General features: G+C 41.1%; 12 protein-coding genes and 1 long non-coding RNA gene across 22 annotated transcripts; 7 read left to right on the top strand and 6 right to left on the bottom strand.

Annotated features, from left to right (window-relative positions):
- The first annotated feature begins 567 nt into the window (after positions 1-567).
- LOC133975510 (metal transporter CNNM4) lies at positions 568-25,214 on the top strand. 2 transcript variants are annotated; one of them, XM_062413477.1, is made up of 8 exons: positions 568-2,333; positions 7,520-7,663; positions 8,554-8,688; positions 8,926-9,095; positions 13,274-13,370; positions 16,747-16,836; positions 19,507-19,682; positions 19,966-25,214. In XM_062413477.1, the coding sequence occupies exons 1-8, from the start codon at positions 800-802 to the stop codon at positions 20,512-20,514; spliced, it is 2,895 nt and encodes a 964-aa protein (XP_062269461.1). In that variant the 5' UTR covers positions 568-799; the 3' UTR covers positions 20,515-25,214. The 2 variants fall into 2 exon arrangements, with proteins under 2 accessions (XP_062269461.1, XP_062269462.1); XM_062413478.1 differs by lacking the exon at positions 16,747-16,836.
- Positions 25,215-27,290: 2,076 nt separating this feature from the next.
- Positions 27,291-46,083, top strand: LOC133975511 (metal transporter CNNM3-like). The gene is given in 12 exon segments (XM_062413479.1): positions 27,291-27,357; positions 27,360-28,132; positions 28,225-28,559; positions 30,001-30,177; positions 31,169-31,326; positions 36,542-36,685; positions 36,775-36,933; positions 37,862-38,031; positions 39,381-39,477; positions 39,685-39,815; positions 40,620-40,746; positions 42,397-46,083. Coding segments are annotated over 12 exon segments (2,373 nt in total). The 5' UTR covers positions 27,291-27,305; the 3' UTR covers positions 42,447-46,083.
- Positions 46,084-51,124: 5,041 nt separating this feature from the next.
- il1b (interleukin 1, beta) lies at positions 51,125-56,218 on the top strand. Its single transcript, XM_062412978.1, has 6 exons — positions 51,125-51,278; positions 52,453-52,504; positions 53,520-53,703; positions 54,120-54,296; positions 54,876-55,000; positions 55,576-56,218. The coding sequence occupies exons 1-6, from the start codon at positions 51,247-51,249 to the stop codon at positions 55,804-55,806; spliced, it is 801 nt and encodes a 266-aa protein (XP_062268962.1). The 5' UTR covers positions 51,125-51,246; the 3' UTR covers positions 55,807-56,218.
- A 12,877-nt stretch (positions 56,219-69,095) lies between these two features.
- Positions 69,096-71,586, bottom strand: purbb (purine-rich element binding protein Bb). Its single transcript, XM_062412906.1, has one exon. The coding sequence runs from the start codon at positions 71,500-71,502 to the stop codon at positions 70,573-70,575; it is 930 nt and encodes a 309-aa protein (XP_062268890.1). The 5' UTR covers positions 71,503-71,586; the 3' UTR covers positions 69,096-70,572.
- A 3,427-nt stretch (positions 71,587-75,013) lies between these two features.
- Positions 75,014-76,780, bottom strand: ved (ventrally expressed dharma/bozozok antagonist). Its single transcript, XM_062412244.1, has 3 exons — positions 76,546-76,780; positions 75,787-76,046; positions 75,014-75,495 (listed from the first exon to the last, which is right to left on the bottom strand). Exons 1-3 carry the CDS (start codon positions 76,778-76,780, stop codon positions 75,148-75,150), a joined length of 843 nt encoding a protein of 280 aa, XP_062268228.1. The 3' UTR covers positions 75,014-75,147.
- A 4,457-nt stretch (positions 76,781-81,237) lies between these two features.
- On the bottom strand, positions 81,238-95,689 carry polm (polymerase (DNA directed), mu). 4 transcript variants are annotated; one of them, XR_009924747.1, is made up of 13 exons: positions 95,207-95,687; positions 93,806-93,983; positions 92,800-92,898; positions 92,539-92,709; positions 92,383-92,454; positions 91,410-91,530; positions 91,195-91,327; positions 88,521-88,623; positions 88,021-88,434; positions 87,857-87,940; positions 87,593-87,718; positions 85,513-85,591; positions 81,238-82,742 (listed from the first exon to the last, which is right to left on the bottom strand). XR_009924747.1 is itself a non-coding variant. In XM_062413155.1 (12 exons), exons 1-11 carry the CDS (start codon positions 95,389-95,391, stop codon positions 87,632-87,634), a joined length of 1,644 nt encoding a protein of 547 aa, XP_062269139.1. In that variant the 5' UTR covers positions 95,392-95,689; the 3' UTR covers positions 82,885-85,591; positions 87,593-87,631. The 4 variants fall into 4 exon arrangements, 3 of the variants coding, with proteins under 3 accessions (XP_062269139.1, XP_062269137.1, XP_062269138.1); XM_062413155.1 differs by lacking the exon at positions 81,238-82,742 and having other exon boundaries at positions 82,885-85,591; positions 92,800-92,895; positions 95,207-95,689; XM_062413153.1 differs by lacking the exon at positions 81,238-82,742 and having other exon boundaries at positions 82,887-85,591.
- A 1,678-nt stretch (positions 95,690-97,367) lies between these two features.
- Positions 97,368-111,702, top strand: gnsb (glucosamine (N-acetyl)-6-sulfatase (Sanfilippo disease IIID), b). Its single transcript, XM_062413354.1, has 13 exons — positions 97,368-97,725; positions 98,633-98,692; positions 99,811-100,014; positions 100,248-100,313; positions 100,399-100,497; positions 107,840-108,007; positions 108,102-108,184; positions 108,442-108,560; positions 108,645-108,748; positions 108,840-108,941; positions 109,027-109,137; positions 109,237-109,347; positions 109,437-111,702. The coding sequence occupies exons 1-13, from the start codon at positions 97,489-97,491 to the stop codon at positions 109,584-109,586; spliced, it is 1,614 nt and encodes a 537-aa protein (XP_062269338.1). The 5' UTR covers positions 97,368-97,488; the 3' UTR covers positions 109,587-111,702.
- A 257-nt stretch (positions 111,703-111,959) lies between these two features.
- Positions 111,960-117,604, bottom strand: mrps24 (mitochondrial ribosomal protein S24). Its single transcript, XM_062413356.1, has 4 exons — positions 117,397-117,604; positions 116,676-116,753; positions 113,861-113,972; positions 111,960-113,026 (listed from the first exon to the last, which is right to left on the bottom strand). Exons 1-4 carry the CDS (start codon positions 117,436-117,438, stop codon positions 112,743-112,745), a joined length of 516 nt encoding a protein of 171 aa, XP_062269340.1. The 5' UTR covers positions 117,439-117,604; the 3' UTR covers positions 111,960-112,742.
- A 270-nt stretch (positions 117,605-117,874) lies between these two features.
- nudcd3 (NudC domain containing 3) lies at positions 117,875-124,808 on the top strand. Its single transcript, XM_062413355.1, has 6 exons — positions 117,875-118,237; positions 118,877-119,163; positions 120,072-120,204; positions 120,295-120,438; positions 120,546-120,734; positions 121,787-124,808. The coding sequence occupies exons 1-6, from the start codon at positions 118,040-118,042 to the stop codon at positions 121,895-121,897; spliced, it is 1,062 nt and encodes a 353-aa protein (XP_062269339.1). The 5' UTR covers positions 117,875-118,039; the 3' UTR covers positions 121,898-124,808.
- A 2,728-nt stretch (positions 124,809-127,536) lies between these two features.
- On the top strand, positions 127,537-169,854 carry LOC133975222 (calcium/calmodulin-dependent protein kinase type II subunit beta). Of its 6 annotated transcripts, none has more exons than XM_062413125.1 (21): positions 127,537-127,719; positions 134,073-134,167; positions 136,048-136,107; positions 136,806-136,860; positions 137,548-137,613; positions 142,191-142,263; positions 147,005-147,107; positions 148,804-148,887; positions 148,983-149,077; positions 149,176-149,298; positions 150,566-150,649; positions 151,284-151,326; positions 152,320-152,391; positions 153,595-153,629; positions 158,679-158,747; positions 161,653-161,697; positions 162,357-162,405; positions 164,735-164,810; positions 165,602-165,696; positions 165,781-166,017; positions 166,673-169,854. In XM_062413125.1, exons 1-20 carry the CDS (start codon positions 127,658-127,660, stop codon positions 166,014-166,016), a joined length of 1,620 nt encoding a protein of 539 aa, XP_062269109.1. In that variant the 5' UTR covers positions 127,537-127,657; the 3' UTR covers position 166,017; positions 166,673-169,854. The 6 variants fall into 6 exon arrangements, with proteins under 6 accessions (XP_062269109.1, XP_062269108.1, XP_062269113.1 ...); XM_062413124.1 differs by lacking the exon at positions 142,191-142,263 and adding an exon at positions 142,932-143,004 and having other exon boundaries at positions 127,538-127,719; XM_062413129.1 differs by lacking the exon at positions 158,679-158,747 and having other exon boundaries at positions 127,538-127,719.
- On the bottom strand, positions 149,856-152,407 carry LOC133975224 (uncharacterized). The gene is made up of 3 exons (XR_009924743.1): positions 152,290-152,407; positions 151,258-151,337; positions 149,856-149,916 (listed from the first exon to the last, which is right to left on the bottom strand). It is a non-coding gene; the product is annotated as an uncharacterized LOC133975224 (long non-coding RNA).
- Positions 169,855-174,569: 4,715 nt separating the features above from the next.
- Positions 174,570-199,282, top strand: ogdhb (oxoglutarate dehydrogenase b). Its single transcript, XM_062412626.1, has 23 exons — positions 174,570-174,716; positions 178,436-178,851; positions 180,385-180,573; positions 181,549-181,642; positions 188,468-188,583; positions 188,815-188,969; positions 189,136-189,282; positions 189,369-189,459; positions 190,226-190,405; positions 190,487-190,615; positions 191,195-191,374; positions 191,772-191,924; positions 192,947-193,049; positions 193,313-193,441; positions 193,530-193,680; positions 193,779-193,906; positions 195,328-195,506; positions 195,639-195,710; positions 196,222-196,347; positions 196,448-196,520; positions 196,627-196,790; positions 198,332-198,486; positions 198,681-199,282. The coding sequence occupies exons 2-23, from the start codon at positions 178,618-178,620 to the stop codon at positions 198,799-198,801; spliced, it is 3,069 nt and encodes a 1,022-aa protein (XP_062268610.1). The 5' UTR covers positions 174,570-174,716; positions 178,436-178,617; the 3' UTR covers positions 198,802-199,282.
- A 1,841-nt stretch (positions 199,283-201,123) lies between these two features.
- On the bottom strand, positions 201,124-216,009 carry pargl (poly (ADP-ribose) glycohydrolase, like). The gene is made up of 16 exons (XM_062412627.1): positions 215,892-216,009; positions 209,582-209,884; positions 207,000-207,125; positions 206,545-206,634; positions 205,649-205,720; positions 205,472-205,558; positions 205,232-205,392; positions 205,047-205,126; positions 204,892-204,964; positions 204,178-204,253; positions 203,942-204,089; positions 203,362-203,440; positions 203,172-203,280; positions 202,955-203,051; positions 202,725-202,853; positions 201,124-202,639 (listed from the first exon to the last, which is right to left on the bottom strand). Exons 2-16 carry the CDS (start codon positions 209,840-209,842, stop codon positions 202,521-202,523), a joined length of 1,707 nt encoding a protein of 568 aa, XP_062268611.1. The 5' UTR covers positions 209,843-209,884; positions 215,892-216,009; the 3' UTR covers positions 201,124-202,520.
- Between the last annotated feature and the right edge of the window lie 3,951 nt (positions 216,010-219,960).

Raw genomic sequence — 219,960 nt, forward strand, 5'->3', positions numbered from 1 at the left:
AATAGCGTTTAAAAGGAAGTGTAATGATGGTCAAACAGTAGTGACTTGGCTCTGATTATTATAATCATTATAATTATAATTATTATTATTATTATTATTATTATTATCATTACAATTTTATAGAGGGACCACGTCCTGCAGGCAGGGAGTCTGTGTCTGGACAAAACACTGAGTGTGTCTCCACCCATCATCCCCAGCGCGGGCTGAGGGCCAGAAGGATGTGGGGATGGTGCAGGAGGATGAGGATGGGGCGGATGAGGACGGGGAGGAGGAAGATGAGGATCATGAGAATCGGGAGGAGGATGAAGAGGAGGATGGGGAGATGGCATCGGGGGTTGGCTGGTACACAGATGCCATGTGGCTTTACATAACAGCTGACTCAGGATGCAATTGGATGAGAAAGTGCTGTGCTCAGCAGTAGCAGCAGCACAGCAGCAGCAGCAGCATCACCACCCCACCGCTGTGTGCAAGCTGCCGCATTGCCCAGAGCCTGTCAGGGAGAATAACGAGGCCGTGGAGGGGGAGGGAGGCGGGGGTGAGTGGAGTGTGACTCGGGGTAATTGCACGTGCAGGTGTGGACGCGGCTCCGCACTGCATCACCAAGAGCAACAGGTCAAAACCAACGGCTTGTGAGCTGCATGTCTGAGGGAGAGACGTGGAGGGAGAGAGGGGGTGTGTTTGTTTATTAGCTCTACCTGTCCCTGCCCGGTAGGCGGTGATAACGCGCGCGTGTCCCTGTGTGTTTCGGTGTGTGCGTACGTGCGTGTGATGGGGGGCGGAGCCGCTCGGACATGAGTAAATGACGTCAGCTCCCAGGTCGCCGAGCAGTGAAACAAACATGGCGACAGAATGGAGCGGGCAGCAAGGTTATGTTCTCACTGTCATCATCTGCCTGTGGAGCGCGGTCGGCGGGAGGACGGAGACGGCGGTCGGGGCGGCGGCGGCAGTAGCGGGGTCCGGCAGCAGGGGCAGCGGCCGCGGCGGGAGCCAGGTGCTCGGCATGCGGCTGGAGAGGAGCGACAAGCCCGCCAGCACCAATGACGACGGTGTCATCCAGGTGACGGAGGAGAGCTCCATGCAGCTCCGGTTTTACGGGGTGCAGCTCCACTCGGACGCCTGGAAGCAGGTCCGCTTCACGGAGATCCCGGACGGAGGCGGCGGCGGTGTGGACGAAGAGGAGGATGGGGAGGGGGCGGTCGCGGCGGCGGCGAGGAGCGGCAGCGGCATGATGGACGCTCCGGACAGGACTTGTGCTGACTTCACGAAGGACATCAGCATCGGGACCTACATGAACGTCAGCAGTCAGGGCACGTCGGGGCTGATCTCCTTCCAGATCAAGCCGCTCCGCAAGAGCGAGCCGAAGAAGGAGTACGCGCTGTGCACGAGGATGAGCGAGGTTGGGAGCAGCTGGCTGCTGATGGGGGACAGTGACGGCAGGTTGCTGGTGGTGGAGGAGAAGAAGTCCCTGCTGCCCATGTGGCTGCAGTGCATCCTCATCTCCTGCCTGCTGATGCTCTCGGGCATGTTCAGCGGCTTGAACCTTGGGCTGATGGCGCTTGACCCCATGGAGCTGCGCATCGTCCAGAGCTGCGGCACCGAAAAGGAGAAGAATGACGCACGGAAAATCGAGCCCATCCGCCGCAAAGGGAACTATCTTCTGTGCTCTCTGCTGCTGGGGAACGTCCTGGTCAACACCACCCTAACCATCCTGCTTGACGGCCTGATCGGATCAGGTCTGGGCGCGGTGGTCGCGTCCACCGTTGGGATCGTCATCTTCGGGGAGATCGTTCCCCAGGCGCTGTGCTCCCGCCACGGACTGGCCGTGGGCGCCAACACCATCCTGCTGACCAAGTTCTTCATGCTCCTCACCTTCCCGGTGTCCTTCCCCGTCAGCAAGCTGCTGGACGTGCTGCTGGGCCAGGAGATCGGCACCGTGTACAACCGGGAGAAGCTGGTGGAAATGCTGAAAGTGACGGAGCCCTACAACGACCTGGTCAAAGAGGAGATGAACATGATCCAGGGCGCTCTGGAGCTCCGGAACAAAACCGTGGAGGACGTGATGACGCCGATAGGGAACTGCTATATGATCCAGGCGGACGCGGTGCTGGATTTCAACACCATGTCGGAGATCATGGAGAGCGGATACACCCGTATACCCGTGTACGATGACGAGAGGTCCAACATCGTGGACATCCTGTACGTGAAGGACCTGGCGTTTGTGGACCCGGACGACTGCACCACCCTGAAGACCATCACCAAGTTCTACAACCACCCCGTGCACTTTGTGTTCCATGACACCAGGCTGGACGCCATGCTGGAAGAGTTCAAGAAAGGTGCGTCAATCTACACGTGTGTGAGTGTGTGTGTGTGTGTGTGTAACTTTCATCATCATGGCTCTTCTGTCTCTAAGGAACAGAAGAGCTCACCTGCACTGAAATCAGCTGTCCCGTTCTCTTAGAAAACGCTGCAGTCACCACTGCATCCAGACACAAACACACACTCCCCACCTTCAGGCTGTGTCTGTGTCGATCAGCACTATCGATGAGTGGAACATCCCACCCCACATTAAGGCACTCGCCACAGCCTGCAGCCGAGCAAATGTGATGCACAGTGCAGCTGATAAACAGATAGTCTGTTAAAATCACATTTTACTTGTGCTCATCATTTGTCTCTCAGGAGTTGGTTTCAACCTCCACACAACTGATCTGAGACATGCAGAGCCAGCCTTGAATGATATCAAGGCATGTGTTTTTCTTTCTCCGGTCTCTTAAAGGGCTGATGAGTTAATGCAATACGCTGCACACTTTTCTTGGTAATTTTGATAGGTCTGAAAAATATTTGAATGAATTGTTACTCAGCCCTGTTCGATGTGGTGCTTTCAGTCAGCAGTGGATTTGAAGAAGATGACAAACAAGACACTTACTGTACGAAACGCTCCAAAACTCTGCTGGCAAGTTAAGATCCACAGAACCAGTCGTTATGATCAAACGCGTGATACGATGAGGAATACTTTTATGATCGATATAAGCTTTACGTTCTCTCTCTATTATTTTCAGGGGTATCTTGGAAAATGTGTTTCGGACCCTACTTGTGTTGACCTTGACCTTTGACCTTTGAATGATCAGCTCCAAAAATCATCTGGAAATGCCCTCCTTTGTAAAATCCCTCCTTCCATATGCTGTGGAGTTATTTGGTTCTCACTTTCTCTCTCTCTCTCTCTCTCTCTCTCTCTCTCTCTCTCTCTCTCTCTCTCTCTCTCTCTCTCTCTCTCTCGCTCTCTCTCTCTCTCTCACACACACTACCCAGCTTCCATCTGTTTGCAGGCATGCTGGGTAACTGTCAAATGTGAGAGCGACGACCAGGCTCATTTTTATTGATCAGTCACATCAGTGTCTTATATAATCAGGCTTTTATTCCATTTCACCACTCTGCAGTGTATTTGATCAACTGATGATCAACTTCTGTCAGGAACTAATCGGTGAAATCAGCTGCTGTCATCATGTCTGATGTGATGAAGATCTGCACGTTCAGGCGCACAGGATTAGTGCAGGAGATCTCAGCACTGATATCCAAACCTCGAAAAGAAAGCGTGTATCGTAACAACGTTGCACCTCCCGAGGCTTATTCAGATGATAGTCAGAGACCTGGTCAAGTTTCATTTTCAGAGTGCATCCTGCTTGCAGGGAGTCAGTAAAAAGAGACAGTATATTGTAGAAATGTTTTAAGGGGCATCGCTTAAGGAATTTTTCTGAAGGAGCTCCAGAGCATTAACACAGGACAAGCAAGCAGGCAAGTTTCGAACAGGCACTGCAATAGTTCATAACATCTCAGACATTTTTGGGAAAAATGAAGCTTCTGTACCCCGAGTTGACAGCTTGTTTTGTCATCAGCCTCACATTTCAGAAACTGGAAAAGTGAATGTTTGACACTTCTGCTTGAAAAATGATCACAACAGCTGGTGGTAAACTTTATGTTGGTCAGCTCAAGTGGGTGTTGGTCACTAAGTGGGGAAAAGGAGAAGTCTCCCTCAAATGGAAGTTTCATTCTTATGAAACGCCCTTGAAAAAGCCACTGAATTGAAGCTGCTGCGAGTGGGCGCTGATCTCGGACCCTCCCGCGGAGCCTAGGCAGCAGGGACAGGACCGCTCTGTGTGTGCTGTCTCATGAGTCATCCTCCTGGCTAACATCAGCGTATGAACTAGCACTGTCACAAGCCAACACAGAACCAGGCCTGTTGGCTCTGTCATGTCCAGCCACAGCTCAGTGTGGAAGCCAATGGCTACTTACACGCTGAGTCATGTCTTAGACAGCATCATCATCATCGTCATCATTCAAAAGTAGGACGCACATTCAAACACACAAATAACAGACCACAAAAGCACCTTGCTGCTGTAATGATCATGTTAATCGTATCACTCCTGTTTTTCTTTTGCCTTGTATTTATCTAAATCCCCCCCCCCCCCCTTAAAACTATGCAGAATGATTAGTTCCTGCTATAGCAGCTACCATTACATCACCTTGTTACTGAAGAAAACTTTAACATCGGATCTTTCTCAGGGAAATTCTGCAGCCATTTAGAACCTCTTTAATCTTTATGATTTCTTGACTGATTCATACTGCAGAGTATAAACATTTAGGCAAATAGTGTGAAAACCTGTGGTGCATAGTGGTGTCAGTGATTCTTGCAACGGTTCTGAACAAAAGCATCCGAGTTGATCATTCATCGCCTCGCTTCAGCTCAAGTCATTTTTGTTTTGTTCACAGTTTGTTCCGAAATAGCTTTTACAGCGGATGTTTACATTTACAAATTGTACTGGACAAGAGGAATCTCAAGATAAAAATAAATTTCGAAAGTTGGAAAAAACGATTCATCCTCAGTAAGAACCCTTTCCCATGTTTGCGAGATTTTATTTGAAAGCAGTGAAATTGCTCTAGAGGTTAATAAATAGTCTTAAATGTAATGAATAGAAGTCTGGTATATTTGGTTGTTAGTCATCACTTGTCTGGATGTGACTGCAGCTCTGAGGAGACTCTTCAGTCCTTTTTTGTGAAGTTTGACAAAGATTTAAAGCAAGGGTTGGTAATACTGGAAAACCTAGCAAGATCAGACTACGGTTTGCAAACGGTACATCGCGCCCCCTCCCATTGTCCCTCTCATCAAAGCTTCACCCCCAAAACACATGAAGGTGCACTGACTGACACGACTCGCTCGCTAACTTCTGGCTATCGTCTCTGCTTCAGCGTGGTCTGAAGACCCAGCTCATGTGCAGGGTGCCTGTAGCCAAGCAGGTCGGTTAGTGACGGACAGGAACACCAGCCACCAATTAATTGTTGAATGAAATGATTGTTCGTGTTATTGCAGTCCTGTAAGGGCCATAGACACCAGCTGTTTATCTTTACTAAATATTCAATCCAAACTGGTATTAAATTGCATTCAGTGTGGTATTAGAGTGATATGGACTTGGTGAACTGGCAAAAATCCTGGTTACTTTGACTTAATGCTGACATTTTTTTAATGTAAACTCTGATAAGTTACCTTTTGAAATGATTCATCTGCAGCACATTTGAATTTGTGTGTGTGTGTGTGTGTGTGTGTGTGTGTGTGTGTGTGTGTGTGTGTGTGTGTGTGTGTGTGTGTGTGTGTGTGTGTGTGTGTGTGTGTGTGTGTGTGTGTGTGTGTGTGTGTGTGTGTGTGTGTGTGTGTGTGTGTGTGTGTGTGTGTGTGTGTGTGTGTGATCAAGATCAAAAAATATATATAGAAAGTGTTATATAAAGACCTTTTATCATTATTCCACAATCATCTTTCATTCTTGTCTGTATCTCCAGGACCATTCATCTTATCGACTTCACACTTGCATGTATTGAATATGTCTTCTTCTACATCCTCACATAATCTACAGCAGTGGTTGGCAGCTGGCCAAAGTTGCCCCGTCAGTATCAATATCTGAGCCACCTGATCATTTTGATGATCTGATTATTTGTATATCGAACCAACACAGACATTCACATAGTCACAGGTGCTGCTCTTAGAATAACTTCCTCTTTAGCAAATGTTCTTCAAAGTGAAGCACAACGTGTTTTGTTCATGTAATGCTTTATATCAAGCTGAATTGCAAGCTTTTGTTTTGAAGAGTTGTGGACTTGGGTCTTATTATTGTGTTGATTGCTCAACAGACCTGATATAACTGCAGTTTGGTCAGTCATTCAAACTTGTACATGAACCAGACATGTGAACAGTAAAAGAGTAAATTCATTTTCAATTTATGAAAAACATTGACTTTAAAATCTTCACTGCAGATTAACCAGGTAGGATGAACAGAATGTTTTCTATCTTCACTCTGCAACATTGAGTGTTTATAATAAGCTCTGCAGACTAGTTTAAATACAATTTAAAAAAAACATCGATGGATCGTTGTGATTGTTTTTAATTTGAGGTAAAATAAGATAAATACAGATTCAGTGCAGCCTTATTAATGTAAAACAATATATATTGAGTCCTTTCACTTTGAAACCTTGCCAATTCAGAAAAAGCATTGAAATGAATTGTCATTTAAGGAAATATAATAATAACAAAATGTATTATTTTATTAAGTCTGGAGTCAGTTCATGAATTTTGTTTATACTTTGTTTCACTTTTGTAGACAGACCAGATCAAGTTAAATTTAAACCATCTCTGATGTTGTCTTTCTGACTCAAGTCTGACTGATGCATGCGTTTGCTCAGATCAGCCTGAAGAGGATGGTTTGTCTGGTGACCTTGGTGACACACACACGACACATGGCACATACATGTAGACACGTCGCAGCATCACTGAGCATCATGAGGACGGACGCTGCTGCCGTGTGAAGCTCAGTCACAGTGACAGGTTTTTGTCCTGGCAGCTCCGCTCTTGATGACCTGTGGATAACGTATCTGTCCTTGGCTCTGGTTGGCAGCCATCAGCGTACATGACGTGTCAGCCCAAATGCAGCTATAAACAAGTCAACAGTTTTTGTTTAATGGGGGGGAGAGCAGAAGCAGGGGTGGATTAATCTGTTTCTCTCTTTTCCCCTGCCACAGCCCTCTTCTCTCTCAGCCCCCCTCCCATTGCTGCCTCTCCCTCCGGTCTCTCCTCTTTATCTGGTCTTGGCAGTTCGTCCAAGGCTCTTAGTCCAGTCTGGGCTATATTAAGGCATCAGTCTGTCCTCCCAGCAGTCAGGATAAATCCTCTGACTGATCGAATAGTGCCGCAACTGACAATACGCTGCCTCCAAAATAGAAAAAAAAACAACAAGAAAGGACGTTTTCATGTAGCAGGGGGCTGAGTGTGTTCGAAGAGCAGCTGCTGCAGGGAAATTCACAAACTTCCCGCCCTCCCTCCTGTTTGATGCTGCCCTACTTTCCAGGCAGTTGATTTATTTTTAAGAGCCTGGAATGTCAGAGCTTGGAAAACTGTCAGGCACCACAAATGTTTTCCACCACTTGTCGTAACCTTTAGATGACTTCTCTCTCTATCTCTCTCCCTCTCTCTCGTCCGCAGGTAAATCCCACTTGGCCATCGTCCAGAAAGTGAACAACGAGGGGGAGGGAGATCCCTTCTACGAGGTGCTGGGATTGGTCACCTTGGAGGACGTCATCGAGGAGATCATCAAGTCAGAGATCCTGGATGAATCTGACCTGTACAGTGAGTCAGCGCTCGCTGGTTGACGGCCATTACGCAAATGCAAAAGTCTCAACACATAAACACTCGTGGAAGATTTCCAATTTGTACAATTCGGGCCTCAACCCAACTGTATTTTTTTGTCAAATATGCGGAATTAGGTGTTAGCAGTTCCTGTTTGAAAAGCACCAGTGCATGTACAGACCCACTCACCGATATTGCCACAAACATAAAAATGACATAATTATTCTCAGTCAAGCTGTGTCTTGTATTATATGATATTTGATAAGGATATCCTTGGAAAATGTAAGTCTCTTTCCACTCTACTATAGGTTTGGGCCTTATGTAAACAAACCTCTGGTTCCCCTTGACTACTTAGAAAACTAGGGGTTACAACACACTTGATTGTCAGTAAGATGATTGATCGGACTGATGGATGATTGGAAATCATTTCATTTTCTGGCATTTCAGAAGTTTTGCCCCTGACTTAAACTGCAGTTTGAGCTGTTTTATGCTCTGATTTCAAATTACAATTTAACTTATCGAGCATAACAAGGTGTGGCATCTTATTTCCTTAACCCTCAACAAGAGTGATAAAGTACCTTAGAACCTTAGGAGAAAAAACCTCTAGAATATGCTGAAGGAGTCACATGTGAGGGATCCCTGTGAAGGACGCACAGAAGTGTAACAGATGCTGCATGTAGCAGAGCACTTCAACAAAATAACAATGGTTACAACATTTATGAAAAAAGACAGTGTCTAACATAAATTAAGAGGTGAATCATTGTTTTGCTTTGGGTTTAGACAAGTTGTGGTTTTAGAGGAGATGATGTGCCAGATGGCACAGTTGGTGGGATGCAGGTGTTTCCTGAAGACAAACCTCTTTATCTTTCTTTCTTTCTTTCTTTCTGTAGCTGATAACAGAAACAAGAAAAGGGTGGATCCCAACAAATGCAAACGCGACTTTTCCGCTTTCAAGCACGATGCAGACAGTAAGGTGAAGATCTCTCCCCAGCTCATGTTGGCAGCTCATCGTTTCCTGGCCACAGGTGAGCTCTGAGGAGGCAGCGGCTTATGTCACTGTGAAAAAGGATCTCAGTTCGTGTTTGAAATCTATTGTCGTCCCAAGTCTAGATTCAGTTAATTTGTTTAAGTAAAGTTCAGAGTTAAACTCTAGATACCATACTTTTGAATTAGTTGTTTATTCTGGTTCAGTATTTCTTTTCAATTCTAACTCAAATTTAAATACCAAACTGATATATTGATGTCTGTGTCCCTACCTCAAGAGGTGAGCCTGTTCAGCCCGTTCCTGATCACAGAAAAAGTCTTACTGAGGATCCTCAGACACCCGGACGTCATCCAGGAACTCAAGTTCAACGAAAATGACAAACGCTCGCCGCAGCACTTCCTGTACCAGAGGGGTAAACCTGTCGACTACTTCACACTCATTCTGCAGGTAAACGCACTCATACATAAACAGACACAAACTGAGGAAGCGTCAAAACCATGCGCTTAGAAAAGTGAACGTGGATGACTCCTTGAAGCTGGTTTGGTTAAAACTCTTAAAGATTTCTCTAACCTCCAGCTTTATGCAAATCAACACTTCACATGACCTGAAGTATGCTGTGATGTCTCTCTGTGATCAGAAAGCAGCTCCAACCCACAGCTCCAGTCTGCTCATGTTAATGTTGTTAGTCGAGAGGTTCACAGTTTTTTCCAGCCTTCACTGGGAATGTTTAATGATGAATTATTATCGAAAACAATTGGACTATGGTTTGAAATAGATTGTGTTTGTTCATTACCATAACTTAAGCCGTTTTCAGACTTGAAGTCTGGAGGATGTCAGCAGTATTGGTTAATTTGGATAATTTCAGTGCTTGTCTGAAAGCAGCTTAAGACAAACATCTGATCACATTAAACATCTGATTACATTAAAGACAAATAAATTGAGAACCTTCCAAAGAGTTTATTTACTTTGTCTTGCCACATTGTGGATTTACACATGCAGTTCTGTGCTTTGGCAGAGCAGTGTTAGTCCTGTCTTAGAGCTGGCTGTTGAAGGGTCATAATGAAGTCAGATTGGATAACACAGGTTGACCTCTTTAAACTAGTAACAGGTTTATCCCAGGTCAGCGGCTGTGTCAGTCTGGAGGGGGTATTAGTGCTGATGCTAGCACTAAACACTTCGACCTTTTAAGACACGCCCGACTTAAGGAAATTAAGAGTTTGTTTGAAAAAAAAGAAAACTCTGTGGTGCGTTTATTCTTTTCTTTGGTGAAAGAGAATTCAGTGAATTGATCGAAATGATGACAGACATCCGGAGCATTGACTGTCAAACCCTGACACTAACCTTCTGAGAGAAGTTGATATTTAAACAATGCAGAAAAGGTGCGGACCAGTTCAACAAAGCAAATCATTTTTTTTAAGTTACTGCTCATTAGTTTGTGGATTGTCAGGAATACTGACTTTAGAAAATGGCAACAATTGATTCATTTGATTACTGATTAATCTATACAAAAATAAATTAGTTCCCCAGTGTCCAAGGTAATGTCTTAAAGTCTCCTCCATTTTATTATTTGCCAACAACCAAAAGATTAATTTTATTATTATAATCTTATTCAGAGCAGAAGCGTTATATAAAATGATCTAATGATAAAATGTTATTTAATCATTTGAAAATGTGTTACAAACACATTTTCTTTATATTTCAAAACATTATACTTTAACACATTAATAGTAAATAACTGTAGATTTAGCCTCTTAATGTGTATTGATATAAAACTGACAGAGGCTGTTCATGAGAGAAGCGTACTCATGCTGGACACTGCTCAGTTACGGTTCATTTTGCTGATGTTGTTTTTATTAGTATTCAGCAAAGTAATCGAAAAATCTGCAAAGTAATATGTCCTTGGGAATATGTATGGCTCAGTGTAGCTGTTAATAAACAGACATTATGCTGTAAAATGACTGATCCAGGCGAATAAGTAGTTCTCGTTGTCTCAGTCTAGCTGTAATGATCGTGAGGGGCTCCTCGCCCTGCATGACCTTCACTAATAGATCCTCTTACATAAGAGAGAGTCAAACCGAGGGGGGAGAGAGGGATTGAAGGGTTAAGGAGGATGAAAAAGTAGAAAAGCAGATGAGACAAGACGTTGAGCACTGACTATTGGCCCCACACAGTCGAGCATATGGAGCATATGAAGTGGGAAATAAAGAGTAGAGTGATGGTGTAGGACGAGTGTAGAGATGGAGGGAAGAAAGGAAGGGGATAGGGCGTCAGGGCTGTAAATCCCTCCTCTGCACCAGGAAGGGTGGAACAGAACAAAGAGGCTAGGGAGGGAAGATGTGAAAGAAAGAGCTGTTCAACACCACAAACATAAGTATCTCAGTTGTGCTTTTAAACTGATCAACCAGGTACAAGGCAAGATAGCTTTATTTATATGGCACATATGCAATTAAAGTACTGTACAAAGACAAAGACAAGCATTAGAAAAATAAATAGACAATAACGTTGATAAGCCTTAGGACTCTTAAGGACTTCTGTTAGTTTACCAGCGGAAATTAAGAATGAAGAAGTTGAAGCACAAAAAATGTACAAAAAATATCCTCAAATCAAATTGTGGCCGTTACAAAAATGTAGAAAATAGATATACAAACACAATTAATTAAGTAATTACATAATAAAATATGAATATAAGCTAAATAAGTATAAAATACAGTTCTTTTATAATATGTAATTAATAATACACTGAGGGTAACGAGAGTGCATGCATCAAAGTGACCAATAAAGATAAATATGGTCAATAATAAATTACATGACTATTGCATTTATTATTAAGTGGAATAATAGATATGATTGTTATTGCAGGTGACATAAAGAATAAGATGAGGTTGTGGTTCACAAGTGTTTTTTCTATTAATTATGTGTGTTTTGGGGCGTAAAATGCAGTAAACCAATCAGAGTGTCATCTTCCATTCCTTTAAAAACCTGGTGAGCTTTCTCCTCGGTGGATTGCTGTATCAATGTGTATTCACCAGTGAATAAGAGAGAACAACTCTCTTCAGAGGAAACCGTCTCAGCTCATGCAGGAGCAGATCATCTGTGTGTGTGTGAACCTAACAGAGTGAACGCATGATGTGCACCAGCCTCTGTATGTGCATATTACAGGATCGATGATGTACCTTTTAAAAGAAAGATTGAAATACTGAGCTACAGATCAGGCTTTGTTGGTCAATCACTTTCAGCTGCTTCAAGATAGCAAGTCAACAATTGACCTTACCACACGTCACCCTAGCATGCCTATGGGTTGAAACTAGTGAACTCTCTTTTATATAACTTGACAGTGCTTTGTACCTAAAGAGCCCCTTAAGCCTGAAACATGCTTCTGCGACTGCGTCTGCGTCTTTTCACGCCGCTGTGGCGCAAGACTCGTTTTCATTCATGCTTCCCCAACCGTTGCGCGTCTTACAAAGCAATTCCGCGCCAGAACACTAGGCGGAGTATGCTTTTTGTCGAGACGACCTTAGAGACGCCTTCTTTCTTCTTCGTCGATTTTTTATTTACATAGCCACTGCGGCTCCTCGTAGCCTTTTTCTGGCGGACAAATCCGCCAGTCAGTGACAGGTTATACAAGTGATCATACTATCGGATATCTTCTGCCAAGTGCTCTTCTATTTGGTCCATATTCGTTCTTCTAAATCTTCCGTGATTTCTGCCGGTATTATGGGGCATGAAACCGGAAATGCAGCTCCAGAAGGGATGTAGAGCAGACCAATCACAGCCTTGCGGGCTGAGTGAGCTTGCGGAGCTTTGCCGTAAATTTTAGAAAAGGGGGTTGACACCCGTCAGCACGTAAGGATGGATACATAAGCACGTAAGGGACCCGGAAGGGCTCTTGCGCTTATGGGCCCGTGAAAACGCAGAAGCATGTTTCAGGCTTTAGACTTGATCACATTTATTTTCATCCCATGTGTTGTTTTATTAGATGTCTTTCTTGTTTTTGACACTTCATGTGGTACCTGATGGTGAAAGACGGCTAATATAAGTCCTGCACTAGGTCTGTGCAGAGGTGTGAATTACACCGGAAATCTGTGCTGTTGTTGTGTTGCACAGGGAGGTGTTGCTGTTATTCAGTCGACACGATAGAAACATCCGGTATTAAATATTGTCTCTCAAATAACACAATATGGTCACAAAGAGATTTCAAAGGGCAGATAGTAACTACATTGCATCCTGCTCGCTGGTCATGGCTCATCAGTCACAGACAATGACACTGGTTAATTTGAACTGTGTTAGTATATGGAGGCTCTGTTGTTGTTGACACCTGAGGTGTGGATAAAGTGACTGCAGACACTCAGCAGGCAACTTGAGCACAGCTGCTCGTGTGTGTGTGTGTGTTTGTGTGTGTGCGTTTGCGTGTGCATGTTTGAGGTAAAGAGACACTGGACCCTGCCTGTGGGCAGAATGTAATATTTATGGGATGTCAAAGTGCCATAGGAGATGACTCATGGATTTTGCACAGCGGAGCTTCAGAGCTTGTTGACCGACACACACTAGCACAGTTTAGACTGTCAGATAATAATAGACCTTTTAAATAGAAATGTCCTGTGTTTGTGTTACTGTGTTTGTTTCAGGGGCGGGTCGAGGTGGAAGCTGGAACCGAAAACATGAAGTTTGAAACTGGGCCGTTCTCCTATTATGGAGTCATGGCTCTAAGTACACCAACATTGGGTAAGACAGTACATGCTTACGCACGCACGCACACACACACACACACACAAAATTTAAGAAAAAAGGTTCTTACCTTGTAGAATCATTTTTCTACCAAGTTAGCAGACAAGGCTCTGGCAGTATTCTATTTTGAAAGGGTGACTTACAGTGTGATTAGAATAGGAACCGCTAGTAATGTTGGCAGCCACGGTTACGTGGAGTTCTGCTGCATGGTGGGAAAACAAAGCTGTGTTGGTTGTCTCTTTTCTTTCTTGATTATTCTTCATTATTCTTCATTGGGATACATTTTGCCATAAATAACACAACTGTACCTCAATTATATGGCCAAAAAACAAAAGGACATTTATTACAATGAAAACATTCCTTCATTGCAAGATCTCCTTACTGCATATTTTGATTAATTATTATCGTTAAGATGAAGCATCAGATGTGGGGTAATCTGCCGATGAAAAAGTCCCTAACAAATGCACCATTTCCTACCTTAACAGCATCTGGCCCAAATATGATCCATCCATGCTTTATTCATAATCATGTATCCTGTGCAGGGACAAGCTTATCACACAGATTCCCAGATATGGAGTATTGGCATTTTTATGTTGATGTTCTTGTTCTTGTAAAAATAAGTAAAAAACAATAGGCAACAATATATGAAAATCTGAATATAAAAATCATATTCAAATTCTATAATCTGTAGCTTTAAATCACAGCCTCCTGACGTTCTTTCACAAAGTGCTCTGTCACTTAGTGAGCTGCAAATACAGTCAGGAGAGGAAGAGGGGAAAAGTCAATAGGCTTAGTCCAAATAGGGAAACACTTACACTGAAGACTGAGTTACAATGAAGTTTCTCTTCTCTCCTCCAAGCCGACAGGTGACGCCTGAGAAATTGACAGGAGAATAAATAGATATTGACTTGTTGCAGCAATTTCAAAGAGATATTTTCAATCCTTCGATTTTAATTTGTAAGAGCTTGTAATGGAGCTTTTAATGGATTCAGATCCTGTTGTTATGAAGGTATTAGGAGAGAGGAACATTTCCAGTAATCAGCATTAAAATGCACAACTCAAGTGGTTTATAAGCATCCAGCCAGAGGAAATGAGCAGGGAGAACATTTCCTGAAAATGTCCATTTTACTAAAAAGTGCTTCATATGAAAGTAAATTTATTGATGGAACATCACTTACAACCATTTAAATGAATGATTGTACTGGTTTTCTCTGGGACAAATTAGACTTACAATTGCTGAACATTTGCTTTAAGACTTCTATTCTATTCAGGACGTTCTTATGTTTTTCTGTACTTGTTTTGTCATAACAGAATAATTATGTATTTTTCACTCAAGCACATAGCATGGGTTGCCAGATATAGTCCAAGACCACAGCTTTTGGTTTAGGTTCCTCTGCCAGCACAAAGGTACCAAACTTGGGAACCTCACTACATGACATTTTATTTAGAGCCTGGCAGCACGTGGGTGATATTGGACGATTTATTACACAAGGTGATGTTATTGTCATTTGTGCTGCTCCAAAATATCCTGTAAATAACAATTTAATGAAGAATAGAAGCACACATGTGGGATAGTTATAGTCTCTTCCAAAGAGGTGATGTTTCCTCTGGGTTTATGTGTTTGTTAGTTTGCAGGGTTACTCAAAATCTACTCCAGGATCCAGGATCTTTATCATATTAAGGTTTATAGGTGGGATTAGTGGGCAAATTTAGAGTCTCCGCCCAGTGTCACATTAAATGTTTAATTTAATAATTTCTTTCGTTTATTAAAGGGAACATTTTAAATATCTATCTTTTTATTTATGGATATATAAATACCTCTGCCATCAATTTATTAAATACATATTTCTTTTTTGGTTGAGGGGAGAAGGTCCTGCTGTGGCAGCATCATGTTGTCTGGTCCATGGTGAACTTACCCTGACTTGCTGCAGAAATTCTAACCGTCATGACACCTGGTGGTTCTGCATCGCAACTGCAGATCAAACGTCAATCTTCAATGCTACAACTGCTACTTCTTCCTGTTCTTCCTCTTCTTCTTCTACTGTGACTGTTATGTTTCCTCCTTCACCTCACTGTTGTTGACCTTTTTTTGCTCTCTGTGCTGTTAAACTGCTGTCTGTACTTCATGTGCACATAATGCAGCTCAGTGTTTGCGCTTGTGCTGAGTCATGTAAGTGCAGCGTCAAATGTATATGTCAAACACATTTATCATCCAAAATTCCCATCGGTAACGTGCCACTGTCAAGGATGGTGCCTGTGGGTGTTTATCCTCTTTCTTTTTTTCTTGCTAGAAGATCGTTTACAGTTGGATTAAATGCTGTTTGTTTTTACTTTTGCCTGTGATCTGACCAATATCGGCCTTGTTGAGCCAGGAGGAGAATTTCTGATTTCTGGGCGGACGTTGGCTGCACAAGCAGGAGAGCTGCCAGTTCTTTTGCCAGGACCAGCTCCCCTGCCTGTTTATCATCCTCGTCCCACTGTGGAAAAAACACTGATATTGTGAAAGTTGACTCTTCAGAGGGATTTTATAGGAAGAAACGCTTTTAGTCATCAAGTCATCAACCTGGTGTCTGGTGATCATTCTCGGTGATGCCACCTTAAATAGTTAGAATGTCGCTGCCGTTTGCCCGATCGCTCCTCTACCACTGTCACACACCCCTCCTCTGTGGTGTAGGGCGGGTCTTTACTTACAGATGTCACCGCTGTGTGCCTCATGAAATCGATTGTCACTGTCGGACAAATACCACTGACCAGCTCCTAAGCTAAAGCCATGTGGGAGAATACATTTTGAGAGATGGATGAAAAGAAGGTAGCAAATATTTTAGCCCTGGCTCCACTGGTAGGTTGTTTCCAGGGGTAGGCACCCTGACAGTTTACATCCCATTACCCTCGGTCCTCAGCTTTATCAGAGGATGTCAGGCTGTACAGTAATGTTTTGAAACTCAGCTGAGTAGCTTGGTGCCATTGGGGGCCTTAAAGGTAGATGGTAAAATTTAAGAATCTTAACTTTAAACACACAGGCAGTGTTCATTTAGACAATAGCAGCATATCAAACAAAACAACAAGGGTGACGCACAGATTCAACAAGGCACCATAGACCATTCAGCCCCTTTTCTATTCTGGCATGGCTCCTTTTCTTGTTTGTTATTTAACTTGCAGGTGTTGTAGAATAAACTACGTAATTGTTTTTTGAAAGGAACTAAAACCTCCAGACTGATTTTTATTTTTCAATAAAAAAGATCCCCTGAAGAGAAATAGTAATGATAAACTCAGCGGTCTATGTGATTTACTCTATACTTGAAAAACCCTCAAACAAATAAAGCAGCTCATATATGTTTCTTTGCCCCCTACCTCCCCCACCTCTCTCTCTTAGCTGTCACCCCTCCTCTCTCCCCATCAGTGGCGTCTCCCCCTCCACGACGCCTATCACTTAAGAGGTTTTCTCTGTTCTCTCGTTTCCCAGGTAAAAACTTGCATGGGTTTCCACTTTTATTACGATCTCACCATTTCCTTTTTTCCCCATTATCTCCAGAGCCCTGATCCAGCAAGCCCAGGCTCGTATTGAACACAGAAGTATCGCAAAAAGCTTCCTTCAAAATGTATTTGTTGTTCATGGCCCATTTTAAGTTGCCTTTAACCCCAGTCAGTGTGAAAGTCAAACTAGTAAATGTAAAATCAAACTAGTAGGATGGAGGCCAGGTGGACCGGCTTGCAGGCGGCTGGACACAGTCTTCTGCCGACAGCTGCTATTATCATAGATGTCATAAGCGAGAGACAAACCCCCTAAACGATCCTGATGGGAAAACTTCCTGATCTCTAATATGGCATGGAAACCTGCACGTACAAAAAATGAATTTTAAACCTTATTTTGTGGCCAAGTCGTAAATGTTTGAAGCGTTTATTAACCGGTGACCGTTGTAAGTGCAGCTGTAGATCTCCGCCGATTCATAGGCAGGATCTTGGTCTTGCTTACCTGATATAATTGCTCAGGCTTTGCTTAGTTGGCAGGCGGATGGTGAGACTTGCCATCTAAAGGACGTATTAGCTCTAAGTCTCACATCATTACACCATTAAGACAGTTGGACAACCTGGCTGGACGGGGCTCTCGATCTGCCGCCCTAATGATCTCTAACCCTGCCCCCACCACCTTCCCTTTAACCACTAATCTAAGGTCAGATATTTGTCATGACTCCTGAGACATTGTATCATGAAGAGGACAAGGATAATCTGACTGTGGACCATTTGGTAGAAGGAATAGTCCTTTTGAGAAATCTGCTTATTTTCCTTCTTTGTTTCACAGTTACAACAACAAAACCTCTTTAATGCCTGTATGATCTGAAGATGAGCTCTGAAAGTAACATAATCCACCTTCCAGCGCCTCCATGGCTCATTAATAAACATAGGTTAGCTCGTTTTGTTTTTTTCATTAAAATTGCTAAATATAAAGAGTTAATTAGGGAAGTTTTTTAGGTGCTATTAAATTTATACTATTTTTTGTTTCACCTTATTTTCTGTCTTCATGCTAAACTAACTAGCCGCTGGCTGTAGCTCCAAATTCACCTCACAGACAGAATGAGAGCAACAATCTTTTATTATCTAGCTCTAACCACGAAAGGAAAAAAGCACAATTCCCAAAATGTTGAACTATTTCTTTAAGCACTAACATTCCCATGTGTGTGACACTAAACTGAGGTTCTCTGATTATCACTGGCGTCTCCCTCCTTTAACACAACCCTCTGAGCCACATTACAGGGATGTCTTTCCTGCCCCTACGTCACCCTCCATGACATCACTAAAACCAGCCAATGAGAATGGCACCTCCTCTGAGTTTAGACAGTCCTGTTATAGGCATGAAATGCTCAAACGATGCACTGTGCCTCGTCGCATGGCATGTTTGCCGCATTCTTTCCATAACACCCATCAATGGTATTAACATGTTTTATGTCTGTGTGTGTGTTCATTGTGTGTATTGCTCTCACTGCCGACCATTCTACGAGCCAACATCAGCTGCTTCCACTGTTCCCTGTTTACTGACAGTCATCTTGTTTTCATATTGTTTTTCCTCAGTTGTCTCATGTTGTGGTTCCTGCCCTTTTCATGTTTAAGTGGATGTGGATGTGTTTGTGTGTGTGCATGCAACTTAAGAAAACGCAAATAGACATAACACAAGCAAATTCAGGAAACTTCATCAATTTAACAACACATGTGCTTAACATACTCACAACACAACCAAACACAGAAACACACTGCAAATATTAACACAACCACACACAGAAACACACTTCAAATACTAATAACACCAAACACACAAACACACTGCAAATATTAACACAACCAAACACAGAAACGCACTACAAATACTAACAATACAACCAACACAGAAACACACTGCGAATACTAACAACACAACCAAACACAGAAACACACGGCAAATACTAATAACACAACCAAACACACAAACACACTGCAAATTTAACACAACCAAACACAGAAACACACTAAAAATACTAACAATACAACCAACACAGAAACACACTGCGAATACTAACAACAAAACCAAACACAGAAACACACTGCAAATACTAATAACACAACCAAACACAGAAACGCACTGCAAATATTAACACAACCAAACACAGAAACACACTACAAATACTAACAACTCAACCAACACAGAAACACACTGCAAATACTAACAACACAACCAAATACAGAAACGTGCTCAGATGACCAAAGTGTTTCCAGGGGACATATAATTGTGATGAACCTCACTGGGACAATGTCAACAAGGTCAACTTTAAATATTAATACTTTGGTGCGATATTATTCATATTCTATATTCATAGAAAAGCTCTGTCTTTGTTCAATTTGTGAATTTATCTATTCACTAAAATATTTTGTGTGTCTCTTGGAAACACCTCGGTTGTTGTCTGTGCTTTTTGTTGCCTGTCTGCAAACGGTTGTGTTTTATTTTCAGTAAGTGTTTTCAATTTGATGAAGTTTTCAGAATTTGTTGTTTTCCTTAAGTTGCTTTGTGCTGAGCTAGCAGGGCCACCGTACCAATTCCTTTTTTTTTTTTTTTATATATTTTAATCTTCACTTTCGTGCTCACTCCCTTCTCTGTCAACCCCAGAGTTTCGATCTCCATCGCACGGGGGCAACCTCAACCGCTCGGCGTCACTGAGCTGCACTGAGCGCGCTCCAGAAAGTGGCTCCATCGGTGGGAGCAACACCCAGATCCCAGGCACCCCCTTCCAGTACATCCCGGACTTCTGCGTGCGTGCTCTCACTGACCTGCAGTTCGTCAAGGTAAGTCCCTTTTGGACTGATGCCAGCTCAGTCTCATTAAGTATCAGTCAGAGGAATTAATTAACAAATTATTATTCTGTCATCATTATGAATATGTAAGTAAAATGTATGAAACATACCCTCAGTTGTTGGATTAGAAGGACTTATACGAATGCAGTCTAGACATTCTAGTGTTTACATTTTTTTAGAGAGGACAATTCTGCCCATTCTTTATATGCAGGTCACAGACTTTCTGTCTTCAGCATTGCTGCATGTCTGACTGCTTTTGTATTTTTATCTGCAGATCACTCGTGCTCACTACCAGAATGGTCTCCTGGCATCCAGGCTGGACAGCACGCCGCAGTCTCCAGAGCGCAGTCACACTCGTCTGGACACGTCCATCTCTTTGCTCCCCATCACACCACCGGGGACACGCACACCACTGCCACTGGCCACACCTCCTGTAAAGCGGCCATCCACAACCAAGCAGCCGACACCACCGGGCAGCCGCACCGGTCTGCCTCAGACCACCACGTCCTCCTCTTCTAGCCGCAGGCCAAGCCAGGCTCTGCCCCAAGCCTCTCCCCCTCAGATCAACCACACCTCCCTCTCCCAAACCCACCTGTCCTCCGTTGGTACGGCACCGTTTACCCTCAACCCCCACCCTAATCTGCCCTCCAAGCCCCAGCAGTCGCCGCCCTCTGCTGGATCAGAGAACAGGCCGGGAGAGACCACCACTCTGCTCAGCGAGCAGCAGAACTGTGTGGGCCCCCGTAGGCCAAGCCATACCCAGGCACACCCCCACCCACACGTTCACACCATCAGTCACGCACAGACTGAAAGCACCATCTAACTGAGCTCCCCTCGGGGAAACCAAACTACCTGTGCACTCACATGACACACATTGGCACTACTACTTGTTCCTGTTTGCTTGTTGTTGCCTGAACTTTTCTGTAGACGTCAGAGGGAAGCTGAGGATCATCATGTGTATTTTGTAAACAGAGATCTTCCTTTATCCCCTCTTGCATGCCGACCCATCCCAATACTGAAAAACACCAAGAACAGAGAACAAAGAGGGTAGAGGAACAGGGAACGCTAGTGAGTTAGAAATGTGCAAGCTGCGTGTGCGTTGAAAGCAGCACAAACCATTTCCATTGTGCTATATTGTAGTTTGAGTTGATTTCTCAAACCCTGAGCTCACAAAACTGGAGCTGCAGTGATTAATCAATTGTTTTAATCACTGCAATCTTCAATTTTGAGAATCTGAAGTTGTGCGTCTTTTCTCCTTGCAACAGAGGAAGCTAAATATTTACATGAAGGCCATTTCTAGATATTGTTCACATTATGCTAAACATTTTTAATTTCCAGTTTAGATCAGTGTTACTCAATGATCTTCACTTTATGTTATATGTAATAAGTCCAGCTCATTTCTTCCTCTATGTTTAAAAAATAACCAAACAAATATTTTATAATTCCATTTATTTAAATTCCATTTCTGCTCACAGAGAAGTTTAATGCACTCTGTGTATTCCAGCTGAATCAGTTGCAGGGCAGAAAAACATTTATTTGGCTTCATTATTTATGCTCATTTTGTTTTCTGGTGAGTTATCCACCAGTGCACCAGGGGGGGCTGCTCCCTCTAGCTTACGTCAACACAAAATTGCAAATATTTGCGGTTTCCAGCCTCTCAAAAGGATTTTAATATCTTTGCGTTGTGAGCTCTGGGGAAATTATAAAAGGTAAAACACATAATTGATGATCCTTGTTTGCAGCCCCACAGTTTGTAGATCTCAAAGTGTTTTTCTGTAATTGGTGTGAAGAGACCCTTTGAGTCATCACCAGTAAGACACTAAGAGAAAACATACATTTCCACATGGTATGTCAAGATCAAGGCTGATACCTCAACCTTGCTATATAATTTACTGTTCAGAGATGTTTGTCTCTAAATTTCTTCTAATTTTTCCAAAGAGTGAAACTTCCACAAAGCTGTGATGTTGACAGTGAAGGTTTTTTTTTTGTCAGTACGGTGGATTTTTTTATAGATCGCCTGTTTGACTGAGAATGTTCTGTGGAGTTGAGCCTGCGTTTGCTAGGCAGAGCCGTTACAACCTGGTGAAAGACTAGTGCTGTGAAGGTGGGTGCGTTTCTGGCACACCTCCCAACAATGGCAATATGTTTTTAAATTGTTTTATTTAAGATATTTATTTTTGCTGAATATTTATTTATATGTATTTGACATTCAATTTGTTATTTCATATTACAGTTTATATTTGATTTATTTAATTGCCTTTTCTGGTTCATGGAAACACTTCAGACTAAACAACAAACATAGTGCACACAGAATATGACAATAACTGCACAGACTTTTCAGTATGATCGTTATCCACTAAACATCTCCGCTAAATATTCCTCACTGTGAATAGAGCCTGGTCCGACAGCAACTCCTGCTCAGAGCTTCAAAGGTCACCATGTGAACGACTCAACAAACTGGACGTCTGCTGCGTTACTGTGCATTTCGTGTGTGTCACAACTTTTGGCTGTATATATGATGGATTTCTGAGCACCCAGATTGGGTTGAAGAAAAGGGGACACGTGACTTGAAGACCAAATAACCCGTTAGTTTAATGCCCACAGTTGTGAGTGGAAAGTATGTTCACAGCACAGTTGGATGGCTTCTCAGTTCAATGCCATCGGTCATGCAAGTTTAATGAGGACATCTCTACATTCTCTCTCCACAAGACTTCTTTATTGTGATGTCAGATAACAAACTGTAACCAAGACCCCACATCACTCATGTTCTCAGTTTCTCTGGACTGTTTGAATCCTAAGGAAGGCTGTAGCTGTGAGTCAAACATTTTGTTTACTAGTTTTTGGTCTGTTCAGTTTTATTTTCTAATGGATTTTCAATTATCGATAAATAGCTTTTTCAAGAATAATAATTTTTAAAAAACTGTTTTTTGCTTTCTTTGTTGAGAGCTGGATGAGAAAATGTGTGTTACTCACACATCTGTATGATGTTCCATGAGCTTGGCATAGAGACTAGAAACAGTAGGAAATGGCCTGTTTCCATCACAAAGGTCAGGATAATTCATACAGCACATCGTAGGCTCACTATTCCACATGTTGTAACGGTGCTTGATGTTTATGCTGTTGCTACATAGATGTTAACATTAACAGATGTTACAGCCTTATTTAGCAGAAACTGTGATTTAAGCATCAAATTTCCTTATTTCACTTGCCCAGAGCAGCCTACTTCTAACAAATATTAGCTTTTACTAAAGTTAGCATGTTAACCAGCATCAGAGAAGACTAACAAATAGCACAATTTATTGTTTAAAAAATCCCAATGTTTTGGTTTTATGGACAGTTATGGGGAATGGTGTGATGGAACTATTTCTTCTTCCAAAAAGATAACCTTTTGATACTTTACAAGGTAAAATAGTGGACATGTCCTGGCTCTAACTTCATATGTACTGAAACCCTGAGAGCCAAGAAAGCAAAGTAAACAGGTCTCATAATGTGTAAGCAAGCATTCAAATTTTCTTTGAGAAAGTTAGAAACGCGTATAGTCACCATAACCACCGATTTCCTTTTCTGAACTCACTGAATGCTAGTGGATACAATGGGTGTAAAATAGTTGCTAATGTTTGAAACTTTCCAGACAAAGTCAAATCGGAGATGTCGAGAATAATACATATAGCAGGATAAATGGCTTGTTGTCAGAGGGTTCAATCCCCTATAAAACGAATATCTAAAGCTCATTCATAAGAAAACGTAATCTTTATAACTTGTGAACAAAACGACATGTTGTCCACTGGTGGTTATGGGCCACTGCCCTTTGGCGTAACTGATTTTGTGAAAAAAACATACACAACTTGTTGTTTTTACCCGACAAATTAAACACAAAGATATAAAGTGAGTGAGCTTTTGAAAAGCCATGTGGCCCATGGACAGATATGAGAGTGGCATCGATCATCTCACCTAACTCTCAACAAGAAAGCAGGGAAGCACATGTGTTTATTCACCTTGAGCAGAGTCCAAGGTTAAGGGTTGAGTCTTGAGAACACTCACAGCACAAGAACAGCAAACATTCCACAGCGTGTCTGATTCACACCAGTGATGTTAACCATGTCTCTACTGGGGAACAGGTTTAGTCTGCAAACCCACTGTGTTGACAGCATTTTTCACAATTTCCACAATGTGTCTGTGTGTGTTTGCATCATTACATTCCAAACAAGGGATTATTTAACATACATGGGACATAACACATTGTGAATACTTTTTAATTTGTGTGTAAATGATATTGCACCTATTCAACCTGTGTTTGGTTGTGTTCCGGTGGACTGATGGTGCCGACATGAAGAGATTAACGCGAGGACGTCTGAAGCCGCTCGCTCGTCACTCTCTTGTACGGGTGAAGGGCTGAGCTGAGATGTTTAAGCTGCGAGCATGTAATCTACCTATATTTTTCCTATGAATGCAGTGACACTGAAACAACTATTTAAGCGACTGTAAAGAAACTATTTTGTTGATGATATAGTGGGGGATATTTGAAAAGATGCAAATGGACAAACCTGATGTATAAGCTAGCACTGATTTGAAACACTTTAAACCTGTTGGTTATGTAGTATAAGTCTGAAAAAAAAAGAAGACTAAATTCCAAAGCATTTCTTTTTTTTCGTTCTGCGGGATGGTTTGTGGAGTGAGGTGGTCAAGGCCGGATTACCAACTGGGTAAAATCAGGCTGTTATATTTCTAATTATATATTAGAGTACAGATTGTGTATATGTACCATTGAACCCCCATATAACAAAGGGCACAAAGGTTATTTTGTTAGTGTAAGATTTTATCTCAAAAAGGATCTCACTGTGCCGACGTTACATATTGTTAAACTGATTAGAGCTTTATGGAGCAAACCTGGAACTAGGCTGTGTCCCAGCATACCACAGAATTCCACATACAGTACATAGGAATGGGGGGAAATGATGGAGGCCCAGCAGCTCATTTTTACCACTGGGGCCCCCCCTCCCCAGGTAAATCCGGCCATGGAGAAGATTGTGTACACCATAGATCTTATTGCAAATACACAGTCGAAATAGCCTTACCGTGTATTTCTGGAAAATATAGACCTGCCTGCTGGTTCATATAGGTCATGTGTAGCAATTGGTACTGTGTTGGTTTCCAGTGAAGCCACTGGTTGGCTGTGGGAAATGTGAAATCAGTTGTTAGTAATTTATTGTTAGCGTTTTATTTATTCTTTTTTTTTCTTTTTTGTTAGAGATGCACACCGGAGGGTGTGGATCTGTGAAACGGGCTTCCAGCTGTTCCTCACAGCTTTTATTGGGTCACTTTACCCTGAAACACTGTGTTAAGTTCTCTGAATGCTCTTTGTGTTATATTTCTGTAAATACTCTGTACATGGGCATTTGTATGATGCTGAGAGAGATGTTGAAAATAGCTCTATTTATAATAAGAGGTGATGTTATTTTAAGTTTTATTCCTGTTGTTTTACTAGGAAGGCATTACATAGCAATAAACGTTGCACAGAGTTGACCTCAAATAATTTACTCCTCAATCTATCTTCTGTAGCTTGCTTCCATTTTACTTTTCATTAGACACGACAACCAAAGCTTCTCTTGTAGCCAAAATCCCTGCTCCTCTCCTCCCCCCTTTCCTGTCATCCATTGCTATCCTTTATCGCCCTCTTTTTTTCTTCTCTCCTCCCATTAATCCTTTTATCACAAGTCACTCCTTTACTTCGTCTACTTTTCACCCTGCACTGCTCTTGACTTCATTCCCGCTGTTCAGAAGTATTGAAATTCCTCCAGGTTGGACTACGGGTCCAATCTGCTAAGCTGTTTTCATTGTAGTGGGGGCTGGAGCCGGGGGCAGGACTTATCAGCAGCTTCCGTAGTGTTGTTTTTAAGTCCTGCAGCAGTGTGATGATTAGACCTGCATGAAGGTTAAACATTTTCTGGCGCAGTTTCTCAGGCCAGTGACTTTTTTCCACGCTGTGTATCATTCACAAGGGAACCTCTTGAGGTTTTAAGCAGGTGGAGCGATGCAGAAACAAGGGGAAGAAGAGTGAACCAAAACATGTTCTTTCATCTAATCTCATCCATTTCATATATATTTAGGTTGGATTCCTTTGCACACAAAGATATTGAAGCAGAATTTCTCCAGATTTGAATTGCAGTGCGGATAAATAATCATTGGTAACCATGACATTATAATGGTTACAATAGTTAAAATAAAGGCTGTTGACTTGGATTCATAAAATCTCCATGCTAAAGTGAAATATAATTTCCTTTTTTTTTTTATTTCTCCAGGGTATATACAGTAGATGATAATCGGATACGCCTGCAACATGTTTGACTTCAATTGCTGTGATTTGTTTTGTCTTTTATTGTAATGGTGTAATGCAGGGCGGGAGGAGCCCTTCCAAACACGGACTGTGTAACTTAAAGCAATGTGTACAAACTATTTTATAACTACTGTAAGGCATTTGAAGAAATCTATGGGGATAATAAACCTGAGATATATTTCTCTACAGAAAATCTGTCTCCTTGATTGATATGCAAAGTTTTCTGTGGATTATCTCGGCTGGATTGGTTTTCAGCTGTGTGTGCTTTCGGTTCCAGGGAAGCCAGCACGCTTGTTTTACTTTTAACTGACGTGAGAGATGTTTACATGGCATGAGGGTGGATCCTGTGATCGAAGGAAGCTGGACTGCAGAGATGAAAATACAGATTATACACATTATTATTGTTATTAATAAGAACATGCATTAGGGAATGCACACCAGATCGATTTCATGACCTCAGACCACTTCAGGCTGCATTGTGTTTAGGTGCAGCTTGTGTTATGGGATTCCTAAATGATGTGTCCAAATGCACATTGACAGTTCATCTCTGTTATCTCATAAAATGATGTATCTGTGAGGGGACAAAATACACGTCCACGTTCTGTGTATAAGTACGATCAGCTTCAGCCGAGGGTAACACCACCTGTGGCAGCAGTGTGATTTGAACCCAGGGGCAACATTTGAAATGAAGATAAACATTGCAATAACAAAGGATATGTGGAAGTATGTTCTATCAAGTTGGAGCTTCGAGTTCCCCCCTACGCATATTTTCCACTTCTCACACAAGTGAACTTTGCGGAACACCTCCTGGTGCGGCTGGGCCTTCAGCGCGATGGAGTGGGAGTGGGCACCCTCCTGCTGCTTTGTGTAACAAGTGCCCTCTTTGTGTTCTCAGGGTCATTCATTGCTCAGCTGCTGTAACATTAACTCAAAATGTAGCTTTTCCAAAGACAAGCTGTGGTTGACCTTTGGAATTAGGTAATAGATAATGCCCCTGCCACTGTGGAGGAACCATCCCAACAAGTGAACACAGAGCCACATGTTGGAAGCAGGCTGTTTCAGGTCTGGGACAGAGAGGACCAGGTTGATGAATGACTTGTTGTGAAGAGACACAACAGAGATGCTCGTGCTTTAACGTCGTTTATTGGCCGTGAACAAACACGGGCTCTGATTCGCTGCCTCTGAGAAGGGGCGGTGTGGTTAAACAAAAGAAAACATTCAGAATCCAGCACCAACATGGACGTCAGGCCCTTTGCAGCGCGTACATTAGTCGAGCCAAGATGGCCGCCCAGCAGCGCAGTTGCAGTCTGTTTGGCCGGCTGTCGCCGCTATCTCCAGATGGGCGGGGCTACTGCAGGGCTCGGAGTCACATGATCCGCGCAGAGCCAGGTTGACCAATTCCAATATGGTGGCCAGCTTGGCAGGTCTACGGTTCCTGTTGATGGTATTGTTGTTCTGCGGGATCGGGTTCGGCGCCTGCAGCCAGGAAGCTCCGCCGGTCCTGGGGCTGCGACTGGAAGACCCGGCGGGTTCGGTGTGCATGAAGGATCGGCTCATCTCTGCGCCAGAAGGAGCCAATTTCACGCTCCGTCTGTTCGGGTCTGATCTGAATGGAAGCTGGCCGTGGTTGGCGTTCGCAGGGGCAGCTGGCGGAGCTGTTGGGGCGGTCGGGGATGCGCTCGACCCGTGCGGGCAGGAGTCCCGACGCCAGCAGTCCGCTTTCCAGGTGAAGGACTTCATCCTGGACGAGGTGTACAGCGGGCTGGTGATGGTGGCGGTGCAGCAGAGTAGCATCTCTACGGGGGCAGCAGGCAGGGAGCAGACGTACCACTACCTCTGCGTGCTGAGGGGAGGGAAGTGGGCTTCCGTGGGCTCGGACAGACTGCGGGTCATCACCAAAGATCTGCCCGTAGACCACATCCCGAAGTGGGGTCTTGCGGTGCTGGTGGTGCTGCTGCTGCTGGTGTGCGGGCTGCTGAGGACAGTGAACCTCAGTCTGCTGTGGCTGGACCCCGTGGAGCTTTATGTCCTCCACAGCTGCGGCTCCGAGGAGGAGAAACGGGCCGCCAAGCGCCTGGAGCCAATCAGGAGGAGGGGGAACTTCCTGGTAAGTTTATGTGAGTGAAAATATGAGGAAGAGGAAGAGGAGGGTACCGTTCTGCTTATTGATGATTTTATCCCATCCCCTCTTATTCCCAGGCGTGTTCCCTGCTTTTCCTGTGCGTACTGGGACACTCGGCACTGGGTGTGCTCCTGTACCGGGCGTTGGGCTCCATCCTCTCCGCAGTCTTCACCAGTGGCTTCCTCGTCTTCTTCCTGGCCGAGCTGGTCCCTCACATCGTGTGCTCCGGTTATGGCTTCCAGCTGGCGCCGGGGCTGACCTGGCTTGCCCAGGTTTGTATGGTGCTCACCTGCCCTCTGTCCTGCCCCCTGGGGCTGATCCTGGACCTGGGGCTGAGGAGGGACATCAGCACCTGTGGTATAAGGGAGAGGGCCTTGGAGATGATTCGCACAAGCACCAATGACCCTTACAGGTAAAACAGGATCACACACTGATTTGTACATGTAGTTTAAAATAGTGAGTATTCTGCCGGTGTAGACCCTATATACACAAATCACAATTTGTCTCACGGTGCTTAAAAAAGGTGACACCCTAGTCTGCTTTTTACCCTCAACAAGAGTTAGTAAAAACTACAAACAAAACCTTATTAACAGGAAATCGACCCTAGAAACCTCAGAGAATCCGATGAGAGGGATCCCTCTCCCAGGACGGACAGAAGTGCAATAGATGCTGCGTGTAACAGAACACATCAACAAAATAACAGTATTTACAACATTGATGAGAAAAAACTTTTGAACATTTATGGAGAGGTGTATCAATGTTTTAATGCAAAAGATAAAAGCCAGACAGAGATGGAGGGAGCAGACAATTGTAATAGATATTACCAATAAGTACTATATATGAGTAGGCACATTATATATCAAACAATCTAGTTCATAATCTAGGATCAGCTGCCACAACGATCCACAGTGTGATCCTGGATCTGCAACGCTAAATCACACAAGCTCCAGGGAAGAAGTCAGTAACATGTATTGATGAGACATTAATGTGAGGAAGAGGACGCAAGGGAAACTCCATGTGCCTTGTGTCCCCCCCGACAATCCAGTCTATAGCAGCGTAACTGAGAGCTGGGATCAGGCAGATCTGAACCAGCTCTAGAGATACATTTACATTTATTCCATTCCATCAGGAAGGTATCTGATCAGTACCACATCTACTCTGCAGCAGGACAGACACACAACCAAAGTATCTACTGTAAAGTGCCTTAAACATCTGCACAGTATCACACAGCTGACTGATGCACAACCTTCACACGTCACAAATATACTGTATAGGTGTTCACATTTACTATTAGTTACTCGTATATCTACCTCATTAATTTATAATCATTATAATTAAACACTTCTCTCCTTCAAGTGCCCCCATGTTTTACACTTCGGTTGTTTTCATTGACAAGAGCATCCACCACAATGATAACCTGTACATTATTTTCCAAATGATATTATTGTCCACATTGTAATGATCAAATACAAATAAAATAGTTTTCTAAACTTTCAGTTATTTTGCACTCATCTAATGTTATCCTTTAGTCTTGGTGATGCAATCTACATTTTCAGGATTCAGAGCAGTTTCCAGATGTACTTTTTTTAACCCTTAAAACAAACATACTGTAAATGTTCCTATATATATATATATATATATATATATATATATATATATATATATATATATATATATATATATATATATATATATACACACTGTGTATATTTATATTGAACCACATTAAAGCTTCTCGACCACAGGATTTCTATTTTCATTTATATTATTGTACTGTACGTAGGTTCATAGCTAACAAAAATGTCAGTTTCCTACCTTTTGACAATTGTCCCGTGCCTGTGTCCCTTGTGCAGTGAGTTTGTGAAGGAGGAGTTTAGCCGCGGGACGCTGCGCATTAAGACGGTGGAGGACATTTTGACTCCTCTGAAGGAATGCTACATGCTGCCCGGCTCGGCCGTCCTGGACTTTTCCACCATGTCTGAGATCATGCAGAGCGGATACACCAGGGTGCCCATCTATGAGGAGGAGAAGTGGGTACAGCAACAACAACGCGTCAAAACCTTCTTGTCCCTAACAACCGAAACCTGTATTTTGTCATTGAAAACAGACGAGAATTGCAGCATTTACCTCTTATCTTTTTTGAATCCATTATACATGGCAGTGTCTCCATTTCCCCTGAAACCAATCAATGAGGAAGTAAGACGATTAATCAATAAATCAAATAGATGAATGATAGAATAGCTACCGGAAACAAGCATTTTTCCGCTACTTAACTTGAACAATTTGAGAAGTGTCATGTACAAAGTCAAGGTCTGAACTATAGAACATAACTCTCCTGTCACAGATAGGGAGATATCAGCATATATATGTAATGTCCAATATACTTTTTTATATGACATAATGCATAGAAATATGCTCAAGGTAATTTATAAATGGTGTCACAGTTTGTAGAGTAGAGCGCACTCGGACTCCACTATTTACGATACTCTCCACAATAAATTATATATAAACACTTGAGTTGTTTTAACCTATATACACATTTGCTAATTTCAACAATATAATACGTTATACGGAAAAAGTCCTTAACTGTGGGAATTTCGTTTTCCAACAGTTTTCTTGCAAATACTCTTTTAACCTACAATACATATGTTTCTAAAGCCATCAATGTTATCTGATATCTAACATTGATCTACATTTAAATGTCCCACCATGACAATAGGCTACAAAGCCTGAAGGACATGCTGCCATTAGACAGAAAAACATGGAGCAGTGTAATGTCTGAACTTCTCATAATGACACGCCACAAATACCGAAGCTGTTATTGTTTGATAAAAACTGTTTTGGGAGGGGGGGGGGGGGGGGCTCATGTTTCTTTTTCCATGGGACCTGTGATATTTTAAAAACAAAGCAAGTACAGCTCCACATTCAGTGAAAACACATGGCATGTAGTTTCATTGGGCCAGTGGACATTTGTGTTGTGTTCTTGCCTTTCCACACATCAGCATGTGTTTGCTCTTCTAGGTCCAACATTGTGGAAATCCTGTATGTGAAAGATCTGGCCCTGGTGGACCCAGACGACTGCACCCCCATGACGACCATCACCAAGTTCTACAATCACCCTCTGCACTTTGTCTTCAATGACACCAAACTGGACGCCATGCTGGAGGAGTTCAAGAAAGGTGTGCTCATGCTCATATCTGCTTTTATAGGAGGAGGGAGGAAGTGCGTTATGAAAAAACACCCGATGCTCAAGCAGAAGCTTCTTCACTGTGTGCTAGGAATATTACTCAGGGGGTTTCTCCAGATGATGAACATCAACAAAAATATTTCACCGTGAATAATGAAGAGACAATCTAAAGCTTATGTTGATAAGAAAATAATTTGCCATCACATGATAGAAATTACGCTGCAAAACCCTTTTGACAACGTCTGCTCTTATCACCAAAAGCTCTCCTGATATCTTTGTCGTTGTTGCATGTTAGAATCATCGTCCTGCTGTGTTGTCATATCCACTCACTCTGACATTCTACTCAGTTTTGACCAGGGTCCGGAGGCTCTCGCTCCGACATTTACAGTTTTTCACAATTGTTAACACACAAAAAGCGAAAATTCAGCATAATTTGCACAACCTTCACTTCATGTACCAATCACTCGACCCAATTTGGCACTACTTCACACTCCCTTATCTGCATTATACTCTGACTTTCATTCTTTACACTCTGATGTCAATTACACATCACCTTGTTGTCAAAACACTACACACAATGTCCAGTTGTTGCACACACTTCTCAAGGAAATCTCAAAGCATCAACCTCCAACACACAAATACTCAAATCTCTAAACATTCAGGTCTGTTGAGCAATTTCACCTCATTTACACAGCCGAACAGGAGACTGAAATTGTAGATATGGTTCGTGAGAACAACTCTATCACACAAATAAAAACTAGGATCATGGCTGACCATTCTACATTTAGAAAACGTCCAGACCGTCAGCCTGTCTACATTGGACCGTATTCTTCATAGGACTGCCATGTGAATGAAACAAGTGTTCAGGGTCCCATTAGAACGTAACACAGGCATGGATTAGATTAGATTCAACTTTATTGTCATTGCACGGTACAAGTACTTATACAACGAAATGCAGTTTAGAGTCTAACCAGAAGTGCAAAAAAAAGGAGTTAAAGTGCAGAGTATTGTGCGTATATGAAATGTAAATAAATAAGATATGTACAGTAGCAAATATATATGGAATAATACAGAATTGACAGATATTGTATGATATAAGAACTATGAGCAGTAATAAAAGAAATAGTACAGTATTAACAGCTTTTGTATGATATAAGAACTATGAGCAGTAAGTAATATATCTGAAGTAGTACAGTATTAACAGGTATTGTATGATATAATAACTTTAAGCAAGATAAATATATGAAAATATATAAAAATATATAGATATGAATATACTATAGGCAGAATAATACAGTAGTAAAAAAAAGTGAGAGTGTAGTGCAAATGTTCAAATGTTCAGTGGTTGGAGGAGGGTGTGGGGCCGGGGGGGCTGCTGCTATCACTGCGGTGCAGAGTTCAGCAGGGTGACAGCTGCAGGGATGAAGCTGTTCCTGCTAGTCCGGGAACGGAGGACCCTGTAGCGCCTCCCAGAAGGGAGGAGGGCAAACAGTCTGTGGCTGGGGTGAGAGCTGTCCTTGACGATGCTGCGCGCTCTCCGCAGACATCTCTTGCCCTGGACAGCTGCAATGGTGGGGACTGAGGAACTGGTCATGCGTTGGGCAGTTTTAACCACCCTCTGCAGTGACTTCCGGTCCGCAACAGAGCAGCTGCCATACCACACTGAGATGCAGTTAGTGAGGATGCTCTCAATGGTGCAGCGGTAGAAATTCACCAGAATCTGAGGAGACAGATGAGTCGTCCTCAGTCTACTCAGGAAGAAGAGACGCTGGTGAGCTTTCTTGACCAGGGTTGAGGTGTTGAGGGTCCAAGAGTGATCCTCAGAGATGCGGACACCCAGGAACTTGAAGCTGGTGACACGCTCGACCTCCGTCCCGTTGATATGGATGGGGGGGTGTGTGCTGCCTTTCTTCCTGAAGTCCACGATGAGCTCTTTGGTGTTGAGAGCCAGGTTGTTGTCGGTGCACCACGCCGCCAGGTGCTGGACCTCTTCTCTGTAGGCCGACTCATCGTTGTTGCTGATGAGGCCAATCACCATAGTATCGTCTGCAAACTTGACAAAAGTATTAGTTACATGTACAGGAATGCAGTCATATGTGAATAGTGAGTAGAGGAGAGGACTTAGCACACAGCCTTGAGGCACGCCGGTGTTCAGGATGAGGGTTGAGGAGGTGTGGTTCTCTAACCTAACAGACTTGGGTCTGTTGGATAGGAAGTCCAGTATCCAGTTGCAGAGGGAAGGGTTGATGCCTAAATCAAGAACAGGATCTGATGTCTAAAAGATCCTGTCGGCTGTAGACAGTATTCACAAGACTGTTCTGAGTGAACAGACATGAAACGAGTAGGCAGATAATAACTATTTTGCTAAATCTGGGGAGACGCTGAGCCTCGCGTTGTGCACGCGCCGCCATCTTGGTCATATATGAAGGAGTTACAGTGAGAGTTTGTGCTTGTAAGTACCAACATTCAGCACTGACACATGCATGTATTGTACCTGTAATCCAATATTGTTCCTTTTCTACAGTGTCTCACTGTAGCCCACTGTGTTGACCTCTCTGTGTCCATACTGTAACTTGCATTCTCATGCTGTCTCTGTCAGCGGATCCAGGAGATAGATAGATAGATAGATAGATAGATTACTTTATTCATCCCCGAAGGGAAATTAAGTCGTCATAGCAGCCGGTACATTTGAATACAATAAAATACAATACAATAGGATAAAATAAAAAATATTGATCTAGAAAGCCTCACACAGCTAATGTGTTGTACCAGTACATCTTTATTGATGAGGTGGGATTCAACCTGGTGAAGAGGAGGCGACGGGGCAGAAACCTCAATGGCCAGCTGGGTATTGTTGAGGTCCCCGGCCAGCGTGTCCCGGGAACATCACACTGTGTACTGCAATGAATCACCATGGGATCTTCATGCCCACCTAGGGGCCTATAATGCTGCCCGTCTCCTCGTCTTCCTGGATGGCCTGCATGACCTGCTGGTAACACCTGGCCAGATAGATGACCCACAGCGGATTGATCACGTTGTCATCGGGGACAATGTGAGCTTCCACCGGGCTGCTCAAATGCGTGAGAGGTTCCAGGACCACCCACATTTTTCCGTTCTATACCTTCCACCTTATTCTCCTTTCCTGAATCCCATTGAGGAATTATTTTCAGCTTGGAGGTGGAAGGAATATGAATGGAACCCACAGGACCGAGTCTCACTGCTCCAGGCCATGGAGGAGGCTTGTGGCGACGTGAGTGTCGAGGCCTGTCTGCATATTTGTGTGCTGTTTTATGTTTGACTTTGAAAAAAGTAGGCCTACACTGAGACATTTTACAAAAGGAAAAATGGCTCATTCTCCAGAGTCACTGTCATTCATATGGTGTGTTCCATTTTGATGATTGTGTTTTCAGTTTTGCACTTCAGTGTGCTGTAAATGCTTGGTAGTGTGCAAGCAAATGCTTAGTTGTGTGTACTCAATGAATGGTATGTGTGTGTCAATTGAAAATATGGCTGTGTGTACCAAATGAAAACACGAGTTCCATTTTGTGAACAGGTAAGAGATTTGATATCAAAGAGTCATCTTGCAAATGGAGTGTCAGGTTTAGCATTTTGTGTGTGAGGTTTTCAGTTTTCTGTGTGCAGTTTTGAGAAAGCCGTTATTGTTTTGAAAAACGTGTGTTAACAATTGTGAAAAACTGTAAGTTCTCAGGCACATCCCCTCTGTAGAATGTCGGGAGACTCTCCAGAGTTCAGTGTATGTCTGAAAGCAGCTTATGAGGCCCGACGCAGTCATGTTGTAACTTTTGCAACCTTTAACATTGATTTACATATAGTTAACAATACCTGAATGTGGCAGCTTTTACATTCATGAAATTCAATACATGGAGTTGGATAGAGCGTGTGTGAATTAGGACTTTTTCCAATGCAGACAGAAACTCAGCAGCAACATCTTTACAGATCATTTTCAGTGTTGTGAACATAACTGCATAATAATATTCACTCTTCTTTAGTCTGGAAACAGCTGGCAGAGAACAAGATGAAGCTGTTTATGTCTTGTCAAAGAGGATTCCTCTGATCAAATCTGTTCAGGATGAGGTCAGCCTATCCAGACCCATTCAGGCCAATCCAGAGTGATTTAAGGCAAATCCAAAGACCGCCTGATCTGAAAAGACCTGCTGAGGATAGGCAGGCAATTTGTATATATTATGTCAACGTGGCACCAAAATATAAACAATTGCGAATTAGCTATTAGATGTTGCTGTTTGCAATGTAGCCATGGATGTACAGACAGCTTTCAATGGAGGAACCTGCTACTGACAAAAAGGTCAAACCTGGTGGTTCTTAGGCAAGTCTAGAAATAAACATGGCACGCTTTCTTATACCTCTGAGCCTGGGACAGCAAGTGGCAGCAGGCATTCTGTGTTTTGGTTATCCATCCCGTTCTTGTGAACACGATATCACAGAAACATGTTGAGGGAATGGCTTCAAAATTGGTACAATTATTCAGTTAGACTCAAGAATGAGCTGCTTAGATTCTTGTAGTTGGAGTTCAAAGGTCAATGTCCTGGCGATCTAATGCTCGGAATTTCTTTACATCTGGCCAAACGTCCACTTGGACTCAATCTGATTTGAATCTGGAGGTCAAAGGTAATTTTGACCTCACAAAACACATTCAGCCTCGAGATACAAATTTTTTAAAGAATGTCTCGAGGTTATTCTTTCAAGATTAACTGACTAGATTTAAGTGGTCTTAGGTCACAGTGACCTCATTTGAGTCTCGAAAAAAATGTATACACTAAAACTGCCCTTGTTGTCGGAGGCAGAAAACCGCAGGGCGGTATTTCTAGTTAATTTCTAGAATGATGCTATCCCCAGGATGGATTTAATCACATTTAAACTCAAATTACATGCAGCATCATGTGTTTCTCCCAGAATTTGTGTATTTTTTTTATGTAAATTGCTTAAATCACATTAAAAAGCCTCACATCACCCTTTCAAAACCTTCTCCTTTACTCTACTTCTATTCCAGAATGACCAGGACTTTCAGTTATAAATTTTTTTAAATAAAGGTCAGACAAGAGGTTAAGTTGTAAATGTTTTTTTATTATTCAGATGAAGCCCTTAATGAGGACTGATCTCTTTGAAATGAAATGTACTACAGGGAAGGTTTCTGTGATTTGACCACTGACCTTTTCACTTCATACCAGGCAACTCTCACATGGCCATCGTCCAGAAAGTGAACAACGAGGGGGAGGGAGATCCTTTCTACGAGGTGCTGGGATTGGTCACGTTGGAGGACGTCATCGAGGAGATCATCAAGTCAGAGATCCTGGATGAATCTGACGGATACTGTAAGTTTACATAGACACAGTTGTTGCTTTAGCATCTGATATTTTTGTTTAGACTTTTAACACCCCCCCCCCCCCCCCCTTCCTTGTAGTGGACAGGAAGGTGAAGCGCCCTCTCCCCCAGCTGGAGATTCCTCTGGAGCCTCGTGTCGCTCATGAGGAGTTTTCTCTTTTCAAGCCTCCCGAGGGAGAACCCAAGATCCGCACCTCGCCGCAGCTGCTGCTGGCTACACACCGCTTCCTGTCTAGAGGTTTGGGATTTTTATCTGTGAACATTTACTTGCATGAAAAGATTGAGTCGTGTAATGCCTGACCATGAACCTCAGTCACAAAGTAACACAGCACATGTAATGATTATGTTTCCGTTATACATTATCAGGGTCTTTTGCTTTAGTTTTTTTCCTCCCTGTTCATAGCCGCTCTTTTCAGTGTCAAATAGTTTAGTTTCATTTTAGTTTAATTCAACTCAATTGGACTTCAACTCATCCTCTGGATTGTGTCATGTCATTATCGGGGTAATTCACCTGAAGGATTCCAACTGTCCCAAAAAATAATTAGGATCTTTTCAAAACACAACTAAAATTCATGAACAAGTGTCAATCCTTTCTCCCAGTTAAGATTAAGATCCATTTATTCATCCCAAACACATGCACAGACATGCAAGGGCACACTCATGCAGGTAGGGAAATTGAATCTCTGCTTTTTACCCATCTGGTGCAGGACACACAGAGCAGTGAGCGACCATGTACGGCGCTCGGGGAGCAGATGTTGGGGGAGTAAGGTGCCTTGCTCAGGGGCACTAGACAGGGTAGGGAGACTCTTGGATTTTTGGACAGATCAATCCAGGTTCGTCTTTTGTTGTCTCTCCGTGGAGTCGAACCAGAGACCTTCTCTGCCCAAAGTCCAAGTTTCTGCCACTAGACCACCGCCTCTCCCTGAGGTTTAGAAACGTATATACCTGCTGCTCTCAAAATAGTCTTTAAACTTTATTAATTGATTCGATATATCTTTTTTGGACCTACCTTTGGCAACATACATACATCAATACTCTACACCTAACTTGAGGACCTGAATTTAAGTGATTTGAGGTCAAGAGAGTGTTTTTCAACCAACCATCACTAGCCAACTGGCAACTTCATTGTAATCATTGTCTCTGACCTTTATCCCCCCCCCTGGCAGAGGTGGAGCACTTCAGCCCTGGACGCATGACTGAGAAGGTCTTGTTCCACCTGCTCCGTCACCCCAGCGTCAACCAGGAAGTGCACTTTGACCCCAGCGACCGGCTGAACCCAAGACATTATCTCTACACCCGCAACCACCCGGTGGACTACTTCATCCTGCTGCTGCAGGTATGAGCGCGTGTGGATTTCTGCCTTTTGCTTTGTGTTAACATGATCAGCTCATGAAGAAGTATTTCTCTTAATTACTTTCTCCCAACTTTCCAAACTATGGCTTTATTCCTGTGCCACATTAGTGAGCACGCAGTTGGACTCTCGAAGGCACATCACTGCTCTGTGAGCTCACAGCATCTCTGCTCTCTTACCATCTCATGTGCGCTCTCAACCCTGCCTGAGCGCTCGCTCGAGTTGGCACAGTGTAATCACAAATTGACACAAATCTAACCAATCAAAGACTGGGAAGAAGCAATTCTGATTGGCTGTTTGACATCCAATCAGGCAGCTTCCACAAGAAGCAAGGGAGGGGATTGGAAAATTACTTATCGAGAAAGAAGGATTCAAAGAACGTGAGAGAAAACGACAACAGAAATATGAATAACCTTTATTGAACATTTAACAGTCTCTACTATTTAGTCTACTGTATTTTAGAGCTGTTGCATTTTGAAGGCCATATCTCCATATTTCACGAACAATTGACTATCATGTAACGATTTTGACTCAGCCCTCTTCAAATAATTAAAAATATGTGCTTGCAAGAGCCCCACTGCGCGGTGAGGAAAGTCCCATTGCGCGCTCACTAATGTGGCACAAAAATAACGCCATACCAAGCAACCTGTGGTGGCCTTTGGGTTTTTGTGTAATGCTGATAACAAACAAACCCACTAACAGGGCCCAAACCATAACCTCTTTGGCAGAGGTAATTAGGATCATGGTAGTTAAAAAATGTGCGTAGTTACACCAATAAAAATGCAGATATATAAGAATTGCCTAACAATCCTAAAACACAGACAGTGGTTTATTAGTCTTCAATTTTTGTCAACCACTGTAATTTCTCCTGTGAAGATGAATTTTATTATTATTATAATACTAACTAACTGTGGTTTACTACATTTTCATCATCTGTTTCTACAGCAGCCTCCCCTCATGAATTATGGGTGCTCATGAATATATTAAAAGCACATAGATCTGCTTACAACTATGTTTACATTCCGCTTACAAATGCTTGGTAAGGAAAAGATCCTTTCAGTTCCTAAACAGTTGAACCTGCCAACATCAAAATCATGTGATCTGGTAAAGTTTTATTTCATATTTTGGATGGCACCATCCTTCCCTACATTAACACGAGTCTCTGTATTTATTTTAATAATAAACCTGCAATAAAACTGACCACACAGGGATAAACTGTGATAATCGCACAGTCACATACATGGGAACCTGCTCACAGTTCTCATTTTCTGTATTTAACATAAAGAGGTGCACTGAAATAATAACATAAAAAAATGACACCATCTCTTTCTCAGGGCCGTGTAGAGGTGGAGATCGGAAAAGAGGGGCTGAAGTTTGAAAACGGGGCGTTTACTTACTACGGAGTTGCTGCTCTGACGCTACCATCTTCAGGTGAGGTCAAGAGTAGCAGGGATTTAGATTTTTAAATCCCAAATATATTTTTTTGCTTTTGATGCAGTCAAGACTTGTAACACATGATAAATTAAAATCACTATTGAGATGCCGTAATGTTTTTAGAAAACAGGTTCTATATAGAAGATCTATACAAAGGTGTGTTGGCAAATATTGTGCTGACTGTGTATTTCTGTGATCTAACAGTGCACCAGTCTCCGGCATCAACCCAGCGTCAATCTCCCAGGGATCCCTTTGAGTCAGCAGACGCCACCAGCCCGTCCAGTTATTGTCCTGACTACACCGTCCGAGCTCTCACTGACCTGCAGCTCATACGGGTGTGTAACAGTGTGTTGGTGTGTTTTTACACTGAAAGTTGACACACTAAAGGCTGATATACAGTACACTGATGTTATTTTTGGTTTGTCTTCATTCGTAAAATTGCGTCATTATTATCAAAATGTTTTGTTTAAGAAGGGGGGGGTGTCACTGTGTTATATCATGTGCAGCTCTGTTAATACTTTTGACTGATTTTAAATCCTAATGTGCAGCTCTGCTTCCACCTGAAGCAGAAAACAAGGATTACCTGATTAAAAGAGGTTGTTGCCCACACCAGCTACAGAAAACGTATTAAAGGGATAGATCACCCAAAAATTGAAATACGCTTATTATCTTCTCACCACCTTGCCGATGGGGAATAGGTGAAGTGTCCATAAAACACTCCTGGAGTATCAGGGGTAAATTCAATTCTATTGAAACAACTGGGGACCAATTCTTTAACATAAAACCACTACAGGCTATAAACACAAAATGCCTCCATACAGCTCCTGTGGTGCCGTCCAAGTGTCCGTAAGCCCCGACATTCAAAAAGGAATCGAAAAAGCGTTATTTACACCATTTTTTTGGCCTAGACGTTCTCTGATATCCTCCTCTGGAATCGCGTTCTTGTGTGCTTCACAGCAGATATTTGGTAAAAAACATGGTGTAAATGTACTCCATTTTAGTCAAATATCTTGAGTTCTCGCTGATGTCGCCACGTGCCCCTTGGGCAAAGCATAGAGGCGAGGGCTTGTGCGGTTTGTGTGCACGAACGTGAACGTGGCTGTGATTTCCCCCAAATTAATTTTGTGAATGTGTTGCAGGTGACGCGTCTCCAGTATTTGAACGCTCTGATGGCGTCTCGCGTCGGCCAGAGTCCAGATCCTCCTGAGATTAAGATCCTGCCCAACAGCCAGACCAAGCTGCTCAACGACAGAAACGCCACACAAGGTAGCTTTGCTGGAAACGTCGTGTGGCCCCCGGGGTCCACCGGCCCAGCAGTTCTCTAAACTAACTGTCACTGCTGATGCTAGAAATCACACTCCTTCACAAACGTCTTTGTAGGATTTCTAGGAATGTACCTTCCTTTTTGCCTTCAGCTGAACTAAAATAATTTTTTCTCTCTCTTTTTTTCCTCCTCCTTGCGTGCCTCCGTGTCTCCTCTGTCCTCTGGCTCGTCCAGAGTTTCCTGTAAACTTTTCATTCTTTGCTACCATTGAGAACTACTGTTAGTAGTTTTTTTGCATGAGGTATGAAATGCAGCCTGTCAGTAGCATAACACATACATACACTTTAAGGACAGACAGACTCACAGACACACACCCTTCTACCTTCTCAAGTTAACAGTCTCAGTGGCTGTTTTTTATTTATTAATGAGAGAAAGTGCTTTACTAGATTCTCAATCAGCAAGTAGATGTGTGTGTGTTTGTGTGTTTGTTTGTGAGGCTCTTTTCTTTCTTCATCCTCTATCGTTCCTCCCCTCTTCTCACCTCGTACCGGTTGGGTTTGTAAACTCAGACAGACGTGGTCTCTCACACTTTCATTAACTGCATGTCCGATTTGTTTCACTTTCCTCCATAAAAATCCCACAGATATTACTAGGACTTGAAGGTGTTTAACATGTCCTCTGGCGTCCATATGGGGATCTGGTCAGACCACTTGCAACCAGTACAAATGTCTTATATGACAGGACTGGTCACATGACCACACGATGAAGCAACAGTCCCTTCAAATTATACCCTTAACTTAACCCTGAAAACGAAACCTCTCTAAGACAACCCCCTCAACGTTTATTTAATAAAAACTAATTGAGTAGAGTTTGAGTTCTGATTAATTTACACAATAAATTAATTTGCTTTGATCATTAATTAGTAAAATATCTTGAACTGCAAATAATTATTTAATTAGGCTTTAAAAACTCAACTATTTACCGTATATTTGGGGGCTAAATTAATTTCATAGTGACAAGATTTTAATCAAACAAACTTTGCATTTGCCAGAGACTATTTTCAGTAGCGGATAAAGTCACAATTAGTGCTCAAGCGAGCGTCTGGTGCAGCAACGTTCAGAGCAGAAATCCAATCCAACACTGGAGCAGACCTCCCATGTGTGTCTCTAAGGACGTCTTACATCACCTCAAGTCACGGCACGCCACAAAACACACTGACAAGACAAGATGGCACAAGAGTGTTCAGAGACAAACCAAGCTCTTGTCAATTAGTTTTTTCATTCTGCAATTACATGTGAATATGTCGAATTATTGAAAACACATTGCCCAACCCTAACACATGTTTGGTTGATTTGGAAATGTATTACATTTTCCTTGATGAGGTCTTGAAGACATTGAGTTTCATTTTAAAAAAAAAGAAGAAGAAAAAAATTATTTTTTTATCTCTTTCTGGTTTGACTCAAGCACTCTATGCAACTTTATCTTTCCTCTAACTCTGGCCCTTCTTCGTCTCTCTTGCGCCACCTTCCACATCTCCAGCAAATGTCACCCTGTCTTTTCCTCCTTTTAAATATCTGCCATCACCACAACATGTGTTTGCAATTCCCCCCTCACTCACCCCAAGCTCTCTTGTCATTGGTCGGCTTCCACAGGTGGGAGCGGAGCCCAAGAAAGCTCCACAGAAGAGGAGGCTCATGGGTAGTGCAGTTCTGTCTGCACGCTGTAAAAAAAAACAACTTTTCTTTGTGTTTTATATATATATTATATATATATCATCTATGGCTGGAACGTAGTTTTTGGACATGACTGGAGTTCGAGTGATTTTATTTTGTCTTTTATGTTGATCCACTGCTCACACTTCCCATCTCTAGCCCATTACATTATAAGTTTTCAATTGCAATCTTATTTTATGTTGTTTTATACAATTACTATTTTACAAACACACACTATTTTATTTTGGCTGTGCCTTGCTTACAAGTTTAGTTTTTCACACTAATCTCTGACTTTCCATTCCTCACCTTTTCCTGTCTGGGTGGCAAAGCTACATGTGTATGTGTATGAATTTCGTGTTTGTGGGTGTGTGCTCAAGCATCCGTCCGATTTGAGACACTTAAAAACACTCAAGCTATTTGAAAGCCGATTTGCACATTAAAGTTGTGCACTGTCAATCATTTAAGCTATTTTATGGTACATGTGTGTTCTATATCCTCTCGTCACAATTCTGTCAGGCAGAGAGTGTGTATATGGCCAAAAAGGTTTGAACCGTGAAACAATGGCGGATGGTTTATACTGTAAGTATTCAAGGTGTAAACCAAACTAGGGAAAAAACAGCCAAAATATGAATCTAAGAGTGGTAATTCATATATTATTGTAATTAGAAGACAAATAAGTTATCAAAAAAATAATTTTCATAATCAATTCATCCACCATTTTAATCATTTTAAGTTAAATGTGCCACTTTCCATGGTTCTAGCTCCTCAGTTTTGAAAATTTAAAGAAGTCACATTGGGCTTTAGGAAACTGTGACAGGCAATTTCTCATTTGCAATGTTCTTGTACAACTGCATTTGTTTAGAAAACATTTAACATTAACTACTTGTAAAATCAAGAGAAATGTTGAAAACATGTTTGTAGGGTTTGAATTGTTTTTTACAATTCTTAAATCCATCCGGTCAGCCTGTTGAGTCCCGTAAGCTCCCACGGTAAAAGATGGCAAAATTATTTATCAAGAAAAAAAAAGATTCCTTGATATTTTTTACAACTGTTACGTACACATATTTGTACTTGTCATATGATATCTGCCAATTTTGGACCAGCGCTGGTGTTGACTCTGAAAAGCCTTCAGAAAAGATACCCAGCCATACCCACTCTAAAATAATTTGGATTGAAAAAATATCATAAGTCTTTTAACTGTATGCACGAAGTATTTACAAATGTACTTCTCCTTTCTTCTAAAATACTCTTTTTACATCCTTCTTATACGTTATGCTGGACCTATGCACATAAAGGTACCGCTATTTCACTTACCCTGAATCTGTGGTCCATTGAGTCATTTAAACCATAGACTGTACGATTTAATCCCAGGAAGTAGTCCGATCTATTTCTTACATATTTGAGTTTGATTCCAATGCCTCCATTCCAATAAATTTTCACAACTGTCTATGTCTGTGAGTCTGTGTGAGTGCCAGTGTCAGCAAGCAAGCATCCAGTTCTGCATTTTAAGCTTTCGTCATCCAAGTCATTGTTGCATGTACACATGTGGACTATGTAAGAATTGGCTTCTCAATAACATTTCCTGTGTTTGTATATTAATGTAATATTATCAGGAGGAACTTAATGAGGCGTTTGGAGCCATTTAAATAAACCAGTTTATTTTATTTAAATGTTTTGGGGTTTTCCAAATGCATTTTAATGAAATACTCACAAGCGATGACTGTTGTGAAAGTTCCGGGTCACTGTAAACATTCACTCCGTTCATACAGGATGAGGAGCGGCTCCTTTGACGGCACTGCATACAAATTTACAAAAATACACCAAAGGTTTAACATGTGGGGTATGTTGGGAAAAAAATACTTGGTCTTGTCCACGCTCAAAGGCAGTAATTAAAAAATGTGAAGAATAAAACGTGCACTTCCAGATAAGGTTTCCTGGAAGGAATTATATGGATTAAATGGCACTAATTAAATGGTCAATTAGTTAATGGTTTAATTTGATCAAGCAAAAATTAGCTGATTCCAGTTTCTCACATGTAAGAATTTGCAGCCTAAAATTATAGTACAGTCCAAAACAAAACAGACATTTGAAAATTATTCAAAAAGTGACACAGATATTTTAGCAAGAATGTAGACTCAGATTATTATGTCATCTCCACTCAAGCTTTATCTGTGTTTTTCCAAAGTTAGCTGACACAGCCTTTGTTGTAGCATTGATGTCTTTAGCCAAAGATATTACGAGGCTTCAACAGTCGTGACTCAGGTAATCCATCCGGTGTTATGATGGAGTGTCTTCTTATAATGAACCAGTGACTTACGTCCCAGGTTCTGCTGAAGCGCTGAGCCACAACTTTATGTAAGCCCCAACCACAGCTGCGCAACACAAAGAAGTATTATGAAGTCATACATTTAGCTCTTTTCTAGACAAAGTGCTTCTAAAGGCCACACAAGCAAGGGAATCAACATGAGGCTAAAGCAGAAATGAAAAAAAAGGACGAATATGTAGTTAAATATTCAAGAGTTCAATATTCGATGATAAATATTTTTATACAATTCTCAAAACGCCTTTCAATGCATAGAAACCAAATACAAATTCATATTTTTTTACATTTGCCATAAATGTTGAGCTGATGCTTAAAAGCTTTTTTACATTAGCTGCCTTATGCAACCTGATTCCTTCTCCGAAGATCACAACCTCTAATAGCATAGTCCCCATCCAAACTGACTTAAAAAGTTCAATTGGTGGCCACAAAATGATCCTTTAGCAACTTGGAGGATGCTGAATTAAATGTTAATATAGAATGTAGGGAAACACACTCCTCCAGCTTACATTGAACAAACTCACACTGTGATATTTTGTAGTGAAGCGCCTATTTGGACGTATCCCTGCTACATGGCTCAGCATGGCGAAACAGGGAGTTTAACACTCAAACCGATTTATTATGGAGCATGAACCATTTAATTTGAAGCCACATTTTCCCCCGGGCTAAATAAAAGTGTATTTTTTGGCCATTAGAGTGCAGTCGTGGCACATTCTCACAGTGAGTGTCGAGTATGACGTGTGAGTATTTGTATTAAAATGACCTTGGGTTGTTTGAGTCGTCTCTGCACCAGCTGTTACATTACCACCTTTTGATTCCATGTGTTACTGATTTTTTTCAGTGTTACCACATTTTGTCACAATTTTATTTGAATGATTCTGAGTAAATATTTGTCAGCTGTTTGCTTATATTGTTTTGTTGTAATAAGCTAATTTGCATGGTATCAAAAGACTGAATGTCGAAGAGATAATCATTACTTTGTGCTTATTATACTTATGCTTATAATATGTTTTTTTGGGGGGGTGGTGATGTGGCGAGCTGTGTGTTAATATACATATATGGCTGCTTGGATAGAATATAATTTGAGGTTATAGTTTATAGGTTAGCAAATCTCACTTTTTCAGGTACAATGATGAGTTATGAGAACTAAACAGTTAAATCGATTGATCTTTATGTTCAGGTCACATTTGTAGAGAAATTTAACTTTGGTTTTGGGAATGTTGCCAGTTTTGGGTGCATTATGACTCCAATGCATTTAATACTTTAACAAGTTTCTTAAGAAATAAAGTCAATCTTGTTCTAAATAAGTCTTGTGTTGTGTTTGTCTTTTTTGTTTCGCATAAACAAGCACACAGATAAAAAGATGGCATTTTTTTATGTATATTTATAAATTGGAACAACGTGATTTGATGAGGTGAAACGCTGTCAAGTGCTTCCAAGTGTACTTCAAGTGTAACTTCACATGCATATCCCATTTTTCCAGGGTGAGGTGCAGCAGCACACTGTGACCATACATAGTGCTGGTCACAGTGTGACACAACCAATCCCCGTTCCCAAGAAGCAGAGGATCACAGGCCTTAATGACTACAGACCAGTCGCCCTGACCTCCGTAGTAATGCAGACCTTTGAGTGCCTCGTGCTGAACCACCTCAAGACCATAACCAACCACCTCCTTGACCCGCTGCAGTTTGCCTACAGAGCCAACAGGTCCTTAGACGACGCAGTCAACATGGGACTCCACTTCATCCTCCAGCACCTCGACTCCCCTGGCACCTACGCCAGGATCCTGTTTGTGGACTTCAGCTCCGCATTCAACACCATCTCCCCAGCTCTTCTCCGGGACAAGCTGACACAGCTGAGCGTGCCTGAGCCCACCTGTAAGTGGATCACTAACTTCCTGACCGACAGGAAGCAGCGCGTGAGGCTGGGGAGGCTTGTCTCTGACACCCGGACCATCAGCACTGGAGCCCCACAGGGTTGTGTGCTCTCTCCTCTCCTCTTCCCCCTCTACACCAACAACTGCACCTCCAGCCATCCCTCTGTCAAACTTCTGAAGTTTGCTGACGACACAACCCTTATTGGATAAAATTTCCAATGGGGACGAGGCCGCCTACAGAGAGGAAGTAAACAGCCTGGCTTCCTGGTGCAGCCAGAACCACCTGGAGCTGAACGCTTTAAAAACTGTAGAGATGGTAGCAGATTTCAGGAGGAGCCCAGCTCAGACCGTTCCTCTCACCATGTGCAACTCCCCAGTTAAAACAGTTGTGTCTTTCAGATTCCTGGGGACGATCATTGCACAGGACCTGAGATGGGCGGAGAACATCACCTCCATCATCAAGAAGGCCCAGCAGAGGATGTTCTGCGGCAACTGAGGAAATTCAGCATGCCGCGGAAAGTGATGGTTGACTTCTACACAGCCATCATTGAGTATATCCTCACCTCATCCATCACCATCTGGTTCGCTGCCTCCACTGCCAAGGACAAGGGCAGACTGCAGCGGATCATCCGGTCAGCTGAGAAGTTTATCGGCTGTGACCTGCCGGCTCTCATAGATCTGTTCCACTCCAGGACCAGTAAGAGAGCAGGCAAGATCATCGCTGATCCTTCCCATCCCGGTCACCACCTGTTCCAGAGACTCACGTCCGGAAAAAGGTTCCGGGCCATCAGGACTAAAACCTTGCGTCACGTGAACAGTTTTTCCCCATGGCAGTGGGGCTCACAAACAAGCCCCCTGCATCACACTGACTCTGCATGTCCTTCCCCTCAGGGAGGAGCTTATGATGTATGAATGTGTTGATTCTCCAGACCTTGGTGCTCATTGTGTAATATCTGTTATCGTGGTTTGCACCTTGAGCCAATCTGAAGATGTAAATTAAACTTCAGAGGGATAATTGTATAACTTTGTCCTTAAAACTTCCACAACACCCCATTCTCTCGGTATTAATCCAGATGTTTCTTCATTTTGATCAACACCTTCAAAGATAAAATCTAAATATGAACATGGCCTTCCTGGCCCTGGGTTTCTTTACAGGCACCATAGTCACTAACACTGTGAGGAGCCTATTCCACTATTCCCTCCTATTTGGAAAGAGAGATGGAGCTATTGACGTTCCCACTGACCAGCCGGATTCAGCAGCTACAGCTAATAGATATAGGAACCTGCCTCACACCTGTGATGGCAATCTGAATACAGTGTGTGTACAGTGGGAGGATGGTCTGGTCCTGGAACTATCTTGCAGTGACTGGCATGAACCCATTTGTCCTTTCAGTGACCTCTACCGCTGTGTGTGTTGTTATCAGGATCTGGTGCGGTCCTGTCCATCGCTATGTCGGCAAATTTTCCGCCTAAGGTCTTTCACTACCACCCAGTTGCCGGGCATGGAGTGGTCTGGTCGCCGGGGTCCAATGCCCTTACTTGCTGTACGTCCGAACAGAATCTTAAATGGGCTGGAGCTGGGGTGGTGGTGGCAGGCAGTGGGGATTCCAAAAAGTCCAGGGATGGTAAGGCCGGAGCAGATGAGTGGAACGTGGAACCCAGTGGAAGGTGCGCAGCTGAAACTGAGGCAAAAAGGGAGCAACGGGTTACAGGTATCATTAACAAGAAAATCGTAGTCGCTGGGAAACAGATATTTTGGCATACACGGTCGCTCATCAGGGCCCACTCACGACCCATCTGTGTTTGTGCAGCCAGTGTATGTGCAGTCACATTTCCTCCAAAGCCACAGCTCTAGCGCTGTGGCTTTTGGTGGAAGTTCCTGTAAGTCAGCCGTGAGCACGGTGGAGTGTGTGTGTGTGGGGGGGGCTCGACCTCAAAAAGGATTTTGGCAGGTAGTAATGCTACATCCGCTCTGGCATTACAACTGGGTCATTATTAGAAGTGTGAGCATACATTTACATACTGCAACTTGTTTGGGGAGGAGGACAGCATCTGAGACACTTCCTGAAGCCCCATCAGATCTAACAAATCATCCGCTCATTTTGGGATGTCTGTCAAACATATTATTCTTGATGACTGATAGTAAGGCTCCTGAAGCTACAAGGGATGTAATCTCTTTCCCCAGCACTGTGAGTGAGTGCGTTGGCTTATGAGCATAAGCATCTGATTGATAGTTAACATATGTTCCTATCAGCAGTTTGTCTTTCTTTTCTAAGAAGGGTTGCGTGCATTCAGCCTCTTGATGTGGGAGGTGCTCCTTACGGTTTTATTCTCTGTTCAAAGCTGCTGGCTCCCCTCTCTCTCCTACCATTATCCAAATCTTTAAGTTACCTTAAGTCTTCAATCAATCTCTAAAAAGCTTTTGTGTGGAACAAATAGGAAACTTAGTTATATAAACATCCTCAAAATAATGTAATATTTAATAATGTTACAATGTAATATTATATAGACAATAGCATGTCCTCTTATATTTACTTGGTCACTAGTAATTTTCTTTTTTGCTTAATACACTTTCAAATATCCTGCCTGACCAACATATATCCTTATACCTTAGAGAAATTGTCTACCTAACAAGCTTTTGGAGTCTTGCCTCACACAATCCAAATAGTATATCATTCCGTGGTTGTTTTCTTAGCAAACTCTAAACTCCTACCTTCGGATTTTTTTTCTAAACCTTGTTTAAAAATGTACGGGGGGTTTCAGTGTTGGAATTTATGTTCAGATGACATAATAATCACCCGGCCAAAAAACGATTGTAGTTTCCATCATAGAATGTGGTTTCAACACTGTTTCCGTTACACCCCCTCTGACTGTCAGAGGTAAATGGTGAACTGACATCTCTCCCTATGAAGCAAGGTCAGTGAATTGTTTTTTTATATAATCTATAGACTATATACTTATAATGTTACATGTGTAACTTAACTTTGGTATTGGTCAAAACTGATAAACTAACTAAAACATCCGTTTGCGGTATTTACAGACAACCTTGGGTTAATGGATTGTATTTCATATACTGGTTCTTTAGTCTTTACAAGCACACAAAGCATTGTCTAATATACAAGTCACATTCATAAAGATTTCCCCATAAATTCTGGGGTGTAGTTTGGGGACAGACCCTGGAACGCTTTTAAAGGTGATCAAACCAAACATATAAGCATACTTATGTAAGATACTCTCTCCCCTCCTGTCAGTGATTGGAAACTTGAGGTGGGGGATTTTTTGTCTTTTGCACCGTAAATGTGGCTTCTCTAGGAACTAGTGGGGATAGTTAAGAGAGCACATTTCACCTGCTTTAGATTCACTACACTGACTTTCAGTAGTAATTTTAAATTCTCCTCCTCACCTACAAGGCCCTTAATAATAAGGCAACATCAGACGATGAGAGCTCATAGCACCATGTCACTACACTAGAGCTCTCCGCTCCCAGAATTCAGGCTTACTTGTCGTCCATAAAGTCTCCAAAAGTATAGTAGGAGCGGAGTCATCAAGCTCCTCTTTCAATGTGAAGGTTTTAAGTGAAAATTTAACTTTTTGCAAATGAACAATTTGAAATTAAAATTATTTTACTGATTGAAAACGTCACCTTTGATGAGTGAAAGCCACCACTGCACTTTAATAAAAATGAAACGCCTCCAGTGTACAAATGCCACCAAATTTGACATGGCCCTTTTTTGGCTCAATATCAATAAACATGCCAATTAAAGTCAATAGGATGAATGAATCTCAATAAATGTGAGCAAGTCAGACAGACAGACAGACAGAAAGAGATTTCTTGAATTATAAGACAGTAGATTCAGACAAAAACATTCCTGCATAAAAAGCAACATGAGAGGCGAGGGTTAGGGTGGATTGTTCAAATTTACCATGAGATAATGCAACACGTTCCACTAAGTCCATTTTGAGTAACAGCTTAATGCATTTTAGAGCTTATCAGCCACCAAACACTGTTATAGTTTGTAATACTCACATACACAGTTTTACTCTGGAAAGTTATCACAGTGGCTCCAATTTCTGGAGCTCTGCAGCCAGCAAATCCCAAATCCCACCTTTCATTCATGTTCTCCTTTTACTCTCTCATTTCTCCTTCTGACACTTCACTCATTGAGGATAAAGTGCGATAACATAGGGAGCCTGTTGTAATAAACAAACATGGAGGATAAGCTACAATCCAAATGCTAAATCGTTATCAATATCTGTATATGTTCTTACAACATTTGTACAGCCACAATGTCCTAATCTGTGAACCAGTGTCAGGTTTTGTGTAATTTTCACAACCTGAATCAATCATGTGTGACTTTTGTGGTTTTACACTTGTATATGTCGAGGTTGCTGATGTCATCCAGAGAAAAAGTTACTCATGTGGTAAGCGAAAGCAACAAGGAAGCTGAAACGCTGCTGTTTAAAGGAGAAGTGTTTAGACTGAGGCGCTCAGTCAACCTGCTGTGCAATCAGCGTCTGGATGCGACAGACAAATCGCTGACAGAGAAAGAATCACAGCACTCACTATCAATCAGCAGCTTACATCAGGACAGTGATGGACTTTGATTTGTCTCAAGCTCTTCCGAGGTAAGTTTGAGAAATTCTACAATCCCTGTTCATATTTTGGGGAAATATCCAGACTGCAGGTAAAAAACTAAGAATGAGGGAATTTAGATCATACTGGATGTGTTAAGGGAGCATACAGTGTACCAATTGTGTTGAAGTGACATATTTTATCGGTGGCGTCTTAGAATTTGAATGCTCAAGTTCCTGCAACATATCATCTTTCAGCATTAAAACCTGAGTTAGTACCTCCAAAAAGGGAACAGCTTCCATCCTGTCATAGGATGTGTTTCACTTCTTATTATAACATCTTGTACCTAAAAACCAGATAACTATAAGAGTTAGAATATGTGGTGGATTAGCCAAAATCAGCTGGAAGTTTGATCAGTGTATATTTCACAGGGCCGTGTTATCTGGTACAAATAGGTCACACACAGTAAAATGTAGGGCATATGTGTACTAACCACTACACAGAGGACGCTAAGTTTGTTCATCTACTAAAGCAAACCAGGTTGTTGAAAATTTCATTTCATGGTTGACCTATTTGTGAACTCTATACTCTGTTCTTGGTCAAATTGAAATTATTATTATTATTATTTGAGCTTGATTAAATATCCTATAGTGACGCATTCTTTAAAATAAAATATACACCAACACACATCATAACAAATGCACACCGCCCAAAGGATTCTGTTTAATCCACTTATCATCCTGCTCTCCAAACAAAATCTTGTTTTTATAACAGTGTATTAAAGTTACCAGTAAATGCACCTTTTACTGGTTACTTTCTACATTTTATGCAGCTCAATGTGTATATTACTATATAACAGTTTATCATGTTTCCAATTAACATACATGAATTCTTGCATTTTTTTTTAAACAAACTAGAATAAAAAAAGAGCCTTAAATAGTCACTTTAAGTTAGTTGACATTTTGTCTGGTTTTCACCACACATGTGTGCTTATTGCGTGAATACATTTATGCTGAATCCTGACTGTTAAAGACAGTAACATTTTCATGGATGGCCACCGGGCCACCGGTGTGGGTAGAGTTTCTCTCGGTCCAGCTGATGGTCAGTCTGACGGTGACAGAGTGTGTTTGTGCAGGAGAGAGAGGGAGAGTGAGGCTGCTGTTTTCTGTGCTATTTGGCCACGACCTTTAAAATAACCTGCAGATCCCATGATTTTGTGCATTTCAGCCCACTTGAATCGGACGTGAGAGAATTTGATTCTGGCTGCTTTGACATGAAGGTAAGTTCCCACTATTTGTGGAGCTGTTATAAAAAAGGGAAGTGCAAAACCAACATGAAACTATGTCCTACTTTGGCAAAGGAGACTACTTTAGTTGTCGCTTAACAAAGTAAGTATTATTAAGCCGTTCTTCCAAAAGGTCTGCTCATCATGAGCATTACTATACTTGTCTAACACAATGAGGTCAAATGAGCAGCACAGTGGAGTTTTTCAGAATATTTACACAGAGGAGGAGATGTATCAGGTTCAGGATATTGTACACAATAAGTATTCTCTTTCCTTTTTTTCGTGGCATCATCAGGTTTTAATAGACTCAGATCAGTAGAAGCACCTGCAGGTGGACATTGTTATGGAAGTTTCCTGTAAAGCTGGTGAAGGAGAACTCAGGCAGCAGCGGATGTCTTATGCATAAGATTTGTATGTAGACTTGATGCCTCAAGGATACCAGAAAGTGGAACAATATACAAACGCTAACAGAGTAACATGAGCAATTGTCACCCCCCCAAGTCTGAAGATGCTTCCCACAACATCCCAGTATATCTTCCTCTTCTTGCATCACCCATTCTAACAGCACATCCATGATTGGCTACAAGTGCTGTCACTCTCTATGTTACATGTAGGTGTTCACATCTTATTGGATAGTTAAGCCTAAAGTATGCATAACTAATTCCCATTGTGTCCTTATGCCTTGCTACTGGTGAAATACACAAAAGAGCTGAAGATGGTGAGAATTGAAATTGGTGCCTCTCTGTCTGGATCATCTGAGTTAGATATGAAAGTCCCTCTAAGTAGACACTGCATTGTACTGTTGGTTTGCCCTTTATCTATAACCTGACCTTGGGTACTGATAAGAGAGAGAAGGGAGAATCTATGGAATTTATACAGGCACTATTCTCCTGTACAGATATGATGTAATATACAATATACATAATATATAGTGGCATAAACAGTACTATGTGAAAATGTTCAAAAACTCCTCAACGGACATGATGTGTGTTTGTTCTCAATTGTACAGGATGTTCAAGGGGAGATCATCACACTTGAAGAGGGACTGTCCCTGAAGATTTCAAAGAAACACCACTCCATGAAGGCTGTAGCTACACTTGTGCTGGCTGCAAACAGGATGGAGAAGTTCCTGTCTCTGAAAGGAAAAAGTGACAGCGAGTGCTGCAGAATGATCATGGACAGTGTGATAGAGAGTGAGTAACATCAGTACACATGTTGATGTCTCACATCATTACATGCCCCCTCAAATGTGTTAAAGTGGATGGAGAGCCATGCATCAGCTTTTAGAATCTGATGGTCACCACCACTAATGTACAGAAACAGCAGTGTTTAAGTATTTAATCTATATATAACAATATCATTTATTTTGTAAACAACTCTCTCGTATATAATTCCCTATAATGTAAAAGTTCTCATTTTGTATTAGCATGGGGAATGTATATTTCAGTAACACCCTTCCTTTTTTATCCAGGACAAAGAGAGTTTCAAAAGCCTATGAAACAGCAGCTGGCCTATTTGCAAAATAATGACTTTCAACTCTCCGTCAGACTTACACTGAGCAACTTCTTTTCATTGAAAGCTGCGTACGTTTCATTCCTCCTCTTCACAGCAACAATTGTCAAGAAGGTTGAGATAAACTCCAGCGGAGAGAGGAGGCTGGTCTTCCAACGTCTCAGGAGTGTGGAGTGCAATCTGACTGACAACGAAAATAAAGATATCGTCTGCACAGCCCACGACTTCAAACTGACGGCCATCACCCTGAATGCAGCAAACTTCAATCACAAAGGTACAAGTAGATAACTGTAGATTTCAAGAGGGAATTTACATTTTTACCACATTTATATAACAGCTACAGTTACTTATCACATTAAGATTTTACATGAATTAAAAGCATACAAGATTATACAATCTAAGATTAAATCAGAGGCCTTAATCCTCCTTGGCTTGTGGCCTCTTAGAGAAAAAGCGTCTTTGTACTCACACTCATTTCTATGTCAGTCATTTTCAGCCCAAAGGGATGACTCTTATCCAGTATTTCACAAAATGTATCATCTCACAACCCCCTCAGATTGATCTGGTGACCCTTTGGAGGGGCCTGACCCTAACGCTAGGTTGGACTTAACTGAATATCTGTAAAGTAGTTGAAGTCATCTCCAACGCAAGCAGCTATCATGATATGATACTGATAATATTTCCTTGTTGTTGGGTTTTTAAATGAACACATTTTATTGCTTTTTTAACCTTTATCAAGGATTTGAATGCTTTTTTTCTTGCAAGTAGGACGAAAGATAATTTAGTCCTTATTAGCAGTTATACAACTGCTATGTCTTTAATCAACATCTCTTTTTTCCTGTTTTTCTATTAGTGACATTTAAAATTGGGACATATGGCTCTCCTGGTGTTGGTCAGACTGTTGTGATGTCAATCATCAATCACAACTTGTACATTTCCTGCACAAAGAACGGTGACAAAGCTGAGCTGAAATTGGAGGTGAGTCACACACACACACACCCTAAGGAAGGAACAAGTTTCCATAACATGGTGATGCAAAGAGATACAGGTCCCCGTAACACATGGGATTTCAAACACACACACACAGGCCATTCTGTTTAAATATGAGAAATTTCACTCAAGATACCATAAGTACATTTGACCAACTTACCAATAGTAAATATTTTGATTGTAGTTCAACATTTATTTCATTTCAATATTTAGGTTTTATTGAATATATTGGGTTTCTTTTTCAAATCCTTGACTTTTGAATCTTACAATTTAGCATTAGTAATGTCATTAGTATAATATCATAAACAAGATTAGATGTCCAAATTTACTATTTTAATTTTAGATCTCATCATTGAATTTCTTCCATTATCAACACTCTAATCTTTATTTTGATTTTGTAAGTTAAGTTAAATTATTTACTCCTTATTTGGATACACCTTTCCAAAATCAAGTCTGTAACTTTCGACTTCTTAATGAAAATCTTTACTTTTAACTTACTATGAGCACTTTTTTATTACATTGCTTTTCATCTTACTCCTTTCTGCTTTTTTTTCTTGTTGCAGAAATGCAGTGCAGAGGATTTAAAAGTCATCTGCAAAGATGGAACCCAGGACCGTTTCCTCTTCTACAGCAGGGAGTCAGAAATAAATGTTAAGACATTTGAGTCTGTTCTGTGCCGCGGCTGGTTCATCAGCACCTCCTATGAGCAGGAGGAGAAGCCTCTGGAGATGTGTAAAGTGGACTCTGCCTGCCGTGTCACCCTGTTCAACCTCACCAGTAGAGACACGTATTGAGTTAGAGCTGTGTGCAGTTTGAATGTAACCGAAATTATGCTTAGGGCCCTTTTTAAACAAACCTTTTCTATCCCTGACCACTAGATGGAGCAATCGCCAGCCTTTTGATTATGTTCTATGAGGCAGAGGTAGCTAATTTAACCAGTATTACCCACAATTATATTTTTGTATCACTGACAAACTACTGTCTAAACGTTTATCTTCTTTTCTGGAGAACGTTGTAATAGGATATTCCTCACAATTATTAATATGCATTATTCTGGTTCTACAATAAATGTGGATTTTAAAGTATTTATTCCACCTTGTGCGTGTATTTAAAAGGATATGATAAAATGTTTATATAATTTATGTTGTTTAGCAAACTAGTAGAGTGCATTCCTCCGCCAAGGCCTAACCGACCCCTTATGAAACTTCATTTCAATTTACTCATTTGTGTCTTCCTTGTGTCTTTGTGTCTTCCTTAAATTGAGCACATTCATAAATATCAGTACCGTAGTTATGTCTTTTTCATCAAGATACATGAATTATCCTCAGAGAAACAATGAAAAAGGCCTTCTTTGTGGGCGTTTGTGGCTGAGTGGTCGTCCTCCAACCTGAAGGTCGGCAGTTCGATCCCCAGTCTGATCCATCTGCATACCGAAGTGTCCTTGGGCAAGATGCTGAACCCCGAATGGCCACCCATAGAATAACTAAGTAATGCGAATAGATGCACTGTATGAATGTGTGTGTGAATGTGTGAATGTAGAACTCTACTGTAAAGTGCTTTGTCATCAAGACTAGAAAAGCGCTATATAAATACAAAAGCCATTTACCATTCTCTCCCAATGTTAAAGAAAGTGACAAAGTTACTGGTTCAACCCCCTGATTGAGATCTATATCAAATTTAAATTGGGTCTTTATTCCTTGAATGATGCCCCAGCCCTGTACAACATTTAATAGAAATCTGTGTAATAATTATAACAAACAAAGCAGCCATCTGGATTCTACTGAGCGCAATTTGAAATTGATGACACTTTTTGGCATCATCAACTAATAAAAACATACAAGGTTTATTTTAAATCAATTAATCAAATTAATCCAAACTTCTAAACCACCTTTTAACCAAACAGAAACCCCAGAGAAAGTCACAAGTGAAGGATCCCTCCCCCAGGGCGGGGTTCTCTACCTTGTGGTGGGATTAAAAGACAGGGTTGAGTCACGATGAGGTTCAAGCAGAATCATTCTCTGAATTATCCTCCATCCCTGGAGAGCTATCAACCATGCTGTCAACTTGGGCTAGGAAGGTGTTAGGGTTACATGTGCAGCACTGTAACATTCATCTCCACTTCAGTTTGTGAAAGATAGAACTAAAACTGCTTTCATCAAAGACCAACTTAAAATCTATAGAAAAATACTTGGATGTGCAGTATGTATACAAGTTCTCCTTTATCCAATAGTTTGGTTTTAACTAGTTATTTGATGAAACAAACGGGTTTAAACATCATGATTGACAGCTTACACTGACTCCTGATTAGCCGAGCACATGTATCGACCGGACCTTGCTACCATTGTGCCATAGTGATCACTGCAGACTGTGGCTTCATATGCAAAGATGACGAAGATCATATCTGGGGTTGTTTAGGTTCAGCTTCATTTTTCGAGAGGAACCGGAAAAGTGTTGTCCATTTTATATGAAGTATTGATAGTTATTTGTTTTTATATCTGCTTATACAGTGGATACAATGTCAGAAAAATCATTATTCCCAGAGTCTCTGAAGAGTTTTCTCAAAAGATTGAGAAACATGGAACATCTGAGAAGCTGGTAGCATTTATCTTTGTTTTTATTGGCTTTTTTGCTTTAAAATATGTAAATGATGAATCGATTATCAAAAAAACAGAGTCCATTTATCTTCCTGTCATTCAACTAATTGATTAGATAATAATCAGTCAATACAGCCCAGGGGCACTGATTTGATCTGCAGCAGTTAGAGCCCACTGCCCACACATTAAAGTCCTAGGGTGGCCCCTCTGTAGGACGAGGGCATCATGGCGAACAGGCCTTGACAAGGCGTGCACAGTCATCTCACTTCCTGAAGCCACTCTTACCGAGACACTGTTGATATATACAGTCCATGCTCTTACGACCGGGACACGGCCAGCGGATGAGTCGTCTTGTGCTCTCAGATGGTTTACTTACTTTATTGGAAACCAGAGGCACCTGCTTTGTATGAGCATCAGGTGATAATGCTTCACACCTGAATGAACGTGATTGGGTGTTTCTAGATACACAGCAACAAATGAGCCAATTGGGTAAATAGGGTTTTGTGAAGGAAAGGAGTTATGGAATATTTATGTAAAACAATCTGAATAATTCTGAAGTTGCTCCAGAGCAATAACACAGGACAAGAGGAGAGCCCACTCTAAAGCAGATTTAGAAAAGCACACTACATCAGTAAATGCAAATGTTCTTACAAATTTCTAGAAAAACTAGCAAATAATCACAATTGAGAAGTCGGAGCAATTCAACATCACTGCATTTGAAGCTATGTTTTATTGTCCGTCTACCAGAGGCACACACAGACATAACAGCCTGTAATCTGAATTTCACCGCACTCTCCAAATTAAATGTCAATCTGTTCTTACCCTTCACAATAGTGGACTTAAAGAAACTCAGCCAATCAGAGCAGTCCAGAGGAAGTCGACTTCCTCTCATTGGTACAGCCTGCGCAGGTTTGCATGGTGACACCTTCGGCTGTTGCCTGACTGACAACACAGCAACGAGAGATGCCGAGCTCTGCTGCGTAGCGCTGCACAATGTTGTGGGTGTGTAAAGCAGATTACTGTGTGATGTGTGTTTACTTTAAAGAGGCAAAACAGCACAAGGGGTCAAGAACTGAAGGCAGGAAATATTTCAAAGCATGTATGAACAGGGGTTTCTCATCTTTTATTCTCATGGCTCCATCCTCTTGCTGCACATACACACACACACACACACACACACACACACACACACACATATCTCTTAGAGGATCCTTTCGTAATTATTCAATAAGGAATTAAATCATTATTTTAGTGTATTTTCTAGTGAAGTGTAGATGTCAATGTCATTTACCAGTTCATCAATGCAGCACAAACGTCTTTGCAAGTGATTGGCTAAGACAAACACAATCACGTGTCAGTAAGTGACAGAAAGGAGATGATTCAGGTTTATGAGTGTGAGTGCATGAATAGAAGCAAATATTATAAACATAACCTCATATCTGAAAATGACACAAGTAAAGTAGATTCTCTGAAATCATGAGAAAAACTTAAATAACATCTTTGGAACAGTCTCATGATTTGCACACACACTCACATGTGTAATGTAGTGAACCATATGTGTGTGGGCATATGATTGAGAGTGTGTGTGTGTGCGTGTCTCCCTCTGTCATGCACAGTCTCAGCACATGGCAACAGAAGCTAAATATAGCCCAGCAGCGCGGCTTCACAGCGGGATCATGCTTCCTCTAACGTCGGATCGCTCCCTGCCGCTGTCCCTCTTTCTCTGCTTCACACAAACACGGGTTCCCCTCGTGCCCCCCTCACCCTTCCTTCCTGATGCTTCTCTTTCTGTTTTACAGCTTCACTTTTACCCGCCATCATTTTCCCCCTCTTCACATGCTCTGTTTCTGTTTTCATGCACCTTTTCTCCTTTGGATTTCAGCTATTTATACAACCTGATGAAAAACTGTGTTATTTAGTCTTAGTAACAAAATATTCTACATATTAAAACATTATTTATTACATGAAATAAGGATTGTGCAACAAGATTTCAAAAAAACAAAAAAGGATTTTACAAAATGGTTATTAAGTTATGGCCAATAATACATTGTGAGGTCACACTGACCTTGACTTTTGACCATTGTCAAACAAATTCTAATGTGTTCATTCTTCAGTCCATCAAAGCTTATTTTGGCATTCAATTACAAGACATGTCCTCAAGGCGTTGCTGACATTTGATGATCATTAGACAAGCTTTGACAACCAAATTTGAATCAGGTCATCCTTCAGTCAAAGTTGAGGTATCTGCCAAATTTGTATAGGAGGTGTTCCTGAGATATAACACTCACACGGCTAAAAATCTGTTGTTAGGTCACAGTGACATTTGACCTTTGGCCAACAAAGCTCATCAGTGGATCCTTTGAAATCCCATTGTTTACGTTGCTTTCGCATTGCAGATGTTTGAGTTTGTTACAGCCCAATACCGTAACAGCTAAACCGAGTCGTAATGGAGAGAGACAGCAAAAGTCTTTCGTAACATTTCAAGAAAATCAGGCTAGTATTGTCGGAAAAAGATGCCGTGGATCAAGCTGGCAGGTCAAGATGCTGCATCGTGATGATAGATCATGATCATGATGGTGGGTCATAGCTTGTGAATTGTCACTGTGATGGTGGATATTGGATTGTGAATGAGGTGGCAGCTGATCATGGAATATGATTACAACTAGATTGCTTAGAAATGTGATGTGCTTCTCATATACTATGATTATTGCCAATACCTCTATCATTATGCTCCCTTCATCTCTGTCAGACCTTATCTTTTGAACTGTCTCTCATCATGAATATTATAAACATTGTTATGTGATAATATGGTCTGTTACAAGCAGCATCTGTTGCACTTCTGTCTGTCCTTGGAGAGGGGTCACTCACTTGTGACTCTCTCTGAGTTTGTTTAAAACTTTTCCCCCCACTTTTAATATAGCATGGGTAAGGCAGAGGAAGTCACACCTTATTGAACCCTTTGAGGAACATTTTTATTTTGGAATATGGGGTATACAAATAGACTTTGATTGATTGATTGAGAATTGTCTCTGTACAATCAGGGCTCTTACAAATAGAAAATAAAGTAGTTAAAATGAACTGCACCTCACACAGTTGCATATGAATACATCAGTAATAGATAATCCAGTAATGTCATCTATATATAGCACTATGGAGTGAGTCATTCTACAGTATTTCGAAGTTTTATACTATAGCAGATAATTTCTAATGCATTTTTTTATTTTTTATTTTTGTATCTTTGTATTATTACTTACTTTGTGGTAAGGATCTCAATACTTACCCTCATTCAAGTCACACGGGTTAAATCAGCATGATCCTAATGTAATAGTAATGGACTACTGGGAGCATGTGGTATAATCCTGGCTTGGTTTGGCATACTGCCTAGTGAGGTATTTCATTGCTCACAGGCTGCATTAGTCCCACTGTTCACATGTGCATGCTTGAACACATTACTGCTGCACTGCCAGGAGGTGAGAGTGGGATGAAAGTAGTGATGGGAGGTCACTGGGGACATGGAGCTTGCCATCCATCCTTTGAACGAGATGAGCACATTCAGTCAAGAAATGGATGGAGACTTTGCAAAGTATAGACTTTCGATTTTAGAGAATTACTGCTGCCTTGAAAAGGGAAAATGTTTATTCTAAGTAGAAAATTCTTTCAGATTTATCAGGGTGTTTTCCAACCACTAATTTCCAACTAAGGCTACCCCCTGAAAGTCCAAATGTACAAATTATCAATCGGTAACCCCTCATTTAAATGAAATTATTTAATCATATATTCATATTCATTTTTTTCTCAGTCAGTGTCCCCAGAAGTAGCTGCAGCAATATTACTCCTCACTTTCATGCTGCTCTATGGTGTGAAATCGTTATTTTACAACAAATCAACACTTCTATCCACAGCGACTTACAATAAGTCGCCTTGGATAAAGTGTCAGCTAAATGAAATGTAATGTAAAATTGTCATATCCACTGACTGCAAATGCCGCGACAGGTACAGAAAACATTCAGCAAATGTGAAAAGAAGGATATCAACAACTCTATCCAACAGGCACCCCTTTCTGCATGTGACAAATGTGGCACATGCATGTCAAGCGGGATATTGATTTTGAATTGGGCCCTATTTACCATGTGGTTGCTGGTTTCTCTATAATAAACAGGAAGGGCCTTTGTGCAAATGTGTGTGCTGTAATACTGCAGTGATTAACTTGTTTTGGCCACTCGGGTGAAGCCAACAAGCTGTAAACTTGACCTTACAAAGATGTTATGGTGAATTTGTGGGTTATCAGTTGCCGAGTTACGCATCAAAAAGATACAAAGCAATATACTTTAATTACTGTTTGTATCCACTTAAAGAATCTAAGTCCAGTGTTCCCTGTGTTTAACCCTGTGTTTGGCCTCCACCTCCTCCTGAGGGGAAACATTGACTCAGCTCTTCAGCTGTGAAATGATCCCCTATGTTCAACAGCTGATCTGCTGAGCAGGTACTGGGACTGTGTTTATCTGAAAACAGATCCCTGCTGTGACTGTAAACCAGGTTGATGCAAGCAGTGACAGTGAAACAAAACAATAAATCTGAAAAACTATGTTGAGAGACAATACAACGTTCTGTAGAGCTTCAAATGTTCACATTATATGTAGTCATTTCACGCATTGTTCACTGTTCACAATTCAGCGGATTACAACATTTAAACAAATTCATCTTCTAGAGACTGTGTGTAACTGTATCAAATTTACTTTCAAACCATCTAATAATTGGCGAGATATTCTGGACACAATATCATGGATAAACATCCTATACTTGTTAGGCTATTTCAGTCTGGACCAAAGCGATGGCCTGAGTGACTGGCAAATATTATTATGTCTAAGATTTGCTGTGCAAATATTTCAGGTATTTGATATAAGAGTAAAATATGTCTATAAACCAAAATGATTTTGGAACTCAGTCCCCTGCAATGTAACATGGATCATATACCAAATCTGATAGTGTTAATCTAGAAGAATCAAGTGATTCCTCATGAAGGAAATAGCAGCATCCAGTGAGAAGGGTTGGTTTTCTTACTCTTGCTGAGGGTTAAGGACAGAGGATGTCACACCCTGTTAAAGCCCTATGAGATGAATTGTAATTTGTGAATATGGGCAATACAAATAAAATTTGATTGATTGATTGATTGATTTAGCTGCAGCAGTGTGCTCTCATTAAGGATTGTGAGGAGTCATCCTCTCACCTCAGTGCAGGAAAAAATCAAGTTGTCTTGTAATGTGTGGCATTACATGCTGCTTAAATATTCGCAGTGGGCCTCATTAATGGAACAGCTGACTGAGTTTCTCCTAGAGAAGGCTTGGCTGAACTGTAATTACCTTTTAAAACAGAACTTCCTAACACCTAACCTGATCATCTTTTTGACAAGCTATATATTTACAGAGAAACATTATAAATGTAGCGATTAATGCCCTATCCCTATTAACCCGTTGGCACTACCCCTTTGTTTTGCATAGCCCTTCAAACACCCCTCAACCATAGTGTATTCAGAAACTCTGTTCATTATTCTGGTATCTGGTCAAGGCAGTTGTGCATGTTTGTGCCGTAAAAACACCCAAAAAAGTGTTGCTTAATTTGTACATGGACATTTTAGTTTGTTCAGTGTTCCATCTGATAAAAGGGAGGACTAAGGGTTTAGGACCAAAATGTTATGCCAACGACCAGGGGGCCAGATGATTTGGCTTCACTTATGTGAGCTGTCATGACATCCGTCTTTAGCCTCGAACAGTAGAACTTACACGTAAAGAAAAAGACAGGAAAGAAAGGACGCTGAGTCATGTTTGTGCCAGAGCAGCTTTTCCAAACAAGCAGGACCAATGCCTGGAAAATGAATGGAAAAGATGGTTAACATTACGGCATGAAAGAAAAGAAAGTCAAGACACATTCTTTAAGTAGGAGACCATGGGAGGCTTGGGACTGTCATAAGTATGCTGACATGTAGGTCAAAGATGTTACGAGTCGTAGAAGAGATAGTCAACAGAGATCACCTTTTATTTTGGAATATATCTGGTTGATTGTCTACTCCATGCCACCAGAAGATGTGCTCACTATGACATGCTTTATGGATTGATGATGCCATCCACCATTACTGTACTTCAGCTTATTATACTGATACATAAATCAAATGCAGCTGTAACCTTGGCAAAATGTTGATATTCCAGTTGATTTCTCTCAATAATGATTAATTAAATTGTGAGGTGTAGGGGGTAGAGCGGGTCGCCCTCTAACCGAAGGTTTGGGGTTTGATGTAATTCATAGATGTATGAATGTGTGTGTGAATGGGTGAATGGAAAAAACCTAAACTGATAAGCGCTTGAGTAGTGATCAAGACTACAAGAGCTCTATATAAACGCAAACCATTTACCATTTCAAAATTGGGTGTTATTACATAGAGCATACATCACATATATTGACCAGGACCGAGACTGATTTGTTCAACGACACTATCGGACGTATCCCAGTAAAACAAAATGCGGGGTCTCATATAAGAGTGGTAAAGTATCTCTCTGTACCATGTTTTTCGCCCTGGAGTTTTGTTTGAATGACAATTATTATCAGCTTTTATTACAAAGAATTGGGCAGTAGTTGTACGGGAAATTTTAAAGAACCTTAGAATCAATCAGTATATAACTTAGGAGCCACTTTGACATCAACAAACGGACAGCTCTCCTCTCACCAGTTCAGTTGCTTCTTTGAACAAGAGCTACATAAAGTACCTGCCTGCACATAGCTGACTGTGTTTCTACAGGACGATCTTGTGTGCGCCACATGTGAGCAGATCTCAGCACAATCAAACTATTGTGCGACTGTTTCCCCAGGCGATGAGGTCCTAATGGCACAGCTGACTCCTGGACTAGGAATGTCAAGTCTGTCGCTGCCTACCACATTAAAATAGCCGACGTGCCCTGTCAGCAGGCCCTTACAGCAGACGCATGGCTGCCTGACAGCTGCCAAACCAACAGAACTGCTAAGTTAGTGGGGGTGTGGGGGAGAAGAAGAAGACAGATTCTCCTCAAAAGCGGGGAGCTTCAATAACAGATCAGCCTCGGGTGGGGGAGATGAGGGAATCAAATTACCCTCGAGTCTCTTTACCTAGGAGTCAGGAAACAGTCCAGCTGTATAATTCTACACAATAAGATCCTCTCATAAGTGCAAGGAGGGATGAGGAGGATCCAGAGTGCAGACTGGCCACGACTAAGACAGCATGTCGTTTAGATTTTCTACTGCTGTGGATTCAAGCAAGCTCTTGTTTTGCAGGGTCCTTTCCTACATAGTCTTTGTAAACTTCAGCAACAGCTGCTGTGTCACGCCCGAACAGTCCGTGCACGTGTGGCAAGACAGCAGCTGCAAAGCAAATGCTCCGACCATCTGATACTCAAGGGCTGCAACCAACGATCATTTGGATTATTGCCTTGTTCGCAGATTATTTTTTCTGGATTGATCAGCCAATCGTCCTGCTATCCGTTATTATATCCCAACGATAAAAAGACAGACACATATTTTATTCAAACATCCGTCAAAAGCTATAGTATGTGAATAAAGATTGGTGACTTCTCCACTTCCTCCCTCTGTAAAAAAAGTGAAGCCACAATATCCTTGATACAGGTGCTGCCATCTTGTGACATCATTTGGAGCCAGACTCAGAGCAGTAGTGACTGTGGAGTGGAGCCGCGGTATCGAGGGCCTGCCGACACACACATTCCACCAGTCGTGTGTCCATCACAGCTGTCAATCATGATGTTTAACAGAAATAGAAGCAACATACATCAGTGAGATAAGAACCATCTAACTAATTATTATTTAATACTATAGCACCAGGTGGTGTTTTGAGTGAGTAACTGCAAGTCTATTATCATCGGACCTGTGCCTGATCCTTCATACACCCAAACACTACACCACCAACAAGTTTCTATCTTGGTCATTTATTTCAGATGAGTTGTTCATCAAATTGATTCACTTTTTCTGGATAAATTGAGTAACCCTGAGAAAAAAGATAAGAAAATATCTCACAGAAATCCTGTAACACTACAACCATTCCACTTATTATTGCTAAATTTGACAGTAAGCCAATTTTAGTCAGATCCATTCAATTGTGGAATGGGTCTGTAAAACCTTATTTCAGTTTCGATGTTTGGGGAAGCTTTTTCAACGACCTCAGAGCAGAACCACAACCAATCAGAGCTACAGATTTGTGATGCTTCACAAAGTGACAGCAGTGTTTTTTGTTTTTACATCTTTTAGAGAAAAATACCAATACCGTTTTTTTACTGTGTCGACAACCGATTCAACAGACCTCTTTAAATGAGTGGCACGACGAATTTCAGGACTGGCCAAAAAAGGTCCAAGTGGGTGGGTGTGGCAGTGGGGAGAGTGAATACCCATGAGCATGCCCTCATTGACTGGTAGATGTACTGCATTCTTATGTAGTGCATTTCTAGTCTTTTCAACAACCCAAAGCACTTTATGAAACGTGTCACATTCACCCATTGACACACACAGATTACTTCTATATATAGCACTTTTCTATAACACGTCATACACACACTGCTAGCACAGCTGGCAGGGCTATTTGGAGTTCAGTGTTTTGCCTATGGACACTTCAACATGCGAACTTGAGGTGCCACACACAGACCTTCTGGTTAGTGGACAACCCGCTGGACCCTCTGGTTTCCTTTGCTATCTGAAAGTTAGGCCTATTTTCTTTAAGAATACACTGATTTCTATTGAATGTCGGATAATAGTGACATCATTATATACAGAAACTCAGGTTAAAGCCGAAAACACAAAAGGGTTGAGTTTGCATAGTGAGAGTCTCAAATGTTTTGCCTATAGGGGCCCATCAGCTGTCACTTACTGACAGACGATTTTCTGCCTGATACAGTATCAGGCAGAAAATCTTCTTATATGACAAGCTCCCCACAAGTTGGCATCCAACAGCCATTTTCATTCTTTTTATCCTTCAATAAATTTCCAGGCTTATTCTTCATTTAATATAAAAGGCCCAAAAGCAGTAACAAATGTTCAACGCTATTTCGCAGAGCCATCAAATTAAAAGGCGACAGGATTTGTCAGACCAACAGTGCAAACACTTTTAATTTACTATCAAAAAGACAAATCAATTCAGTTTTTGAATGAAAAATCATGTAAAAGGTTAACTGATTATCAAATTGCAGCTTGATATTAATTTCCTGTCAGTGGGGTTGATTCGTTGTTAAGTGAGAGGGGAAAGCTCTCCCACCCATGACTGTACTGTCCCAATCCACAGCTCTGTCGTAGCCCCAACCCAGACTGCTAGGAACCTGGCTATGACACTCGACAGTCAACGCTCCCTTCAACCCGGTTGTAGATAAATGCTGCACAACATCAGGAGAAGAGAGCGGGGCCGGTTCTGGTCCAGGCTCTGCTCATCTTAAGCTTAGACTACTGCAACACCGTCCTGGCTGGTTTACCTGCTAGTGCCATCCGACCTCTGCAGATCATCCAGAATGCAACAGCTTGACTGGTCTTCAACCTTGTCTACATCTAGGGCATGATTAAACCTTACACCCCAGCCTGCACACTACGCTCTGCATCAGCCAATCGGCTTGCTGCTCCATCACTGCGAGGGCCACCTAGCCTCCAAAACCACAACTGTTTGCTCCCAAATGGTGGAATGAGCTCCCCATTGACATCAGGAGAGCAGAAAGTCTACACATCTTCTGATGCAGACTAAAGACACATCTCTTCCCACTTCACCTCGGTTAAGAAGATGATGTCTAATAACTATTGTCAACTCTAGTGTTTAATACTGAAAAATACAAAATGTAGCTGCACTTATATATTGCACTTAAATGTATCACTTTGTAGTTTGGCTTTTTTAAAGTTAACGTACTTACATAATTCTTGCTGTTCTGGGCTTGTACCGTCATGGTTGAATGCACTTATTGTAAGCCGCTTTGGATAAAAGTGTCAGCTAAATGATATGTAGTGATATGTAATGTAATCTACCAGGGCTACCATTGCATCACCTAACAATCAATTAGTCCATAAAACATTACAGCAGTTTGGCTGCAACATCTTCAGTTATTGGCTTTAAAAATATTTTATATCCTTTCTTTTTTAAATATGTCTGAAACAGTGGGTTGGTTACCATTATTTTTAATCTTCAAAGTTACTTTTAGATTTAAGATTCTTGCACCTAAAGGCGCATGAATTATATTTTTATGTCATTTTACACATTGTAATTTTATCCTGAACACAAATGACATGCGAAAAAAGCTTAACAGCGTAGACATGACACGCGAAGCAGTGTGCCATTTATATGCATATCAGTGATATCGAGTAGCATATTCAGTTTTATAAAATAGGATACATTTTTACTTCAGTTGTAATGGGCTCCATCTTAACTAGAGTAAAAAAATATCAGTATATCAATAATGACGCAATGATACAATACAGACAGGGGCCATTCAGGAGAATCGCTTTGCTGCTACTTTGTCTGTGGGTTTTTTACCAAACATCTATCCATCAGCTGACTGTAAATTAAAGCTCAAATTCTTATTAAAGTGCTCTGGAGCTGTATTTCCTTAATGAAGTCCTTAGAAATTATATGGGAGGACAGCTTGTGTTTTTAGCCACGCCACACAAAGCTCTGTGCAACATGGATAATCTGGTCTCAAATTAAAAAAGACAGACTGTCGACTGATAAAAAAAAAAACAATTAGGTTCTGATAATATATTAATTCTAAAAGTTTTTTTCCAAACCAAAATGATACAAATTCTCACACTCAACCTCTCAAATGGGAGGATTTATTTTGTGTTTCCTCTAGCAGCAAACTTATTGCCCTGGCGTTTTGGACAGTCAGACAAAACAAGATGTCATCTGTGTTTTTTATTGACACTAAGAGTCTTCACTGTTCACTGCTTCCTTTTTTTTTTATACACCAAATAATGAATCGATAAAGAAAATATTTGTCAGTCGAAGTCGTAGACTCATTCAATATGTGCACGGAGCCTTCACTACTCCATTGGGCATCTTATTAAATCCTAACCAAACAAATAAAAGCCAATAATCCTGGTCTGTATTTGATACGGCTGGATTTCCCAGTAAAAGGTTTCGGTGTGCATCACGGACAAATGGAGAAGTGCTGGAACCAAATATTCTTTGGAGCTGCTCACGTTTGATGATTTGCTGCCTTTCTACGATTTATCTCATTGAAATTTGAGTGGAATTTGGTTTTGGATTCTTGGCATGTGCGTCAAGATCCCGCCTTGGATTCTGGGGAATTTTGATGGGTAAATTCCTCCAGACACTTCATTGGCCAGAGTAGAAATATGCAAATAAAGAAAACTAGCCAAATTTCTTTGGCTCTTTCCTTTTAACACTTAGTAAATTTCCCTGCAAAACATATAAACAAACTCATGAATACATATAACACAAGGATTTAAAAATATAGTCACAAAATCGGTTGTTGTGTTTCAAGTAGTTTTAATTAAGGAAGTGTTATACTTTTACTCTTGGAAAAAACAATCTGGAGGTTTGAGTCACAACTTTGTTTTAAGAAATTAACCTTTTCATTTAATTTTATAGTAATGAAATTCATTTAAACAATACATTTTCCATTATAAGTATTTCAAAATATCTTCTGCTGGTTTGTTCGATAATATCATTCCTATAAGTAGAATCTCGTTTCAATATAGTTCTTTTGGAAAAAAATAAAACCACACACGCACAGAGAAAAAACCCCAAACAAAAAGAAAACAATCCATGAATGTGTTTCTGTCCAGGGTCTTCATGTGTCAGAGGATGTTAGTTGATACATCAGAAAATGAAGCGTGGCTGGTTGAGATGGACGCCTGTCCAGCTCTGTCCACGACACAGAGGCTGATGGCAAAGCTCATCGCTGATGCTCTGCAGAATGAAGCTAATTCACTTTTAACAATTCGGGAGCTAATTGTTAAAAGTCCCAATATATATATATACATATACATTTGTCCCTGGTGGGGATGGCTCCCACAAAAAGACAGTCCTCTTCCCACATGTTGGCTCTCCAAAGCGGCTGTTCTCAAACGCCAGGGATGCTCTGGTGTCAGGAGAACAGACGGCTCGTCATCTCTAAATGTGAATCTTACTGAAAACGATGAGACTTATGCTTTGAAAATATTGCCAAGATTGTATGTATAACATAAAACCCAGCTGATCTGCACTGTAATTGACTACTGGAGTCAAAAGCTTTAATTTTTATTCTGCAAGGCCGTTGTTGTTTGGTCTCACAGATAATCCTCTCCCCTAATATTTTTTCAGGCAACCTTTTCAATGAACGGCCGGCTGCTGCTCGCCTCCATGCTGTTTGACAGCTCTTCATCTGTTGAACCGTCATCTAACGCGGAACATCCACCGAGTGACAGCAGCTCGCTGTACATTCCCCCTCAGGCTCATCTGACTGACTTGCAAGAAATCCCACAATCTACCTCCCGAGGAGAGACCTGGTCTGAACAGGAATACAATGGATGCTAGGTTCTCTCCCTGGAGTGAGCAAGGAAAACATCTTAAACAGTTTGACTCCTCACTCCTAAAATATAAACTATGTCTCGAATAGGCTTATTTTCTAGATATAAAAACCAATTTGCTGGTTTTATTAGTTTTCTCTCACCTTTCAGCCGGTGAGAAATCTCTCATTTAACATTTAGTCCACTTTTTATTCACTTTCAGAGATTCAAACGACCACTCCAACCCTCAACCCTACAAACTTTAGGATAATACACCAATTACTCCCTGCACATGTACTTTTTTTACTCCACGATACTTTAGTAGGCTATAACAGCACGATTTGTCATGCACTTTATCTGTCTTTTTTGAATCATTTTTTTTGTATTATATTTTTTTGCAAAATACTCCTATATTGCAGATCTGTCGTGTAATTGGACTAACAGCCGTCTGATTTATCAGTCGTCCTCCACCTCGTCTCCCTCGGACTCATCCCTCCTCTCGTACAATTTATCTCGCTGCCGCTCCTGGATCTCCTTCATCTCCTCGGCGTATCTGCTGAAAGCTCCTCCGAATTTGCCCCAGGCTTTGAAGGGGATGGTGATAGAGTTCCTGTAGCTGGGCTTCACCTCGCTCACACGCAGGAACACCCCGTATTTGTTGGAGCCGACGTCGAAGAAGAACCGCTTGGAGTCCACCATGATGGAGGTGCCCTCGGGGAGCTCACCGTAGCCCCCGGCGGCCGTGCCACCGGCCAGCTCCTCGTCGTCTCCCCCGTAGTCATCTATGAGCTTAGCGAGGGCGTCTCTAAACTCTATTAACCCCTGGGCCGGAAGGGCTATGGTCTGGCCGGAGAGCATGCCGCCCACTGGGCCCCCGACTCCAAAGCCAGGTCCACGGTTGACGGTCTGTCGGATCCGCAGGAACCTCCCCCTCTGGTTCTCCTTCAGGTCAAGGTAGTACTTGCGATTCTCCCGAACGAGAAACTCGCTCTTGAGCGCTCGCCTGGGCCCGCCATCCTCCCCCGCAGCAGCCTGGGCTATCTGCTCCGGACTGCTAGGCCCCAGCTGGGCGTAGTGCTCGATGAAATCCCCGAGGTAGTCACGGAACTCCGCCGCCACCGACAGCGAGAGGGTCAGGCGACTTTTGGAGCCTCCGGCCCCGACCTCTGCGATTTTGATAAACCTGCCCTTGCTGTTCTGCTTGACGTCCAGGTAGAAGCGCTTGTTCTGGATGTCAAGACGCTTGGACGCCAGCTCCTGGGTCTCCTGGTCCCTCTGGAAGTGCTGGAAGCCGCCACTACCGCCGCCGCCACCACCACTACCACCGCCGCCGCCGCCTCCCCCGCTGCTACCGCCTCGCTCACTCCCGCTGTCTCCATCCGCCATCTTCAGCTCCACACATTCGGCTCGTGCCCCTCTCTCCTGTGCAGCTGCTCACGGCGCGCACTCGCTCCATTGCTCGCCCCCGTCATGCTCTCTATCAGCGCACTCCGCGGAGCGTCTTGATTGGTCCAACCTTTTGCCACTTTCACGAGTTAACAAAGTTACGGCCTGATCATTGGCCCGTCAGCTTTTGTCAACCACACCCACATGTATCATCTCTCATGAGCCATTGGTTCAGATTGAGGTTCCGTATGCGTCATTGTTGTTGAACTCTTTTTTTTTATTCTCCGTTGTGAATGTAATTGTATTTTAGTGTGTTTTTTATTTGTTCTAGTTTTTACTGTTTACTGTTTTTATTCTGTATTTTCCGTTTTTTTGTGGCAATAAAGCATTGAATCTGTGTCTAAAGGACAAATCCTAACTTACTTCAGCAGCCTGATTTATTGATGTCAACAAACAAACCATTGATAATATGATTCTTTTAATTCTGTGTGGAAAAGGGAAATACATCATATTCTGTAGCCAGTCTTAATCTGTCTCTTATGAACATAGTGGCCTAAACTGTCTTGATTTTCCAACCCTTAACAACAATTTCAAAATGAATTGGGTTAAACAGTTTTTTAGAGATCCGACATCGATCCTGAATTTTATTCCCAAATTAGTCTTTTAACGTGATCAAACATTTTGAAACAAATGCTCCTTTCTTGGTCTTTAATTTATCAAAGACAGTTTACCTCACACATATTATTCATTCATATTACATAGCTGGACTGGAAGCAACTATGGTGCCGTCCCTCTAAATATCTAATTGAAGATCAAGGAGGTGACTTTTTGATTCATCATTTTTATCCCTCCAAACTTTTTCATTAGAGATATAAAAAAGACATTGATGTCGAGGAATCCTCCTTTTGTCAACTGGTTCCAGAAGTTATCCCTCACTTATTTCGGTCTTGTCCCCACTCAGCAATATTTCTGCACATTTCCTAATATATTGCCTGTGAACTCTCACTATAAACATGTTCTATTTGGTTTTGCAGCTAGTGTAGGGAACCCCCTGGTATCAGGTGAATAAGAAAACAAATCTGTTGCAGTTTAACAAACCGTTCCTTCGGTCTAACAAATCGTTACCTTGATTTAACTAATTCTTTCCCTTGAGTTTAACTAATCCGTGCCCTAAGTTTAGCTAATGAAGTCCATACGGGCGTGGCTTCTGCCAGGTAATGTTAAATAAGTCCAGTTTATCCACTTAAGGTTATAATTAATGCTTTATTGTGTAGTCTCACTTGTGTTGTCTCACATGTTTCTCTGTTCAACGTTTCAACAGAGAAAAGTTCAACCATTAACCATTTGAAGTGACAGTACTATTTAATGCTCAGAGCTCCAACTTTAAATGAACTGGTTGTATCCTTGTATTTCCTTGACGATGTTAATGCATCTTCACATGAGTGCTTTGGTCTGATGGCACACCTGTCCTGTATTGTAACATGTCATAAACTCTATTGGCAATGGGACACATGATAATTCAGTTCCCAAACACCAACTTCTAGAAGCACATTCAATCAAGCACTCTGTTGAAATACAATTATTATGAACATGTACTTGAGCTGTTTGATTTAAATTTATCAGCAAAAGTTATGCACCGGCAAAACATTATTATTATACAATAAAGGATGTTAAGTCATTAAGGTTTGCCTAATCTTTACCAGCTGCAACATTAAAATACAGTTTGAACCTTATATATAGGTAATAAAAACCCTGTATTTTATAAATATAAACACATGATGATACTTCAGCCCTTACTTCATAATTTTAATGAAATTAGTTATTTTTACAGTACGAATCAGCTGCTTTTAATGAGGTGAAAACTATAAAAATTTCTCCCATTACTGACTTTAAAGAGTAACAGTGGCAACGTTGACCACGTGTAGAGTATTCATCATTCATATTCATATATTACTGTACCTCTTATATTAATGTGTATTTATTTTAGTCATTTTCATAACTTTACTTTTCTATCAAATATTCTGCATTTTTCAACAACCATTGCAAGCTTGTCTCTTTTGTCATTTCTTTTTAAGTCTTTAGTTCTTTGCTCTATGTACAATGCCCTTGTTATGCTGCTGTGACACAACTATTTCCCAAATTGGGATAAATAAAGCACATCTATCTATCTATCTATCTATCTATCTATCTATCTATCTATCTATCTATCTATTATTGCATTACCCAATTCTGTTTACAGATGGCGGTATAGTTCTACTAGCGGCTCAGGTGAGCTTTGAGGTTGATGTTCCTCTCTATGCTTCCCCCCCCAGCTGAGTCGGACTGTGTGAGCAGCACCTGTTAGTTCAGAGATGAAACCACACTTACAACATTCACTCTACACCCTAAACATTGCAGCTGTTTATTTCACGTTTTTATGTCTTGTGGTGGAGCCCACTGTAAAGTCCTACCCTGTAGTCTAGTGTGCTGTACTGTCCTACAGTGTGATGTACTTTTTCTATGAGAAGGGGCAACCTTGGTTTCAGTAGCTGGCCCAAGGACACTATGGCCTTCACTGTACGGTCCTGTCCTGCTCTGTACCGTTCTGTACAGTACCGTCCTGCCATGAACTGTTCTAAACTGTACTGAACTGTACTGTTCTGAACTGTTCTAAACTGTACTGTACTGTATTTATTAAAAAATAAAAACAAATTCATAATTCATTTAACTCATTAATTTGATTAATTTACCTATTCATGTATATCTCCCTATATAATTTTGTAACTCCTGTTTCAAAGGAGGATTATCAGTTTCTGATTATCCTCCTCAAACTGATTATCATAGCCACATTTATTTACGTTGTATAATCAAGAAATCAAGAAGAGTGTGAGTCTGTGTAAGAATTGTATGTTTCAGGAAAGACAGATGAAGAAATTCCTGAAAGCTAATTTGAATTATTATCTTTTCTTTGCTGCTCTTTTTCAGGTTTGACCCTCTGCAGCCCTCAGGCTGGTGCAGACAAAGAGTTTTCTCTTTCTGTAAAAATCTGTCTAGATGCAGAAAACATACATGGTGGAAGAGGAACTCAGATCCTCTACTTCAGTAAGTAAATAGCAGAAGTAGAAATATTTCTTCTCAAATAAGATTAAGAAAGTAGTACCATAATTGAAAGTACAGAAATGTTGGCAGCAAACTAAACTTGTGGTATTGAAAGTGAACAGGGTGGCTCCTATGAGTGTCAGTATTATGAGTATGTATATTATTGTTTGATCAAATATCGGTGTGAAGTTCTGTTGAAATTTTAATAAAAGAAAATAAACATCAGATGGCCTGTTCAGTTTGAATAACTCTTTTTTTTAAGCAGTGTCATTTCACAGTGACAATCTGATAAAAACACTTCATAGATTAAAATTTAAATATTTGCAAACTATACAAGCAGAGGTACACACATATATCACATTATTGCACACTACCCGGTTTGATTCATGATTAAGATGTTAGCTTCACAGCCATGTTTGGGATCTGTTTCATTAATTTATGTTGGTGTCGATCCTAATAGGATAATGAGAACATAATTTGTTCAAAATGTAAAGCCAATAAAATCTTATTTAGTTTGAGGTAAGATTACAGCAGTTTCTCAGGTTCATCTTCTTTGGACAGCCAGTGTTAGTAGTACTGAGGATAAGCCGGGTAGGAGCCCATGAGTTGAGTCGAGGCAGAGGGCATCATGACCCCCGGGAGGCTGCTGTACTGGTAGGAGTCCAGGGGCCGTGTGGGAACACTGGACAGGCGGGGGCTGTACTGCAGACTGTGTGGATGGACGAAGGAGGCAGCAGCCGGGGCCTCCTGCGCTGCTGCTGCTGAGTGGTATCTAGGGTAGGGTCCCGGCCTGTAGGACTGCAGCTCAGGATAATGCATGAACTGGGAGGCAATGTTTGCCTGGCAGGCGTGAGCAAGGGCGTCCTGCACAGTCCTCTTCAGCTTCATGCGTCTGTTCTGAAACCAGTTTCTGATCTAAGGTGCAGAAAGAAGAGGAAAGTCTCATGAGGAAAAGTTTACACCAAAGAATATTGTGAAAAATTAAGCAGTTTGTCATATTCCTGGGAAATAAACACATTTAAATACTAATTCATTAAAACGTATCCAATTGCTATTTGTCTTGGAATTCATAACATTTAATGAGATTGCATGTAACGACACTAGAGTCGGCATAAAATCTAGAGGTCATGGCCTCAGTATCCACAGTGATAGCTGCTGATAACTCAAACACTGGAGTCATATTAGTGACACACTGAGGCTCGTTACCTGTTTGTCAGACAGGTTGAGCTTCTTGCAGAGCTCGGCCTTGTCCTGCGTTCCCAGGTAAGCGTTCCTCTTGAAGGCCCGCTCCAGGCTGCTGATCTGCTCCGACGTGAAGGCCGTGCGGGGTTTCCGGCCCGACGGGGGGGAAAGCGGTGAGGTGGACACACAGTCAGGAATGGCCGAGGGGGAGAGGGAGTGACACCCTTCACTCTCATACCCGGAGGTCTCCTCCTCTGTCCCACTGCTGAAACTGGCCTCTGTGACTGGAAAGAAGAATTCAACAAACGTTAATTTTAGCTATTTAAAAAAAAAGTTCAACTCTTCATCTTGTGGAAAAACATACAAACGTAATGTAATCTTCAATACCCACAGTTACCTGTGTAATTGAGTAAATGTAGGTACATTCCGTCAGTGACAGCTTAAGGCCACTACTAAAAAACGTTACAATTTAAAGCCCCTCTGCACTTAACAATATTCGTTATTTGTTTAACACTACAAATTTACGCAGAAAACTTGTATTCTAGTCATGTCATATAAATGTATTTAATCCTAAAATGAATCCTCTAACTACAGTTCACGGATAATTATTTAGCTGTACTACACATTAAAGCCGTAAAAATAAATATTTTGTAATTTTTTACTTTTACTAATAACTTAAGTTATTTAACTCTACAATTCAGCATTGGAAAGTTGAGTTTTTGTAAGTGGAAAAGGCTCAACACTTCTAGCGTATTAAAAGGAATTTTGATGAAGTGAATTTACCTTGATTGCTGTGAGAGGTTTGGTGCTGGGGTGTGCTCAGGCTGTACGCATCCCGGTTCTGACTCCTGCTCTCTTCCTGTTGCTCAGGTACATTTTCTGACTTTTGTCTGCAGTAAAAACCTGGCAGACTCTCAGAATTTGTCCCGCAGGCTGTGGTTCCGGGGGTCGGGACAGCGTCTGATCCTGCTGACTTGCTGCTCTGGGCCATCCACTCGATGGAGAAATGTCCTCTCATTGCTGCAGAGTGCTGAAGATTTGTTTCTTTCTTCTTCTAATGGAAGCAAAAAAACGTATTTCCTTTGTTTTAAATTGCAAAATCTGAAGTGTAGTTTCTGTCCAGAGTGCAGGGAAGGATCTCAGGATGGTCGGTCAGTGCTGGTGGCAAAGGAGTTGTAGTTGCCTCTTCCTGGCAGCCTGTCTGTACTTATAGGGGACATCCCACCTCATCTCAAACTCTCTCAGCCCCAAAGATCAAAGCATGCATCCTCACTTCCCTCCCACCCTCCCCTCCTTTAGTTTTCACAACTGGAGTAATTAAGATGTCTCATTCAGTCTCAATGAGGCTGTTACAGCATGGCTCCAGTAAGTCTGGGAGCCCCCCCTCCACAACATACACAAACACACACACACACAACAGCACACAAAAACACACGCCCTCCTTCCTGCCTCCAAAAACAGATAATAGACACACCTCACCCCCAAATTGTCTGCATCTCTACATCCACACTGTAAATGCAAGTATGCAGTGTACAACAGAACTACTACTTAATCTAAAGAACTTACTTTCTCATATTAATGTATACTTGTACTGCAGTGAGAAGCATTGGAAATATATTGTATAACTTAATGAGCTGAATTTTTAAAGCACCAATATTGAGTATGGCTCCAAGGTTTCTTTGTTGTTTGTGCATATTTCCATGTTTCGCTATTTTATACGTCATCTTCTCTACATTAGAAAAATATACCTCACTTTTATGTGACAGCTATAGTATTTTAGGATAAAAATGTTGTATATTTAAAGCTGAACCAATAAATAAATCGATAGAAAAGCAATCGTCTTTCTTTTCAATAAAGACGAGCAGCTTCTAAAATGCAAAATTGTTTTCTGTAGTAAATCGAATGTATTTAGAAAGAAAGCTGATTATATATGTCAGGAGCAGTTAAAAAAAACGCTTTTGTTTTCTGAAATCTGTACTGAGGATGTTACAGCATTTTCTGCAGACAAATTGATAAGAAAATAATATAGTCGCAGCCGAGACTCTTGTCGCTTTCCAAGCAGACATTAATCAGATTCTTCAAATCTCCACTCAATGCTAAACTGCTCATCACACATTTAGGGGCCATAGTTACTCTAAAAATACAAACCTCAATCAGAAAAGACTCATTTGAGCCTATGACCAACATAATGAGCTGTGAGTGGCTTAATATCATGGAAACACAATAATCCTGGATGATCCCCAGATTAAAGACCGTCTGCTGGGACGGGATATCAGTTGAGCTTTAACAATGATGGGTTTCAAGGTTGTGTGATCTCTGTTGTAACTGAGACTGATTTGCATTTGGATGGAGTGATCCTTGGATGACTTTAAGATGAATAATAGCTACTAAAGTATTTTCTACTGTAAAGGATTAAAAATAAGTTGCAGCAGTAATATCATAAAGTAATTAAGATGTTATAACTCAAAAATAAACACAGGGAATACTTCACAGAGCTGTATGCTCTGTGAAATGTGTCGAAATTCAGCTCCTATAGTAAATTAAGGAAACACTACAATTTGAAACACTCATTTCTAAGTAAACATCCTCTTTTCAAAATAAGTAAACGATCATTGTACATTGCAAAAGTAAAAATACTTCTTATGATACCACAATGGTATCTGTCCATGTTAAATTGTCATATATTATACTAATGGATTATTATTATTGGTATAGCAATGGTTATCTCAACAGTTATTGGTTATTCGCTAGCCTGTGACATAGTGTCTTGTCTGCAGCTGGAATGTTCTGGGGGAAAGTATTATGTTTTCTTGGGAAACGTGAAATTGGAGTAGCTAAAAGCATCATAAATTACAATTCAAGTACTTAATTACTTTAGTCTCTTTAAATCGGCCTACCTTGTTGTTTAAAAAACATGCCAAGATTCAGATGGTGGAGTAGTCTGAAATGTTGAAATGATTGTAGAACATAAGTAGAAATCCAACACAATATCCCAAGATTTCTTTAAACCATCGGTGGAGGAAGTACCTAGCTCTTCTAAGTAAAAGCAGTGATACCAAATGGGAAAATACTCCATTAAAAGTTTAAGTCCAGATTCATAAATGCAGTGGAAATTTGAGGTTAGTCAAATGTCCCTTTTTGCTGGTACAGCATTGGATTATTATTAAACATGTTGTGATGTCTATTCATGTGCGAAGTATCAAGGGGCATAAAGCTAAAAAACACATATTTTTCACCTCTGGCCGTGACTTCCACACATCATCTTAACTAGTTGTCTCATTTTAGTGCCACCACTGTGTGTGTGATGGTGGTTGGGTGTGTGGGTGTTTGTGGATCATGTTAAAGAGCTTGATAACGAGCTGAAGATGATGATCCCCCTGTGAATTGGCTCATAACATCAGCTGAGTGATGGAGCCGCGACTGTCTCCTCCGAGGACAGAGGAGGTAAGGGCGCAGGCAGGCCGGCGCTGTTTTGTGTCTCAAAGGTGCTTCGGCCAAACGCATTGAGGCTTTAAAGGATTAATCGGGTCAGACACGACCCCTCTCTCCCCTTCATTGATAAGATAATGAGAGGTGCTCGGGACGCTCAGAGAGAGCGGATCCGTGGCTGCGCAGGACTATCTCCGCGCCTCCAGACGCGCTGTCTGTGCGCTGCAGTTGGAGAAGAGAGCCGCGGCGCTCTAACAGCTCATTATGGATACTGGGCTACTTCAAAGGCGCCCGGTGCTTTGATACCTACACACCCAACATGAGACGGGACACGGCCGCCACCATAAAACCTACTTCATATTGTCTTTATGGTGCGTAAAGACCTCCCCAGTAGGGGCTGAGCGCAGAGCATGACAACTCTCATGCAACTTCCCACATTCATCACAGACTGGGCTCATGTACAATAAAATGCTCCTGTAATTATGACAGAAACATAAGAAAAGATATGTAACATCACCCTCTTCCTGCGTTAAATGCTGACCATGTCTTTGTACTTTTACTTATAAAAAAGTATTGATGTACTGGTACTTTTATCTCCATGTCCTATTATATTGCACATTATTCCCACGAGTCTGTGAATCCATAGCAACATTACACCAAGTAAAAAAGTACATTTATTCAAGTACTGTAGTTTACTTGAATATGTTCATTTTTGGTTACTTTGTATATCTAACCCACAACAATGCATTTTTTTGACCAACAACAGTAAAACCAGCTGCATACATAAAAAACAATAATAGTATTCTGTTTATAACATACAGTATTTCAAAGAACTCATTGTTTTGAAACTAAGGTGATTTTTGCTGACAACCTTGCCTATTTCTACTTCCACAATTTCATGTCAGTGGAGAACCTTTACTTGTGTTGTATTGATACTTGTACTTATCTGTATATTTCCGACACAGTTTTTTGGCAAATCCTGAGTGGAATAAGTAATGTTTGATGGTAGGAAAATATTTGTAAACGAGTACTATCCTTTAAATGTACTCCACGGGCAAATACTTGTAGAAGTTAGAAGCTACTGTCACTTTACAAGTGAAGATTTTTCATACACAAGATATGTGAGATGATAAAATATTCGAGGTACAGACAGAGACTGTCTAAGGGTTTTCCTCCCGTCTCCCAGCCTCTCGTCTGCGTCTATGTCCTCACATCAAAGAGCTGCAGTCCTGCAAGTCCCAGATCAGGATGGAGATGACGAGGTGGAGCAGGCCGACACTGATACCCATCCGCCCCGTTATACAACACACAGACACAGACGGAGGGGCAGCGATCGAGGTGAAGGAGAGAAAACAAAATGATCAGGACCTCTTTGAACTTTTAACTGTACCAATCAACTCACTGTTGTGTGTTTCTTCTTCTTCTGTGTGTTACTGTTTGTGTCTTTCTCTTCTGTCCTCGGATCAACACTTGTTGTAGATGTTGTAATGTCGGCTGTTTGTTCACTCTTGGCTCTTGTGCTTCGTTTGAAGTGAAAAGGATCCACTGCTCTTTCTGCGTTCAGACATTACTTCTCTGCAGTGGTGGATGAATCAGTAAGGTAAAAGTAAGTAAAAGTACTATCACCCGGGCGTGGAAGTGATCTGTAAAGGTCCAGTATCCAAAACTTCAATAAAATGACTTGATTAGGCAATTAGGATGTTTGGGCAAATGTTTCTATAAACACAATTTCATAATAAGGAGTTGTTTTTATCTTGGTGACTGGGTGGCACGTTAATGAAGGCTATTGCTAGTTTTTAGTTTTATTATTTTAAAAGATTTTCTGCAAATTTGCTGAACCAAGGGTCTCTGCAAAGACTCAGCTGTCTGGATTTGTTTATTTTTGTAATGCCCTGGTCTTACATACTCAAACACAGGTCATGCCAGGTTTATCTGAAAGAAACACACGTGGACATTCTAGGTCAATCTTGATATATGTGTGCGTTTGTGTGTGTGTGTGTGTGTGTGTGTGTGTGTGTGTGTGTGTGTGTGTGTGTGTGTAAACTCTCCTTATCCATGAAGAAGAGGTCAATCATCCTCCTCGGCCCCAGTCCTAGCCTGCTGCTGTCTGTGGGGTAATGGTCTCCTGCTGGCTTCGTCTTTGATTGGCTCCATTCAGACTCTTTCATCTCTAATGGGCCTGTTTGCTGCTCTGTTATGGACACAAACACACCTAACAACACCGCCCCTCCAGGCACTGTCATTAGACCGGAGGGAGACACATGTCCCAACACACTGGGATGCAGTGATCAGATCGCTGCTATATAGTAGCCAATATCTCCTTCGGTCTCACTGTCTTCATTTTTAGATACACTAAGGAATTGAATCAGAATCTTGAATCTTAATGAATCTATTTTTTCATTATAAAAAATAATTAAGTAATAAACATCCCTGGACACCTCAATTTATCCTAAAAAATACATTCTCAAAATGAACAGCAGGCTTGAGGTCTATTCAATGGAGTTGAAATGATCGTGGGAATAGTCAAACTCAACCAAACTGCAGAACGTTTGATGGATTAGTGTTTTATTCCCCTGGATATAATTTTTTTTTTACATAAAGCAAACAAATCACTTAAAACCTTAAACAACCTCAACCAAGAGAGAGTCTGATGCTGAGTGGATTCCTCTATGCAGATCAAGGCGGTGATGACGCCTAATAATCATTGATCTCCATTGCCGGCAGTCTCCAGCAGTTGCCCGCCCCGTCTGTAACACAGTCAGTTAAGGTCTCTTCCCCTGTCCTATTGATCCCTATCAACCTCATCAAAGGCTCCCTGGGCTTTGAAGGGGCCAGTGGGACTGGTCCCGGTGGAAGAGCAGGCGCTGCGACTCCCCTTATCAAATGGGGGAAGATGGTGGGATGGAGTGATGGAGGGGAGGCATGTTTTAACACTGTGACATTTAAATTTCTCTCTAAATGCTGGAGGCAGATAGACACCTGAGGGTTCATACATTTTACTGCAGGTGCTGGTGAATAGCCATTCTTACTTTTACAGTCCTTATACAAGCATAACTAAATGACACTGAACAGGAACCTAAAATGTAAATTGACGGCTGACTTACAGTACATGAGGGAATGTTTGTGTTTGGTGATGATGTCATATTGCTTTATATGTCTGATTTGTGAATCCCTGAGAATAAGACATCAAGAGCTTGATGCCAGGATGAGTCAAGACATGAACCACAAAATAATCAGATTGGAACAAAACAAGGAAGACATCCTCAAACTGTTCAGTATTCTAGAGGAAAAGCAAGAGGCTCTGGGTGTACATAAAATCAATATGAAGAGCTGCAATGAAATGCTCGTGAGAGAAAGAGAAGGATTGAAGAGTCTGATGTCAGAAATTGTCTTCTAGAGGCAAGACATGGAAAACCAACTGAAGGTAGAGATCTTGTCGGAAAAGAAAGATCTCTTGAAACTGAAAGCAGAACTGTATGAGTGGAGAGAAGATCTGGAAAGACTGTCTGAGAAGATGGACCAGGAAAAACTGGTCTTGAATCTGAAGAGATCTGAAAACCAAAAACATGTGAACTATTACAAAATGAGCAAGATATAAAAGAGGAAAAAGACAAATTGAAACTCACAAAGACTGAACTACAACAGAAGAAGGAACATGTCGACAGTCTGTTGGATGACGTAAACCAAGAGAAAAGCAACATTAAAAATCTGACCCTTCAGGTTCACACACAGAGAAAAAAGCTTACTAGCTACTCTAATCTAGCAGTGTTTTTGGGTGATTGTGTGATATGCATTGTCAGGCGTGTTAGTGAGGACAGAGGTGATTTCTTATGTGGAGGAAAATATAGATTATGAGGAAAATTAAACAAACATATTTATCAAAAAACATTTTCAGACTTTACCCGCAGTTGGCCTTTCACGCAGGCACAACGCAGCGGGAGGTTCTCTGCACAGACGTGTTCACGACAGCATCAAATCCTCCACATTATTCAGGCGAAAGGTGGAGCTGCCGGGTGCGGCAGGCGGAGCCAGGAAGTGACGTATTTACTCCGGAGATAATGTGATTTTTTTTTTTTTAACACACCGACTCTCGGTGTCGCCTGTTATCAACTAAAACTCTCTTTTCATCTTCGTCAGTGTCTTCAATGTGTGTATCATCGCCTTTTCAACAGGATATTTGTATATATATATCTTTTTTTGCATCTGTTACATGTTAGAAGCGTCATCAACCTGCCCCCCTACTCCCGGGGAATCCAGGAGGGGATCCCCTGCTGTGTTGAATGCAGGACTTTTACTTGCAAACATGGTTCCCATACTGCTTATTTGTCTCTTACGTCACTTACTCTTTTCAGTATCACTCTTGGCTTTTCTTTGTGTGGGTAAATGAACTCTGGTTTGGTTAGAGGAAGAGATGTGTAGAATGTTTTCCGTTCTATTCTTTAAGAAAAAGCAGATGGGATCAGGTCCTGCATCCCCACTTGAAACAATTTACATTTACGCACAAACTACATCCTATTTCCTCTCTGTTCTCACAGGGGCCAGACTTGAGGTCTCCTTGCAGCACGACGTTGCTCTCCTGTCTTCTTGTCCCCCAGAAACTTTTGCTTCACACATACGGTGTCAAAAGCAGAGACGTGTCAATGGTGATTTACACACTTAAAATAAGTAATTTTCTCTTCCAGCTACGTTTGTTCAAACCACAGACTCAACACATGGTTCATAAAGGTTGACTGTTCAACATTTGAAAAAATCTATATTCTGTTCTTCAGTGTATATATTATTTGCAATGTGTGCACATGTCACAGAGTGGAGATGAGAGGAGAGGGAGGTGTGGGCACCAACACAGTCTTTGATCCTAAACTGGTATTTAGAGGTTAATGAGGCTGTTAGGAAGAGGTGAAGGAAACGCCTCTGAGTTCACACATCACTTAACACACACACACACACACGGGAAATGTATCTGGAGCCCCTAACAGGCCACGACTCTAAATGACGATCACTGTTATTTAAAACAAACAGGGCAAGAATGTATCAGAGGGATTATCTACATTATTTGAGCAGGATTTAACACAAGTCAAACAAATACATGTAAGGAAGCACTCACACACCAATATAACAGTCTTCAAAATAATTCATAAGAAGTCCTGCAGTCAGAACCGTATTAGAGCAAAATTATAGAACTATTCTCGGCACAGTATCAAAGTAAAAGTATTTAAGAAAGTAAAACGGACCAGATTGTGATTACTGAGTCGTCAGTACTTCTGAATAATTTTACTGTTAAAGCTGCTTTTAACTACATTTTATATTGATTTCAATTCCTTTTTATATACAGTAATACATTTGTCTAATGTTCCAATTTAGTAATTTACCTGAGTATTTCATTTGATGCAATTTTATACTTCCACTCTACTGCATTTCGAAGGAAATTTATTTTGTGAAGATATGATTTTATGACAGAAGTCAAATCATATCTTCACAAAATAAAGCAAAACCTGAGAATAGTCCAATAAAGTGTGTTTTTCAGAAATGTTGTTCTTCGTTCTTCTCCCATTAATCATGTCAGATTTATCTGGTGACCCTATGGCCGGTCCCAACCCCTTGGTTAGAAACCACTGGACACCACTTTCCAACTAAATATAAAGCAGTTTAAGTATCTCTACATGGACAAGGTACAACAATAAAATGTAGCTGAAGAATTCTCTCTCTCATTTAACTGAAGAAATACTTTTATTGATGATACTTAAATGTCTTTTATACTTATAAATGAATATTTTTACATTTTGCTACCAGGGCTCTTAATCAAGTAAGCTTTTTATAGTTCTAACCACCTTATACACAGTTAGCTGGTTTAGTCAGTAGGGCACAAATGTATCACCAGGCCAGTCCTCAGCCCTGCTCATACCTGATATTCAACTCCCTTATCAGCTCTATATGCAAACGTCATATGCTGTTCTGATCCAAGAGATAGAGAGTGTGGAGCCATGATGAGCTGAGTGGATCAATATGCTGCATGCGATATGCTGTTCGAACCCTGTCTCCCCCCAAGGGGCCAAAATACTGAATCACAAATCGCTCCTGACAGTGTCTGAGTGATATGTGATAGAGAAAGTGCTGCCTGGCACTGCATGAATGTGTGGCAATGGATGGATGGAAAAGGGTTTACAAAACTAGAGCATTGCAAAATATAAATGCAGACCATCAGAAGACATCAGCTGAGTAGGCGGTCCTTCAATGTCACGTTCGCATTAATGTGCCCACTGCTTAAAAGAATATGGACATCCCTGAAGAGCTCTGAGTGTGGTGTCACTGATGGGATCACACCTGAACTTAGAGCTGTCCACTTGTGATGAGATCACTCAGGAGTCAGGACAGATGTTGATACCAGGTCTGAACGGAGCCACTGGGGTCATGAGAAGATATAGGGCAGAGCAAAGGAGAAAAAGCTAAGTTCTATCACAGAAATGTATCGACAGATTTTGAACTTTGGATTCGTTTAGTGAATATTAGACAATTTGACCCATTTGAACCTAGAAAACTTTGATTAAAAGCTACAATGTGAGCATGTAAAAAGTAAACAATACAGTTAAACAAATCTGAATCATGCCAACAGGCCCCAACTAGACCCCAGTCTGGTTTGATTTAAACATTTTATAAGCTCATTCAATTTTTTTTATGTTACTCTAATCCGAAACATCCCTGTAGCTGTCATAAATAGATGACGTAAGGTAAAAAAAGTGCAGTATTCTCCTGTGAACTAGTACTTCATCCTGTACTTTAGTGAATGCTTCGCTCACTGAGGTTGCACAAGGTGTCTCTGCTCTGCACAGCTGTGTGGTTCTATTTTCAGTGACTGGAACAGATAAGCTGACGAGGACGTTATAGAATACAGGTCACTGAAGCACAGGTGTGAACCCTAGACTGTATAAATGGTGTGAACGTGCATTTTCACTCTTGTTCTTTTGACATGGGCACAAAGCAACATATAGTAGAACATGCCCTGCTGTGCGTGAGGCGATAGATTGTAAAGAAACACGAGGGAGGAAACAAACGTGAAATCAAATATAACACGTTTTTAAAGTGCGTTTTGTCAAGTTAACCTTTTGTACCAAGCCTTCTTCTTTCATTACATTACTGTGCTCTTGCCATGCTCCTCTTTTGTTAACCGGTGCACAATGACAAATTTAATCCCGTCACTCTATATCTGTGAATAAAAGATCAGGTGGTTTCTGTGGTTTAAGGAATTGGAACTAATCAGAGCTTAAGCAAATTAAAGATAAATTCCTCAGATCAGTATAGTCCTGGCCAGGATGGATGGAGAGTCAGTCCATAACATAGAAACATTGATGGTTCCCACAGGTTGATTCTTTAACACTTCCTCTTACTTTTATTCTAGCGCCACCTTGAGGTTCACATTTGTGGTCTTTTCACAGGATTTCCTGACAATCCTTTAAATATCCCAGTGAAACAGAAGTCAGAGCTGATGCTTCTTCATATTACTGTATGTTCAGTAGAAAACGCACAGCTATGGAGGGAATTGTGGAAGTCACTGATTGGTCTCTACAGTCGCCAATAGAGCTGTAGAGACCAATCATGTCACAAAAAGCAGTAGCTTCTCACAGAACGTCGTAATGGGAAACATGTTCTCTGTTTTGAGTACCTCTCACTACCACCTAAAGATTTACCTGATGAGTTGGACAGCAGAGTTCTCCGTGAGCTGGTTGCTCACTGACAGAATTTAGAGATAAAGGAGTGGAAAATTGCAGACAGTCATTGGATGCAAGATGAGTAAACGCCCACCCTGAGTGGACATGAGTCATGAGAGATTAAGATGTAAAGAAGTTCTGATGCTGGATTTATAACAAGGGATTAATAAACAATTAATAATAATAACTGTATTTGTATATCACTTATTTGAACAAGGTAACAAAGTGCTTTACACAAAAGTCCATGGCAAAAATAAAGAATCGATTATATTAAAAGTCCAATACTGTATACTGTGTAGTCCAATTAGACAAAAGAGCCTTCTCATTACAAAATGAGGTCGAGCCCTTTAGTTTGTAGAGAAAATACAACAGTCCCCACAATGAGCAGCACTGGAGACTTAACAAAGGGATGCAGGATGCAATCTGGGAATATGCATTTTTTTGTGATGGGGCCTTTAAGGCTGAGTTTATTAATCATTTATATATACATATAATCAGAGCCAGGTCTGAACGGAGTCAATGAGAGGAGTGAACATGGCAACGAGACACAATAACTGCTGTAAAATTCCGCCTCATAGTACAACAAACGTACAGTGTTCTGGCATCTGATTTACCCCCCCCCCCCCCCCCCGCTCTTCCACACCATCTGAAGGCTACGTTAACCTTTCCTTCTCCAGGTGATATTCCTCACATGGTACCTGCTTGGCCCTCCAACTGCAGATTCTCCTCAGGTCCCCTCAGGCGTTTCTCTCTGACGGAGGAATGAACTCTAGGCCGAGATGAGCAAATATCTCTTCCTCTGATGTGGCTTTAAGATACCTCTTCTGTGAGAAAGAGGGAGAACAGAAAGGATAATAATGAACGCAAAACATCAGACTGATTTATTGACTTCACATAGCTCTTGATTTAAAAGTAGTACAACAGATCGGCTCAAAAATAGGAGTGGGAAGACGTTTATATACCTGTGTGTTGTCATATAGGGCATGGCTGTTTAGAGACATGGCCTTTTCCTGTCCAGCCCAACGTCGCAGCTCTCTCTCAAACAACTGCAGGTCAGTTAAAACATTTAGAAAGAGAAAGGCAGCAGTCGTACAGTTAGAAACGTCTGAAGCTATTAAACGGTCACCTTGGATCCCGTCCAGCCGAGCAGAGCAAAAGCAAACTGGCTGAAAGGAGAAACCACCAGGTCCACTCTCACAGCTCTCCATGGCTTGTGTCCTGCAGGTTTTAGTCCTCCATCTTCACAGGATCTCTGTTCGCCGGCGTGAATCTGACTCTGTGAAGTATGATCCGTCTGCAGAATCGAGTCCTCAACTTGTATCTGCGTGTGGCCTCCAACACTGCAGGGGCCCTCTACTACATTCTGTAATCCAGTTTCTCTTTGTGTCTCTGGCTGTTTTGTTTCCCGTTTCTCCTCCTTGGCCAGTTTGAAGATGGAGAAACACCTCTCAAAGCGGTCCATGTTGGAGGCAATTCGAGCAGGGCCGTCCTTCGACTCCAGGTAAGAGTTTCTCGTTGTTTTCTGGTAGAGCAGGAAACCCTGGAGAGACGGAAAAGTACTCAGGTAGAAAAAGACAGAGAGGCCTAACGCTGGACGTACGAAGGCAAGAGGCTGAGGGACTTTACATGCGACTCCAGCCAGGACACCACTTTAGACATCAGTCCCTCCTCCCTGCCTTCCTCTGGGTGGGTTATGAGGAAGTCAACATCATGACCCGTCAGTTTTCCTCTAAAAAAAAGGAGTCAGTGGAAACATTTCATTGAAACTGCAACAGTAGAGAGTCAGGACTCTTCTGGAGAGTGTAACGATGCTGTAGGTTAACGTGATGGCCACCAGTGTTAATTTCAGCTTTAGAACTGTGAAGTTGCCAGTTGAAGACTTTATCCATTATTATACTATTATCAAAATGTGCATTTATTATAAGTAGAAGATAGTAAGTGATTTTGAAACTATAAATTTTAGCTTCCACCCACTGTTAGTGAAGTTCTTGATCTGAGTCTTTCTCCTTCACATTTTCCTTTTAGTGATAAACCAACTTCTCACCTCAGTCAAGCTTAAACAAGCTTTACTGATATTTTGAGTTTTATTTTCCTCAATTTCCCAAAGATTCCAAACACACATTGAAAAAAACAAGTGCATGGAAACATATATACCCATGGGTAAATGAACAGGAGTTTACTGCTGGAACCAGGCAAACCTACCATCTAACAACTCTATGTAAATCAATGCGTCGCATTTACCTTTATCTGAATCTTCTAGAGGAAGATGTCTTGTGTTTTCTTTTCATTAGATAATATTGGCTGTTTTTTGTTGTATAGACCCTCTGCAGGTGACAATAGTTAGACACAACTGACAGCTGGTCAATGTTGACTGTTAATCTGCATTGATTGATAGAGTAAAGCCTGCACACTTACCACAAACCAATAATTATAGATTAGTTTAGTTAGTGGACAATGTTTCAGACCTCATCAGATCTTCACCAGGTCAAAAAGACACTGAAACTGACCTGATCAAAATTGCATTGAAAGTTAAATAATGACCTCTTGAGAATGTCCGATGTCACATGAACAACAGCACAGATTATCCCCTCGGTTCAAGTGAGGGGTGCTGCAGCAGGTAGAATGCAGGACGTAACATATTCTTCCTGCTGTGGAGATCACTTGTTCCCGTTTACAGCACATCGACACTGGCATCGGCCCTTATCACCACAAGCTTCACCAACCAAGGTGAATCCTGTGGAGGATCTGCTGCTGTGTTTTTACTATACTGTGTAAACACTATAGAAAGTCTGTAGGCTCTCACTTGGACACACAGCCCCTCCCAAGTTCAGTGCACGTCGGAAAGCAGCGTACTTTGGTGGTTTGGAGTTAGTGTGTAGTTTCTTTCCACCTGTGCCTTCTTTTATTCTATTCTTTTATATAGTTGGATTTCCTGATAAGCACATATGTGTAGCAGCTCGGTATGAAGGCCCTGTCCTCAGTCTTTTTATGAAGATGTCATCTGTCACACTGCCTGCTACACTCGCTTCTAGTTAAATCTAGAATAGAATTTAAAATTCTCCTCCTCACCTTCAAGGCCCTTAATAATATAGCACCTTTTTACCTTAAAGAGCTGTAGTACCTTATCAACCCACTAGAGCACTCCGCTCCCAGAATTCAGGCCTACTTGTCATCCCTAAAGTCTCTAAAAACAGAGTAGGAGCCAGAGCTTTTAGCCATCAAGACCCTCTGCTGTGGAATAATCTACCACTTTCAGTTCGGGAGGCAGACACCATCTGTTCGTTTAAGAGTTAGCTAAAAACCTTCCTTTTTGATAAAGCTTATAGTAAAAGCTAATTAGTGCGCCAGAATGTAACTCGTTCCATTTTCTAAAATAGGAAGCGTTTAGTTTAAAATGGCATAAAGGTATTGATGGCTTATCTACTGAGTGAGCCACATGGTTTAATCGTACTATCATACAAACCAGTAGCCAGTCAGATTTACCTTGAGCCTAAGTGTACCCCCAAGTTCGGCCTGTATCTATTACAAGGCAAAAACCCCTGATGACGCTAAGACGCAAAGGGAATTTATGACACATGACCCCCAAAGCTTCTCTTTCCAGCTTCTCATCCCTCTTCTCCAACCCTATCCCCCTTCCCAGAGTCCCTTTGCTTTATCGCCCGCAGATCGGGCCCGCTGTGGCCGCACCATGGATTACGATTTGTGGATCGTGCATCAGAGGTGGCAACGGTGGATCCAGTATGGCGGATTCTATACCGTGCGGGCTGATCGTAGTGGTAATGGCGGATCCTGTGTCGCGTTGGCATCATATAATGGTGGTGGACCACGACAGAGGTCGGCGGCTGATAATGGATCCTAATAAGCGGCAGTTGACAATGACTATGGACTATAGTGGATCCGATCTGGATGGCGGATCATGATTTTGCTGGTTTCTGACCATAGGCTATGATTGCAGCAGGACTGCTTGACATATAGTATTGAAGTTATCCTTCGAAATGTTTACCCTCATCAATGCTGCTAAAAACTTAAATCCTTATGATGTTTTCCTACACGTGGCATCTATTGCACGTCTGTCTGTCCTGGGAGAGGGATCCCTCACATGTGGCTCTCTCTGAGGTTTCTATGTATTTTTACCCTGTTAAAAGGTTTTTTAGTAGTTTTTCCTTACTCTTGCTGAGGCTTAAGGACAGAGGATGTCACACCATGTTAAAGCCCTATGAGACGAATTGTGATTTGTGAATATGGGCTATACAAATAAAATGTAATTGATTGATTTGATTGATAGTGTTTGCCCTTTTACCTCCTGAATCCTCCTGTCAGAGTAATCTGGGCTCCTGGTAACACAGAAACGACGGCTTTTGCCACAATCTCTTCAACAGCGTCAGCCTCCGCCTTAGAGACCGGCAGATTGAGGTCGTCATAGTGCTCCACACCTGACAGAAAACAAGGTGTTCATTCAGACAGAATCTAGACTCAATAAAGTACAAATGTACACACAAGTGCCAAGACACACACCCGCTTGTTGGGTTCGATTGAGGGAGTGTCCTGAATCCCGTAACTGGTGAAGAGTGTGTATCCCATCTCGGATCCATCGGTCTGCTGTTTTAGCTCCGACTCCAAAAACACCTGTTAAAACCTGAAATACATTTTTAGCGTTAACTTCAGAAATCAGTTGAAGGCAGCAGCAGTCTCCAAATAGCTTCACACAATGGAGATGATACACAAACGATTGAAGTGAGAGACAGTAAATATATTCAACATTTAATAATATTATGTGAGCCTACACACGTATCTTAATGTGGATAACCAATAAGATTTATTGAATTCTTTATATTTACTTACTTTTAAATTACACAACTTAAGTTTACTGGCATGCCACGCTATGATTAAGTGACTGAGTACATGTAATTTGGTACTGTACTGTTTTGTACTTTATGTTAATGGTCCCCAGACATTTAGGCTTGTGGACCCTTATAATGAAGTGAGGATCATTAGATGCTGATCACTCAAACAGTTCCTGGAAATACAAGGTCCCTACTAGCTGTATGGAGGGGAATGTGATATCTTGGTCCTCAGGAGATCACATATGCTCATAACAGAAACCTAAATAACAGATGATTTGATGATTTCACAGTTACCTGCAGACATAATATGTCCCTCATGAAACCCAAAATATAAGACTCCACTTCACTAGCTGATTAATTGAACTGTGAAGATTGATGAAAAGGAATGAAAACAGATGCGTGGACTAAAGGGACAGACGGCAGATCACTATATTCCCCTGATTTATATGCTAGGAGAGATAACAACTGTTAGTAGCAAGTGAAACCTGGTTATGAGGAAATGAGGGGTGGCATTTACAACTTTTCAGGAGAAGGAACTTTATGTCTTTTCAACTCGGGGTCCCTTCGAGGCTGTAAACCACTGTGGTAGATCATGAAATATAAACATTGCTGCCGAAACTTTATGAGCAAAAAAGTCCACAAACCTTTCGAGCTTTATACCGCTTACAGTGTTTCATAGATTCCACCTCACTAGATGCTCCATTATCCAAAATGTCCTATAAGAAAGGAGAATGAGACGGGAAATTCTTAGATCATCTTAACATGTTTTTATTAAACAGCCAAAAGTAGATTTCACTCACTTTGATGACTCGCAGTGAATGTCCTCCGAGACAGGGCAGCCCTCTGAGCTGCGTCATACACGTCACCGGTTTAGGAAGCGCCTTCAACACGGCGGCCGCCCGGCGAAAAGCAACACCTCGCCCTTCCTGGTCACTGAGCTCAGCGTTTTCTGCCAGGAGGGACAAAGCATCCTGACAGCGAGAATGCATTTATACTGTGTGATTTCTTTTCTTTCAGGGTTGGTTCAAGGTGTAACAAATGATGTGAGATTTTTGACATACGGTGAGGAGGCTGTTGTTGTCGTCCGGAGTGGTTCTTCTGTGACAGGCGTAGCTGGGCACTGAGAACACTACAACCTCTGCGTCATCAACCTGCCGCTGCTGAAAAATATACAGGGATTAAAGAGTTGTGCAGTTCAAGATCCGCATTCAACAGTTTGAGTTGTGACAGATTAACTGCCTCTAATATATAAGTTCAAACACTATCTATAATTCACATACACTTTTTTTTTTTTAAATTGCAAAAAACATTTGATGTTGCTGTTTTATTCACAGGGGCCGTGAACATTTATAACAATAACAATAATTTGGATTATTTTGTTTATAAGTGATTGTAGTAGTGGTAGTAGTATTATACGAATTACTACAGATAGCCCATCAAGTAAGAAATAGTAATCCTACATTATTCACTATCAAAATCACAAAATTATCAAGTTAATTTATAAATTGGGAAAGAGCAATAATTAAAAGAAGAGAAATTAGTATATAAGTAGTTAACTTCGTACAGGACACCAGTGTTTATACTATACTGTCAGGTACTTTTCTAAACATGTAATACAGAAGCAGAATGTCCCTCACATACCGCTGCCAAGGCCTAAAATCTCAATCAGGCTGCACCAAATTACACACACTCAAGATCCATGAATTATTCCCTGGGAAACCAGTTTAGATGTAAAAAATCGTGAAAGTGAAAAAAAGTTTTCTAGTAAATATAACGGGTTATTCCCTTAGCTATTCTTCACACTTTTTGTAGTTATCTCTGCTTAGGTTTTGCATTATCTTGCTAACAAACAAGCAAATAAACAAACCCACATGCATATGTGCAGAGAGCCATATCTTGCCATAGAGGTTGGCAGAGAGGTTATAGTTAAGAAAATATTAAAAAACTTGAATACTAAGTGTTATTCTGAGAAGTTTGACACATTAGCCAAGATTTCCTCCACTGAGAGATTTAATAAACACAAGGCTCAGATAAGCAGCAGTGATCTTGTTGTAGACTGAAATGTACCTGTAGCCTGTGTCTGTCCAGGATTGGAACAGGATGGCCTGCGTGCATGCTCTCTGTGAACCAGCTGATGTCAAGCAGGTGAAGCGGAGCTCGGCCCTGAGCCGTGTGCTGTGAGTCCAGCCACGTCCTGACCTCATCACCAGAGTTGTTTTCAGAAATGACATGTGTGATGCTTTGACTGTGAAGAAACAATGTTTAACACAACACATAATATAATGCACAGGCTAAACAGGACAGACATACCCAATAAAGCTGACATTTTTTGTCCATTGATCAATTTGTGGATCAAGTATTAACAAAAAAGCAATTTAATCTGTTCTATTATCACAGTAAGTTTAATTTAATTTTTTCTCCTGATATTTCAAGGAACAAAACCTTAAATAGTCATCAGTAAATAAAATATAATAATAATAAAAGTAACCATGAGTTGTATACAAGGCTTAACAGTCTAGGAAGTCAATAGAATATTTCAAGTTGAATAAACCTGTGTCCGACACATATGGAGGTTGTATTGATTGTTTCAACTGATGTTTTCACCATCATCCTTCTCCAATTTAGAATTAAGATGGTCACAGGAAGATGAGGCCACAGACTATGACACAACCTGATCCAATATAGAAATGTGAGCTGAGCAGGATTTAAATTTGACAATAGAATGCAGGAAAGTATGTTTTTTGGAACAAATTCTGATTTCAAGTTTTAGGATTTAGAGGCATCTACTGGTGAAGTTGCATATTACAACTAACTGCATACCCCTCCCTTCATCTTCTGTGTCCAGATATGTATGAGAACCTTTAAGAAGCATAAATAAAGGTGAGAGGCCCTCTACAGAGACAGTATTTTGCTCGTCTTTCCTGGCCTACTGTAGAAACATGATGGAGGACGACCTGCTCCAGAGACAGATATAAAGGTCAAACTATAAAGCTATGATGTGAAAAGGTTTTTACAGGGAACATGACTTATTTTTGCTCTAATCTACTCTAAACCAGAGCTGTAATTATGTGTCCAACAATGAGGGTGGAATCTGTTAAATACTTTAAGGAATATGTCAGTTGTCGTCCAAAATGGGAGCTTATCTGTGTCCAGGGCTTTCAGCGTTCAGGTTAGTAGGTTTCTACAGAGAGTACAGGTAGTTTCATTTATTGCACCATTTAATGGATAATAGCTTTGTTAGAATGAATAATGACTGTCTGGCCCTGTCCCTTGTGAATTAAATGACTTTTATACTTTATAATTCTTTACAAAGTTCAGCTTCCATGTATGTTGGACATGACAAGCTACAGATATATTACTAAACATGTTGACATTCAAGGTTTAATTTCGAAAGATTCTATGATATGATGTTTTCCATATAAGCCTCTGTAGCAGATTTAAGAACTTCAATTTCCCTGCTATTCTCACCTGAACGATTCCTCGACTCGAAATCCTTTCTTTCGACCCAGCTGACACAGGAAAGCTCTGCGACTGGCTCCCATTTTCCTTTCCAACAGGAATAGAAAGACCTGGGGGAACTTGATTGGTGGATGATCTCCACTGCTGTCAGCCCCAATGTTCCCTGTGACTCTTCTTCGTTTCAATGGCACCATCGTTAACTCTGCAGTTAAAATACGACGTTAAACCATCAGATCACACGCTGACATTGATGCCAACAAACCTGTCAAGTCCACGTCCTGGTTACACAATCCATTTTCGGAAAGTCTTGTAAGAGGGAGGATAAGCAGTGCACTACTGTGCGGGAGTGAAACCGGCTGAATCTGCGGTGTCTGCCCCCACCTCAGCCTCTGATTGGTCATGTTTTGGCATGAAGGGTTGTGATTGGTCAAAGCTAGGGCGGCGATATCGGGCTAAGCCAATTAGAAGCAGGTCAGGGGAGGACTTTTGCTACACGGCAGATACCAAAGGTACATCACCAAAATAACTCCGGTCGGAAACTGTGCACTACTAGCCCAGAGTGCCCGGCATGGAAGATAATTTCTGCCAATAAAAAATATACATACAATATAATTAATAACAAGTCATGTCAATAAACTTCTTTATTTTCCATATAATATAATCCTCACACACTGTATTACTTTGAACCATGTCTTTCCTTGTTTACAACTCTGAGAAATAAATAACCGCTTTAAAAATGAAAGGCCTCTGCATTATTTTTGTCCTAGATGTATAACGTTCAGGAGGCATGTCTCGCTGGATGAGACTTGAAGCCTCTTGGAGCTACAACCCAACAGGAAGTCCACCATTTGAATTTATTGTGCTGATTTTGGTGCAGTTATACATCAGTACCAAACTTCATGTCTGGTAAGAGTCTTGGTCTGAACACATACATATGCAGTCTCAGTCACAGCACCACCTTCTGGCATTAGAAAATGTTTGCTTTGACACTTTGACATCATTCCCAGAGCAGGTTGATGATATCCACTTCAAATTTGGTCAAAAAGCATTGGGACCTTCATAATACTTGTGAATATTGTGAGGTCAAACCAAATAAGGTGGTGAGTAACTGTTTTTTAAACTGTGTCGAATGCTTGAAAACTCACCAAATTTTAAACACACGTCAGAAGGTCTAGAATCATCACTTTGATGGGGTTGTTTGGTATTTGGTAGTTGCAAGATGCCTCACTAGAACTCACTCACAAAATGAAACATAGTATTTCTTGCAACATTTTTCACCTAGATTGATGGAAGCTCGAATGCGTACATATCAGGTCAAGACTTAAATTCAAAAGGAAGTTCTCAATTTTTGAATTTGAGTGGAAAATATAGAGCCAATACATACACAAACTCTTCAGGTTCAAATGTGTGTGGAGAAAATGTATCAGTGAGCACTAAGAGAGACTTTTGATAGCTGTCATAGTTACTTCAATGCTGCTCAGGGTCTGTCACATCCGGTCTTTTCAGTTTGTCACTCTGGCTACAATGTTACACAGCATCTTGTTCTGCATTTACAAAGTATTACTTTACTTTACATGTTTACAGAAGGTAGAATCCATGCCCCACACATGTATGATCCATTCACACATGATTGTACATATCACGTTATTTTTCAGCTTTGTTTTCTATGTTTTATCAGCATCTTCTTGAACATTATCCTGTGATCATGGAAACCAGACTCTAATTCCTTAAATGCACAAACAAAATTTGTCAATGAAACTGAGTATGAATTATAAGAATTTGGATTTAGTTCAAGCCTGTGAGTTACTGTCTCATAGTTTCGATTTGACTTCATACCTTGTAATTGTGCTCCTAACTTTGAATAAGCAATCCCATAACTTTGACCAGGTATTTTAAAATGATAATTTCATCTATGAGGATATTGTTTATATTTCACTTACTATCTCACCAGTTTAATTCAGTAAAAAAAGAGTTGAAATAATGAGATGACAAGGTTTGAAACTTAAAGTATTTTAATATGTATTTTCTTACGTTTGATCTGAAGTATTTGCCAGTTAAGTTGGATAATGTCCATGTGGTACACTTTATACACAGTCTATGCTTGTACACCGTGTTCTCTGTCCTCTCTCCTCCCACTGATCATATGATCAAACACACTTGACTCCACTTCCTCAAACTGCGCGTGTTTGTCCGGCTTGAACACGCGCACACCCACACGCACACATTGACCCTCCCCCCTGCAGCAGGAAGCAAAAACCTCGCCACGGACACACACCGGTAGCTGTGTGTCCATGGAGCCCGATCCGACCCGGTGTGGTGGCCGTGCTGCTCTCCTGGTCATGGGTGTGAGGAGCGGAGCCGGAAGGACGACGCCCCGCCGGCGGGGGACAGGTCTCCCCGGGGCCGCCACACTCCTCTGGCTGCTGCCGGCGCTGCTCACCTACTTGGTCAGGTGCGCGGAAAGTGCCAAACCGAGCAATATCGTGCTCATCCTCGCCGACGACCAGGACGTACAGCTGGGGGGGATGGTGAGTGGAGTCGGATCACACATCAGCGGTTTTCATGCTAATGACACGTGTGGGATTATTGTGATCGCACCTCAAACTTCTACCTCCGCTTCCTGTCAGGTTTTAGAGTGGGTTGGAACTCACCTACAAGTGTAGAGTCACCCTTCAGCTCAATATCCACAAACCGCAGCTGCAAATTGGGCTCGGCCAAACCAGTGGCCTCAAGACAGGACCCTACGCAGCATGATTCATTCACAAAGACGTTCAAATAGTTAAATGAAATGGAATAAAGGAACAGGGATGAAAACCAAAATAAAAGTAGCAAACAGAAGTAACCAGTTAAAGTATTTGGTGTTAGCTGTAAACGGACCACTAATTGTGTCAATATGTCTTATTGGGTCCTGAGACACTTTAACTAGCGTTTTCACAATGTTCCCTTATATTAAAGATTACCTTGGTGATTGTTGTCTCTATTAATCCCTTTTATTTGTTGTGTTTTCTAAAAGGAGATGTCCAAATACAACTTTTCAGATGTTTTCAAATAGCTTGTTTTGTCCAGCCAGTCCTGCAAACACAATCAGTCATCTGTCAAAAAATATAAAGAGGAAGAATATTTGTTATTTTTTCTGTAAAATGACTGAAAAGAAATATATGGCAGCTGCTGTGCCTAGCAGAGGTATGGCGTCAATAAGCTAATAAACTTAGTAAGGTATTTATTTACAATAACTCTAATTAGGCAAAGAATTGTTTGCGAAAGTTTAAGAGTACCAACAGTATGTATGAGTTCAAGAGCCATTCATCTACAAACTGTTACAATGTGCTGGTTTTGTTCCCACGAAGGGAAAGCCTGACTCCATCTTTAACGTTGTGTCAAAGCTGTGAGATATTTCACTTTGTTTATCCATCTCCTCTTGTTTCTGTTCTGCAGACCCCGATGAAGAAAACAAGAACCTTAATAGGAGAAGCAGGAGCAACCTTTGTGAATGCTGTGAGTTCATTTACCCAATTGCTGTTTTTCACTTCCAGTTTCTTAGCTACATTCTACCGGGAACTACTCGTATAGCTCTTACTTTACTCTTCTACCTTTCGCTAACTATGAATATAAGTCTCCTTTCAGGTCAAGAGTATACATTAAAAACTTATACTAAATATATTGAATATAATGCATTGCTAAGAATTGACCCTGTGATTTCCCAACATGTTGGCATGTGCCTCTTTACAAAACAAATCTAGTCCAGTCTACTCTGGTTCAGTTGGATAAACTTGTGACATTTCTGATCCATCTGTGACATTTCTCCTCTAAACCTCTCACATGGTTTCCTTAAAATAACTGGTCACAAGGTGAAACTGGGAAACACTTATTTAAAAAAGAAAAAAAGAAAACTTAATGATAGAAGAGATAGTATGTCGACATTTAGAAATACCAAGGCAAAATGTTGGAGATCGTGATGCTAACTCTAAAATTATATTTATGGTATTAGGTCAAAATTACAAGATTAACCCATTGTATAAAGAGCATGGAACAATGTATTAAGGGTGTGTCCACATTCAAATGTGAAAAGCTGAGATGCAGACATTCACGGGTGCTGATTTCCATCATGGCAACAACATTTACAGACTCACTTCCTCTTTAGCAGTTTAGTCTACAAAATAAAATTGTGATTGTTTTGTTGCTTTAGATGGAGCTGAATTGCAGAGCTTTTATATTCAAAAGTAGCAAACTTGGGTCTGAGCCTTTTATCGACCTCTGAAATACCCAACATGTAATGCACGAAAAGAGACTAACAGTTTCAGGTAAAAGCCGTTTCATTTTCTGAAAAACATTGACTATAAATCTTCCTAGCAGACAGCAGACAGTAAAAAGTGACAGTCTATTGTAGAACTGTTTGAGGAGGTTTCACTAATGACGAGGAATAGTTCTGAAGTAGCTCCAGAGCATTAACACAGGCCAAGAAAACAGAACTTTCTAAACAGGCAGGTTTAGGACTGGCCCTGCACAAGTGTTTTCAAATGTTGAAACTGGATGAACCAAAAAGGTTTATTTCGCCACCCCTGTGCTCTCCTATTCTCATCTTCCTCTTATCGCTGTTCTCTCTTCCTCTGCAGTACACTGTCACGCCACTGTGCTGCCCCAGCAGGAGCAGCATTTTGACAGGTCAGTACCCCCACAACCACGAGGTGAGGAACAACTCACTGACTGGGAACTGCTCCAGTCCGCAGTGGCAGAAAGGTCCTGAGTCCGAGGCCTTCCCCGTCTACCTGAGCAAACAGAAATACCAGACATTCTTCGCTGGCAAATATCTTAACCAGGTTTGAACACGTGTAAACTTGACCTTTTATTTTAGACACAGACTTCTTCCCTAGAAATCTATAACGAGCTTTAATAATTGTAAATAAGTACATGAATGGTGAATTTGTATAGCACCAAATCACCACATGCATGATCTAAAGCCACAATGTTAACTTCTTATTGGTGTAAGAGGAAATGTATGGAATCACCAAAGTGTGTGACATGCTAAACTGAATGTGGATTCTGCCACCAGTATGGTAAGAAAGACGCAGGAGACGTCAGCCATGTTCCTCCTGGATGGAACCATTGGCATGCATTGGTGAGTCTCAAAAACATGCAGGCTAACACACACACACGGTTTCCAGGTGTTTCTGTTGTTAAAAACCTTGCTGTACGATTATCAGGTGGGGAACTCCCAGTACTACAACTACACACTGTCCGTCGACGGGAAAGAAGAAAAGCATGGCGACAGTTACGAGAAGGACTACCTGACGGACCTCATGGTAAGTGACCTCTATTGAGCCTGCGTTCACAAGCATCTTGTGCATTGGGCAGCTCCACAGGGACATTAGGTCCACAGGGACATTTATGTTAAGGCCAATGTATGCTCCTCCGTTTTGACGGGCACGGACAGATAGGACCACCTTCTTTGCCGAGGGAACCTCCTCTCCAGGCTTCACGGAGAGCTTTTCGTGCAGCTCTGATTTTTCTTGGTACACGTCGGCATGGCGAGCCTACGGATAGCCAGTGGATGTGATGGGTCCGCTAACGACAGTATTTCAGAACGACATCATTTCCGGACCTCAAACTTCCTGTTTCATTTCCTATATCACAATAAACCCAAACAAAGCTACGATTCTACGATTAATGTGACAAGTGTGTTAAGCCAGTGGAGTAGTCCGGCTGACGGTGGCTGGTTAGAGCCCTGGCGGCATGTGTGTACGGTCACATACGGTTATAATGAACTTTCATCTCCCCCAGCCGCAGCACGTGCCCAGCGATTTAACCACAAATACCAAAATAGTAATGCAAAGTGACTTGGATAAGTAACTTTAATCTGATTACTGGTTTGGAAATAGTAACGCGTTAGATTAATCGTTACTGAAAAAAGTGGTCAGATTAGAGTAACGAGTTACTAAGTAACAAGTTACTAAGTAACGCGCTACTGGCATCACTGATCGCGAGTCCCTGCTAACTGTGTGTGGAAGCTGGGGGGGAAGCTAGCTGCCTCCGTGTAGCTTCAAGCTGTTTAATTAGCAACACAGTTCGGAAACAAGACCGAGGAACCGCTGCGCTAAGAAACGATAACATAATCGTTATGACCCACTGGGTGTCACTTTATTTTATTTAGTTACCATCGTACACTGTGTGTGTGAAAAGCAGGTAAATAATGAACGTGGACTTCTTCTGAGAACTCATGAGGTAGGCCTCTCTAAGCTTGTCTTCCGTTGCACCACCTACTGTTCTTGCGCCCAATTGTATTCAGCACCGGAGAATTATAAATCAAAAAGTGTCTGTACGATCCGTCCGTCCGTAATGGACTCGGAGAAGCATACATTGGCCTTTAGACTTTATGGGAAGAAAAAGACTGTTCCCCTCCAAACAGACTGAATCAGCTGTTAAATGTCCACCAAGTTGTCTGGCAGTCAGCAGAGTGAAAAGTCAATCAACAGCCAAACAGTGAATGAGAAATTGAAGAAAAGAGCTTGATGAGGTGTAGCAGCTGATAGATTTTAGTGTGTCGGTTTATTTGTGCTTTAATGGAGTCGGTTTGTGTCATGGTTCCATGCAACTGCTGCGTGTCGTCCTCATCAGGTGACCCGAGCCATCTGCTCGGAGCAAAGGTTGTGAAAACTCAACTTCCCCTTGTCACCAGCACTGCTGGCTGTGGGAAACCTGCAGTAATGTCGCCTTTATCAGCAAAAAAAACTGTAACAGAGCACAAAACTTAAAGAAGTACTAACAGGGAGTTTACAGTATTACAATTCACACTGAGAGCTTCTGCTCTAACAATGGCTGTGTTTGAAATCCCCCACTCCTCACTAGATAGGGTGTTCTATGCAGAGGACTATATAGTGAGCTCATTTGCAAAAGAAAATAGGCAAGTACGTCATTGTTGCAGGATTATGAAGAAGAACGTCGGCCGGTAGAAATCCCACACTATATTTCAAATGTTTATTTTACACTTCAGTATTAATACTTTGAGATAAAATGCACATTGAATGACCATGTTTAAATGTAGAAAACTTTCTGCCGCAGTTTGTGTTGTGATGCTCTGCTCTAATATTCATTAGTGCGAGAAATCGTTATTTCAGATACCACAACAAAATGGCGAACTAACTACACTGCTCAAAAAAATTAAAGGAACACTTTTTTATCAGGGTATGGCATGAATTTAATTGCACTTTTTTGATAATTATCTGGTCAGTTAATGAGCAGAGGGGGTTGTTAATCAGTTTCAGCTAGGGCTGAACGATTTGGGGAAATAATCTAATTGCGATTTTTCCCCCCAAAATTGCGATTGCGATTTAATATGCGATTTTTTTTCTCCCAAAAAAAACATAATGAATGATTTAAATATGACCAACACAATATTAGATACATTTACTGTACACTATTCTTTCCCACATTTTTATTTAACTGCTCATTACAGCAACAAGAAAAACAAATCAGTGTGCATTTAAGTAATTTAATCAAAGTCATTGTAAGTATAAACACAAGGCTTACGCTTTATTGTTGGTGTCTTACTGCTCCCAAGTCAGTAACATTTCCAGTGTTGGGAAGGATACTTTGAAAACGTATTCCGTTACAGAATACATGCCCAATCAATTTGAGTAACGTATTCTGAATACTTGGATTACTTCCACATTGAATTAATTTTTATAAGTGTTGGAAAGCGGCGTTGTTATAGTCAGTGGAGCAGAAGCAGTTTAAGCTCTGTGTCCGCGGATGCGGCGGGCCAGCTGGATTCGCTGGAAGGGCAGCTTGCGGATCAGCAACTCCGTAGATTCCCGTTCATGTCCGGGTGGTCGTGCCGCGGTATGGAGGCGCCGGACCTCAGCAGGAACACCCCCATGCTGAACACCACCGTCTCGCATGTATGTGACCGGGGGGCTCTGGAGCCCCGCCGCCCCGGAGCACGGCTTGCTTTTCCGCGGAGTGATTTTCAGGTCCGCCGCCCGAACCGCGGTCAGCAGCGGCATGAGCTCGCTCTATGAGTCCGCCACGTCGGCCGAAGACTTTAGAACCCTGTAGGTGATGCAGGCTTGCTTCGCTATCTTCTGGATCAGAGGAGTTTTGTGGCCCCTGCGGCACTCTTGCTGCGGGTGAGGACAGCAGCCCAGTGCCCTACTCTCTTTCGCACGTTCTATTCGCGCACGCTGCGATTAGAAAATCGCGTTTTATCAAATCGAGATTTTATCGCAAATGCAATTAATCGTTCAGCCCTAGTTTCAGCTGCATTAGTGTTGATGGAATTAACAACAGGTGCACTAGCGGGGCAACAATGAGACGACCCCCAAAACAGCAGTGGTTTTGCATGTGTAGGCCATTCCAAGTTTCTCCCTCTTGATCACTACGACTGGTTTTCCATTAGTGTTGGCTTTAGCTAGAGTCATTATCTCTACTGGGAGCATGAGGCGATTTCTTAACCCTACAGAAGTTGCACAGATTGTCCAACTCCTCCAGGATGGCACATCCATGCATGCCCAAGGAGATTTGAGGTGTCTCCCAGCTTAATTTCCAGAACATGGAGGAGATTCCAGGAGACAGGCAGTTACTCTAGGAGAGCTGGACAGGGCCGTAGAAGGTCCTCAACCCATCAGCAGGACCGATATCTGCTGCTTTGTGCAAGGAGGAACAGGTTGAGCACTGCCCGAGCCCTACAGAATGACCTCCAGCAGGCCACTGGTGTGATTGTCTCTGCCCAAATAGTCAGAAACAGACTTCATTAGGGTGGCCTCAGGGCACGACGTCCTGTAGTGTGCCCTGTGCTCATTGCTCAGCACCGTGGAGCTCGATTGGCATTTGCTATAGAACACCAGAATTGGCATGTCCGCCACTGGCGCCCTGTACTTTTCACAGATGAGAGCAGGTTCACCTTGAGCACCTGTGATAGACGTGAAAGGGTCTGGAGAAGCCAATGAGAACACTATGCTGCCTGCAACATCGTTCAGCATGACCGGTTTGGTGGTGGGTCAGTGATGGTCTGGGGAGGCATATCCATGGAGGGATGCACAGACCTCTACAGGCTAGAGAACGGCAGTCTTACTGCCATTAGGTATCGGGATGAAATCCTTGAACCCATGGTCAGACCCTACGCTGGTGGAGTAGGTCCTGGGTTCCTCCTGATTCATGATAATTTGTCAAATGCTTTTAATATGTTTTACTCACGTTTCGAATCATCTGATTTCTCTGAGAACATTTCTATGTGGAGGGACTCTCTTGTCCCTCACAATGACATTGTGATAGCCCAGGAAGTAGTAACAACTCTGTGTACGAGAGTTAATATTATGAAAGCTGCAGGCCCTGATGCTGTTTGCGGACGCACACTCCGTTACTGTGCTGACCAGCTCAGTGTGGTATTCACTCCACTCTTTAATATGTGTGCTAAGAAAGGCCAGATACCTCAGATATGGAAGAGGTCCACTATAATACCACTAGCGAAATCAAAAAATCCCCAAGAGCTAAAAGACTTCAGACCAGTAGCACTTACATCCTTAGTAATGAAGATTTTTGAGAAATTTTTTTAAGGATGAAATCATGTCCCTGGTCAGTGGTAAACTTGACCCATTGCAGTTTGCTTATCAAACTGGGAAAGGTGTAGCTGATGCAAAACTCTTCCTTCTAGACACAATGTATAAACATTTAGAAAAGCCTGGATCTCATGCTAGATTGTTATTTGCAGACTTTTCTTCTGCTTTCAATAAGATGCAGCCACATATTTTAATTGAGAGACTAGCTGCTGAGTTTGAGTTACCCCTTCAGATACTGTTGTTGCTTTTAAACTTCTTAACAGACAGAACTCAGAGGGTCTCTGTGAATGGACACTTGTCCCAGGCCATTACCTCGAATACTGGTTCACCTCAAGGGTGCGTACTCTCACCCCTTGTTCATTTTGTACACAGATAGCTGTAGGTCCTCTCAACAGGGAAGTTATCTAGCTAAATTCTCGGACGACACTGCGTTGCTGTCCCTTTTCCAAGGTCCACATTGCAGCCATGGCCTTGCTTTGACATCGTTTGTTAATTGGTGTGATAACAACTTCTTAGATCTAAATATAGAAAAAACAAAGGAGCTAGTCATAGATTTTGGGAAAGTGAAGGGAGCGCTCAAACCAAGTATCATCCATGGGGAGGAAGTCCAACTTGTGGACACCTACAAATATCTAGGCACAGTATTTGATAACCAGCTTAAATTCCATACAAATACAGAGGTAATTGTTAAAAAGGGACAACAAATAGTTCACCTGTTGAGAATGCTGAACTCTTTCAGTGTCTCTAAAGTTATTTTGAGAATTTTTTACCAATCTTTCATTGAGAGTCTTTTAACTTTTTCCTTTATATGCTGGACTAACAGTCTGTCAGTTAAAGACATGAATAGTTTAAATAAAATTGTGAAGATCTGCTCCAAGATCACTGGCATCCAGCTCAAGAGCATAAGTTCATTGTGGAACAAACAAGCAGTCCAGAAAGCCAAATGCATTATCAGTCAGCCTGACCATGTCCTCAGTAAAGAATTTAAACTAATATCTTCAGGGCGGTGCTACTGTTCAATCAGGACAAGAACAATGAGGTACTCCTACTCTTTTATCCCTGCAACCATCAGGTTACTAAATGATGACAAAAGTAAGGAGTAGGTGGAGAGCACACCAGTGTTGCTGGGTGTTTCCGGGGGCAGGGTGGTTGTTACTGACGGGCTGAAATGAATTGTGAGTTAAATGTGTGTGTTGGATTGCCTTTGATATATGTTTTTGTCTACCTCCTATTGCTATTTATTGTATTTATTAAGTAATCTATTATGTGAGACTGGAAACTGTGAACGAAATTGCCCATGTTGGGATAAATAAAGTTTTCTAATCTAATCTAATCTAATCTACAATGCCCTGCCTCATGTGGCAAGGGTATGCAGGCAGTACCTGGAGGATGAAGAAATTGATGCATTGAATGGCCCTCACGATCGCCTGACCTAAACCCGATAGAACACCTCTGGGACATTATGTTTTGGTCCATCAGACACTGCCAGGTTGCTCCTCAGACTTTACAGGAGCTCACTGATGCCCTTAGACAGATCTGGGAGGACATCCCACAAGACACCACCCATTGTCTCATTAGGAGCATGCCGCGACGTTGTCAAGCACGCATACAAGCACGTGGGGGCCACACAAGATATTGAGAAGCATTTTGAGTTGCAAAAATTTAATTTTGGCAAAATGGACAAGCCTGCCACATCACTTTTTCACTATGATTTTCGGGGTGTCTATACAATTTAGCCCTCTGTAGGCTGAACACTTTTATTTCCATCAAAGATGTGGCATCCTTTTGTTCCTAAGACATTAAACTGTCCATATCAGTATAAATATCCAACATATTTTTTTTTTCACAATGAGATCTGATGTGTTTTCAAAGTTTTCCTTTAATTTTTTTGAGCAGTGTATATAGTGGACAGCATAGTGATTCGTGGGTGATTTCAGACATAGCCAAAGTAGTCCTGAATGAATGCAGGTGTATGGAGCCTCACAGTCTGATTCTCAGGGTTCCTGTAGGTTATTTAGTCGTCCCAGTTACTTATCACAAGAAGTGTGTTTGTAGGTTATCTGAGGATATAGAGAGGAAGACAAGTTCAACTGGGTTCAAATGGTTGCCGCTGATATTAATTAAGTATAATGTTGATACCATGCTAATATTCTAATTAGCATGTACAACTGAGGATGCTGGAAATGTGATATTTATGTGTGTGTGTTCTAGCGATTAATCCCAAGGGAAAAATTAAAGTATAGTATTTACAAAAGTCATGTTACTCCATCCAATTATTTGTCTATATAGTTGAATGAAAACCTAAAAACTCATTAAGGGGCGGCTGTGGCTGAGGGGTAGAGTGGTAGTCCTCCAACCTGAAGGTCGGCAGTTCGATCCCCAGTCTGACCCATCTGCATGCAGAGGTGCCCTTGGGCAAGATGCTGAACCCCGAATGGCCCCCCATAGAATAACAAAGTGCTGCGGATAGATGCACTGTATGAATGTGTGTGTGAATGGGTGAATGCAAAACTGTACTTTAAGTGCTTTGAGTTGTCTTCAAGACTAGAAAAGCACTATATAAATACAAAACCATTTACCATTAAAGTCAGACAGGGTGATCCCGATTCTTCCTCTTCTGGGAACCTTGAATGTCTGCACAAAACTCCAGGGTAGTCCATCCAAAAAAGCATAATGCTCGCATAGCTTAAAAGGAATGCTCATAGATATCCTGACCTTCATGGCACTTTCACTCATAACTACTCTGATTCACTTAAAAGAAAAATCTAGCACTGAAACTAAACCAAAAGTTAAAGGAGAAAATAGTTTAAAGGAGAAATCAAATAAAATCCAACCATCTTGTTAGAAGGACGTAGCAGCCAAAGTGGATTGAGCACTGAGGTATGTTAATAGCATTTTGTTTAGCAGCAAACCAGCTGTAATTCCATGCTGTGTCCTGTGGCTCACAGGTGCCACAGTACACTGGTCTTCTTCTTGTAGCTCACTGGTTTTATTCTAATCTGGTCCTGGGTCTGTCAAACAGACATCCTGTTGTTCTCTCTGAGTTTTCCATTCACCACTGTTTTCTGTCTCGGTTTATTTTGCAATGCAGTTGAACCGGTCCCTTACATTTCTGGAGGGCAGGAGCCGCTATTATCCCTTCTTCCTGATGTTGTCTCCTCCGGCTCCTCACTCCCCCTGGACGGCAGCGCCTCAGTACCAGAAGGAGTTTGCAGATGTCAAAGCTCCTCGAGATGGGAGTTTTGACAAAGCAGGGAAGGTACGACAAAGAGTAACGCCAAACTAATGAAAGTTTAATCCTTGCTTTTTTAGTTGTGATCCCAATCGTACTGTATTTGTCTTTTCTGTTTCAGGACAAACACTGGCTGCTGCGTCAACCTATCAACCCCATGCCAGAGAGCTCACTGACCTATCTGGATAATGCATACAGGAAAAGGTACTTCTGTTTGTTTGTGTGCTTGTCCACCTGCTTGTCCGGTTTCTCCTCCGAAACCCATCCTGTGTTACTTTACTGCAGTAAAATACAGGATGTGAATTCAAATCACAGAAAAATGACAGCAACTGAAACAAAGAACAGGTTCTCCAGAAACGTGTGAAAGGACTCCGATCAGAAACGGAAGAAAATTGGAAAACATTTGAAACTTTTGAATTGCGTTCAAATGACAACTGATCAGACGACCATCTCTCCTGCAGGTGGCAGACCCTGTTGTCTGTTGACGACATGGTGGAGACGCTGGTCAATAAACTCGATAGTATAAAGGAACTGGACAACACTTACATCTTCTACACCTCAGACAACGGCTACCACACAGGTCTGAGCGCGCTCCGGTCCTCGGATGCTTGAACAGCAGTGCACCTCAGGATCTCCGTGTAATCACCTGTCTTCACTGTTCCAGGTCAGTTCTCTCTGCCCATCGATAAGAGGCAGCTGTACGAGTTTGACATCAGGACCCCGCTCCTGGTCCGTGGTCCTGGCATCAAACCGAACCAGACGCTGAAGGTCACAACACATTTGCTGCTTGCTCCTTTGCCTGTCATCTTTGGTTTGATGTGTTTTCAGCATTTGATTTCTTTTTGCGCGTCTCCTTCAGGCTCCGGTTCTGAATATTGACCTGGCTCCCACCATAATGGACATAGCTGGCCTCAACCTGTCCTCTGTGAATGTCGATGGGCAGTCTTTCCTCAGTCAGATGGTCAGCCGTTTTTTATTTGAATTGACTAAAATGTTTTCATGAGCTGCTCTCATTTTGGAAACATTAACTGAGGTTTTCTGCCTAGGCTCCCTCACTGCGTAACGGAAGTGTACGGCCCTTTTTCCTTATTGAATACACCGGAGAGGGACATCCCAAACCAGATCCAGCGTGTCCAAAACAAGGCCCTGGAGTATCTGTATGTGCAGTGAGATATTTCATTTAATTTCCAATACTAAAAGAATAACAAAACCATTGTGGCAAAAATGCTTAGTTGCAACACTATCATTCTCTCCAGCAATGTTTCCCAGACTGTGTGTGTGAAGATGCCTACAACAACACCTACGCCTGCGTCCGGACCCTCGACAGCGAAAACAACCTGCAGTACTGCGAGTTTGCCGACAGCGAGGTAGAGCGGGACTGTCTTCGTGAAACAGGTGATTCTCTTTGTGAAAATGGATGTGCAACTTGATGTTTGCTCTCCTTTGTGTCCCCCAGTCGTTTGTGGAGGTGTACAACCTGACGTCAGACCCCCACCAGCTGGAGAACATTGTGAAGAAGGTGGATCCAACCGTCCTGCAGGCGATGAACCAGCGGCTCATCAAGCTGCAGTCCTGTGAGGGTGACAGCTGCCGTCACATCAAGTAACGGAGAGGCAGCAGAGCGTTTACATACCCCGAGAAGCTGCCAAACACCCACTACTATCATACTATTATACTCGTACACCTCTTTCCCACCAAATCAGCTCAGGTTCTTAAACCTTTTACATTCAGGGTTCTTTGAACTGGAGGCTACCCAGTGAACCAGCCTGCGTTTCCACATGTTTTGAGTGGAACCATTGTGATTCCAATAGGTTCCTTCATTAGAGAGGCGGTGGCCTAGTGGCAGAAACTTGGACTATGGGCAGAGAAGGTCTCTGGTTCAACTCCAAGGAGAGACAACAAAAGACGAACCTGGATTGATCTGTCCAAAAATCCAAGAGTCTCCCTACCCTGTCTAGTGCCCCTGAGCAAGGCACCTTACTCCCCCAACATCTGCTCCCCGAGCGCCGTACATGGTCGCTCACTCAATTCCGGCCAATGTTTGATACACTCACTGATGTCATCACGGTTCACTCTTTGAAACCTAAAATTGTTGGATTAATTTTTTTTGCCGAAATGCTCCAGTTCAAAATCAGGTGTACGAATGGGAACAGAAGCTGTTCCATGTTGGTGGAAGAGGGTACTGGTGGGAGGTGGTAGGATAAAAACTGCACAGGCCTTGTTCATGCTGCCTCACTGTTGCACAGCCACGGCTTCAGGGAACACTTCAAGAAAGAGTTATGCACTTATTGGCCTTTTTGCTGAGGTTAGATGAGAAGATGGATAACCACAACTGGTGAGCGTATCTTTGCATAAATTCTGGCAATAGAGGGAAACAGCTCCGTCCAAAGTCTCCTCTCCTACAGTTCACTTATAAACACCCAACATCTGTTTGTTTCATTTCTGTCAAAATGACACAGCTGTTTTATGAGGGTTTGTGTGCTGAGACATTGCCAGCAAAAAATGTTGTTTTGACACTTGGTGTATTTTTTCTTTTCAAACCCTCAACCACAAAGGGAGCAAGTGTATTGCCTTAATCCTTTTTTCCTATAATGTTTTAATCTTTTTTCCAATGACGAGTCGAATAGCCTGCTGAGCTGTGTTTGTATCAATGCCTTCACGCGTGGTACTATTTTCTTCCTGGACAGGGTTAACTCCTCGTCCCATTCATTCTACTGAAATGACTCTACTACCAATCAGTCCATGCTGGCTCATGTGTTACTGTTTACTGCACTATCAATGCACTCACCTTTAAAGTGTTTGGAGGTCCACAGTCCCATGTTAACGTTTTACCAATCGAAGATACACAAAATGTTGCCAGTATTTGTTGTTGAGATTTATTGATTTAAACAGCCGGTACCTTGTAGCTCTCTCAACCAATCATCTCTTTAAAGGAATCGTCCAAAATGTTTGGATATATGCTTATTGTGGGAATAGTGTGGGAATACAAACATTAATACCACTCGTCCTCCTATTTAATGTAAAGCCTCCTCCACTAGCTGGTTGGCTCAGCTTATCAGAAAAGGTTGTGGAAACAGGGAACCAGCCGCCGTGGCACAGTCCAAAGTTAACGAAGTCCACTTACCAGCACCAGTAATACTCACTCACTTGAGCTGGGACAAAACCCAACATAAGACAGCAACTTGTCATATAAAACATTATTATAGCGACATATTATGAATTAATTTGTGAGCTTTACAGCTGCTGGTGATTGGACAGAGCCAGGCTAGCCATTTCCCTCTGTTTCCAGTCTTTATGCTAAGCTACGCTAATTGGTGGCTGAATCTTTCGACATAACTGCAGCACACACAAGTTTTCGTAATGCAAAACGTTAGACTTCTCCCTTATGGTAAACACACCACTGTTTCTTTGCTTTTCACAACTCTCTGAAATCATGCTCATTATTTCATGAATAGACCCCATCCAATTTTGTGCCTCAGATTTAAAAATGCCGTTTTTTAATTTTAACCCTGATATTTGTGACAATATTTTACAGTGAATTTTAGTGATATTTCTTCAGTCTTGTGGAAAAAGTGCTGTTTGTTTTTGTGAGGAGTCCATCAAGGGAAATTTCACATGGACCAGTGTGCCTTCTTATTTGCACTGACCAGGAACATGTGCCTTAAATGTGAATGTACTTGCACTGTGATGAAACATTGAAAATAAAATAAACTTTAAACGCACTGTCGTTTGTATATTTCCTACGAATCACACAGCAAATACAAAATATATACAGTAGAATATATAAAGCTGCACATGTTGATGCATGTTTATTTTTCCGCAATTATAAATTCTATTATGGTGTTTTACTAAATTGTGATTAACTGTTTATGCAGCAGTTAACACTATGGGCCCCTAGTTGAAGTTTTGGTGGATAAAATACTTGTAGAACTAAATAAAATATAATCACAACGTACAAAGAGAAAAAAATGCAATAAGATTAAGATTTTAAGATTAAGATATGTTTATTTATACCAAACACATGCACAGACATGTACAACACACTCATGCAATGGTAGGTAAATTTAACCTCTGCATTTAACCCATCTGTGTGCAGGACACAGAGCAGTGAGCGACCATGTACGGCGCTCGGGGAGCAGATGTTGGGGAAGTAAGGTGCCTTGCTCAGGGGCACTAGACAGGGTAGGGAGACTCTTGGATTTTTGGACAGATCAATCCAGGTTCGTCTTTTGTTGTCTCTCCGTGGAGTCGAACCGGAGACGTACCAGAGACCTTCTCTGCCCATAGTTTCTGCCACTAGACTACTGCTATATTGAGGGAGTTGACTGAGCATTGCATGTTTAAGATGTGAAACGTTTGGTTAGGAAATTTCACTTAAAGAGAATGAATTGTTACAAATAATCACCAATCCTAGTTTTTCCATGCAGCAGCAAACTATGGACCATTACATTGTATTCATTATTTGTATCTGTACTGCCCTTCACTGACCATGCACTGTGACTCTAAGGGTCAAAACACAACAATTTGGCAACACAGCAAACCAGTGATATATCATTTGGAAATTAATTCTTGGCTTTAGATTGTTATATTTTCAAGCATAATGTGTCACGATACTCAAACACTTTTCTTTCATTTGGAAGCTTTAATTGAAAAAAAAAAAAAGTCGCTTGGGGAAAACAGGAAACGGGTGGTAACACTCATTCAGCAGGAATGGAAAAGGGAACAAAATCATACATTTATATATTGTTTTAAAGCAGATTCATCAGAGGTACTTGTACACAGCTTTCTCCTGCAGGGTCTGAATCTCTAGTTTGACGGGACATTTGTAAAAGTGCGACAGTAGTGACTCGGTGTAGCCAATTAAGAAGTAGAACTTCTGCGGCGGGAGCTTCTGTAGCATTAAAGCGCACACGATGAGCAAGTTGCCGCGTCTTTTGATCACAATCTCATTTGCCAGGCAGCCATGGAAGGTCCCGAATATGAACCTCCTTACGAACACATCCTCTACAGAGCGTTCAGCTGCTCCCTCTTCTCCTTTTAGGTTACCTGGCAGAAAAGGAAACGAGAGTTGTCCTGAGGTATAAAGTACAATACAGTACATTACATTACCATACTATACTACACATGTGGTAACAGGTACCGTGATGTATCATCATGCAAATACGGGATGATTTCCACATGGCATTTTTATAGTAGAACAAAGTGTTTTTTCAGAGATTAATAACTCTGCAAATTATACAGAGACAAATAAATCTAATGCTTACTGTTTAGAACTATTATAAATTATTTCCCCTTATGTGATGAATTTACGTGCATAATGTGTCCTTTTGTGTTGACTGTGCTGATATAACTGAAAATAAATTTCCCTCAAGGTACAATTAAGACGAAAGTTTAAAAAAAGTCTAGTACACAAATACTACTTCAGTTATCTCTGCATCCTGCAGAACAATAGATATGATGTAAAGCTTATATAGTTCTAAAAATAATTCATATTCATATTGAATGTATGATGTCATGACACTATGATGATTTCATTATGCATGATGCTTTTCATATATATTTTCTGAACAAAAAAAACCCTATAAATCTTTTGACCGTAGCTGACTCACTGAACTGTGTACAATTCTTATGATACTTGGCTTCTCGAACATGGGGTTCTATTGCTCTACTTAACAAGAAACCTTGATATTTAAATGTTTCAGACAAATTCAGCTTTTTAACAACTTCTTGCTGCTGAACTTGCTGAGCTTGATAATTCTCAACATAAGTTACATAGTGTAAAATCAGGCATTGGAAGCGTGGAGACTGAATGAAAGATGCCCCATTCTTCCTACATAACGATGCTTTATATTGCTCTCTAACAAGCTTGGTCATACTTACTGGTATGCTGCGACAACCATCCCTTGCGATGACCAATGTGATGAGGGTGAAGTGCTTGCTCATAGGTCAAAGGTTTGTCTCCTTTCCCCACTCGGATGCGGGCAGCTCGATTCTGAAGATAACGCGAAAAGAAAGAGTTAAAATGTCAGGTAATACTACAGTCCAAGGCCCTGATCTAATAAAGGTTTGCACGTCTAAAAATGTTTGCAAACTTGATTTCATCACAAAAAACATGCAAGCTGATCTACTAACGGTTCTTTTGTTCTTATGTCCTGACATCTTCTCCCAATTTCATCAGCTGTTCTTTTTGTTTTACCCACAGCATTTGCTTTTTCGCGGATACTCTTCCATATCACATTTCTTTGAGTTATATAAATATTTCTTTGCATGTTTGTTTGCCTCTTCCATGAACACCTCCAATTCCATGGCATTACATTTCGCTTTGCGCTTGCAGTCACTCTGCTCTCCGTAATGCTCCTTGGCGGAAACCAGTGTAATGGAAAATTTGACCATTATAACACACTTGTATTATCTCTGCTTATGCATAGTATTTCTGCTTGTGAAACTGTTAAGATGACATCAGAGCCACAAATGTGACTGTGCTCGTCTTCCCCCACCAAGACCTTGAAGAGGCCTTCAGCCTATGTATTGGCTTGGCCAGGTGGCATTAGGCATGTGTTTGAGTCTTATCTCCTGGGATTTAACTATTCACTCAGTTCACACACATACAATACACATAGTTTAACTCTTCTCACACACACACATTTCTTCACTTTATCTGCATAAAAAGCACACACCTCCATCTGCTTATTTGTCATTCCCTCTGCAGTCAAATGTCCATCACACCAGTAACGCACCAAAACACTTTTAAATACTACTGCCTCTACCATGTTTGCACCTGTTATCATTTACACAATAATTTTCCTAGATCAGCTGCAAAATGCCCACCAACCAAATTTACGCACTCAATTTAGCACTCTTTATTTTGGGGAGTACAAGATGACCTTTGTCAAGCAAACCTATGAGAAAACTAATTAATATATTTGGGTGCTGAGCCTTGACCTCCTCCTTGATTTCTTGCATGTGTTCTCAAACTGCTGTCTATTACAATGTTCAAATCCTATGATAATTTCAATAGAAAAAATATCCCCACATGTGACATGAGGGTTCTGCGCAGAACTTTTCCTGGCACTTTTGTTTTCTTTCTCTGAGCCAAAAACTGAGAGACTCACAACAATAATGGTGGAAAATGTTCAGTAAACCAAGAAGTAAGCCTGACTTGATATCTGTTAGCTCAGACAATCAGGTCAAAGCTCTGGATTGTATTAAGTCTGTGGAAGGTTGCACACTGAACCTACAGGACCAAACAGCAGTTTCAAATTCATGAATATTCTGAGTTTGAGCTGCGTACAGGGTTGCATGTTGTGAGTGAGTTACAGCTGACAGAGATGCAGATTGATCAGCTGGATTTTACAACATCTTAATGTTAAATACATTTAATGTTCTCTGTCTGTGGAGTAGGGCTGAACGATTAATTGCATTTGCGATAAAATCGCGATTGGATAAAACGCGATTTTCTAATCGCAGCGTGCGCGATTAAAACGTGCGAAAGAGAGTAGGGCTCTGGGCTGCTGTCCTCACCCGCAGCAAGAGTGCGGCGGACCGAAAATTACTCCGCTGAAAAGCAAGCCGTGCTCCGGGACGGCGGGGCTCTAGAGCCCCCCGGTCACGGTGTTCAGCATGGGGGTGTTCTTGCTGAGGCCCGGCGCCTCCATACCGCGGCACGACCACCCGGACATGAACGGGAATCTACGGAGCTGCTGATCCGCAAGCTGCCCTTCCAGCGAATCCAGCTGGCCCGCCGCATCCACGGACACATAGCTAAAACTGCTTCTGCTCCACTGACTATAACAACGCCGCATTCCAACACTTATAAAAATTAATTCAATGTGGAAGTAATCCAAGTATTCAGAATACGTTACTCAAATTGGTTGGGCATGTATTCTGTAACGGAATACGTTTTCAAACTTCCCAACACTGGAAATGTTACTGACTTGGGAGCAGTAAGACACCTACAATAAAAAGAAAGTGCAATCCTTGTGTTTATACTTACAATGACTTTGATTAAATTACTTAAATGCAAACTGATTTGTTTTTCTTGTTGCTGTAATGAGCAGTTAAATAAAAATGTGGGAAAGAATATTGTACAGTAAATGTATCTAATATTGTGTTGGTCATATTTAAATCATTCATTCTGTTTTTTTTGGGAGAAAAAAATCGCATATTAAATCGCAATCGCAATTTTGGGGGGAAAAAAATCGCAATTAGATTATTTCCCCAAATCGTTCAGCCCTACTGTGGAGCCAACTCTGTGAAGAGACTCAAGCATCACCATCACTGCTGCTAACTGCTGTTTCTCACTGGATCATGTGTCATGGTAGCTGTCAGAGCTGTCAAAGTTGCACGTGGCTTAGAAGAAGTTGAGCAATGCAAGAATGTGTCACAAACAAATTCAACTCCAAACAGTCTGCTAAGTCACGAATATGATCAGCTGTTACAACATGTGGAAATGTGTTTTCTGCCCCAGTGCTATGTGTGCATTGTCGATTTAATGAACGACAAACAGATCCAACTATGAGATGGCATTTTAGCAGTCAACAAGAAACAATGTGAAATCTTTGTTAATGGCAACAGTTGACTATAATCTTGTGACCCACCATCAGAGTAGTTTTACCCCCCCCCCCCCCCCCCCCCCCCCCCGAAGGCACAGTAGTGTTAGCTAACAAGAAAGCAGCCTTTAATGATCAGTGTTTACCTTGCAACACACTGAAGTAACATGGAGGCTTCTGCTTCCAGAGGAGCTGAATAATGATCCGGCCCTGGTTAAAGAACCCTATAGAAAAACAGAGGGATCAAAGTGAGAGTAACAAATATATTGCAATTACTAAAGAGAGGACATACAACAGCAGGTTTATAGGGTTAAACTAGGGTTTAGTAAATTGAGCTGGAGAAATGATGTCTCATATTCTCAGCGCGAAAAAGAAAGAAAGCAAGAGTGTAAAGTTGGGTTACCGTGAAGATAGCTGTTTTCAACCCGTTTAATCTAACCTTATTATCGACTAAAATCCACATTGATAAAGAAGAAATTTACTCTGAGAACAACCTCAACGTGGCACCAATTACTTAAAATCAGATGGCTGTAAAATCCACGACATGATTGATAACAATGGTAAAAAAAATGTTCATGTCATTCTCTTGGACATGTTTTACATGTCGTTCATAAAGAAATTCAATGACATGAAATATTTGTGATGCAGTTAAAAAGAAGACAAATAAAACGGTATAAGGTAGCAGTTCATACAAGCCTTAAATATTGTGAATTCAGTCTCGGTTAATATCGCAACACATGAGGCCGACGCTGTTCGTGGTAGTGGAGGTTCAATGAACTGAAATGTGCAGCTGACCTAACCACAATTTGTAAAATGTTTAATTAGTTCCAGAGAAATATATTTCACATTAAAATACAGTTTTCTTACCAGGAGCCTCACGCTGCCTGCGCCGCTCAAGGACACCGCCATGTTTGCTGAATGTTGGTTAGCCGGAAATGCTCAAAAGAGCTAATCCTGACAGCTAACTTGTTTATTCTATAATTAAGCTGTTATCTTTTCAGTGGAAATAACTAACTTGGTTAAAATATATTTATTTTAACTTCGTCCAAATAGCAAAACTGTTCTTTTTCACGAAAACGCCTCCTGTAAACTGGAACTGTTTATTCTGAAGTTAGGTACTTGTTTCCATCGGACGATTTGTGGAATGTACTGACCTCAAACAGAAAAATAAAATAGCGTAGTGAAAGAGTAGCCTGCGTTGAACTTGTTATGACAATTTTGGGTTCTATAAAAGTATAAAATACTTTTTTTTTGTATCCATCATACTGTTTTATTTAAGCATTATGTCGTTTCTTTCTAAAATTTACGTAGTGAAGAGGTTATGCATTTATACTGAAAACACAGAACCGGAAGTGTGGTTGCTGTTCTGGAAGGAGGAACACGGTCGTTAAGAAACGTCGACCAGACCCGCGCCACTTGTTTATTTCTCCTTTTAACCTTTAACGTCTTTTGTTTTCCCACATAAATTGTCGGTCGAAACACTTCATCGATTAAAACGCCAGAAGCCGCGATGGCGTCGCCGCTGGAGATGACGGAGATGTACGACAACGCTCTGCTGGGAATCCTGCAGCATGTTGGAAACATCCAGGACTTTCTTCAGATCTATTTTGGGTTTTTGTATCGCAAAACGGACTTTTATCGCCTCCTGTCTGGTCCCAGCGACAAGATGGGCTTCCCCCCCGGTGTGGCGGAGAAGATGGTGCTCAAGGTGAAGTTTGTTAGACACATATTTTCCTCTGTCACCTGCTCACGTCCTCCAGCAGCCAGAATTCACAGCCTGTGAACCTGTGCTCATATCATTAGCAGGATAACTCTCTGTGTAATATAAAAGTAAACGTAAAAACACCAAATGATATTTGTGAAACTCATTCATTCTCAATTTTACTTAATTTATAGTATTTTTAAAAATAGTCACGTGTACAAAAAGTAGTCATGATGCAGGAGGGCCCATATTCACAGATTTATACTAATGCAGTCATGTGTAATAATCCCTTTAGTGTTGCAGTTAACTTGGAACTACTTTATATGCCCCCCCAAAACCAATAGTAACACATCATACTCTGTTTCCCCCACAACTTAGAAATACTCAAGTAGATCATTCAGTAGAATTTGTACTTTAGTACTGTAACACACATGCAGTTTAATTAGAGGACCTGCTCATTTATTATTATCTTCCATAACTGCTTATTGTTCCTAAATCCTACACAATTAATTTACTTTCTGATCATTTTAGAGGATGTAGTTTGTGCCTCTGCTGAACAGTATTGCAATATACCACTATTTACTATAACGTCACTGATATGAATGTGTTTGATAATAGTCAAATTCATCTGTGATTCCTCCTCAGACATTTAGGCTGTTTGAGAAGGTGGCAGATCACGACCGAGAGAGACAGCTGAGCGAGGTGCAGAAAAGAGTGGAGAGTCGATGTGTTCCTCAATCAGTTCAGGAGCTGGAGGTCGCCTCTGAGCCTCAGGAGGAGACAGAGGAGCAGATCGCCGTGGCAGAACAGATGGAGAGCTCCCCGTTGGATGCTGGGCATGTTTCAGCCCCTGCAGCCTCGGAAGCGACAGCTCCAGAGCCAGTCGGTCAGGGAGACCAGGCAGCAGCAGCCAGCACCAACTCAGCACAGCAGTGAGTAACATCCTCAAAGCTTCTTTTTTGGTTTCTGCGAATGAAATCTGACTTTGTCGACTTGTAAATTGATTGAAGATGACATCAAAAGTTAGTAAATCTCAGTGAATGTACATGCGATGGTCAATAAAAAGGATCTCGTCAAAGCTCCAGCAACGTGAGTGTTAGGATGGAAAGTAAATGAGTAAAGGCATTTAAGTAAACAATATGGTAAAGGTTTAATATATATTGATATAAGCAGATAACCATAATTGATTGTCCTCAGGTTTGTTAAATGTTTTGCTGTCTGTCAGGTGTTTGTCATTCTCTTTAAAATCACAACCTTCACTCAGGAGCAGTATCTATTGTGATGTCGACTGACAATTCAAATGTTTAATTTGATATAATGTTGGTTCAGCCCTAGTTGGATCCTTGCTCCTTCAGTCAGTGGTCAATAAAAAGCTAAAAACCCTAACCTGGCAATAAATAAATGCAGCTGCTACAGGTGGATTCACCAGACAAATCTGAGATTATTAGTGGAAGGTGGAAAGAAGGGAAAAGATCTAATACGCACTTTTGAATTAATTTCTTTTTCAGACTTTGTTATTATGTGAAATATTAGATCATTTAAACAGTTGTTTAGATGAAACCATGTGAGAACTGTAGAGAGGAAATGTCTCTGTAGTGGAACTGAAATTGGCTTAACTGCTAACATGGTCTTTTGATAAAAAGAACAAAAGTTCCCTCTGAAATGTATCGGAGTATAAATATTAGATGACATAAAGTGATAATAAATACTGCAGTTAGTTCACCCGTGTACCCTGCCAATTTAGGGAGACATAAGAAACTTTGGGCCTCAAGTTCATGAAAGATAGCAGCAGAGATGGCAGCTTCAAACATCGTGTGTGTCTGTTTGTGTTGCACTGCAGGAGTCAGGAGAAATTTCAGTGTGATCCCGACAGTTACAACGGGGCAGTTAGGGAAAACTACAGCTGGTCTCAGGACTACACTGACGTGGAGGTCCGCGTGTTTGTGCCAAAGACAGTTGTTAAAGGCAAACAGGTAAACGTAGTTATTCAACAATCCAACACACATGGAATTATGTTTTCTGTTCAATTAATGCAGGTGACTCTGATTCATTTTCATGTGTAGGTCAGCGTTCGTCTGCAGACCAGCAGCATGCGAGTGTGTGTGAGGGACGGAGCCAAGGAGGAAACACTGATGGAGGGAGAATTCATGCACAAGATCAACACAGAAAACACTCTGTGGAGCCTGGAACCTGGAAGCTGTGTGGTCGTGAGTAAATGTGCCACTCACGTTCACGTCCATCCTCTCTTTTTTATTTTATTTTATTTTTTTTCAATGACCAGCTTTTAAAGCTTTAAACTTTGCTCGGCTTCCAGCTGTCGCTCAACAAGACCTCAGAGGTTTGGTGGAACGCTGTGTTGAAAGGTGAGAAGGAGATCGACATCAACCAAATTAACCGGGAACGCTCCATGGCATCGGTTGACGAGGACGAGCACGCGGTGTTGGACAGACTCACGTTCGACTACCATCAGAAGCTACAGGGCAAGCCACAGAGTCATGAAATGGTGAGTACACAGCTCATCACAAACATGAAGGCTATGCTAAGGCAATGCGAGAAAAGAACTAGGTTTTATGCTATGCTGTCCAACCACGTCTGGAATCAAGTGTTTTTTTGTTGTTCAAAGCCACACTTAAGGACAGAGTTTAAAGTGATATACAAACACGTTGTAAGTATTTTATAATACACTATTATGGACTAAAAGGCATATATATGTACATTTCTAGTGTTAATTAATGTACCATGTTTGTCATTTTCTTCTATGAAAACATATTTGATATTACAGTATTAGTGTTTTTATACAATTTTTGTCAAACAAGACCTGGAGAAGTGATAGTTGCTATACAGATTTATTCAAAAACACTTACATCTGCTTGGAACTACGTTATAGTGTGTTAAACCTCTTTCACACCAATATCTACAGTTAAATGTGGATATTTATAATCTCACTAAATGCCACTAAATAGGTGATAGACTCCTTTCCCACTGCCAGTAGAGGAATTTCAGTTTTTCCTCCCTGGTGCGTTGTGTTCAACGTGACGAGTGCACAGAAAACTGAGGCGCTCTTTCAGCTCGCTGTCTTGCCAAATTAGCACTTCACTTTCGTTGTTTCTCCTAACACCATCACTGCTGAATGGAGCTGGAGCCGATTAAGAACCTCTGTCTACCTCAGTCATGTGTATGTACCACTTATAAATGCTAAACATGGGGACATAAAGTTAGGTGGCACTGCTGTGTGTGAGTTATTTTTCCGGATTATAAATCATTCAGCCATGCAGATGTGAGGAAATAAAATGTATGTAAATAGAGGGAGTGATGTGTTCCAACAAACTATTTTTAAACCACTTTTTAGTCAACTGAACCTTTCATAAGGTTATTAAACTGATTTTTATTTTCGTTTTCATTGGAGATGATAATGAAGTGATGGGCATGATGAGGAACAGTTCTTTTGCAGTCAGTTACTGTTAAGTTGACTCACCCCTAGATGGCACTGTGGTCTATATTATCTTAATAAAGAGGTGACTTGTTCAACATACCCATCTCCGTGTGTCTCCACAGAAAGTGCACGATATGCTGAAGAAGGGCTGGGACGCTGAAGGCTCCCCCTTCAGAGGGCAGGATTTCGACCCGTCCATGTTCGACATCCCACCCAGCGCGGTGCAGTTCTGAGACACAGCCAAATATCTGCCAAGTTTGAACTGGATCCTAGTTTATTTATAGAAGTGCTTGTAGTAAAGACATTTACCTGCTGGTCTGCTGTGTTGGAGGTTTGTCCTTAACTCTAAGTGCAGAACTGAAGCTGCCTGTTGTGACGAGGACTTTTTATTATACGAAACCTGATAATCTTGTTGACTGTGCCCGTCTACAGTGCCTTGTCTGCCCTACTGAGGTACTGTATTCTTTTTTTTTTCTCCATTTCTATTCTCATAGCACTGCCCCAAAATACATTGAATCATCTGTCATTATTACTGGTCACTATTATTTCCATCCTTCTCAAAGTGATAGAGGAGAGCCCACCTCTGTTTTCTATCTGATCAGGATGATAATACTAATAATATATCAGATGGAGCTGTATAATGAAGAATGGAGTAGTTTCAATCTCTTAATTGCATCTGAACATTTGATAGGCTTGTTTTCTTTCGGTAGTGAAACAAAGGAAGAGTAAATTAACGTCTGTTAACAGTAGGATGTCTTGCGGCAGATTATTTTTTCCATTTCAGCCAATTTCCTTAAAGAAATTCTAATTCTGAATGTTCAGCCAATGTAGGGTCAATCTTCCATGATCGATCCTTGTACACATGATCACTGAAGAGCAGCTCTTCAGAATGATTTGTTCACTACGCAGTGAGCAGGAGGAATTTATTTTGATCCAGATCCTCGATACTGACCAGAAGGCATAGCTACTTATAAACCCTTATCAACGGCTGCAGAGGTCTGCCAGTCGTGATGAATTCAGCTAGAGAGTGCGTTTTTGCCTTGTTTGAGTCCTGATGAATTTATCCACAGGAACAAAATAAGCAATGACCAGTGGAAAGGCTCATTATACAAATTTTGGGGAAAATGTGAAGCAGAAATAAGTGTTAAGAGGTCGCTCAACGATTATCTTGACGAAATCCATGGCTCTTCATGTTAAAACAAGAGCTTTAAAGACAGATAGTTAGAGTAAAGGAGGGTAAATAATAGCCAAAGGCGTTTTTTAAACTGGACAACCCATGCTCTGAAAAAGGTGAGCATTAGCAATTAACTACTAGATGAATTTTACTCCATAATAAACTTAGGGATTCCTTTTAAAGTATGTCTGCTTAGACAACAGTGCCAAGGGTAGGTGTAAGGTAAAGAGAGACTTGTATTAAAGAATACAATTACAAAGACATACAAGAAGCTAGAATAACTGCCCTGGGACAGTATGACTCCAACATCGGTGCAGTTTCAGTCTTCATACATTTTGTTTCCAGACTAAGGTCACTATGACCCTTGACCTCTGAAATCTAATCAGTAAATTTTTTTCAAGTGACAACTGGGTCAAATTTGAAGAAATTCCCTGAAGTCGTTAAAGATATGTTCAAGAGGCTAAAGACATTTTTTGTGAGGCCAGTTTGACTTTGTTGGTGTTAGTGAGCCTCATGCTAGATCCTCAGTCAGTTACTTAGAAGAGTTTTTGATTGTTGAGTGTTACCAGCAGAGATTTTTATTTATTTTCCTACTTACTAATCCTGACATGCCATATAAGTCTGAAGGAGGTATTCAAGTTCGGAGGTTTCTTTTTTAGATGGTACGCTATCGAAGCATGAGCCACAGTTAAAATCATTTCATTTAAAGAAAACACAAAAGAAGCAAAGGCATTCTTAAGATAAGACTAAAGGTTTTTTTATGTCACTGTGATGAAATTTGTAAAAAAAAAAATCGAGTCAGCTGGTCTTTGAGTTTGAGTAAAAGTGCTTTCCAGATTGGAAGAAATTTCCTTGTGGTGTCCCTAACATGTTCAATTCATGAGATCTAAAACATACTTGTGAGGCCACAGTGACTTTGACCTTTGGTTACTAATATCAAATCAGTTCATTGTTGAATCAAGGTGAATGTTTGTACCAAATTTGAATAAATTCCCTCAAGGTGTTCTTGAGATAATGCTTTCACAATAACTGGACAGATGGACGGACTGGCATGGAGGCATGAAAACCCACAAATTCGAAATTGTGTACGTTATCTCCCCTGAGCTTAATTCAGCTCAGCTCTCATCCATCGTTCCACTCAGAAAATGGAAGGGATGAGTTGATAATGTACCAGATAAACAAGAGGAGGAAAAATAATGTAGATGACGGAAAGACCGAAAGGGAGAGTGAAGTAACCCTGGGACACTGGGTCGCCTAATGAAAACCTTGCATTTCCACAAATGAATGCCAGAGGCAGGATTTGAAAATGGCCTTCTCTGAATGTTTGTAAATATAAAGTTCAGATCATTGCCACTTACTCATTGATCAGAAATGATTAGTTTCCATCTTTGTTTGACGGCCTTACTTAAATAAAATTAAAAACCCTTCAGACGGTCAATGCATATATTATGCACATGTTATTATAATGTCTACTATAATGCATATTGAAGTCATTAATACCATACAATGATGAAAGATTGGTTAATCTAAATGTGCTGCAAATAATGTCAGTTGCAAAAGTTAATGGAGATATTTCATGAAGATATAACTTGTCAGAACTGTTGATCCTTCTTTTGGGTCTTTTATCTTCACCACCTTTTCAAGTGCTGGACCTGTAGGAATATGTCAAAATGCTCTGCTGTCAGGTCCACAGAGAAGTACACAGCTTTACCTGGACCCACAGGCCCAGAGGAAACGAGAGTAAAGTAGATTTAGTTTATTCATCCTGGCATGTTAACATCCCAGTGGGTAAGGATCTGATGGTCTGTGCAGGGGTTTAAGTGTCTTTGCCCGCTCTTCAACCAGGCGATGAGGCGTCTCCACCAGCTGCAGGAGAGCTGCACCGGCACAACTGTAAAGTTTCAATTCTGTCACATTTACTGGTTTTCACTCTGACACAAGGCTGTGGTAAATAAAAGCTCCAAGGAAAACTTGTTCATCCTTTTTTTGTCATATACTAAACATCACGCTCAGGGTTCAGTCTACTTGAGGTAGCAGTGTTGCATTAATGCCACTTTCAATCTCAGTGATGCATGCAATAATAATGTTGAATAACTTAAGTATATATACCTCCCAACACTGTTTGCTTACCAACTGTGTTTTGCAGACATACCACGGTTCACTGTCATATACTGGGGGGGTGTCGGTCGTGTTTGTATGTATGGTATATGTATTGTGTGTGTGTATATATATTGCTCTTGTCTCGCACATAAAAAAACACTATGTTCCAGTGCTGCCAACTTCGCCAAAGTCTTGTTGTTGGTAACATAATATTGATATGGTAAATCTGGAAATACTGTCCAGAGATATTTTATATTAAATAGTAAAAAAAGAGACACATGTTACACACAGGAATTTATTTGGGGTAATGGACTAACATCCCTGGTTCGTTGCATGTCATTCCCCTTTTAGCTTGTTTAGCGTCATCTTTTTGATGTAATTTCTAATGACATAACTATGGTATGGCGTGTATATAGCAGCAGCCGTATATATGAGTATAATATGCCAGGGACATACCCCTCGTCATAGTGGTGCACCACAAAGAAGTGGCATGACGCAGTGGTATGCTGGAGGACAGTGGTATCTGCCAGTGATGCAGGAGTGACAAACTGTCAGTGATCACAGACAGCATCAGGATGTCATTAGTAACAACTGGTCGATGCTGGTGAGAAGCTGTTTCCAACAAGCTTCAATTATACTTCCTTTTAAACAACGGTGGACACAACAGACACAAAGCTGATGGTGTTCTTCTTCTACTTTCCAGTCCACATGGAACATGAGCAAGTGTGCTCTTGTTATTGATAACTTTTAAAAGTATCAAACAATGAGCATGTAACACAATGCATGTCAAGAATGTAGCATAGAAAGTATTTACTGATATATGTCGTGGAGTAAAAGTGAAAAGTACCTGAATATACATCCATTTCAGTGAAGTAAAGATACATGAAACATTTACAATGCAGTACATTAAGTAAATGTATTGTGTTCTACTAGAAAGACATGTTCTGACTGCTTGGAAACAATTTTGACAATTTATTAAAACACAAAAAAATACCTCTTTTATAACAATATTAGTGGGACTATCAGTTTTATTTATGAAATTAAACCCACAAAAGAGTAATATGCAAATATAAAGACTATTTTAAAAGAGGCTGTTGACTCATTTACCATTGCTAGAAGAGGAGTTTTCCTTTCTGTTGTTCCATGGTGAGTCATGTTTGAAGGCTCAAACGTGCTGTAAACTGCTGTAAAGACCTTGCTGTCTTTCCAGTGTCAACTCTTATCACCACAAACTCTTTTGACATCGTTGTGTCTTCTAGGTGTAATGCACCACTTTTTCATCGGGAGATATTTGTTTTCTTTTGGACTTGTTAGAGGCATCGTCCACATGCACACTCGCTTGTGGGGAATCCTACAGAGGATCACCTGCTGTATCCTCACATCGACTCTGGAGAACTTTCTTCTGAGCTTTATACCATGGGACCAGGATGAGAGAAGAGCAGAAAGTCCAGAGGCTCTCACATACACCTACTCTGGAGAAACCCTGGAAGATCTCCTGAGTTCAGGGCATGTTTCAAAGAAGCTATAAAGATCAAGAAGAAATTGGTGCTTCACCTGGGTGTAATGCTTCCATCATTGCTGATTGGAACTGGAGCCTATAGAAACCTGTGTCTACTGCAGAGACATCTAACCAGGGAGTGAAGGCCGATTTGATCCATTTCCATTTTGCAGACAAAAGGAGCTAAAGTGAGGTTGGTGGGGGCCGAACAATAGATTTTTCACCCGCGGTCCCCTGACAGGTAAATCCGGCCATGTCCAAATTAAACTATAGTTTCATGTTTCTTCTTTTGGTGAAGTGGACATAAAGAAGGCCCTGCATGCGGCGGACTGCTTTCTCATGAAAACCTAAACATAGACTCTGCACAGGCTGCTCAAGTAGGTTCCAAGTGATCTAATTACATTATCGGCTGCAGGCTCCACATTATATGATTTATAATGATGTGTAATCAAATGCAGGCTCCCCCGCCCTCTTCAATCCGAGCCCGCTCTGCCTCTGATTCCACCTGTTCTTCAATCCTTCTTTCTGTTCTTCTGCTGGGGGAATACGTCATGTGATGAGCTCACGTTACCATATTGTGCGCTATTTAACCAGTCTGTCCTCCTGCATCTACCGCTACCGGAGGTGGGACTGTGTGTGTGTTACAGTGTGTGTGTGATCCTGTGTGATATTTCGGTGTTTGAGTGTGTGTTTCAGTGTGTGAGTGAGTGTGACAGTGTGTGTGTTGCAGTGTGAGCGTTACAGTGTGTGTGCGTGAGTGTTACAGTGTGAACGTGTGTTTCAGTGTGTGTGTGTGTGCTGCAGTGCGTGCGCGTGTGTAACTGTGAGTGTTTAATTTTGTGAGCGTGTCTTTCTTGGTGTTTGTGTGTGTTGCAGTGTGTTAGTGTGTCTTTCTATGTGTGTGTGTTGCAGTGAGTGAACGTGTGTTACAGTGAATGTTTCAGTGTGTGAGCGTGTCTTTCTGTGTGTGCATGTGTGTGTTGCAGTGTGTGAGCCCGTGTTGCAGTGAGTGAGCGTGTGTTACAGTATAGTGTCAGTGTGTGAAGGTGTCTTTCTGTGTGTGTGTGTGTGTGTGTGTGTTTGTGTGTGTGCTGCAGCTGAACCACTCAGCCGCCCGGAGGTCTGAGGTGGGCGGAGACTGAGCCCGAGGTCCTCCCAGTCCGCAGAGACTCACCGCGCATTACGGACTCGGCACCCGCACCCGTCCGAGGAGGAAGCATCATGGCTGCGACCACTTGTACACGCTTTACTGACGAATACCAGCTGTACGAGGAGCTTGGCAAGTAAGGCGCTGTTCCGTTATACGCTATTGTGAGTCCCCTGCATGCAGCCTGACCCCACAGAGCAGGAGGGAGGGTCTGCAGATCCGCGCTGATGAATGCGGCTCCATCCCTCCAAAACAAAACGCACGCTGGTCCGGGGCGCTCGTGCATGTACAGTCAGCCTCGGAACCACGATTGTTTGGCTTCTCTTTGCAGCAGCGGACTTGTTTCCATGCCGGAGCCATCACACAGTAGTTAGAGATTGGACAAGAAGATGGGGCTGCATTAGCCAAGTAGCACTTCTTGGCTCACTCCCCTCCTCCTCCTCTTCTCCCTCCTCCTCTGAGGCTACAGTCTCATTAGGGACAAACAGGGCTAATATTAGGGGGGAGAGCTGATGTGTCGGAATTAAGCTCCCTCATCACCATCATGGCTTTAATCACAGTGGCACCACAGCTTTCGAGAGAAGTCAGATAATAGAGCTGCTGCCCCTCATCTGCTGTAAATCTAACCAAGTTGGTTTTGTGATTAAAGAAGAAAGAAGGAGAGAAAAGAAAAGAAGGCAAAGAATAGAGAGATTGAGGATGTGTGGCCCCTAATAGGATGCAGACAAATTGAGAGAGACTGAAGTGGCTAAGGGTGCCACAGTGGGTAGATGCGAAGTGGACTCAGTGTCTCTGTCAGGTTGTGCGTGGGTAGAGAGGATCTCTCTGCAGTGTTTGTCTCACAGGAACATTTCTTCCACAGTCTCCCTTGGGGGAAAAACAAGTTGGTTTCACTTGTCAACCTCTGTGGACATTTTATTTTAACTGGCTGCTCTGATGCCCCACTGGGATGGCGGTCCCTGTATGTGTGTGTATGTGTGTGTGTGTGTGTGTGTGTGTGTGTGTGTGTGTGTGTGTGTGTGTGTGTGTGTGTGTGTGTGTGTGTGTGTGTGTGTGTGTGTGTGTGTGTGTGTGTGTGTGTGTGTGTGTGTGTGTGTGTGTGTGTGTGTGATAACTTAAAGACAATGGAGATGCTGGAGCAGCAGCAGCTGCCCTTACTGATAACAGAGCCTAATTACAGTTTTGCCTGTGTTGTAACTTTCTGGTGTAGCCTGGGTCTGTGTGTGTGTGTGTGTGTTTGTGTGTATGGTGCAGGAAAGACTGGAGCATATCATTCTGAGCAAGTATTAAGAGTCAGAGGTCTTTTGGGAGTGGGCCCCAATTAACATTAACAGAAAAATAATCAGAAGTTTTTTTATAGTCAATAGCCAAGAATATTTGGGCCGGCTGTGGGTCAGGGATTAAGTGGGTCACTCACCAACCAGAAGACCGGCAGTTTGATCACCGTCCCCCCCTGACAGCTGTGCCAGCAGTGCCTGAGAGCTTCTTCAACCTCTGCATAGAAGTCATTTATCAATCAGAAAGGCCAAAGATTCCCTACTTTCAGTTTCCCAACTGTAAAAACGTGCCTCTTTGTTGAAACAAAAGAGTAACTTCACTGACGTAGTGTTGCACCTCTACTACATTGTTGGACTCAAGATAGACAGTTTAATGTACAACACTTTATTTTTGGCCAGTGGAGGGCAGTGGACACAAGCTATGAACAATATTTAAAGATGGATGACATCGTCACTTCACGCTCTCACTGTTCAACATGAGGCTTAAACATCCCAGAAACAAGTGCTGCCATCTTGCGCTGGTGATGTCATTTGAAGTCTGTAATATTGTGAACACGGAGTGGAGCCACAGTATCGTGGTCCCACCCACACATCTTCCTGACCAAATGCTCTCAGACATGACGTCTCTCCCCCCAATTTATCAGAAACATGACACACCTGAGCATACATGAGTGATAGGAACGATCTAAAATGATGTGTACTTTGATCCATGTCCCAAACTCTAACATGGAGGAGGTGGGGATTATAACCTATATTGCAGCTAGCAAGTTTTGGCTTCTTTTTTGAGGAGGTGTAATGTCATCTATCCTTATGCCCACATAAAATAAAAATTGGAAGGAAAAGCTGCTCTTATCCATATTTACCAGTATAAGAGCACAGTGTGGAGTTCCATTTTGTCTGTGTCCAATATTCACTCCCTTTTACCTCTGTTTTGGGGTCTCCACTAGCCTGGATGCCAGACAAACTTAGCCCTGCCCACAACATTTTTGGTTGGGCAGTTCTGACTAGAATTGTGAGTCTGACAACGTCAGGCTAGGTCTCCACTAGCCCCTGACAAACTTTGAATCAGTGTCATCGTTGCCCCTTGTGGCCGTTTTGGGAGAAGAATACACTGCAATTGGTGTAATCATCAAGTACTAGTGTGTGTTTCCCATCCTATGGCCTCAGGGTCAGTGGAACACACCAAAGATCAAATATACTTTTCATTCTTATTTCTAATACCGAACCTTTTTTAATGTAGATTACACATTGGCTCAAAGGGCTGATAAGACCCGATGGCGAATATAGAAGATATGATGGGGCATTTGTTACACTCAGCTAATTAGCAGGTTCTGGATCCAGATCCAGCCCCCCTCCTAACTCCCACCTGCCCTGCAGATAACCTGTCATGTCGACGCTCTGCTGCCTTCTCTACCACACGGCGGGTGTGTCAGCGAGTGTCATGCTTACCCCCCCACGTCCCCTCATAATGTATGCATGCTGGAGAGCTTGTGAGAGGCAGGGGCTCTGTGGGGGCGTTTGAGTGTTTCATTGCGTAACAATACTGAGGTTACTTATAATACTTATTCTTGAAATTGCTCTCCTTCCTCTAATTCCTACCATTCGATCACACCTGCTTTTCAGACATTATTCATGTCACTGAGATGAGAAGTGTGTAGAACCTCAGACTCTGTTTCATGGATGTTATGTATGTACAGAGACGGGAAAACACTTGTTTTTCTGACTTGGGAGTTTTTAAAAGCTTTATCAATTTCCCACCCATACAAACGTTTTAGTCACACATACAGCTAAGTGAGCTTTTCTCTTATTTATAGCTGTTTATTTGCAGCTGCCGACCGGTACAGACATACAGCGTGTAACAAAATTTGAATTAATGTATCAATGTGTATCTGTTTTAATACTGGATTTTAATTTGATTTCATTTCCAGAGGTTGTGCATCTGCGACAGTTTGTTCACATCTCATTGTATCTGTTTCTATTTGAGGCATTTTTGTACATATCAATAATTCCTAACCTCTGACTTTCGTCTGTAGGGAATGGATACAATCGGAATTTACTCCATTAACTGATCCTCCAGTTGATGCAGGTTTATATCAGCCTAAATCTGTTAAATTCAGTGTTGTTGGTGTGGTGCCAAATAAAAACATACATGATATAATATGTCTCCTTTAAAAAAGCATTGAGAGTAGTTAATAATCATTCAATCAATCAAATTTTATTTGTATAGCCCATATTCACAAATTACAATTCGTCTCATAGGGCTTTAACATGGTGGGACATCCTCAATCCTTAACCCTCAGCAAGAGTATAAGGTAAAACTACTAAAAACCCATTTAACAGGGTAAAAATACATAGAAACCTCAGAGAGAGCCACATGTGAGGGATCCCTCTCCCAGGACGGACAGAAGTGCAATAGATGCCATGTGTAGGAAAACATCATCAAGATTAAAGTTTTTAACAGGATTGATGAGGGTAAACATCCCGAAGGACAACCCCAACATGACATGCCAAGCGGTCCCGCTGCAATCAATGTCCATGGTCAGCAACCAGCAGGACCACCATCCACCATCCAGACCAGACGCCACTCCAGTCCTCAGTCACAGTCCACCGCCGCCCACCAGGGCCTACCACGAGCCACCGCCGCGGTCTTGGTCCACCGCCCGTATGCCAACGCGACACAGGGTCCGCCACCACCACCACTATCAGCCCACACGATTCAGAATCCGCCACTGGAATAAGAAGTTTTCAAACTCATACATTTTCTAGCCAAGTGTTTTTGTTGTTGATGTAAGAAGATGGCTGGAAAATCCCCAGGCCTATCATTCCAGACATCTGATGATAAATGAAGTAGCTATTGTTAAATAAGTCCATCAGTCCATCCATCTGCTGTATTCTGCTGCATATCCAAGTTGTGTAATTTATTAATTATATTATCTGGAATATGCCAGGAAATGATGACACAATGTGGTATAAATGTAAATAAGATTTATTCCACATGTACTTGGTGAATTAATTCAGGCCCTTTCATAATTTGGGCATTGTGAGTGTGAAACAGTCAGTCATGTTGTACTACAAACGCCTTTCAAAGTCTTGAATTAAGCTTGGTGATCCCTGCAGAAACCTTGACATAAGTTCTTGCTAAGATCGACACAGTATGGATCCAAGATACTCCACTTAGCAGTGGCAGCAGTGCTCCATGTATTGCTCTCCTGCTGCATTCTCCCTTGTAAAACATCCCCAGTAGCCCTAATAAATATTAGTGTATGGAAATCAAGAGAGGAAGTTAAGATCTTTGTGAATTAAGAGTAAGACATTTGATTACCTTCTAAGGTATTCTTACAATCTGCATATAGCCTGCAGAAAAAGAGTAGCTGATTGTCAAAATTTGACATTTTATCAAAAACTCCTATGTTTTTGTTGATTTATTTTCTTATTTGCTTTCCTAACGTAGATGCTGGGCAGATTTCTGAGCAAATAGGCCTGAATAGTTAAGGAGAACTCAGGCAGCAGCTGATTTCTACTGAGAAGATTTTAATGTCGACTTGATGCATCAAGGAGACCTGAAGGTGAAACAATATAGAAACGCTAACAGAGTAACATGAGCAATTGTCAGCCCCAAATCTGAAGATGTCTCCCACAGCATCCCAGTATATCTTCCTCTACTTGCGTCACCTCTACTTCTAACTGCACATCTATGAACCGCTGCTGTCACTCTCTGTGTTACATGTAGGTGTTCACATCCTATTGTATAATAAAGCCTAAAGTATGCATAACTAAACCACATTGTGTACTTAAGTCTTGCCACTGGTAAAATACACAAAGAGATCAAGTTGGTGCCTCTCTGTCTGGGGCATATGAATAAGATATGAAAGTCCCTCAACGTAGAAACTACAATGTACTGTTGGTTGGCCCTTTGTCTATAGCCTGAAGTTGGCACTGCAAAGAGAGAGGGGAGTATCTGTTGAATGAGGCAGGCTCTATTCTCCTAATGGAGTTGTGCAGATGTAATGTGGAAGGATTTTCAAATTTTCCTTCACAGTAATATTCTGGATTGTAATGTCATGATGGTTTGTTTGTTTCTGTCTTTTCCCTCTTTATATCGGGTTTTCCTCCCTCTCCTCGCTGCCCCACTCTGCAGGTGGGCTTAGCTCTAAGGTTAAGTTATGAACATGTACATTTAGACAACTGGTTAGGTTCATGTTCAGTCAGGGGTCAGGTTAAACATCTGAAAAAATGAATGGTTCGGGATAAAGTTTGGTTTAGCCATGTTAAGGTAAGGGGGAAACCTTGGTGGACCCCCGGGACAAAGTGACCCTTTAATACTTGGGAGTGTCACAAATTCAGCTGAAAGAGTTTCAGAGACCAACCATTCTAAAGCTGAAGTGATTTGCTGATTAATTGGATCAGTTGTTTTGATATGATTAGATAAATAAGTAATCATTCAACTCTTTAAATAAAAATAGTTAACTGACTATCTTAATAATAGTAACTATTACCAGCCTGTCTAAATATGATGACTTTGTTTATAGTTTTTCTTTGTTATTAAATTCAACATCTTTGGGTTTTTCAACTGTTGCTAAGACAAAGCGAAAACAGAAATATGTTCAGCTCAGGGATTAATCCGTTTTCACTTGATTCTGTTATATCATATACTGAACAATCAATTGATTATTTAAGAAAATAACTGTCAGATGTATTGATGATACAAATAATCCCTGGTGAATGGTGACAGCTGTATGGTTCTGTGATGGAGAAATACAACCTTGGACCAGTTTTCTGTGGGTTAATTACTTGACAATGCAAATTTGCAACAACAAAAATACAGAGTCCATCTTCAAGAAATGCCCCCAAGACGGAGAATGACGTACCTGATACTGTTGATGCTCCTTTTCTGTGGTCCAAAATCAATGAAATCAGTAAGTTGGTTGGTGATCAAGCCTTGCATTGGAAAACGCATTATCAGGGAAACAGACTTTGACACCAGACTGACGTTTATCAGGCACATTGATGATTATCAGGCATATTGATGATTATCAGGCACATCTGCATGCTGACAGACACATGTCTATCAGCATGCAGATGAGGTTGGTTTAAAGCCAGAGAGGACAACAACGACGTCAGTCTGAAAGCTGAGATGTGCCTTTTGATGCTGACAAAGCTTATATGACAGCTGACCCGTCTTCTCCTCCTGTCTCCTGCCTTTGTTTCCCAGGGGGGCCTTTTCAGTGGTGCGCCGCTGTGTCAAACTCTGCTCAGGCTTAGAGTTCGCCGCCAAAATCATCAACACCAAAAAACTCTCGGCCAGAGGTAAGGGGAAGAGAGTCACAAGTGCAACACAGATGTTTCTCCCTGTTCAATGGTTGTACGTGTGTTTTCTCAGTCACAGGCAGAAGCAGAGACATCCTGCAAGTTTTCCTCATTATGTGTGTAGTGTGTATGTCCCAGATCTGAAGGCTCACATTAGCATATTTTAGCGCTTGTTTGATTCCAGCGTGTGAAGCCTTCTCGTCTGTTCCTCGGAGAGAGGCAGATGATGGTTTCAGTCAGATGCTTCGTCGAATCCTCGGCGAGAGAAAGGATCCAAGCATCAAAAAGGATGTTTAGTAAAATCTACATTTTCCTCAACATATTATAACTAGTAGACGTCAAAAGTGTGCCGTCAGTTTTCACACTCTACCACACAGCAGTTGGTAATAAAAAATGATCCCTGACATTGCATCTTGCTTTTTGACATAATGTTATTACCAATCACAGCATCGTGTTTTTGATAGTCCATCGTTTTCTCTCAATTATCAAAACATTAAAAACGCTTTAGAAATCATTTAAGATCAGCTACAATGTATTACTCTTGAGGAATGGGATCATTGGTGTGGCCAGCCTGGATCTCACAGTACCAGTCTCTTTTCCCTTCCTCCGGTGCATTTGACCTTTGAGGAAAATCATTCAGCTGTTTGTGGTTTGACACGATGTATACAGATGTCAGGTTAAGAATAACTGTGATACTGTCGATCAGATGAAAAGCAGACAGAGGAATGATGTCTTCCAAAACTCTTCTCATCTGGATAAACCCTCAGCTCAACTGGATCTCTTCCCAGCTTGTTTCCCTTTCCTCATTCTGGTTTCCTCTCCTCTCCTCTCCTCTCCTCTCCTCTCCTCTCCTCTCCTCTCCTCTCCTCTCCTCTCCTCTCCTCTCCTCTCCGCTCATCTCCGGATTTAGTTAAATTGGCATCTGGGACGACAAAAGCCCTCTGGCCGTTGGCTGTTTATGTGCAAAATATGTACATAAGTTGTGTGTGTGTTTGTGTGTGTCTCATAACCTTGAGAACAGTTATAACTTTAATCTAGTCCAGGTGCGGGAACCTCTTATTAAGGGCCATTTCAATTCTTATAAGACCAAGGACCTTAATTGAACACATATTTCAGACTGATCTCTCTAATGAAGGCTGGAACTACTTCTCTTCTGTGATGAATCTGATGTCAGATGTTGATGACAACACAGACGGGGGCAGATATTAGTCTAAACTAATCCGGATCTTTGTTAGAAACAGTTCTTCGTGACAAACTGACGCTATGGAACAATTTGACTTTGTCTGATTCCAGCAGCTTTACTGCAGCGTCAAGGCTCCTTCACACGCCTACTGAACTAGGTGAAGCGTTGTACTCACCCACCAAACCTGACTGCAACATCTTCTCTGTCAGAATGTTTCTTGTTGGACACCAATCTCCGCAGAATAGCATTGTTACTCATCACTTTAACACAATTTCTTCTATAATTATGCTGAGGTTGGCATTTTTCATCTCTACTACTGGGTCCATGTAAATAAGACACAATGGCTTGTTTTTGCTCAATTCAAAATAGAAAGATAATTTGTCTCTTTTTCGTGGAAATTGCGACATTCGGCTTTTCTTCTCTTGGCCGTCACCATGCCTTTCAGAAAGGATTTGTAACAGTAACATAAATGTTTTGTTCACCCTGACTGTGTTCGACATGTTAGTCGACCTTTTTCATAAATTGCCCTGTCTCATCTGTTCCCCACTCCTGATCTATACATACTTAAATGGGTTTTCGTCATGATACATTTTGATTTCACTGAATTGTCACTTTCAAACCAGCACCAAGCTGCCTCTTCATGTGTTTCTCCAAATCTGAGACATGGTTGTAAGATCCTTGTGTGACTATCTTGTAGACCATCAGAAGCTGGAGAGAGAAGCCCGCATCTGCAGATTGCTCAAGCACTCCAACATCGGTGAGTGTTGCCTCGATCAGAGAATCACTATCTTTCTTTCGTCTTAGAAAAAACTAAAAGCAGGCCCTCATCAATAATACATCATGATCTTTTACTGTTCATAATATTGCAAGTACAGGCTCTGCAGCCAAACATCCGACACATTTGTGGGAACTTAAGCAACCATGTTGGAGCAATCTTTCTCAACAATGTTTGATTTATGTTGTAAGATAAAAATCACTATTCTTTTTTATTTTATTTCCTAAAACAGACTCACATTGAACGTTGAGTTATCAAAGAAAGTGCAAAAAATTGTATTGCGTTTGTGAGGGATAAACTACAGTGTGTGTGTGTGTGTGTAGATGACGATGAAGGAACACGCCGTTGAGTTCAAAAGTGAAGGTCAATGCTGTCTTTTCAAGGCACGGTTTCTGTCAAGTTTCACTTAAGTCAGTAGGAAATCTGTGTGTAGCTACAAGTCAATCACTGTGCTGTGTGATTGCACCATTTTCAAATGCTGTTATATGACCCTGACAGAGATTCATTGTTGAAACAGTATTATACAGTATCACCACCATTTTCCTTTAAAACAGAAACAATATGATATGTTCTTTTAAAGGTAAAAACAAATATCTTCCCCCCCAAAAAAACGATATTATTTTGAAGCTTGTTTCTCTATCTGTTTCTCTTCTTCCTTCTCTCTCTTCCCCTCCCTCCAGTTCGTCTCCATGACAGTATCTCAGAGGAAGGCTTCCACTATTTACTCTTTGACCTGTGAGTTTGAGCTTTGTTTCCTCCTCCTTCCTTCCTTCCTTCCTTCCTTCCTTCCTTCCTCCTCTTTAGCTCTCTTTCTTTCCTTTGCTGTGCGGTGCTGCTCTCCCTCCTCCTCATCCTCCTTTATCCCTCATCCTTCATCCTCCTCCCACTCCCCTAGTGCTTCATTTTCCACTCCCTTCCTTCAACCTGTCTTCTCTACGCTGCCTCACTTTCTCCCCCCAATATCCGCATTCCTTTCATTTCTTCTCTTCGTCTTCACCCCCTCCTCACTTCCAGGGCAGTTCCCCCATTACATAAGAGCCCAACCCCGCCTCACCTCCTCCCTCCCTCCTTCCCCCCTTGCAGCTCCTACTTAAACGCATACACACATACAAACACACACACACACACACACACACACACACACACACACACACACACACACACACACAACACACACACAATCACACACAGGCACACGTATGGAGAGAAACATCCACACTCTCCCGTACTGGAGCCAGTCTCCATGGCAACCCACTTGGAGTGAATCCTGCAGCCGGGGTTTCCCCCTAATGAGGACATCCCCCTCCTGTCTCTGTGTGTGTGTGTGTGTGAGTGTGTACAAGTGTATATGTGTTTGTGTGCTGCCAGAGTAATTTTTTTCCTTCAATTCTACATTTTAACCTCCATCTTTACATTTCTCAGGGTGACAGGAGGGGAGCTGTTTGAGGACATTGTGGCCAGAGAATACTACAGTGAAGCAGATGCCAGGTAAACACCTGTGAATCTCATCTCTACCGTTTTCTTTATCCCCTCCGTGTGTCAGCCCTCCAGCCTCTGCAGTCCTCCAGCAGCTCTGAGCTGGACTCCTCTCATTAGTGCACAGACACAATTTGACACTTTGTGTTTGTCGTTGCAAGCTCCAGTTCTGATGGATTGTTGCTTTACCCAGTTTTTTTTTCTGTGAACTGAATTGCAAATTGAGGTCGAGTAGCTTTCCCTATAGAGTCAGAATTTTACAGACAGATGGAAACATACACATGCATGAAATGCACACACGCCCACATGGTAGCCCCCCCAGGAGGTAGACTTAAATCAATTTGACTGTGGAGGCGGTTTGTGGGGGCGAGAAAGAGAAGAAAAGAAGGGGACAGGAACACTAAAAGGAGGAAGGATGAGAGCTGCAGTAAAATGAGGAGAAACATTTTTGTCTCCAGCTGGTTTTAAATTAATTTATCTCTGAATCCTGGTCACATCTTTGCTTTTTTTTTATCACCCCACATCGTATCTAGGGCTATAAAATACCTTTAAAACACTATGGCCTTTGAACATAAAATAACCTATATTGTGTGTTGTTAACCAATCATCAAGCAAATGATGAATCAGTCAGGAATCAGTGAGTCTGCACACACTTATTAATGAATGAAAAATATAATAAAAAGTCATTTTTCTTTACTTTAAAACTAAATGTATTTCAGGTGTAAGTATAATATTTTTAAAATGTTGGTGAAGCGGTTTTATTAGGGAAGTGTCTTCCTTGAGGTTACTGTATTTGAAAAAAATGCTTGCTTGTGTAGCATTATCAATTTAGTGCATGCATCCGCAAGTCTCTATTCTGTTTGTCTCAGTAGGTTCAACCTTAATGAAAAATATGCTAATATATGCAAATACAAAGATTCATGAGATTACAGATGCAGATGGGGTAAAGCAGGATTTGTTTGCTTTTTGCTAGCAGGTCACTGTACCTTTTTTGTGGGGTTGTAGAAGTGTTTTTTTTTATTCTCTGAAGAATATACAGCGATATCTGCCTATCACATCTTAATGCCACAAGTAGTAGACTGTATACACTATAAACTCTCTTGGTCCACTCCGTTAGCATTAATGAAGTGGACCAAGAGATGTCAGTCAAACTGCAATAAAGGGTTTGTGCAGGGTCTTCAAGCAGATAACATGCACTACATTTAGAATTGTCAACATTTATAACTAATAAAGCTTACAGAAGCTGATATTATGTGACACGATCATCCATTGTATTTGGTAGAAGTAAAAGTTTCTACTGGTTACAAAGACATCTTCCACATCTTCCTTTTTTCTTATATCTTTACGTAATATGCTCATGATTTCTCCATGATGGTAACGTAAATTTTCATGCAGATGATTTATATACCATAGCTCTTAATGTTGTCGTTGCAAATCTTACAACGTATACAAATATCAGCCGTTTTCAAGGTCACTGAAGAGTATTCCATGGCTATTAGTTTGCACTCAGCCATCTTATCTTTTTAGCACTAGTGTTCTAAACTGCTGAGAATTGTTACTCAGTATTTCATTTGGGACAGAGTGGCAGCAAATGTTTTATTTTGATAATGTATGATGAAAATACATTTACTGGTGTGACCACAATGGACCACAGGTATCACTTAATATTGATGCTTTTCAGAATTGTGATCAAGGTTTTAAATTGAGTATTATTTAGGGGGAATAAATGCGGATTATCTTTTAAAATGGCCTTTGGTTGCGCTCTGTACTTGACTCAGTCCTCCTCACACAACCTTGGCAAAGTCTACATTCAGATCTTCGTTCTCCTGATTCCACTGTAACGCTGGTTATGACTTCTTGGTTGGTATGTAAAAGGCTTTTCCTCCAGGAGACCAGGATTATTATGACTAACCTTTGGTACCTGGAAACAGGTTTAAAATGGGGATAAATCGTGCTCCATGAATTTAAATGAGGCAGGATTTGTTACTCTGGCCCTGGCAAGTTCTACCGAGAAGGTTTTTGTGCTCACACCTGTGGTTTCATACTGAATTTCCTGTCAAATGTTGGGCAACCAGAATTATAGGAGCCCTTTTGATCATCTCGGTCAGTGTACTGGGGATTTCTGTATTTTCTTCTGTATTTTTCAGTTTTACTTTCCCAAATATTGTCTTTCATCCCCTCTTATCTGCTATCCTGTTCTCTTTACATAAATTATGTGTGGATCTGTGTGTGTGTGTGTGTGTGTCACTCTATGTGTTTGTGTGTGGGTGTGTGACTAGCATGGCTTGATTACTGTCCAACAGTATCTCGCTGACAGTTGTCCATCTGCACACATGAAATTGCTCGACCCCTCCCTTCTCTCTCCCCCCTGTTTAACCAATGGTTCACCCAAACATATTTTCTCACTTGTCTGTGATGGTGTTCAGCCAATCCGTGTACAGCTTTGGTTTAATGCATCTTCAGGTCTGTAGATATCTGCTTCTCAGATATCCTGCCTCCCCCCGACACAATGGAAGTGAATGGAATTTTGTTTATGGGACTCACGGCCTTAAAAATGTTCTCAAAATCTAGAACATTCAAGTCCTGAATCCTTCTCAGCCCCATACGACTGAGCAGACTCTGAAGAGGTGTGAATGTCGGATTATCACTTTCAGAGAGTTAGAGAGGTGATCAGACAAGGTCACCCAGAATCAGACATGAGAAAGGTTCACAGGGAAGCTATCCATCAAGCCTGCAAGCATTTCTTTGAAAGCCTGATCCCGAGCTGAAGCATTGAGAGCATTGTAGCATGCTGATGTCTGTATTTATTGTGTGCACAGAGCCACTAGCATGTCTGTAGAGTGCAACTGACAGGGGTGGCATCCAGCGTTTGCGTTATTTGACTACACACACTGCTACATACCATGCAGACAGGAGCACTGATAAGGATGTGATGACCCAGGAGGCAACTCTAATGAAATTGTCCTTTCTGAGATCTGACATGCCAGGACTGTGAATTATGAATCTGCTCACCAAGATGCTACTGGTGTGTTGCTCTTCAACCTTGTTTATATATTTTTGCTGTGCTAAAAGATTACAGCACCTCCACTGTTAAGCAATCCCATCAGGGAGGCATCTGATTGGTCCCAGATTTGTTCTGCAGTGGGAGAAATGAAGCCAGAGTCCTACTGAACAGATTTGATACTTTGTACTAGGGCTGGGCGATGTGGAAAAAAGTATTATCACGATCATTCTTTTCAAATCAGTCGATATCGATATATATCATGATGTAAATCAAATCACTTTTACGCTTCAGATGAGATAAGTGTTATGGTATTACCTCTCTTTGTCGGTACAAGCTTTCGGCAATTTGCAGTGCACGCTACCCTGCTTCTTATCGGACATTAAATAGCCAAAATATCACCACCCTACCGGATTCCTCTGACCCTTCTTTTCAACAATGTCCTCGTCTACTGAGCCTTGGCCTGTGTACGTTGGGATTTGTCAACAATGTCTTATATTTCTATCGAGGAAATGTCATTTTGCGTCAATAATCTTTATCGTTTTATCGCCCGGCCCTACTATGGAATAAATTCAACCTCCTCTCCTATACTGCAGCTTATAGTTACAGATGACTGAATGTTACAGATGACTAAATGTAGATGGAGAACCATCTTCAGAGACAAGAAGAACACGATGTCAACATCACAGAGTCAGTCTGCTCACATGAAGGGACAAGAGACACAAACTGGAAACTCCACGATGCTCTGAACAACCAACCTGCCAAGAATCTTAAAAACTGTGTGCAGGTGAACTGGAAAAAACTTGTGCGGAGGTCACAGCAAATATTGATTTTATTTATCTAACTGCCTTTTGTATGATGTTAATCTGTTACTATGAAAAGCACCTTACTGTTAGTGCCTAAAACGTTTGTTCGATGCCATTTTAGAACGTAGGACAAGATGGAGAATATGTCTTGGACGCTTGAAGGTCATCCTCACCACTTAAGTTTCCAACCGTCAGTACATGAAAGGGACATATATTCAGTTCTGTTTTAATCCCATGACACCCTCTTCTAAGGCAGACCCACCGTAGGCTGATCAGGCCTGGGTGTATCTCTCTAACATCTTGGGACCCATTTGGGGTCTTTCCTCCTGATCCAGAGCCACTGGCTGCAGCATTCTGCAGTCGATGATGTTTCTTTTATGGTCTGGTGCAGAGCTTTTACTGTGGATGCCTAGATCTCTGAGCAACCAGTGGATGTTGTAATTATGAAACCCTTGCAGCCGAACTATTGCTTTCCAGCCACGTTGTTCTGCCATTCATAACTAATAAGCTGTGAGGCCCACAAATGTAATTTCATTCCCTTCCATTATAATTCTGAGGTGCAGCAAAACCTGGGAAATAAAACCCAACCTGTTTATGTGGTAAATTCAAAATAAGTCAGGAGATGTGTTTTTTTTGGGGTGAACTTACACTTTGTTCTTCTCCTCTGACATGTTCCTAAAAACATCCTCCTCCTCGTCGACTTTTCTGTCTGACTGTCTTTATGCTTCCTTACCTTCTCGTGTTCCTTCTCTGCTCCTCACGTTGTTGTTTTGTCTCCACAGTCACTGTATACATCAGATTCTAGACTGTGTGTCTTACACCCACCAACATGAAATAGTGCATAGGGACCTCAAGGTGTGTGTGTGCCTCATAGTGTTGCATTGCCCTGCACCCTCTGCACAAGGGTTGTTTTTTTTCTACATGCTTGTGTTTAATTGCTTGTAAGTTAAAACCAATGTGCCTGTGCCTGCTGTCTGTCTGTCCGTCTGTCCGTCTGTCCGTCTCTCTTTGTGCGTCTGCCTGTCTTCAGGTTTTGCTTCTGGGACTCATGTTGCACTATTTTAGATGGTCTGTACTAGAAGAGTGATTTCCTGTGGGTCCTCAGCAGGCAAGAGCGAGCGAGGGAGCGAGTGTGTGAGCGAGTGGAACAGAGGAGAGTTCAATGGAGTAAAAGCAGAGCAGCATCCTACCTCAGATGCTTGGAAACCTGCTAAATCTCTATGTCGAAGGCGGCGTTACTGCTGTTCCTGAATAAATTACTCAGGGAAATGTGCAGGTTAGACACAGAGTCTCCCACATGGAACTGCAGCACACTCCTACACTGCCTGTATTGTTTGGCCCTGTCTTGAAAAGAGAAAAAATATCTTCTCCCTTTATAGCACACAGGCAGGTTCCCTCTTCACATGGTTGTGTCCGTGTGTGCGCGTGTGTGGCCTCTTTTGAGAGGTGGCTGCCTCTGCATGGATGCTGCTGGGGGTTGAATGTGTTCAGACTAACTTGCTCCCCCTGCTGTTTGCATGCAGTCATTGCATCCAGCAGATCCTGGAGGCCGTGCTCCACTGTCATCAGATGGGGGTGGTACATAGAGACCTCAAGGTGAGTCAAATGCAGGCGTCTGTGTGTGCGTCTGTGTTTGTCTGTGGGTGTGTCTGTGTGGGTTTGTGTCTGTGTTTGTTGGAAGGGAGTTATTGTTGTATTTGTCTGCGTTTGACTTTTTCACTAGATTCTGACAGCTGGTAAGTGCAGCGAAATAAACCCAGCATGTCAGTGCATGGCGTGTGAGCCTGATGTATCATTACATGCATGTTTTTGTATGAGATATGTGTGCCTTCATGTTTAAATATGCATTTGATTATAACTATTTTATTATTGTGTTTTTTTCCAAGAAGTTTTAATTGAATGAGCAACTTGACATCAGCTGATAACCCTGTTTTCAGTTGAAATTCTCACTGTGCTGCAGTAGAAGTGTACTCTGGTGTGCACCATGACATCACTGTTGCATGTGGTGCCAAGCGCAGCAGACTGGAAATCTCCTGCCAGAAAGGATATAAAGTTACTTATTGAATTGTTCCAAATTAGGCATATTTGTAATTGCAACAAATAATAAATTAAATATAAACCTTTATAAACTCACTAAAATTCATAGAAGTGTGTTGCGCCTTACAGATGAAAGTACGTAGCTTGAATATCTTTTTGTTTTTTTAACGATTTAGAAGTGACACTTGTATGGTAAGCGTATAGTAATTATTTCGAGTAGAAAAAATAATGATTAAATTCTAATAAATTACTCTGGAACTGCAAGTGATTCAGTATCAGTGGGGTTTTACTTAAGTGCTAAAAAAAGAAATAACACTTTGTTATAACCTTTAGTAAACAACCAATAAATAAGCAATGTATAAAACATCATAATAATATTGTAAGAAGATACTCCGGCAAAAAGTACAACATTATAATTTAGATATGTTTATAATTTGCTGATATAGTTTTCAGCTTGTGTTAAACATATGTATAAAATAACCAATAATTAATAATGACATATAAAATACATATAAATGCTAACCAGGAGATTAAACTCTGGAAAATCTATTTGTGAACCATTCCATGTTTTGATGAAACATGTCCCTTCCTCATTCTGCCCCCAGTCCATCTGATTTTATTGCATTGAGACACTTCGGGGAACTTATGAGAAATGTATTTTTAAGGTTGCCTGCATACTTTTTCCCCTGAAAGAGATTTAATAATAAAGGTCAGACTCTGCTGCCCGAACTGCATGGTGGAGAATATCTGATCAATGTTTATGTCCTGCAGAGTATTCCATCCTCACATTCACTAAGTTTCACTCAGTATATGGGTTTCATAAAGGAAACAACAGCAATAAAGGCTCATTATATATTTTTTCAATCGATGTGCCCACTTGATATCTTTCTACGATGGCCTTCAGGTCAACAACCTGCAGTTTGTAAAAGATTGATTAAATGTGAGCAAATAAGGAAAATATCGTGGCCAGCATAAAAACAGAGGAAACACAACAAAATGTATCGTACAAAACAAGACACAACCAAACACATGAAAAAAACAAATATTTAAAATACAACCAATTACATCCAGAACATCAAATACAACCAAACTCAACCAGATATATAAGACTCAACTGAACATCAAAAACAGCTAATACAACCAAACACAACCAAAACATCACACACAACCAAACACAGCAGACACAACCAAACACATAGGAAACAACCACATCAAATACAAAAAGAGACATAATATACTACCAAACACACCATACTCAGCCAAACACCACCAAACACATCAAATACAACCAAACACAGCAGACACATCACGCACAACCAAACACATAAAGTAAAACCAAATACCTAAAATACAACAAAATACAACCAAACACATTAAATACAACCAAATACATCATACACACCCAAACACAACCAAACTCATCAAACACAACTAAACACAACCAAACACAGCCAAACACAACCAAATATATCAGAAACAACTAAACCCAACCAACTTACAACTAGCTAACTTCCATATTAAGAATGCAGAAATTACGTAAATACCCACTGTTCTCCTCATCCAATTCCATGTGGGAGAGAAATTAATGTATTTCACAAAATGTAGCTGTTCCTTGAAACCAAGAGCTCCCCTGCTAGGAAATGAAACAAAGGAGGATCGAGTGGCATATGACCTTGTGCCCCTCTGTGGTTTGTCAAAATTGTTTTAGGTTATATTTCAATTGACTCTTCACGGTTCATTGCACTTTATCCAAGTATAGGGAGATTTATGGGGGGTTCTGTGGGGTGCAGAGTATCTGCCCTTGTTATTTGGCCCCTTTAAGTATGTACTAACTCCTGTTCACAAGCCAAATATCCTCTAATTGAGGATGATGGCAGAGGGTGACATGATGACCCTACTGCAGCTTTTTTTTTTTGTGCGACTTTGATGAATGATTAATCACTACAGGCAAAAATCAATCACCAGAAGAATTAACTTTACAGACAACACTCTTGTCCCTGTGTGTGTCCAAAAATGTTTGTCAGATTGTCCTTATGTCAGCGTCTGAGCAGGAAAGACATGACGGCAGCAAAAAGCCAAGCAGCTGTGTTTGGTCTCCCTCAAGTAAACAAAGGCAAAAAAGATCTATATTTTCCCATCTGTCTGTCTCTGCATCTCACTCTATTTGTATCAGAATGTGTTCCGATTAATTTTTGTGTGCTGCTGCTGCCGTTGCTTTTCTTCATCATCTGATCTGGATGGAATTGGTTTCATGTCAGTGGTCTGTAACACTTTCTTGTCAGTTTTCTATAATTTAGGGAAAGTGATGTTTTATCCTAAATGCAAGGGCCCAGGACCTTGAGACGAGAGCCTCTGTGTGAACGAACTGTTCACATCTCTTTAGTTAGAAAGTCAAACATGCTTCCACAAAGAGACGCAAAAGGACATCAAAATACACCAAATGACCAGACACAAAAAACAGCCACAGAGATGTACAAAGTGCAAAATATCCAGAAAGAGATAAATAAAGAGCTGCAAGATGACCATCGGAAGACACAATGAGTCAAAACAGTCACAAAGTGAGGCAAAGTGACCACAAAGAAAGATGAAAACTGTATAATGAGCATAGGGGGTACAAAATTTGAAAGATGAGAAGCAGAACAAAAGAGATCAATAATCCACACAAAGAGAAGCTAAGTACAGAAACAGATACAAAAAGCCACAAGGACCCACAAAACGACAAGAGAAATGACTAACTATAAATGACAACTATGGTGACATGTAATTGTATCGACATAATGCACTCAGAACAGTCAAGAATATGGGTATGAAACACATCTTGAGAAGCATTCCACTCTTAGAGTTAAATGTGAAATGTTTTTCATTAGATAACAAATCAGCTCTTGTTTTTTTGAATTGACAATGGCTCACTTACCTAATTTAGCAAATCTGAGGGCGGTGAAGCGAATAGCCTGTGTAGTCTGATCCAGTTTTATTTTGCGTTTGAGACATTGAGAAGAAATGATTACTCATTAATTATATTATAAATGGCATTGTTATCAGTTTTTTGGCTCTGCTCTGGCAAGATGGGAAATACAATGATTGGGAGCTATCATGTTCATTCAGAAAAAAAGAGCAGATTTGTTTTCTTAAGTAAATTCAATTCACTAACGTACTTCTCACCCTCAATGGTCACTATCTTGGCTAAGTAGCATTTTGTCGTGTGAAACATGGAGGCATACACAATAAAGTAAAAAGTCAAATTTAAAGTCAAGTAAGTAAAGAAGCTGGTAGATATTTTGATGTCGGCAACATTAGTGGTCACATGTTGCAATCATCCGCAGAACGGCTTAAAACGTGTGTCTTTTACAGTCTCCAAATGTGCTTGCCATTTTGCCCAAGCTTGGCCACACACTCAACAGTTTTCAGCTTTTGCCTAAATGGACCAACCCCATTAAATTGAATCAGCCTCAAAAGCTTGTTGCCTTATTCTGGTTGGTTTTGAAACATATTCACTTCTAAATGTCACATGACTGCAGAGTTTGAAGTGACGTGCTTGATGTTTGTGTTGTGCATGCAGCCGGAGAACCTGCTGCTGGCCAGCAAGTGTAAGAACGCAGCAGTGAAGCTGGCTGACTTTGGACTGGCAATCGAGGTTCAAGGAGACCAGCAGGCTTGGTTTGGTATGTTTATTGATTCCATTTAAGATTGAAATCTGTTTTATTGAGACAGTTTGCTAACCTGCTCCTGTCGCATTATAGTTTACAATGATAACGATAACATAAACCATAGAAACTGGTTGACTGCCTGCTAATTCAGAACTAAGTGCTTTTTGAAACCTTCTTATTGTGACTTTTTAATGTTTCCAGGTGACTCGTAAATTTGGAAACGAAAATCTTAGCAAAATAATCTTAAACCTGCAATAACTGATTTATGGCCATACGGGGGCAGCAGAAACAAGCTGTAAACACAGCACTCTTATACCATTGTCTTGTAAGTTGGTATAACTTTGTATAATTGCTTTTTTTCTCGCATCTAACTGTTGCAGGAGAGACAGTGGGGTTTGTTTCCCAAAAGCAGCCCAAACATCAAATTAGCCCCCTGGTGGCTAGCTACAATATAGACCATAACCCCATTGAGGGCCATGTTAGCAGATGGATCAGGATACCAACAAAATCATGGATGCAAAAAGTGTTTTCTCTCTGTCTTTTCAAGTTGATTATATCACACTAACTGTTCAGTTACTGTTCAATTCTCCTGATGAAGTTTGTTCTCTCGAGTAATTTATAAAAGCAGGTGTCATGTCATGATTGACTTTTTAGATCACAATTAGATCAGCCGGACCTTCACAACAGGGCTGCTTTCTCCAATGCAAAGACTTTAGCTCTAGCACCAGATAACGTCTCTGGCACAAGATGGCAAAGCATGAACCCTCTCGGAGAAGTAGAGACACATCGTCCATCTTTAATACACAATCTTTAGTGACTAGCTCCCGTATTCTCTCTCTTTTATCTCTGTTTTTGGTTTCCGCCACTTCCTGAGGGAAATATCTGTCTCTTTAGCTGCTAAAAGCTTCACTTTGTTCACCAGCTGCTCCCTGACTGTGTCTCTCTGCTGTTTTCTGCTGAGCAGGCAGTGGAACGTGGCTTTTTACAGCTTTTGACATTGAAAACTGCTACTGTTGCTGTGGTTAAAAACAATTCTGTGACAGTGGTGAGAGGGAAGCACAACAGAAAACCGATAAACACTGAGCGAAACTCACTGTAAAAAGCAGAGGGGACCACGATGTTCAAGTGATGATTCTCCAAATGCTCATAAGTTAAGTCGCACTTAAATATTGCACCAATTGCAGTGCAACAAAAACAACAAAGTTCCTGGACAACCTGAATGCAGATGATGATGTAATGCTAATTCAATCTTAAACTCCCTTCTTTTTGTAATTGAAAATTATCACCTTGCAACCAAACATTTGAATTGTTTTTATATTTCAGATTTGTTGTAATCAGTAGGAACAAAAGCCGCCTACATATCTAATGAGTGTGCTGCACATAGTTTTTTTTTCAATCCAATATCCACAGTCAGATCCTGAAGAAGTTGCACGGACACGGCCTTCACACCATCTTACCTAACTACTTTTTTCTTAAGATTTTCTGTGTGTTTGTACAATAATTAAAGTAATTTGTGGAAACATTACAAAATGAATGGTAGTTATGTCGTATTTCCAAACACTGATGTTGTGAGTTGATGTGCTGTCTCCGGTTCATAGTGCTCCAGGGTATCAGATCTTCATCAAACCTGTTATCTGGCGAAAAAGTAATAACCACAACACCCATTTTATCTTGTAACAGGATTTTGTGTTTTCTGTGTTTGCGTCTGCAGGCTTTGCAGGCACCCCCGGCTATTTGTCCCCAGAGGTGCTGAGGAAAGAGGCGTATGGCAAACCTGTGGACATCTGGGCCTGTGGTGAGCTCTTTGTCGATTTCTGTCTCTGTCTCAACTTCGCCAGCCCGCTCTCCTTGTTGTTGCTCAGATGGTGGTTTGCGTTTCCATGTGCGCAGGTGTGATCCTCTACATCCTCTTGGTTGGATACCCTCCGTTCTGGGATGAGGACCAGCACAAACTCTACCAGCAGATCAAAGCTGGAGCGTATGATGTGAGCCAGCCTCTGTCGCCTTTATCACTCCAGAAGTCAGACATAACGTTGTATGATACACTGTAATGTGGGCATGCATGGGTGTGTATGTGCTTTAGTTTCCCTCCCCAGAGTGGGACACGGTGACCCCGGAGGCTAAAAACCTTATCAACCAGATGCTGACTATCAACCCAGCCAAGCGAATCACTGCCCAGGAGGCTCTGAAGCACCCATGGGTCTGCGTAAGTATTTACTGTGAAGCCATATAGACACACCGAGCTCCATGTTTCTGAAGACAGGACACTATATTTCATCCAGCCAGCTTGAAGCTTTGACTATTTAGAATTTGTAAATCCCCTGACAGCAAGTTTGTGAACATCTGTCCAAAAATGCCAAAATATCAGCACCATCTGTTTCCAAACATGTGATCTCTGATATCTGCTGATACTGGGTCAGCTTATCTTGAATAATTTGTTCCACACAAGGGCGAAAGAGCAACCTATCTCAGGGATAAGCACTTCTATCTGCTCATCATCAACAAAATATCAGGCTCTGTGGCTTAAGGGCACGCCCACAACTCTCTGATATGTGCAGTTAAGATGCAAGAGAGGGTTTGGTGTACATACAAAATTTGACAAAATAATGAATAATAATGATAAGGACAATCATTTCCTGATTTCAGCATGGAACAAACAGTGCCTTTTAATACAGTCAAAGTTGAACACATACATTGTTCATAAAGATCCTTTCATTTCCCCTTGGGAAAATAATGAAAATTTGACACAATTTCATCAGGGTCTTTCTTTGCCTGGTCAAATACCAAGTTTCATGGAAATCCATTCGGCAGTTCTTGCATAATTCTACAGACAAAACAAAACAAACAAATGTTAGGAGTGCAAACATATGCTCCTCGGTGGAAGTACCTACTGTAGTTTCCCCCCTTACTGTAAAATGTTTGTTTTACATTAATCTATCAGTAATTGTACTGCAATATAATAATAAAGTTCTGAAGTTTATATTACACACTTATTGCACAGATATAAGGGAAATTTAGTCAAAATACTCATTCACTCGCATAAACATGATTCACAGTAGTGTCCTGACGGAAAAAACATCTGTCTCCTTGAGTTGAGAAATAAAGGGAACAGTATTTTTCTTAAGCGAATAGTATATTGCTAACTCACACTTAATAATAATAAATACAAAGTATCATATATATCTCATGTTATAAAACAGAATGAGTATCCTACACATCAGTATGCTGAGTATGCTGATGTGTAGGATGCCATCAAACATTTCATTGTTTTGTTTCCGTTTTTTTATTTTTTACCAGAAATGTCACCTCAGAATCAAAACGTTCCAGCGAAACGAGTCTCTGCGACAGCTCCTGCCCACATAGGCCTTTTACTGTCAGAGCTGCTCCTCCACTGTTTTATTTTCAGCATGTCTTTCTCTTTCTCTCTCTCTCTCTCTCTCTCTCTCTCTCTCTCTCTCTCTGTCTCCCCACAGCAACGCTCAACAGTGGCCTCCATGATGCACAGGCAGGAGACAGTGGAGTGCCTGAAGAAGTTTAACGCCAGGAGGAAACTCAAGGTGTGAAAATACCCGGTGGCTCCAAATGAAGTTGATTCTTTTACCTGTACACTGTGTCGACAGCCTCTTCTGATGACATATACTTTGAGCGAATAACATCAGCATATAATTTTGCAAAAATGCTTTTTTTAAATTCAGACACGGCTCATGTTAATTGGGGGGGGGGGGGGGGGGGCAAAAGAGAGCAGTTATGAATGCTGTGACAAGTGAGGAGGAAATGCTTATAATCTTGTTCTTTCACAGGTTGCATCACCACATAGTCATGAGTGAATCCACAAATAAATGATACATCATTAAATGGAAATGTAAATGAAATTTTAGTCTAAATTGTGGTTCCTGACTCTATACAACCACTGACTGACAGAGCGTTAAGGTGGGACATCCTAAAAGCTCCTATGCTGTCATTCATGTAAATTGGTAGATAAATATAGCACTTTTGGTCATATTATTGTACTTTTAAGAGGTTTTTTTTATACCTCTTTTGCTCCGAAATGAAAAATATATTTTACGTCTGATCTGAACTGAGAAGAATCTCCTGTGTTTTCTACTTTAATCAAGTGATTTTGTTTTATTTCTGGGTGGGAGGATAAAACAAGGCCCATTTTTACCTGTGTCTTCTGCTTTACCCTGACAGGGGGCCATTTTGACCACCATGCTCGTCTCCAGGAACTTCTCTGGTGAGTGCTGCCTGTTGAAAAGACTAGAGAGAGTCAAGGGGAAACATCTCAGTGCCCTGAGCGGGAGAGGATAGGGGAGAACAGAATGACATCCCATCTGTCTTATGCCATCTCTTCACACATACATACACACATGCACACACACACATAAACCCACAGCAGGTTGATGGGTGGCAGTGTTAGAGTAAGCAGGAAACACAGCTGAGATATTTGCTTGGTTTTTGTGCCACAGATTCATACGGTACAGGTGTTTTTAAATGGAGCTGAGCTCGATCGGAGTGATGGACAAATTCTCTTGCGGTGTCTTAAACCAGATGCTTCAGTTCGTACACTCACATAGTATCTGCATTAAAAGGCGAAGTGTGTGGAAGTCTTGTACCAAATCAAACTAACAGCTTTCAGCCTCACAAATAACTCAGCCTGTCTGAAAAATATGTTGCGTTCCTTTGTAAAAGCTGTGGTGTTAGAATTGTCTATTATAGGTTCAAATTAAAATACTGAAATGCTGTTTTGCATTTCAGTATTTTTCAACGGATTTCCTCTTTTTTTATCAAATACACCAACTAGCAGGTTCTGTTTGTCAAGAGCCCTCTCTGCCAGAGAGCCACAATGTTGAGCTCGCTCGATCTAGATCATTATCTGGAACTGCACAATGTCACTGATCTCAACACCATAAAGAGGATATGTCTGATCTTTTTACATCAAGATCCAAACATTATTTTTGGAGTAATTGATAAAAAAATGCTAAGAAAAGTAATAAAAAAGTAATTTGAAAAAAGTTACTTGATCCGCCCCTTCAAGTTGATTCAAACCAAAATGTAACGGCTCATTCCCTGGCCCATGTCACATGTCCCCCCCAAGTTTGGTGCAATAGATTCAAACTTTTTGTTGATTCTTTTGACAAATAAATAACCAGAAAAAGATTGATACTTCCTTATCCTTTTAGAAACAGCACTAACTAACCATGTGTTTCTGCATTGTGTTGTGTTTCAGTTGGTCGGCAGACCACAGCCCCCGCTGCCATCAGTGTTGCAGCTAGTACCACCGCTGGCATCGTGGAACAAGGTAGACTCCTCTCAGTTGTTGCCGTTACTCGTATTTTTTACATCTCTGCTTTGTATTTACTTCACTGTTCTCTCCTTGCTTAACAACTTCACCGTACTTCCTTTGCTCTCGCTGAACTCGTGGCAGACATGATTAAAATGGAAACACCATCACACCCTCCCTCTGTCCCTCATCTTGTTTTAATCTCTCTTCCTAAATCTTCCCCCCTCCCTTTCCTTCTTATGCTTCTCAAACGTTTGCCAAGGTAAGCAGCCTCATCCCTCATCTGGGAGGGGAGAGTATTACTGTTCCCACTTCCATGGGTTAGGGCTTCTCTGCCCTGCAGGGTATTAAGAGACAAATTGTGTGCACGCAGGAGCTTAGATGTAAGATGTGCTATAGGGGAATGCTTTTGAGTGTTTTGTGCAAGAATTTGACATTTGTGCAGTGTGGATTTTAAGCTGGGGTTCGCTCACCCACTCAGGGTGTCAGTGTTACTGCCTTGAAGGATTAGCATCAGCAGAACTGTTTGTTGCGGTGCCGTTTCTAATGGCTTTACCATTATGAATAGCATTGAAACACACATTCTACGGCTTCTGTTTCCCCCTCGTGTGCTGCTACACCAGAGGGTTGTGCACAGTTCCTGCCCGTCAACGAACTCTGTAGTGATTCCAACTAATCCAGCCTACACTTTGAGATTAACAAACCCATTATCACATACCTGAATCTCCACTCCACTTCCCTCATGCTTTCACTGTGGGAACCCCCCCGATCTGTGCCTGTGCGTGCATCTGTGTGTGAGTGTGTTTGGATTATGTAGAGAATTAGTTAGACTTTTTTTTCCCCCTCTTGCCTGATGCCCTCTGCTTATCTAATGCTTTTGGCCAATGGATCAGGGTTAGGAGATGCCAGTTGGATGGAGATTTTTTAATGTGTGTGTTTATTCGTTGGGGTTTTAATGTCTTTTTACAGGACAGACTTTTTTTCTATCCAGAGGGAGGGATGATTTTTTTTTATCTTCTTTAAGGGTTGTGGGGAGGAAATGTGGAGAGATAAGCAGAGTCCCTCTTTGTGTGCTCTGCTTGTTCATTTTTGACATTTCCAGTGCTTTGATGAGCAAGTGATTTGTTTTGCATGCATGCAAGTTAAGAGCTGTGGTCTTCTTAAGGTGTATGATGTGTACTCTTCCATCTGAGGGTGTGTCCTTCTGCCTCTCTGCAGCAGCCAAGAGTCTCCTGAACAAGAAGGCTGATGTCAAGGTAAGGCAGCTTCTCTTGCCTCCCCTCTGTCCTCGTTCGTTTTCATTTGCACTGTTTCCTTTCCATGTCCTTGGCTCTGGAAGCCCTTTGCCCCTTAAGAAACACTGTTATTATTCCATAAATATTTCAGTGTATGGCAGATGAAGTTTGGGATGATTTGACTTTGTTAAGTGCTGTAGCGTTCACTTTAATATTTTCAAGGTACTATCTTTGGGCTAAACTCCAGAGCATAATGTAGGTGCCATTCCCTGCCTTTTACTTTTATTTCCTGTTTTAATTAGAAGATGTATTAATACCTCTGTCTTTTGCCTTCACTTTATTAAGTTGTTTTATGATTAGACGTTATCTAATGTTACTGATAATTGAGGGAATCCCCAAAAAGAGGCTAGCTGGCATTAAATCCACGAGTGTCTGGACTCTACTGGAAGGGATACAGCAACGTTCAGGTGGACACCTGGTGACTGTGGAGGACACAGCATATTATTCCCATCATTTTCATACTCATCCAATCAATCATTGGCCCAATGTGCCCTGTGATTGGAGGCCTTTTCATTCTTTGTCTTCAGTATTTATTCTGGTTCTTCCATAAATGTGTCACCCATCTGTAAAAGTGTAGGTATACATACACTCATCACTCAAATCTCAGTGACTTTGTGACATCTTTTCCTTGAAATTACATTTCTTCACAATAGCATTTGATGGAATTGAATACTAGGAGTATCAAAATCAGAAGCAACACATCTTTTTTTAAACTCGACATGAAGTACACCATGTCACGATGGAATTGGTCAAATGTCATCGTGAACAAAAAAAATGTCAGTATCAAACCATTAGACCAGGATCTTTCCCTGAACTTTGCCCAATACTGTGAGAGAAGGTACCGTCAGAATTATCACAGCATGAATCCATGGAGACAAACTGTCCTGCACCACAGTCCAGGCTGCTTCTGGTGGTGTGATGATGTGGGGAAGGTTTTATTCACACAATTTGGGACTTAATACCAAAAGTTTAAATGTCACAATGTATCTGAGTATTGATCCTGACCATGTCCGTCCCTTCATGGCCACAGTTAGCATCTTCTAATGACTACTTCCTGCCAAATAATGCTCCATGTCACATACATGGTTTCATGAGCATGGCAGTTATCTCAGTTAACCTCAGTGTCCTCCACAGTCACCAGATGTAAATCCAGTGGTAGAACAGGAGATTTACTATATATACATATGATAAAAACAAGTTGTTATTAAGGATAACAGGCACATCCTTACACATCCATTTACCCTTTGTTAAAGGAGAACAAGTGTGAGTTTTATTGTTGAACCCTCCTGATGGTAACTTCTCTTTAACTGGCTGGTTTGACAGAGCTGTGTTACTTCTTCTCTACGTTCAGTCACCTCCATTTGGCACAGCTGGCACTTTGCATCACTCCACTGCAGACATTTACCCCCCCTAAATATTTCCCTCTGCCAAAGAAAAGCTCATTAAAGTACGAGGTCAGAACTATTTCATCTCCTGAAGCGGTCCTCAGGCTGCAGTGACTCAGACCACACTGACGTTATTGGTGCACCCCCTTTCAGCTCCTTTCTCCTCCTCAGCCTCACAGGCGACGCAGGGAACTTTGTCACAAATGTATGTTTGCATGCAAGTTGTATGTTTGTCTGCTGTGGTGCATTTGCTTGCACGAGGGAGTGTGAAGCCTCATTGTTAACACTGGATAAGCAGTTATCCTTTCGCTGTCTTCGTTAAATTTGTCTCTGTAGTTGGATGTTGTATAGAGATACTTGACATCACTTCTTATCTAGAAATAAGCTGTTATGTTGTCTTCACAAATAACATGTATATACACATTCATAACTGACTACATTCACAATACTTTACAAGATTGTGTGTTTCTGCTCTCAAGATATCTATCTTGTCCATTTCTTACACACACGCACGCACGCACGCACATATGCACGCACACACACACACACACACACACACACACACAAACATACACACACACACGATATGAATCATTTAAAATGACTATAACTTGTGTGCAGAAGACGAGATATGCAGCATCTATCTCTTAGCAAATAATATTCCCTTTCTTTGAGGGATCTAAGATTTTTGATAGCGTTTATCATACGAGATCTGTTTCAAGAGATAACAACTTTGTTCAAAACATGAAACAAACAATGCCTACTTTTTTTTAGACCTGCTGCAGATCTGTACCTGTTGGAGTAGAAGGTGTAAGAATTGTGTTTAAAGCCTCTGATCGCTCTCCCTCTTGCTTTCTCTCTGACACACACTCGCACCCCCCCTTCTCTGCACACTGTCCCTCCCTCCTCCCTCACTCCCTCGGGTGGCCTGATGCTAATCTCAGATTATTTCCCACCAGATGATTAATCTATCATTACATAATCGGAGCTCTCCCCTTGCTGCACCCTGACGTCACGCCAATGCACACAACCCCTCGAGCTGTTTCAGTATCAGCACATTCTATTTTCTCCCTCTCTCTCTCTCTCACACTCATCTCAGTTTCCTACAACTTCTTGTGAATTTGTTTCAGGTTAGAATCCATTATTTTATATAATGGCTGTGGTCGATCGCTGTATCACCGGGGAGTGATGGTGAAGTCATGATTAGAAATAACCTTTATACAAATATTATTTCTAAACAAATTTAGGTTACTGCTTTTTTATGTCCTGATAGTGGAAAACTGTTTTTTTATATTTCAGTGGGAAGTAGGATATTCTCATTTGCTGTAAATAATTTTTAAAACAAAGGCCACAAGTTAGTGCAGGGATTCACAGCAAGACGGTTCTTGATTCGAATCCTTTTTCAGCTTGCTGTGTGGCATTAGCATGTTTTTCTACCAGCTTCCTCCCACAGTCCAAAGACATGCAGCTTGGGAAGAGGTTGATTGGAGACTGTAAATTGACAGTGTTATTAGTAGGAATATAAATTACCTCCTTCCTCCTAACAGCAACTCTCCTTAGACATAAATGCCCATTTACTGCAGCACAAGGCTCATTTTGTGCGTCTCTCAGTCTAGGTGGTGTGGAGGGTTTCTGTGGTTATCAGCTCCACATTGGTCTGTCTCAACATCCTCTCCATTCATTCTCTCTGGTCTTTACTCAGGGAATTAGAGCTGACAGGAAATCTTTTATAAAATTCAGGTTTTTGAGCTCTTCCCACATCCTGCCTTTGCTCCTAGCCAGTTCTCTCCAATCTAAGATGGTTTGATAGAGAACAGCGATCTCACTGTCTCTCTCTATCTCCTCCATCCTCTTTCTCCTCCATCCGTCCCTTCTCTTCAAGCATAGTGTCATCCCTCCACGCATCGTCCAGGGATTCCCAATAGACTATCACATTGACTGTCACAATTATTAGCATCAGCGGAGACACTGTGTGAACAAAGCACCTTACTGTCACACTAGAGACTGCTGTAAATAAACCTGTGTCTCATGATTCAAGTCACTGGCCTTTTTCTGTATTCATCCAGACTAAGATATATATAGTTGTTTTTTGAGTGAGTCATGTTCAATGTCACAAACACAGGGAATGGACAGCAGCGGAAGATCTGTGGACGTGGAGGCCACCACATTGTAGTTATTCTTTTATCAGAAGCGGTTTTGAGAGTTTAGACTTAGGTCGCTCCGAGTTACTTCCCGACTTTGTTCGCACACGATTCTTCTCGACTCAGATGGCAGCGCTGCTGAACGGCAGTGTGTCAAAATAAGGACGCCACAGAAGAAGGCTGCGAAGATGATGGAGTTTAAATTGAACTGAATGCTTCCTTATGCCTCTGGCTGGTTGGCTAGCAGGATAAACAGCATGGCAGAGATCTTCAAAGGGGAAATGCTGATGCTTAAAATTCTGCGGCAGTTTTTTGCCCTTTGATATTCAGTGACACTAACAGGCAACTCTAATTCCAGTTTAATGCAACCGGCGGGGGTCACCTCAGTAGCTACAGAAGCTCTTACCCCAACCTTACTCAGGAGTGTAGAGCTGCATTGAAGCATTGTTTAATTTGTCTTGATTGGAAGCTCATGGATCATACTGAACCTAAATATCCGGTGATCAAAAATGGATAATTAATGATTTATTGATGATTAGTATGGGGTCGAAAGTATAGCTGTTGTCTCTGCTAATATTCTTACATCATCTCTAACTCCAGCTAACTCCACTACTCTTTTCTTCTTCACTCCTTATTGACCAGCATTTCATTATTTTATCTTGTCCACCACAGTCGTCAATCACAGGAAAAACAATGCTGAGGAAAAAAATGAGCAGAAAATAATGTTAATTGGGTTCAAGCATGAAGTTGCCCCAGCGCGATCACATTTGTGTGTGTGTGTGTGTGTGTGTGTGTTTGTGTGTGTGTGTGTGTGTGTGTTTGCTGTGGTTGGTTATGTCCATAAGTTGTCCTTTCATTTTTAATCTATAGTTCTTGTAACTTTTTTATGTGTGTCGACCCTGTGTCTTTTTGACCTCATCATGCTCTGCTGAAATGAGGCAGCCGGATGTTGTTTTACTCTGGAGAGATACATTAACCGACCCTTATGTCCGTGGGAGGAACACACAGAGTTTGACGAAATTGATGTGATGCTTGTGTCTTTATATCTGACAGATGTTGCAAAGGTGCACATCTGTCACTGGTTTAATTTCCCATCTGCAGATGCAGAATCCGCAGCCAGTGAAAATGAAAAAGCTCAGACTTGAATATCCGAACTCTTCTGTTAGATTTTACTGCAGGTATAAAGGAACTGACATGATTAATAGTACGAAACCTTTTTGTCTAATTAACTCTGTGTCAGAAACGCAGGGTAAAGCTTTTTGGATCTTTGGTGTGTCTGCTCTCTCAAACCCTGGAAGTTGGACGGCTGCACTCTCCTCTTCCTACCCACTTTTTATTTCTCCAGAGCAGTGTGCTTCTGTCTGCAATTTTTTTACCTCTATTACACTTTTTTTACACAGTAACCACCCACTTTAGAGCCAGCAGATGGCACCTCTCACCATTGCTGCTGAACACTAATATAGCACTTTGTGTTTCCTGCACAGCCCCAGACACACAGCACGAGAAACAGCATAGTCACCAGTCCCAAAGGCAACACCACAACTGCTGCACTGGTATGCAGCCCTGTGTCCGTCCGTCTGTCCGTCTGTCTGTCAGAAACACGATCAAAATGGTGTGTGTGTGTGTGTGTGAGAGAGGGAGACATAGAGACAGAGTTTAAGGATAGATGGTTGGTGCTGTATTATTTTTACTATGTGTATTAAATCAGGTTTCACAGCTTTCAAAGGAATAGTTTGACAACTTGGGAAATGCACTTTTTCTTTTCCTTGCCTGGAGGACAGTGGAGCAGGCTGTCTTGTCTTGAAACCTCTAAACTAACTGAAATGGAAGTGGAGACAGTGCAACTTGTTTCTGTTGGCTACTCCATTCAGCTTGGATGTCGGCCTGACACAGTTGACAGCCGCTTGTCAGGAGAAACACTCTGCAGCAGGACAGCTTGGCATATATATTATTGAAGTTATCCTTCAAGATGTTTACCCTCATCAATGCTGCTAAAAACTTAAATCTTGATGATGTCTTCCTACACCTGACATCTATTACACTTCTGTCCGTCCTTGGAGAGGGATCCCTCACATGTGGTGTGAGGTTTCTACGTATTTTTACCCTGTTAAAAGGGTTTTTAGTAGTTTTCCCTTACTCTGGCTGAGGGTTAAGGACAGAGGATGTCACAACATGTTAAAGCCCCATGAGACGAATTGTGATTTGTGAATATGGGCTATACAAAAACAATTTGATTGATTGATTGACTCTGCTGTGTGATTGGATTTCACAACTGAGCTATGACAACCTTGCCGGCTGCTGGATATCTCATAAGTCAGGATTCCTTCTTGCCAGGCTCCAAGCTATTGGCTTGTGGCCAAACCACAGTGGTTTGTCAGGGAGGAACCACCGGTGTCTTAGGCCCTGTACCTTTTTGATCCAATCACAGCTGTGAGTGCATGTGTTCTCTTCTGACATTAAAATGTGGCCCCACATGCCTTTTGTAATCGGATATAAGCTCGGATTTCACTTTCCCGCCTTATATGTAAATAGACACATTATTTTCACACGCAATTATTTAATGCATGGAAGCAGAAGGATAAGAAGAGGATATCAAAATAACACAGACAGAGGCTGAGCAAATCACTTCTGTTTGTCGTTGTTGCCTGTTGCTACTGTTTAAATGACCGGTATGTGTACGTCTTTCTGCCTACACAGGGGGAAGTCGGTTGAGGAGGCGGTCCTTAAGTGTGGCCAGGGCCACATTCACACCACTAAAAGAATGTGGAGAATTGTGGCTAATTAACCACCTCTGAATTTTGGTCTGGCGTGATCGTTTAGCCATCTATGAGTCCGTTCACACCTGTACTCCAAGCTGTCAGCTTGTGATCGCATGCAGCACATTATATTACCAGCTGTGTACAGGGTCTGAGGTGTGATGGCTGCATGAGGCAGCTGTTAGCATTAGCAACAATATCAACTCCTAAAGAGGTTTGTGTAGATGCTGCAGTTATATCAGCATTTCTTCAATGAAAAGAAGAAACTGCACTGCAGGCTTTTTTCAATGGCCAACAGGTTTTAGCTCTTCTTCTAAGTGGTTTGCGCAAAAGCTATGGACAGTGATTGACAGATGCTTTATCCACAACCGTCCAAGTATTTATTCAATGAGCCTGCCCTTAAACAGTTTCCAACAAAGTCTTTCCATTTGGTTATTCCATCCATTTAATGATCATATTTACTCTGGGGTCAGTCTCCTTTACATAAATGAGGAAATTTGAAGAAAGTGTCCCAAAAGAGAGTTTTTGGATTTCCTACTGATTACAAAATGAGATTTCTCGTCTTTCTCGCTTTATGAGTGCTGTAATTTGGATTTTTTGACCTTTGACAGAGCTGTGCTAGCTGTTTCCCCCTGTTGACAGTTGTAATGCCAGTTGTTCTTAGCAAGAACACAAGTTAGTGCATTTCCCAAAATGTCCCACTTCAAAGTATTTAATTATATAAAACAGATACTGTATGTTCCACAGTTTACAATGTGTAGACTCATGTCGTATGAACTTTGGATGTTAGTGTATTTTATTTTCCACGATTTTCTGCAGACTGCTGTTTAATATTGACATGAAATATAAAACAATCTCTTTATTGTAGTTAAAGGATAAGTCTGGTGTTCTTCGTCTTCTTCTACATTTTCATTACTGTCTAAACTAAGGGATATAAAGACCAAAACCAACAATTTGATTGTGCATTTCAATATGTTCTCACTTTACTACTTTGTCAGTGAGCCATTGTAGGTTTTAGCAAACATTACTTAAAAAAAAAACGAAAAAGCGCTTTTGTTTGGGACTATTTTCCGCAGCGGATCAATATGCATTTGGTGGCTGAGGTTTGATTGATTCAATTAAACCGCACTATTTGTGTGTTCATGTTGATGACAGAACATGTCTCCCAGTGAAATAAGTTGAAATAAATGTAGCTCTGTAGCTCAGAGGAATCACTCACTGTACATACACACACTTGTCACTAGATGCTTTCCTTGTTGGTTTTGGTATTTTATGGGATTTAATCAACAACAACAAAAACAGACTTAATGTATGTTTAGGTCATACAATGTCACATGTAGTAACTTAATGTATTATTTAATGTTGTGGAGACAGTTGAGTTTAATAACTCTAAACATTGTTTTAATTCACTCATTCTGATTGATGGTTTCATTCTGAGACATTTAGGGATTTAAAATCACCCTTATCTTTATGATCATCACTCTGCTATTCTGAACTTCTGCTGAAATTGAAAATATTTCACTCCTCTCTCCCCGTTTTCATGCACGAGCTGCTCTCTATTAATCTTGTTTCTCAAACTTTCCTCTTATAAATCATTCCCTCATTCTCCTCCTCACTTCTTTATCATTCATACACTTCACACACTCTTTTCACTCCTTCCTACCTTCCATCCTTTCTTTCTTTCTCCCCATTCTTCTTCTAGGAGCCTCAGATTACTGTTATCCATAATCCAATAGATGGGACCAAGGTACACCTCCCCTCTCTCTCCAACCATCTCTGAAATTCTATCCAGTTTTTTACATTTGTCATCGTCGTCCTCACCCTGTTTCTCTATCTATGTGGGTAAAGCCGTACTGTCTTTGGAAACACCTGTTGTTTTGCAGGATGTGTGTATTTCATTGAGAATCTTCTACGTATTTCTGTGTGCATCTTGGTGTATATTTATGAATGAGGGAGTTCGAGTGTGAGACGGTGGAGCTGTGACCCCTTGGAGGTGTTTTGTTGTCTTATACTGCCCCTCTGTGCTCAGGCAAATGGAGCTCAGACTGTTTGATCAAGACTTTCCACCAGATTATACCTGTCCTAGTGTTCAGACTGTGTGTAACAGTGGCTCAACGTAATGTGCTGTACAGTCACCTGTGTCCGTCTTTGGTGATTTGGCTCAATCCACAGACGGGATTGTGCCAGTGTGCTGCTGAGTCACACGCTCATCTGTTGTGTTCTTTACCTTTTTTGGCAAATTTGTGGCATTAAGTTACAGTCAGATGTGTAAAATATGATCAAGGTATTGTGTACATGTGTGCATGCATTTATGAGTGTGTGTGTGTACTTGTGGGTGTATGCATATCTGAAAGGGTGGTTCTATTTTTTCTGAATAATTGAAATTTGTGTCTGTGCACTTTGCAGGGATCATCGGACAGCAGCACCACGACTATTGAGGATGAAGATGTGAAAGGTAGGTTATACACACAGGGGGAGGGATACAGTTCATGAGATGACTGCAGACGTACTGTCGATAACCACTAATGAAAGTGAAAGGCAGCGGAGGGGTGATGCATACCCTGTGCATGCTGTGTCAGCCAATGCTATACACCTAAGAAACTGTTGGCTGTGTTTCTTATGTTACTGGTTTCAGAAGTCTATATAAGCTTTAAGTCATGTCTATAGTCCTCTAGGATGCAGAGATAATTTTTTTTGAACTATGTCTGACAATATTTTATGACTTCTTCATGACATGCCTGGTCATATGGCATTATATGATGAGGAGTGTTTTTCTGATCAACATTAACTTTTGATTGTCTCTAATTATCTATAATTACAGAGATATCCTGGACAATTTGTATTTTTAACACTCCCCTGGACCAATTAACTCTGATAGTTAACATTCCCATCAAGATAAGTCCAGGTGTTAAATTATTTTGTCTTTCGGCCATTCAGGGTAATGGTGATGAAAATAAAATAGATTAATACATAATATGAATTTTAAGGGGAAAAGTCTTCAAAGAGTGTCTTTCTGTTTCCTAAGTGGACACATTAAAGCACATGACTGACTGTGGGTCACCTCCACTTTGGCAGGACTCAGAACGTTGTACACAATCATTACCAAAATAAAGAGAGAATAGAGTTGAAGCGTGGGTCACAGTGTGTGTGCAGCTTACACCTCGATGGATGTTAATACAGTAAAAATGTCACTGAAACACTTTGTGTAGACTTGCCATAAAAACAAGAGACCTCAGCAAAATGAAAGAATTTAGTTTTACGTCTAATTTAGTTAGTTTTCCAATTCCAAATAAGATTATAAATCTTTGACCTATCACTGTATCTGAGAGGGTTAGATCTTAATTCATCTGATATTTAACACATGATGCACTATTTGGAATTGTATTACATCAATCATTGCTTTTTAATTCAGGCGTTTGTAAATATTTCAATGAGTTGAAATTTTAGATCGTATAAAAAGATTCTTGAAAAATAAGTGTTGAATCAGTTACATCCATTGATGCATAAAAACCGTCTATGATAAAAACTAATTTCAGTTTGGTTAAAAGAAGTTTTCAGGGACATCAATTTTGCAATTAGTAATGGATCTCGGAATGACCGCAGACTATTTAACCATTTATAAAAGATAATGACTGGGATATGGGGGATACTTGACTATGATCTTAACCCTCAACTTTAGACTGCATTACAGAATGAAAATATATCTTTCCATCACAAAACATATGTCTGTTTAAAATTTGATAAAGTCATCACACAAGCCCAGTTTCAAGAAAGTTATGTCAGCAAACACACATTTAATTTAAGTTTTGCAGAGTCAGTCTCTCTATGTGTGAAAATCAAATCCACACACCTCATCTGGACCAAGATATAAAAGATTACCTGGAATGGAACAAGTAAGCAAATCACATATAATTCAATGTGATGGTATGACAATAAATAAATGATCTCCATTCACAAGTAAGACAAATATACCAAAAATAAACTAATAAGACATTAATAAATAAATAAATACATGTAAATGCTATAACTCACTGGGTAGATTGTTTCAATCAGACCCTGATTAACCAAAATAAAACATCTCATGAAAAGACAAACCCTGACAAGACATAGACATTATGACTGAAAGTCTCTATGGAAACTGGTTTCAATAAGAGGGAATGTCCGTAAAACAGTGTTGAGACAAAAACTAAGATCCTGTCGTTAAAATTGTTGAAATTATAATATATGGGGCATATTTTCATGGGAAATAGATTTTTCTACCTTTCTACGGACTATATATTTTGTATTAACTGTAGAGAGAGAGAGAGAGAGAGAGAGAGAGAGAGAATCAGAGCGAGCTAAGCCTTCCTTCCTCTCAGTGTTGGGAGGAAGCGAGAGGAGGAGACAGTAAATCTGATCTAAAAAGCTGAGACAAAAATAGCTTGATGAGCTCAAGCACCTCACATGCAAACCAGAGATATGAGTGGTGAGGGACGGAAGTGAGTATTCAGCTGCTGCACCTGTCCTACTGGGGTAAAAGGGAAACCCTGGGACTTCCTGCATGGAAGTAGTTTTGTTTAGGTGTGAGGCAGCATGGAGGAGACTCCCCTCAGAGAGCCACTGATGACAGAGAGGTGACTGACAATGAGTACCAAGCTCTTAGGTGCGTTGGACCTCGGTGTGCTTCCCAGTGTTTGTGAGTGAGTTTGACCCGAGTGTTGGGTTAGGGTTAGGGTTAGAGAGAATCAGTGTGCACAGGGATGCAGCCCCACTGTTCTCACAGCCCTTCTGTTTTGTCTCCGCAGCTCGCAAACAGGAGATCATAAAGATCACAGAGCAGCTGATTGAAGCTGTCAACAACGGGGACTTTGAAGCCTACGCGTGAGTCCATCACTTCTCTATCAGTCTTATTTGTTCCATGAACAGACACCTCATCAGCTGCAGGAGAAGTACAATCCCAAAGCTCCCCTTTAGCCATAGAGAACCATTAACCTGACTGACATGCTAATGTCTTCTCTCTTTGTATTAAAAGATTAAAGAGTAATTACAATCATTGTTTTATTCCCACACAACTAACAATAGAGGCAGATTGTGAATGCACTTGTGTGTGTGTGTGCGATACTTTCACATACATCTTTGTGAGGACCATTCTGAGCCTAGTACCTACGGCGTGAGGGTCTTTGAGGGAAAGTGAGGACATTTTGGACCGGCCCTCTCTCTCTGACAAACTTTAGATGAGCTGTTTGAGGGTTACGACTTGCTTTTAGGATTAGGGTTAGAATTTGTCCATCACTTCTCTATCATACAAAACTACTTAAGTAGTGAGAGAGAACGTTGAGAGAGTTCAGTTGACTCACTAACTAAAGAAATAACACATAACGAATCAGAATTATGATGCTGAGTCACAATATTTACATCAAGATTACATCTTCTGGTATAGTGACATGAGATTGTGGACATGCATTACATTTTGGTCCTGGTTTCAAAATCGTTTAAAGGGATAGTTCACTGAAACATGAAAATTCACTCATTATCTACTTACCACTATGCCGATTGAGGGGTGGGTGAAGTGTTTTGTGGACAAGCACTTTAACCCCTAAAGAAGCCAATTAAAAAAAATATATATTGATCTATAATAATAGTTTTGAGGTTCGTATTCTGACCTTTTGCAGGAAGATCTGCGACCCTGGCCTGACCTCGTTTGAGCCCGAGGGGCTGGGTAATCTAGTGGAGGGAATGGACTTCCACAGATTTTACTTTGACAATCGTAAGTTTACATTTGAATCTGTCTCATCTGATCAATTTAAAAGCTACTTTCTGTCTGAATCTGGACAATCCCCTCTCCCATCAGTCCTCTCCAAGAACAGCAAGCCTATCCACACCACCATCCTCAACCCCCACGTGCACATGATCGGAGACGAGGCCGCCTGCATCGCGTACATTCGTCTGACGCAGTTTGTCGACGGGCAGGGCCGGCCCCGCTCCAGCCAATCAGAAGAGACCAGGGTGTGGCACCGCAGGGACAGTCGGTGGCAAAACGTCCACTTCCACTGCTCAGGAGCTCCTGCTGCCCCTCTGCAGGGATAAGGTACAAAACATAGGGTATTGTTTATCAGAAGCATAGACTAAAGATAAAGATAAACAACATGATTTGGCTTCACACAAAAGTGAAGCCAAATCATCTTGTTTGCCACCTGGTTTCTGGTTGCAGTATAAATCATAAACCCTGTCTCCTCCATGTTAGTGTGGGAGACACGGACCAAGCTAAAATGTAATTTTTGAATATAGGACAAGATGGTAAGTATCCCTTGTACGTTTGAAAGTCTTCGGCACAAATTAAGTTACAGGTGAATGTTAGTACTATCAGAGCCATGTGAACCTATCAGTAGATCACACATCATTACCTCTATGGCTTTATAAAACAAAAACGGCCCCATTTTGGAACATAGAGGACAAGATGGAGAATATCCCTTGCATGTTTTACCGCACTAATTAATCTATACCGCCAGCTGATGTTATCAGTTGTTAGGGACATGTCTTCCTAAAAGAAAAATACTTAATTTTTTTCTCTCAAAGATTGTTCTTATCCCTCTGGTGAATGTTTGTCAATTTGTTTTTTTATTAAATATTTTATGCTGATGGACAGCGGAGACTGACTCATGATTGGCCGCTCTGTTAGGGCAGGCCCTTGATAAATGACTTGAAAAGTAAACAAAAAACAAAACGTATCTTTCTTCCTCCAGGTACGTGACACTGATGAGGAGGTCGAGAGAGGCGGACAGGGAATGGGTGGATAATCTAAGAGAGAAAGAGAGACGCGGTGGTGAGAGAGAGAGGCGGAGGTGGATGGAGGTTGAGTTTAAAGAGTCTGATTATGGGATGGTGGCCGTCCTCCGTCGCCTCACACACCCAGCCCGCTCTTCTCTCTGTCTCCCTACAACCTCGACAGCAGACGGCGACAACGAAGCTCCCATCGCCAAAGCCTACAGTACAGCAGAGGGCGTATCCATCAGCTGCTAAAGGAAACTGTATAGTCCACATCTTGTGTCCTGTCGGCCTGTATGTGGCTGCAGTCTGACACCAAAACACACCTGGACAACACCCCCTGTGTCCTGTGCTCCAATGTGGCACCCTCCTGTTCAAGATCCCCCCTCAAACATAAAGTTATTGTTCCTTCCCTCTAGTATTAATATGGCTGCAGTCTGTCATTGTGCTCTTGCGACTGTACAGTGTATTTATGAGTCACTCTAAACCATTCCTCCTGTTATTGTCTTCTTTTTTATGACGAGCATGACTCCTACCTGTTATTCTTATAACCTGTGGCTGTTTTTCTGCACGAATAGGGCTGCCTGTGTGAAATGAACAAGCCGCGTGTCTCACAGAGAGAGAGACCAGTGGGTGTATTTAATTATCTGTTTTGTTTAGTCATTCAACAGAGTTTTTCTCCCTCTTTCCTCTGCAGTATAGTGGACCCTGAACCCACGCCTCTGTGTTCACTGGGCCCCTCTGAGCCACTCTGTAAGACAGTGAAAACCATGCAGCATGCTAAGATATTAGTGTCGCTCTTAACCGATTCTCTATGTACTGAACATTGCAAGTTAACTGCTGAAATTATGACAATGGTTGACCTTCTAGTATCACTGCTGTTTATGTAAATTTCCAGTTTCTCCGTGGTGACTTTACTCCAACTATGCTGTAGATGGTATTTAATTGCATGATATTCAAGTTAATACATTGGTTAGTTGGGTGTTATCGTGCATTTTGTTGATTTGTCTCCTTTTGGACTGAACTGCTGGTGAGCTATACTCTATTGCCTCTAGTCTCTGGGCTTTGTAAGTGCATAAACTATTGTTTTTGTATTTATAGCATAGTGTAGGATATAAGGATGCAGGTGGTGATGATAACAGAATATGCCTTTTAGAGAAATTGCTGGGTCCAGATCAGATTTTATTAGAGACCAAACCCAGGATCATAGTTGATCACTTTTACCTTTTACAATCAAAATGGCCCTGACCGGCTTCACATCAGGGGGTTAGTTGTTTATTTTAAGCAGTGAAGAAGAAATGCTATGTGTATTAAGAATGCTAAACGAGAAATGGGTATAATAGATGTGTATGCAGGATTTTAGTAAAACGGGTTATTTTCTCAAACATTTGACCAGACACCAAATGCAAAGCCTCAAAATTATTGTCAATTGTTGGATTCAAACAAAAGAAATCTGTCATTTTTTGGTCCAGGTATTTTGACTTGGAGCTTCTTTCAGTCCCCCGGACACCACATATCTTATTTTTTATTTCCTCAAGAGAAGTTTTAGAAAAATTAGTCTATCATAGAACATTTAGTCATCAAGAAAAAAAAGAATTGATCAACCCATAGTGGAATACATAATCCTTACATGACTATAATCAGTGTTTTTATAATAACGTCATAAAGTGACTGTACACATCACCAATGCACAAAACAAATTATAATTCCAAGCAGACAATTCTATTGCACCGCAGCCAAACCCATGCGACGTTCAAGGTTAACCAGTATAGCAGATGGATAGATGGCAAACATACCTAATATTATCAAAGAAATTATTTCCATTTGTCATTAGATTGTCAAAGTTGAATATATTAAATATATATATATACAGTATAATCTTCATTCAGACCCCTGTGGTGTGCACGAACCTCTCCTCAAGAGGGCGCCAACATCAAACAACAGAATTGCATTAGTGAAGTGCAGGGTTCAAAATACAAACGTGAACAGTGCTGAGTTCTGCAATGATGTGTTTGTGAGAGTCTGATAAAGAGCGTGAGCAGAAAAAGAATGAAAACTGTTGCAGACAGGTCCTCAGTTAATCCATTTTGATCAGCATTTATGACATCTACATTTTTCAATTGCTTTCACTCAATTTTCCAGAATTATAATGTCCAGAGGTATAACTGTTAAAATAAAAAACAGTTTTATCCTTTAATCATCACATAATGCGCAAAATAAAAACATCATTGCTGACTAGTTCTTCGACTTATTGTTGGCTGATGGCAGGAGATTAATCAGAAGATGTTTTGATTATTAGTTGATCAGATTTTCTGTATTTTTGTAAAAGAAAGAGCATCTGTCAAACGTGAGCATTAGTTGCTTCTCTCTGTTTTACATTACTGGAAATTGAAATGGTGTTTGTCTGTTGGACTGAATTTTTAACTGATTTATTTATTAATTGAATGATTTAGCACACTGGATGATCGATTTGTTAATTTGGGAAAGAAATCACAGATTAGTCTCGATCAGGAAAAATACTGATTACAGCCGTAATCTGTAAACGCGATGTGTTTAAACATTCCCAAATTTCAATAATTCTAGTCAAAGTAATATGCAAAAGTAATATGCAAAAGTTATTTCATCAAGAGTCTACACCGGTGCAACTGACTCAGCTGTCTGTATTTGAAATGATGTAAGAATGATTTCGGTATTTTATGACATTTACTGAATATGCTATTACTGTAAATATAGATTATATTGACTGGAATCTGACTTTGCGTTTCTGCATCAGTGTACATTTAGTTCAAAGTTTACATTGAGTTGTCAAAGTTTACATATATATATATATATATATATATAATATTTTTAATGTTATAAGGACAGAGGATGTCCCACCATGTTAAAGCCCTATGAGACAAATTATGATTTGTGAATATGGGCTATAAAAAAACAATTTTATTGATTGATTAATGTTTAATGATTTAAAATATAATGCAATACAATGCATTTCTTTTTTTTCTTCTCCCCCACTGCCACACTTTTTAAATGTATATGGCCATATGAAGTGATCATCCTTTACATTGAAATGCTGCTCGCCTGGTACTGTTAATGTGGTGAAATGTCTAGCATGCATTGGTTCAGTGGTTTGTATAATAAAATAAACTTTATTTAAACCGTCTCTGTCAGAGTAAAGTCAAGATGTGCTTTACATTGGAAAATGCTTTATTATGACAGAGTGGGCCTCCTCCCCTGATGACCTCTGGTCAGATGGAGAAAGCCAGAGGCTGGGATACGTTGGTGGACGTGTGCCAGCGGCTTACAATCCCATCATATACAGTCCCTGACAAAAGTCTTGTCACTTATCCATTTTGTAGAAACAACAGCTTATAACCTGACTTTTAATTAATCCATTGGTTTTAGAAATGGCTCATATGAAAGCTAAAACCCCCCCAAATTATGTTTAATATACTAAAATTTGCTTCATTAAAGCAAGATTGATCATTTAGATTTTGGCAAGACAAAAGTTTTGTTGCCTACAGAGGGTAATGTGAAAATTGAACCAATAATTTACTTCAAATACAAAAATATGTTGCATAACATCAGTGAATTAAGTAGTGGTGCTGTGAGATCTATATTTAATATTTTGTATGACTTCCATGAGCTTGAAGGACTGCATCCATGCGGTTCGACAATGATTCATTTATTGATGAAGTCATCAGGAATAGCAAAGAAAACAGTCTTACATGCCTCCCAGAGTTCATCAAGATTCTTTGGTTTCGTCTTCCTCTTTCATTCTACCCCAGACATGCTCAATGATGTTCATTTCTGGTGACTGGGCTGGCCAGTCCTGGAGCACCTTGATCTTCTTTGCCTTGAGGAACTTTGATGTAGAGATGGAAGTATACGATGGAGCACCATCCTGCTGCAAAATTTCAATCAATCAATCAAATTTTATTTGTATAGCCCATATTCACAAATTACAATTCATCTCATAGAGCTTTAGCAGGGTGTGACATCCTCTGTCCTTAATCCTCAGCAAGAGTAAGGAAAAACTACTAAAAACCCTTTTAACAGGGTAAAAATACATAGAAACCTCAGAGAGAGCCACATGTGAGGGATCCCTCTCCCAGGACGGACAGAAGTGCAATAGATGCCATATGCATAATTTTCTAAGAGAAAACAAACTGTTTAAATCTTTTAATCTGCATCAAACACTGAGATGTTTGAGTTTTTAGACCCACAGCCATACTGTAACCATGTGTTTGTTTTGTTATATTCCCTCAATTAACACCCATGACTTCATTTGGAGCTTCTGCTAAATCCTGCAACGCCTTCTTGCCCGTCCTTCATATGTAAAATTTGACCCCTTTTATGGTTGGGAATGAGAGGTAGCCAATACTTCTTGATATTTTCAGCTTTTGATATGGCCTTCCACCCTGGAAATCTCTCGCACACCCCCATACTGGATGTAACCTCAGACCATGATTTTTCCGCTACCAAACGTAACGGTTTTCTGTCAATCCATGCGGGCTCCAGTAGGTCTCTATTTGCGGTTGCGGTTGCTGTTGCTGTGATGTAATTCAACTGAAGATTCATCTGAGAAATCCACCTTCTGCCACTTTTCCAGGGTCCATCCTTTTAGAAGGCTGTGGGCCTTGGCAAATGACACACGGTTTTTTAATTGCCTTTTGTTTAGTGCTGGTTTCTGGGCACTGAATCGACCATGGAGGCCTCTTGATAATCAACGCTTTGGTCTCAGAGTGACTCTTTGACATGTTGTCAGAGGTCAAGTTACAGTTGATGTGAAGGTCTGGTGTGCTTGGGTTCTTTTTATGCACACCTACTAATTGATTGATCATTATTGATCAGAGGTGAGTGTGGCGGTTCTATATGGAATTGAGACCACCTCCGAGCGCTCCCCCTCCCCCCCAAAAAAAATCAATGCAAACACAGTATAAGTAACAAATACCCCAAAAAATAAAAAATACAAGTGAATGCAATACGCTTTCGTATTCTTCTGTTGATTCTTTTTTTTATCTTATTTTTTTCTGTATTGTTAAATGTTAGAATATCAAATTTAATCAAAAGGCTGTTATGTGGGGTGGAACTTCTAACTCTAGGTCCAACCCTCCTCCTTTGATGTGCGCCGCAGCATGATGTGCGTCGCAGGATGAAGTGTGCTGCAGGATGATGTGCGCTGCAGGACGATGTGCGCCGCAAGATGATGTGAGCCGCAGGACGATGTGCGCCGCAGGACGATGTGCGCCACAGGATGATGTGCACCTAAGGATGAAGTGCGCCACAGGACAATGTGCGCTGCACGATGATGTGCGCCACAGGACGATGTGCGCCACAGGATGATGTGGCCGATGTGCGCCCCAGGATGATGTGCCCCGCAGGATGATGTGCGCTGCAGGATGATGTGCGCCGCAAGATGATGTGCGGTGATGATGTGCGCGTCAGGATGATGTGCGTCGATGGATGAAGTGAACCACAGGATGATGTGCGCTGCACGATGATGTGGCCGATATGCGCCCCAGGATGATGTGCGCTGCAGGATGATGTGCGCCGCAAGATGATGTGCGGTGATGATGTGCGCATTAGGATGATGTGCGATGCAGGATGATGTGCGCTGCACGATGATGTGCGCTGAAGAATGAAGTACGCCACAGGAAGATGTGCGAAGCAGGACAATGTGGGCCGATGTGCGCCCCAGGATGATGTGCGCCCCACGATGATGTGCGCTGCAGGACGATGTGCGCTGCAGGATGAAGTGCGCCGCAGGATGATGTGCGCCGCACGATGATGTGAGACGAAGGATGAAGTGCTCCGCAGGATGATGTGAGACGAAGGATGAAGTGCGCCGCAGGATGATGTGAGACGAAGGATGAAGTGCGCCGCAGGATGATGTGCAAAGCAGGACAATGTGCGCTGATGTGCTGCAGGATGACGTGCGTTGCAGGATGATGTGCGCTGCAGGATGAGGTACACTGCAGGATGATGTGCATCTATGGATGAAGTGCGCCACAGGATGATGTGCGCCGCATGATGATGTGCGCCGCAGGACGATGTGCGCTGCAGGATGATGTGAGACGATGAAGTGCGCCACAGGACAATGTGCGAAGCAGGACGATGTGCGCCGATATGCGCTGCAGGATGATGTGCTTTGCAGGAAGATGTGCGCTGCAAGATGATGTGCGCTGCAAGATGATGTGCGCTGCAAGATGATGTGCTTTGCAGGATGATGTGCGCTGCAGGATGATGTGTGCCACATGATGATGTGCGCAGCAGGACGATGTGCGCCACAAGATGATGTGCGCAGCAGGACGATGTGCGCCACAAGATGATGTGCACCGGAAGGATGAAGTGGGCCACAGGACAATGTGCGCTGCAGGATGATGTGCGCCACAGGATGATGTGCCCCGCAGGATGATGTGCGCTGCAGGATGATGTGCGCAGCACGATGATGTGCGCAGCACGATGATGTGCGGTGATGATGTGCGCGTCAGGATGATTTGAGCTGCAGGATGATGTGCGCTGCACAATGATGTGCATCTATGGATGAAGTGCGCCACAGGATGATGTGCTGCATGATGATGTGCGCCGCAGGACGATGTGCGCTGCAGGATGATGTGCGCTGCATGATGATGTGCGCCGCAGGATGATGTCTGCCGCAGGATGATCTGCCGTGATGATGTGCACAGCAGGATGATGTGCGCCGCAGGATGATGTGCGCCGCAGGATTATTTTTGCGCAAGATGATGTGCGGTGATTATTATGTGCGCAGCAGGATGATGTGCACCGCAAGATGAAGTGCGGTGATGATGTGACAGTATAGAGCATTATTTTTGTTTTGTTTTTATTATATGTGCTCACTATGATGCACATTCCTGCCATCATAGTTTTACACAGTTTCACTGATCTACAGTTTGGAACCAATGTGCCGACACAATCCACAAGAGAAACAGATGGCTATTAAACACGGACTTAAGCATTAAAATCTAAATGCATTTGTTTCATTTTATGAGGAAGTGCAGTCAGCATGTTTTTCGCTTCAAACTTAATGAGTTTGGTAAGAGACACCTTGTTTTGTAACAAGAAAATCCCACAGTGCACCATTTTTTTTTACTAATACTGTTGTGCTTTGTCATTTTGATTTTGATTTTTTTCTACTTTTGTTTAATGAAGGAATCGACACAACTGCTCAGAGATCCAAACTGACAGGCTCGACAGGTCAAATACGGAATACTGTTAGTGAAACTAAACTGGGTGAGTCCTGACCTGTATGTTAATGTCTCTCTGCCTGTAAGAAAAGAGTTGATTAGCATCACCAGTAGATGTATGTTGTTTGAACACCAATAAGATTAACATGCATTAACATAAAAATGATCTCCAGCAGGATATGGAGATTCACTGGCCTCTTTGAGTTTGAAATGTGAAAGCAGCCTATGAGAGGTGTTTGCATAGGGACAATTTAGAAGTTCTGTATTTTTAATTAATTATCTCGTGAGGATTTTACGAGTTTGGGCCACTTTCACATGAAATATTAAACTTTAAACCTCAAATTCATTTCTTAGGATTTCTTCACTTGAACCTGTCAAACTTATAGTAAGTCATATTTGACGAATGCATAACATATGAACCCCTCCTTACGTTGTAGGACACATGTGTGAATCTCTTTCTGTTCTTTGAGATGAGTGAAATGAAAAGCACTCTCAACTCAGCTGTTTTGAAAAGCGCCCCCATGTGTTTCTTGTGTGCGGAACGTGCCACTTAAATACAAGATACTATATTAGGCTGACAATTGTTTTTCTCACTTGCTTGGAAACGGACCGCTCTCGTGTCTACGTCACCGCCGTGGTGACGTCAGATCAGCACCAGCGTGAGTAGACAGTGACCGGGGAGCGCGCGACCCAACTCAGCCCCCCCGCGTGCGCACATCGCATCCTGCTTGCGCGCGCCCCGGACGGGACTGTGCCGCTGAGATTGCTTCTCATTCACAGAGACAGAGGAGACAGGAGGGACGCGCCTGTGGCGAAGGTAACGAGTCATTCAAACTTCTCTCACCTGAAACTGCAGCGGAGCAACGTTTGACTTCTAACTCAACTACTTTCTTTCCTGGCGCTTTACTTACAAATAGTGGCTGTTGTTAATGCTTGGTGTGTGTGTGCGTGTGTATACTACTACTACTTCCCCTTCACAGGGCTTGGACTTCGGGCTGAGTTGTAGATACTATGGTTATGGCCATGGATTGAAGCAACTCTTTTGGGGCCCTGGGTTCAAATTTGTTGTTGGGGCAGCTGTATTCTATGGTTTCAATAATTATTTGTTTAGTTTACCAGTTGGTTTTCTGAAAATGTATTGATAACATTGAAATTATTAAAGCATTCATTTGCAACAATGACTGAAGCATGGTTGTAAAACATAGCTTTAGTTTGTTTACAAGAAAACTGTACAGGACACTTTCATGTACATTTTGTTCATAGTATGACTTGTTAGTGTATTTTAACCGTGCGATATTATAATTTTGTTCAAGAAAAGGAACCAAGTAACAAAACTGTAAAGCTGCTTTCAGAAATGGTCTTGACTCGGAGGATCCTCCGCATTTTCTTTAGACATTACATTGCATGTCTGAATGTAAGTGTCAGAGTTAAACGCTCTTTCTTCTTTATCTGCCTGGGCTCTTAGAATAAAGGCAAAAACATTAATACCAATACAAATATCTGCAGTGAAAAAGTGGTGAAACATGTAAAAGACACGAGGTTATCAAGTGAGTTTGTGACTATGAGTGAGTGGGTGTATCCTGAAGTGCAAGTTGTGTCTCTGTGTCTTTAAGGAAAGATATTGTTAGCATAGTTAACCAAGACTTCTTATGAGAATGCAAGTTTTCAGGTCTCTGGGGTGGCTACCAATACAGGACGGTCGAAATATAACATGCATGTTTGATTTGTAGAGGCTGCCAATTTCTAATGAAACTTGAATCAGTGAGGGGTTCAGATTTGGTGTGTCAAATGACTTTCAGAATGTGGCATCTTACCATAAATTCACAACTATCTTTGCCAATCTTCACCTTTTTTCTGCGAGTGCTGGACCTGTACGACTATGTCATAGTGAGGTAAGCAGGCAAAAGGCTCTGTTGTTTGATTCGTTAGAGCTGCATGCCTCTTTGAATGGAACCAAAAGATTGAAGTGGATTTGAGTTTATTCATCATGGCAAGATAATGCCCCAGCTACAGTCATGATAGATCTGATGGTCTGTGCAGGGTATTATGAGTGTCTTTGTCTGCTCATTAGGCCGTTCTTGGGTGTCTCCACCGGCTGCAGGAGAACAGTGTCACCTGGCTGATGTGTGGACAAAGGCACTCCTAAATCCCCGTCATCACGACCTCAGCACTGCCTCACACAGTCCTCAAAGCCTGCCTATAGGTCTATATGGCGTGGGAACTGCACCTAGAAAAGTGCTGTATAAATACAGACCCTTTACCATTTAGACACACACACACACACACACACACACACACACACACGTGTTTGTACAGCTGTCTTACTGAGGACACTCATTGGCAAAATGCATTCCCTAGCCCCTTACCCGAACCCTAACCATCCAAACTAAATGCCTAACCCTAACCCTTAACTTAACCTAATTCTAACCCTAACCCTAAAACGAAGTCTTAACCCACAAGCATTACATTAAAGTGAGGATAGACCAAAATGTCCTAACTTTCCCAAAATGTCCCCACTCCATTGGTTGAAGACTCAAACTGGTCCTCACTTAGATAGCTAGATAGATTCAGCATAAACTAGGTTCTTATTTCTTATTTTTGTATCTTATCTATGTTCTACATTGTAATTCATTTGATTTTACACTTGTTGGCTACTTTCAGAGGAAAATAATACAGCCGTATGATTTAATTTACAACACTGCTAATGTGTGCATTGCTATATTTTCTCTACTTGAACCGTGAACCAAAATTATTTTTTTTTACAATTTTTGTAGTTAGGCATATTTAGGCTTATAGATACTCTACAGAAGGGGTTACAAAAGCTGTCTGCAATACGTCATTCAAAACTCAGCTTAAAACAGTATTACAATGTGTTCTGCGGCGTATGTATTTGACTAAGCACAGCCCCTGTATGGACACCACATCCTGCTCCGAACAGGACAGACAGGACAGTGCTGTTGAGTTTTTCCCTCATTCGCAGAGCCGGAGGCTGAGGGGAGAAATGTGTTTCATGGCCAAATGCAACCTTTTTCAGGCCCATGGGGCAAAAACCTATTGTTCAGCCCCCAGTGACCCCGACCTTACATAGCTGTGTGATTACTTCTCTGCCTACCTAGAAACCGATGGGTATTGTACTGTTTCAATAGTAAGTTGATTAATTTACCTTTTTATTGTACGTTACAGTTACTTAGCTGTCTCTGATGATGAGGCTATTGGTTAGCATTTTTTTTGTGTTAAGGTTGTGAAGTACTCAGGGAGCAGTGTTGGCAGTTTGATGTTTGTTCTGATATTTGTAGCAGCAGATCTCAAGTTACCGTGATGTTGCAGTTGGGCTAAGGTTAGCTTGTTTTTTAATTGAACTGTTACATGTGGTAAGCGTCCCTTCTGTTACTACAGTTCCATAGTTGCTGAAATGGCTGTGAAATACCGCAAGCAGACTCCAGGTATTTTTTCTGGCATTTTCTGTTGCTGTGTTGACTACATCACATGCATCGCAGCCTGCCCTCTGTTTTAGCGAGGGGCTTTGTAGACAGTTTTAAAGCTCAGCTGAGGGGGGACGGGGGGGGGGGACGGGGGGGGGGGGGGGGGACGGGGACCTACCAACTGAAAAAAACTCCCAACTGCAGCTTTGAAGCAAATAGTAGCAAATACATCACATGTGAGAATTTGTCATTTTTGGGGGTTTTCACTTATAGTAGTGATGGGCATGTTTCACTGTTTTTTTAATAAACAATTTATTTTCACATTTTTATACACTTACCAATCAATAATTTTTTTAAAGGAAGTTATTGTCAGACCTATTCATAATATGTGTCACTTGATATACAGGCAAAATAATAGAAGCAGTTTGACAAAGTAATTTACAGGAAACATCCACAGTATGAATTAAAATAATAAAACGTACTTATTTAGCATTTTGTTTTAGTTTTATATAAATACTTGATGACAACTAAAAGCTCTTTCCATTACATACACATACCCATTCATACAGTGCAGCACTCTCTATAATACATCACTCATACACTGCCAGCACAGCCGTCAGGGCCAATTTGAGGTTCAGGAGACTTCGGCATGTGGAATGGGGACAGATCGAACAGCATTTCATTTGTAGGATGAATGGAACAAATCCTTCCATTTGAGAAACATGAGGTGTTTCAATTCCACATATACTGCCCTGCTAACCCAAATTCTCAGCAGAACACCGAATGTGGACTAATGCAGTGCCAAAAATAGTTCCGAAAAATTCACTATTTCTGTCTTTATGTTTAATCTTTGGTAAAAAGTCACAGTGTCCTGTTGCTTAGGATGTGGCAGGGTTGTCAACCTGTTTATGACCTGTTTTTAAACTATCTGGCCTTTGGGATTACTGATGAGGTACGACGGAATCAGAATGTATTAAGAAACATATAATATAATCTACTTTGTGATTCGGTTTTATACGAATAAGAAATAGTTGAACCTCAGAGTTTTGCTCTTAAGATGCATTGATGAAGTAGAATGTTTCTGATGGACAATTTTTACACGTGTATTCAACAGGATCCAGGGTCGCTCAACAGGAAACAGGGTCCAGGATCTGTGAAGAAACCTGCTTCACCGGTTCAGAGGGAGCAAGAGTGGCAGCTACTGAGGAGCTTGGGGGGGACTTTCTCCGGGACCGTGCTGCTGCATTTTTCTTTTGAGAAGGGTTGGGGGAGAGGAGCTGTGACTGAACAGCATCCATGCACTGCTTAAGGACTACAGTGGCAAGGCTTCGGCCTTTAACGGCTGCTCAGACAGCACAGAGCCTATCACAGCCCAGACTGCTGGTGGTTAGAAGGAGTTTAAGGACGTTTCAGCTTGCAAGGTGTTTGAACACAACTCTGACAGCTGAGCCCTTTCTTAATGGCACTAGCTCTAACTATGTGGAGGAGATGTACTATGCGTGGCTGGAGAATCCTAGAAATGTGCACAAGGTACTTAATTTTGTATCGACATATTTACATTATCTATACTTTTAATCTTGTATTTGTATTTATGGGCATATGAAAAACAGGTCCAGTGCTGTCCCACTGATGTCCAATCCCAAAGCCGCTGTACCGAATATGATTCCTTTCATTCTTTACTCATTTGACCCTTTAGCCCCTCTTCTGACTTTCTTCCTGAGGGGTCAGAAAATAGAAAAAATAGTTATGAGTGCTAATAGATACCTGTCCAAAATTGTGTAGGGTAAAGGTTACACATATAGACATTCCATACACGCGTGTTTGCACATACATGTTTTAAAAGCAGCGAGAACAACAAAAATTACTCAAACTGTGAATCTCCTCAAAAATAAGGATGCACTAGTTATTTCAAAAGTAAATATATGGTCAACCAAACTGCACAGAGAAAAGGTGATTTTTCTATTTAAAATAACACAAATTAGTTCAAAACTGATTGTTAAAATCATTTTAGGGTACAAACAGGAATGAGATCTGTTTCTTCCTGTGAAAATGAGTTTTGTTGTCATTAGGATTAGCAGTATAACCAGAAATAATTGTGTTATGAGTGTTTAACTTCATAGCACAGTCTCTACTATACATGGTGTTAATGGAACACATAAGGTTATGCTCTCATAGTCAAGCACATGAAGATGTTTTGTTTAAGTCACAAATGACCTAATTACTTAAGACCCTCCAAATAACTCTGAATAGCTTTTTTGAATTCAACCTCATTAAGACGATCATATGCAAACAAAACTGTCAAATTGCTAAAGAGGCTGAGTAAAAGCCAGGTTGCCAAGCTTATCTGGAACATCAAACTTTTATCTTGGTAGGTCAATGTTCCCTTTATAAATCACAGTCCACCTGGAAACATGTGTACCTAAATCTTCCTCAATGTCCACCCCCTACACGCCCACATTCAACCATAAATGGTCAATGCAAAGCATTGCATGAATATACTCTGACACAGTAATAAGCCAATCACTCTCTTCTCTGGCTTGATACTTGGATACAAAGTCAAATACATATGCATGGATGTGTTTTTAACCACCATAGCTGCTTGGCTCTAACTGTGGCAATGTCTACCTGTCATCCCTTCCATATATATTTATGGTCCCAAGGGGATGAATCCAAATGACTTATGCTATGACTTTTACTCTAGTGCCACTTAGTTTACATCAGTGCAACATCCTGACATCTACCTTAACTTTGGCCCCTAAAATGTTCATCTTTCAATTTTGAATTTTTCCAACAGTTAAGGTTAAGGTCTGCAAGTGATTCTTATTTTGAGCAATTTGAAGACTCTGTGCCTCAGAGAGCTTCACAAAGCTGCTTCTGTGCCTCTACTTTGTTTACCAAATGTGTTGTATAGTCCTTGTGTGCACATTTAAATTAATCCACATGTCACATGGCTTGCTGTGGGATTACTTCACTTTTCCTGAAGAAGTGATGCATCGAACTATATATGAAAATATGCTGAGTGATTTGTCTTCTTTCTTCTTCTCTTTCTGTTTCTCCCTGGAGTCCTGGGATATATTTTTTAGAAACGTTAATGCAGGGGCTCCGCCTGGTGTGGCCTACCAGAGCCCTCCTCCCATCAGTGGGACTTCTCAGGGACTGGCCAGTGTCCAGGCACTGGTGGGAGGTCAGCCCAATTTGGAGAAGCTGGTGAAGGATCATCTAGCAGTACAATCACTCATACGAGCATACCAGGTAAACTATATGTGCTATTTAAAGCTGCTGTCAGACCTGCACTATACTCTGGATAATCCAATAATCGGTTATTCTCTGGAGGGGCTGTATTTAAGAATGCATTTGTCAGATAGATAGTTCTGCTGTGCTATAAACAAAAACATGTGATGTTTACAGATGTGTCCTATGTCACTGTGTGTGCTTGTGTGTGTGTTTGTGTGTGTGTGTATGTGTGTGTGTGTCAGCACAAACAAGCCAGTGAGTTAGACAGAGATAGAGAGGAGCCAGGAAGGACTGAATGGGTCTCGTGCAGCTCTACTGTGAAAAAAGATTTTACCAATTTAAGATTTGGTTGGGGTAGATATTGTGGCCACAAACAATTCCACACATGAAAGTGCAGATCTGATCTGCATTGAGTAGGCGTTTGGGTGATTTTAGACCTGAAATTAGAGCTGACCACCTGTGATTGAACCACTGAGGACGAAGGTCAATAACAGGTTTGAACAGGGACAAAGAGGCTCAGGACCCATATGCATTTTCACAGCCACATTTGACTCAGACCACCTTCTAACGTGGTCTTTGTGAGATCAGATCTTAAATGTGTCCTCAATGTCAATGAGGTGCATCACATCTAAACTTCAAGCTGGCCAATTAGTATCGGATAACCCGGGTCTAAACAGGGTCGATAACCTTTACTGATTGTAGATTGTAGAAACTCAGCTATGAACTGCTGATCTGTTTAATGGACTTTGGACTCAGGCAAGAGACCATATATCTGTCCAACAGTGCTTCTGCTTTTGTTTGCTACCTTTGCCCCAAATCTGTGTCTACAGTTATGCTTACATCGGTGTCTAGTTCCGTTAAGAAACCTTACAGGAAGTTGTCAGCAGTTTAGACAAAGTCTAATGAGCACAATCTAGCTGGAATTGGGTGACAAAGTCTGACCATTTAAACATGTGAACATGCAATGAGCTATGTGGCCTTATGTTTGCTCAGGTACGAGGGCATCACATAGCGAAGCTGGACCCCCTGAACATTGGCTGTGTAGACTTTGACGATGCCCCTTGTGCCGTTGGTTTCCAGAACGTTGGTGAGAAATCTAAACCTGTGTAAAGCTTCACAAATGTTTTTCCCTCTGCTGTCATCCTTTCCTTCCAGTGTTAATTTCGTTGACGAAGACGATGACGAAATATATTCGTTAACGACCCTTTTTCCATGACGAAGACGAGACGAAGACGTAACGAAAACGAATCTTTGAAAATAAAAACTATGACGAAATCTATTTTAATTTTCGTTGACGAGACGAGACGAGACGAAAATGTTGGTGGATGACTAAGTCACAATAATTTTTAAAACATCATCGTATCAGGCCGTCAGAAAGTATCAGGAGCGGGCGAGTGAGTGTTTCTGTGTGTGTCTGTGTGTGTTTGTGTGCGCCCCAGATAGCGCTCCGGTCGGTAGCTCCGCCCCGCGCCCCGCGCACTCGCTCAGAGAGACACAGTGAAAGCAGAGCGCGTTCTCGTGGAGCAGCCTCTCAGTGACTGACTGCTTCTTAACTATGGAAACAGTGAAAACACAGAGTTTTTCTTGTCTCAGCTGCTCAGAGATCAGCGCTGCAGCTTCTTGATCAGAGCAGAAGCTGCAGTTGTTTTTTACCGATGTTCAGTTTCTGTGTCCGGCTCCAGTCTGACCTGCTCTCCCCTTTTGTTTTCACATTTAAAACTAAATATATATTTTTAAGCTATTAGGCTGCAGCTATATGTTTTTATAGAAAAGGAGTTTAATGTGGCTATTAAATGTGACTAAAACTAGACTAAAACTAAGAAGGATAAAAATGACTAAATGTGACTAAAATGGAATTCGTTTTCGTCGACTAAAACTAGTATAAAATGTAATTTGTTTTAGTCGACTAAAACTAGACTAAAACTAAGAAGTATAAAAATGACTAAATGTGACTAAAACTAAAATGCATTTTCGTCAAAAGACTAAGACTAAGACTAAATCAAAAATAGCTTCCAAAATTAACACTGTTTCCTTCCCTGTGATTCCCTGTTTTCAAATCCCATAGTTATCTCCAGTTCTTAGGCTACATCCACATGTATTTGTTGGAAAACAGCATTTCCTACATCTGTCCACATGATCGTTTTGGATCCCTTTCAGTTTAAATCACTGTCCATTCCAACACACTTGAAAATGCATATATCACGTGACAGCTTGCATACACTGGGATATGTGCATGCCAGTGTAAACAGGAAGGCATGCACGAGTGGTATACACAGGAAACATTTGGTTGTTAGTCACAGAATTTTCTGAGATTGCTTGAATAATAGTTTGGGAAATATAAACTGGATATAAGGACAAGTACTTAATATTGTGATTTACAAAGAAATATTTGATACAGAATATGTGAGATTGTGAAATGTAAATTGTCCAGCCTGCAGAAGTGGACTAATCCAATCTCATATGAGTGCCTGGATAAATTTGATGTTTTTCTCTTAACTAGGGAACAAAAAAGGGTTGTTTATTTTATTATTTACTTTATTAATACAATAACAAGCGACTATGGACAAAACATTTTACGTTGCAGTTAACACCCCTGGTCAAAGGGGCTACATAGAAGACTACAACTTTTTGAAACTAACACTTTAGTAGCACTTAAATGGCACTTACTTATAGCACTTTGTGGTTTTGCTTTATTTTGAAGAAATTGTACTTTCTTGATTCTTGTCGTCCTGGGTCTGTACCCTCGGGGTTGAATGTACTTATTGTAAGTCGCTTTGGATAAAATTTTCAGCTAAATGAAATGTAATGTAATGTAATGTAATGTAATGTAAAGAAGAGAGCAACTGTTCATTAACTGCCTACAAGCGTTTAACCTAACCAGAACAAATATATCAGAAAAAAATCTTTATGATTGATTTAGACTTTTTTTAACATTTGAACATTTACTAGTGTAACATTTGTGTTAAATAAATAAGTAGCCCTCAAAACATCTATTTTGGTTGCCTGATTGTAAACAAATAGGTATAGTTGATTAAGGCTGGTGTTTATCCTCTATAGATTTTCAGATTGGCCCCTAAGGCACTGGCCAAGAGTCCAGAGGGGCCCAAAGCTGGAGCTTCTGTGTTATACAATAGCTCTTGTTGTAAAGTGTTAGGTCCTTATGCTTTTAACATCGAGTGTCACTAACCCTAGTCTAATATTAATGTGTCCTTCTGAAATCAGAATGCTGAAATAGAAGTATTTAGATGTTACACTATATCTGTTTAGAAGAGTGTTGGTAAGGATCTGTTTTGGCAAGTTTATATCAGGTGTTGTTTTCAACCAACAATGGAACCTAACTGCCAACGTAGAGCTGAAACAGTTACATAAAGATATATTGAGGTACATTTTAAGTGAATGTCTCAAACTTGCTTTGGTCCCAGCTTCTGAAATAGGAAGTGTTTTTTCCTACCATCTGATGGTCTGCCCATGTAAAATGGAGCAGTTTGACCTTTGGTAGACTGAATTGTTTTCAGTTCTGGGCCTGTTATTGTAAATAACTATATGGGTTAGTGTAATTTAAGAGTGGTTTATTAATGGTTTACTAACCTTAATAGCTTTGACCATTTCAAATCCCTAACAAATGGCCAATGAATCAAGGAGCTGGGAGGATTTACAGCAGCTAAAGGTCTTTATTTTATTACAACCTTGCAACCTCAATACGTAAGTTGTTTTTTGTTTACTTTATTATAGTCATCAATTTATCACCCACTAAATAGCTGTTAAGTGCAAATACAACGTTTTTGTGACATATTCCGTATTACTAACTGTTGCTACTTATCTATGCCTTTGTTATTTGTCTTTTATTTATGTATTGTTGACCAGTTCATGATGTCACTGTCAGAGTTGTGCCTTTATGAGTAACGTTAGGTGTAACTAATGTGTATGATCCTGCTGTCCTTATCAGAACACTCTGTACAGTAAGTGTTGGTCTGAGGAGAGCAGATAAGACAATGTACGGTTCTTCATGGTTGTTAGTTTCAGAGCTGTTATGGTCATATACAGGTCTAGGGACTGTGAGCATGTTAGCATGCAGATGTTAGCGTTTTACTCAACCTAATATAGAATGTTTTCATTAATTGTACTAGTTTATCATTTAATAATCATTTAAAGTCCAGATTGATCTTCTAAATGTGCAGCCTATAATTTCATATTGTCTTGTGGAACAAATGATGGTCTGTGAAGAGATAAGACAACATGCTCTATGCTACAACACCAATTGAAGAATTTTGAAATAATCGGATAATTCTTGTTGCCGAAATAAGGATTATTATTATGCTATTCTTAATTGACTTAGTTTAGATTCACTGGCTACTCAGTTGTCTTGTTTTGACATATGTAGCACAGCGTTTTCTCACTTCCATCACCTTGTTAACTAAACACAGACTTGTCAGCTTTATTACAGTAGCTCAAAGAGTGGAAACCATTCGGAAAGCGTGGGAGTTGGCTGTTGTGTGATGCACGCCTGCTGCATGCTATCATTGTACCGAATGAAAAGGCTGGGCCTCTGAGTTAAAAAACAAGCGATTGTTATGAGTTGTAATGGGATGTTTCCACAGTTAAGAGGTATTGTTCTGTTTCAACACGTTCTGGTGGCGCTGAGGTTCACAGAGATCAGACTAAAAGACAATATGAGAAGCTTTGTGTGATACTTAACCTGCAGTATGTGTGTTTGTAAGTCTTCATGCATCCAGAGCTCTCTCAATATAAAGAACGACTCGATAATCGGGTGGCTGAATGTAGGACAAGTCCCTCTAACCCCATATCGAGTTTTATGCTCTGTGAGTAGGATCTGTGATGTAGACCCTTGGCCCAGATCCAGCAGCACTCTGTGCATTAACGTTAAAAGCTTTAATGTAAGAGGCTGCTTTCGGTTTGTGGTGTTCCTGCTGATATTCCATTCAAAATCAATTTCCTGTGATTTCTCATATAGTGTCCTCCTTGTTGGTTGGTTCTGGTTTGTTCTCAGTGAAAACATCAGGGCTAACACAGTATATTCCATTTCAGATTCACTTTCTGATAAGACACCTTTTTATTCAACTAGTCTTTATAGACCAGTTGTACATCATTTATTCAAACATAATTTGGGTTGGAAAATCTTTTCATCAATAAGTAAGACTTTTTCACAGACTTTTTGACCACATATCTTCTGAAAAAAGTGCTGCAGGAAAATCAATACAATTATATTTTATTAAGTGCTCTAAAATCCATTTGTAAACTGCTGCTTAACATTTAACTCTGCAGACTTGGTGCACTGATGTATTTGCATTTACAGAAAGTCAAAAGCCTTTATTAATGTCGTGCTAACATTTATAACAAAACTTCTTTAAAAACATTACAAAAGAGCTCTTTATGTCCACATGTCACACATACTGCAGTGTCCTCTCTCCATTTGTATTATTAAATCATATTATTTTGTATTATCTTCAGCAAGTCAAACACTATCATAATATGTGTGAACTTAAACAAGCAGTTTAGTATTAATATAACCAAATTTGGGTCCACATGTGCAGCATGCTTTGCCACAAGACAAGAGAATAAATAGTCCATGGAGGTGTACTGAGTGAATGAATGAACTAATTTGATATTACCCAATAATAAAAGCGTTAATTATAGCTTCAAAAAAACGTTATAAATGGTGTGTCTATGTGTGTGTGAGTGACTTTGACCTACAGGGATGGGTAATGCTTTTGGGTGTGTTTGTGTGTGTGTGTGTGTGTGTGTGTGAACGCTGGCCCCGGTTAACCTTTGCTCAGTAGCGGATAGGGTCAAACAGGACTTACAAAGGCTTATCTGTGCCTGCATCATCAAAATGTTTCTGTGATTAGATTGCAGGCAGACGCTGGTTGATTACAGCTTGGATCGTGCAGCCTCTTCTCTTTGAAACCTCATGGAACACAAGTTCCGTGTTTTTATGTGTAGGGCGGTTCCCAGAAGGGGGAGGAAAGTACTAAGATCCCTCTTGTAACAGCACTGTGCACTACTATGCTGACAGAGATGTGCAAACAGAGACATAGCCCCCCCCTCTGTTTTTTTGTATTGTCTTATCTCTGTTTGGTTCAACAAGGACATCACATTCTGGGAATCAGAAGGAGCGACCCTGTACTGTATCAGACTGCCCCCCCAGAATTGATACGTACAATTTGACCAGTAAACCCAACCCATTGGTCCTGTGATGTTGGCTTATAGCCAGAAACACCCCAGCTGCCTCTCTGTCTTCTTTATTACACTTTCATTATGAATGAATAGAAATCTTCCGCATTTACCGATCGCGACTGCCAACAGAGTCCAGTCACAAATGTTCTAGGAACTAGAACACACACTTAGATTTGATTTTGTTGCATGACATGTTCTGAGCTTTTAGTCTTGTGTAAGTTTAAAAAAAGTATATATTATAATTGTGGACATTTCATCAGAAAAGTTAAGCCATTTAGAGAATCTGAAAGAAAATAATCAAAATAAACAGCAATTTTAGACAATGATATATATTCTATATATTATAGGTTGCAGCACAAACCTCACGCAATTTCCGCAGATTTTGAAGTTGGTAAATGTTCGGCTTATGTTCACAAATGTTATCATGCCTGTCTTATCTGTAAAAGGAAGAAGGAAATAAAATATATAAAACACTTGTTTTAAAGGTTTGCAATTTCTTATAATTGCCACTTAGTTTCCAGTCAGAAGTCGCTTTGAAAGGAAAATGCAATTTGTTACTAATTAAAAACAGAAATAACTTTTTTATGAATGTAAAACATAGTATGTCAGGAATGTGCAAATTTTCATAGAGTCAATCCTGTGCAGTGTACAAATAATATGTAACATGATATAGATGTCGGTGGGGGGAGAGTACACGGCCAGCAGGGCCAGCCCTATCGATACAATTGTCTCTGAGTCGGTGATGTAGGAGATTAGAAGAGCCAAACAACAAATAATTGACTTTTTACACAAACCTTAGCTCTAGTTTTATTATTACAAGAACTTGGTTTATGCTTTTTCAATACTTATTACCAGTGTTAAAGACAAGTATTGGAATAAAGTGCTCCTAAAGCACAAGCACACAAGCACAAATCCCCACCAAGACCCAACAGTCTCCACACAATCAATCCAGCTGCATCGAATGTTTCACACTCATACACATCAGTCCCCTAAGCCTGACGTTTGTCATCAAGATTCATGCATTATTCCATATATACAGTCTATGATTATTCCCTGGGAAATCAATGAAAATCTCGAATAATGTATAATCATAATGTTAAAGAGAGTGAAACCAAATTCCTGGATCTAGTCCCTCCTGTATTTGTATTGAACTTTTTTGAAAAGAGTCACAAGGTCCTTTACAGAGCCAAAGATTTTTAAAAACACTCATTATATGAAAAGCATTCGATGGAAAATTAGTGCAAAGAATCCGGTAAATCATAGGTCAATTTACAATGTTCAGAAAGGAAGCTGCAACCAAAATTACCACAGGCCGAGCAAACATCCCAGTCCAAACAGACATATCTCGAACGGGCACTGGTCACACTAAAACAAACAGTAGTTCAACTCCTGATAGGTTGCTGATATGATCATAATCAATAAAATAAAATACATCGATGTTCAAAATATCTGATAAAACTTTTCTGTTCTTGCATTTCGTGGCAAGTTACCTGCCAGCTTAGATAAGCTCTTTAGGGAGTGAAATGAAGTAAGTGAACAGTGAAGAAAAAAAGCAGGGTTCACACATTTTATAGGAAATCTTGAATTCAGTGGTGTGTCTTAAACCTCTCTTTATCCGATCTTTTTCTTAGCAGTGGTTAAATGTTTGTCTCAAGATCTCATCTTTTTCTGCTCTCTCGTTCTCCCCCCCTCTCTCCCCCCTACTTGTTCACAAAAGGTCTATACGGGCTGGCAGAGTCCGACCTGGACAAGGTGTTCCGCCTTCCCACCACCACCTTCATCGGCGGCAACGAGACCAGTCTGCCACTCAGAGAGATTATACACCGCCTTGAGGTTAAAAATAATCCACATACCTAAAATATTTGTATTCTGAAATGTGTAGCACCAGTTAGGCAGTAATGCAGCCCCCAAAATACTGTTGCAGGAAACAAAACATAACATTTACAGTTACAGTGTTTGATGTCAATCCCATATATCAGGATGTAAGATTAGACTAATTATTTCAGGTACTTTCTGTTTAGTCACTCATACGTCCACACACACTGACCTGCCTCTCTTTTCTAGACGGCCTACTGTCAGCATATCGGAGTAGAGTTTATGTTCATTAATGACGTGGAGCAATGCAAGTGGATCCGACAGAAGTTTGAGACACCAGGAATCATGCAGTTTCGTCTGGAGGAGAAGAGGACTCTGTTGTTCAGAATGATCCGATCCACCAGGTGTGTGTCTTCTGATCCTTTACATTCCTAAAAACTCTTCAGTAATTACCTGGAAAAGCCTGCGGAGCAGCCCGAGGGCAAGGGTGTTTTTTTTCTGGGGGGTTGTGGGGGGGAAACATGTTCTGAGACCACAGTGTTAAACAGCAGCACCATCACCTGTTCACAGATTTGAGGAGTTTCTCCAGAGGAAGTGGTCAGCGGAGAAGCGGTTCGGTCTGGAAGGCTGCGAATCCCTCATCCCTGCCCTCAAGACCATCATAGACTGGTCCAGTCAGAGCGGAGTGGAGAGTGTGATCATGGGGATGCCCCACAGGTCAACACAGAGCTCATACATCATGTGTCATACAGGCAAACAGAAAAGCCTGAATATTAATTCACAATGCACGTGTGTCTCCTCAGAGGTCGGCTGAATGTGCTCGCTAATGTCATCCGGAAAGAGCTGGATCAAATCTTCTGCCAATTTGACTCCAAACTAGAGGCTGCAGATGAGGTTTGAAAATGAGTGAAGAAATATTTTAAGCATAAGAATAACATGTTTTTTGAATAAAGATTTTTCATACATATAATGAAACTCCAAGCTCTTTTCAATATGAAATTAAAATTAAATCCCATTAAAAAAAAAATGCAAAAATCTAAAAGGATATAAAATAGTAAAGATTTAAAAAAGGTATAAAAAGACACAGTAGATGAACCACAAGTTTGTCTAAATTAGTAGGTCTTATGTGACTAATGTAGCTGAGCAGGCGGATCCACAGTCTTGTTGCACAGTAGCTGAAACCAGTTTCCTCCCTCTTTGTGTGGGCCGTGATAGAAACAATTAAACTACCAGCACCAGAGGATCTCAGGGCTGATGATGGTTGATAAGAATTTAAAAGATCTAAAATCTAAGAAACCAGAGTTTGGAGCTAGATTTATTTTTCCTGCCATCTTTTTGACAGCCCTAGAAAGAGGGTATTATAGTTGTTTAAGAAGCTTTCAGACATGTACCGAAGTCCGGATATATCCTGGACTTGCTCCGGAGGGGCTGAATGTCCAACAAAGTCAATGTGAGAACACAGCAAGATATCTTCCGCTGGATTTACTGCAAGCAAGTGGGTTTGTTAAAGATGCTTCTAAAATGCGACAGACATACAAATTTATAAATACAAAGAATACAAACATCGGTGCGGTGTCTTACATGTAATAGATGGCATGATTCAGTTGTTTGTGTGGCTTTGCCTGGCCTTATCACATCTTTCTTTCTTTTCTGCTCTTAGGGATCTGGTGATGTGAAATATCATCTTGGGATGTATCACAAACATAGGAACAGGGTCAGCGACAGGGACATCACCATGTCCCTCATGGCTAACCCGTCCCACCTGGAAGCAGTGGACCCTGTTGTGCAGGGGAAGACTAAAGCTGAACAGTTCTACTGCGGGGACACTGAGGGCAAGAGGGTAATCTGAATACACATCGTACGTGATTGCACGTGTTTTTTTTTTCCAAACATGTTTTTAACCAAAATAATGACTTTGCAGGTGATGTCAATCCTGCTTCATGGCGATGCTGCATTTTCAGGCCAGGGTATCGTGTACGAGACGTTCCACCTGTCTGACCTGCCCTCCTACACCACCCACGGCACCATCCATGTGGTGGTTAACAATCAGGTATGCACTCAGGCTCAGATCGACTGTTACTGAGCAGAGGAGAACAGGCTTCGGAGAGGAGAGGATTTAACATTGCTGCTTGGTCGCAAAGTTTATATCAGTTTCTGCAGACTATTGCTTTGTCATAAAGGGTCGAGCAGTATATCTTATTATGCACTCATGTCATTTTTGTTTGTTGATGTATATCAAACCATTTAGTCATTTTAATTTCACATTTAGTTCTTGTAGATCTCAGAAAATCCATGCAGACAAAGATATGAAACATATAAGAAATCTGCACAAATACAGACTTAGGCCCTGCTATTGTGACAACCAATGATCACGTGATGTACCAACCTTAGCTAAAACTTTCATTAATTCAACTCTTGGACCAATACATTGTTCTGTAATTTGTACAAATGTGGCATTTTAAATGTTTTGAGTCCAAAGAGTTTACCTACACCTTACCTTTACTTAGTTATTTAGGATTTTACTAAATGCACAGTCTGAAATGACAATGAAATAAAATGGTTTTTATTAGATGCAAGCAGTAAAAACACTTCATGTCATTCCCTTCCCATTCTCCTCTCGTCCCCACAGATTGGCTTCACTACAGACCCCAGGATGGCACGTTCATCTCCCTACCCCACAGACGTAGCGCGGGTCGTAAACGCTCCCATTTTCCACGTCAATGCAGATGATCCGGAGGCTGTGATGTACGTGTGCAATGTAGCAGCTGAGTGGAGGAACACCTTCCACAAAGATGTTGTTGTAGACCTGGTGAGTGATAAACAAACACACTCTGAAATCTCAGGATACTTGCAGGATGTTTTAAAGGTGGATCTTTGTGGCAAGGTTTTTGAAGACTTGTCAACTAATGACAGCAAATACACACAAACAAAACCTCAATTTATTATATTCTTAATAATGTAATTGATATAGTGAATATATAAAGCAAAGCGTTGTCTACTTACATACCAAACAGACACAGAACATCACAATCAGACAGAGTTGTTTTTGTGTCCACTTGATGTATATATGACCAGCACTCTGTTTTATAATATCCAGTATTCTTTAGATCAAACGGTACGGTCAGAATATTTGAGGTGCAGATGCTGTCATGTTTTTCTGTTATGTCATTCGAAAGGCCTGCCTGATCAGTTGTCTTCACCCTTAGGTGTGTTACAGACGTAACGGCCATAATGAGATGGATGAGCCCATGTTCACTCAGCCGCTGACGTACAAGCTGATCAAGAAGCAGAAAGGGGTCCTGCAGCAGTTTGCTGAAAAACTAATCACTGATGGAGTCGTCACGACACAAGAGTACGAGGTGAAGTCATCCACACATCAAACATGGAAGTTAGGAGAAAAATATCAAACGACCAATTGGGAAATTCGTGTCCCTTAGTTTGGATTCATTGTCAAATCCCTTCACCTTATGTACATATGAGGTTGTCACGGTCATAATGAGACTGAAAAAAGCCTCTTGTGAGAGCAAACACAGATTTCATGTCAGCGAATAGATCTGCCACTGACTGACGACTCTGGCATCTCAGCAAACAAAAACGTGCAAAAAACGTGCAGCTGCAAGAAGGCAAGACAAGTGTATCTGTACAGCACATTTAATCAATGAGTTGATTCAAAGGGCTTTACATAAAATAAAAAGGGCATCATGACATATTGCCAAATTGTAAAAGCAAATTATGACAACACAAGAAGAGAAACAGGAGGGTGTAAAATACAGAAAATAACTGTGCAAAACAAGAAGTGTTGAAGTTGATCAGTTTTCAGTGCATAGATATCACTCTTGTGGAATGAACGTAGTTGCTACTTTTTATCCAGGCGGTCTTTTCCCATCTCTGCATGTCTCCTTTGCATTTATTCATGACAATTGTCTCTCACAATGAATACACAAATACACAACAGGATGTTGTTATTTCATTTGTGTGAAAACATCACATGTAATATACATTTTATCTAAATTAGTTGATTAGGCCTCAGCAGGTGGGTAGACTCCAAACTACCTTTTTTGGTGTCACATTATTTTGTGCCCCCTAACAAAGCCATGAAAGGCGAGAGTGGCAGCCGACATTTCCTACACACATTGGAAGCGGTTGACCAATCACAAGAGAGGGGGCCGGCTGGCCAATAAGAGCAGTATTGGCTTTAAACGAGGAGGATCTTAAAGAGACAGGTGCTAAAGCTGCATTTGTTTTCATTGTACTGCACAGTAGGAATTGAAATTGACAAAAGGAATAATAAATGGATTTTGTAGCAGAGACATAGAACTGGTAGCATGGTTGCAAGCTGTTGCTCATATTCAAACCGTCAACTCACATCCGTCTTTTTCAGGAGGAGGTGGCGAGGTACGACAAAATCTGTGAGGAGGCTTACACTCGCTCCAAAGATGAAAAGATCCTTCACATCAAACACTGGCTGGACTCACCATGGCCTGGTATGAGTCTCTCTCTGTGGACATTTTAGCATTTTGATAATTCTTCAAATATGGCTAAAACTATTGTTGGCTATAGTTGTTGATTGGATTAGAATTATGTGTAAATCAATTTATTTCCATTATTATTGTTTATTCATGATATTAAACTGATGTGGTAAATTGCATACATTGTCATAGTCTTCAGATTTTATTCACCATCCAAATGATTAATCATGGACTGGTTGTAAAAATCTGCTGAACTGTGTCATGTACTGTATGTTAAGGTTTTTTCACACCGGAGGGTCAACCAAAGAGTATGAGCTGCCTTTCGACTGGCATCAGTGAAGAGGAACTCTGCCACATTGGAAACATCGCTGCCTCTGTCCCAATGGAAGATTTCACCGTACATGGAGGTGCGTCCGGCTCTCTTTTCCTTTATTAATGAATTCTCCCTGAACAAGGTCTGTAACATCTCTTTCTGACTTTGTGTTCATGTTTTAGGTCTGAGTCGTATACTAAAGAGCCGTGCAAACATGGTGAGTCAGCGAGTGTGTGACTGGGCTCTGGGCGAGTATATGGCCTTCGGCTCCCTGCTCAAAGATGGGATCCACGTACGTCTCAGTGGGCAGGATGTGGAGAGGGGCACGTTCAGGTACAACTGATGCAAAAGTCAAATTCACCTATACCAAATGTAATCAAGGCATAGTATGATTGATGATTTTACAAAATTTTCTCTGATTTGCTTCACAGCCATCGACACCATATTCTTCACGACCAGAACGTTGACAAGAAGATCTGCATCCCCATGAACTACATTTCCCTTGATCAAGCTCCTTACACTGTCTGCAACAGTTCTCTATCTGAATATGGAGTACTGGGTGAGTAGTATTTATGCACCATCCATTAGGGAAGTCCTCACGGCTGGCAGCACGGCAACATAGAGTTTAAAGGTTGGCAACAGACATCAAATCAATGATGTTAAAGGTACTTTGATCCATTGTGTATTGGAATGTCCTACACTGGTAGCTTTTTGGAAAATGTTTTTTCAGACTCTAAGTAAAATCACAGGTATTCAGATACTCTGCATAGCAAAACGTTGTATTTTAGGGATATACCCAGATTGCTTTTCTGTCAACTCTAAGTGTAAGACTCTGATCAACTTTGGCCTCCTGCAGGCCAGGAGGAGGTTGCTTTATTTTAATGAGAGACTGAAGTATCGTCTACACAATCTTGGATTAGAGAGATGGCAATGTATGTTACATTAGAAAAGCTAACTTATGTAATCAGGGGTAAAGCACAGGAATTTGAAGAGGTGTGGGCACCCTTAATGGACTTTCTCAGGCAACGGTAGATTATATCTATCTGTAGGGATATCGGGTGTGACATTTTTATTTTATTTTATTTATTGCTGTTATTATTTTACGTAGGTATGTATGTTTGTGTGCGTGTTTATCTTTATTTATTTATATGTGTATGCAGTGAAGTTCGTCTGCATTTCATTGTGCAACTTGTGTGGTATGTGTCAATATGTTTTGTAGGTTCTTATTGGAAATTAATAAAAAAACATTGTTCAAAAAAAAAAATCAATGATGTTTACGTTCTCACTGGTGCCATGGCTCAAGGTATGGTCTTGGTCCAGACTGGAATATTTCAATATTTATTTTAAGGATTGCCATTAAATTTACATGGTCCTTTGGGGACAAATGACCATGCTGTTTATTTTTCCCTTTGGCACCACCATGAGCTTGATATTTGGTAATTAGTTTACTTACAGATATCAGGTAAAAGCATTCATTGGGGGAATGTGTACAACAGGAACATGTACAGCAGGAAACCAGTTACTATATCTCCTCAGATCTGTAACCGCATAGCTGACTCATGACTCATTTCCTGACTTCCTTGTGTGAAGCCACAGCGCAAAGTGCCTGAAATAAATACAATACTCAAATGTCCAGCAGTTCAAAACGAATTATTCAGACTTCTACAGATTTTAATGACCTCTCTTTCCTCTTTCAGTCTCTCAATCAATTTACTGGAGGAAGCAGTTTCTAGCCTGGCTACCGAAGTTTACAGAAATAATCCTTTGAGGGTAAACAGGTGCACTTCTCCTGCACTGGTGTTTAAATGAGGGCTCTGCCCCAAAAACCCACAACCTGTTGATGGCTTTTGGCTTGAAGCCTTCATTACATAATCCAGTGTTATGTGAATGTATATGTAGGGTCAGATAAAAGTATTTGTTTCTACAAAATATTCTGAACCTGTTCTGTTTTGCCCCTGCTTTGTTCTCCTCTGCGTGCAGGTTTTGAATTGGGCTTTGCCATGGCCAGTCCCAACTCCCTGGTCGTGTGGGAGGCCCAGTTTGGAGATTTTAACAACACATCTCAGTGCATCATCGACCAGTTTATCAGCTCAGGTCAGGCCAAGTGGGTCAGACACAACGGCATTGTGATGCTGCTACCTCACGGCATGGAGGGAATGGTAGGAACTGTGAAAGCTTGATCAGTCACATTCTTTGTTTCTCTTTCTCTCAGTCTGAATGATCTCAGTTTCCTTTTTTGCAAAAATGTGACAATTGTCATTTGGGTTTCTGTTTCTCCAACCTTCTCTTAGGGCCCAGAGCACTCGTCTGCCCGTCCTGAAAGGTTTCTGCAGATGTGCAACGATGACCCTGATGTTTTCCCTGTGAGTCTGCAGGACTCAATGTTGACACAGTTTACTACACCACTAAATATAACCTTTATTTGGTTCTTAGTCGGATCACAATTTCTTCAAATTTGGTGCAACTGTTACATTTGATTAGAGGATGAATTGATTACATTTGTATGGTTAAAGGTCAGTCACTGTGACCTTACAAATCAAGTTTTTGATGTTGTGAATGCAACATCTCAGGAACTCTCTGAGGGAATGTCTTTGAAGATGAAAAAAATATTTCACTTGGACTCAAAGATGAAATATTTGATTTTGGCCGTCGAAAGATTGAAAAGGTTAAAGTTGTGATGACCTCCTATGCAACATAAAATATCAGAAACTATCATAGAAAATGAAGACGTAGCCCACTGATACTGTTGAATCTATAACAACGTCACACTCCCTCATCACATTCTCAGTTTTAAAACATAAAACAGGATTAAACCTCAAGTAGAAGTAAACTGACAGAAAAGTGACCTACTTCTGAATTTTGACTCTTTGTCAGAAACTGTCAGAGGACTTTTCCATGCGTCAGCTCTACGACTGTAACTGGATCATTGTCAACTGCTCCACTCCTGCAAACATCTTCCATGTCCTCCGCAGACAGATCCTGCTGCCCTTCAGGAAACCTGTAAGTGACGCAATCAATACACTGTGATTCAGAACACAAGATACTTTATTTTAAGTCACTGATCATTTTCTGTGCCCTCTTTTTATCTCTTTAACTCTAGCTGATTGTGTTCACACCCAAGTCGTTGCTGCGCCACCCAGAGGCCAGGTCCAGCTTTGATGACATGCTGCCGGGTGAGTGCTGACATTTAAAGAAGAGCTAGTAATTCAAGAAAAAGAAATGACCTACCGTTTCTCTGTATGTTATTGTGAGTTTGAACGTATGTTTCCCAACCTGCAGGCACCCACTTCAAGCGTATAATCCCAGATGTCGGGCCTGCAGCTGCCAGCCCGGAGAAAGTGAAGAGAGTAATATTCTGCAGCGGAAAGATTTACTACGAGCTGACCCGGGAACGAAAGAGCCGAGGCATGGACAATACTGTAGTTGTTGTCCGCATCGAACAGGTAATGTCAGAGTCTCTGCATTCTCAGCCTCAAGTTTGCAGTGATGCTGTGGGAATCCAAAACTGTACATATTCATTAAATACATCTGCTTATTCACTCAAACTCAATAACAACAACACCTCACTGCCGCCATCTTTCTGAGACTCAAGCATTTCACTGCCAGCGACTGCTTAATGTTATTGTTGTGCATTTGACAATAAAAATCTTGAATCTTGAATCTTGAATTGAAACTTGAGCGTGTAGGCTTGCTGGACTGGGAAATCTTGTGACTTGAACTAAAATTTCAGAGAGGAAATGTGACCATTGCTTTTTCTCTTGAGGATGGCAATGTTGTCTGGCACCTATTGTGTTCCATAACAAAATATTTTCAAGTTACAGCCCAATTCACCATGAAATCGTTCATAGATAAGCAATGATGCAAGAGGTTAAAGACTTTAGTGACGGTCAGACCTTCCTGACAGGGTCAAGGATCTATTTCATTCAATCAACAATTAACACTTTCAGAAAATAGTTGCACAATACACAAATATTCAAGGTACCTGAAGAGGAACATGACTGTTACTCTCTCTGCAGGCACGTCCAAAACGAATGTGGTCACTACTGCTTTGTAAATGTTATATTTAACCTAATTAGTTTCAGAAAAAGTACAGTTTGCCCTTACAGTCATTAGGCACAGAGGAATCAAACTGACTGACAGACCAGTCTGTTTTAAAGAAACAAGTCTACAGCTAAAAGCTTTAAAGTAAAAAAACTGTGGGCAAAGAAGACAAAAAAGGACAAAAGTAAATGTGTGTCTCAAAGTCTTTTACAGCCACTGTTCTGTCTTCCCATGACCTAACAGTAGTAGAAGTGGTTGCAACTTCTAAAACAGACGTGTTTTAAAATGAACTTTTTTATAAAACATATCCCTGATCAACTTAGCGATTTGTTAAAGGCAGAATCACATCTAACACAACGAGTTTTGTATTTACTTTCATGTGTGGATTTTCATTGCTATTTAATTATTGAGATATGAGCTTTGTCCAGTAAGGTTTGTTTTTTATTGTGCGCTCCATCTTGGTGTTTTGAGTGTTGCCTGGGAGACCTCCTGTCGGTCGATTGCTGCACTGTGGTTAAGTTATACAGCTCATCTGAGCTTGGTTGTCACCTTGTAGTCAGTTCTGAGGAAAGACGGCTGCCTGAAATGTCCCTCACTGCAGGAATAAACAAATAAAGTTTAGTAATATCCTGCTTCTAAAATATATTTAAAAAAAACAAAGGCTCCAAATGGCTGGGCGGCTGTGGTTCAAGGGTGAAAGCGAGTCCTCCTATAATCAGAGAGTCTGCGGTTTGATCCCAGTCTTTCCCATTCTGCATGCTTGATCGAAATAGTGAACCCTGAATATTGCCCCTGAAAGAGTAAATAGATATAAATATAAATCAGTGCTGCCAATAGACGCACTGCATGAATGTATGTGTGAATGGGAGAGGGGTCATCGAGACTAGAAAAGCGCTTTTGCAACCAACTTGTTTGAAATCGTAATGGTTTTTTCTCTTTACAGCTCTCACCGTTCCCCTTCGATCTGGTGAAAGCAGAGACTGACCGCTACGCCAAGGCTGATCTAGTTTGGTGTCAGGAAGAGCACAAGAACCAGGGTTACTATTACTACGTCAATCCTCGCCTCAGTACCACCATCAACCACACCCGTCCCGTCTGGTCAGCTCTTATTTCATTTTCTTACATAGTAAACAGAAAAGCAAGTGTGTTTTCAGACGACTGTGAATGTATTATGGCTAACAGTGTGTGTGTGTGTGTGTGTGTGTGTGTGTGTGTGTGTGTGTGTGTGTGTGTGTGTGTGTGTGTGTGTGTGTGTGTGTGTGTGTGTGTGTGCGCGTGTGTGTGTGCTGCAGGTATGCTGGACGTGATCCTGCAGCAGCTCCAGCTACGGGGAACAAACAAACTCACCTCATGGAGCTGCAGCGTTTACTGGACAAAGCTTTCGATCTGGAGGCATTCGCAGGAAAAGTGTAGTGACTGGTCCAGTCCTTCCTTCACTCGCCCACAACACGCATCAGACTGTGTGACCCCCCCCCCCCCACAGACTCATTCTCCCTCCTTTGCATTGATGTGTTTTTTCCTCACTCTTATCATATCAGACCTGGTAACAGGTCTAATCCTTAAACACAACCCACAATGACCTACTGACTTTAAACACTGTTACTATGACGACCTCATGTTCACAGTGATGGTCACTACTGTTAAGAAACTATGAGAGAACCTGCAATGAATGTATAACTTTATACGAAATGAATTTTCAAGACAAAGAGATTTAGCTTACGTGTTTGATTTTTTAAAGTTTTATTAATCTAAAAATAATTGCTTTGGGACTTTAAGGGGAAATTCTCATGAAATGAAGATATATATTATGCCCATTTTACCACAGATGATATTGTTCCTTGGGGTCTTAATGAAATGTCTGTAACATATTTTGATTAAAATACCTCAAGGATCATTTAAAGATTGACCTGTTTTAAGTGCCCCGCCCCCCTCACCCCCGGTGAGCCTGGCTGCAAGAGCCCAAGCTCCCAAGCGCAGCCCCGCAGTGGGAGCAGTGGGAGCTTGAGCTGGCGCAGCAGCAGCATCCTTCCACACTGTTGAGTCAACGTTTAGAGGTGTCTCGGGGGTCCCTTGTTTATGCGGCCACTTAAATGTCTGACGGGTAGCAGCAGCGAGCTACCCAGGCCGGTGGAGCCCGGCTAGCGTTGGCTCGCTCGTCCAAGGCCATGTAGCGAGACTCCCTACATGGGCATGGTGTGACTAGGACGTTTATTTTGGTCGTAATCCCATTCGACGCACTCTAGCATATCGTTTCTGACATAGAGGAACCACAACAAATCGCGTGAGTTGTTTTTTTGGACGGTAAACATGCCAGATACCCAAATTAACGTGTAGAAGCACTACAAAAGTGGAATTTTCATAATATGTCCCCTTTAAAGGAACAGAGAAATAAGCTTTAAATTTCTTGGAAGAGACGATGTTTTTATATCAGCTGCTCAGGTTAGCTTAGCACAGAGACTGAAACGGTTTGGGACAGGAAGTCCAAAGGCAACAAAATCGAAAAGCTCACTCACAAGTTATACCTCATGTGTTTAATCTGTTCAAGTTTAAAAATGTCAGTTTACAGTTTTATAGGTACTAAACATTGATCTAAAGTGTGCTGTATTTCCCCTAACATCTAACTGGATTTTCATGGTTATGCTTAAGAATGTCTCTAAACAGTGTGATGACGACTGCCGTGCAACCGTGCTCTCTGGTGAAAAAATAAAACAAAATATAGACGATGAGAGCAGAGACGGCTGAATATTGAACTGAAACCGGTGCCATTTGTAGGGAACCTGTGGCTGCATATTAATCCTAAAAATGTGACAACTTGAGCCGTGTCTCCTGTGTGATCTCAGGGAGGAGGCACCACTGTTTGACTTCTCATTAATTCACCTCTTTTCCCAAATTGTATTTTATGCTTGAATTCTTCCCATTTCCTATTTCCAGTTTCCTGACCGTCCCTCCACATAAATGTAAACACCTGTCTGTGCCAAACAGAATACTTGCAATGGAATTTTTGATAATAAAAATAATTGTGACATATGTAAAGATATGATAATCTTCAGCTCCTCAGAGTGGAAGGATGTATTTATTTTCATAAAGTGTACATTTTATTGTTTTCAACAAAATAAAAATAAAAATGATGCTTGCATTAACAAGACTTATTATGAATGCAGCAGAGCAGGGTTCAGTCAGTGTAAGTCAGCACTGCAGTGTAACTTACAACCACGACATCCACTTGAAACAAAACAGACAGAGTTTCAGTTTTACTTAGAGGAGAATAATGTTACTATTCTATCACAACAATCCAGACCAGTGATTCCTAAACTAGGGGTCACAAGCCCCAAAGAGGACGCAAGATAATAGTCGCAGAAATCAAACAAATTTAAGAATAATTAGAAATACCATATTTTAGATATAATTATAAAAAATTATGTAAATAACAATGATCCTTCTGCAACTCGTCCTGATTTTTGTTTTGGCCCAAACAAGATCAAATCAGTATCTTCTGTTTACTTCATCACAGTTGGTATAATGGAGGTTGTGTTCAGGGGCACTGGTAAGGGGAGAGGTCCCGTGCATACGCTTACTGGTTTCCATACATATAACAATGTATATATTGTGTCAAGCAACAAATTATAAATATAATGAATAAATCTATAGACATTGTTACGTCACCCAAGCTATCTAGGGTAGAGGGACAAACAATTAGAAAATAAAACCGGGCACTTAAACAAGGAAGCCATAAGATTAAGGTTTAACGAGAAAATATGGATTTATTAAGTAATCGTTCAGTTAACAAAAAACGCCCCTTCCTACAGCGGAAGAGGAAAAAGAAAGACACCAACCAACAACCCAATACACTAAGCCAGCACAACGCCTGCCCACACGGCCCATCTCTGCTACATCTGCTCTCGAACTGCTGCTCCCCCCTCTCTCACCGGCACAGCTGAAGGTCTTAATTGGCCACACCCTGATGCCAGAGTGGCCTCAGCTGTGCCAGTGGAGGTGCATCTGTAGCTCCAACCTGGAGGAGATATGAGAGGGGGAGAGAAAGAAAACACAGCACGTAACGGACATTAATGTGGTTAATTTAAAGTGATTATACTGGATAATTCCACAGTGGCCATGAAATCTCCTTTTACTATACATAATCAAACTGTGCTTATTTTGCACTTAATAAAAAAAAAAATTGTAAACATTTTAATTCAGGCACTTAATTGCACTTGTCTTTTCAAACTGCTGCTTTTTTGCATAGTTTTTTAACTGTTTAAATCCACTGTATTTTTTACACGTATGGGCGTAATCACAAATAAACTTGAACCTTGAAACTTGAAACTTGGGAGCTCTGGTTCTGGGATTTACAGACAAAACCTGACAAAGCATTTCCTGGGAAATCTTCTCATCAATCAACTCACTGTTGTTAGAATATGACTTTAAAAGTTAGTTCTTTATCCATGGCTGAGAAGGTGAATTACCTGCTGGAGTACACACGTGGTAAATCATTAGTTCTCTGGACGGACTCTAAACTTCCAGCTGTTTTATTACGTCTGGTCTCTGTCACCATCATTTTCAATTGTAATGGATATGGATTTAACACTGTTTACCCCTGAAACTCCAGACGTGTTTTGTTGACTCAAACACTTCATCCACCCCTCCATCGGCGTAGTGGTGAGTAGATGAGGGCATTTACATTTTTTCGGTTTACTGTCCCTTTAACATGTTTAGTGAATAAGGCTCTCAGCCTCTGTCAGTGAACATATTGTAATTTTCAATAAGTTTAGTACATTAATCATAATTCATTAGTTTACACTCTATTGTCTTCTGAATTTTAAGAATTCAAAACAAAATCAAAAAATTGAATTGGCCCCCTCGAAGTCTTATTTTCACACATGCGCAAATGTTTTGAGTGGCGAGCATTCAACAACTGTTCACTTCCAATCTGCCAGTGAGGAGTTAAATAAAACATTTGCGTCCTGTGATAACGTGGATTTGTTGTTTTGGTGAACTTCTCTTTCTCTATGTGAAATAATCATAACTGCTGTGTAACATAAGACATTGTTTCGAAGCTTGCTAATTTCTGCAAGAAAATCTTTCCCGCTATAGTTTCGTGCAAATCAGATGCAGACGTGGAAATGAATCTGACTTCACAGGTGACTTCTGGAACACCTAATGTTGTCTCTGATGAACTTGAACAGATCCACATGCGAGTGGCTGTCGGCCTGCTGAACAGCACAGTAGTCCTCGAGAAGTCCGTACAGTTTCTCTGTGATGAAGCAATTTGAAAAATAATTCACCAGCCAATAAACGAGAAACAACATTTGAAATTATCACGGGGGGGGGACTCTCACCAACTGTAATCCCTTCTGTGACCATCAGGTGATAGATCTGCTTCAGGCCATTTGCCAGTTCTTCATCGCCAAAGGTGAAGAAGGCCAGTCCTTTCTTGGCCTTTGCTGCGGCCATCAGCTGGATCACAGCTGAAAATAAAGAGAAGTAAAAGCCTCAGGACAAATGTTTTATATATTTATTTATGTATTAATTGTTGATAAACTGATGGGGTCACATAACGCCTCAGCACCTTTGAGTTGAGGGTCTCCATTGAAGACTCCACAGCCCCACTTGCCCGTGGCGATGTCTGGCTCATCATCCCCATGTCCTTTAAATCCACAGAATGCCTTCAAGGACACAATAACACCATGTAAGAACAGTAGTGGAAGCATATACAAATTCCAACAAAAGCAGCATCATGTCCCACTTCCCCAAGAATTAAAAACACACATGAAGACAAACCCGACCTTGTTCAGTTCTCGTGTGACCTTGATCATACTGTACTGTTCCCTTGGGTTTTTGAAGTGTAGAGCGTCAATGGCTAAGATCTGCCTCTGCAGCCGGCCCCACTCATCCCTGCAAAGATGAAATCACATTTCAGAAAAACAAACAAACAAATTCTTCCAAATGTAAATGACATAAAGTGCCTGCTCATACCGTTTCAGTTTGTCCTTATGAGGCCCCGCCCACTCAAAGCTGGCTCCAAAACCAGAGTATTCGCTGAACTGCTGAGAGCCTGAGACCGAGACGTTAATGCAAACTGTGAGGCTGGTGTCACATTGTATATTCTTTATTGTCATTAACATAAAAAGACTGAAAACTGATTTCCATGACTTTTAGTGGAAGGATGATGCCTGAGCCTGAGAAGAACCCATTCCTATTTAAGGGTGCTATATTTATTGATGTTGTTTAGTTTTTCTGCTTTGCTGTTGTTGTTCCTTTCTTTATTCTCGTTTATCTTTATTGTTTTCTATCTCTCGTTCCTTATAATTCCTTTCTCTTTTTCTGTCCTTTGACATTGCTGTAAGTAAAATGGTGCTTCCACTGCCTTGTGAAAAGAACTAATAAATAATTAATCCATAAAAAACTGTCAAAAAAAACAAAGAATTTCAATTTACACAGAAAAAGGCATTTAAAATGTTTTGCTCGATATCACTTAATTTTGATCAATTACTGCATCCCAACTGAGATGGTTCTGTCATCTGACTCATCCATTAACTCATATTTTCATCACTACCTGTAACAAACAGACACTCGTTGTCCGCCAGTCGCTCGGTGAAGAGTCGGGAAACTATCAGCTCTGGATTCATTAGGAACAAGATCTCTTCCTGCACCAGTCCGGAGCCCAGCACACCTCCGCCAATCCAACGGGAAGCAAAATCTACCTGTACACATAAACACACACACGCTACCACATATATAAAGTTCATTCTAAAACAGCTGTGACTGTTGCTGCTTTGTGTTGCTTCTTACCTGTAACATCCCTGCACAGTTGGCCTCGATGTTGCCTTTAGATGTCACATATAGATTGGACAGCTTCTCATCACAGCTTTAACCAAAAGAGAGTGCCATTAAATGTTTTACCAGCTTTCAATGTCCTCAGAGGATACGTCCTACAGACTTGAGTGATGCCTTTATTTTTCCTCCAGTGCAACCAGATCCCCAAAGTTTTAACTTGTTCAGTGTAATATCATATATTTATGTATGGATTAGCAATAAATATTCATTCATGGTCCCCAGACGATGACTCCCAGTGGATTGTGACTTTTTACTGTCATGCTGATGATACAAAGTTCTCCCTCTATGATGTAAACATCATTCTATAAATGCTCTCTATTTTAACCTTTAAACTTTCAGTTCCTAAGTATATGATTATTGTGTATCATTTTACCAATAGAAGTAATTTATAAAAATGTTATTATACAATTTAATAATCCATCATCCCACACTCAAACAAACAGAAGCACACACACTCACAGACTTCATGATCTATGCGTAATTCAACACAACCACCATAACACTAACCTCCTTACCCGCACTTGTCCCTTTCCCATCCAGCTTTGTGAACATTATTTAAACCTCTGATCTTACCCATTTGTTGACTTCAATTATCCTTCTTATAATACAAAGAACTTTGTAATTCAGGGTTTTTAAATGCTATATAAAATACATGATATTAGTTATTACCTTCTCCAGCTCCGCAACTCTGAGTCTCTCAAGCAACGCCTCTCAAATGTCACCAGTCCTTGTGGTTTAGTTCCTGCAAAGATGTGAATAGAAGGGTTTTTACTGAGACGTCTCATGGACAGGAAGCAGAAAAAGGGGGTTGAGCAGCAACTTACTCTCATCTGTAACCACATTGAAATAATGCATGATGGCCCTCAGCTTTTCTTTCTTCCGATCCGACCAGTTTCCAAACAGACTGCATCCAGAGTGAGAATTAACAATTACCTCACATACAGTTCACACAGCGGAGAGAGTGTACAGGAGCTGTGTTCAGAAATGTAAGAAGGTTGGTCTGCTTTGCCTGTTGAAGTTAATGGGGGGGTAGTTGTGGTACTCTGCGTTGGGTCTGGACGTGTTGCGATGTGGGAAGGTGCAGAAAAACGCGTTTGCAAGCAGGCAGGATATCTGGACTTGTGACAGAGTGATGACGGCGCAATTCCCCGTCTGAAGCAGTGGGATGGCCTGAAAACACGGATCTCCATCATTTTCATCATCATCATGAGTTAAGCGCAGAATCAGCAGATCAAGGAAGTTACATTACCTTCTTCACATGCTGGGGGAGGCTGAGAGCCAACGCCGCGATCTTCGGAAACAGTGTGTTGAAGTAGTTTTCTTCTTTCGGGATACACTAGAAAGAAAATATGATCCAATCCTGATCATTAGAGGGTTCAGGCATCCAATCACAAAGCTGATCTGAAGTAAACTAATGGACACTGACCTTGACTAAGGAGAAGAGGGCATCAAAGGTCCACTGATCTTTATATTGTGGGTTGAATTTGATGATAACTTCCTAAAGACAGACAGAGTTTGAATATGTAAGGTTGAACACTTGAAAAAGTTGCAAAAATATATTTTCTGAGTGCAGATAAATATTTAAGAAAGTTGCCTAAAGTGGATGTGAGTCATGTGAAAAAACAATTATGTATAGAGAATATATGTTTGACCCGAACAAAAGGAAAGATGACTGGATGATATATAGGCTAAACCTGTACATTTCTATGATGATGAAATCTGAACAGGGTCCAGAGAATAGATTATATGAAATGTCTAACAAGCAAAGAGCCCTGTGATTAGGTATTTTACCTTTGACTGTGAACGCATAATTTTAGAAGAAAACCTATCTGTCCAATGTGCTGTCCAATTTAAGATCTGTTTTTTACTGCTAATTGATCTGCATGATATAAAGTGCTGTAAGATTATTAATCAAAAGTAAATATCTATTTAAATAAAGACTGAGTTGGCTATTTACACATTAAGCTATCTGGAGAAAGCCTGTTATTAGAGTAAAAAAAGCTCTTTATAGAGTTAATTTATAGACATTTTATAATTCTGTGATTTCTTGAGTTTTTTTTCTTTCTTTTTGTGGGTGCGCCTTTACTTTACGTTTTGTATCTGTAATAAAGCTTTTTATCTGTAATAAAGAAGATGTATGTTTTGTAATTTGTTGGAATCCCAGAAATGCATTTGTATGACACAAATATAAATGTATGTATGTAGGTAGGTAGGTAGGTAGGTAGGTAGATATGAATGTATGTATGTATGGATGGATGGATGGATGGATGGATGGATGGATGTAAGTATGTAAAGGGAAAGGTGTGAAGGCTGCTAACGTACCGCCACATCATCAACTTCCAGTTTCTTCTTACTGGCCAGACCATCCAGTTTCTTGGAGATAATTTCCCACCTGTTCACCTGGGTGGGCAGCTGTGGAGAGAGAAGATCAACTCAACATAAACGTATATAGACTATTCTGCATGTCATTAATGTATTGTACGTCATCATCTGAAACAAACTAGGAACAAAAAAAAGAAATAATGAAAGAAAACAGTCATGACAACAATGACAATGAGCAATTAAAACTTTAGGGGTGAGGGTTAGAGTTAGATGCTCCGTATGAATGTGTGTGTGAATGGCAAAACTATATCTCAAAGCTGAGTGGTCGCTAAGACTACAAAAGTGCTTTTTAAATACATTTACATTTTCTAACATGAGTACATTTTTCTGCATCAGGTGAGAAAACAACCCAGATCTACTGCAGATCAACAAACATTGTGTTGCCTCATACACACCTTCCTCAATCCAGTCTTGATGGTTATGACACTTGCTGGCGAAAAGGGCATCTTCACAAAGCTACTGTGCCACATGTCTCTCCCTTCTTGGGGCCGAACTTGTTTTGAAGCGTTGAAAATGGACACCTGTGAGAAAAACCATAAGGTCTGTATGTGTGCACGACAGTCGCCTCAGGCATGTAGGGATGGGGATGCTGCTGAGGCCTTGTCAAACTCGGCTCAGGAGTCTAAGATTCAAACCTGCAAGATCCTGCCGACTGATATTGTCATTTGCCCTTTTTGTGTTCACATTCCTCACTGCATAACACTCCCTCATAGGGTTGCAAAATTCCGGGAATATTCAAGTTGGAATTATCGGGAATAAACTGGAAATTTAGAGATATAAATAGTTGGCATTGGTATCGTCTTTAAAAACATTTTTAAATTGATGGATAAATGAATAGAAATAGGCTAGATCAGACATGGGCAAAGTCAATTAAACTAACAATTTAGTAGCACTTAAATGGCACTTACTTATCACACTTTGTAGTGCATTTTTTTCACCGACAAACTGCGATTCAAGAGTCAACTACCAAGGCGGGTTTTGTTAAATTGCCTTGCAAATAAATCCTTTTTCTATTTGTTAAAGGCCAAATCATTTCATGTAAGGATTTTTCCATTTCATCTATATTAGATTTCCAGATTTCCATCACAATGACGGATCCCAAAAGTGTCAGTGGATCGTGATTACGGCGGCACCCGATCACGGTGGGAGCTGATAGCGTCCTAAAAAGCAACAAACTGCCTGACAAGATACCTATTAATCGTGGCATCTATTGCACTTCTGTCCGTCCTGGAAGAGGGATCCCTCACATGTGGCTCTTCCTGAGGTTTCTACTTTTTTTCTTTTTAAGAAAGTTTTTATAGTTTTTCCTTACTCTTGTTTAGGGTTAAGGGCAGAGGATATCACAATTGGTATAGTCCAATAGGACAATTCTCACGATTATGGGCCATTCAAAACTCTTGTTTGACTGACGAACCACCACCAGTGTCTAGACCCCAGGGATATTCCTGTTCAATGCTCTGCTCCACCCCCTTCTAATCCTGATGACTTCTCACAAGGGTCTAAAATGCCATAGATTGTAAAACATTCATGTCTTCTGTGTGTTGCAAAATAAATATTGTAATTGCAAATCAAGTCTCTCCTGATTGAACTGTATTTATGAAATGTAACTATTAAAATATTGGTCAATATTAACAGACTCTGAGTGGTCTTTCTCTTTTGTCACATACTATTTGAGCCAGGTCGTGTCAAAATGTGCTCGTCTGTCTTCGACTTTGTCTGTAAAGTTTTCTGATGCGGAAGGGCAGAATCTCCCAATAAGGAGCTGGAGGACCCACATGCAGAAACAACTACTAAATGGCAAACTCATTATAAAATGACAGATTTCGGACACAGACATAAATAGGAAAAAGGACAAAGGTAGGAAACACAAGGAGCGGTATTTCCCAAATAAAACAGGAAAAAAACACGAATAAAATCCAAACACAAGGAAAATGTCCATGATTAAAAGGTGTCCCTCTAAATCCAAACACTCCAAAGTGCAAAGTCATGACACAAAACCTTGTTTGTATTCTGCTTTAAGGTTGGAAATAGTAGAAATTGTGTCAACTGTTACTAAGCACTAGTTCGGGAAGGGTCAAAGTCTAAGGTTTATGATGTTGGATGTGGTTTGTTTATTGTTTATGTTGTGTTCAGTTCTGGAGACAGTTGTGGGACTTTAGGGCCATGGAGATAGTGCTGATGGGTTTGGCCTGCACATCTTAGACAAAGAGGAGCCAGATACGTTCCTCCTCTTGGAAAAAATCTGTATAAAGAATAATACATTTCTAGAAAGGTAGTTAGCAGAAGTGGCTCTAATTTTAATTTACCTCAGGGATCATTGTTGTCCTGTTATTACCTTCACCAAGGAGGTCATGTTTACACCCTTGTGCGCAAAATGTGAAAATAATCAGACATATTAAGGGGACTGATATTTGTGTGTGTGTGTGTATGTTTTCATAAGGGGAGATTTATATACTTCAATGATAGTTAGAGTGTTGTCAGTCTCCTCAAGTGCAGTTGTATCAGTTATGGTTCGACTTAATTAGAACAGGTAAGCCGATGGTTAATGCTTACCTCAGATGTTTTACGTGGTGGGAAACTTACATCTAGTAACAAAGTTTGATGGAAAAGACCTAAGCTCAGTTATTTCTCTCATTCTTCAGGTGTGAGTGGTGGGAATGAGGCTAGCAAGGCAGTTATGTTGCGATTGATGTTGAAAGGAAAAGGCCAGGGAAGCTTATCTGTCGATCAGAGCAAACTGAAAATATTCTACTGTCAAAAAGAAAGCGAATGATTTGTGACCACAGGCTTTTCAACATGTTCCAGCATATGTTGAAACAGGTGGTCTGTGTAGGTGCTTATTACGTCTTAAGATTTGTGTTATCTAATGCCTGTAAAATTACTAAGTGTGGAGTAGAACATTTGAAAAAAACGAAAATTCTTCATCTAAAGATAAAGATTCAGAGTGGCAGAGAAGGAGAGAAGGATATATTCTTACATCGATGAGGACGGTGTGCGTACTGCTGAAGCTCAGCCAACCCAGCTTCTTGTGGCACTTCTTCAGGTCGTCAAGCCGGCAACATGACGCAATGTCCTGCTCCCTCCGCTTGCCCTCACCTCCTGGTGAACTTCCTCCATCCCCAGTGCAGGAGGAAGAGGAGGAGGCCTGACACGATCTGGCTAAGCTTTTGTCATCACTGTTATGTTGGTGTCCCTCCGTGTTGAACCGTTGAGAGTTGTCTTCATGCCTTTCGGCCATGTCTGTGGGATGTGTTTGTGCGTGTGTGGTGGGGATGGCGTACTGGAGACAAGACATGATGGTGAGTGAAAGGGAAACATAGAACAAAAAGAGCAGGATAAACAAGTCATAACAGACACTCTAGAGCAGGGTTGTCCAAACTACGGCCCGCGGGCCATCTGCGGCCGGCCTTCCATTTTAAATTGAACCGTCTCAAAAAAAAATTTATAATAAAAAAAACTAACAATTTTGTAGCACTTAAATGTCACTTACTTATAGCACTTTGTAGTTTTGCTTTATTTTTGAAGGAATTGTACTTTCTTGATTCTTATTGTTCGGGCTTTGGATTAAAGCATCAGCTAAATGAATTGTAATGTAATGGACTATGGCCCACTGTATTGTACTTCTCAGATAAGACATTAGGTGGCGCCCAACTCCCCCCTGACCTGCCAGCTGTCCCTCAGAACGCCGCCACGCCCCCCGCCCTGAGCGATGCAATGGAAGGCCAATTAATGCTTCTCCGTGTCCATTACTGACGGACAGACGGTCACTTTTTGATTTATAGTTCTCCGTTGCTGAAAACAATTGGGTGCCAGAACAGTAGGTGGTGCTACGGAAGACGACCTTAGAGAAGCCTACCTCATGAGTTCTCAGAAGAAGCCCACGTTCATTATTTACCTGCTCCCAGCTTTTCACACACACAGTATACGATGGCAACTCAATAAAATAAAGTGACACCCAGCGGGTCATAATGCTTATGTTATTGTTTCTTTACGCAGCGGTTCCCCGGTCTTGTTTCCGAACTGCGTTGCTAATTCCACGGCTTCAAGCTACACGGAAGCAACTATCTTCCCCCCCAGCTTCCACACACTGTCAGCAGGGACTCCCGATACTAACTACTACCAAGTGTTTGCTTCTAACCTGACGATGTTTGAGAAACAGTGTCATGTCAGCCGTGGAATTAAAGTCGTGACAGCATGTTTTTGCACAGTTACCACCGCAGTTAGCATGGTGGCTGGGACGCTAGCGCCGTTATAACCGTATGCGACCGTACACACATGCCGTCAGGGCTCTAACCAGCCACCATCAGCCGGACAACTCTGCAGGCTTAACACACTTGTCACATTTATCGTAGAATCATAGTTGTGTTTGGGTTTATTGTGATATAGGAAATGAAACAGGAAGTTTGAAGTCAGGAAATTATGTTGTTCCGAAATACTGTTGTTAGCGGACCAATCACAGCCAATGGCTATCCGTAGGCTCTCCGTATGTGGCCCTCGGGATAAAAAGTTTGGACACCCCTGCTCTAGAGTCCAGATAACCAGATATTGAGTTCTGTAAAACGCTGAAAACATTCCGTCTGTATGAAGCCTATAGTTAGAGCTAAATCCGGTGAGTCCTGAACCATCCCATCGTTATGCAGCTATAGGTTTAGACTGCTGGGAAAACTCATCCACTGAGCACTTCTCCCCTTCTTTCTCTCTCTCTGCCCCCACATTTATTTATTTATTTATTGTACTACATGTCACTAACTATGTTTTTTTCCCCCTCCCATAGTCTCTCTCGCTTTCTCTGGCTCTTTGCAGGTATCTTAGACTTCAGAGCTGTGGGATAACAACAATTATTATTATTATTATTATTATTATTATTATTATTATTATTATTATTATTTTTATATGAATTGTTCCTGGTCTCTCTCTCCTCTCTCTCCAACCACATTTGTATCACCACAATTTTATTTGAGGCGCCATACAAATATATTATTGAATAGGAAATCTCTAAACAGATGGATAAAGTCAACACACTGCAGTTGTAGGGGAGAGCGGGGGAAAGTGGGACATTTTTTACATTTAGTCCCCTCTAGGCAAGCTAAAATGATATATCAGTAAAATGTACACATTCCCCATTAATTCAGGCTGTTTTCTAGCAATGGAAATTATCAGAATGTCTTCAGGACAAAGGGAACTGAAAATATGATTGTTTAAAAAAAAGTGGTCTTGTCTCTCACTTTACCCCGGCTACGGGTTAAAGTGAGCCACTTACTTTTTCCACTTTAAAACTACCATAACAACACATGTTGTAATAGTTAAAATCCCGAAAGCTAGATTGACAACCACTAATATCGGACTAGTTACAGTATCATGGGGATTGGTCAATTAAGCACATTTATGATTATTATGATTCATGTGATCTCTTGCACACTCTAGCTTACCGGCACATTGTCTCTCCGTCCAATTGGCAGGGACAGGGATATTGTTTTTCTCTGCGTATTCGAATGCCAGTTCACGGCACTTAACTGGAGCAAGGCCATGGAACTGGTCAACTAGTTGTTTCAAGTGTTTGGCAAGCTCCTCCTCCATCTCATCTGTGAATAATCTCTTTACCTCAGCTACTGCACCCCAGGCTACTGATTTTACTTTCCCTTTCTCTTTTTTTCTTTATGAATCTTTTGAGGGTTGTCTTATCAATATTTCTATCCCTTCCAGGTTATCTTATCTTAAGGACTTCTTTCCTTGCATGACCTCAGCTGCTGCACTCTCCATCTCTGCGAGGGGTGTTTGGCCCCAGGTTGTCTTCTTGGTGTAGTTTCCTGGCATGATGGCTTTTCTACAATGTTTATGACATTAAAAATAAAACATATATAATGTAATATAACACTAAAATATGTTTAAGACTAAACTTAACTTGTGCTTCATGGTGGGTGTAGAGTGAGCCACTGTCTCACTTTACCCTACAGCATTTGTCCCACTTTACGACACAGCCACCGTTTTTGAAAAAACAACATCTCTTAGCAATTCAGGCTAATGTTCAGCTAACATCCATCACATGGTTTTATATGTTGGAAGTTCACCAACATGTATGATATAAGTTTTTCTACCTGATTCAATTTGTTTTGACACGACAGTTGATTAAGTTCAAAGCAAGAAAAATTAATTATTAAAACATTTTTTTTGTGTAAAAACATACTTTCCACAGCACCAGCACCAACTTCTCCTTCATGGCAAGGGGGGAATGGGAGGGGCTTGAAAACATAATGGTCACATGACCACAAATGTCTTCCATGGCCTAGATACAGGGGGTGTCTCACATTACCCGATGTCCCACATAGCCCCATTCTCCCCTATGCATCCACCCACCGGTGCAGTTTCTGTGTAAGTATTTCTACATAATCTTTTTTTCAGTTTCATATAAGGTCACTGTGACCTTTGACCTTTGTGAAAGGAAGTCACTTCAACTGCGAGTTTAAAGCTGCTTTCAGACTTTCACTGAAGTCTCCGGTTGAAAGGGAAATTCAACTCATATTCATCATGACTTGCTCCTAATAAATTGTACTTTTAAAAAGGGATCTAGGTGAAAGGAATCTATTGGCAGAAATTGTATATAAATAATCCTATTGATATTTTCACCTGTGTGCGTTTCAACTAAATTGTACTAATGGTTGTCTCTAGAATGGACCCTTTATATTTATATCGGGAGCAGGTCTCGGAGGCTGCCATGTTTTTCACAGTAGCTACCACAGGTTCTCTCTCATGTTTGGAAGGGGCTGGTGAGGTGAGGGCTATTCAGCCGCGACATTACCACACAGCCACCGTTTTGATGTCACTAAATTCAACACACTGAATTTTAAAGAGGTGTCTGTCTGTCTGTCTGTCTGTCAAGTTTCATGTGATTTTGCTTTAGCAATTTTGAAAAAATGTCAGGAAAAGATGGCTTAATTTTTATAATAGCACTAATAACTTATATATACACATATATACATATCAAATATATACACTCCTGATCAAAATCTAAAGACCAGTTAAAAAATTGCATGAATTTGCATTTTGCACTGTTGAATCATAGGAAGGTTCTAAGTAGAGTTTCAAAATGCAATAAGAAGAAAAGTTGTGAGCAGGCAATTTATTGAAAACAACAATTTAACTGAAGTAGGCTGTTCATCAGCTGATCAAAAGTTTAAGACCACAGCTCAAAAAAAAAAAAAAACCTCCTAAAACAGAAATTAAAGTGTCAAAAACAGACTCAGTAATGAGTAGCTCCACCATTATTGTTGATCACTTCAAAAATTCGTTTTGGCATGCTTGATGCAAGTGTTTCCAAAAGGCTAGTGCGAATGTTGCGCCAAGTGGTGAAGATGGCTTCACGAAGGGCATCGACTGTCTGGAACTGAAGTCCATTTTTGTAAACTTCCCTTGCCATCCATCCCCAAATGTTCTCAATTGGATTAAGATCAGGGGAACACGCAGGATGGTCCAAAAGAGTGATGTTATTCTCCTGGAAAAAAGTCTTGGTCAGACGGGCATTGTGAATTGGAGCGTTGTCCTGCTGAAAACCCAGTCGTTACCACACAGACGAGGGCCCTCAGTCATGAGGGATGCCCGCTGCAACATCTCCACATAGCCAGCTGCTGTTTGACGCCCCTGCACAACCTGGAGCTCCATTGTTCCATTGAAGGAAAAAGCACCCCAGATCATGATGGCGCCCCCTCCACTGTGCCGCGTAGAAAACATCTCAGGTGGCATCTCCATGTCATGCCAGTAACGTTTGAAGCCATCAGGACCATCAAGGTTAAATTTGTTCTCGTCAAAGAATAAAACTTTCTTCCACCTTTGAATGTCCCATGTTTGGTGCTCCCTTGCAATGTCTAAACGGGCAATTTTGTGGCGTTGAAGGAGACGTGGCCTTTGAAGACGTTTCTTGTTTTTGAAGCCCTTCCTTCGCAGATGCCGTCTGATGGTTACTGGGCTGCAGTCAGCATCAGTAATGGCCTTAATTTGGGACGAGGATCGTCCCGTGTCTTGACGGACAGCCATTCGGATTCTCCGGCTCAGCGCCGGTGAGATTTTTTTGGGTCTACCACTTGAATTTTTTGTTCCATAACCCTGAGGATCTTTTAAGAAATGCAAAATGACTGTCTTAACCTCAGCAGCGATTGGACGTTGTGAGAAGCCTTGTTTATGCAGTTCAACAATCCTACCACGTTCAAAGACGGTGAGCTTTTTTGCCTTTGCCATCAAGAGACCTTCACAGTGTGATTACTTGATAGGAAAAGACATGGAATCCAAATTTTTGCACAGATTTTGGCTTTTAAAGGCTGTGGTCTTAAACTTTTGATCAGCTGATGAACAGCCTATTTGAGTTTTTTTTGGTCTCTTGTTCCCATTTCTTCTTTTTGCATTTTGAAGCTCTACTTAGAACCTTCCTAAGATCCAACTGTGCAAAATGCAAATTCATGCAATTTTTTAACTGGTCTTAAGATTTTGATCAGGAGTGTATATATATTCCAAGTATAAATATATTCAGTAAATATACAAAAGAGCTCTGTTTCCAATTTTAGGTCAATTAGGGAGATTTTATGGCTGGTTTTACACAAAGGGCTATGTGAGTAGCAAGCAAAGAAACATAATTGCCCTGAAACATAAACTTGGATAAGCATTGTGATTATAATCATTTTCTGAAGGTTTAAATTGCCGGGGTCAAAATGACCCCTAAGACAAACGATACATTTGAGGATAAAAGGAGTGTAAAGGATTAGAAAAAAAAAAAAAACATTTAATAGGAGCAAGTAATGATGCCTTTCTTATGAAAATAGAGCTGACTTTCCTTTTAAAGTTTCTGAAAATATCTAAAGTAAAATCTAGTGAAACTTGACACGCAGACATTGGGAGTCACCATGAACAAGAGTGATGTGACAATTTTTTGTCACCTTTCAAGGATAAAAAAAAAGAATAATAACATGAGCAGGTTATGAATGCCACAATTGTACCTGTAATTTCCCTTAAAATTCATATATTATTCCATATTGCATTTCACTACACTTGTTAAATTCTTGTGAGGAAAGCAAAATGGTTTAATTATTTTATTAAACGTCCATAATAATTCATTTTGTCGCCTTGTTTTCCCACTCGAAGCATCTGTACCATACCACCAGAAATAGACAGAGAGTTGTTGTTCGTCTGTGAACCACCACTTCAACTCCCCACATCAAACTCTGAGCTTTAGCCCAAACATTAGCTACTAATAAAACTTCTGTTATAACGCACGGAGTTGATTTAAAAACCGAAACACTCACCTTTCCTCGAGTTTAAATCTGGCATCTAACTGGCAGTAGTTCCGTTACAGGTTTCTTTGGTCAAACACGAAGTTGGGCGCAGTTAGACACGCAGACACTCGCAGCTCACGGATCTATAAGTCTACTTTCACTTTTGACAGAAAAAACGAAAGTGGAGTCAAGAGCAGCACTTTGATTTCACTTTCATTTTGACAGAGACGCCACTCTCTGCTTCATGGCTTCATCACATCAATCAAGCTTTTCACCATTTATCATCATATAGTTTAGAATCGCTTTCATACTTCATTCATACATTCAGCTTCATTCACTGTGTCTTCACTGGCTACATTAACGCAGACAATCGTGTTGTAAAGGTTGTAGGAGAAATTATTACAAATTAAATTATTATAATCGACAAATTAAATTTCCCTGAGATCAATTAATTAATGAATCAATCTATCTAAGTTATATCAGTAAATTAATTAAATGAGAAACAAATAGCTTTATATTGAATACATTTATATCGATATAGTTTATGATTCTGACACATGTATTTTCACCTGCTGCCGAAAAGAGAAATTATAGTGGAAGTAAATAGAAGAAATTATATTAAATACTAAAGTAGGATGATCAAAGTTGAAGATGTGACGTTCATTTTATTATTCGTCATATCTTAATGTTTTATATTATTTATAGTCCCAAAACACTTCTTTGTGAACACAAGGTGGCAGCAGTGTGCCAGCTGTGATAAAACTCCCCAGGTTTCCTCACAATAAATAGCTTGTGTTTTTTTTATTTCACTTATAATTATGATGATTAATAATACATGTAATAGTAATAATACTGAAATAACATTTGTTTACAGATTAAAGTATTTCATCACAAAAATAAACAAAATATTTAAATGAGTACATTAAAACCCGATAATTGTTTGAAAATGCATTACGCATATAATAACATAACACAATATTACTACTTTACTGCGCTTCCAAGTCTGAGGATGAAAATGAGTCTGATGTGTTGTCCCACTGACATGTATTGTGGTGTATTACAGTATAAAGAAGCGAAGCCAAAATGAAAATACTTGAGAATATTACCTAAGTAAAAGCATCTAGTTACTGTCCAACTCTGCATGTTAAGGATTTACAGTAACAGCAGAGGAGCACAGCTTCTGGTCCAGCTGTTCCAGATGCTTCAGCAGAGGAGCCTTGAACACTTAATTTACGCGATGTGTAGATTCGGCCCAAAATCAGAGAAGTGAAAGCTGAGCCTGTGGCACCAGATGGTCGTGGGAGTTCGGATGCAATAGGATGAGAATCAGGGGTCGCGGGACAGACAGAAGATTGGAGTTGATGCTAATTGCAAGAAACTGCTGTCAGCCAGTGAAACAGGAGTAAAAACAACATCCCATCACCATAAATGTTGGGTCACACAGATGGTCAAAATCAGTTTCATGGAAAAGGAATCATCCACCGGAACAATGAAAGAGGAGCCATCCACATCTTTAACTTAAGTAAAAATAGCAACGACAAAGCCCTGCATTCTAAACCTTCTTCAACTAAATGCAGATACTAATGTTCACTTATTGCAAAAAGTAAAAGTAGTTATGGTGCAGGAAAAAAAACCCTGTGAATGTTTGATATTTATTATAACTGCACTAATTGTTATAGGTGGTACTTTGATGGTAAGGCTAAACTTTATACTTAGCAGTTGAGTTCATTCTAATTCTGCATGTAAAATTTAATCTGTAGTAGAGTCAAAAGGTAATGATTGGTAGTAATAACAGTCCCGTTCTTTTTTAAAGATTTTGAATGCAGGAGCTTTACTTATTTTTAAACTGTTGTGTGGGTATCTTGAAGTATTTTCTTTCACCTCTGCCCTGTTTAGTCTCAAAACCTGCTGCAGTGATCACATGTACAAGATCCGACTGCAGAGACTTTTATTTTTTCAAGTTTTCAGAGTGATTTTCATTCCTTGTCTCATTTCAAGCCTTGTGTTCTGTCTTGAATTTGTATGATATTTAAAACTTGAACCCAGTCCCCTGCTGAGGAACTGACCTTAGAGCAGTTTAGGTGCTGCGCAGATTTAGCTGTTCCATGATAATTATTTGTTTATTTACTGCACTTTATACTGAAGTGCATCCCACACATTTTAGAACAATATTCAGAATCGGTATGGAGAGATTAAAAGTTGCATGTTGGTGATGGTTATTATTCACTACACAGTAGTACTGCATAGTAATTCATTAGCCTACAAATGAAAAGCCTGCTTTCAAAATGATAATTAAGCAAAAGTACATGAGTACTGTCAGTATGCGGTACTCAGTTTCTCACTCACTGCCTGGGCTGTATTGTTTCTATTTTAGCACTGCTATATGGTTTTGGTTATTATCACTGATGTCAGCAGTTGTTTCATGACATAGCTGGTTAAGGTGGAGTTAATGCATAACTAATCTCCCCAGTACATTATATTTTTTTATTCTAAATTTTGTATGTAAATAAAATAATAATGTATGAATTGACTAAAGGCGATGAACAAATACCCAGGACTGTTGTATAACAACGTGAAGCAGAAGAACAAAATCATTTGAAATAGAACAAATTTGAGTTCAGCTAGAGAAATGAGACGATTGACAAAAAATTCATAGGAATCTACTATAACAATAATTTCTGGCTTGATAGCTAACTAGGTTTGGGCTTAGGGATAATCTTTCTCAATAAGGGAACACCTTTCTTTATTTCCTAATATAGCAAACCATCAGTTCATGGAGAAAAGGAAAATAATCTACATTGGCTGCCCTTGTCTTGAATAAATGTACTTGCATTGAAGCAGGGGGAGGATTGTGTGAGGTTTGACGATGTGACAGTGGTGTTGTGGAGTAGCTGGAGGGCGAGTGCTGTCATGTGTTCTTGTGATGATGGTCATGTGTGTTGCTATTTCAGCTGGTAATGCTCCACAGCCATACAGTATGTGTGGCTGTGTTTGCCCACATGATCTGTCATGTGTCGGTCAGGAAACAGTGATTCGAGTACGCCCAGGCGACGAGCGGGCGGAGGAGCTCACTACCTCAGTCATCTCCATGCCTTTTTCTCGTTGTGTGTGTGTGTGTGTGTGTTATTGTGGGTCAGCCATTTCCCTGGAATGTTCTGCCTCTTGCCAAAGAGAAGTCACGACAAAGGAATGCACACACAACACTGCAGAAACAAAAGGATGACTTAAAAAGGCCAGAAAGTGAGGAGACAGGGCCCGATGTAAACGTGTCTCTCCTGTTTGTAACTGAGCCTCACGTACATGACGCATTCTACGCTATCCCCACCCCCCCTCACTTCAACACTTGTAGGGATGAATACTCAATAATAACAGCTACAGTTATGACATAGGTGTGTGCAATATGGTGGACCATCTGCCTGAACTCCACAGAACATCCCCATGGGCACAATTAATTCGCTGAGAAGACCATTTTTAGAGAAGGCAAAGATGGCTTTTTCCCGTCCTCTTCTTTAACCTTGCCTCCATCGAGAACAGCAGTGAGTTGCAGCACAATCTTCAGTCTGATAGAGCAGTCGGCTTTGCTTTCACTCCCAGTTGTTCCCTCTTTGTCTCCTCAACCCTCCCCATCGCCGCTCTGTTTTCATTTCTTTCTCCTGGAGGTCAGATAGATGCAGCACTGAGTGCAGGGTCAACACAATTTAGGTGTTGGCGTTTGCGACCCTCTGAGGTCCTGTGTGCGGTTCTGTAGCAGAGGAGTCGGTTACTACGTCCTGTGACATTGTGAAATGACTGCAGTGGATTGGAACTGTGAGTGTGTGTATGTGTGATTGTACTATGCGGCAGGTCGTGGGGGAGGAAGCAGCAAAGGCAGCGGCAGCAGCAGTGCTTGGAGTGTAGAGGTGGTGGTGTTGGGGGGGTGGGGGGTGGGGGGGCTGATATGGATAGTGCAGAGAAAAATGAAGAAATGGGAAATCTCAGCACCTGTTTCCAGGGCAACAGAGGTCTGCAAAACAGAGAGCTGGTTGGACTTTTTATTTTCCACGGTGCACTGCCCTCTGGCAAGATACTGCAGACACCTCTAATGACTCCAAAACACTCA

The sequence above is a fragment of the Platichthys flesus genome, chromosome 19 (assembly GCF_949316205.1).
Source record: "Platichthys flesus chromosome 19, fPlaFle2.1, whole genome shotgun sequence".
In the NCBI taxonomy this organism is placed as follows: domain Eukaryota; kingdom Metazoa; phylum Chordata; class Actinopteri; order Pleuronectiformes; family Pleuronectidae; genus Platichthys; species Platichthys flesus.

Bases quoted from the DNA above. Each gene is read 5' to 3' on its own strand.
- LOC133975510 (XM_062413477.1), top strand. From the start codon at position 800: ATGACGTCAGCTCCCAGGTCGCCGAGCAGTGAAACAAACATGGCGACA. The intron at 8,689-8,925 runs GTGAGCTCTGAG...CCCTACCTCAAG, and splicing joins TCATCGTTTCCTGGCCACAG to AGGTGAGCCTGTTCAGCCCG. The intron at 9,096-13,273 runs GTAAACGCACTC...TGTTTGTTTCAG, and splicing joins ACTTCACACTCATTCTGCAG to GGGCGGGTCGAGGTGGAAGC.
- il1b (XM_062412978.1), top strand. From the start codon at position 51,247: ATGGACTTTGATTTGTCTCAAGCTCTTCCGAG. The intron at 53,704-54,119 runs GTGAGTAACATC...TCCTCTTCACAG, and splicing joins CATGGACAGTGTGATAGAGA to CAACAATTGTCAAGAAGGTT. The intron at 55,001-55,575 runs GTGAGTCACACA...TTCTTGTTGCAG, and splicing joins AAGCTGAGCTGAAATTGGAG to AAATGCAGTGCAGAGGATTT.
- purbb (XM_062412906.1), bottom strand. From the start codon at position 71,502: ATGGCGGATGGAGACAGCGGGAGTGAGCGAGGCGGTAGCAGCGGGGGA.
- ved (XM_062412244.1), bottom strand. From the start codon at position 76,780: ATGAGAGGACATTTCTCCATCGAGTGGATGGCCCAGAGCAGCAAGTCA. The intron at 76,047-76,545 runs GTAAATTCACTT...TCTTCTTTCCAG, and splicing joins AACCTCTCACAGCAATCAAG to TCACAGAGGCCAGTTTCAGC. The intron at 75,496-75,786 runs GTAACGAGCCTC...TCTGCACCTTAG, and splicing joins TCAACCTGTCTGACAAACAG to ATCAGAAACTGGTTTCAGAA.
- polm (XM_062413153.1), bottom strand. From the start codon at position 95,391: ATGGTGCCATTGAAACGAAGAAGAGTCACAGGGAACATTGGGGCTGAC. The intron at 93,984-95,206 runs GTGAGAATAGCA...GTTTCTTCACAG, and splicing joins CGAGTCGAGGAATCGTTCAG to TCAAAGCATCACACATGTCA. The intron at 92,899-93,805 runs GTACATTTCAGT...TATATTTTTCAG, and splicing joins TGGACAGACACAGGCTACAG to CAGCGGCAGGTTGATGACGC.
- gnsb (XM_062413354.1), top strand. From the start codon at position 97,489: ATGGAGCCCGATCCGACCCGGTGTGGTGGCCGTGCTGCTCTCCTGGTC. The intron at 100,498-107,839 runs GTAAGTGACCTC...TTTGCAATGCAG, and splicing joins ACTACCTGACGGACCTCATG to TTGAACCGGTCCCTTACATT. The intron at 108,942-109,026 runs GTCAGCCGTTTT...TTTTCTGCCTAG, and splicing joins AGTCTTTCCTCAGTCAGATG to GCTCCCTCACTGCGTAACGG.
- mrps24 (XM_062413356.1), bottom strand. From the start codon at position 117,438: ATGGCGGTGTCCTTGAGCGGCGCAGGCAGCGTGAGGCTCCTG. The intron at 116,754-117,396 runs GTAAGAAAACTG...GTTTTTCTATAG, and splicing joins CAGGCAGCGTGAGGCTCCTG to GGTTCTTTAACCAGGGCCGG. The intron at 113,973-116,675 runs GTAAACACTGAT...CGTTATCTTCAG, and splicing joins TTACTTCAGTGTGTTGCAAG to AATCGAGCTGCCCGCATCCG.
- nudcd3 (XM_062413355.1), top strand. From the start codon at position 118,040: ATGGCGTCGCCGCTGGAGATGACGGAGATGTACGACAACGCTCTGCTG. The intron at 119,164-120,071 runs GTGAGTAACATC...GTTGCACTGCAG, and splicing joins AGCACCAACTCAGCACAGCA to GAGTCAGGAGAAATTTCAGT. The intron at 120,205-120,294 runs GTAAACGTAGTT...TTTCATGTGTAG, and splicing joins CAGTTGTTAAAGGCAAACAG to GTCAGCGTTCGTCTGCAGAC.
- LOC133975222 (XM_062413125.1), top strand. From the start codon at position 127,658: ATGGCTGCGACCACTTGTACACGCTTTACTGACGAATACCAGCTGTAC. The intron at 161,698-162,356 runs GTACACCTCCCC...TGCACTTTGCAG, and splicing joins ATCCAATAGATGGGACCAAG to GGATCATCGGACAGCAGCAC. The intron at 164,811-165,601 runs GTGAGTCCATCA...GACCTTTTGCAG, and splicing joins GGGGACTTTGAAGCCTACGC to GAAGATCTGCGACCCTGGCC.
- ogdhb (XM_062412626.1), top strand. From the start codon at position 178,618: ATGCACTGCTTAAGGACTACAGTGGCAAGGCTTCGGCCTTTAACGGCT. The intron at 193,907-195,327 runs GTGAGTAGTATT...CTCTGCGTGCAG, and splicing joins ATCTGAATATGGAGTACTGG to GTTTTGAATTGGGCTTTGCC. The intron at 198,487-198,680 runs GTCAGCTCTTAT...TGTGTGCTGCAG, and splicing joins AACCACACCCGTCCCGTCTG to GTATGCTGGACGTGATCCTG.
- pargl (XM_062412627.1), bottom strand. From the start codon at position 209,842: ATGGCCGAAAGGCATGAAGACAACTCTCAACGGTTCAACACGGAGGGA. The intron at 204,965-205,046 runs GTAAGTTGCTGC...ACATCTTTGCAG, and splicing joins CAATGTGGTTACAGATGAGA to GAACTAAACCACAAGGACTG. The intron at 202,854-202,954 runs GTGCTGAGGCGT...CTTTATTTTCAG, and splicing joins TGGAGACCCTCAACTCAAAG to CTGTGATCCAGCTGATGGCC.